The sequence below is a fragment of the Rhinopithecus roxellana genome, chromosome 12, assembly GCF_007565055.1.
Source record: "Rhinopithecus roxellana isolate Shanxi Qingling chromosome 12, ASM756505v1, whole genome shotgun sequence".
NCBI classification, from domain to species: domain Eukaryota; kingdom Metazoa; phylum Chordata; class Mammalia; order Primates; family Cercopithecidae; genus Rhinopithecus; species Rhinopithecus roxellana.
In genome coordinates, this window is record NC_044560.1 from 31,301,525 (window position 1) to 31,544,381 (window position 242,857).

Sequence of the window (242,857 nt, forward strand, 5' to 3'; positions counted from 1 at the left end):
CATTTTTCTTCTTGAAATAAAGTGCACAGAGTTTATCTTTATGCACTATCATGCTATTCCCAAGTGGCTGAGGCATGCTCTAATCTGCCATCTTGGAGGAAGAAAAGTTTTATGTTTGATGTCACAGTTTACATGTAATTTGTGTCAATTAACAAATTATGGGTGTTTTGTCTTTTTTTTTTTTTTTTTTTTTTTGAGACGGAGTCTCGCTCTGTTGCCCAGACTGGAGTGCAATGGCGCAATCTCGGCTCACTGCAACCTCCACCTTCCAGGTTCAAGCAATTCTCCTGCCTCAGCCTCCCAAGTAGCTGGGACTACAGGTACATGCCATCATGCCCAGCTAATTTTTTGTAGTTTTAGTAGAGATGGGGTTTCATCATGCTGGCCAGGCTGGTCTTGAACTCCTGACCTCATGATCCGCCTGCCTGGGCCTTCCAAAGTGCTGGGATTATAGGCGTGAGCCACTGCACCCGGCCTCCAGTTTTGTCTTTTAATCTTCAAACTAGAGATAGAATTGATTTACACCTCACCATTACAGTATTAGAGCGTTGTGAATTTGACAAGGTACTTATTTTTTATCTGTAAGTTCGTTTTCGTTTTTTTGTTTTTTTTTTAAGATAGAGTCTCATTCTGTCACCCAGGCTGGAATGTGGTGGTGCGATCTCTGCTCACTGCAACCTCGCCTTGTGGGTTCAAGCGAATCTCCTGCCTCAGCTTCCCGAGTAGCTGGATTACAGGCGTGTGCCACCACGCCTAGCTAATTTTTGTATTTTTAGTAGAGACAGGGTTTCACCATGTTGGCCAGGATGGTCTTGGACTTCTGACCTCAAGTGATCTGGCTGCCTTGGCCTTCCAAAGTGCTGGGATTACAGGTGTGAGCCAGCTCGCCTGGCCAGTTTTATATACTTTCATATGTTTTCATGTTACTAATAAATGACCTTTTCCTTCAGCTTGAAGAATTCTCTTTAGCATTTCTTGTAGTGCAGATATAGAAGTGTTAAACACCTTCAACTTCTGTTTGTCTGAGAAAGTCTTAATTTCTCCTTCATTTATGAAATACAGGTTATCTGAGTATAGTATTCTCACATGGCAGTTGTTTTCTCTCTAACAATGTATCATCCCACTCCCTTCTGGCCTGCAAGATTTCTGCGGAAAAATCCACTGATTATCTTATTAAGGTGACCTTGTACATAAGTGAACGTAAGAAGTCACTTTTTCCTTGCTCCTTTAAAGATTCTCTCTTTGTGTTTAACTTTTGAAAATTTGATTATAATGCAACTCTGTGTGGGTTTCTTTTGATTTCTCCTATTTGGTGTCCTTTTGGCTTCTTCGATCTGGATTTCTATTTCCTTTCCCAGGCTTGGGAAGTTTTCTGCCATTATTTCTTTATATAAGTTCTCTGTCTCCTTCTCTTTTATCCTTCTGACCCTTTGACAATCTTGATGGTGTTCCAAAAGTCCCTTATGCTGTCTTCACTATTTTATGTTATTTTGCTCTTCAGATTGGATGATTTCCAATTACCTGTTTCTGAGTTTGTTGATCCTTTCTTCTGCTTGATCTAGTCTGATACTGAACCCGTTTATTGCATTTTTCAGTTCAGTTACTGTACTCTTCAGCCCCAATCTTTCCTTCCTTCCTTCCTCCCTCCCTCCCGTCTCTTTCTTTCTTTTTCTTTCTCTCTCTCTTTCTTTCTTTCTCTTTCTTTCTTTCTTTCCTTTCTTTCCTTTCTTTCTTTCTCTCTCTCTTTCTCTCTTTCTCTCTCTCTTTCTTTCTCCCTTTCTCTCTTTCTCTCTTTCTTTATTTCTTTTCTTTCTCAGAGTCTTGCTCTGTCACCTAGGCTGGAGTGCAATGGCACGATCTTGGCTCAGTGCAACCTCCGCCTCCAGGTTCAAGCAGTTCTCCTGCTCAGCCTCCCAAGTAGCTGGGATTACAGGTGCAAGTCACCACGCCCAGCTAATTTTTTGTATTTTTAGTAGAGATGGGGTTTCACCATGTTGGCCAGGCTGGTCTCAAACTCCTTACCTCAGGTGATCCACCCGCTTGGGCCTCCCAAAGTGCTGGGATTACAGGCATGAGCCTCCCTACCTGGCCATCCCTGAGATTTCTGTTTGGTACTCTTTTATACTTTCTGTTTATTGAAATTCTCAAGGTTGTTCATGCATTGCTTTCCTCACCTTGGTGAGCATCTTTGTGATGATTCTTTTGAATTGCCTGTTGGGTAAATCACATTATCTCCATTTTAGTAGGGTTGATTTCTGGAAATTAATTTTGTTCTATTATTTGGAACATATTTCCCTGTTTCTTCATTTTCCTTGTATCTCTATGTTGGTTTCTGTGTATTAATAAGAAGATAGCCTCACTCAGTTTTTCACACTGGCCTTACATAGAAGAGCCTAACCAATATGTGTAAGGTGCCTCTCACATTTTTGTGTTTGTCCAAACTGCAGTCTCTGTTTTTAGTGACCCCTAGGAGATTAGGATGTGCCAAGACCTGGCAGTCCTCTGAGTCAGGTAAGATAGAAGCCAGTCCCTCTAGATGTAGCTGGAAAGATTGGGGCGTTAGATTTGTCTTCCACTTCATTTTATCCTCAGGGTGAAGCCGAGAGGAGTTTATCTCCAAGTCTCTCTGCATTAAGTCAGGGAGTGTATCTGTAGCAAATGCCTGCACTCTCCTTCAAATTGCATCCTCTGATTCTCTGCTGGACGTGGCATCACTGAATGTCCACATCTTTGTTTTCTGTGGACTAGGGAGACTCAGGAATGCTGAGCTTAATCAACTTAGAGCTAGGGGGTTATAGAGGCAACCCCTTGCTTGGGAGGGAGCCGTAGAAGTTATGGCACTTAATGCTCCTTCAGGGAGCATCTACATACCTGGCTTTATTGCTCAAGCAAACTGAGGGGGAAAAGCACAGGAAATGCCTAAGCTTCTGTTCAGGCTTCCATAGGTCTATTGCTTTTCTACCCCACTGGTTTCCAAGTGCAGGATAGATTCTCAAACCGCAGCCGAAAAAGTGTGCAGACAGACACTTCCAGAGAGAAACTGAGAGGTGTGCACTTTAGACCATTCGCTGCACTGATCCTGAGATGTAAACAATGGCAGTGTTCGTGTATCAGTTTAAAACCACCTCTTGGCCGGCGGCAGTGGCTCACGCCTGTAATCTCAGCACTTTGGAAGGCTGGGGTGGACGGGTCACCTGAGGTTGGGAGTTCGAGACCAGCCTGACCAACATGGAGAAACCTTGTCACTACTAAAAATACAAAATTACCTGGCTGTGGTGGCACATGCCTGTAATCCCAGCTACTCAGGAGCCTGAGACAGGAGAATTGCTTGAACCCGGGAGGCGGAAATTACGGCAAGCCCAGATCGCATCATTGCACTCCAGCCTGGGCAACAAGAGCGAAACTCCGTCTCAAAAACAAAAAAACAAACAAAAACAAAAACAAAAACAAAAACAAAACACCAAAAAGCAAACAAGCAACCCACCTGTTTGTTCTGTGATCTAGAGAGACTAGTGAATGCCAAGTCCTTTCAGTTCCCAATTTTAGATGGTTTAGGATGGAGTCTCTTAGTTGGGAGCTGTGAAAACTGGGGCACTCTATGTGTGGAAATAGTTTTTTTGTTTTTTTTTTTTTTTTTTTTTTTTTTTTTTTTTTAAGAAAGAATCTGTAGACATGGAGCGAGCCAGGGGGAGACTTGGAAAGTGCCAAACTTCCACTTAGACTCCCAAGGGTCTATATCCTGTTAGATGTAGGCTGGTTAGAAGCCTGTCAAGCAGCAACTGGAGGAGTGTTCTGGGAAACCCCTTCTGTGGCAAAAGACACATAAAATAAATTTGCTGTCTTAGACCTTTTTTTTTTTTTGAGATGGAGTCTCACTGTGTCGCCCAGGCTGGAGTGCAATGGCGTGATCTCAGCTCACTGCAAGCTTCGCCTCCTGGGTTCAAGCCATTCTTCTGCCTCAGCCTCCCGAGTAGCTGAGACTACAGGTGCCCGCCACCACGCCTGGCTAATTTTTTGTATTTTTAGTAGAGACGGGGTTTCACCATGTTGGCCAGGATGGTCTCTATCTCCTGACCTTGTGATCTGCCCGTCTCAGCCTCCCAAAGTGCTGGGATTACAGGTGTGAGCCACTGCGCCCAGCCTTTTTTTTCTTTTTTGAGACGAATCTCGCACTGTCACCCAGGCTGGAGTACAGTGGCATGATTTTGGCTCATTGCAACCTCCGACTCCTGGGTTCAAGCGATTTTTCTGCCTCAGCCTCCCAAGTAGCCGGTATTACAGGCGCCCACCACCACAACCGGCTATTTTTTTTTTTTTTTTTTTTTTGTACTTTTAGTAGAGATGGCGTTTCACTATGTTGGCCAGGCTGGTCTCGCACTCTTTGACCTTGTGATTAGCCTGCCTCAGCCTCCCAAAGTGCTGGGAATAGTGCTAGGAATACAGGCGTGAGTCACCGCACCTGGCCCCCATCTTAGACATTTTAAGGTGTACTGTTCAGTGGTATTAAATACATTCATAATGTTTTGCAACCGTCACCACCACCAGTCTTTATAATTCTTTTCATCCTGTCATAATGAAAATCTATACCCATTAAACAATTAGCTCCCCATTCTTCTTTTCTGCTAAAAACCGTAATTCTACTGTGTCTATGATTTTGACTACTTTAAGTACCTTGTATAAGTGGAATCATATAGTATTTGTCTTTTTTGTGACTGGAATATATCACTTAGCATTATGTGCTCAAAGTTCATCCACATTGTAGCCTGTTGCAGAATGTCCTTCATTTTTAAGGCCTAATAATATTCCACTGTATGTATATACCACATTTTGCTTACCCATTCATCTATCTGTAGACACTGGGGTTGCCTCCATGTTTTCGGTATTATGAATAACGCTGCTATAAACATGAGTGTTTGAGTCCCTTCTTTCAATTCTTTTAAGTATGTACTCAGAAATGGAATTGTTGAATCAGATGGTAGTTGTAGGTTTAATGTTTTTCTCTTTTTTTTTGGAGACAGGGTCTCTCTCTGTTGCCCAGGCAGGAGTGCAGTGGTGAGACCACAGCTCACTGCAGTCTCGACCTCTAGGGTACAAACAATCCTCCCACCTCGGCCTCCTGAGCAGCCTTCTGAGGCAAGGGCTGAAGTTGCTATGGACTGATATAAATACAGTGTTGGTAACTTGGGAAAACTTGGATCTGTGCCACTGCTAACATTATCATAACATTATCAAGACTTCAAGGAGCGGTGGCTCATGCCTGTAATCCCAGCACTTTGGGAGACTGAGGCGGGCGGATCACTTGAGGTCAGGAATTCAAGACCAGCCTGGCCAACATGGTGAAACACGTCTCTACCAAAAATACAAAAATTAGCTGGGTGTGGTGGCAGGTGCCTGTAATCCCAGCTACTTAGGAGGCTGAGGCAGGAGAATCACTTGAATCCGGGAGGCAGAGGTTGCAGTGAGCTGAGATCTCGCCACTGCACTCCAGCCTAGGAGACAGAGCAAGACTCAAAAAGTCTGGCTGGGCATGGTGGCTCACACCTGTAATCCCAGCACTTTGGGAGGCCGAGGCGGGTGGATCACCTGAGGTCGGGAGGTCAGGAGCTCGAGACCAGCCTGACCAACATGGAGAAGCGCTGTCTCTACTGAAAATACAAAATTAGCCAAGCGTGGTGGTGTATGCCTGTAATCCTAGCTACTCGGGAGGCTAAGGCAGGAGAATCATGCCACTGCACTCCAGCCTGAGCAACAAGAGCAAAACTCCATCTCAAAAAAATAAAAAAAATTTCAACTTAGGGCCATAAAGTACAGGTGCATGCCACCACAGCCAGCTAATTTTTGTATATTTTGTAGAGGTTGCCCAGACTGGTCTCAAACTCCTGGGCTCAAGAGATCCCCTCGCCTCAGCCTCCCAAAGTGCTATATATTTAATTTTTTTGAGGAACTACTCTAATTTTTTCCACAGTGGCTGTACCACTTTACACCCTCATCAATAGGGCATAAGAGTTTCCATTTCTTTTTTCTTTTTTTGCAGACAGAGTCTTGCTCTGTTGCCCAGGCTAGAGTGCAGTGGCTAATTTTTTTGTATTTTAGTAGAGACAGGATTTCACCATGTTGCCCAGGCAGGTCTCGCACTCCTGAGCTCAGGCAATCTGCCTGTCTTGGCCTTCCAAAGTGCTAGGATTACAGGCGTGAGCCACTGCACCAGGCCAGGTTCCGATTTCTTTTTATCCTTGTAAACACTTGTTATTTTCTGTATTTTGTTTAATAGCCATCCTAATGGGTGAGTTGGTAATCTCATTTTAGTTTTGATTTGCATATTCCTAATGATGGTTGAGATTTTTTCATGCACCAGTAAGCACTGGAGCATGAAAAAATCTTGGGCCGGTTGCAGTGGCTCACGCCTGTAATCCCAACACTTTGGGAGGCTGAGGCAGGTGGATCACCTGAGGTCAGGAGTTCGAGACCAGCCTGGTCAACATGGCGAATCCTCATCTCTACTAAAAATATAAAAATTAGCTGTACGTGGTGGTATGCACCTGTAATCCCAGTTACTCGGGAGGCTGAGTCAGATAATTGCTTGAACCCTGGAAGCAGAGGTTGCAGTGAGCCAAGATTGTGCCGCTGCACTCTAGCCTGGGTGACAGAGCCAGATACTGTCTCAAAAAAAACAAAAACAAAAACAAAAAAAAACTTATTTGGATAAATGGCTATTTAATTCATTTACCCTTTTGGTCTCGTTGTTTGCTTTCTTGTTGAGTATTAGGAATTTTCTGTATATTCTCGATACTGATCACACATCAGATACATGAATAACTTCAAATAGTGACTTTGTCTAATAGCTCAGTTTTCAGAATTTCAGTATAATTGTTAAAAATAAATCAATTAGGGCCAGGCATGGTGGGTCACGCCTATAATCCCAGCACTTTGGGAGGCTGAGGTGGGCAGATCATGAGGTCAGATCAAGACCATCCTGGCTAACATGGTGATGGTGGTGGTGGGCACCTGTAGTCCCAGCTACTCGGGAGGCTGAGGCAGGAGAATGGCGTGAACCCAGGAGGCGGAGCTTCCAGTGATCCGAGATCGTGCCACTGCATGCACTCCAGCCTGGGTGACAGAGCGAGACTCTGTCTCAAAAAAAAAAAAAAAAAAAAAAAAAAAAAAAATCAATTAGGTAAATGTAAATGGGGTAGACATAAAAAGACTTTTCATGTAATCTGACATCTTACCATTATGTTACTTAATTAATAGATACTAAATGTCTTGGTTGGTACTAAATAAGATTAAAGAACCGAAATACACATTACTGAACATAAATGTTTGTTTTTGGCATTTTAAATTTTATAAAAACTCTAAATAGGCCAGGTGTGGTGGCTCACGCTTGTAATCCCAGCACTTTGGGAGGCAGGTGGATCACAAGGTCAGGAGTTCAAGACCAGCCTTGCTAACATGGTGAAACCTCTGTCTCTACTAAAATACAAAAATTAGCTGGGTGTGGTGGCGGGCACCTGTAGTCCCAGCTACTCGGGAGGCAGAGGTTCAAGAGAATTGCTTGAACCTGGGAGGAGAAGGTTGAAGTGAGCCAAGATGGTGCCATGGCACTCCAGCCTGGCAGACAGAGTGAGACTCCGTCTCAAATAAAAAAAAAAGGAAAAGAACCAATAGGATAGAGAGATGTGAAGAAAGTTATTAATATGAAGATACATTTTTGGTAAGGCAAGTTAAAAGCAAAAGAGAATAACTTTGTATGAGAAGGAATATTATGTGATAAATATTGGTCCCTGAAGTGATTTTTTTTTCTTAAAGAAAGCATAGGACAAAGCAGCAAGTCAAAGCATGTTGTCAAAGGTCTGAATAAGTTGTGACAAAGTTAGTGGTGACAGAGATCTGAATTACCCCATTACCAGTGGCATATTCATAGGTGTCCACAGCAACTTCAGCCGTGACTTCTCAGAAGAAAGAATTCAACTGAGGGGAAGCAGAGAAAGAGACTGAGGCAAGTTTCAGAGCATGAGTGGAAGTTTATTTTAAAAGGCTTTAGAACAGTAAAGAAAGGAAAATTCACTTGGAAGAGAGCCAAACATATGCCTGAAGGTCCAAGAGAGAAAAGACCCCTCCCCCCTCCCCCCAAAAAAAGAGTCTTTGGCCGGGTGCAGTGGCTCACACCTGTAATCCCAGCACTTTGGGAGGAGAAGGAGGGTGGATCATGAGGTCAGGAGATCAAGACCATCATGGCCAATATGGTGAAACTCCATCTCTACTAAAAATACAAAAATTAGCTGGACGCGTTGGCATGCACCTGTAATCCCAGCTACTCGGGAGGCTGAGGCAGGAGAATCACTTGAACCTGGGAGGTGGAGGTTGCAGTGAGCCGAGATCATGCCACTGCACTCCAGCCTGGGCAACAGAGCAAGACTTAGTCTCAAAAAAAAAAAAAAAAAAAAAAAAAAGACTTTAACCTTGATCCTAGGACTTTATAGACTCACCTCTTACCCATGATTCTTCCTTTAGGGTGGGCTCCCCAAATGCACAGTGCTGTCCTTACCCTTTGGAATTAGGCACATGCAACATGTTTAGGGAGTTATGCAGATGCCCATCTGAGGCTTTTTTCCTTTTTCTGGTGGCATGTGCCCCTGGTAAGTCATGTCACCATTTTGTCTCTTAACACACATGGCCAAGAAGCTGCTTTTCCCTGGGCCGGCATTCAGTTAACACTTTTAATGTTAACAGGTGTGGACCATCAGGAGATTGTCCCTCCTTGGAATTATCTTTTTTTCTTTCATTTTTTTTTTTTTTTTTTTTTTTTGAGACGGAGTCTCGCTCTGTCGCCCAGGCTGGAGTGCAGTGGCAGCGATCTCGGCTCACTGCAAGCTCCGCCTCCCGGGTTTACGCCATTCTCCTGCCTCAGCCTCCCGAGTAGCTGGGACTACAGGCGCCCGCCATCTTGCCTGGCTAGTTTTTTGTATTTTTTAGTAGAGACGGGGTTTCACCGTGTAGACCAGGATGGTCTCGATCTCCTGACCTCGTGATCCACCCGTCTCAGCCTCCCAAAGTGCTGGGATTACAGGCTTGAGCCACCGCGCCCGGCCTCTTTTTTAAGATGGAGTTTCGCTCTGTCACCTAGGCTGGAGTGCCATGGTATGATCTCAGCTCACTGCAACCTCTACCTCCCGGGTTCAAGCAATGCTCCTGTCTCAGCCTGCCGAGTAGCTGGGACTGCAGGCATATGCCACCATGCCTGGCTAATTTTTGTATTTTTAGCAGAGACAAAGTTTCATCATGTTGGTCAGGGTGGTCTTGAACTCCTGACCTCAAATGATCCGCCTGTCTTGGCCTCCCAAAGTGCTGGGATTACAGGCGTGAGCCACTGCACCTAGCAGAATTATCATTTTTCAAGAGGCAATGTCAAAACTGCCAAACCATTACCTGACATTCCTAGTGGGTGGGCAGAGAGCCCTCACCTGCCTTGCTCATGCCTAACTACGTGTAACTATAAAATTCATGAAGGATAAATTTATGCAATAAATTTTGTGTGTGACCAAATTGGCTATAATTAAAAGGCAATTATTTGTCTAAATATTTAGCTTTTATATTAAAAATACACTAATATAAAATAGCCAGGTGCAATGGCTCAAGCCTGTAATCCCAGTACTTTGGGAGGCCAAAGTAGGTGGATTACTTGAGCTCAGAATTTCAAGACTAGCCCGGGCAACATGATGAATCCTGTCTACAAAAAACAAAAAACTAGGGCGGGCACCAGTGGCTCATGCCTGTAATCTCAGCACTTTGGGAGGCCGAGGTGGGCGGATCATGAAGTCAAGAGATTGAGACCATCCTGGCCAACATTGTGAAACCCCGTCTCTACTAAAAATACAAAAATTAGCTGGGCATGGTGGTGTGTGCCTGTAGTCCCAGCTACTCGGGAGGCTGAGGCAGGAGAATCGCTTGAACCCAGGAGGCGGCTGTTGCAGTGAGCGGAGATCGCGCCATTGCACTCCAGACTGGGCAACAGTGTGAGACTCTGTCTCAAAAAAAAAAATACAAAAAAAAGAAAAGAAAAGAAAACTATAGCCAGGCATGGTGGCGCATGCCTATAGTCCCAGCTACTTGGGAAGCTGAGGTGGGAGGATGGCTTGAGTCTGGGTGGTGGAGGTTGCAGCGAGCCAAGATTGTGCCACAATACTCCAGCCTGGACGATAGAGCCAGACCTTAACTAAAGAAAAGAAAAAGGGGGGCATAAAGATAAATAATCCTATAGAAAAATGAGCTAACAATATGAAAACTCTCAAGCAAATCTGGGAGCAAGTGAGATTTATACTCTCAAAGAAGCATACAATTAAGTAGCATCATAGGATCTATTGCAAGGCCAGAGGATATGTTGTTCTTTTGGACCTGATTCTGACAACATCTATTAAAAATTTTAAAATGACATCCATCCCTTGATCTACCAATCCCTTCCCTATAATCTGACCCACAGAAATAAAAACAACTGAAATTGAAGGGGTGATTACACGAATTTTTATTGTAGCATTTCTTATGGTGGCAAATAAGCAAACTGTGAGTAAACAAGGGGGCAGATGAATAAATTTACAGTATACAATATTACAGAATATTATATTGCAATTGCTCATCTTACTCTGACCATCATAATTATTCTTTTTGCTGGGTCCAGGACCATGGCTAACTCAAGGCACAAAAAGATAGTCCTCCTGGTTTGGTCTGAATTTGAGTCCTAGTTATTCTGGTGACTTCAAGGCTACACAAGCCCATGGGCAAAACACTTACAAAATATGAAAGATTATTTAACTAAAGCAAAATGAGGAACGGAAGAAGACAGAATAGTTTAGATTCATGTAGACATACAAATATTTTCTTTGGGTATATTACCTCAGAAAATCAACAACTGTCATTTTTAATCTTATCTCAAGACCAACCTCCAGAAACGCTAATAAGTGCTATAGTAATATTAACATTATATTGAGTTTAAAAGAAATTGATATATTTAAAATCAGTCTAAGGTTTAAATGCTGTATACTCATTTTCATAATCGTTCAAAAATATCAGGGCAGGCACGGTGGCTCATGCCTGTAATCCTAGTGATTTGGGAGGCTGAGGTGGGCAGATCACCTGAGGTCAGGAGTTCAAGACCAGCCTGACCAACATTACAGAAACACCGTCTCTACTAAAAATATAAAATTAGCTGGGTGTGGTGGCTCATGCCTGTAATCCCAGCTCTCTGGGAGGCCGAAGCAGGTGGATCACCTCAAGTCGGGAATTCAAGACCAGCCTAGCCAACATGGTGAAATTCCATCCCTACTAAAAATACAAAAGTAGCCGGGCGTGGTGGCACATGCCTGTAATCCCAGCTACTCAGGAGGCTGAGGCAGGATAACCACTTGAACCTGGGAGGCGGAGGTTGCAGTGAGCCGAGATTGTGCCATTACACTGCAGCCTGGGCAACAAGAACAAAACTCTGTCTCAAAAAAAAAAAAAAAAAAAATCATTAGTAGTTTTCTCTGTCAATTTATTGTGGAAGGAAATCAAGTAAACAGAAATTCTCAAAAAGATTTACTTCAAATAAGAGAACACTGTTCAGGTGGAAGATCTCCTTTTTCAGCACTGTCTTCCCAAGGTAACAAGGGGGTTGGGATTGACTTGGGTGTGTCTGACATAACTGTGAAAGAAATTTAGTCTGCAAGTTAAAAGTGAAGCTGAAATCCAGCAGTTAATGTTTTACTCAATGGCTTATAAAAAAGTTAAGAGTGGCCGGGCGCGGTGGCTCAAGCCTGTAATCCCAGCACTTTGGGAGGCCGAGACGGGTGGATCACGAGGTCAGGAGATCAAGACCATCCTGGCTAACATGGTGAAACCCCGTCTCTACTAAAAATACAAAAAACTAGCCGGGCGACCTGGTGGGCGCCTGTAGTCCCAGCTACTCAGGAGGCTGAGGCAGGAGAATGGCGTGAACCCGGGAGGCGGAGCTTGCAGTGAGCTGAGATCCGGCCACTGCACTCCAGCCTGGGCGACAGAGCGAGACTCCGTCTCAAAAAAAAAAAAAAGTTAAGAGTGACACGGTTTTCTCATTTTAAAAGTGGCTAATTTATAATGCTAATACTGGTTATGCAGAGTATTAAAATTTCTGATAAATGTTTTAGTAAAACTAATTCTCTTCACGTCTGTGCATATATTATTTAATAATATGATCCTTAATGTATGTGATCAACCTGTGGCAAATCATAACCTCCAAGACTATATACAGATTAGAACTACATACAGATTATGTAAAGATTACTCTTGTGACACGAGTTAGTTTAATTGCATTTAAGTTGCCACCCCAATTAAAAGTTATTTCGGCCGGGCGCGGTGGCTCAAGCCTGTAATCCCAGCACTTTGGGAGGCCGAGACAGGCGGATCACGAGGTCAGGAGATCGAGACCATCCTGGCTAACATGGTGAAACCCCGTCTCTACTACAAAAAAACTAGCCGGGCGAGGTGGCGGGTGCCTGTAGTCCCAGCTACTCCGGAGGCTGGAGGCTGAGGCAGGAGAATGGCGTAAACCCAGGAGGCGGAGCTTGCAGTGAGTTGAGATCCGGCCACTGCACTCCAGCCCGGGCGACACAGCGAGACTCCGTCTCAAAAAAAAAAAAAAATTATTTCATATGATTTTAGAAATATCTTCTATAGAATATTAGTATCTGACTAGGAATGTAAGTCCATTATAATGTTTCATGTATACGTTCCTCACTCCTTTCTGGACTTTTTAATTTTCAGAAGTTTAAGGAAATAAATAACAGGAATGATAGAATGAACACAAATATTACCATCACCCAGAATTAACATTTTGTTAGTTTACTTAGCATGTTTATTTCTTTTTAATAAGAAATAGATACAAAATTGAAGTATCCTTTAACTACCATGCTTGGTAACATTTCCCTTCTACCTCCTTTCTTCCTAGAGGTAACCACTCCACTTTTGGGAATTGAGTACATACATATCCTTTCAATCCATTCTTTAGTTTTACATAATTTATCCATAACCATGCTTAGTACTAGGGCTGATTAGTGTTGATTTTATTCAAATTCACAGAAGCATCATTACAATATGTTCATTTTTCTTCACTTGAATTTTTTTTAATCTTTCTGTTAATATATAGACTTAATTTGTCACTTAACTGCTAGAGAGTATTCTACTATGTTACTATGTCACATTTTATTCATCTATTTCACAAGAGACAGGCATTTGTTTCCCAATTTCTGGCTACTATAACTCATGGTGCAATGAATTATACAGCTACAGACCAGTATGTGACTCCCTGTGTTCATGTGTTTCTTGGGTATATGCATATATATAGTAGTTCCCCCTTATCCACAGCTTTGCTTTGCATGGTTTCAGTTACCTGTGGTCACCACAGTTCATAAACAGTTGAGAATAGTACAATAAGGTATTCTGAGAAAGATCATATTCACATAACTTTTATGATTACAGCATATTGTTATAATTGTTCCATTATATTTATTATTGTTTTAAATCTCTTGCTGTGTCTAATGTGTAAAGTAAATTTTATCATAGGTATGTATAGATAAGAAAAAAAACATAGACATAGAGTTTGGTCCTATCTGGGTTTCAGGTATCCACTGGGGTTCTTAGAGTCCATCCCTTGCAGAAAATAGGGGACTACCATACTCAAGAGTGGAACTACCAGGTATTCTGGAATGTTTTAGAAATTCTTTCCTGCCCTAAGGTTTTAAAAACATTTTCTTATAAAACTGTTATAGTATTAAGTATTGCTTTTTGCATTTTAGTCTTCAGTACTTTTAGAATTCATAAGAAAAATATTTTAACGTATGATGATGGGAGAGATCTATTATTTTTCCATATGAAGAGTCAATTACTTTTTAAATAATCCATGATTTCCCCACCAATTTGGGATACCGCCTCTATCAATTACCAGTTCCCCATATATTCATGCATATATTTCTGAATTCAATATTCTGTCTCAGTCTCAGTTTGACTGCTTCAACGACACATAATTTTGATGATTCTAGTTTTACAAGTCATATATGTAGCAAAACATATCACAAAAATGATAATTTTGTCTCTTAATTTCAAAACGTTATCCGTCTCCTATCTATTTCTTAATGCATCTGGTAGGCCTTCCAGGAACACATTAAGTAGTGTCCATGACTAGATCCTAACTTTAATGAGAATACTCCTAGAAGTACGGCATCGATAACGCTTGTTGTGGGAGTTTTGGGGGTACGGGTTTTCTTTATACTATAATACTTATTAAACATCACAGTATTTAAGTTTTGAATTGCTGCTGAAGGACTTCCCACATTCATGTCACTTTAATGTAAAATGAATTTTCCAACACACTACTAAGTGTAAAATTGCTGAACGTTTTGCTAAATCCAAGGCATTCATAGAGAACTTTAATGAGTATGAATTCTCTGGTGTCTAATGTGATGTGACTTTTGGCTGAAAGCTTTCCCGCATTCACTACACTGATAAGGTTTTTCACCAGTATGGATTCTCATGTGCAGAGCAAGGGTTGAGAACTGAGAAAAGGCTTTCCCACATTCATTACAACCATAGGGTTTCTCACCTGTATGGCTTCTCATATGCACAGTAAGAGATGAGCTTTGACAGAAGGCTTTCCCACAGACCTTACACTCATAAGGCTTATCACCCGTATGAATTCTCACGTGTACAATAAGTGATGTGATTCGAGAGAAGGCTTTTCCACATTTATTACATTCATAGGGTTTCTCTCCTGTATGAATATTGTGATGTTTAATGAGGTATTGCTTCTGCCTGAAGATTGTTCCACATTCATTACATTTGTAGGGTTTCTCTCCAATATGAATTTTCTCATGCTCAGTGAGATTTGATTTGCCACTGAAGGCTTTCCCACATTCCTTACATGTGTAAGGTTTCTCTCCTGTGTGACTTCTCTGGTGTCTAATGAGGCTTGACTTCTGAATGAAAGCTTTCCCACACCCTTTACATTCATAAGGTTTCTCTCCAGTATGGATTCTCTGATGTATAATGAGGTTTTCCTTCTGGCTAAAAGCTTTTCCACACTCACTACATTTAAAGGGCTTCTTTCCAGTATGGATGTTCTGATGTTTAACGAGGTATTGCTTCTGGGTGAAGGCTCTTCCACACTGATTACATTCAAATGGTTTTTCTCCAGTATGAATTTTCTCATGCTCAGTGAGATACGCTTTGCCGTTAAAGGCTTTGCCACATTCCTTACATGCATAGGGTTTGGTTCCTATATGATTTTTCTGGTGTCTGATGACGGCTGGCATCTGAATAGAGACTTTTTCACATTCATAAGGTTTCTCTCCAGTGTGATGTTTCTGATGAGAAAGGAAGTTTTCTTTCTGGCTGAAGGCTTTTCCACATTTATTACATTTATATGCCTTCTTTCCTGTGTGACTTCTAAGGTGTAAAGTAAGGGATGAGACTCGAGAGCACACTTTACCACATTCAGTGCATTCATGAGATTTCTCTCCAGTATGCATGTTCTTATGCTCTATGAGGTTCTGCTTCAGGCTAAAGGTTTTTCTACATTCATTACATTCATAAGGTTCTTCTCCAGTATGAATTTGATCATGCTGAAGGAGATCTGATTCATGCTGAAGACTTTCCAACATGCCTATCATGCATGTGAATTTAATCAGGAGATTTCCCTAGTATCAAATAAGATGTAATAATGATGAAAGCTTTCCCACATTCACTAAATTCATAGGGTGTATTTTCAATACTAATTCTCGGGTATCTAATGAAGTTAAATTTATGATGGAAGACTTTTCTTACATTGATTACCCTGAGATGAGATGATTACAAAAAGGGATAAAATGTAACATTCTCTTTATATTCTTAATGGTTCTTATACAGCTTCTCTCATATTTAGGTATAAATTATTTATAAATTATGTTTCAAACTGTTTTAAACTGAGTCCCATACGCAGTAGGGTAGTCTTGAAGAATCAATGACTGTGTTCAGAGGAAATACTTTGTTTCCTAAATTTTTCCTCAGTCTGTATTTTCACAGAGAAAGATGAGACTTAACTTACAAGTCTTTCATGTTGCGTCTTTATCTGTTTATAAACTTCCCAGGCTTCTTCTAAAAGGAAGTACAAAAAAATCATCATTGAAAAAGAGTTAATAAAATATATAGCGCCTGGCACGTAATAAACATCCAATAAATTAGGTTATCATTATCATCAATGTAACATCACTAACACCTTTGAAGTTTCCCATTATTCATCTGATTTCAGAAATGTGTTATTGTAAAACAGATTTTTTTACTGAGATGGAATTTTGCTCTTGTTGCCCACGCTGGAGGGCAATGGCGCGACTTTGGCTCATGGCAACCTCTGCCTTCTGGGTTCAAGCGATTCTCATGTCTCAGCCTCCGGAGTAGCTGGGATTACAGGAGCCCGCCACCACGCCTGGCTAATTTTTCTATTTTTAGTAGAGATGAGGTTTCCCCATGTTGGCCAGGCCGGTCTGGAACTCCTGACTTCAGGCGATCTGCCCGCCTCAGCCTCCCAAAGTGCTGGGATTACAGGCATCAGCCACTGCGCCTGGCTGTAAAATAGATTCTTTATCCAAGCCTAGTCTCATTATAAAATAAAGTTCAAATACAGATAACATTCCCAGGCATGTGTAATTTTAACTGCTTTTAAATGTAACCCAGCACACTTCATAAATCAGTAAAATGAGAGAAAATAAGGCAAGGTATGATGGTTCACACCTGTAATCCCAGCATTTTGGAAGGGTGAGGCAGGAAAATTGCTTGAGGCCAGGAGTTTGAGAGCAGCCTGCGTAACATAGTGAGACTCCCGTCTCTATAAAAAGTTTAAAAACTAGCCAGGTATGGTGCCCGTAGTCCTAGCTACTGAGGAGGTTGAGGTGGGCAGATTGCTTAAGCCCAGGATTTCAAGGCTGCAATGAGCTATGATCGTGCCAGTGTCTGGGTGACAGAGCAGGACTCGGTCTTTTATTTTATTTTTTTGAGGCGGAGTCTTGCTCTGTCGCCCAGGCTGGAGTGCAGTGGCGTGATCGCGGCTCACGGCAAGTTCCAACTCTTGGGTTCACGCCATTCTCCTGCCTCAGTCTCCCAAGTAGCTGGGACTACAGGTGCCGGCCACCACGCCCAGCTAATTTTTTGTATTTTTAGTAGAGACGGGGTTTCACAGTATTAGCCAGGATGGTCTCAATCTCCTGACCTCGTGATCTGCCTGCCTCGGCCTCCCAAAGTGCTGGGATTACAGGTGTGAGCCACTGTGCCCAGCCGACTCGGTCTTTAAAACATAAATAGGTGAGAAACAGGATGAAAGGATAAATACTTAAAAGACTGGGAGAGCATAGGAAGACAGGACAAAAACAAAATGAACAGAAAATTTTAAATAAGGTGCTTATTTCTATGTCTTCCCAAAACACCATTAAAATGACAGTAAAGGGTGAAAGGGGACACACACTTTTAAGAACTAAAAAGTTAAGAGGATATCAGTGGACAAAAAGTATTAGGAGGACTAGGGATAGTGGCTCATTCTTGTAATCCCAGCACTTTGGGATGCCAAGGCTGGAGGATTGCTTGAGGCCAGGAGTTTGAGATCAGCCTAAGCAGCACAGCAAGGCTTTATCTCTACAGAAATTAAAAAAATTAGGGAGGTGCAGTAGCACACACCTCTAGTCTTAGTTACTTGGGAGGCTGAAGTAGGAGGATAGCTTGAGCCCAGGACTTCAAGGCTGCAGTATGCTATCATCATGCCATTGCAATCCAGCCTAGGTGACAGAGTATGACCTTGTCTCTAAAAAAAAAAAAGTATTAGGAAATTTTGGAAAGAAAGCAAATAGAGAACTGTAAATTAACAGCAGAACTGAGTGGTTTAAAAAAAAGCCAGCAGATGTGGGTGCCAGCTTCACAGGTCTGTAATACAGATATTGACAGATAGGCTCTATCAGTGGAGAGACTGGGCAACAGTGGAAGGCAGGGCTTACAAAATGACTGTGATAAGGACCAGCTAATGCCCTGAACTCTCCTAGCTGGACAGAAATGTGAAGTTTATCATCCAGACAAAACTAAGAGGCTCCAAATTGAGTGACAACCAGCAAAGTAATGAGAGCATCATAGTAAGAAGAGAAGAATGAGTAAAAGTTTATACATGTAACAGAGGCTCCTCTACTGTTAGATTTTGAGAATGCTAGTGGTTGCTAGGTGTCAGATGATGGAAGAATTATTTTCTTTTTTTCTTTCTTTTTTTTTTTTTTTTGAGACGGAGTCTCGCTCTGTTGCCCAGGCTAGAGTGCAGTGGAGTGCTGCTGGGCTCACTGCAACCTCTGCCTCCCGGGTTGAAGGGATTCTCCTGCATCAGTCTCCTGAGTAGCTGGGATTACAGGCGCCTGCCACCACGCCCAGCTAATTTTTGTATTTTTAGTTAGAGATGGGGTTTCGCCATATTGGCCAGGCTGGTCTTGAACTCCTGACCTCGTGATCCGCCCGCCTTGGCCTCCCAAAGTGCTGGGAATACAGGCATGAGCCACTGCACTCGGCCCGGAAGAATTATTTTCTGAAAAAATGATAGGACCATGAGAACACCTACAGATATTAACATTTAGAATCATCTAAAGAGGCCGGGCGCGGTGGCTCAAGCCTGTAATCCCAGCACTTTGGGAGGCCGAGACGGGCGGATCACGAGGTCAGGAGATCGAGACCATACTGGCTAACATGGTGAAACCCCGTCTCTACTAAAAAATACAAAAAAAAAACTAGCCGGGCGAGGTGGCGGGCGCCTGTAGTCCCAGCTACTCGGGAGGCTGAGGCAGGAGAATGGCGTAAATCCGGGAGGCGGAGCTTGCAGTGAGCTGAGATCCGGTCACTGCACTCCAGCCTGGGCGACAGAGCGAGACTCCGTCTCAAAAAAAAAAAAAAAAAAAAAAAAATCATCTAAAGAAACATATCTATATTACTGATTGATGCACAGTGAAAACCACCATTTACAAGCCCCACTTATGTACACAAATTAATGTAGCGCTAAAGATCAGAAAACATTTGATGAAAGCCCTAACATCAAAGCCAGATCAAACAAAATACAAGGCAAAGAGCAGAAAAACTCACTCATGTAACACTATAATTAATATCATGGAAAGTCAGGAGATTACTATTAGCACTACAAAGAAATATTAACAGTATTTTATAAAGAGGTGTTTTTAGAAATAAATATGAAATTGATCTTAAAAATTCAATATGTTGGGGAAAGAAAGTCTAGAAAATCTCCTAGAGTAAAACAAGGAAGAATGGAAGAGGAGAGAAAAAAAGAGTATAATGACTGGAACATTAGTGGGTTAGCGGAAGAATCTAGAAAGTTCAACATCTACTAAAGGAGTTCCAAAGAAAGTATGAGTAAAAATTAGTACAGGACATTTTCAAAGAACTAACAAAGAACACTTCCCAGAATTACAAATCATGAGTCTACATATTTAACAGGCCCATTGAGTACAAAGAACATTCCATTTAAAAAGATCCCAGCAAAAGCACATCAATACAAAATTTCAGCTAGGGATAAAAAGAGGATCCTACTTTGAGACCAGCCTTTGCAACACAGTGTGATATTGTCTCTACTAAAAATAAAAAAGATTATCTGGGTGTGGTGGCATATACCTGTACTCCCTTCTACTTGGAGAGGCTGAGATGGTAGGATGTCTTGAGCCCAGGGGAGTGAGTTATTATTATGCTACTGAACTCCAGCTTGGGCAAGAGTGAGACCTTGTCATTAAAAAAAAAAAAAAAGAATCCTAAATGTTCCAAAACAGTATTTATCATATAAAAGGAAATAAAAGAAAAAGACATACCACATCAAAAAGGCATCAGATTGCAAGACAATGGATAATCCTGACAATAAGTTGTTTCCAACCTAGACTTCTAAGGCAACAAGAGTGAAACTCCATCTCAAAATAAATAAATAAATAAATAAATAAATAAATAAATAAATAAATAAAATAAAATAAAATAAAAACAAAAACAAAAAAAATAAAATAAAAACAAAAACATCACAAGGTTGACAAACTAAAAGTCTTTCTGGAACATGGTCATCTTTATTTATTTTCTTGTCCATGACTACTTTCACAGTATAACGCTAGAGTTGAGTAGCTGCAATGGAGACCCTGTAGCCTACAAAGACTTAAACATTAACCATCTGGCCCTTTACAGAAAAAGTTTGCTGAACTCCGGTCCTAGAGTAGCAATTCCTCCATCTTCTATCTGGCTGAAACCAGGATGCATTGTTGATCCAGCTCCAACCACAACCAGATAATAAAGAGAGAACCTGGGAGGAATCCATATCCTTCAGGGACCACAAGCACCAAAGTTAGCATGCAAATCCAGACTATTCACCACATGAGTGTTATGTGACCAAGAAATCAATTCCTACATTCCTTAAACTGGCACTTTGAGGTTTATTATAGTCACTTAGCTTTACTGTGATTAGTGCACTTCTTATTGCTTTAAGTATCATGAATCTGAGATGCCTAACAAATATTAATCACCAGCCTGGACCTCTCTCCTCAACAACCAATTCAAATATCCAACTGACTACTCAACATTTCCACTTGGATGTCTAATAGTGATCTCACTTACCCTGCCCCTATTCAAACTCTTGCTCCAGCTCCCAAACCAGCTCCTCTCAAATTCTTCTCATCTCTTCAAATAGCAATCTCATTCTCCTTATTGCTCAAAAAACATTTCTCTTTCTGTCAGATTACACAGTCTTTACAACCTCGTGCTTACCGGCTATTTTGGACAATCCTCTCTGTGACTACCAAGGTCTAAGCCACATGTCTTGCCTGGATTATTTAACAGCCTCCTTAACAGTCTTGCTATTTTAGCTTTCACCTCTTTACAATTCTCAACACAGCAGCCACAGTAACCTTGTCATAGTCAAATCATGTCACTGCTCTAATTGAAAGCCTTTTTGTATCCTCATAAAAACATTTAGAAGCATATAGCAGACACTGTTAACAGTGGCTGCTTCTGGGGAACAGGGAATTGAAGGCGAGGAATGAAGAGACATACCCAATTGTTTCAATTTTCTATCAAGTATATATATTACATTTTGATAATAATAGTTTTTTTTTTTTTTTAGATGGGAGCCTCACTCTGTCGCCCACGCTGGAGTGCAGTGGCGTGACCTCGGCTCACTGCAACCTCCACCTCCTGGGTTCAAGTGATTCTCCTGCCTCTGGCTCCTGAATAGCTGGGATTACAGGCGTGTGCCACCACGCCAGGTTAATTTTTGTACTTTTAGTAGAGACGGGGTTTCACCATGTTGGTCAGGCTGGTCTCGAACTCCTGACCTCGTGATCTGCCTGCCACGGCCTCTCAAAGTACTGGGATTGCAGGCATGAGCCACCGGGCCCAGCCATTATTATTTCTTTTTAAAATTAACAGCAAAATGAACTAATAGGAAGTCAGCACTAATCCCCAAGCCTGCAATATTGTTAAAAAGCAGGAGGTGACACAGTGTTGGACTATGATGGCTGGAGGTAGGAAAACAATAGAAAACAAGAGTAAGGAAGTAAAATTCAATTCTGAGGAATATAACAATGGAAGGAGAAAGAATGAAAGAATGAATATAAGAATATAAGAATGAAAGGAGAAGGGAGAAAGTTAAAACGTAGAGAATCTACTTGCTAGTTTTCGAAATTTTTTTTATTGATACATAATAGTTGTACATAGAAAGATTACATTTTAAAGAAAAGAGCTTACATGCTAGTTTTTGAAAGCTAACAGATCTATGAAGGACTGAATGCTTAAGGCAATGCATCTAGGCATACAGGGAAAAGTGAAAAATGGAGAATGTTAGTGAAAGGAAGAAAAGTGAAATTGAGGCTGTAAAAAATCATAAACGTGAGACTGCAAATGATGTAGAGTGACTGGTATCCAGAACAGCGTTTAGAAGAGCAATCGGTTCTCTAAAATCTGATAAAAGGGATGCATAGATTCAGGAAGACGGTCTGGAAATGTCATTTAGGTATCTAAAGAACTTCCAGCAATAGTCACTCTAAAAGACAAAGGCTAGTATGAAAATCTCAAAACAACAACAACAACAACAAAAACCCACAACAACTCAGAGGCTGAGGCTGCAAACTCTCACTGAATAACTGCAGTAAATCTTTATCCCATTCATACCTACCAGGTTCTTGCTTACTCACACAGAGAACCTTCTTCACATTTCTTTCTCAATCATCTGTTGCTGTCCTTCTTTTAAGTGTTGACTTTAAACTTGTGAGAAGAAAAATGACACTGGACTTGGATGTTATGGTTGGGGAACAAGGCACCATCCCAAAATTCAGGCAGAGCCCTTAGAACTCTAAGAGATTTTGCAGCTCCTGAGGATGTACAAGGAAGCAAGCCTGTGAAAAAGAACAAAGTAATGATGACTCTTTGGCTTTGACCTACATGTGAGCAAGTAGAAAAAGAGTATTTGTACACAGCATCTCAGGCCAGACCCATTATGCCATTCAAAAGCTCTACACATTTCAATGGTTGGGCACGGAAGCTCACGTCAGTAATCTCAGCACTTTGGGAGGCCGAGGTGGGCAGATCACTTGAGGTCAGGAGTTCAAGACCTGCCTGGCCAACATGGTGAAACCCCATCTTCACTAAAAACACAAAAATTAGACAGGCGTGGTGGTGGGCACCTGTAATCCCAGCTGCTCAGGAGGCTGAGACAAGAGAATCACTTGAAGCCAGGAGGCAGAGGTTGCAGTGAGCCAAGATCACGCCACTGTACTCCAGCCTAAGCGACAGTGGGAGACTCCGTCTCAAGGAAGGAAAAAACAAAGCTCTAAACATTTCAAAAATGAGAAACAGAAGGGACTTTATTTTCAGAATTTAGGTTACACAGAGAAACTATGAGAGTCTAAGATGCCAGAGTTATCCACAATCACAACCTGTACAGGTTCCTTGGAGCAGGTGTCACTTGTGACCTTGCTCCTGACTGAAGTCACATTTTTGAATATAATTTTTCCCCGTAACACTTTTCTCATAAATATGAAGTAACCAACCTTGAGTGATATGGAAAAAATACAGGAAATTATTCTGATGGTATTTATAAGTCAGAGCTCTAAAAAATTTAGTGGACTAATATTTTACTTAGATTAACTAGAAGTTAAATATAGTAAGTATCCTATAATAATAGTCTTCCCTTGATATCACAGGGGATTGGTTCCAGGATCACTGTGGATACTAAAATCTGCAGATGCTCAAGTCCCTTATACTTTAAATATAAAGCCAGGCACGGTGGCTCATGCCTATAATCCCAGCACTTTGGGAGGCTGAGGCAGGTGGACCACCTGAGGTCAGGAGTTCAAGACCAGGCTGGCCAAGATGCTGAAACCCTGTCTCTACTAAAAATTTAAAAATTAGCTGGGCATGGTGGTGCACACCTGTACCCCAGCTACTTGGGAGCCTGAGGCAGGAGAATCACTTGAACCCAGGAGACGGAGGTTGCAGTGAGCCAAGATTGCACTCCAGCCTGGGTAACAGAATGAGACTCCATCTCAAAAAAATAAAAAAAAAGTATATGGAAGTATATTTACATATAATCTATGCACATCCTCCCACATACTTTAAAATTATCTCCAAATTACTTATCATACCTAATACAATGTAAATGCCTGGTCAATAGTTGTTGTACTATATTGTTCAGGGAATCATGACAAGAAAAAAAATCTGTACATGTACAGTACAGACACAACCATCGCAAGCTTAACAACAGTTATGATTCATGTTTGTTGAATCCGTGGAAGCAGAACTTACAGACACAGAGGGCTGACTGTATGCTCATTCACTGATTCAGCAAACATATGCATTTATGATTATGTGTGCTAAGAAAACTTGGTTTACAATTTGTCATGGGATATAACAAACGAAAGGAGAAAACTTACTCAGAAGCCTTCTCTAAGATGTAAGAGACTTAGAACCTGGCTAGCCCGTGCTATGAATTGCTGAAACAGGTACAGAGGGGAAAGAGATGGAGGCAGACTGCAGGAAGAAGGAGCTATCAGTATGACACTTTAGACATAAAGAGCTTGAAGTTCCGGTGCAACTTCCAGGTGGACTGTACATTGGGCAATTAAATAATATGGATCAGCAGCTCAGGACAAGCCTCCAGTAGAAACAGATATTTATCAGTCACTGCATTAGATGAAGCCATGGCAGCGTAATGTTGTTGCTGATAGGAGTACTTAGAGGTGAAAAGATGATCAAGGCCAGAAACTTAGAAACACCAATATATAGTTAGGGGAAAAGCAGAAACTAAGTCCTGTCTTCTTTGTATCTTTTACTTTTTGTGTATATTTCAAAACTATTAACACTGTTACTTTTTTATTTTATTGAAAAATATGTTAAGAATAAGTGTGACAAGATACTTTAAGATAGAATACTTCTATCTTTATATATAGAAGAAAAAAAATTCCCCTATATTTACAAAAGGCTGGGGAAACCCTGATTAAATTAGGAGTCAGATTAGCAGTCAATGCGGCCCTCATTGACGAACTAGGGAGTTTCTTGACCTCTGCACTAAAGGCAGGACAAGTAGCTTCCCAATTCTGTGCTGTCTGCACTAGTGGAAACTAGTGAAGATATTCCTTAGAAACAAAGATATTCCTTAGTTCAGGGTTTCTCTAAGCAACTGCACCAAAGTTTCTCCAAAGTATTAAGAAAAGTCAATGCCTACTGGCTGTACAGGCATCCAGTAACAAGTTTTTCGGAAATCTTTCCTCTTTAAAAAAAAATGGAAAGGTAATGCTGATTTTGTTTTCTACTCCACAATAGGTCTGCTTTTATATAAAGATCACGTCTAAAAGTACTTATCCGCTCAGTTCCTTAGCCTTTTCCCTTTCCTATTTTCCAGAAAACGCATCTTTATTATTTTGGAAATGAGAAAAGTGAGGCTTAGAGGTTACTACCTCACAAAGCCATCTGTCCATCCTCACAAACTTGGAACCAGTTTCTCACTAACTCTGCAACCTTCAACACTCCCTCACACCCTCGGTCACCCACCCGTGAACCCACCCGTTTCCTACTGTACCCCTGCCCCCAGCCACACCAGCTCTGATCACCGCACATCACAGAAGGCGATTCCTCCCCTCCACACTCCCCAGCCCCATCGCAGGCACTGCAAATCCTCCCCTCCAGCGTCCCTGGCCCGTTTCAGTGTCCAGAAACTCAAGTCCCACAGAGCCGAAACCCAACTCACCAGCAGACAAAGACCACCATGGCTAGTCGGAGAGTCTGCGCCTGCGCACTCCTTCGTGCGGGCAGGGCTCCCAGAGATCTCCTGGGCTGGGGCAGGCCCAGGATCAGAACCGGACGGAATCTACAGATCTCGGCCCGTCTTCCGTGCCACTCTTTTGAGGGTAGACTACATTTCCCAGAAGGTTCAGCGGTTTGAGTCCGCTTTTCGCGCGAACTTTCTTTCCTCTGCTAGAGCTTGTGGGACTGTCTCCCTGGCCGGGGCGGGGTGTAAGGCCGAGTCTTAGTTTACTCGATCCCCGGGACTGGGTAGTGGTGTGCCACAGGTGTAAGATCAGCTTAAACACGCTGTACTGACTTCATGTAAGAGCCACGGTGCGATACTAAGGCAGGACCCCCAGGAGACTCTCAGACACGGTTCGGGAATGAGGGTAATCCCTTTGGCTAGGGTGAAGCCGGGCGCCATCTTACCCATCGTGGGCGTGGCGCTGAACTACATTTCCCTGAAGGCGCCGCGCACTCGGTCCCTCCCCTCGCGACTCCCGCGACTCCGTGGAGAAATGCAAGCCACCCAGGTGCTGGGCTCTGAGCGGGTCGGGGACTCTGAGCGGGTCGGCTCGGAGACTACAGGATCCGGAGGAGGTTGGAGGTGAAGCGTCTAGAATCCGGTGCGGGGCTTGAGACTGAGTATTAAGTTTGTTCAGGCAGAACGGGCCGAGGAAGGCCGGTTGTGAAATTGTGGTTTTGTGACTGTGTGTCCTAGCACAGGGTGTGTGTGATTGTGACTGACACCTTGTGTACAGATGTGGGGAGGACTCTGTGGGTGTCCCGTGAGTCCCTGGGTTAGGACTGTTAATGTGTGACTGTAACGCTGTGTGAGGGTGTGGGTTAGCTGTGATTGTGTGCCCGCGGTGGGTGTGTGATTGTGACTCTGTGACCATATGTTCGTCTGTGTGCAGATCTAGGGGGCTTCGTACTTGTGTAGTTGTGACTCTGTCCTTGTGTGGGAATATGGAGGGTGGGTGCTTGTGACTTTGTATCCAGTGGTGGGTGTGTGACTGTCAGGCACTGTGTGTGCGTGGAGTTGAGACTGTGTGTGTGTGTCTTTGACCAAATGTCACACATATTCATATATGAAAGCAGAAGACACCTCGGTCCCGTGATAGTAAAGGGGATTTTTCTATCACACTGAGTTTGAGTTGGAAGCCCCAGTTCCCTCTGATAGCCCTCCCATGGCGCGGGAGGGGAACGCAGAGTAAGCTCTGGCGTTGTCATTTGGGCCCCAGGGGAGGTGTATTGTCTTCTCCCTTCTCATTTATGTCCTCCAAGTGAGGTTCCCCAGAGGAGAGGAAATAATGGTTGTGATATCTAAAAGCCATGTTTAAGGTGCCTTGAAGTTTTCTCTTTGTTCCTGAAATGCTTTGTTTTTCCAGGACATGATTTTTTTTTTTTTTTTTTTTTTTTTTGAGACGGAGTCTTGCACTGTCACCCGGGCTGGTGTGCAGTAGGGCGATCTCGGCTCACTGCAGCCTCTGCCTCCCAGGTTCAAGCGATTCTCCTTCCTCAACCTCCCGTGTAGCTAGGCTTACAGGTGCCGGCCACCACGCCCGGCTAATTTTTTTTTTCTTTGTATTTTTAGTAGAGACGGGGCTTCACTATGTTGGCCAGGCTAGTCTCGAGCTCCTGACCTCGTGATCTGCCCGCTTCGGCCTCCCAAAGTGCTAGGATTACAGGCATGAGCCACGGTGCCCGGCTGATTTTTTTTTTTTTCTTAGCAAATGCCTAAAAGGACTTATCAAGTAACCTGGACTCTTATGTTTCTCTTTGGAAATATCTTCCTAATTTTCTCTTATTAATATAGCAAATGGTTCAGTTTATCATGTATGCCTAGTTTGGTTTTACCTGTATACATATGTAGATATATATGCATATACATACAAATACACATATTTGTATATGCACATATTGACATGTATCTAATGTTATAAGTGATATTTTAACTTCCTACATAATTGAAAGCTATTTAAGAATATATTAAATTGTAGATACTGTTCATTGTTTTGCCACATATGTGGCTAACCCAATATCCATTCCCTTCTTTATTGCTATAAAAGTCCTGATCTTGTTTGTTTGCTCTGCTTAAAGAAAAACAAACAGAAAACCAACCAAAAAAACCCAAACTCTACATGTTCTAGCTTCTCCTGTTGATGTAAGTTAAAGTTCTTAGATTGGGCTTCTCAGACAGTTCTTTTCTTTTTTTCTTTTTTTTTTTTTTTGAGACAGAGTCTCCACTCAGTCACCCAGGTTGGAGTGCAGTAGCATGATCTCGGCTCACTGCAACCTCCACCTCCCAGTTTCAAGCAGTTCTCCCGCCTCAGGCTCCTGAGTAGCTGGGATTACAGGCGCCTGCCACCATGCCCGGCTAATTTTTGTATTTTTAGTAGCGACAAGGGTTCCACCATGTTGGCCAGGCTGGTCTCGAACTTCTGACCTCAGGTGATCCACCCACCTCAGCCTCCCAAAGTACTGGGGTTACAGGCATGAGCTACTGCGCCTGGCCCCTCAGGCAGTTCTTTAAAGGTGTGGGGATGGTGTGGGGATGGTGTGGGGATGGTGTGGGGTAGGCTCGGTGCGCATCCATTCTTTTCCCCCTTTCTGTGTGGAATGTGGATATCGTGCTACATGCAGAGCAGCTATCTCATAACCATGTGTTTTTTGTTTTTTGTGTTTTATCAGAGTCTTGCTCTTGCCCAGTCTGGAGTGCAGTGGCACAATCTCAGCTCACTGCAACCTCTGCCTCCTGGGTTCAAATGATGGTCCTGCCTCAGCCTCCTGAGTAGCTGAGACTACAGGCATGCACCACCACGCCCAGATAATTTTTGTATTCTTAGAAGACACAGGGTTTCACCATGTTAACCAGGCTGGTCTCAAACTCCTGACCTCAGGTGACCCGCCTGCCTCGGCCTCCCAAAGTGCTGGGATTACATGTGTGAGCCACCACACCCGGCCATAACCATGCATTTATGATGGAAGAAAGGGGATGAGAGTTTACAATGTCATATTAAATGAAAATAGAGGATTTTAAGTTATATATGTTGTGTGAAAGCAATTTGATTAGAAAATATGTATATTCTACCTATCTATGCATGAAGTGTGTAGTTGCACTTTAATTTTCTTCATTGTAACTAGACTCAAGCTTGTGAAAGAAGGAACTTGTCTTTTGTAGTTGTTCCATCTTCAGCATTTACAATGGCTAGAACATAGTTGGCTCTCAGTTTAAGTATTTGATTAATGAAAGAATAGTAAGTAGTTAATACATGATAGCAGTGCTACTTAGTTTATTTTTGCTTGCAGAGAGGAAACATGCCCAGATTGCCTTGGGTTTCTGTTACTCTCTGAGATTACTCTGTGTTAGCTCTACCTCTGGGATAGGGAAGAGGTGCGCCAAGGGGTATGATAAGGCAACATTCTTCAAACTCGGTATAAGGTCTTCATCATCCATAGGACTTTTGATGTGGGGCGAAAGATATTCACTGCTTTGATTATTGTTTTCTTTGATTATTAAGTTTCTGTACCTAGAGCATAAAATATAATGAATTTTTCTCACATGTAAACTTGATTATTAATTTTGATTAATACATATTTCTTTTCTTTTTTTTTTTTTTTTTTGAGACAGAGTCTTGCTCTGTCGCCCACACTGGAGTGCAGTGGTGCACTCTTGGCTCACTGCAACTTCCGCCTCTGGTGCAAGCAAGTCTCCTGCCTCAGCCTCCTGAGTAGCTGGGATTACAGGTGCACACCACCACGCCTGGCTAATTATTTGTATTTTTAGTAGAGATGGAGTTTCACCATGTTGGCCAGGTTGGTCTCGAACTCCTGACCTCAAGCGATCCGCCCACCTTGGCCTCCCAAAGGGCTGGGATTATAGGAGTGAGCCACCACACCTGGCCAATTCTTTGTTGTTGTTGTTTTTGTTTTGAGACGGAGTCTTACTCTGTTGAGGCTGGAGTGCAGTGGCGCCATCTTGGCTCACTATATCCTCCGTGTCCCAGGTTCAAGTGACTCTCCTGCTTCAGCCTCCTGAGTAGCTGAGATTACAGGTGCCCACCACCACTCCCAGCTAAATTTGTATTTTTAGTAGAGATGAGGTTTTGCCATATTGGCCAGGCTGGTCTTGAACTCCTGACCTCAAGTGATCTGCCTGCCTTGGCCTCCCAAAGTGCTGGGATTACAGGCATGAGTCACCGCATCTGGCCAGATTTGGATTCTTAAATGCCAACTGAGTTATTAACAGGGAAATACTAGAAGCATTTCCATTACATAAGGAAAGAGACAAGAGTACATATTTAACTTCTTTTTTTTTTCTTAAGATGGAGTTTTGCTCTTGTTGCCCAGGCTAGGGTGCAATGGTACGATCTCGGCTCACCACAACCTCCGCCTCCCAGGTTCAAGTGATTATCCTGCCTCAGCCTCCCAAGTAGCTGGGGTTACAGGCTTGTGTCACCACACCTGGCTAATTTTTTGTGTTTAGCAGAGACAGGGTTTCTCCATGTTGGTCAGGCTGGTCTCGAACTCCTGACCTCAGGCGATCTGCCCGCCTTGGCTTCCCAAAGTGCTGGGGTTACAGGTGTGAGCCACCGCACCCAGCCCTTAACTTCTTTTTTTTTTTTAAGAGATACTTGTTAGAGTAATTAAACAAGTAAAAAAAATTAGAGGCAAAAAAACTCTGAAGAGAGGAAACAACAATGACATTAAATGCATAACTCCATAGGAAGTATGTCTGGAAGATAAATGTTTATGTATATATTTTTAATCACCCTCTGAACCTGAACTTGAGTTAATCAGACTCATTTATCACTAATCTTTACAAGGACTCTTTTGATCTGTTTCCAACACCATACTCTATTTCCATTCTCCTTCTACTGTAGACACTCATTCAAAATGATCCATTTGTTGGACATGGCAGCTCATGCCTGTAATCCCAGCACTTTGGGAGGATGAGGCAGGCAGATCACCTGAGTTCAGCAGTTTGAGACCAGCCCATCCAACATGGCAAAACCCCATCTCTACTAAAAATACAAAATTAGCCAGGCGCGGTGGTGCGCACCTGTAATCCCAGCTACTCGGAAAGCTGAGGCAGGAGAATCGCTTGAACCTGGGAGATGGAGGTTCCCATGAGACGAGGTCGTGGCATTGCACTCCAGCCTGGATGACAGAGTGAGACTCCATCTCAAAAAAAAAAAAAGATTACTTTGATCTTTATGCTTGAAAATGTTCTTACAAAGCATGTATTTTACATACATGTATTTTAAAAATCTATATAAATAATGCCTCCTGTTCTTTTTCACTAATCACAATATTTTTACAATTATCTGTTACTATGTAAACATTTATTTCAAGGCATTGATCACGTTACCTACCTACTCTTCCAGAGAGTGGACATGCAGATTGGCTCCATACCCTCCTACCACAGGAAATGCTGAAATTAATCATCTCATACATATCCCTTTATGGGCCAGTTTGAGAATTTCTTAGGCCACAGAATTTCTGGGTCACAGGATATGAGTTTACTTGACTAAGTGGTGCCAAATTCTCTCCAGATTGGTTGTATGAGTCCAGTCTTCCACCACTACGGAATGAGAGTTTCCATATCTCACATCTGCATGAACACAGCACTGTGTAGCTCTCTCATAGTTATCAGTCTAAAAGTTATAAAGTAGTATTTCTTTGTAGTATTAATGTGCATTTCTCTGATTGCCAGTGATTTTGAAAATCTTTTATGCTTGTTAGCTTTTTCAGCTTCCTTGTTTGTAAATTGCCTTTTGTACCTTTTGTTAAAATGTAATTGGGATTAGTCTTTTTCTTGTTAATTTGCAAATGTTTCTTATATTTTCTAGATATTAGCTCCCTGACAGTTTTAGACTCTGTTGATATCCTCTTATGTATTCTGTTTATTATACTTTTTATTAAATAGAAATACTTATTTTAATATTGTTATGTGTTTGTGTATATGTGTATGGCTTATGGTATTATTATTTAAGAAACATTTTTCTGGCTGGGAGCAGTGGCTCACACCTGTAATCCCAGCACTTTGGGGGGCCAAGGCGGGCAGATCACCTGAGGTCAGAAGTTCAAGACCAGCCTGACCAACATGGTGAAACCCCGTGTCTACTAAAAATACAAAAATTAATCGGGTGTGGTGGTGGGCTCCTATAATCCCAGCTACTTAGGAGGTTGAGTCAGGAGAATTTCTTGAACCTGGGAGATGGAGGTTGCAATGAGCCAAGGTCGTGCCACTGTACTCCAGCCTGGGCAACAGGAACAAAACTCTGTCTCAAAAAAAAAAAAGAGATTTTTCTTTTCTAAGGTCACGAAGAAATTCTTCTACATTTTTGTCTATTGACTTTGTAGTTCTATCTTACACAATTAGGTCTTTAACCTATTCCAGAGTAAAATTTTGTATTTTCAAAAAAAACTGTTCTCCCATAATTGTCTCTTGCAGCCCTTCTCTGTGAGATGGTATTTTTTCCTGCCTCTGGATGAAATGTCTGGCAAGTGTCATTATAGTCAAAAATCTAGGGAGGCTGAGGCGGGCAGATCATGAGGTCAGGAAATCAAGACCATCCTGACTAACACAGTGAAACCCCATCTCTAATAAAAAAAATACAAAAAATTAGCTGGGCGTGGTGGCAGGCGCCTGTAGTCCCAGCTACTTGGGAGGCTGAGGCAGGAGAATGGTGTGAACCTGGGAGGTGGAGCTTGCAGTGAGCCGAGATCGCATCACCGCACTCCAGCCTGGGCGACAGAGCGAGACTCTGTCTCAAAAAAAAAATCCAGTAGACAAGATCAGCCTTAATTTGCTAAATGAAATACCTGGTGTATTATAATTATTAGTACTTTAAACTGTTTAAGAATTCTTCCTACAGCTGAATCTTATGTAAAGATGGAAAGGAATGAGGAAAGGAATATGTGAGCAGCTTCCATTTCCCCTCCATGGTCTTCTCAGCTTCCTCCAACAGTAGATTGCTCAGCCTCCCTAAAGCAGGAGAAGAGGAAGGGGAAGGAAGAAAGGTAAGAGACAGGAAAGGGCGGGGCGCAGTGGCTCACGCCTGTAATCCCAGCACTTTGGGAGGCTGAGGTGGGCAGATCACAAGGTCAGGAGATCGAGACCATCCTGGCTAACACAGTGAAACACCATCTGTACTAAAAATACAAAAAATTAGCCGGTCGGGGTGGCGGGCGCCTGTAGTCCCAGCTGCTCAGGAGGCTGAGGCAGGAGAATGGCGTGAACCCGGGAGGCGGAGCTTGCAGTGAGGCGAGATAGTGCCACTGCATTCCAGCCTGGGCGACAGAGCAAGACTCCATCCCAAAAAATAAAAAATAAAAGAGACAGGAAAGGTCTTACTTAACTGGTATTGTTATAATCAGTGTTTGGTTCTCTCCTGCCTTCACGGATAGTCAAAGCTCACCCTTTGTCTTATTGTTAGGCGTTTTTCCGGGTTTCTAAGCAAATACCTTGCTGCAGATCTTCAACTGCAGGGGAGGCCATGTTGTCAGAACGTCCTGTTTACAGAGGCCACTTAAAATCCTTTCGTTAACTGTAGGCATACTGTGGTCATCCTTTTCTGGAGGGTCATATTGATCCTCCAGAAGTTCTCTAGAACAGGATCCAAGATCTCCTGAGGTCAGCTTACTCCATATGGTCCATATCCTGTCACCACGTGCGAATCAAGTTCCTATCTCTGTTTCCCCTAAATGCCAGGAAAAAAGGTAACGTTCTCCTAAGAACTCTCTTAACACACTCCCGTTTGGATATTAGAGGGCCTGGGATGGATCGGGTCAACTTGCTTGGTTTGATTAGAGGAGGAAACATCCACCTCCTTTCCTCAGGGTGCTGAGAACACACCCACAGCTTTTCCCAAAAATAGCCCCACCTCACAAAAAGTCCTCTTCCTCAGCCGTCCCAGCCTCTCACATATCCTTGAGAAACTGGCTATAAACAATTTTTGGTATGGAGAAACCCTGTCTCTATTAAAAATACAAAATTAACTGGGCATGGTGGCACATGTCTGTAATCCCAGCTACTTGGGAGGCTGAGGCAGGGTAATTGCTTGAACCTGGGTGGCGGTGGTTGCGGTAAGCTGAGATTGCACCATTGCACTCCAGCCTGGGCAACAGGAGTGAAACTGTCTCAAAAAAAAAAAAAAAAAAAAAAAAATAGGGTCTTGCTCTGTACTCAGACAACCTTGGCTCACTGCAGCCTCAACCTCCTGCGCTCAAGTAGTCCTCCCACCTCAGCCTCCTGAGTAGCTGGGACTATAAGCACATGCCACCACAGCTGGCTAATTTTTGTTTTTTTTTTCCTAGACTGCGCCCGGCCTAGAAAGCAATTTTAAACAGAAATTTCAAGAAGGTGGCTAGATATAAAATATGCCAAAATAGTACACATAATATGTATGATATGCATATATATATAAAAACAACAGAAGATTCAATTGAACAAGTTGTAAAAGACCCCAGCAATGATAGACATAAAAATGTAAGTTACTAAGGAATATAATCAGCAAGAATTGGTATAACCTTATGAAGATAACTTGAATATGGAGGGACTAATCAGAAAACAAGTGAAAAAGCATAATATAGGATGCCTCAAACTCCTAGCGATGTAAAAACTTGATTTGTAATAATTTAGAGTGATCCAAATCTGATAATTATTTTATTAATAAATTAATAATTGTTTTATTAAAGACAAGTTAATTCTGAAGTTCATGTGAAAAAGTCAATATGGCAGACAGAATAGCCAGGAAAATTCTGAAAAAGAGTAATTCAGAACATTTACTCTACCATATGTTTAAACATAAAATAATAGCCTTGGCTGGGTGTGGTAGTTCATACCTGTAATCACTAAAAGCACTTTGAGAGGCCGAGGTGGACGATCACTTGAGCCCAGGATTTTGAGACCAGCCTGGGCAACATAATGAAACACCATCTCTACAAAAATACAGAAATTAGCTGGGTATGTTGACACATGCACATAATGTAGTCTCACCCATCTTCCCAAATGCTTTAGGAGGCTGAGGCAGGAGGATAGCTTGAGCCTGAGAGGTTAAGACTGCAGTGAGCTGTGATTGCACTACTGCACTTCAGACTGGGTGACAGAGTGAGACCCTGTCACAAAATAAAAGTCTTAAAATAGCATGGTACTGACAGATAAGCAGACAGATCAGTGGAGTGGAATAGAAACTCCAGACCCAGTAGGTAGTATATTCTTCTTCACATAATAAAGGCAGCATTTCTAATTAGGGGCACACATATGGATTATTTAGTACTTCATTTATAATATACAACTGTATATTGTAACCATTGTGGAGGGAAAGAAAATAGGTCCTTAACATTTCATATCTACTATTCCAAGTGGATCAGAGATTCAAATGTGAAAGATGAAATCATAAAAGTTCTAGAAATAATGTGGAAAAAATGTTAGCCTCAGGACATGGAAATCATTCTAAGTCTAACACAAATCCTAGAACCCATAATTAAAAATAATAATAAATTTTTTTACTTGGCAAAAAACTATTAATGCTAAAACTCCAAAAGATAATTGATAGCCTGGGAAAACTTACCTGAAACATATATCCCAGAAAAAGCTAATTTTAATGAAGTGAAAGTACTGCCTATCTAATAAGGAGGAAAAATAATCCAAAAGAAAATAAGCATGGGATATAGAGATAGTTCATAGAAAAGGAACAAAAAATGGCTTTTTGGTATGCATGTTTTCTTCTGTTTGAACTGTCATAACAAAATATCACAGACTGAGTAGCTTAAAAAACATAAATTTAGGCCGGGCACGGTGGCTCATGCCTGTAATCCCAGCACTTTGGGAGGCCAAGGCGGGTGGATCACAAGGTCAGGAGATTGAGACCATCCTGGCTAATATGGTGAAAGCCCATCTTTACTAAAAATACAAAAAAAATTAGCCAGGCGTGGTGGCAGGCGCCTGTAGTCCCAGCTACTCGGGAGGCTGAGGCTGGAGAATGGCATGAACCTGGGAGGCGGAACGTGCAGTGAGCTGAGATCGCACCACTGCACTCCAGCCTGGGCGACAGAGCCAGATTCCGTCTCAAAAACAAAACAAAACAAAAACACATAAATTTATTTTCTTATAGTTCTGAAGGCTGGAAGTTCAAGATAAAGATGCCAATAGGGTTGATTTCTGGTGAAGGGCTGTCTTCCTTGCTTGTAGATGGCCATTTGCTTTTGTCTTGACATGGCTTTTCTTCTGTGTGTTGGAGGAGAGAAAGAAATCTCTGGTGTCTCTTCCTCTTCTTGTAAGAACACTATCAGATTAGGTTCCCACACTTACAACTTTCATTTAACCTATTTAATATCTCCTTGAAGGTCCTATCTTCAAATCTAGTTCCATCAGTCATTTGGGCTTTAACATGAAATATAGGTGGACACATTTCAGTGTACAATAATGTGAAAAGATAATCATCCTCGCTGATAAGAACGAAATGTAAATTAAACCTATAAGTTTTACCTAGTAAAAGTTTAATGTTAACTAGATTTTTTCAGATATAAGGCCAGGCGTGGTGAGTCATGCCTGTAATCCCAACATTTTGGGAGGCCGAGGTGGGCAGATCATTTGAGGTCAGGAGTTTGAGACCAACCTGTCCAACATGGTGAAACCCTGTCTATAGTAAAAATACAAAAATTAGGCGGGTGTGGTGGCATGTACCTGTAGTCCCAGCTACTCAGGAAGCTGAGGCAGGAGAATCACTTGAACCCAGGAAGGGAGGCTGCAGTGAGCCGAGATCATGCCACTGCATTCTAGCCACCTTTTTTTCCCAATAGTGATATGGTTCAGGTCTGTGTACCTACCCAAATCTCATGTCAAATTGTAATCCCCAATATTGGAGTGGGGCCTGGTGGGAGGTGATTGGATTATGGGGTCAGATTTCCTCCTCGGTGCTGCTTTCATGATATTGAGTGAATGCTCGTGAGATTTGGTTGTTTAAAAGTGTATGGCACCTCCCCGCTCTGTCTTCCTGCTTTGGCCACGAAAGATGTGCCTGTTTTCCCTTCACCTTCTGCCATGATTTTAAGTTTCCTGAGACCTCCCCAGCCATGCTTCCTGTCGAGCCATGAGCCAATTAAACCTCTTTTCTTTATAAATTACCTAGTCTCAGGTATTTATTTATAGCAGCATGAAGAATGAACTAATACAAATAGCTTTTGAGGTACATGTGGTTTTTGGTTATGTGGATGAATTGTATAGTGGGAAAGTTTAAGATTTTAACTTTTTAATAAAATAGTGGGAAAGTTTAAGATTTTAACTTTTTAATAAACAGCAAAGTTAGAAACTTAAAGAAGCTAGAAAAAGAAGAGCAACTAAATCCAAAGCAAGCAAAAGAAAAACAATAAAGATCACAGTGGCAATCAAAGAAAGACAAGACAGTAAGACACATACTAGAAAATGTCTGAAATCAAAAGGTAGTTATTTGAAAAGATCAACAAACTTGACAAGGAAAAAAAGAACATAAATTACCAAAATCAGAAATGAAAGAAGGGAAATCATTGTCAAAAACCTATAAAAATTAAAACGTTATGCTAACAAATTAGGCAAATTAGATAAAAGGGAAACATTTCTGATAAGTCATAAACTACGAGAACCAACTCTAGAAGAAATTTCAAAACTTGAATAGACCTATAACTAAAAAAGGACTTTATTAAAATTTTAATGAAGAATAGTCCATAAATAGAAATCTATAAAATATTTAAAGAAAAAATAATACCAGTACTTCACAAATTCTTTCAGGAAACAGACAAGGAGAAGGAAACAATTCTGTGGTCATACTATGTGGCCAGTATTAAGCCTATACCAAAAGCAGATTTTAAATATCAGAAGAAAGGCTGGGTGCAGTGGCTCATGCCTGTAATCCAGCATGTTGGGAGGCTGAGGCGGGCGGATCATGAGATCAGGAGTTCATGACCAGCCTGGCCAACATGGCGAAACCCCGTCTCTACTAAAAATACAAAAATTAGCTGGGCATGGTGGCTTGCGACTGTAGTCCCAGCTACTCAGGAGGCTGAGGCAGGAGACTCGCTTGGACCCAAGAGGCAGAGGTTGCAGTGAGCTGAGATGGTGCCACTGCACTCCAGCCTGGGCGACAGAGAGAGACTCCATCTCTAAATAAATAAATAAAATAAAATATTACAAAAATTAGCTGGGTATGGTGGTGGATTCCTGTAATTCCAGCTACATGGGAGGCCAAGGCAGGAGAATAGCTTGAACCCAGGAGGCAGAGGTTGCAGTGAGCCAAAACCGCACCATTGCAGTCAGCCTGGGCAACAAGAGCAAAACTCCGTCTTAAAAAAAAAATTATAAATAAATAAATATCAATAGAAAAACTGCAGACCATGAACTACAGAGTCTCACGAACATAGACACAAAAATCCTGAACAAGGCTGGGTGCAGTGGCTGACGCTTGTAATCCCAGCACTTTGTGACGCCAAGGCAGGCGGATTGCTTGATCCCATGAGTCTGAGACCAGCCTGGGACCCATGGTGAAACCCTGTCTCTACAAAAAGTAAAAATCTAGCCAGGCATGGTGGTGTGACTGTAGTACCAGCTACTCAAGAGGCTGAGGTGAGAGCATCATCTGAACCCGTGGAGGTCGAGGCTGCAGTGAGCCATGATCATGCCATTGTACTCTTGTCTTGGCAACAGTGTGAGAACCTGTCTCAAAAAACAAAAAAGTCCTTAACAACAACAAAAACAGGAAAGCATCTGACAGAATCCCAAACCCATTGATAATATAAGCTCTCAACATACAAGTAAGTTGAAAATACATGATTTCAATAGACACAAAAATTATTGAATACAGTCCCACATACATGCGTGATTTACAACTTTTGAAATGCTAGGAATAGAACTAGGAAAATAAAGGTGTCTCCTCATCCTGATGAAAGGTATTGTATCCATCAGGCTTGAATAAGACAAGCAGAGTCAATAAGAGATATATACATACTATATCTGTATATTAAGAGATTTATTAGAGGGGATTGGCTTATGCAATTATGGGAGGTGGTTAAGCAGTCTCTAGAAGGCTATATCTCTCTGATGCTACACCTTAAAGTCCAGGCATGGTACCTGGAGTCCTAGCTACTCAGGAGACTACGTCAGAGGGATTGCTTGAGCCCAGGAGGTTGAAGATGCAGTGAGCTATGATTGTGCCACTGCATTCCAGCCTGGGCAACAGGGTGAGACCCTGTCTCTAAAAATAATAATAATGAAGTGAAAATAAATAATGTAAATGTTTCACGCAGAAATGAAAAGATACTAGAAAGTAACACAAAGCTATAGGAAGAAATAAAGAACACTGGTAAAGGTAACTATATAATTGTGTATTTACATAGGTAAATACAAAAACCAGCAATGTTGTATTTTTGTCATGTATTCCTGTCTTCTTCCTATATGATTTAAAAGAAAAATGTAGCTGTGCATGGTGACTCATGCCTGTAATCTCAGCACTTTGGTAGGCTGAGGTGGATGGATCCCTTGAGCTCAGGAGTTCTGAGACCAGCCTGGAGAAACATGGTGAAACCCTGTCTCTACAAAAAATACAAAAATTAGTCGGGCATGGTGGCAGGCACCTGCCGTCCCAGCTACTCAGGAGGCTGAGGCAGGAGAGTCACTTGAACCCAGGAGGTGGAGGTTGCAATGAGCCGAGATTGCACCACTGCACTCCAGCCTGGGTGACAGTGAGACTCCATCTAAAAAAAAAAAAAAAAAAAAAAAAAAAAAGTAAATGCATAAAACAGTAATTATAAATATCTGTAAATGGGCACACAATGTGTAAAGATGTAATTCCTGTCAATAATAATGTAAATGGGGAGGGACAGATGTATAGGGCCAGAATTTTTGTAAACGATTGAAGCTAAGGCAGTATTAACTCAAAGTAGAATATGTGTTAACTCCAAGGTAAACACTGAGAAAATGAATACAAAATGTACAGAAAATAAAAGGAACCAAAATGATATACTAAAATAAATGCCGGCCAGGTGCAGTGGCTCCCGCCTGTAAGCACTTTGGGAGGCTGAGGCAGGCAGATCACCCAAAGTCAAGAGTTTGAGACCAGCCTGACCAACATGGAGAAACCCCATCTCCACTGAAAATACATTAGCCGGCCGTGCTGGCACATGCCTGTAATCTCAGCTACTCAGGAGTCTGAGGCAGAAGAATCGTTTGAACCTGGGAGGTGGAGGTTGTGGCAAGCCGAGACAGGGCCACTGCACTCTGACCTGGGCAACAAGAGCAAAACTCCATCTCAAAAAAAAAAAAAAAAAAAATTCCATTAAACACAAAAGGCGGCAATACTGGGAGAATTAAGAAACAAAAAGAGACATACACAAAACGAAATTAAAATATGGCAGAAGTAAGTCCTTTACAAGCAATTTAATTTAAATGTATATTGATTCAATTCTCCAATTAAAAGGCAGAGATTGCCAGATGGATTTAAAAAAAAAATGATCCAACGATATGCTGTCCACGAGAGACTCAGCATAAATCCAAAAATGTAAACAGGCTGAAAGTGAGAGGAATGGACAAAGATTCCATGCAAAGAGTTAAGCAGTAGAGAGGTAGGTGGCTATGCCAGTATCAACAATACAGACTTTCAGTCAGAAATTTTTATAAGGGACAAAAAAAGACATTATATATTGATAAAACGGTCAGTGCATCAAAAGATATAATAATTATAAACAAAAACACACCAAATAGAGCCCCAAAAGAAGTGAAGCAAACACTACAAAATGTTGTAGGCAAAAAAAAAAAAAAAAAAAAAAAAAAAACGTAAAAAAACAGTTCTACAATAGTGGGAGTCTTCAGTACTTCACATTCAATAATGGATGGAACATCTACACAGAAGATCAAGAAGGAAATAGGACTAGAACATTATAAACTACTAACAAGCATGTCATGTACACAACACTACCCCAAAACAGCAAAATACACATTTCATCATTTTTCCCAGTATGGTTAAGAATTTCCCAAATCTTCACATTTTAGTTTCTTATTGCTTAAGAATTCCTCCTTCAATTCAACTCTCTCCTTTCCTATTTTATATGTGCAATAAAGAGAACCCAAGCCACAAGTTCAACAATTAGAAATCTCCGCCGGGCGCGGTGGCTCAAGCCTGTAATCCCAGCACTTTGGGAGGCCGAGACGGGCGGATCACGAGGTCAGGAGATCGAGACCATCCTGGCTAACACTGTGAAACCCCGTCTCTACTAAAAAATACAAAAAAAAAAATCTAGCCGGGCAAGGTGGCCGGCACCTGTAGTCCCAGCTACTCGGGAGGCTGAGGCAGGAGAATGGCGTAAACCCGAGAGGCGGAGCTTGCAGTGAGCTGAGATCCGGCCACTGCACTCCAGCCCGGGCGACAGAGCGAGACTCCGTCTCAAAAAATAAATAAATAAATAAATAAATAAATAAATAAATAAATAAATAGAAATCTCTGCTACTATTCAATTTCATTGCTCGGAAGCGCTACCTTCCACAAAACACTAGAACGTGATTCAGCCAAGCTCCTTGCTACAATAAACTGTTCCTCATTTCTGAGACTAAACCATTATGGCCTTAAATGTCCATATTTCTACCAACATTTTGTTCATGACTGTTTCTTTAACATGAATACCGTTCATGACAGTATTCTTTAAAATGGAAGCCTTCTCTCAAGTGATTCTATTTTGTTTTGAGTCCTCCCCAGAATCATTTTTACATGTATATTTCTAGTATCCACCCTCAGAATTCTTCCAGCCTATATGCCCACCACCCAGTTCCAAAGCTTGAACTTGCACATTTTTAGGTATTTGTTATAGCAGCAACCCACTTCTCAGTACGAACAACTGTCTTAGTTTGCTTAGGGTGCTGTAAGAAATGCCAAAGACTGTGAGGCTTAAATACAGATACTTATTTTCTCACTCTTCTAATTAAAATAGGGATTAGCAGGTTTAATTCCTGGTAAGGGCTCTCTTGGCTTCTAAATTCCCACCTTCTCCTTGTGTCCTCATGTGGCCTTTCCTTTGTGTGTGAGCATAGGGAGAGACATCTCTCCTTCCTCTTCTCGTAAGATCACCATTTGTATCAAATTAGAATCACATTCTTACATCCTCATTGCCTTATGTCCAAATACAATCACACTGCAGGTTAAGGGATGAATTCTGGCAAGTTGGGGGGTGGGGGGGGTGGCACAGTGGGTTATATAACTCCAGAAATCTTAATCACAGACTCTCTGCCTGTCCCTGACATATATATGTTAGTCTTTAATATTAGTTGCTATTAAATAGAATTAGAATTCCTTAATTGGACATAGAAAATTTAATGGTGCAGGACAGCAGAAAACAGGATGAGACTGCAATATCCTATCCTATTGAATATGAGAATAAAGCTCCTATGCAGGCTAGGGAAAAGTCACAAAGAATAAAGGGGCAAATGAAAATGGAAAGAATGGTGAAATTTTATATTTTGAGTAAGACACTGTAGTAAAAACCAAACAGTAATACCACAACGATAATTATACTATGGTTTGGAGTAAGTGTGGAATGCCATTAAGTTCATAACAAAGTTAAATGAAAAATGTTAATATGATAAAAATATAGCCGTAATTACAAATAAGGAAAACATAGTAGGATACATTTTATTCATTAATTTATCATTTGTTAATGACTTCAAAAAGTAAAAGCCAAGACACAAGGATATTTTGTTTCTCTCACTAATTTTAATTGTAATATCTGTATACAAGGTTTAGATATTTAGTAGTTTTAATTTGTTTAAGCTGGAAGGAAAAAAACACACACAAAGAAACATAAGACAAGTTCTCCTGGAGAGCTATACCCAAAAGAGGAACATTAGCACTGATGGTAACTCAGGATAAAAAGGTAGAATGGGATCCAAGAGTAAATTAGCTGTGTTGTCACATAAACAGAATTTAGTTAGAAACAGAGCTACTACTCTATTTCAAAGATATGAAACAGCAAATATCCTGACAAAAAGGTTAACATACTCTTGTTCTTACTGTGTAGGACATGAAACAACAACCAATTACATATCTTTTAAAACTATTTGAATAAGCAATACTTACATAAAACATTGCTCAATATATCAGATGAGAAAATGGCTTAATATTGGTAATCATTCAGACCTTTATAGAGTACACAAATTCTGGGAAAGACACCAGTTTCAAAAACTAAAATGTAATGAATGATGGTGACATAAATTTGTCTGAAAATAATAGTAAAATTTTCTTATAAAAATCAAATAACTGGCCAGGCATGGTGGCCCACACCCGTAATCCCAGCACTTTGGGAGGCCAAGGCTGGTGGATCACAAGGTCAGGAGATACAGATTGTCTTGGCCAACATGGTGAAACTCTGTGTCTACTAAAATACAAACAATCAGCCAGGTGTGGTGGCACATGTCTGTAATCCCAGTTACTTGGCAGGCTGAGGCAGGAAAATTGCTTGAACCTGGGAGGTGGAGGTTGCAGTGAGCTGAGATCACGCCACTGCACTCCAGCCTGGTGACAGAGCAAGACTCTATCTCAAAAAAATTAAATAAATAAATCCAATAACCAGGCCGGGTGCAGTGGTTCATGCCTGTAATCCCTGCACTTTGGGAGGCCGAGGTGGGGGGATCACCTGAGGTCAGGAGTTCGAGACCAGACTGACCATGGAGAAATCCCATCTCTACTAAAAATACAAAATTAGCCAGGCGTGGTGGCGTGTGCCTGTAATCCCAGCTACTTGGGAGGCTGAGCAGGAGAACAGCTTGAACCCGGGAGGCAGAGGTTAAGGTGAGCCAAGATCTCACCACTGCACTCCAGCCTGGGCAACAGAGCAAAACTCTGTCTCAAAACAATGAAAAGTTAAAAAAAAAAAAATTCAATAACCAGTGGCTTGTGATCTCACTGACTGCATAACCAAGTCAGCTGTCCTAAGAGAGAGATGATTTTGGAGTTAAATGAGGTTAGTTAAATCAAAGAAGGTCTGTTGATTGTTGAAATGCCCAAACCTAATAAGGCAACTCTGAGAGAGAATAAAAAGAAAAATAATGGTAATAGATTAAAAAAAAATTGAAGCTGTAGTTGTAAATCCTCTTAATGTAAGGTCAGTGGTCGTTTTTTCCTCCCCTTTTAAAGGTGTTTGACAAATTTAAGCATGATAATTTAAGAGAATGATAAATTTTAACAGACTTATTGGATGAGTAATTTTATCAAATATTTAAAAGAGTTCTCTTCATTTGGATCCTGGTTGGTACAGCCTGTGGGTAAAAAGACTGCTTAAAGGAACTGGTTATATTCCAATATAACAGACATATACTATATATATACACATACACTGTATATATTATAGATACATATATACTGTATATACATATATAGTATATGTATATATAGTGTGTTATATAGTGTGTGAGTATATATAGTATACATCACACATACACTATATACATTGTATGTATATATACACTATATATATAGTGTGTGTGTGTTATGGTGGAATATAACCAGTTCCTATGTATATGTTATTTTTGGGGGAACATGTATCAAAATAAAATAGAAATTTAAAGAGAAGTGAACAATTTGATGAAAATGGAAAGATCACACTTCTATCATTCAAAACAAAACAAAACAAAACAAGAACACTACACAAAATGAAGAGCAATAAGAATGTAAAACTACGTTGTCTCTGTCTAGGAGTTCTAACTCTCTGGAGGAAAATAAGTATAGATATCACAAGCAAAGAATTACAATGCAGAAAAGATACTGAAGTAATATTACAATAAAAAAACTGTATAGTGAAAAGAACAATAATGCAAACATCAAAAACTATTGTAAACAAAACATGCCAGGATGAGAAACTCATGGAAAAAAACTCTTTTTAACATAAAAAGGAGAAATATTTGGCAATATCTAACAAAGCTATAAGTATATATCAGCTATGACTAAGCAATTCTACGTCTACATACAGAATGGCCATGAAGTCTAAAAACAGACTTAAAAGAGGGAGATACTGAATTGCCTTGATTACCTATTAAATCCATCCATAGTTTTTTCCTGTGAAAATCAGAAATAAAAAACCACTTTATACATTTATTTCAGTCAAATGATTTCTCACCAGTGTAAATTTTCGGTTGGCATGTAAGATGCCCAACAACACTAAAGGAATTCCCACATTCCTTACATTCATAGGGTTTATCACCAGTATGAATGCGCTGATGTTTGGTAAAGGATGAACTATGTCGAAAGGCCTTCCCACATGCCTTGCATTCATAGGGTTTTTCTCCGGTATGAATTCTCTGATGTTCTGTAAGGGCTGAACTATGTCTAAAGGCCTTCCCACATACCTTACATTCATAAGGTTTCTCACCACTATGAATTCTTTGATGTTGAATAAGGGCTGACGTAAGTCTAAAGAACTTTCCACACTCCTTACATTCATAAGGCTTTTGACCACTGTGAATTCTTTCATGTCGAGTAAGTTCACTACCTACTCCAAATGCTTTCTCACATTCTTTACATTTATAGGGTTTTTCACCAGTATGAATCCTCTGATGTCTAGTCAGGGATGAACTGTTTCTAAAGACCTTTCCACATGCTTTGCATTCATAGGGTTTCTTACCAGTATGAATCCTCTGATGACGAGCAAGTTCTCTACATACTCCAAAAGCCTTTCCACATTCCTTACATGCATAAGGTTTCTCACCAGTATGAATTCTCTGATGTTCAATGAGCTGTGAACTAATTCTAAAAACCTTCTCACAGTGCATACATTTGTAGGGCTTCTCACCAGTATGAATTCTCTGATGTTCAGTAAGCTGTGAATGAAATCTGAAGTCCTTGCCACATTCCATACATTTGTAAGTTTTTTCATCAGTATGGATTTTCTGATGTCGAGTAAGTTGTGCATGCACTCTGAAGGATTTCCCACAGAATGAGCATTCGAAGTGTTTCTCACTATCATGAACTCTTTGAAGTGGAGTAACTTCTTCAACTCTTCCAAAGGTCCTTCTGTATTCCTTACATTTGTAGAACTTCTCATTATCAATTTTCTGGTATACATTAAGGTCTTCATAAAAACTACATGTATTCCCATATTCCATATATTTACAAAGTTTCACACCAGTATGAATATTCAGTTGTAACATATTGGAGTTATCTATCCCCAAGGTTTTCCAACATTGATTGCATTCATAGTGTTTTCCACCAGTATGTATTTTCTGATATTCAGCAAACTCTAAGTCACAACTGAAGACCTTCTCATATTCCTTGTATTCATAGGGCTTCTCACTGTCATGAGTTCTCTGAGGTAATGTAAGAGATTCATGAGTTTTGTAAGTGGGCACATTTTCAGAGATGATTTTCATTTGACTGAAATATCCCACTTCAGGTCCTTGTACTTCAATCTTGCTTTTGCTTTGCCAGTCATTTCTGAAAATGGAACTTTCAAGGCCATGTAACCTGCTACTTTCCATTACCTCCCACTGAGAACCAGTGTTTTTAATACTGTGTTTTCCTACAGATAAATGCTTAGTCTCATTCCTGGACTCCAAATCTGAAAGAAAGGAAAAAATAATTTTCATGTACTACAAAAATAAAAGTTATGGAAAGAAGAGACAATTTAAGAATAATTCACCATATACATGAATTGGTTAAAAAAAGTTATGAAATTTGGAGAAAGATAAAGACAGCTCACAGAATAACAGCAGAACATAAAGATTATGAGGACTGTGATTAAGTCAGTGGATCTGAAATTTGTGTGTTGGTCATCACCTGGTAAGCTTGTTGGTTAAACAGAATCAAAATCTGTAGATGTAGAACAAATCATTAGCATCTTATAGAGATAATGCTAATGCAGATCAAAATTTGATAATCCATATATACTAACACTTTTGTGGTTTTCTTCCCCAAAAATAAACTTTACCAACGATAATAACAAGGTACAGTTTGTAAGACCTCATTTTGCCCAGGCATGTTGGCTCATGCTTGTTATCCTAGCACTTTGGGAGGGCAAGGCAGGTGCATTACCTGAGCTCAGGACTTTGAGACTAGCCTGGGCAACATAGTGAAACCCTGCCTCTACTAAAATACAAACAGCCGGGCATGATGGCACACACCTGTAGTCCCAGCTACTCAGGAGGCTGAGGCACAAGAATTGCTTGAATCCAGGAAGTGGAGGCTGCAGGGAGCTGAGATCGCACCACTGCATAGACTCTAGCCTGGGCAGCAGAGTGAGAGTCCGTCTCAAAAAAAAACACAAAACACCTCATTTTAACTCCATTCTGCTAATCATTTTTCACCTCCTAGATCAAAACAAATATCCTATCATTTACAGCTATCCACAGGACATTTCATTTCACATAAATGGTCTCTTTGTATGCCAGCTTCTTTTCTTTGTTAAGGTCTCAAGATACCTACCTACCCTCAGAAAGGGCATATTAGTTGATCCTAAATAACTTCATTTCCATTTCTAATCCCGTATCTAGTGCCTTACCCTCATATATATATATATTTTCAGTTGTGTATTCAGTACTTTTACACCATTTACTTTCTTATTCCTTAAATTCCACAAGGAGAAATGTAATAAATTTTCATGTGCCAATGTATAACAAGCCCTAAGGGCATAGTATATGATAATTAATAGAGGAAAAGTAAATCACTGAATGAATCCAAATAAAAATAAAAGTATATATACAAAGATAAGTCACTAGAAAACAATTATCAAAATAATTATGTAGCTATAAGAATAATGCCAGTTATCAATGCCTCCCAACCCTCACATTGTATTAGTGATTACATACGTATATACAGTAAGATACGTAAGATACATACAGTAAGATACATAAATACGGTGAACATTCATATGTATTTATTTTCCAACTGCTTCTCCACTTACACATATTGTCCCACCATTATTGCTTATTCCCTCGTATGCAGAGCCATGATTGACATGTGGAATGAAGAAATACAATCAAGATGGGAGGTGTTATTTACTTCTCTTCAACAGCATATTTACCTTTACTCTGCTGTCCTTCTAAAACCTACCCCTATTTTTTCTTTTATGTTCTTTTACAGATATTCCTTTCCATTTTCTTATACCAAAAGTCAACTAATGCTATACTTCCCCAAAATATAATATTTCAGATATTAAAATAATATCTGAATATAATTGTAACTACTGTTAGACTTACACAATTCTGAGCAAGGGCTTATGAGTGAAAAGGAGAATATGCTAACAAAGTAATATGAAGAAGGTGGTCTAGGTAGACAAGACTAAGGCACTTTGCAACAAAGGATTTTATGGACATCATCTGGAGGCGAACAATGAGAAAAGGGAATGCCTGAAGAAAACTCAGAGTGATACATAAACACTGCATGATAAAGGGCAAGGATAATTTTCTGTGATTTAATTATGTATAAGATGAAATAATGCAGGCATCAATATCTGACAAAAACATTAAAACCAGACTTAAGTACCAGTATCAATAAATCAAAAGTACTTTCAGTTAGAAATAAAGAAGCTCTCTATAGGCTGGGTGCAGTGGCTGTCACACCTGTAATCCTGGCATTTTGGGAGACCAAGGTGGGTGGATCACTTGAGGTCAGGAGTTTGAGAATAGCCTGGCCAACATGGCGAAACCCGTCTCTACTAAAAATACAAAAAAACTTAGCTGGGCATGGTGGCGCATGCCTGTAATCCCAGCTACTTGGGAGGCTGAGGCAGAAGAATCACTCAAACCTGGGAGATGGAGGTTGCAGTGAGCTGAGATTGCACCACCGCACTCCAAGCTGGGCAACAGAGTGAGACTATGTCTTATTTAAAAAAAAAAAAAAAAAAAAAAAAAGAAAGAAAAGAAAAAGAGAAAAAGAGGCTCTCTGCTAAATAACTGTTGGGTCAATGTGGAAATGTAATTGAAATCACGAAGTCTGTAGTGAACCATGATGTTGAAAACATTTCTAACTGATATCTATGGAACATAAATATATTTGTCTCATAAAAAGTAAAAACTTAAATGCTTGTTTTAAAAAAAAAAAGTATAAATAACCAATGTATATATCTTACTAAAGACAAAAGAACAATGACCTAAAGAAAAGGTGAGAAATTAGCAAACAATCACAATGTGATGAAAACATACACAAAATGTTATAAGACTCCTATGCTAATAAAGCTGAAAATGTAGTCTAATGAATTAATTTCTTGGTAAAGAGATACTTAAAACCAACCCAAAAAGCAATAATAGTTGGAAAAAAATTCCTGGAATGGGATAAAATTTTCAAACACTCACTCCATGAAACAGAAAAACAATAACCATGCCTTATTGTCCTTGTTATTGAAATAAACCAGATAATAAACCAGGAATCCTAGAACAAAGGCCTGGATCATGATCTAGACCAGGGGAGGTATGAGATGTACCCTGTAATGTTTTACCAGAAAGAAAAAAGTTTTACAACAGTGGGTCACATCAAAGGGACACAAAAATAGCTTGAGGGAGCTAAAGTGCCATCATTTTGACAATACAAGAGTCAAATGAGGGGAAAAAAGTTTATGTACTGCAACATGCTAAACTAAACAAAACCAGAAAAATGTACTCATATCCAATTCAATGCCTGGGTCTGGGATAGGGAGGGTATGGAATGAGCCTTGGATAAGCTTTTGACAAAAAGTGAGAATAAATTCAAAGGTTAAAGGATAAAGCCAAAGTGCACAGAAATCACCATAAGAAACATGGTATCAGTATATCAAAATTTCATCCAATATTCATACTGCTGGACATCAAAAATCAGACTCTGGTGGGCTAATGTATACTGAACCAATAACATCAATAAACATAATGAGACATAATAGAAGGTATGAAAAATTCTAGTGCACCATTTGAGGTGGCTACTTATTTACAGTAATATAAAAGATATAATAATAATAAAAACAGCCTCTTTGCCTTTCCCATTAGAATTACAAAAGTTTACCAAAGAACATGACAGCAACTAACATAAAAGGAATGACAAATTGAAACACATTGATTCTAATGAGGACTTCCAACTGCAAAAACATTAGGTGAATCTGTATTCACCTAATGTTGAAACTAAAAAGGAACTGTATAAAATGCCAAATTAAGACCAGAGAGATTGGTTTCTGACCACACTGTCTGAATTAGCTCTTTCTCCATCATTCTCTACCCCTTTATTCTTACATATATTGTTATATATATTCTCTACTTGTTTATTATACATTTCAAGAACTAGTATGTCAATTCCATGACAGCAGGGTCTGTATTGGTCTTGTTCACCATTGTACTGATATCTGTCTCAATGCAGACACTGAATAAATATTGAGGATATGAATGAGCATTTGTTTATGGTCAATATACACATACGTAAGTCTAAATACAAGAGGAACTGGAAAACGGTGGCATTGAAGAAGATCTTAATTTCCTTCTCCAAGTGCCAGGCTTTAAAAAAAAAAAAAACAAAAACAGTCTGAGCTGGGCGCGGTGGCTCATGCCTGTAATCCCAGCACTTTGGGAGGCCGAGGTGGGCGGATCACGACGTCAGGAGATCGAGACCATCTTGGCTAACATGGTGAAACCCCATCTCTACTAAAAATACAAAAAATTAGCTGGGCATAGTGGTGGGCACCTGTAGTCCCAGCTACTCGGGAGGCTGAGACAGGAGAATGGTGTGAACCTAGGAGACGGGGCTTGCAGTGAGCCGAGATTGTGCCACTGCACTCCAGCCTTGGCAACAGAGCAAAACTCTGTCTCAAAAATAAAAAATAAAAATAAATAAATAAAAACCCATAAGCTTTTGAAGAGATTTTCCCAACAGAATCCCAGGGGCTCATCTCCTGGACCAGATGGGCTTTGTGCTTTGGCAATGACTTTCTATCCCTCAGTGGCCATCACTCACCTGGCCCTGTCTTCCTTCACATCCCATAAACACTATAGAGCAACTTCCCTTCCTCCAGTAAGGTGATCCCAATTGGATCGAAATGGAAGACTGCTTACAACAAAGAAATGTAACAATGTATTTTTTTTATTATAACCAATTTTTAAAATACAGCTTTGAGAATTGGTTAAAGTTTTACTAAATAAAATCAAAATTATATGAAAAAGAAAAGAGAATTGTGAGGGAACTGGAAAAACATTCACCTTAGAGTAACCACAGAATTATCACGTATAAAGAGACTAGACAGGTAAGGAAAAGTCTTATGTTATTTAAATCTATACTAATTCTTTGTCTGGAGAAGCAGTGTAACAGTTAAAAATACTGTCTTTGGTGCCAGATTGCCTGCGTAGAAAGCCTTCCTCTGTAATTAAGTGGCTGTGGAGCCTTTACAGAAGTGCCTAAATACTCTCTGTTGTAAGCAACTTCTTCTGTACAACAATAATACAAATAGCACTTATGTCACAGAGTTATTGTAAGAATTAAAGGAGTCATTTTTTTTTTGAGATAGAGTCTTGCCCTGTTGCCCAGGCTGGAGTGCAGTGGCGCGATTTCAGCTCACTGCAATCTCCGCCTCCCGAGTTCAAGCGGGTTCAAGCAATTCTCCTGCCTCAGCCATCTGAGTAGCTGGGACTACAGGCACACGCCACCATGCCTGGCTGATTTTTTTGTATTTTAGTAGAGATGGGGTTTCACTGTGTTGCCCAGGCTGGTCGTGAACTCCCAAGCTCAGGCAATCTGCCCGCCTCAGCCTCCCAAAGTGCTGGGATTACAGGCATGAGCTACCACGCCTAGCCACGAGCCAATTATTTAAAGTGCTTAGGACGGGGCCAAGTAGAAGGCAAGAACTATGGAAGCTGAGAGGAAAGTAACTAACTTTCTGAGCTATTAAAAGGTCCTTGGTGGAATACTAATTTCATGTTAAATGCAACGTTCTTTAGCCATAAAGCAGGTGGGAGGAAATGAATATGAACTGTTTATCAATTCTTCAGTATATAAATTGTAGAGATTCTTTTAACAATCATAACAAATCAGGACACACGGTATCTTAAAAGTTCTCCCAGAAGGTGGGTAAGAATATAAAGTATGGCCGGGCGCGGTGGCTCAAGCCTGTAATCCCAGCACTTTGGGAGGCCGAGACGGGCGGATCACAAGGTCAGGAGATCGAGACCATCCTGGCTAATACGGTGAAACCCCGTCTCTACTAAAGAATACAAAAAACTAGCCAGACGACGAGGCAGGCGCCTGTAGTCCCAGCTACTTGGGAGGCGGAGGCAGGAGAATGGCGTGAACCTGGGAGGCCGAGCTTGCAGTGAGCTGAGATCCGGCCACCGCACTCCAGCCTGGGCGACAGAGCCAGACTCCGTCTCAAAAAAAAAAAAAAAAAAAAGAATATAAAGTATTTACAGCAATTCTGACCTCAAACACAATGTACGGGTTGCACATCCCTAATCTAAAATCTGAAATTCAGCTACAAAATCCAAAACTTTCTGAGCACTGACATGATGCCACAAGTGAAATACACATAACTACTTAACACAAACTTGGTTTCATGCACAAAACTATTAAAAACATGGTATAAAATTGCCTTCAGGCTATGTGTATGAAGTGTACATGAAACATAAATGAATTTTGTGTTTCAATTTGGGTTCCATCCCTAAGATGTCTCATTATGTATATGCAGATATTCCAAAATCTGAAAAAATCCCAAATCCAAAACACTCTCATCCCAAGTATTTTGGATAAGGGATACTCAACCTGTAATGTCTCAATGATATGCTGTATGTGTCCCACAAGTCAAATCCAGCTCCTTGGTATCAAGGAAGGTAGAAATTATATGAAGGGCCTGAGAAGGTAAGAATATCATGAAGAATGTTAGAGATGTCATTTGCAATACAACAACACTGAAAGCATGCCTTTGGAATCAGAAGTTCACCTAGTTTCTTAAAACATAGCCTTGAGGCCGTCGCAGTGGCTCATGCCTGTAATCCCAGCACTTTGGGAGGCCGAGGCAGGCGAATCACGAGGTCAGGAGTTCAAGACCAGCCTGGCCAGCGTGGTGAAACCCTGTCTCTACTAAAAATACAAAAAATTAGCTGGGTGTAGTGGCAGGCGCCTGTAATCCCAGCTACTCGGGAGGCTGAGGCAGGAGAATTGCTTGAACCCGGGAGGCAGAGGTTGCAGTGAGCCAAGATCATGCCACTGCACTCCAGCCTGGGTGACAAAGTGAGACTCCATCTCAAAAACAAAACAAAACAAAACAAAACAAAATGAAAAACAAAATATAGCCTTGAGTTCACTGAATATCAGCTGATAGTCTAGAGAGCATATTCTAAGTTATTGGAGGCACATAAATTTACCCAGTGAGAGTAAGTTGCTGTAGTTCTCCATCATCACATCCCAGTACAAGTTCCTCTGAGCAGAATCCAGATATTCCCATTCTTCCTGAGAGAAGTTGATGACCACATCCCTGAGTGTCACCAGTTCCTGAAACAACAAACCCGTACATTACAGGTAAAATTTAAGGAAATATTTTTGAGAAAAAGGCAAGATGAATTGCCTTATTGCAAGGGGATTGGACAGTAAACAAGAAGGCCAGGAGAAGACTGTGACATAGGAAGTAAGGAAATTAGTGCTTCCAAACCAGACTATCATCTTTTTTTTTTTTTTTGAGGTGGAGTCTCGCTCTGTCGCCGGACTGGAGTGCAGTGGCCGGATCTCAGCTCACTGCAAGCTCCGCATCCCGGGTTTACGCCATTCTCCTGCCTCAGCCTCCCGAGGAGCTGGGACTACAGGCCCCCGCCACCTCGCCCGGCTAGTTTTTGTATTTTTTTTAGTAGAGACGGGGTTTCACCGTGTTAGCCAGGATGGTCTCGATCTCCTGACCTCGTGATCCGCCCGTCTCGGCCTCCCAAAGTGCTGGGATTACAGGCTTGAGCCACCGCGCCCGGCCAGAGACTATCATCTTTAAAGACTCCCTTTGATCCACTGAAATCTTTCTGCATACTTATGGGATCTCTTATTTAGCCAACCATGTCTGGAAATTAATAACCAGTTTACAAATTAAAAGAAGTACTATATAGAAGCACATTTCATGCTATGTGCCTGCCTCATGAATCATCAATAAATTTAAGTTTCTATACCCTCATTCCCCTGTACAGGAGAAAAATATCTAACTTTGAAAATGGGGTGTGAACAAAATTAAAGATTTCTTGTAGCTCCAAGTTCATTACTATGTGACATATTATTTCACATTATATAATAAGATTTATTACTTCTAGCAACAAAGTTTTTAGTAAGTGTTTTTTAGTGGCTACAGAGTAGTTTTCTTGCTAAAAATGTAACAGCCTTAATTATACTCCAATGTTTAGGTTAGACAAGGTCTTCTCCAATTCTGCACCTACAATCATCGTCATTTTATATGACCTGAGGCCATTCAACATCAAATCCAATCTACCTGGAAACTCAAGTCTGTGAAGAAGGTCAGAGTATGCCCAATTATCAAACAGATCCATCTGCTTTTTCCCTATCCAATAATATGACAAGGAAAAGTACAGGGATTCCACTTCTGCTTTATATCTGCTCTTGACAAAGGACTGAACACACAGGAGTGTTGAACATTCTTTGGAGAATAGAGAGGCACACAGGAGGGACACTATGCTGTTAGACTCCAGCCCTTACTAGAAAGCGAAAAAGTATGGGGTTGTGGTGCAGGTTCTTTGACAGAGGTGTGTGGTAGGAAGAATCAGAAAAAAGAAATATCACAAAGAAAAGAGAAATAGTAACTTACATGGTCTATGGTTAGAACTGTAAAGAACTGGTCAGGGAATTCCACTTCTGACATGACAGCATGAGGAGCTCCATAGACACGATCCCCAATGAAACTGTAAAAATTATTTTTAAAAAAAGAACCACAATTTAAAGTCTCTGGAAATGGTGCTAGGAATGTACGGCAAATGAAGAAACATTAGTTTACGAAAATCTCCAAAAACATATTAAGAACTCTGAAAGTCTGGACTATGTGAACCAAACCTGAGCCCTCCATTGTCCATTCTGCCTCGGTGAGAAAGACTCCGCTCCAGCTAGGATAGCCAAGGGCATGGGGCTTCTTCGCCACTTCTCAACCCTTGCCCCAGTCGGATAGCTATCTTCCTAGGCGGGGTGAGACATTATCACTTTTCACTCTGCCCCAGTTACCTACCTGTTGCACAGCTGAAGAATGAAGACTCCCTTCCTCTGCCTCACCCCAAAACATGAAATGTAGGCTTTAACTTGGATGTGGTACTGCTGAGCATACTGAGTTTCCAATTGCTGTGCCCTGGCTCCTGGGGCAGGTGTTCCATGCCCAAACAGGCAAGCCAGGGAGACCTGGCTGCCGCCCCATCTGCCATCTACCAAGCACTCAGCTCCTAAAGCAGGGGAATCACTCAGAGAGATGCATGCCATTGTCCATACCTCCAGCACTAGAACAGTGGCTCTGAGATTTTGTCCAGGGAGAGAAGTAGGCCATAGAACAGAGAGTTCTGTATTGCTCCTCAAAGGAACTGAATTGACTTGCAAAACAATGTGGAGAAGTTTAAACCTAAGGGCAATGTCAAAAACTGAAAATTTTGGTGAAGGGCAATTGGGAGGAGGTTGATAGATAGAGATGTATGGTATACTGTAGGGTGGCTGGTTTGCCAGACAGAAACTGAGAGACCACCTGGGAAGAGACATTCTATTGTCAGAACAAATCTCAAACACTGACCTCAAGAAAGCCCCAGTTTGATTACATTAGCCTGTGAAAAAAATGTATATCCAGGGCACTTATGAAAGTAATACTGCCGTAAGTTGCAATCGGTGGTGCTAACAGCTGGGGTGGTCAGGGAGATGCTCAAAGACAGCCTTGTCAAAACCACTATTATCTTATGCTGTCTGTAAAAGTAGGCAAGGCGTACTCCCAATGAGCAACATCAGAGATTTTACACCATGCTGAGAATAGACTTCACGAAAACAATCCAGAGTCCATTCTCATGCTGCTATAAGGATACACCCAAGACTAGGTAATTTACAAAGGAAAGAGGCTTAATTGACTCACAGTTCTGTATGGCTGGGGAGGCCTCAGGAAACTTACAATCATGGCAGAAGGCACCTCTTCACAGAGTGGTAGGAGAGAGAATGAAAGCCGAGCTAAGGGGGAAGCCCCTTATAAAACCATCCAATCTTATGAGAACTCACTCACTATCACAAGAACAGTATGGGGGAAACCACCCCCATGATTCAATCATTTCCACCTGGTCCTGCCCTTGACATGTGGGGATTTTTACAATTCAAGATTAGTTTTGAATCGAGATACAGAGCCAAACCATATCACCGTCACTAAGCAAGTAAATAAGCAAGTACCAATAACAAGCCCTGAGGCAGAGCATGTGGACAAAAGTACTGGAGTTCCAACAACTGTCTATAAAATCCACTTTCCACAAACAAGAGATAGGCAAAGAAATAGGAAAGTATGATTCACACATTGGAAAAGAAGCCCACAACAGAAACTGCTTGTGAGAGCAACCAGATTTAACAGGCAAAGACTTCAAATTATAAACAGGTAAAGACTTCAAATTATACATTATAATATATATTCAAATAGACAAAGGAAACCATAGTTAAAGAAGTAAATGTAGGTATGATCATAATGTTGCATCAAAAGGAGAATATCAACAAAGAGATACAAATTATCAATAATAAACATGGAAATTCTGAAGTTACAAAGTATAATAACTGAAATGAAATTTTCACTAGAAGGACTCAATAGTAGATATGAACTGGCAGAAGTATTAGCAAAGTTGAAGATATATTAATAGCAATGGTGTAATCTGATGAACAGAGAGAAAACAAGACAAATTAACATCTCAGAGAAATGTGGGACCCCATTAAGCACACTGCTATAAACAGGAGTACCAGAAGAGAGATGAGAGAGAAAAAAAGCATTTAAAATTTACAAAGAAATAATGAATTTAAAATTCCCAAATATATTGAAAAACATTAAACTGCACATCCAGGAAGCTCAACAAACACCAAGCAGGATAAATGCATAGAGATCCAAACATAGATGCATCATTATAAAAGCAATGAAATCCAAAGAAAGAAATGGAGAAAATCTTGAAAGCAGTAAAAGGAAACTGCAGGCTCGAAGTGAAACTAATACAGAAGTATTAACTGCTGATTTCTCATCAGAAAAAAAAAGGCCAGAAGGCAGTGGGATGATATATACAAAGTACTCACATACACAAAATCCTTCAACCCAGAATCCTAAATCCATCAACATGCAAAAAAATGAAGTGACCCCCCACCTCACACCACTTACAAAAATTAACTCAAAATGGATTAAAGACTTAAATATAAGGCCTGAAACTCTAAAAATCCTAGAAGAAAACATAGTGAAGCTCTTGACATTGGTCTTGCAACGATTTTTTAAAAATGTAACACCAAAAGCACCTGAAACAAAAGCAAAAACAAAGAAATCAAATTAAAAAGCTTCTATAAAATAAAGGAAACAATTTAAAAAGTGAAATGACATTCTACAGAGTGGGAGAAAATATGTGCAAATTATATATCTGACAAGGGGTTAATAACTAAATATATAAGAAATTCATTCAACTCAATAGCAAAAAAAAAAAAAAAAAAAAAAAAAAAAAAAAAAAAAAAAAAAAACAACTAAAACATGAGCAAAGAACCTGACAGACATTTTTCCAAAGAAGATATACAAATGGTCAACAGCTATATAAAAAGGTGCTCAGTATCACTAAACATCAGGGAAATGCAAATCAAACCACAATGAAATATCACCTCACACCTAACAGGACTGCTATTATCAAAAAGACAAGAAAGAAAAAAAATGTTGACAACGATATGGAAAAAAGGGAAGCCTTGTATACTGTTGGGGATATAAACTGGTATGGTCCTTCTGTAAAAGAGTATGGAGGTTCCTCAAAAACTTAAAAATAGGACATTCATACAATCCAACAATCCTGCTTCTGGCTATACGGCCAAAAGAAATGAAGTCAGTAACTTTTTTCCACCTGCACCAAGACAGAGTCTTGCTCTTTCACCCACGGTGGAGTGCAGTGCTGCAATCTCGGTTCATTGCAACCTCTGCCTCCCGGGTTCTAGCAATTCTCCTGTCTCAGCCTCCCGAGTGGCTGGGATTACAGGTGTGTGGCACCATGCCTGGCTAAGTTTTGTATTTTTAGTAGAGATGGGGTTTCACCATATTGGCCAGGCTGGTCTCGAACTCCTGAGCTCGTGTTCCACCCACCTCGGCCTCCCAAAGTGCTGGAATTATAGGCATGAGCCACCACGCATGGCCAAAGTCAGTAACTTGAAGAGATATTTGCAGTCTTTGTTCATGGCAGCATTATTCACAATAACCAAGGTATGGAAACCTAAGTGTCCATCAGTGGGTGGACAGATAAAATGTGCTTGTATGTGTGTGTATACACATAAGTGTCAACTATGTATCAGTAAAACAAAGGGGGGTGGTTATCCTTATGCAGCAAACCTATATTTCAAAACTTAGGACCATTTCAAAACTTAAGATGAAAAGACATTTCCAGATAAAAACTGAATTTACTGCTAGCTGACTGACCTTAAAAAGTACTCAAGGAAGCTCTTTAGGCTGGTGATCCCAGGCAGTAATACAAATCCATATGAAAAAACAAAGAGAAGAGGCCGGGTGTGGTGGCTCACACCTGTAATCTCAGCACTTTGAGAGGCTGAGGTGGGAAGATCACCTGAGGTTGCAAGTTTGAGACCAGCCTGATCAACATGGAAAAACCTGGTCTCTACTACAAATACAAAATTAGCCAGGTGTGGTGACACATGCCTGTAATCCCATTTACTCGGGAGGCTGAGGCAGAAGAATCACTTGAACCCAGGAGGCGGAGGTTGAGGTGAGCCGAGATGACACCATGGCACTCCAGCCTGGGCAACAAAAGCGAAACTCTGTCTCAAAAAAAAAAAAAAGAGAGAAGCAAGGCAATTTTATGCAATTATAAAAGACAGTATACATATATATCTCTTCTCTTAACTGATAGACAAATTTTATGAAACAATGTATATATTATGTATTATTGGGCCCATAACATACAGAAATGTAATATATTTGCTAATAATAACACAAAGGCGGCAGGGGAAAGCAAAGTTGTACTGGGCCAAGGAAATGAATCCAGATGGTAACTCCAATCCATCTGGACCTCATGAGGAGAACCCAAAGTGAGAAATCAGACTGACAAAATAAAAGTTATAAATGTATAAAAGTTCTCCTTTCTTCTCATTTTTTTTTTAAACATAGATTTATTTGGCCGGGCGCGGTGGCTCAAGCCTGTAATCCCAGCACTTTGGGAGGCCGAGGCGGGTGGATCACGAGGTCAGGAGATCGAGACCCTCCTGGCTAACACAGTGAAACCCCGTCTCTACTAAAAAAATACAAAAAACTAGCCGGGCGCGGTGGTGGGCGCCTGTAGTCCCAGCTACTCGGAGGCTGAGGCGGGAGAATGGCGGGAACCCAGGAGGCGGAGCTTGCAGTGAGCCGAGATGGCGCCACTGCACTCCAGCCTGGGCGACACAGGGAGACTCCGTCTCAAACAAAAAAAACACACATAGATTTATTTAACGTAAAAATTACAACGATTGGTTGAGTTCGAAACATCTGTAGATGTAATGTCAAGACCAATATTACTACAAGAGAAGATGAAAGGAAACAGAGTTATATAGGAGTAACATTTCTCTATCTCACTTGAATTAAGCCAATATAAATCAGAAGCTGTTTCTGAAGTAAGATATTCGGCAGAATAAATCTCTAAGCAGCAAAGTGTTCAGGGTGCTGCTCAGCTTCTCTTAACTAGAGTAAAATGTGAGAAGAAACAATACAAAGATGGGATTTATAACACAGAAGCAAAACATAGAGATTTGAAAATTCTCAGCCTGAGCATGTAAATCAAAAGGTATTTAGGAAAGTAAACCAAGGGTGTGACCAAGTGACTTTTTGATAAGAGTGTGGCTAGAAAGAAGCCAGGTGCTTTTCATCATGACAACAGGAGAATGAATCCAATGGCACTTCAGAGAGCTTCGAGGCTGCTCCTCCCATCACAGGCCCAGTGTGCAAAGGCCTTGAAGGCAGGATGGTTTCAAGGGAAGGGCCTAGAGCACTCATGGGGCTTGCTGCCCGGGGCTGCCTCAAGTCTCTGCCCCTCCCATCCCAGCACAGTGCCCCTTGGCTGCCCTAGCTGTGGCTCCAGTGGGCCCAGGTGCAGTTTAGTCCTGGCTCTGGAGGGCAAAGTGGTGAACCTCAGCATCCACATGCTGCTGATTTTGCAAGTGTGCAGAGTGCACAAGATATAGAAGCATGGCATCCTTCAAAGATTTTTTTTTTTTTTTTTTTTTGAGACAGAGTCTCACTCTGTCACCCAAACTGGAGTGCAGTGGTGCGATCTAGGCTCACTGCAACCTCCACCTCCCGGGCTCAAGCAATTCTCTTGCCTCAGCCTCCTGAATAGCTGGGATTACAGGCATGTAATGCCTTGGAGAGCCCCAGGACCTAGACAGAGACCCACTACAGACGCAGAGCCACTGCAGACAGTCCCCCCTAGGGCAATGTCCAGTGGAGTCATAGAGGCTGTGCCACTCCCCAAACCCTAGACCTGTAGAGCCAGCAGAATGCAATATGGGCCTGGGAGAGCCAGTGTCACCTGACTCCAACCCATGAGAGCTGCAGTATGAACTGTGCACACCAAAGCCATGGTGGCAGGGTCCCTTCAGGCCTTTGGGATCCAACCCCCATCCCAGTGTGTCTGGAACATGTGCCAAGGAGTCAAAGATGATTATTCTCCAGGCTTAAGGTTTACTGTTATTTGCCCTGTTCAGTTTTGGACCTACTTGGGACCAGTGACCCATACTTTCTTATCTGTTTTGGAATAGAAATGTCTGTCCTGGCTGGGCGTGCTGGCTCACGCCTGTAATCCCAGCACTCTGGGAGGCCGAGACAGGCGATCACCTGAGGTCAGGAGTTCAAGACCAGCCTGACCGACATGGAGAAATCCCGTCTCTACTAAAAATACAAAAAAATTAGCTGGGAATGGTTTACGCATGCCTGTAATCCCAGCTACTTGTGAAGCTGAGGTAGGAGAATCGCTTGAACCTGGGAGGCGGAGGTGGCGGTGAGCCGAGACTGCACCACTGCACTCCAGCCTGGGCAAAAAGAATGAAACTCTGTCTCAAAAAAAAAAAAAAGGAAAAAAAAAGAAATATCTGTCTTATGCATCATTGAATTTTGGAAGCACGTAACTAGTTTGGTGTCACAGGTACGCAACTAGAGAGCAATTTGCCTCAGGATGAATCACCACATGATTTAGATATCAAGATGAGACTGCCCTTTAAGTTGACTTTAAAGTTTATGCTGAAATGAGTTTTAATACTTTGGGGGCTATTGGAATAAAATGAATGTATTTTGTATGTGAGAAAGACATGAATATGGGGGGAGGGAGTCCAGGGGCAGAATGTAACATGTCTTCTCCAAAATTCAGATGTTGCCAATGTGATAGTATTAGAAGGTGGAGCCTTTAAGAGGTGATGAGGGCTCCTCCCTTTGTGAATGGGATTACAGCCTTTATAAAAGCAGCTCAATGCAAACTTCCTTGTCCTTCTCCCTTTTGCGTGTGAGGACACACGTCCTTTCTGGAGGATGCAGCATCAAGGCACCCTTGGAAGAATACAGTTGAACCTGATGATGCCTTGATCTCGGACTTCATAACCTCCAGAACTGTGATACATTTCTGTTCTTCATAAATCAGGCATTTTCTTATAGCAGCACAAACAGACTAAGAAAGTTGTCTATGGGTGACTCAGCTGCAAAGCTGCAAGGAGATTGAGAGTAAGACAACAGAAACAACAGTCAAGCTGAGAACTAAATCAGGAACACAATCCTGTATAAAATCACCACTAAAAGAATAACATACCTAAGAATACAGCTAACCAGGGAGGTGAAAGATCTCTACAATGAGAACCACAAAACACTGCTCAAAGAAATCAGATGGGCCGGGCACAGTGGCTCAAGCCTGTAATCCCAGCACTTTGGGAGGCCGAGACGGATCACGAGGTCAGGAGATCGAGACCATCCTGGCTAACACGGTGAAACCCCATCTCTACTAAAAAATAAAAAAAATTAGCCGGGCGAGGTGGCAGGCGCCTGTAGTCCCAGCTACTCGGGAGGCTGAGGCAGGAGAATGGCGTAAACCCGGGAGGCAGAGCTTGCAGTGAGCTGAGATGCGGCCACTGCACTCCAGCCTGGGCGACAAAGCGAGACTCCGGCTCAAAAAAAAAAAAAAAAAAAAAAATCAGATGACACAAATGGAAAAACATGGTAGGAAGAAACAGTATCATTAAAATGGCGATACTGCCCAGGGCAATTTATAGATTCAATGCTATTCCTATCAAACTACCAAGGACATTCTTCACAGAACTAGAAAAAGCTATTTAAAAATTCACATGGAACCAAAAAAGGGCTTGAATAGCCAACGCAATCCTAAGCAAAATGAACAATGCTGGTTGCATCACATTACCTGACTTCAAGCTATACTACAAGGCTACAGTAACCAAAACGCAATGGTCTTGATACAAAAACGGACACACAGACCAGTGGAATAGAATAGAGGACCTAGAAAGAACGTCACGCGCCTACAACCGAGTGATCTTTGACAAAGTCAACAAAAATAAGCAATGAGGAAAGGACTCCCTATTCAATAAATGGTGCTGGGATGACTGGCATATGCAGTGTGGGGAAAAGAAAGAGAGATCAGCCTGTTACCGTGTCTATATAGAAGGAAGTAGACATAAGAGACTCCATTTAGTTCTGTATTTGAAATGCTGTTAATCTGTGACCCTAACCCCAACCTTGTCCTTGCAAGAAACATGCGCTGTGGTAACTCAAGGTTTAATGGATATTGGGCTATGCAGGATGTGTCTTTGTTAAACAAGTACCTGAAGGCAGCTTGCTGGTTAAAAATCCTGCCCGTCCCTGGGCAATGGAACATCTCCGGGTAAAACCCATTGTGTGCTTTGTTTACTGAGCAAGGAGAAAACCGCCTTTAGGAATAAGGTGGGACTTGCTGGAGCAATGCTGCTAAAGGTTTATGGAGATGTTTGCATATGCATCTCAAGGCACAGCATTTTCCTTTAAACTTATTCATGTTGCAAGGATTTTTGTTCATATGTCTTACTGCTGATTTCCTCCCTACAATGATCCTATTGGCTAGCCACTCCCTTATCTTTTTGATGGTAAAGATAATTATCAATAAATACTAAGGGAACTCAGAGGCCGGTGCCGGTGTGGGTCCTCTGTAAGCTGAGCACTGGTCCCCTGGGCCCCGCTTTTCTTTCTCTATACTTTGTCTCTGTGTCTTATTTCTTTTCTCAAGTCTCCCCCTCCACCTAACGAGGAGAAACACCCACAAGTGTGGAGGGGCAGGCCACCCCTTCATGCAGAAGAATGAAAGTGGACCCGTACCTTTCAACATATACAAAAATTAACTCACGTTTGATGAAAGGCTTAAATGTGAGAACTAAAACTAAAAATCCTAGAAGAAAACCTAGGAAATACCCCTGTAAACATCAGCCTTGGCAAAGAATTTATGACTAATTCCTCAAAAGCAACTGAGACAAAACAAAAATTGACAAGTGAGACCTAACTAAAGAGCTTCCGCTCAGCAAAAGGAATTATCAACAGAGTAAACAACACCCTACAGAATGGGAGAAAATATTCACAAACTATGCATTTAACAAAGGTCTAATATCCAGAATCTACAAGGAATTTAAACAATTCAACAAGCAGAGAACCACCCCACTCAAAGTGGGTAAAGAATATGAACAGACCCTTCTCAAAAGACATACAAGCAGCCAACAAACACACTTTTTAAAATGCCCCACACCACTAACCATCAGAGAAATGCAAATCAAAACCACAATGAGTTAGCCATCTCATATCGGTCAGAATGGTTGTTAAAAAGTCAAAATGAACAGATGTTGGTGAGGTTGCGGAGAAAAGGGAATGCTTATACACTGTTGGTGGGAGTGTAAATTAGTTTAGCCACTGTGGGATGCAGTTTGGAGATTTCTCAAATAACTAAAAACAGAACAACCATTTGACTCAGCAATCCCATTACTGGGTACATACCCAAAAGAAAATAAATCATTTAACCAAAAAGACACATGCACTCATGTTCATCACAGCACTATTCACAATAGCAAATACACAGAATCAACCTAGGTGCCCTCAACAGTGGCTTGGATAAATAAAGTGTGGTATACATATGTCATGGAATACCATACATAAAAAAGAAAAAATCATGTCCTTTGAAGCAACATGGGTGTAGCTAGAGGCCATTATTCTAAAAGCATTAATGCAGAAAAAGAAAATAAAATACTGCATGTTCTCACTGCTAAGTGGGAGCTAAACACTGGGTACAGAAAGACATAAATATAGGAACAATATACACTGCGACTACTAGAGGCGGGAGGAAGGGAGAGAAACAAGAGTTGAAAAACTATTGGGTACTAGGTTCACTACCTGGAAGACAAGATCAATTGTACCCCAAATCTCAGCATCATACAATATACTCATGTAACAAACCTGCAAATGTACCCCCTGAATCGAAAATAAAAGTTGAAAAAAGAAACCAAAAACAAAAATGAAGGAGAAACTAAAACATACCCAAGTAAATAAAAACTGACGAACCTCATTTGAAGACATGCCATAATAGAAAAGCTAAGAGGGCCCTGCAAGTTGGAATAAAAAGACAGTAGAAAGTAACTCAAAGCCACGTACAAAAATGAAGAACAGGCCGGGCGCGGTGGCTCATACCTGTAATCCCAGCACTTTGGGAGGCCAAAGCAGGCGAATCACAAAGTCAGGAGTTCAAGACCAGCCTGGCCAACACGGTGAAACCCTGTCTCTACTAAAAATAAAAAAAACTAGCTGGGCATGGTGGCACACGCCTATAATCCCAGCTACTTAGGAGGCTGATGTAGGAGAACTGCTTGACCCCAGAGGCGGAGGTTGTAGTGAGCCGAGATCATGCCACTGCACTCATGCCTGGGTGACAGAGTGAGACTCAGTCTCAACAACAACAACAAAAAAAGATAAAGGTAGCTAAATAGGCAAATACAAAAGTCTATTGCATCTTGGGCTTGTAGGTCCTTTTTATTTCCCCAATATGATTTAAAAGACTAATGAATGCATAAAACAGTCATTACAAACCAATGTTAAAGGGCACACAATGTATAAAAATGTAATCTGTGACAAAACATCATGAAAAGGAGCAGAACTGTATAGGAACAAGTTTTGGATATACCATTAAAGCTAAGGAGTGTGCAACAGTTTTGACTTAACAAGTCTGGAATTTTGTTTATTTGAGACAGGATCTCACTCTTTTGCCCAGGCTGGAGCGCAGCAGTGTCTGGAATGTTTAAACCCTGCCTATTCCAAAGAAAGTTCTAGCCCTTGACTAACACCTAGAAGATAAATTCTGGCCCCCGGAATAGCCAGCTTTTATTAATTTTAATGTGATCCTTTCACTAGTGGTAAAACAACAACAACAACAACAACACTTTTCTGAGTTGTGTGAGTCCATCTAGCAGTCAGTGAAACTGAAAGTGGTCTTGGAGTTCCCTGACCAAAGTTTATTAATTCAAACCAGTTATTTGTAAATGTAAAATATTCACTGTAATCTCCAGAACACATGCTAAGAAAACAATTAGCTTATATAAAAGAAATGACAAGGGAATTAAAATGGTACAGTACAACAAATCAATTAAAAACAAAAGGAGGCCAGGTGTAGTGGCTCATATCACCAATCCCAATACTTTTGGGAAGCTGAGGCAGGCAGATCGCTTGAGCCCAGGAGTTCAGGACCAGCTTGGCCAACATGGTGAAACCCTGTCTCTACCAAAAATACAAAAAAATTAGCCAGGCATGGTGGTGCTTACTTGTGGTCCCAGCTGTTGGGGAGGTGGGGGGTGGAGGGGTCGGGGGCTGGAGCTAGCGTGGGAGGATCACTTGAGCCCCGGAGGCTGAGGCTGCAGTGAGCTGTGATTGCACCACTGAACTCCTGCCCGGGTGATGGAGTGATACCTTGTATCAAAAACAACAACAACAACAAAAAAAGGGCCAGGCCTGGTGGCTCATGCCTGTAATCCTAGCACTTTGGGAGGCCAAGACAGATACATCACCTGAGGTCAGGAGTTCGAGACCAGCCTGGCCAATATGGTAAAATCCTATCTCTACTAAAAATACCAAAATTAGCCTGGTGTGGTGGCAGGCACCTGTAATCCCAGCTACTCGGGAGGATGAGGCAGGAGAAGTGCTTGAAGGAGGCGGAGGTTGTAGTGAGCCAAGATCACACCACTGCATTATAGCCTGGGCAACAGAGCGAGACTCTGTCTCCAGAAAAAAAAAATAAAAATTCATATGACACTGCAAGAGATTCAGAATAGCCAAAAGAAAGCTGTAAGACTGGTATTTCCCAATTCAAAACTGACTATAAAACCACAGTAATCAAGACTGTGGGGCACTGAATATGGATAGATATATTGATCAATGGAATAGAACTGGGTGAAAATTTAAACCAGTGTAACTAGGGTCAAGTGATTTTTGACAAGGTTGCCAATCTAATGAAATCGAGGAAAGAATAGTCTTTTCAACAAATGGTGCCAGGAAAATTGAATATCCACATGCAAAAGAATGAAATTGCATAATTCCTTAACAACACATAAAAAAAGTAACTGAAAACAGATCAATGACCCAAATATAACAGCTAAAACTATAAAACTCTTTTTTTTTTTTTTTTTTTGAGACGGAGTCTCGCTCTGTCGCCCAGGCTGGAGTGCAGTGGCCGGATCTCAGCTCACTGCAAGCTCCGCCTCCCGGGTTTACGCCATTCTCCTGCCTCAGCCTCCCAAGTAGCTGGGACTACAGGCGCCCGCCAACTCGCCCGGCTAGTTTTTTGTATTTTTTTAGTAGAGACGGGGTTTCGCCGTGTTAGCTAGGTTGGTCTCGATCTCCTGACCTCGCGATCCACCCGTCTCGGCCTCCCAAAGTGCTGGGATTACAGGCTTGAGCCACCGCGCCCAGCCAAAACTATAAAACTCTTAAAAGGAAATGTAGCAGTAAGTCATCATGAACTTGTATTTGGCAATGGGTTCTTTTTTTTTTTTTTTTGAGATGGAGTCTCACTCTGTCACCCAGACTGGGGTGCAGTGGCGCCATTTCGGCTCACCGTAACCTCCACCTCCCAGGTTCAAGTGATTCTCCTGCCTCAGCCTCCTGAGTAGCTGGGATTACAGGTACCTGCCACCATGCCTGGCTAATTTGTTGTATTTTTAATAGAAGACGGGGTTTCACCATGCAGGCCAGGCTGGTCTCAAACTCCTGACCTCAAGTGATCCACCCACCTCTGCCTCCCAAAGTGCTGGGATTACAGTCTGAGCCACCGCATCTGGCCTATACTTGGCAATGGATTCTTAAATGATGACACCAAAAGCACAAGCAGCAAAAACAAAATGTTGATAAATTAGGATTTATCAAAACTAAAAGCTTTTATGCATCAAAAAATCATTATAGAAGAAACTGATAAGACAGCCTGCACAATGTAGAAAATATTTGCAAATCATATATCTCATAAGCATTTAACATCCAGAATACATAAAAACTCCTACAACTCAGCCCAACAAAAAGACAAACAGCCCAAGTTAAAAACTGGCAAAAGATTTCAGTAGGCATTTCTTCATAAAAGATGAACAAATGGCCAACAAGCACATGGAAAGATGCTCAAAATCATTAGACATCAGGAAAATAATAACAGAACCATGAGAATAACATCAGCAAGATGGCAGTTGAGGAAGTTTCAATTCCCTATTTTCTAGTGAAACATTTAAAAAACAACTAGAGACTAGCTAAAATATCTTTGTAAGGGTCTGGAAATCACTCAAAGACTGTAACTATCAAACAAATTCCCAGTCAAGAGAAAGCTACTTCAAAATGGTAGTGACTTTGTTGATGATGTTACTGGTGCCCTTATTCCATCTCTAGTGCAGCCTGGAAGAAGCAGCCCAGTTCCCATTTCCCCGCTTCAGGCCAGAAGGAACAAAGCAGAGCTTATTTGGAACATGCCAATCTGTCTGCGGGCTCCTTGAGGTACTGAGGTACTGGTTTCTCTTTTGTCTGATTTTTTTTTGAGACGGAGTCTCGCTCTGTCATCTAGGCTGGAGTGCAGTGGCGTGATCTCGGCTTACTGCAACCTCCTCCTCCTGGATTCAAGCAATTCTCCTGCCTCAGCCTCCTGTGCAGCTGGGATTATAGGCACCTGCCACCACATCTGGCAAATTTTTGTATTTTTAATAGAGACGGGGTTTCACTATGTTGGCCAGGCTGGGCTCGAACTCCTGACCTCAAGTGATCCATCTGCCTCGGCCTCCCAAAGTGCTGGGATTACAGGCGTGAGCCACTCTGACTTTTGAGTTTTGACATGTAAAAAGCTGCACAGCTCAGATCTCAGGCAGGTAAAAGCCACAAAGGACAGTGGGTACTGTGGTGCATCAAAGCTAAAACACTATTAAAACTAGAAATAAGTGCAGCAGCACTGCAGGATATAAGATCAATATGCAAAACTCAATGATATTTTAATTGCCTGGACACCTGTGGATACTTGGAGCAAACGATTACTGGTGGGAAAATATAATGTAACATCAAGGACCTAAAAAGCAAGGATGAGACCCTATGGAAATTAAGGCATTTGAAAGCAGTTATGCATATTGGGGAAACTGGTAAAAGCACATACATAGGTGCAAGCACAGGCATGCTACAGACCCCGGAAAAACATAAGACTTTAGACTTTCACCCTGAGATGATCCCAAGGCCCTAATTAGTGAAGATCTTCTCTAACGGTCTGCAAAAATTAGGAGAAGTAGCAGTTTCTTCAAATGCCCAATTTTCTTTCTTTCTTTTTTTTTTTTTTTGAGACGGAGTCTGGCTCTGTCGCCCAGGCTGGAGTGCAGTGGCCGGATCTCAGCGCACTGCAAGCTCCGCCTCCCGGGCTTACGCCATTCTCCTGCCTCAGCCTCCCGAGTAGCTGGGACTACAGGCGCCTGCCACGTCGCCTGGCTCGTTTTTTGTATTTTTTTTAGTACAGATGGGGTTTCAACGTGTTAGCCAGGATGGTCTCGATCTCCTGACCTCGTGATCCGCCCATCTCGGCCTCCCAAAGTGCTGGGATTACAGGCTTGAGCCACCGCACCCGGCCCAAATGCCCAATTTTCAACAAAAGACTGCAAGGCATACAAAGACACAGGAAAACAGGGTCCCATCAAAGGAGCAAAATAAATTACCTTTGAAGAAACAAAAGCATTGGACTAACTAGAAAAAGACTTTGTAAAAGCTGTCTTAAATATGCTTATAGAACTAAAGGAAAACTGAAAAAGAACTAAAAAGGAAATCAGGAAAATGACCTATCAACAAAGAGAAATAAATTATTTTTTTAAAAACTGGCTGGGTACAGTGGCTTATGCCCATAATCCCAGCACTTAGGGAGGCTGAGGTGGGCAGATAACATGAGGCCAGGAGTTCCAGACTAGCCTGGCCAACATAGTGAAACCCTGTCTCTACTGAAAAGAAAAAAAAAAAAAAAAATTGCTGGGTGTGGTGGTACACAGCTGTAGTCCCAGCATCTCGGGAGGCTGAGGCATGAGAATTGCTTGAGCCTGGGAGGCAGAGTTGCAGTGAGCCGAGATCACACAACTGCACTCCAGCCTGGGTGAAAGGGCAAGACTCTGTTGCAAAAAAAAAAAAAAAGAAGAAGAAGAAGAATTGGTTTAGAGTGCTCAAACCCTGTACATTCCAAAGAATAGTCCTTGACCAGCTCCTGGGAGATAATCTTTGAGCAGTTAGAGTATCCTGCCTGATAAGAGAGTCTATGTATATCTGAGGTCTTACCCATGCCAGATAGCTTTTGTAACAATGTGGTTTATGATAAATACCTGTACCAATCTGACTTCTGGATAGGCTTGACTAAGTAGCTAAGGTCAGTGCATAGAACCTTCATGCCTACACGACTGATCCTCAATAAAAACCCCAGACACAGGCCAGGGCAGTGGCTTACACCTTCCAACACTTTGGGAGGCAGAGGCAGGGGGATCACTTCAGCCCAAGAGTTCAAGAGTTCAAGAGCAGCTTGGGCAACATGGCAAAACTCCATCTATACAAACAACGCAAAAATTAGCCAGGTGTCGTGGTGTGTGCCTGTAGTCCCAGCTACTCAGGAGACTGAGGTGGGAGGATCCCTTGAGGCCGGGAAGTAGAGGCTATGGTGAGGTGTGACCACACTACTGCATTTCAGCCTGGGCGGGAGAGCGAGACCCTATCTCAGAAAAAAAAACAAAAAACAAAAAAACTGACGAGACCACGAGAAAACAAAGCAAAACAAAAAACTCTGGAAACCACGGCTTAGGAGAACTTCCTTGGTTGGCCATGCTTTACATCTGTATTTGCACATTGTTGTTGGGAGAATCAGGTGCTGCCCGTGCAACTGCACTGGAAGGCTGCATCTGGTTTCTCCCGATCTTTTGCCCTATGCAACTTTTCCCTTTGCTGATTTTAATGTGCACCTTTTCATTGTAATGAGCAATAACCATGAGCATAACAACTTTTCTAAGTTCTGTGAGTCCTTCTAGCAAATCATCGAACCTAAGAGTCAAATTGCTTTAAGTTAATAGAACATTTGCAAATCTGGCTTTTAAAAAATTCATTTCAAGTGCCCATCAAAGTTAACTTTATATTTTCATTGTTCTTGATTTACAGAAAATGTATGGGGAATACTAAGAATCTTCACAAACCAGCTTTTTCTTCCCTTGCAGATAAGGATTTAAAGTGCCATGCCTTTATTAAATTCTCTAGGGTTATGTCCATATTAATGTATCCAGGCTTCACAAAGACCCTAAAGCACTGATATAATTATTGTCTACATTCTATACCAATAAACTGTAAACTGGAAAAATGAGTAACTATTAACCCCTTTGAAATGTAGTGTGAACATATAACTGAATTTTAATTTTTTTTCTCTTTTCCTAAGCTAATTAACACAGGATTACATTTAATTTTAATTAATTTAAATGTAAATACAAAAGCAATATAAATGTTTTTCTATTAAACGCAACTTTATTGTGTTGGTAGGACTATAATTCACCGTAAACACTGAAAATTTAGCATCCAAATTGACACATGCAATAACAATAAAACATACACCAGATTTTGAAAACTTGGTATAAAGATATGAGTGTAAAGTCCTTCAGTGTATTCATATCATTATATGTTGAAATAATATTTTGGATATATTGGTTTAAATAAAATACATTGCCAAAATTAACTTCAACTGTTTCTTTTCCTTTTTAAAATGTGTTTAAAGCTGGGCACAGTGGCTCACACCTGTAATCCTAACACTTTGGGAGGCTGAGGTGGGTGGATCACCTGAGGTCAGGAGTTTGAGACCAGCCTGGCCAACATGATGAAACCCCGTCTCTACTAAAAATACAAAAATTAGCCAGGCATGGTGGCGAGCACCTGTAATCCCAGCTACTTGGGAGGCTGAGGCAAGAGAATCACTTGAACCTGGGAGGCAGAGGTTGCAGTGAGCTGAGATCGTACCATTGTACTCCAGCCTGGGCAACAAGAGTGAAATTCTGTCTCAAAAAAAACAACAACAACAACAACTGTCTAATGGAAATTTTTAAATTACCTAAGTGGCTTTATATTATATTAGTATTAGACTGTGCTGCTTTGGACTCAAACACCACTGTATCAGGCTGCCTCTCACCATCTACAGCAATATGTTGTCTGAATCAGTAACACTGCCAAATCTCAAACAAGATTTGGTTGTCACCACTTAAATCCCCTCATGAATGTTCTGGAAAAACTCCCTGCCCTTGTTGACATAGCCTTCTCTGCACAAAACTCCTATCATATTCCCACTCCTAGATGTCTCCAAAGCCAACTTTGTCACTTACTGATTAATACCTACCATCTCCTATCTTGATTTGTTTGCAAATCAAGTCTATAAATAAGATCAAAGGTATCTAGTGTGCTATTCTACTTAATCACTCATCTCCTCCTTAACAAATTACATTCTAAAAAAATGTTTTAACTTCTCCTCCCGGAGCTGTATTTCTATACCATAAGAATCCTTTGGAAAAAAAGAAGCACATGGGGGAATTGAATGATTTCAATTCACATAATCGGTATGTGAATATTCAATGAAAAGGAAATGGGCATTTGGAAAGTCACTGGAGGACAAGGGGACCCATCTCTACGGTCTTGTTGTTAAATGGGAAGGGAAGGCCAAGGGACAGGTAAATGAACAAAAAAATAAACTAACCTTGAGCTGGCCATTAGTACCAATGCTGTCTTCCACTTCAGGGGGCCTTCACTTGCAGAACTACATAACCAAGAGGGAGAAAGGACGCATGACATCCTGGACTGGTTAAATAAGAACACACTGTTCACCACCAGAAAAGCCCATCACACACAACAAACACACCCAGATCGAAGAGGGAAACTAGAATATTGTCGACTCCGCCCTGTATCCGAGAAAAAGGTACGACCAAGGCCTAGAGGTGTACTCTTTAAGTTCACAGCAGTTTCCAGGGGACACAGCTCAGGACATACTGTAGTTCTTTAATGTATAAATGGCCTCTAAATTCATGCAAGAGGAGTTATCCCAGGAATGAATACTACACCTATGCCTTCCCCTTTCCCAGGAAACTTCATTTATCTATCGTATCTATCTATCTATCATTTATCTATCATCTATCTATCTTCTACATATCTGTCTAATCTATCTATATGCGTGTGTGTGTGTAAGACCTCAAGAAGAGATTACATCACAAACATCCCAGAGTCGGAAAAATGACGTTTTACCCAAAACAAACTTCTACAGGCTCAAGAAAAAAAAAAAAAAGCCTCTACCCCGTTCATACTTATAGTTGGTCAGTCACAACAGTGTTGTCACACGATCACGTTACTATAGACCAGGGTCACACGATAGGCCCCGCCCCTACTCACCGTCCTATGAGCCCGATCAAAGAGCACCCACGGAACACACTAGGGTCTCGTCACACACACACATACATACACACACACACCACAATGACGCCATAACAAGCAACAGCACCAGCAACCATCGTCCGCAGCTCCCGCGTACAGAGGCCTGAGGCTCCCGGCTCCACGTGGACTGACCTCGCCTGGCAGCGCGGGGACACTTCACCGCAAGCTCCTCCCGCAGCCTGGCCCGAGTCAGGATTAACCCAATAACCAAAACACCGGAAAGAGATGCAAAGGTCAAAGTTCATTAGCGGCTCTAGGGCCTGTGGGAAACGTAGTCCAACAACGAAAGCGCCCTGAAGCTCAAGCCGAGCCCGTTGGCCGCAGGGGCCACACCAGGCCACAGACTTCTGGAGTTTCCGGGTGCGTAGACCCTTGCCCTCGGCGGAGGCTGCGGCTGCGCGTCCTCCCGGAGCGGAAGAGGCGGTTGGTGGTCCCCGGTGGCAAGGTGGGGTCGAGGCAGTAACCGAGAACCCAGGCTGGGAGGGCAGAATGAGGAACAGGAAGTTGGGGCGAGGGTGACCGTGAGGGAGGTGGGGGCCTGCGGAAGTCTAGGTGGCCCCTGCCCACCTCTGGAAAGAACCGGAAGCCCGGGCTGCGGAGGGTGAAGGGAGTTGCGGACCGGCTGTACAGCCGAGGAGAAAACCTGAACCCCAAGCTAAGAGAGGCCGAAGAAGAAACTGGAGGGCCGGGCTGGGAAGGCCCTGAAGCGGGTACCGGCTTTAGGCCTGGGAGGGTCGAACGGAGAACTCGGAGCCTGAGTCGGGCGAGGTTTTGCTCTACTGTGGCTTCTAAATGTGGGGGCCTCAGGATGTGATCCGTGGTCGTGAACCGGAGGGTGACTTGGAGTTTTTGTCCGTTTTGCACTATGAGAAAGCCTCGGAATGGAATCTGGCAGGTAGCGGAGGCTCAGTGTGTGTGTGTCCGCCCTAGTGCGTGTTCTACACTGTTGACGAAAAGACTCAAACTCTAAAGTATTTGAAGAGACTTATTTTGAGCTAAATATGAGGGACCAATGGCCGGTGGCACAGCCTTCAGAACATCTTGAGAATCTGTGCCCAGGGTGGTCGGGATTTATGTGGTTTTATACCTTTTAGGGCAATATGAGACACCGGTAAAATACATGTAAAATGTATATTGATTCCCTCCGAAAAGGCGGGACAACTGGAAGGTGGGTGGCCTTTCCGGGTCATAGATAGATTCAGAGATTATTTGATTGACAATGGGTTGAGAGTTATTGACGTAAGACTTAGGATAGCAGGTAGCAGGCTTCACACAGAAAAGAGTGTAAATGCTTCTTTTCAGACTTGGGGTCTTTTTTTATCAGTAATTCCAAAATGGAGGAGGGTATAATGAGGCATGTCCGACCAGCCCGCCCCCCTCCTTTCTATCATGACTTTACTAGTAGTTTTTCAGGTTAGGAATGCCCTGGCCAAGAGGGGGAGTCCATTCAGATGGTCTGAGGGTGCTTAGGATTTTATTTTTGGTTTACAACACTAGCAGCACCGGAAAGTTTGCTGGTGTCCTTTGCAGTCAGTTTCAAAGCAGAGACAGCCATAGTTCTGATTTGTGTCACTGTAACTGTCAGTTCCGGAATTCCATATTTCTCCTTTAGTTTACCCTAATGTCTGCGAGATTTCATGTGTAGTTCAGTTTTCTTTTTCTGAACAGCACTACATTGTGCAAATAGACCACAATTTGTGTAGTCATTTTTCTGTTGTTGAACATTTGGCAGGTTTTATACATTATGAATAAAGCTGGCACTTTTCCGTTTCTCCTGGGCAGATATTTAGAAGAAAAGTTGCTGGGTAATTGGTAAGTTTACATTTAACTTTCCAAGAAGCTGATAAGCCGTTTAGAATAATTAGTTGTGATTTGTGTGTGAGATTGTGTAACTGGAATAAGTAGTTTCTGAGTTTGCTTTGCTATGTTCGTATGGAATTATGAGATGGGCTCAACAGGGTTGTGAATGTCATGTAGGGTCCATAGGATTGTGGCTTAGTGGAGTAGGTGAGATCACAGGAAACAATGTGTCTGTACTAATTGTTTATCATGGTTTTGTGTGTACATTCCATGATAACTGAAAATGGATCACTATGTAAGTGATGTTAATGACTGAAGAACTCTGTGTGTGTGGTGTATGTCATTTTGCTTGCAGAATTATGATAGTTTCTAATAAGTAAAATAGCATAAGCATTGGAAACTAAGAGGTAAAATTATAATTTCTAGATGACAGGGTTGCAATAACTGGAAACATCATACAAACTAAATCCAATATGTTGAAATGAGGAGGACTCCATATGTAGCACAGAAGAAAAATACTTTCATCCCTACCACTTTCAACAGTTATATAGATTTGAGGTTCCCTCCCACACACCCCCAACCCCCCACCCCCTGCTTGCCCCTGGATGAAATTGGGAGTGATTTAATGCCCTCCTAAATCACTCTAAGCCAAGTAAAAGTACTTGAAATACTACAAATCACAAGGTCAGCCTTGTAGTAATTAAAATAGTCATTTTCTGATTAAAATGCTTACTGTGAAAATCAAATTTCAAACTTCATTTAAAAGAAAAATTTCTTTAAACTGTCTGGAGCCTACAGTGTAATTACTTTCTTCTCTACTTCCCAACCTGTATTACTAAATAGTTACTATCTAGCATAATGATTGATTTTTAATAGTAAATGTTTATTAGTTAACTAGGCAGGTTTAACCAAGTTGTAGAAACTCTAAAGTAAGAGGTTTCACATGTTTTTTTTTGTTTTTCTTTTCTTTTTTTGAGACGGAGTCTCACTCTGTCACCCAGTGGGAGGGCAATGGTGTCATCTCTGCTAACTGCAACCTCCGCCTCCCGGGTTCAAGCGATTATCCTGCCTCAGCCTCCCGAGCAGCTGGGATTACAGGCGCTCGCCACCACGCCTAATTTTTGTATTTTTAGTAGAGACAGGGTTTCACCATGTTGGCCAGGCTGGTCTCCAACTGCTGACCTCTTAATCCGCCCACCTCAGACTCCAAAGTGCTGGGATTACAGGCGTGAGCCACCACACCCAGCCTCATGTGGCTTCTTTTGCCTCCCTTCTCTCTGTGTTGTTCACATTTTTCAAAAAAGAATCCAAAACAGCAAGGGTCTTTTTCTGCAAATTATAAAAGCTATGGCTGAGAATGTTTCTTCTCTCCTTTCTGAAATAGTCTTTCCCCCAGGATATCTGAGCATTTGCCTACCATGAAACTTCCATGAGATAGGATTCTGTGGGGAAAAGAGAGATCAGACTGTTACTGTGTCTATGTAGAAAGAAGTAGACATAAGAGACTCTTATTTTGTTCTGTACTAAGAGAAATTCTTCTGCCTTGAGATGCTGTTAATCTGTAACCCTAGCCCCAATCCTGTGCTTGCAGAAACACGTGCTGTGCTGACTCAAGGTTTGGATTTAGGGCTGTGCAGGATGTGCTTTGTTAAAAAAGTGCTTGAAGGCAGTATGCTTGTTAGAAGTCATGGCCATTCTCTAATCTCAAGTACCCAGGGACACAATACACTGCGGAAAGTACCCAGGGACACAATACACTGCTGAAGGCCACAGGGACCTCTGCCTAGGAAAGCCAGGTATTGTCCAAGGTTTCTCCCCATGTGATAGCCTGAGATATGGCCTCCTGGGAAGGGGAAGACCTGACCGTCCCCCAGCCTGACACCCTTAAAGGGTCTGTGCTGAGGAGGATTAGTAAAAGAGGAAGGCCTCTTTGCAGTTGAGATAAGAGGAAGGCATCTGTCTCCTGCTCCTCCCTGGGAATACAATGTCTAGGTGTAAAACCCGATTGTACGTTCTATTTACTGAGACAGGAGAAAACCGCCTTAGGGCTGGAGGTGAGACATGCTAGCGGCAATACTGCTCTTTATTGCACCAAGATGTTTGTGTATGGGCACATCAAAGCACAGCACCTTTTCTTAAACTTACTTATGACACAGAGACCTTTGTTCACATGTTTTCCTGGCTGACCATCTCCCCACTATTACCCTATTGTCCTGCCACATCCCCCTCTCCGAGATGGTAGAGAGAATGATCAATAAATACTGAGGGAACTCAGAGACCAGTGCCAGCTTGGGGCACGGGTCTTCTGTATGCTGAGTGCCAGTCCCCTGGGCCCACTTTTCTTTCTCTATACTTACTCTCTGTGTCTTATTTCTTTTCTCAGTCTCTCATTCCACCTGATGAGAAACGCCCACAGGTGTGGAGGGGCAGTCCACCCCTTCAGGATTCCCCATTTTCTTTTATTCCAGTCAGATAACCATGTTGCCTTCTCCAAGTTTCCCTTCTAACTGTAACTACTGTTCACTTAACAATTGGGTATTTCAGCCGGGCGCGGTGGCTCACGCCTGTAATCCCAATACTTTGGGAGGCCAAGGTGGAGAGATAATGAGGTCAGGAGTTCGAGACCAGCCTGGCCAACACAGTGAAACCCTGTCTACTAAAAATACAAAAATTAGCCGGGCGTGGTGGCATGCGCCTGTAGTCCCAGCTACTCAGGAGGCTGAGGCAGGAGAATTGCTTGAACCCGGGAGGCGGAGGTTGCAGTGAGCCAAGATTGCGCCATTGCACTCCAGCCTGGGTGACAAAGCAAGACTCCGTCTCAAAAATGATAATAATAATAATAATAATTGGATATATCACTCAGCACTCCTTTCACTCCCATAAACAGAAACATATTCCCTTGAATTATATTACTTTCACAAACCTTTTTTATACAGATAGTGATTTGATAGACATCAAGTACTCGGGAGAGCCCATACAAGGGAAAACCTCATCATGTCCACAAATCTCAGTTTACCAGTGAGTGATTCTTTTTCTTTTCAATTTTTTTTTGAGACAAGGTCTCTCTGTCACCGAGGAGGGGGGCAGTGGCGCAATCTTGGCTCGCTGCAGCCTCAACCTCTCAGGCTCAAGTGATTCTCCCATTGCAGTCTCCTGAGTAGCTGGGACCACAAGCACCCACCACCATACCCGGCTAATTTTTGAATTTTGTATTTTAGGTGGAGACAGGGTTTCGCCATCTTGCCCGGGCTGGTCTCAAAACTCCTGAGCTCAAGCAACCCGCCCTCCTTAGCCTCCCAAAGTGCTAGGATTACAGGTGTGAACCACCACGCCCGGCCCTACTTTGTATCTAAGTAGGATGGGTAGATCACATTATTATTAACAGCATATGGGAAGAGGGAGGTCCTCCCATGTTACATTGTTCTCCTTGCCCCTTCTGGTCATGTTGCACCACTCTTTCCCTTCTAGTCATATCCCAGGGGGCCTTGTCCCATTTATACAGCTGCATTCTACTCCCATCCCACCAGAGGCATGGGAGTAGTCTGATTGAAAGATCAGATAGAAGAGTGTACTCTCTTTTTTTTTTGAGATGGAGTCACCCAGGCTGGAATGCAGTGGCATGGTCATGGCTCACTGGAGTCTCAAACTCCTGGGCCCAAGCGATCCTCCCACTCAGCCTCCTGAGTAGCTGGGACTACAGGCACATGCAACCACATGCAGCTATTTAAAAAAAAAATTTCTGTTCATTAGTTTGGTCTCAAACTCCTGGGCTCAAGTGATCCTCCTGCCTTGGGCTCACAAAGTGCTTAGGATTACAGGCATGAGTCACCACGCTCAGCCAAAGTCGACTCTTTATGTTCAGGAAAGCACTGGAGAAGAGAGAGGACAAGAGAAACAGATCCGTGGTGACAGGAGCCTAGGAATAGAGTAGGCCTTCAGTCTTGGTGGAAAAATAAATGGTATTCTAAGCCTTTGGACGCTAATTTCAGTACCACCCACTCTTTTTCTCTTGTTCATTCCTCCCTTAGATTTTTTATAAAATGAAGAACTCAATCCATTTTTTTTTCTGTCATTCAAGTGAGGAGCAAGAATAAAGGGTGTTGGGGGAGTTTTTTTTTTTTTTTTTTTTGACACAGAGTCTCACTCTGTTGCCCAGGCTGGAGTGCATTGGCGCGATCTCGGCTCAGTGCAACCTCACCATCCCAGGTTCAAGTGATCATCCTGCCTCAGCCTCCCAAGTAGCTGGGACTACAGGTGTGCACCACCACACCCAGCTAATTTTTTGTATTTTTAGTATAGACAAGGTTTCACCATGTTGGAGAGGATGATCTTGATCTCTTGACCTTGTGATCCCCCTGCCTCAGTCTCCCAAAGTGCTGGGATTACAGGCATGAGCCACCATGCCCGGCTGGGGGAGATTTTGTTTGTTTGTTTGTTTGAGATGAAGTCTTGCTCTGTCACCCAGGCTGGAGTACAGTGGTGCAATCTCGGCTCACTGCAACCTCTGCCTCCTGGGTTCAAGCGATTCTCCTGCCTCAGCCTCCGTAGTATCTGGGATTATTGGCAAGCGTGCCACCACACCTGGCTGATTTTTGTATTTTTAGTAGAGATGGTTTCACCATTTGGCCAGGCTGGTCTCAAACTCCTGACTTCAAGTGATCTGCCAGCCATGGCCTCCCAAAGTGATGGGATTATAGGCGTGAGCCACCACACCCAGTCACATGTAGTATTAAGTTGGGTATTTGAGGCTGGACACAGTGGCTCACACCTGTAATCCCAACACTTTGGGAGGCCAAGGCGGGTGGATCCCCTAAGGTCAGGAGTTCGAGACCAGCCTGACCAACATAGCAAAACCCTATCTCTACTAAAAATTAGCCGGGCATGGTGGTGGGCGCCTGTAATCCCAGCTACTCGGGAGGCTGAGGCAAAGAATTGCTTGAACCCAGGAGGCGGAGGTTGCAGTGAGCTGAGATTGCGCCATTGCACTCCAGCCTGGGAGACAGAGTGAGACTCGCGAGACTCCGTCTCAAAAAAAAAAAAAAAAAAAAGAAATTCTAAGCTGAGAAAGCTATTTAAAATCGGTCAAGAAAAAGATATACATTAGTATAAGAAAGTTGGCATGGCTATAGTAATATCAGATAATAGCCCTCAAAACAATGTATATTGCAGGAGATAGGTAACAATCATAAAAGAGCAGGTCATTAGGAATTTGCATATACATTTGTCACTTAACTACAGGGATACATTCTGAGAAATGTGTCATTAGGTGATTGCATCATGCAAGCATCGTAGAGTACACTAACAAACAGAAATGGGGTAGCCTACTACATACCTAGGTTATATGGTATAGCGTATTGCTCCTAGGCTACAAACCTGTATAGCATATTACTGTATTGAATGCTGTAAGCATTTATAACACAGTGGTATTTGTGTATCTAAACATAGAAAAGGTACAGTAAAAATACTACATAAATTATTAAAAAATGGCACACGTGTACAAGATATTTGCCATGAATGGAGCTTGCAGGACTGAAGCTCTGGATGCGTCACTGAATGAGTTGTGTGAGTATGCTAAGGACTAGGACATTACTGTATACTACTGTAGACTTTACAAGCAGTACACTTAGGCTTCACTAAATTTATTTTTTAAAGTTTTCTTCAATAATAAATTAACCTTAGCTTCCTGTGATATTTTTACATTATAAACTTACTATTTTTTATCTTTCTGAATTGTAATAACACTTCACTTAGACACATTATATAGAAACACAAAAATATTTATGTCCTTACTCTATAGGCTTTTTTCTATTTAAAAAATTTTTTATTTTAAAAATGTTTGTTACTTTTTAAACTTTCTTGTTAAAAACAAAGACACACACACTTTAGCCTGGGCCTACACAGGGTCCAGAGTATCAGTATCACTGTCTTTTACCTCCACATCTTGTCCCACTGAAATGTCGGTCTTCAGGGTTAATAATATGCATGGAGCTGTCAACTCCTATGAAAACAATGCCTTCTTCTGGATACCTCCTGAAGGATTTGCCTGAGGCAGGTTTTTTGTTTGTTTGTTTGAGACAGAGTCTAGCTCTGTTGCCAAGGCTGGGGTGCAGTGGCATAATCTCACCTCCGCCTCCCAGGTTCACAGCATTCTCCTGCCTCAACCTCCCAAGTAGCTGGGACTACAGGCGCCCAACCACACCTGACTAATTTTTTGTATTTTTAGTAGAGACAGGGTTTTACTGTGTTAGCCAGGAAGGTCTCAATCTCCTGACCTCATGATCCACCAGCCTCCGCCTCCCAAAGTGCTGGGATTACAGGTGTGAGCCACCACGCCTGGCCACCTGAAGCTGTTTTACAGTTACCTTTTTTTTTTTTTAAATAAGTAGAAGGATGGAGTACAGTCTAAAATAATAATACTAATAGTACAATAAATACATAGACTAGTAACGTAATCATTTATTATTATTATCACCTATTACATACTATACATAATTGCATGTACTATACTTTTATACAACTGGAAGCACAGTAGGTTTATTTACACCAGCCTCACCACAAACACCTGAGTGATATGTTGCACGACAACGTCCACAAGTGATAGGAATTTTTCAGCTCCACTGTAATTTATGGGACCACCATTGTATGTATCCATCATTGACTAAAATATTGTTACCTGGCACATGGCTGTATGTGTTCATCAGGAATATGTACACTGGTATGAACCTATAATGAGAGTGTTAAATTTCATGAAGCAAAAACTAACAGAACAAAAGAAATAAACAGATCCACAAGCATAATTGGAAATCCACAATTATATCTCAGTAATTGATAGCATTTGTAGGCAAGAAACTTAGTATATATAATCAGCTCTTCATATATGCACATTCAACCAATGGCAATGCACAAATACTCAGAAAAAAAAGACAGTAAAAATACAAATTTTAAAATACAGTATAACGTTTCTATAGCATTTACATTGTATTAGGTATTATAAAAAATCTAGAGATGGTTTAAAGTATACAGAAGGATGTGCATAGGTTATATGCAAATTGTACACCATTTTATGTAACAAATTTGAGCACCTGCAGGTTTTGGTATCCACAGGGTGTCCTGGAACCAGTTCCCTGTGGATAGCAAGGGACAACTGTACAGAAGATGCGAACCAAACCAGTCAACATGACCTAATTGTTGGTTTACAGAACACTATACCCACAATTGAAAAATTGTACATTCTTTTCATGTACATGAACAATCCCCACGATAGACCATAGGCTGGACCATAAGTCACAATAAACTTCAAAAGATTGCCACGTTACAGGGAATGTGCGTTAGAAACCAGTAATAAGAAACCTATACTGGCCGGGTGCGGTGGCTCACGCCTGTAATCCCAGCACTTTGGGAGGCTGAGGTGGGCGGATCATGAGGTCAGGAGATCAAGACCATCCTGGCTAACACGGTGAAACCCCGTCTCTACTGAAATAATACAAAAAATTAGCCGGGCGTGGTGGCAGGCGCCTGTAGTCCCAGCTACTTGGGAGGCTGAGGCAGGAGAATGACGTGAACCCGGGAGGCGGAGCTTGCAGTGAGCCGAGATCGAGCCACTGCACTCCAGCCTGGGCAACAGAGCGAGACTCTGTCTCAAGAAAAAAAAAAAAAAGAAACCTATACAATCCCTCAATACATGGAAATTAAATAACACACTTCTAAATCTGCAGATCACTGAATAAATAAGGGGAAAATATTTTGAACTATGAAATTTGACAGCATGTCAAAATTGGAAGGATACAGCTAAAGCAGTGTTGAGAGGAATGTTAAGTACTTAAATTAAAAAAAGAAATTCATAGCAGCATTATTCACAATAGCCAAGAAATAGGTACAACCCACATGTCCATCAGTGGATGAGTGGATAAACAAAATGTGATAATATGATTTGGATATTTGTTCCCTCAAAATCTGATGTGGACATGTGACCCCCAATGTTGGAGGTGGCGCCTAGTGGGAGGTGTTGGATTATAGGGGTGGATCTCATGAATGGCTTGGTGTCCTCCCCTTGGATATGAGTTCACCCTATAGCTAGTTGTTTAAAAGAGCCTGGCACCTCCTCCCTCTCCCTTTTGTTCCCTCTTGTCATGTGACATGCTAGCGCTCCCTTTGCCCTCTGCCATTTTTATAAGCTTCCTGAGGCCTCACCAGAAGCAGATGCTGGCACTATGCTTCTTGTACAGCTTGTAGAACCATAAGGTAAATAAACCATTTTTCTTTATAAATTACCCAGCCTCAGGTATTCCTTTAGCAGCATAAAACAGACTAATATATGTGGCATACACATACAATGTAGTATTATTCAGCCTTGGAAGGAAATTTTGACATATGCTACAATGTAGCTGAACCATGAGGATATTATTCTAACAAGCCAATCAAAAAGATAATGACTGGTCTCCCACTTTTTGGCTATTAACGCTATAATGAGAGAGTCTGTAGGTTTCTTTGGTGGTTGCCAGGGGCTGGAGGCAGGGGGAAAAGGGTAGTTATTATTTGATGGATGTAGTTTCACATTTACAGGATGAAAAAGTTGTGGATATTGGTTGTACAAAAATGGGAATATACTTAATGCTACTGAGCTGTACACTCAAAAATAGTTAAGATGGTAAATTTTATGTTACATGTATACTTTGCCACAACTTTTAAAAATGAAGAAAGGCTTAAAGAAACTGGAAAAAGAATAACAAACATGCTATATGCTAAACCCAAAGTCGAAAAAAAGAAATAAAGATGGGCATAAATCAATTAAGTAGAAATAGAAAGCAGACCATTAAGAAAATGAACAAAACAAAAAGTTGTTTATTTGAAGGTATTTAAAAAATTGATAAATTCCTAGTAAGCATAATTAATAAAAGAAAACACAAATTACCCATGTCAGGAATAAAAATGAAGATGCCACTACAGATCTAACAGACAGTAAAATGATAGGCCAATAATTATGACCAATTTTATGCCAATAGCTTTGACATCTTAGATGAAATTCATCCATTGCTTTAAAAGCACAGCTTCTCAAAACTCTTGACTCAAGATGAAATAGAAAAACAGAAAGTCTGTATCTAATTTTTTTTTTTTTTTGAGACAGGGTCTTACTCTGTCACCCAGACTGGAGTTCATCCAGACTGGAGTCCAGTGGCATGATCATGACTCACTACTAGTATCAAGTGATTGTCCTGTCTCAGCTTCCCAAGTAGCTGGGACTACAGGTAGGCACCACTATGGCCAACTAATTAAAAAAAAAAAATTTAGAGACAGGGTCTCACTTTGTTGTGTAGGCTGGTCTTGAACTCCTGGGCTCAAGAAATCCTCCCACCTTGGCCTCCCAAAGTGCTGAGATTTCAGGCATGTGCCACGAAACGCGGCCTAAAATTTTAATTTTTAAGAAGTAAAAATCCCTACATACAGAACCAGCTTCAGCTCCACTGAAACCCCTGCAACTCAGCCAAAAGTAAATGTAACATGGTTTTGAACACTCTCAATCCAGGGCACATGAAAAACCCTTAAAAACAAAAACAAAGCATACCTGTGCCCCACCGAGATGAGCTCAAAAATTACAAACAACAAGGAAATAACCATCACAGGCGGGTCAGCAGACTAAATAAATAATAAAGTTAGCATCTATTAAGAACTGCATATTAGGCCGGGCGCGGTGGCTCAAGCCTGTAATCCCAGCACTTTGGGAGGCCGAGACGGGCGGATCACGAGGTCAGGAGATCGAGACCATCCTGGCTAACACGGTGAAACCCCGTCTCTACTAAAAACTACAAAAAACTAGCCGGGCGAGGTGGCGGCGCCTGTAGTCCCAGCTACCCGGCAGGCTGAGGCAGGAGAATGGCGGGAACCCGGGAGGCGGAGCTTGCAGTGAGCTGAGATCCGGCCACAGCACTCCAGCTTGGGTGACACAGCGAGACTCCGTCTCAAAAAAAAAAAAAAAAAAAAAAAAAAAAAAAAAAAAGAACTGCATATTATATGACAATATGAAAGAATATTAAATGTTTTAAATGGAAAAAACTCAGAATGAAAGCACAATACCTAAAAAGAATCAATAGATTTAAAAAATAACCAAAGAGAATTTCTAGAAATAAAAAAGATCTTAAGTATAGAGAACATAACAAGCACAGCTCAAAATTAATGAACTTAAAGATATATCTGAAGAGATTACCTATAATGCAGCACAGAGATAAAAAGTGAAAGACAGATGAGAAACTAAGAGACATGGAAGAAAATAAAAGGGCCCCAAGACACATCTAATGAATGTCATAAATGGAGAAAAAGGAGGAGGAGCATCAGAAGAAAAAGTGTTTTAGAACTTTCCAGGCCGGGCGCGGTGGCTCAAGCCTGTAATCCCAGCACTTTGGGAGGCCGAGACGGGCGGATCACGAGGTCAGGAGATCGAGACCATCCTGGCTAACACGGTGAAACCCCGTCTCTACTAAAAATACAAAAAAACTAGCCAGGCGAGGTGGCGGGCGCCTGTAGTCCCACCTACACGGGAGGCTGAGGCAGGAGAATGGCGTAAACCCGGGAGGCGGAGCTTGCAGTGAGCTGAGATCTGGCCACTGCACTCCAGCCCGGGTGACAGAGCAAGACTCCGTCTCAAAAAAATAAAAAAGAAAAAAAAAAAAAAGAACTTTCCATAAAGTCAATTTTAAGATGAGGAATCAAAATGAGTGTCAAGTAGGATAATGAAAGCTGATCTAACACCTAGACACATCACAGTGATAATGCAGAACAGAAATCTTGAAAAGAAGGGAGGCAAGGAAAGAAAAGAAAAACAGAAAAGACATGCTACCTAAAAGGAAAGATGATTGCACACAGATGTCAGAAGACAGGAGAATAATACCTTCGAAGTGATAGAGGAAAAGTAGCAATTAAGAGTAGGGCAAAATAAAGACATTTTCAGACAAAGGTGTTTTTCATAGACTCACTGGAAGAATTTCTAAAGGATTTGAATCAGCAAAAAGAAAAACTCAAAAGACAGAATGAGATAAAATTTTAAATGATGAGCAAGGAAATTGGTGAGTATGTTGGGGATTCTGTTTACCAAGTAATGATGATTACTTTTTATGGAATTTCAAAACAAATTAGATCAAAAGCACCAGACAAAAATAGAAAGAGGTGGGATGCGGTAGTTCACACCTGTAATCCCAGCACTTTGGGAGGCTAAGATGGGCAGATCACTTGAGGTCAGGAGTTGGAGACCAGCCTGGCCAACATGCTGAAACCCCATCTTCACTAAAAATACAAAAAACAGCCAGGTAGGCCAGGTGTGGAGGCTTACGCCTGTAATCCCAGCACTTTGGGAGGCTGAGGTGGATGGATCACCTGAGGTCAGGAGTTTGAGACCAGCCTGGCCAACATGGTGAAACCCTGTCTCTACTAATAACACAAAATTAGCCAGGTGTGGTGGCGTGCACCTGTAATCCCAGCTACTCAGGAGGCTGAGGAAGGATAATCACTTGAACCCAGGAGGCGGAGATTGCAGTGAGCCGAGATCGTGCCACTGTACTCCAGCTTGGGCACCAAAAGTGAAACTCCGTCTCAAAAAAAAAAAAAAAAAAAAATCCGGGTGTGGTAGCACGCACCTGTCATCCCAGCTACTCAGGAGGCTAAGGCAAGAGAATCATTTGAACCCAGGAGGTGGAGGTTGCAGTGAACTGAGATCGCCCCACTGCACTCCACCCTGGGTGACAGAGGGAGACTCTGTCTCAAAAAAGAAGAAAGAAAGAAAGAGAGAAAGAGAAAGAACCTAAAGCATTCTAAGGTCTTTTTTATTGCTCAAGAAGGAGATACCAATTAGTCATTAAGTCAAAGATGCAAGGTTAAGAGTAACTTCCAATAATAAAGCAATACAATATCTTATTTTTAATCCAGTGCAGGGGAAAGGAGAATAAAGAACACTTAATTGATCTCATAAAAGTCAAAGCATAAAAGAAGCAGCAAGTATAAGCCTGATGAAAAAGAAAGTGAAGAAGGAGATGGGTCATTGAACTAAGGGGAGGCCTGGTGACAGCTCTTGGAAGATGAAGTCTGACCAGAACAGCACGTAAGTCAATCAGGTTGCTGTGAACAAAGTGCATGGTCCTTGCCTCTCTGAGTTTGTGGTGGAGAGAAACAACAAACCCAATATTAAACGAGAAGGAAAGAATTAAAGACTCAGGCCTATCAGTTTCCACTCCCTGCCCTCCCATTACTTCCAGTTTAAAGGTTTACAGGGGCTCATGGATGAGTGGGAAGTTTTTGCGAAGTTTGATATAGAAATGAGCTGCCTCTTGACCAGCAGAGCACCCCAGATTTATCCTCATGTGGAGTAACTGAGCTGCAGGGCAGTCAGTGTTCCAGAGCTCTGTGCTCAGACAGATCTAGCTACAATCCCCACCTGCACTGTTTTTAGTTGTGTATATCCCTAATGTTACTGAGCCTCATTCTCTTCTGATGAAAAATGAAGACAGGCATTTCTGCTCTACCCATCTCATCTGTAAATGGAGGGAGTAAGTTTTTATGAAATGAGACAAAGTATATTCAGTGTCAGTGTAGTCAATAAATTAGTGTCTTTCTACCTGTTTCTCACAAAACTGAAATAAAAGCTGGAAAATTGCTTTGTAAACCGTAAGGCACTATGCATACAAAAGAGATTACTATGAATTTTTCTAAGTGATTAGCTCATGACTCCTTTCCATACTCCTCAGCAGTGGCAACGTTGGGAGGCTGGATTTTGGTGGGATGGAAGGTAATGAGGAGACTCTGGTGTCTGGCCACCTCCAGGACTGAATGTGATGGTTAACGATACTTAACATCACCACACAGCTCATTCCTAGCTGGCTCAGTAACTATGGATCTCTAAGCAACATCTTAACATTTATGCTTACATCTTCTAAGCTACGTATGTACTGTTCCTTGATTTACTTGCCACATTGATTATTTAAGGGGTTCCAACTGTGGATCATGAGGCAGAAGAGGTGACAAAGGGCAGGCAAAGACAGGAGTGTCCAGTGTGGAACACAAAATCCCATTATGACTATAAAACATTATATGCTCTTTATTACATTTACCTTCAAAAATTGTTGACTCCATTTTCCATTTCCTTATAATATGTATTGAGCTTTTCAGTCCTGTTTTGTCATCATGCAAACAAGTAAAATTCTTAAGGATGCAGACCCACCTAATAGTAGTAAAAAGGAATCTTTTAAAAATATGGAGGAGATGTGTTCTCCCTATGGAGCTACAGGGGAAAAGACACCACTCTGTGTCATAAAATCCATTTAAAAGAACCTGATATAATAAACTATTGAATTGAGAACACTCAGTGAATATCAGCGTTACTCTCCTGGTCAGTAGAGAGATAACTCTGATCATCCTGAGCTATTTTCCTGTCTATAATTTGCTTATTTGTATTATTTGTACAAAGGAGTCTTTAAGACCTCATATTTCAATAGTAATCCTAAATCCTGTTGTTTATGTCATAATTCACTGCCCTGATAATGCTTAAACTCATCTCTGTTTTTCTAGAAGACATAAATATGTATACGGTTTCTATGTTAAGGAAAAAGAGGAGTTTGCAGATTCTGTTTACTCCTATCATGCATAAAAGTATAATAAAATCCCATGACCGGCTGGGCGTGGTGGCTCACGCCTGTAATCCCAACACTTTGGGAGGCCGAGGCAGGTGGATCACTTGAGGTCAGGAGTTTGAGACCAGCCTGGCCAACATGGTAAAACCCCGTCTCTACTAAAAATACAAAAATTAGCCAGGCGTGGTGGCAAGCGCCTGTAATCCCAGCTACTCAGGAGGCTGAGGCAGGAGAATCACTTGAACCCAGGAGGTGGAGGTTGCAGTGAGCCAAGATCACGCCACTGCACTCCAGCCTGGGTGTCAGAGCAAGACTCCATCTCAGGGAAAAAAAAAAAAATCCCATGACCTTCTTAACCATTAGGGAAATGCACAACAAAACAGTAATGAGATACTATGAATACTTTACACCTACTATGATGGCTATAATTTTTTTAAAGTGTTGTCAAGGATGTTGAGAAATAAAAACTCTTTTACCCTGCTAGTGGGAATGTAAAATGGTCCAGTTGCTGTGAAAATCAATCTGGCAGTTCCTGAAATGGTTAAACATCATGTTAGCATATAATCTCCAATTCTACTCCTCAGGTCTACCTGACAGAAATGAAAACATTTCCACACTAAAACAGGCACATGAATCTTCACAGCAGCATTATTCACAGTAGCCGAAAAATGGAAACATCCTAAACATCCGTCAGCTGATGAATGGGTAAGCAAGATGTCATACCTTTTCCATATCTTAGAATATTATTCAGTCATAAAAAGAAAGTAATAATGATACACGTTACGTGGATGAACTTTCAAAACATTATGGTAAGTTAAAGAAGCTAGTCATGAAGGATTTACATACTGCATGACTCCATTTATATGAAATGTCCAGAACAGGAAAATCTGTCAAGAAAAAGCACATTAACAGTTGCCTAGGGCTGGAGGGCATGGAGGTTTGGAAGTGATAGCAAAGGGGAGCTGGATTTCTTTGGGAGATAAATACGATCTAAAATTGTGGGGATGCTTGAGCCCAGGAGTTTGAGACCAGACTTGTCAACATGGTGAAACCCTTTCTCTACTAAAAATACAAAAATTAGCCAGGTGTGGTGGCGTGTGCCTGTAATCCCAGCTACTTGGGAGGCTGAGGCAGGATAATCACTTGAACCCAGGAGGAGGAAGTTGCAGTGAGCCGACTGCACTCCAGCCTGGGCGAAAGAGCAAGACTCTGTGTCAAAATAAAATACAATTGTGAGGATGAATGTATTACTCTGTGAATATACAAAAATCCATTGAATTGTACACTTTAAATGGGTGAATTGTATGTGAATTATGGCTCAATAAAGTGGTTTTAACATGTCTTATGCCTTAAGGGATTACTAGTTTAGTATATGACCTCCGGTAGTAGTTTAATGAAATTCCGAGGGAGATCTCTTGAGCTTGATTCACAGCGTTGTTTTACCCTCCTAGCATCCACTTCCTGCCATCTTTGCATAGGCGAACCACAGTCCTGTATTCAAAGGTAAAAGTGGGTAAGTACCTCATGATTTGAGGGTGGGTATGATGGAAAGAGTTGTCATTCACTTGGTCTGCCCTGTCCTCTAAGTGTTTGCTCCCCACACCTCTGTCATCCTTGGTCTGAAGTGAGTGCTCTTCCACCTCAGGAACATACTGATGACCCGCAGCACTGTGAAAATCAGAACAGTGAATGGCAGGATTCAAAAGGGCCATGACAAATATGAGGGAAATGGAAAAGGAGAATGAGATCCATCTATTGTGGATCAAACCTAACAGACAATGGCAGCAAGAAGTGGGGAGAGAAGAGAAACTTTCTCTGGAGTCTTGCCTATTCTGTGCTTCCAACAATATGTCCCTTCCCCATACCTTGCCCAATGCATCTCTTCATCTATATACTTTGTAATATCCTTTATATTAAACCAGCAAACATAAGTGTTTCCTTGAGTTCTGTGAGCCACTTCAGCAAATTAATTGAACCCAAAAAGGAAGTTGTGAGAACCCCATCTTTTTTTTCTTTTTTTTTTTTTAAGACAGGATCACGCTTTGTTGCCCAGGCTGGAGTGCAATGGCACAGATCACTGCTCACTGTAACCTTGAATTCCTGGACTCAAGTGATCCTTTCACCCCAGCCTCCCAAGTAGCTAGGACTACACAGACTTGTATCTCCATGCCCAGCTAATTTTACTTTTTATTTTCTTGAGACAGGTCTCACGTTGCCCAGACTGGTCTTGAACTCTTGGCCTCAAGGGATCCTCCAGCCATGAGCCACTGTAAATGTCTGGGAACGCCAACTTGAAGCCCGGTTGGTCAGAAGTTCTAGAGGCCCAGACTTGCAACTGGTGTCTGAACAGATGGCAGTCTTAGGGACTGAGCCCTCAGCCTGAGGGATCTGATGCTATTTCCAGGCAGATAGTGTCAGAATTAAATTGGAGGATACGCAGTTGGTGTCTGCTGCAGAACTGATTGCTTGCTTGCTTGCTGATAGGGGAAATCCCCACATATCTGGGGGTCACTGAAGTCTTTGGTGTTGACTCTTACTGTGTTTGTTGTTTTCCTGTGAGAGCAGAGCAGAAAAGCAAGAAAATGTTTTCCTCTGGTCTGTTTTCCAGACCAGTCTTTACAGAAATGCACACAGAGCTTCAAACAACACTGCACTTATACAACCCTAAAAGTTAGTAAGTACCTCTTTCAGTTCTGCTCCAAGCACTTCAATGATTTCAGCCTTACTGTAGTCCTGGCCTTGATTTTTAACATCTATCTCAGCAGCTGGCAAAAAAAAAAAAAAAAAAAAAAAAAGACAAAAAATATCAGTGAAGATATATGGATTAGCAACCAACTTGATAAAATTAATATTTTGCAAAATAGTGCACCCAACAACTGTAAAATACATGTGCTTTTCAAGTGCACATGGTATATTCAAGACAGATCACATGTTAGGCCATAAAAAAAGCATCCGTGAATTTCAAAGGATGAAAATCGTACACAATGTGTTCTTTGGTGAAATGAAATTAGGAATCACTGACAATGAAGTACCTAGAAAACACACAAATGTTTGGAAATTAAACACACTTCTACATAATCCATAGGTTAAAGAAGAAATCAATGGGAAAAAGAAAATAGTTTGAACTAACTGATAGTGAAAATGCACCATATAAAAATTTGTGGGGCTAGGCATGGTGGCTCATACCTATAATCCCAGCACTTTGAGAAGCCAAGGCAGGTGGATCACCTGAGCTCAGGAGTTTCAGACCAGCCTAGGCAACAGGGTGAAACCTCATCTCTACAAAAAATACAAAAATTAACAGGATGCGATGGCATGCAATCACGTGCTGTGGTCTCAGCTACGTGGGAGGCTGAGGCAGGAGGATCGCTTGAGCCCGGGAAGTCGAGGTTGCAGTGAGCCATGATCGCACCACTGCACTCCAGCCCAGGTGACAGAGTGAGACCCTGCCTCAAAAATAAATAAGTAAATATCTAAATAAATAAAAAGAAAATTTGTGGAATGGAGTCAAAGTAGAGATTCTGGATTTAAATGCTTATATTAGAAGAGAAGGCCTAGAATAAATAACTACAGGTTCTACTTTAAAAGGGTAGAAAAGAAAAAGCAAAGTAAACTCTCAATACCCAGAAGAAAGGAAATAAGATGAGAGAGAAAAAAAATGAAATAGATATATTTTTTTTTTTTTTTTTTTTTTTTTTTTTTTTTTTTTTTTTTTTTTTTTTTTTTTTGAGACGGAGTCTCGCTCTGTCACCCAAGCTGGAGTGCACTGGCCAGATCTCAGCTCACTGCAAGCTCCGCCTCCTGGGTTCACGCCATTCTCCTGCCTCAGCCTCCCGAGTAGCTGGGACTACAGGCGCCCGCCACCTCGCCCGGCTAGTTTTTTGTATTTTTTAGTAGAGACGGGGTTTCACTGTGTTAGCCAGGATGGTCTTGATCTCCTGACCTTGTGATCCGCCCGCCTCGGCCTCCCAAAGTGCTGGGATTACAGGCTTGAGCCACCGCGCCCGGCCTGAAATAGATATATAATTAGCCAAACTAAAAGTGAATTCTCTGAAAAAAGGAACAAAATTGATAAAACCTTGGGTGGGCATGATGGCTCATGCCTGTAATCCCAGTACTTTGGGAGGCCAAGGCGGGCGGATCATCTAAAGTCAGAAGTTTGAAACCAGTCTGGCCAACATGGTGAAACCCCATCTCTACTAAAAATACAAAAATTAGCCAGGCATGGTGGCATTCGCCTATAGTCCCAGCTACTCTGGAGGCTGAAGGATGAGAATCGCCTGAACCTTGGAGGTGGAGGTTGCAGTAAGCTGAGATAGCACCACCGCACTCCAGACTGGGCAACAGAACAAGACTGTGTCTCAAAAAAAAAAAAAAAAGTTGATAAAAACTTACGTAGAATTATCAACTAAAAAACTGCAAAGACAAATTACTAATATCAGAAATGAAAGATAACTTATCACTAAGGAGCATATTAGATATTAGAAGTCTAACAATATAATTATTATTGGGAGGCCAAGGTGGGCAGATCACAAGGTCAAGAGATTGAGACCATCCTGGCCAGCATGGTAAAACCCCATCTCTACTAAAAATACAAAAATTAGCTGAGTGTGGTGGTGTGCGCCTGTAGTCCCAGCTACTCGGGAGGCTGAGGCAGGAGAATCGCTTGAACCTGGGAGGCAGAGGTTGCAGGGAGCCAAGATCACGCCACTGTACTCCAGCCTGGTGACAGAGTAAGACTCCGTCTCAAAAAAAAAAAAAAAAAAAAAGGCCGGGCGCGGTGGCTTAAGCCTGTAATCCCAGCACTTTGGGAGGCCGAGACAGGCGGATCACGAGGTCAGGAGATCAAGACCATCCTGGCTAATACGGTGAAACCCTGTCTCTACTTAAAAATACAAAAAAACTAGCTGGGCGACGAGGCGGGCACCTGTAGTCCCAGCTACTTGGGAGGCTGAGGCAGGAGAATGGCGTAAACCCGGGAGGCGGAGCTTGCAGTGAGCTGAGATCCGGCCACTGCACTCCAGCCTGGGTGGCAGAGCAAGACTCCGTCTCAAAAAAAAAAAAAAAAAAAAAAAGAATTACTATAGACAACTTAATGTCAACAAATTTGAGAATTCAGATGAAATGGACAAAATTCCTTTAAAAAAATACAACTTACTAAAACACACAAGATGAAACAGATATATCAAGGAAATTGAGGCCACGCATGGTGGCTCACGCCTGTAATCCTAGCACTTTGGGAGGCCGAGGCAGGTGGATCACCAGGACAGGAGATGGAGACCATCCTGGCTAACATGGTGAAACCCCGTCTCTACTAAAAACTACAAAAAAATTAACTGGTCATGGTGGTGGGCGCCTGTAGTCCCAGCTACTTGGGAGGCTGTGGCAGGAGAATGGCGTGAACCGGAGAGGTGGAGCTTGCAGTGAGCCAAGATCGTGCCACTGCACTCCAGCCTGGGTGACAAAGCGAGACTCTGTCTCAAAAAAAAAAAAAAAGGAAATTGAATTTATTACATCAAGGAAAGAAATCTCCAGGCCTAGATGGTTTTACCAGATAATTCAACCAGAAATTTAAGGAATAAATAATACCAATCTTTCAGACTTTTCCAGAAAATAGGGAAGGACAGGACAGTTTATATTTTTTAGGCCAGTACTACCCTAATACCAAAACCTGATAAAGATATTACAAGAAAAGAAATGACAGACCAAAAACCTCATGCAAAAATTCTTAAGAAAATGGTAGTAAATTTGGCTGGGCATAGCAGCTCATGCCTATAATCCCAGCACTTTGGGAGGCCAAGGCTGGTGGATCACTTGAAGTCGGGAGTTGGGAGACCAGACTGGCCAATATGGTGAAACCCTGTCTCTACTAAAAATACAAAAAAAAAAAAAAAAAAAAAAAAAAATAGCTGGGCATGGCAGTGGATGCTTATAATCCCAGTTACTTGGGAGGCTGAGGTGGGAGGATCACTTGAACCTGGGAGGTGGAGGTTGCAGTGAGCCGAGATCATGCCACTGCACTGCAGCCTGGGCAACAGAGCAAAACTTCGTCTCAAAAAAAAAAAAAGAAAAAAAAAACGCCGGGGACAGTGGCTCACACCTGTAATCCTAGCACTTTGGGAGGCAGTCAGGCGGACTGCCTGAGCTCAGGAGTTCAAGACCTTCCTGGGCAACATGGTGAAACCCCATCTCCACTAAAATACAAAAAACTAGCTGGGCATGGTGGCACATGCCTGTAGTCCCAGCTACTCAGTAAGCTGAAATAGGAGAATCATTTGAACCCAGGAGGTGGAGGCTGCAGTGAGCCAAGATCATGCCACTGCACTCTAGCCTGGGTTACAAAGCGAGACTCTGTCTCCAAAAAAAAAAACAAAAAAGAAAATGGTAGCAAATTTAATCTGGAAATAAGAAAAAGGTTACAAAATGAACCACTAATACAAGATTTAACAACAACAAAAAAACAAGAAATAGGAAGTGCTGAGCTAGAAGCAGTTGGGTTGGTTGGGAGGCAGGATTCCATGTGGGCCAATGCCATGTTAAATGGCATTGTTTTCTGCTTAACATTTTTAAAAATCAATTTTATTCATATTAATTGAATAAAGGAGAATAAAACATGATCACTTTAGTATAGAAAAAAATTATCGGCCAAAATATAATATCCCTTCATGATGAAAACTCTCAGCAAGCTAGAAGTAGATGAGAACTTGTTCAATTTGCTAGTCAATGAAAACCTCCAGCTATAATATAGTGATGAAATATTAAATGCAATCCACCTATGATAAAAGAAAGGCTATCTATGTCTGTCTATGACTGCTAAACAATATTGTAATGCAAGTCCTAGCAATTACAATAAGGCAACAGAATAAATGAAAGCTGTAAATACTGGCAAAGAAGAAAACTTCCTCTCTAGATGACACAAGTATTTACTTAAAAATCCTAAAGAATAGATTCTTTTTTCTTTTTATAGATAGGGTCTCAGTCTGTCACCCAGGCTGGAGTTCAGTGGCACAATCACCACTCACTGCACTCTCGACCTCCCCAGCTCAGGTGACTCTCCCACCTCAGCCTCCAGAGTATCTGGGACTACAGGCATGTGCCACCTCACCTGGCTACTTTTTTGTAGAGATGGAGTTTCCGCCATGTTGCCCAGGCTACTCTTGAACTCCAGGGCTCAAGCGATCTGTCTGCCTTGGCCTCCCGAATTGCTGGGATTACAGGCATGAGCCACTGCACCTGGACAGGTCCCAATCTGTAATCAAATGAAATCAACTTTTAATCATCCCTCCACCATCTTTTGGATGGTCCAATACCTCTTCAAGAGCTTTCATTTTACTGTTCCGAAAAAAGCCTGAACCTATAGTGGATGCTAAATGTTAATGGGAAAATAGAGGGATCCATTAGGAGAATCTTGGACTGTTTGGCATCATTGCTCACTGGAACTGGGGACAAATTCTTAAATCTCTGTTACATAGGACATTTCAAGATAATGTTTACATGATCTAAAATATGACTATGTTTAAGAAGTAGAGACAGTTCACCAAAACCATGGCTAAAAATGGTTAAGAACTTGTCAGTCCTCCTCAGGGGTCCTCTCTTTGCAGAAGCTCAGAGACCACAGAGCTTAAGGGCTGGGGAAGGAAAACTGCCTATGAGATGAGATATGCCTCTCAGCTTCCAAAATGGGGGGGACGTAAGAGGGATTCTGGATAAAAAACCCTGCACCCACAAGGAGTCCAGCAGACAGATGTAGACACCAAGCAGACATCCTCCTAATCTAAAAGTAAGGTCCAGACAGCAAGTTTCTGGCCCATCCCCCACTCTGCTAATGCTGACCTGGACCTAAAATTAAGTCACTCAACTCTGTCTTGAGATAACAGAGGGAGAAAATCCTCCCTCCATTCGACTCTAGGGTTGCAAAGGGATGACACCATCCACACCAGAACTGCATGAATGGCATCAGGGACGATCAGAGACCATAAATTCCAGTGAGACTAATAACACCATTTCTGGTCCTGCATGCTCTTCCAAACTTTGCCACTAACCCCTTCAGGAGGTACAGTCTATTTCCCTTTCTCTTGAAATTGGGTAGGCCTTTGGGACTCCCTTGATAAACAGAATACAACAGAAATGACACTGTATCCAACAAGGCTAGGTTAGAAAAGGCAACAGAACAATCCTGATCTCTCTCAAGATGTGAAAATGCTGTGGATCTGCAATATTCAACTTGCCCCCACAGAGCTTCCAAAAGGGTATTTTCGCCAGGCCCGGTGGCTCACACCTGTAATCCCAGCACTTTGGCAGGCCAAGGTGGGTGGATCACTTGAGATCAGGAGTTCAAGACCAGCCTGACCAACATGGTGAAACCCCATCTCTACTAAAAATACAAAAATTAGCCGGGCGTGGTGGCGCATGCCTGTAATCCCAGCTACTTGGGAGGCTGAGGCAGGAGAATCACTTGAATCCAGAAGGCGGAGGTAGCAGTGAGCTGAGATCACACCACTGCACTGCAGCCTGGACAACAAGAGTGAAACTCCATCTCACACACACACACACACACATCTTTGGAGAAAGGAATCCTACTTTTGGGGCCTCAATATCATACCTTCCCAGGACTTTGCCTTGGGAGCAATTCCAGCTCTAACATCTCCATATCAAACACAAGGCTGTGCATATCAGAACACAGCCTTGTCCATGTGAAACACAAGGCTGTGCTTTTTCAGTTGGAAACTTCATTCTGGATCTCAAATATCCAGCTTCCCTTTCGATAGCCATTCGACTGCACACTGTGCAATGTGGTTATAAGGTGAAATGACTGAGGCAGTGAAAGAAATCCCAGTACAACAAACTCCAAGAAACCACGAAACTTAAAATTGGCCCCAGAGGTTGGCGAGGCTGCATGCCACTGTGCATTATGAAAGCGACAGGGGCCATGCTTTAGAACAGAAGGTCTCGGAGTCTTCCACAGACACAGATCAAGCCACAAGGCGATCTTGTCCACCTATTCCTGAGCCCCACAACTGCAGAAATCAAACTCTGTAAAGCTGCACCAGGCCAGTTTTGACCACAGTCTCCAGTGGGTCACAACAGCGCTATCACAGGATCACTGATAACAGCATGACACATTCACAGTCACCGCTCAGCGCCGTCATAAAAACGGCCCCGCCCCCACTCCGTCCCGCGGACCCAATCGGGGACCGTCAGGGCTGTCCTGGCTGTGCACCTGCTGTGCACACACCCCGCACCCGTCCCGGGCCCGTCACAAGCGCGCCCACTCACAATCACACCACACACGGACGCAGCCACACAGTCTCCCTCCCCAGCAGGTGACTTGCACACAGGCCGGGGGCTTCTGCCTCCACAAGCCCTCTCCGCCCCCCAGGAACCCGGGTCCCCTGCCGTGAGCTCCTCTCTCATCCAGACCCGGGTCACCTCAACTCACCACATGGAAAACGACCACCAGGTTAACGGAAAAGGGAGCCGGGGTCCTGGGAGAAGCGTAGTCCCCGTCGCAATAGAGTCGGCGTGGGTGCAAATGGAGGGGAGCGCCCGCAGCGAGCACCGCGCGGAGCCTAACGGGCCGCCCCGGAGACTCCTGGGAGCGCAGGCCCACGCGCGAGTGCGCAGGCGCAGACGACTCACCCTGGGCCGGGGGTGAGGCTTGGTGGGTGCCAGGGGTGCTGAGGAGGCCGAGGAGGGCACTGGGAGCTCCGTTCCGGGAGAGCTGTCTAAGGACGCGGAACCGGGTGGGGAGGCCAGGGAGGTAACCAAGAGTCCCAGCCGGGCCTGGTAATTCTGAAGAGGGAACCGAGACCGCGGTATCCAGACGCTCAGATCTGTAGGAGCCGGGCCTCGGGCGTGGTCCGTGGGCGTGACCTTGAGGGTGACCCGGAGCGAGCTACGCGAAGGGAGATTTTGCCCGTTCTGATCCCGCGGAAGCGCCATCGCTGGCGACGGGTACCCGCGCGGAGCGGGCGCTGAGTGTGCGCGCGCGCGCGAGTTGAATGGGGGTGGCCTCCTGCGCCCAACCTGCTGCATTTTAGGTGCTTGTCTCTCTTTGGGATGTTGTGGCCGATTGTGTGAAAAGTAGACAGAGTAGTGTTGCTGCGCGAGGTTTCCTCTGCGTGTGTCTATTTTTAGATTAGGTGTGAGTCGCATTTGAGACAGTGTGAAGAATTAAAAGTGATTTGTGGATGCGATTGTGACTTTGCCTGGAATCGTGGTAGCTGCTGTCTGAGGTTGTGAATGACAAGTGGGGCCTGTAGGTTGGTGGTTCTCTGAAGGATGTTTGATTGACTGTGACTCTGCATGTGTTTGTAACCTACTGTTACTTCTGGTGGTTTTGTGGCCTTGGTGACCTAAATATTTGAATGATTGAGGAACTCTGTTATGACCATGGCTAGTTGGTTATATAAGATTCGATTATCTGAATAGTAGCCATTAAACTTCCCTCCAAAATTGTAACTACTTAGCAATTTAGCAAATAAAATAGAGATAACAGTATCAGAGGGGAAAAGGTGATTTTCGTAATTCCCAGATTCGTTACCTGGAAACACCGTATTAACTAAAACCAATATGTTGAAATGAATAGCATTCCAATGGGGGTCATGCAGGAAAAAAAATTTTTTTTTTTTTTTTACCATAGCTACCACTTTTGTTGTTGTTTTTGTTTGTTTCTTTTAAGATGAAATCTTGCTCTTTTGCCCAGGCTGGAGTGCAGTGGCGTCATCTCTGCTCACTGCAACCTCTGCCTCTGGAGTTCAAGTGATTCACCTGCCCCAGCTTCCTGAGTAGCTGGGACTACAGGCTTGCGCCACCACGCCACGCCCAGTTAATTTTTATATTTTTAGTAGAGGTGGGGTTTCACCATGTTGCCCAGGCTGGTCTTGAACTCCTGACCTCAAGTGATCCCCCCCGCCCGGGCCTGCCAAAGTGCTGGGATTACAGGTGTGAGCCACCATGCCTGTCATAACTACCACTTTCTACACTTCTATATGAGTGAGGTTCCCTACTTCCTTAGGCATGCTAAGATAATAAAAAGTATTGGATAGATTTTTAATAAGTCCAGTCTCACTGTAATAATTAAAATCGTTATTTTGCGAGCCTGACGTGGTGGCTGATGCCTGTAATCCCAGCACTTTGGGAGGCCAAGGTGGGCAGATCACGTGAGATTGGGAGTTCGAGACCAGCCTGACCAATATGGAGAAACCCCGACTCTACTAAAAATACAAAATTAGCCGGGTGTGGTGGTGCATGCCTGTAATCCCAGCTATTCAGGAGGCTGAGATAGGAGAATCGCTTGAACCCGGGAGGTGGAGGTTGCGGTGAGCCAAGATTGTACCATTGCACTCCAGCCTGGGCAACAAGAGTGAAACTCCATCTCAAAAAAAAAAAAAAATTCTCAATACAATATAGACCAGATAGGCACAGATTTAAAAGTTGTCAGCTGTCTTCATCAGGGCTTGGGAAGGTATTCTCATCCACTACTGTCAGTGTAAATTGGCAAAAAGTCCAAGAAGAGCTATTTGGAAATACACAATAAACCTGTGTTTAGTGGGAGATGGAAGGCAGAGCTGCAGAGGGAAAAACACAATGTTCCCTCTCTTGAAGTTAAAACAGGTTCCCCAGAATCCTGTGTACTTTACCAAGAGACTGGGTTTCTGGTGTTTGTGAGGGAGCCTGATTTGTCCGTTTTCCCACTAACTACCATCCTGGACATCTGAAGGGTACGCAGGGTGGACAAGTGCTGAAATAGTGAACATTCATGTAGATTTAACTGAGTTAATTCTGGGAGTTCTGAGTTAAGTATGGTCTCACACATACATGTATCCTCCATCTTTGCTTTCTCAGGACTGTTTCCTTTTCCAAAAGAAGAGCTCAAAAGAGAAGGTTCATCTAGAAATCTCAAAGCCATGTCTCAGGTGAGATGATGTTTCCTCTCTTTCTTAAATAACTTTTTTTCATGGTGTATGAACATGAGCTTCCCTGTCCTTTAACCTTCCCAGATATTGGGATTTTCTTCCGTGAAACTAGTCTTTAGTCAGGGCCAGATTAGGCTGAGGCAGGTAAGTGGCATGAGGTGAAATATTTAAGGGGTACCCTCAGGGCTGTGCCTTCCTAAATTTTGCATTCTAGACGCCTCACCTGCCTCACCCTATATCCAGCCCTGTTCACAATTTCTCCATTCCAACCAGATCAACTTAAGCCTTCCCCAAGCGCACCTTCTAGTTGTACATATTCATTGGGTACATCATTCATCATCTCCTTTCTCAGTCTTCTCACAAACAAACTGCTGGAACAGAAAAGTATTGTCTTGATTTAAATGGGAATATATGGCTTGAATCAATTTCACTTGTCCTGATGCTGATTTGAGATCTAAGTTGTGAGTAGTCATGGAGCAGACATGGAAAAACCTTAATTATCTCCGCTAGCCTAGGTTTTGCAATGATATGTTGGGAGATAGAAGTGGTAGATCCCAGCATTAGTTTCTGGAAAGATGTCCTGCTTTGTGAAGTGTTTAGGATAGCAATTTGATTGCAGGCTTGTAAAAGAAACAGGTTTTGTGTTCCTCCTCTCTGATCTTCCTGTTTTATTCATGTCTGCTAGCCGTTCCTATAAATTGTGGCCTGCCAGTGAAAACCTTTCCAGTGTTCTGATGTTGTTAGAGATTTGTTATTTTCTTTTTAGTTTCTTTTAATGTTTCATATGCTGGTGCAGGAGAAGGAAATCCATATGCCAGGCCACTTTTGAAATACTCTATTATTGGTCAAACAGTACTTTGTCCTCTTTTCATATCTTTCAGAAAATTCCTCTTTAGCTCATCCACCAACCTTTACAATATTGGTTTTCCTCAAATGCTAATTGGTTCTCTTCTTCACAGTCCCTTTTTCTCTACGCATAATCATACTCACTCTGAAGGCTACACTTCGTGTGATTCTAGTGACTCTCAAATACCCCTCTCCACTCTAGACCTCTGTCCAGAGTATCAGAACCGTATATCCAACCTCCACTAACTATCACCAACCACCTGTATGTTCCACAGACACTTAAAGTACATTTCCAAGGTTTACCTCATTACTTCCTTTGGTCCAGCCTACATTTTCTTCTGTTTCCCATTTTCACTTTCTAGTCCCAGCAGCCATGCATTTGCCTATGCAGATAACATGCCTGTATCTCTTCCACTCTACAGCCAATTTACAACCATCTCTGTTGTAATGGTGGTCATGTAGGTGCAGTTGTTCTCTGTCAGCCCGCTGACACTTCCTTAATCTAGAAGACATCTCTAACCATGGTTACTTAATTGTCATTCCCACCTAATATACATTAAGCCTTTTCTAGTCTTCAGGAGTATTGCCTCAAAACTTTTATCACATAACATGTGTGTCAACTTATGTTTATTCATGTTCTTTATATTCCTTAAAGCAACAGACCCAAAGTAGGGCATGCATCACAGTAGAATGTACAAGATAGTCTACTGGAAGGAAATAAAATATTAACAATTTACATTCAAGAGCAGTAATCATTAACAATGTAGATTTTCATAAATGCCTATTGATGGTTTATAAATAGCTACAATGTTGGGAATGTGTTCAGTATATCTTTAAGACCGCTGTTCTGTAGGAAAAAATATCTAGTATCATGTCATAATATCCCCACTGCCTACCTCCATATACCTTTTCCTTCTTAGAGCTCAAAGACTGTTTCCTAACATACTGTGCCTTTTGCCATTTCCTGATTTACTAACTGGTTTTTTTCTCCCCATGAATTTTTAAAAGCTGATGCCCTGTATTCCTACAAAACAAATTCGTTGTGAGTACAAAACTTTTATGTCCTCAGTGAAGCCTCAGAGTACAAAATGAAAATTTTTCCTTGTTTTGTGACACTTTACCTTGTACGTATTTCTGTCATTGCATCTGTAAAACCTACTAAGTGCATGTATTTACATGTATGCCCCTCTCTTAGCCTGTAACTTCTCATGAGCAGGGTCAGGGTTTTATTCATTTTGGTCTACCAGGCAACCAGTCACATTCAGGACAAGTAGTGTGATCTCAGTATGTTTAGCATGAGATTATAAGTAAATACAAATGGATGTATTTTCAGAGAGAGAATTTTATACAATATAAACCATAAATAAGGAAACTAGTCTGACCAGTAAACATTGTCAGTACTAGGTCTTCAATATCTAGTTCTCACACATTTCCGATCACTTCAGGATGAACTAGAGTATGCCCTTACAGGGATCAGTGTCATTCAAGGATGTGACTGTGGACTTCACCCAGGAGGAGTGGCAGCAACTAGACCCTGCTCAGAAGGCCCTCTACAGGGATGTGATGTTGGAAAACTATTGCCACTTTGTATCTGTGGGTAAGAAGCACTCCTGAATCTTTCAATGTCATTCAACTCCTTCTAAGAATTCCTGATACATATAGAACTTTGAATTTCAGGGATTAGAGGTGATTTTTTTTTTTAGTAGAAAGTATTATATTGCCAGGCGCAGTTGCTCACGCCTATAATCCCAGCACTTTGGGAGGCCGAGGCCGGTGGATCACTTGAGGCCAGGAGTTCAAGACCAGCCTGGCCAACATGGTGAAACCCTGTCTCTACTAAAAAGTACAAAAATTAGCTGGGTGTGGTGGCACATGCCTATAATCCCAACTACTTAGGAGGCTGAGGCACAAAAATTGCTTGAACCTGGGAGACGAGGTGGCAGTGAGTCAAGATTGCACCACTGCACTCCAGCCTGAGTGACAGAGCGAGACTGTCTCAAAAAAAAAAAAGAAAAAAGGCCGGGCGCGGTGGCTCAAGCCTGTAATCCTAGCACTTTGGGAGGCCGAGACGGGCGGATCACGAGGTCAGGAGATCGAGACCATCCTGGCTAACATGGTGAAACCCCGTCTCTACTAAAAATACAAAAACTAGCTGGGCGAGGTGGCGGGCGCCTGTAGTCCCAGCTACTTGGGAGGCTGAGGCAGGAGAATGGAGTAAACCCGGGAGGCGGAGCTTGCAGTGAGCTGAGATCCGGCCACTGCACTCCAGCCTGGGCGACAGAGCAAGACTCCACCTCAAAAAAAAAAAAAAAAAGAAAATATGATTATATCATCACTTGTGTAGTGTAAGGTATTAACTTTGGTAAGACATTAATGTATACCTCATTTACTACCTTGAAGTTGTATCTTTATCTAACTTCAATAGTTTTAAGGTCGAAACAGCTTAGACCAAGAGTCTCATTTTCCATCATCAGGGTTTCACATGACTAAGCCTGATATGATCCGCAAGTTGGAACAAGGAGAAGAGCTATGGACACAGAGAATTTTTCCAAGTTACAGCTATCTAGGTGAGTCTATAAATGAAGTCTAGTAAATATTAAATGTCAAGTAGTTGATGCCTTTGAATGTTTTTAGGGATCTATTTTTGTTATTGTGGTAAAATACACATAACATTAAATATACTATCTTAAACTTTTTAAGCATATAGTTCAGTGGCATAAAGTACATTAGCCTGTTGTGCACCCATTACCACCATCCATCTCCAGAACTCATCTTGCAAAAATGAAGCTCTGTACCCATTAATTTCCCACGGCGGGGCGCGGTGGCTCACGCCTGTAATCCCAGCACTTTGGGAGGCCGAAGTGGGCGGATCACGAGGTCAGGAGATCGAGACCATTCTGGCTAACATGGTGAAACCCCGTCTCTACTAAAAATACAAAAAATTAGCTGGGCGTGGTGGTGGGCGCCTGGAATCCCACCTACTTGGGAGGCTGAAACAGGAGAATTGCTTGAACCCGGGAGGCGGAGGTTGCAGTGAGCCAAGATAATGCCACTGCACTCCAGCCTGGGTGACAGAGCGAGACTCCATCTCAAAAAAATAAATAAATAAAAATAACTTCCCTTTATCCCTACCCCCTAGCCCTGCCAACCACCATTCTACTTACAGTCTCTGTAAATTTGACTACTCTAGGTACCTCTTGTAAGTGGAATCACGTAGCATTTATCCTTTTTCTGACTGGCTTATTTTACTTAACATAATGTCCTCCAGGTTCATCCATTCCTTCCTTTTTAATGCTGATTAATATTCTGTTGTATGTATATACCACATTTTGCTTATTCATTCATCCATTAGTGGTCAGTTGGGTTCCTTCCGTCTTTTGGCTATTGTGAATATTGCTGCTGTGAACATGGGTGTACAAATGTCAGTTTTAGTCCCTGCTTTCAGTTCTTTTGGGTATAGTCTCAGAAGTGGAATTGCTGAATAATGTAGTAATTCTGTGTTTAATATTTAAGGAATCACCATACTGTTTTCTGTAGTAGCTGCATCATTTTACATTCCCACCAACAGTGTACAAGGGTTACAATTTCTTCACCAGCGCTTGTTATTTTCTATATTTTCATAGTAGCCTTCCTATTAGTGATGTATTAAAGACGTGAGACCTGTAAAGTGCCTATATATGGCTGACTTTCATGCCTCTAAAATGTAAATTTTAGGTATGAATATCACTCCCCATGTAAATCTTTTCCTTGTTTACCTGTGTTTATTGGAAGTATTGGCTGCTATTACCTTACCAAGAATCTATTCCATGTTTTATAGGTATAACGTACATGGAGATATAAAGTGTAAAGTTCTGTGAGTTCTGACAGAAGTATAAACCCATGTATCTCACACTCCAATCAAGATAAAAGACGTTTCATTAACCCATTAAGATCCACTAGGCCTCTTCCAACTCAGTCCCTCCCGTTAAGACAATCAGAGTTGTGACGTCTACCAACATAGATTTATTTTGTCTATTGCAAACCTTTTTCATATCTGCTTTCTTTCACTCAGCTTCATGTCTGAGAGATTTATACATGCTTCTGCATGCATAAGTAGTTTGTTAACTGTGAAACAGTTTTCCATTGTATGAATATACCAGTTTATGCATCTCCTGTTGAAAGACATTTGGGATGTTTTTAGTTTAGGATGTTTTTAGTTTATGAACAAAGTTGCTATAGTCATTCTTGTAAAAATATTTCTGTGGACATACATGTTTATTTTTCTTCAGTAAACACCTAGCAGTGATATTGCCGATTCATAAGGCAGATGCATATTTTACTTCTTTAGAAACTACCATTTTAGTTTGGTAGTTTAGTAGCTAAAACTACTATACCATTTTAGACTTTCATCAGCACTGTATGAGAATTTTGATTGCCCCACATTCTTTTCTACGTTTTATGTTCATTTTGGCCATTCTGGTCATTTTGGCCATTCTTGTTGTATAACTTAGCAGTTATTTTTTATTTTATTTTTATTTTTATTTTTATTTTTATTTATTTATTTTTTTGAGATGGAGTCTCGCTCTGCCACCCGGGCTGGAGTGCAGTGGCCGGATCTCAGCTCACTGCAAGCTCCGCCTCCCGGGTTCAGGCCATTCTCCTGCCTCAGCCTCCCGAGTAGCTGGGACTACAGGCGCCCGCCACCACGCCCGGCTAGTTTTTTGTATTTTTTAGTAGAGACGGGGTTTCACCGTGTTAGCCAGGATGGTCTCGATCTCCTGACCTCGTGATCCACCCGTCTCAGCCTCCCAAAGTGCTGGGATTACAGGCTTGAGCCACCGCGCCTGGCCTTTATTATTTTTTTTGAGACAGAGTTTCGCTCTGTTGCCTGGGCTGGAGTGCCGTGGCGCAGTCTCAGCTCACTGCAATCTCCGCCTCCTGAGTTCAAGCAATTCTCTTGCCTCAGCCTCCTAAGTAGCTGGGATTACAGGTGTGTGCCACCATGCCCAGCTAATTTTTGTATTTTTAGTAGAGACGGGGTTTCACCTTGTTGATCAGGCTGGTCTCAAACTCCTGACCTTGTGATCCACCTGCCTCAGCCTCCCAAAGTGGTGGGATTACAGGCGTGAGCCAGCGCACCTGGCCAACTTCGCAGTTTTAATTTAGATTTATCTTACGGCTAATAATATTGAAAACCTTTTCACGTGCTTTTTATATCAGAGGCATCTGTTCAAGTGTTTTATTTGTTTGTTCGTTTGTTTGTTTCCTTGTTTTTGAGATGGGGTCTCACTCCATCGCCCAGGCTGGAGTGCAGTAGCGCAATCTTGGCGCACTGCAACCTCTGCCTCCTGGGTTCAAGCAATTCTCCTGCCTCAGCCTCCCAATTAGCTGGGATTACAAGTGTGCGCCACCACACTGGGTACTTTTTTGTATTTTCAGTAGAGACGGGGTTTCATCATATTGGCCGGGCTGGTCTTAAACTCCTGACCTTGCCATCTGCCCGCCTTGGCCTCCCAAAGTGCTGGGATTACAGGCATGAGCTACCACGCCCAGCCCTGTTCAAGTGTTTTATCCATTTTTTATTTAAGTAGTATCTATTTTTCCTTGAGTAGTAGGAATTGTTTACATATTGTGGCTATCCACATCTTTTGTTCAATGTACATATTACAAATATTTTCCCTAGTCTATGACATGCATATTCATTTTAATTGTGTCTTTTGAGGAATAGGAGTTTTTAACTTCGGTGAATTTCAGTTAATCATTGTTTCTTTTATAATTATTTGACCTCTCAAACAAATATTTGTCTTTTTCTAAGTATAGTGAGGATAATTGTCTTTTCTAGGTATGGTGAGGATAGTGCTCTGTATTTTCTGTGTATATTTTGCTTTTTTTTTGAGACAGTATTCTGCTCTTGTTGCCCAGGCTAGAATGCAATGGCACAATCTCAACTCACCGAAACCTCCACTTCCCGGGTTCAAGCGATTCTCCTGCCTCAGCCTCCCGAGTAGCTGGAATTATAGGCATGCACCACCACGCCCCACTAATTCTGTATTTTTAGTAGAGGCGGGGTTTCTCCTTGTTGGTCAGGCTGGTCTCAAACTCCCAACCTCAGGTCATCTGCCTGTCTCAGCCTCCCAAAGTGCTGGGATGACAGGCGTGAACCACTGCACCTGGCTGTATATTTTGCTTTTTATGATTAGTTCTGTGATGCACCTCATGTTTTTCTTATGATGTGAAGTAGGGTTCGAGAGTCTATTCTTCTATATGGTTATCAGTTTGTTCCATCAGTATTTGTTGCCTGAATTACTTTGATGATCATAGAGAAAATTGATCACATTTGTGTCAGTCTATTTTTGGACAATCTGTTGTTTCCTTGGATATATTTTAAGTCACATTGACAATACCACCTGGTCTTTGATTATTGTAACTTTATAAGAAGTCTGGAAGTCAGTTAGAGTAAGTCCTCTAACTTTATGCTTTTTAAAAACTTTTAGGGCCAGGCATGGTGGCTCATGCCTGTAACCCCAGCACTTTGGGAGGCCAGGGCGGGCGGATCACCTGAGGTCAGGAGTTCAAGACCAGCCTGGCCAACATGGTGAAACCCCATCTCTACTAAAAATACAAAAATTAGCCAGGTATGGTGGCACATGCCTGTGGTCCCAGCTACTCGGGAGGCTGAGGCAGGAGAATTGCTTGAACCTGGGAGGCACAGATTGCAGTGAGCCAAGACTCCACTCCAGCCTGGGCAACAGAGTGAGACTCTATCTCAAAAAAAACCAAGCAAACAAACAAACAAAAACAACTTTTAGCTATTCTAGGTCATTTTCTTTTCAAATTCATTTTGGAATCAACTTCTTGATTTCTTTAGATAAACGTGCTAGGTTTTTTTTTTTTTTTTTTTTTTGTGACGGAGTCTCGCTCTGTCACCCGGGCTGGAGTGCTGTGGCCGGATCTCAGCTCACTGCAAGCTCCGCCTCCCGGGTTTATGCCATTCTCCTGCCTCAGCCTCCCGGGTAGCTGGGACTACAGGTGCCGCCACCTCGCCCGGCTAGTTTTTTGTAGTTTTTAGTAGAGACGGGGTTTCACCGTGTTAGCCAGGATGGTCTCGATCTCCTGACCTCGTGATCCGCCCGTCTTGGCCTCCCAGCTAGGTTTTTTATTAGTGAGAACTAATGTCTTAGCAATGTTGACTTCTGTGGTTCATGGCAATGCTATAGCTTTCCATTTTAGTTAGCTTCTCTAATTCCTGTAAGAAATTCCTGTTTTGCCGGGCGCGGTGGCTCAAGCCTGTAATCCCAGCACTTTGGGAGGCCGAGACGGGCGGATCACGAGGTCAGGAGATCAAGACCATCCTGGCTAACACGGTGAAACCCCGTCTCTACTAAAAACTACAAAAAACTAGCCGGGCGAGGTAGCGGCGCCTGTAGTCCCACCTACCCGGGAGGCTGAGGCAGGAGAATGGCATAAACCCGGGAGGCGGAGCTTGCAGTGAGCTGAGATCCGGCCACAGCACTCCAGCCCGGGTGACAGAGCGAGACTCCGTCACAAAAAAAAAAAAAAAAAAAAAAAAGAAATTCCTGTTTTTAGTATGGAAGTCTTAAGTATTGCTCATTAAGTTTCTCTCTAAGCTTTTTTTTTTTTTTTTTTTTTTTGAGACGGAGTCTCGCTCTGTCTCCCAGGCTGGAGTGCAGTGGCACAATCTCCGCTCACTGCAAGCTCCGCTGCCTCCCGGGTTCACACCATTCTCCTGCCTCAGCCTCCCAAGAAGCTGGGACTACAGGCGCCCGCCACCCCGCCCGGCCAATTTCTTTGTATTTTTAGTAGAAACGGGGTTTCACCGTGTTTGCCAGGATGGTCTCGATCTCCTGACCTCGTGATCCGCCCGCCTCAGCCTCCCAAAGTGCTGGGATTACAGGCGTGAGCCACCGCACCCGGCTCTCTCTAAGCTTTTAATATTTTCTGATGCTATTGTAAATAGTAAGAGTTGGCCGGGCACGGTGGCTCATGCCTGTAATCTCAGCACTTTGGGAGGCTTAGGTGGGTGGATTACCTAAGGTCAGGATTCAAGACCAGCCTGGCCAACATGGCAAAACCCCGTCTCTACTAAAAGAATACAAAAAATAGCTGGGCGTGGTGGTACACACTTGTAATCCCAGCTACTCAGGAGGCTGAGGCAGGAGAACTGCTTGAACCCGGGAGTCAGAGGTTGCAATGAACCATTTCTTTCTTTCTTTTTCTTTTTCTTTCTTTCTTTCTTTTTTTTTTTTTTTTTGAGACAGTCTTTTGCTCTGTTGCCCAGGCTGGAGTACAGTGGCAGGATTTCAGTTCTCTGCAACCTCCCACTCCTGGGTTCAAGCGATTCTTGTGCCTCAGACTCCTGAGGAGCAGCTGGGATGACAGGTGCGTACCACCATGCCCAGCTAATTTTTGTGTTTTTTTAGTAGAGACAGAGTTTCACCATATTGGCCAGGCTGGTCTCGAACTCCTGACCTCAAGTGATCCGCCGCAGCCTCTGCCCCCGCCTATTTTTAGTAGTTTTAATTACATATAGTGATTATAATGTTAACCATTAGTAACCTTTTAACAGAGTAAACTAAGAAGTAGATAGTTGTGAATTGTCTGCTACATACTAGCATTCTGTAACAGATTAGCAAATGTTATGAATACATCATCTCACAACTTTATCAATACATGTTTCCTCATAGTACAATTTTTTAGTGTTTAACAGATCCAAATATATTTAGTCTTTCTATTCTGTATAAAATTAAAGAGCCAAAAGTATGTAAATTTAAACTTATATTCAATAATGAATGTTTCAGTAGTTTATCTTAGAAATTATAAATGAGTATCTGTTAGTTAACTTAGCATGACTCTTAGGTTACCGGTTACCAAGAAGATTTTGGAAACTGTTTTTAGGCCGATATTATGAAACAACTGTGGAAAAGCCTATTTATAAAACTCTTATTCCACTTATATTGACCTACACAAATAGTATTTATTTTGTTTGGATTGTTCATGAAAATTTCATAATACGTTAAACAAAACTACCCATTATCTCAAGTCATTTCCTTGTTAACTGTTTGTATAGCACATACAAGTAAAAGGCAATTAAAAGCAAATCAGGAAAACCTGAAAAGTTAAATACATAGGTTTGTTTTATTTTGTTTTTGTGCTGTGTTTGATGTATATGAAATAATGGATATCAGACAATTCATTTTTAGTATATGTTTATTTGTGCCTTTTTTCTTAAGTTGAATTTATAGTTTTTATAGTTTTAAACATAGTAAATACAATAGTAACTTATTTGACTAGTAAAGCCAAGTAGAATAAAAATATGTGCTCATAGATGCACCTCTTTTTATTAAACCAACAACATTAAACTCAGTTATCAAAATTTTACCCCAAGTCACATGAACTTGAAAGGCCTTTGGGTTAGTTCCTATATTTCTGGGGGTGTTAGGAACATTTCACTTACATAAACACTCATTTTTATCTTAAAACAATTTGAATAAACTCTTTTTTTTTTTTTTTTTTGAGACGGAGTCTGGCTCTGTCTCCCAGGCTGGAGTGCAGAGGCCGGATCTCAGCTCACTGCAAGCTCCGCCTCCCGGATTTATGCCATTCTCCTGCCTCAGCCTCCGGAGTAGCTGGGACTACAGGCGCCCGCCACCTCGCCCGGCTAGCTTTTTGTATTTTTAGTAGAGACGGGGTTTCACCGTGTTAGCCAGGATGGTCTCGATCTCCTGACCTCGTGATCCGCCCGTCTTGGCCTCCCAAAGTGCTGGGATTACAGGCTTGAGCCACCGCGCCCGGCCACTGAATAAACTCTTTAAGGGAGTTTATACATAACTTTGGCCAAGTGCTGTGGCTCACACCTGTAATTCCAGCTACTCAGGAGGCTGAGGCAGGAAGATCGCTTGAGGCCAGGAGTGTGAGGCCAGGCTGGGCAACATGGCAAGACCCAGTCTCTGAAAAAAGTGTATCCCAATGCAGTGGTGTGCACCTGTAGATCCAGCTATTCAGAAAGCTGAGGCAGGAGAATCACTTAAGCCCAGGAGTTCAAGGCTTCAGAGAGCTATGCACTACTGCACTCCAGCCTGAGCAACAATGAGACCTTGTCTCTAAGTAACTAAAATGTTTAAATAAATAATTAATACCATCTCGAGGTAAGAAAATATCACATTTACATAATATACATACATAGACATACATAGGCAGACAGTCCCAAACAGAGATCTTATAACTTTCGTTCTAAAATGTTAGCCAGGAGTCAGTAAAATAGTGTTACATCTCATCTTTGTTCCACTTTATATTTTTGTCTGAATTGTGTTTCTGACACATGGAACAAGGTTAGCTGTTCAATGTGTGGGCTAATGCTTTCTAGCCAATATTTGTGGAGGAGATTTTCAGATTTTCATTTTCCCTGTTATATAATCTTATGGAAGCTGTGACTAAATTTTACGTGTGCAACTGAGCTATCTGGATGTCTCCAAAGCTTGGCTGAGTGAATAAAATATCCACTTTGTTTCCAATTAGCCCTTTTTTCCTTCTCAGCCACAGGCTGTTTCTTTTCGGGGCCCCTTGAGTGCCCCCAATGTGGGGCAGGACACCTAAAGTTCAAGTGACTGTAGGGGTTAGAGTGGGAAGGGAAAGGTCTGGCAGGGTGGACAAAGGGATGGAGGAGTTCTGAAGGGCCACATATGTCAAAGGATTTAGGGGAACTGAAGGGACAATCAGAGGTGGTAAGAGGAGGAAGGAGGAGTGGAGCAGTGGGAAAGGAGAGGTCTTACAGGAGCCAGTTTAGAGAATCCTTAGTAAAGTGATGCCAAGGAAAAAAGGAAGTGGAGGGAGCTGGCAGAGCATATACCAACGGGAACATACACCATCAGTCAACTGAGAAGTTCCCATGGGAGAAACAGGATCAAACAGAGAGGCCTCACAGGTCAAGAATTTTCTAGCCCCGAGAGTCAGGAAGTGAATTCCCACCCAAAAGAAAGACACAGGAAGAAAGACCTCTAGCCCAGCAGGTACTTTTTAAACAAAGAAACCAATGTCTCTAACCCAACTTAATATAAACAGAGGAACCTAGGATTCTAACCCAGCCTCTAGAGTATGCTCAGAATCTAAGGAATCAAAATGTACCAGCCTCAATGGGAGTGCTGGGATTACAGGCTTGAGTCACCACGCCCGGCCGAACTGCTCTCTTTTAATATCACATTTCCAATTTGCTGGTATTGGGACCAAGATTTTAACAAGGTTCCTGTTGGCACAGGGCTAGAATCCAAACTCTTTTTCAGAGCTAAGCAGCCACTGAACTCTTTGCTCAGTTCCTTCAGGGCTCTAGCGTTCTTTCCCTTTGGGCTCCTTGCAGTCTTGCCCTGCAGCAATGTAGTTAACCGAGGCTTTGAGGGCGGCTTATACCAACTTCGGGGCTCTGCTTTTTTGACTTCTCTACTCCCAGATTTTGTCTTCAAGTTACAGTAGCTCTGAACTCCAACCTCTGATTCCGCTATCAGGTGACTCATGCTTTCTCTTGGAGATCTATCTCTTCTGTGCTGCCTGAACTACTGAGAACATATACCTGGCTAAATGTAGCTCTTAAGCAGTGTGGTTTCTTTCTTTCAAACATTGCATCCACTTCAGCTTCTGGCTACTTTTGGTCGTGCTTTAGTGCCTTCAAATAAGTGGGTTTTGTTTGTTTGTTTGTTTTTTTTTTTTTTTTTTTTTTTTTTTTTTTTGAGACGGAGTCTCGCTCTGTCGCCCAGGCTGGAGTGCAGTGGCCGGATCTCAGCTCACTGCAAGCTCCGCCTCCTGGGTTCACGCCATTCTCCTGCCTCAGCCTCCTGAGTAGCTGGGACTACAGGCGCCCGCCAGGTCGCCCGGCTAGATTTTTTGTATTTTTAGTAGAGACGGGGTTTCACCATGTTAGCCAGGATGGTCTTGATCTCCTGACCTCGTGATCCGCCCGTCTCGGCCTCCCAAAGTGCTGGGATTACAGGCTTGAGCCACCGCGCCCGGCCTGTTTGTTTGTTTTTTGTATCAGCTGGAGGATTGTTTTGATACAAACTTCTTTGTCATTACCAAAATCTAGATGTCGGCCAGGCACAGTGGCTCATGTCTGTAATCCCAGCACTTTGGGAGGCTGCGCTGGGAGGATCACTTGAGGCCAGGAGTTCCAGACCACCCTGCCCAACATGGCAAACTCCATCTCTACTAAAAATAGAAAAATTAGCTGGGCGTGGTAGCGCCCACCTATAATTCCAGCTACTCAGGAGGCTGAGGCATGTAAGTTGTTAGGACCCGGGAGGTGGAGGTTGCAGAGTCTAGATCACGCCACTGCACTCCAGCCTGGGTGACAGAGCAAGATTCTGTCTCCAAAAACAAATAAATAAATGCATAATAAATACATAAATAAATCTAGATGCCCAGACCAGTAGTTCTCAAACTTTCTAGTCTTAGACATATTTAAAATATTAAAGTTATTAACTTAAAAGAACTTTGTGTGCATTTGTCTGTGTGTATGGTATTGTAACTGGCCTAAGTCCAGCTGCTCACTGCTTAGAGGGCAAAAACATGAGAAATGAGGAGTGGTGAAAGGAAAGCAACTTGATTGATTAAATGCTAGCAGATGGGAGTTGGCAAGGCTTCTGCCTCAAAGACGCCATCTCTACCTTTTGGGCTGAGTGAAGGGGGTTGTGAAGGAAAGGGTGTGGAAATATGTGGGGGTGGTGCAGGAGGGCGCAGGCCTGTGTGTCGTGTTCCGATGCTCATCTTGAGTAATGGCTCTTCAGGAGGTCCAGTTTGCATCATCCTGACTTTGGCCTGGTAGTGGTGGGCTATTTGTAAACCCCCCTAGGTGGAAGGATTCTGCAGCTGGGTCTTGCTGCCTGCTTTGTTGGCCAAAATTGGCCCCTGGAATTCCTAAGCAAGCATGTAATTAGATAAGTAAACACTGTTCACCTGGAAGTGCCAGGTGAGAAAGGGAGAAAGAGTTTCAAAGTGTCTCAAAGTTGAAAGCAAGAAAGGAAAAAACATTTTAAAGTACATTTGAGGCTGGGTTACTTGGTTACACTATTAGAAATTAAATTTTTTTTTTTTTTTTTGAGATGGAGTCTCGCTCTGTCACCAAGGCTGGAATGCAGTGATGCGATCTAGACTCACTACAGCCTCCACCTCCCGGGTCCTAGCAACTTGCTCACTGCAACCTCTGCCTCCTGGGTTCAAGCAATTCTCCTGCCTCAGCCTCCTGAGTGGCTGGGACTTACAGGCACATGCCACCATGCCTGGCTAATGGTTTGTATTCTTAGTAGAGATGGGGTTTCACCGTATTAGCCAGGATAGTCTTGATCTCCTGACCTCATGATCCACCTGCCTCAATCTCCCAAAGTACTGGGATGACAGGTGTGAGCCACTGCACCCAGCTGAGAAATTTTTAAAATATTCACTAATTAACTCATTTAAAAACCGCAATATAAGAAACAATAATAAATCCATTATATATTGACATAAAGTCATATTTTTACAAACAGTAACTGTTTCCTAAAAGAAAAAATAGAAAAATGGCATTGTTTTATATGATTGAAATTTATTTAATGTCTGGATCAATAGAAGGTAGCTGATTTTCAAATATGATTCTGCAATCTATTGAAACGTGGTTTATATTGAAATAAGGTTGAGCCTCCCAAACCCCAAATTGGAAATACTGCAAAACACAAAACTTTTTTAGCACCCACGTGATGCTCAAAGAAAATGCTCATTGGAACATTTTGGATCCTGGGTTTGGGGATTTGGAATGCTCAGCTAGTAAGTATAATGCAAATGTTTCAAAATCCAAAAACATTACAAAATCTGAAACACTTGTGATCCCAAGCATTTCAGATAACCGATACTCAACATGTATATGAAGAAAATCTTTCCTCACACATGTATGTAGTTTGGAAAGAGAAATATTTTTAAAGCCTTTTTAGATTGTCATGGATATTCTTCATTGATAATATACCCAAACTGAATAGTGATTCCTTAATACTTAGTTCCAATACAGAAACTGTATTGCAGTGAACTCTCGTACATTGTTACATAAAAATCCAGTAGTCTGTCTTGTACTTTAAATAGATATTTGGCTGTTGGGGCTCATGCCTGTAATCCCAGCACTTTGGGAGGCCAAGGCAGAAGGATCACCTGAGGTCAGGAGTTCAAGACCAGCCTGGCCAACCTGGTGAAACCCCGTCTCTACAGAAACATAAAAATTAGCCAGACATGGTGGCGGGCGCCTGTAATCTCACCTACTCAGGAGGCTGAGGTGGGAGAATCTCTTGAACCCGGGAGGCGGAGTTTGCAGTGAGCCGAGATAGTGCCACTGCACTCCAGCCTGGATGACAGAGCAAGACTCCGTCTCAAAAAAATAAATAAGTAAATAAACGGATATTTTACCCATGCATTTTTTGGTAATACTGTGTCTTAGTAATTTGGAAAGTATCTGTTCACCGACTTATACAGATCTTCCAAAGTTTGACATATTTCCAGATGCAATATAAAAAAATCCAAAACCCTTAAAGGCCGGGCGCGGTGGCTCAAGCCTGTAATCCCAGCACTTTGGGAGGCCGAGACGGGTGGATCACGAGGTCAGGAGATCGAGACCATCCTGGCCAACACAATGAAACCCCGTCTCTACTAAAAATACAAAAAACTAGCCGAGCGAGGTGGCGGGCGCCTGTAGTCCCAGCTACTTGGGAGGCTGAGGCAGGAGAATGGCGTGAACCCGGGAGGCAGAGCTTGCAGTGAGCTGAGATCTGGCCACTGCACTCCAGCCTGGGCGACAGAGCAAGACTCCGTCTCAAAAAAAAAAAAAAAATCCAAAACCCACATCATCAGCAGCCTCATCAGAAAGGTCTTTATTACAAAGCTGACAGATGCACAGGAGCAAATTGAAGCTTTCCAACAGAATCATCTTTACTTGAAAGCTCAAATTTTATCATTGGCAACAAATATTGGCGGATGTTTCTCTGAAGTGACAGGTTCATCTCGTTCATTTTTCAAGAAAATGTCTACTGGATACCTACATATGAATAATAGTCAGTTGTACTATAGAGTAAAAATGCTCTTTTGCCCAAAAAGAGATATTCAGTTCTCAACTCAAATAATTGAGCTAGTACTTTTCCTTACAAAATATACTCTGGTATGCAGCTTGTGGACTTAAAACCATAAGATCTATAAAAGCAGGAAAGGAAAGCTTTATTTCTTACAAAGTTAAAACCTGCAGGTTGAGAAATGGCCCCTCTGGCCAAAACCAAACGCAGGTGCTTGGGAGAGGAAGAGGAGAGGTTAGGATTTGTGCCTGACACGGTGAGCTATTCATACATATTTAGCAGGTTATAGGAGAATCTATGAATATTTATGAAGGAAACCAAAATGCTTGCATAGTGAGTAAACATGCATGTTACATTCAGCCCATGTTCCCTTTGAGGTGAAGATTTAACATTAAAATATAGTAAAATTGGCCGGCACAGTGGCTCATGCCTATAATCCCAGCAATTTGGGAGGCCAAGATGGGCAGATCACTTGAGGCCAGCCTGGCCAACATGGCAAAACCCCATCTCTACTAAAAATACAAAAATTAGCAGGACATGGTATCGCTCACTTTTAATCCCAGCTGCTTGGGAGGCTGAGGCAGGAGAATCACTTGAACCCAGGAAGCAGAGGTGGCAGTGAGCCGAGATTGCACCACTGCACTGCAACCTGGGCAAAAGAGCGAGTCAGACTTCATCTAAAAAAAAATTGTATAAAGATATATAGGTATATGAATTAGGCTGGGCATGGTAGCTCATGCCTGTAATCCCAACACTTTAGGAGGCAGAGGTGGGTGGATCACCTGAGATCAGGAGTTCAAGACCAGCCTGGCCAACATGGTGAAACCCCCTCTCAGCTAAAAATACAAAAATTAGCCACATGAGGTGTCACTCACCTGTAATAATATATATATATATATAAAATATATATATTATATATAGAGAGAGAGAAAGAGAGAAACAGAGAAAGAGAGAGACAGAGAGAGAGAGAAATTAGGCCGGGTGCAGTGGCTCACCCCTGTAATCCCAACACTTTGGGAGGCCGAGACAGGTGGATCACCTGAGGTCAGGAGTTCAAGACCAGCCCGGCCAACATGGTGAAACCTCATCTCTACAAAAACACAAAAATTAGCCAGGCATAGTGGCGGGTGCCTGTAATCCCACCTACTCGGGAGACTGAGGCATGAGAATCACTTGAACCCGGGAGGCAGAGGTTGCAGTGAGCTGAGATCACGCCGTTTTACTCCTGCCTGGGTGACAGAGTGAGACTCTAGCTCAAAAAACAAACAAAAAGACTCCATGTCAAAAAACAAACAAAAAGAAATTATGTTCTATATGTCAGAAAGTAAAACCTAGGGCACAAAGGCACTTTTTGCACAGTCTCTGTAAACCATCTGGAACCAATCTGTGGTCAATGTCACTTATCAGAAGAAAGTTCCTGAAACCAGTCTCTTTTCCAATTAAAGCTGTAGTTATGGCTTGTGGAAGGGAGGGAGGTGTCAGTCAGCATCTGGCAGTCTGCTTATCTCCAGGCCAGTGCTTGTTCAGCTGCTAGAGAGAAAAAAAAGCCTTGTGGCAGTTAGAACATAATTTATTGCTTAAGTGTAGGGGTGCATGATTTAGCTCTTGGCTGCCATGGTCTCAGGTCTTATTTATAATTTGGTATCATTGCCATAAAGAATCCACTCCATCAATCTTATGATCTCTATTTTAACAAACAGAAGTGGTTTATGCATACTTCATTTTATTTTGTTACTGTTATGTATGTATGTATGTATTTGAGTTGGGGGTCTCTGTTACCCAGGCTGGATTGTAATGGTGTAATCACAGCTCACTGCAACTTCAAACTCTTGGGCTCAAGCAATCCTCCTGCCTCAGCCTTCCAAGTAGTTAGGACTACAGGCACATGGTACTGTGCCTGCTTTTTTTTTTTTTTTCTGTAGACAGATTTTACCCAGGCTGGTCTGGAACCCCTGGTCTCAAGCAGTCCTCCTGCCTTGGCCTCCCAAAGTTCTGGGGTTACAGGCATGAACCACCTCACCTGGCTTATGCATACTTCTTTAGTCATCACAGAATACTGAAAAGATGTATATTCAAGGATGAAAATTTAATACAATTAATGATTTTTTTCTGCTCTATCAAAAACATTCTCAAGTGAAACATTTTTTTTCTGAGTATGTGGCAGTTAGAAATGCAGTGATTATTATTATAGATTTGGTACCAGTACTTTGATTTAAGCTAACGTACTAGCATTTTACCCATGGTATTAATTGTATTTTTTTATTTTCTATATTTTACAATGTCTTGACATTTTTGAGGAGTCTCGCTACCTGGGGAAAGACTGCCCCTCCCAGAGTTAGCTAATTCCTAGAGTGAACAGCTTGTCAGTGAGCTCAACTTTCATATAAAAACCAACTCCAAGTTCATACCCCAACCACCTCCTTTATCCAGCTCTCATATACTAAGCCAGTATTTTCTCTGCCCTAAATCACCCACGGTCAGAGGCCACCCCAGGAACCCACAGCCTGCCAATACGAGTCAAAGGAGCCAGTCCTGAGCTGTTTTCTCAGCCCTGCCTTTTCTTTCCCCTAGAAACCTCCGTGAATGCTCTGGCGTAGGCTTTCCTCCTTTCTGCCTCCCGACCAAACCTGCTGCTTCCCTATATGGCTCGCATGTAGACTGGCATGCTCCCTCCCCTCAGGAAATGTACATCATAAAAATGTTCTTTTAATGGCACTAACTGCTCTGTTGTCACTGAGTCACCACCGTAAATTAAAATCCATGGATACAAACGAAACGCCTACCATTGCTTTTGCCCCATTAGTGCAAATATAAACACAGCAAAAAAAAAAAAAAAAAAAAAGACAAATGAAGTGTTGTTATTATTAATGAATAATCATTTTTACCCTGCACATAATCCCCATTACTCCAACATCAGAGACTCAAGTACTACAAGTTCATGAATCACACCTTGGGAACTGGTGATTTAGATGATGTTTCTTCGTGTGTGTGTGTGTGTGTGTGTGTGTCAGGGTCTCACTTTGTCTCTCAGGCTGGAGTGCAGTGGTGCGATCTCAGCTCACTGCAACCGTCACCTCCCAGGTTCAAGTGATTCTCCTGCCTCTGCCTCCCAAGTAGCTGGGACTACAGGCGCACGGTACCACACCTGGCTAATTTTTGTATTTTTGGTAGAGATGGGGTTTCACCATGTTGGCCAGCCTGGTCTCTAGCTCCCAACCTCAGGTGATCCGCCCACCTCGGCCTCCCAAAGTACTGGGATTACAGGCGTGAACCGCCACACCCCACTGAAATGTTTCTTCTTTTCTTCTCTTTCCTTAGCATTTCTGTCATCTATCTTCCTCCTTTTGTTGTAGTCTCCTATTTATAAGAAAGAGCATTCTTAAACCTATCAGAAAAATAAAAATCATTGTTTAATATCTATCTTCCTCATAGTTTTCACTTTCTTCTGTTTCTTTCCCTGGGCAAAGAAAGGTTATTTCTTTTTTTTTTTTTTTGAGGCGGAGTCTCGCCCTGTCGCCCGGACTGGAGTGCAGTGGCCGGATCTCAGCTCACTGCAAGCTCCGCCTCCCGGGTTTACGCCATTCTCCTGCCTCAGCCTCCCGAGGAGCTGGGACTACAGGCGCCCGCCACCTCGCCCGGCTAGTTTTTGTATTTTTTTTACTAGAGACGGGGTTTCACCGTGTGAGCCAGGATGGTCTCGATCTCCTGACCTCATGATCCGCCCGTCTCAGCCTCCCAAAGTGCTGGGATTACAGGCTTGAGCCACCGCGCCCGGCAAGAAAGGTTATTTCTTTGTTTCCTGCCTGAGTCTCACATCCCGTTCTCACCATGAGACCTACCACCAAAATCCATATGCATGGGACCAAAATGGTAATTTCAAGATCACGATTTCTTTCCAGTAAACTTTTGTGTTTCATATCACAATGCTGAGCATCACTCTTGATATCTGCTGGGGATTGTGGGATTTCGGTGAAAAATACTAACTCATTTTCATCCTATTTCCCTGAGTACCTTTTCACATCTTGTTTGCTTTTATCTCCTTTATGTACCTTGCCTAGGACAATAAATATTTGTTGACTAAATTAATCTTGTTTCATTAGGCCTCTCATTGGTATCTCTCGGATGTGTCCTGAAAGCATTTTCTTCACTCTCAGTTCTTGACTTTATAAAAGTCCTGTAAGCTACAATAATCTGATGAGTTCTCAAATTGATTTCCTTGTTTTATGTGAATGGCTTTCAAATAGACATTTCAGCCCGTTTCTCCCATGTCAACTCTAGTGGTATATTTTAATCTGCCAATAGGAATATGACTATCAATTGTCCTATCCTTTTTGGTTACCAATATATCAGAAATAATAATTGCTATATTTACTATTGTTTATTCTTTTGTTCCCATAATCTTTTTTTTTTTTTTTTAATTGAGATGGAGTCTCGCTCTGTTGCCCAGGCTGGAGTGCAATGGCATGATATGGGCACACTGCAACCTCTGCCTCCCGGGTTCAAGTGATCCTGTCTTCTCAGCCTCCTGAATACCTGGGATTACAGGCACGTGCCACCACACCTGGCTAATTTTTGTATTTTCAGTAGAGATGGGGTTTCACCATGTTGGCCAGGTTGGTCTCGAACTCCTGACCTTAAGTAATCTGCCTGCCTTAGCCTTCCAAAGTGCTGGGATTGCAGGAATGAGCCACCACGCCGGGCCTGTTCCCATAATCTTATTTATTATTATTTGTTTCTGTATTTTCTTGTTCCCATAATCAGCCCAAGTAGTATAGAATTGAGTCCATCATCTCTGTTATACTTTCTTAATCATCTCTCCACAATGTGTTATATTATCAAACCCTGTAAAATATCTTTACATCTTCTTATATTCTCATTTGCCATTGACAGCTTCCAAAATGAAAGCCATATCATTTCAGGTGTGGACTGCTGTAATTAATCTTTGAATTTGCCATGATTTTTCCCTAGTTTTTTTTTTTCAGTTTATTCTGTCATTATGCTAAAAAGATAACACTTTTTAATATGAAATTTAAATCCCTCTATTTTCATGGGTGACAGGATCATACCTCATTTGGTCATTCCAAATGTATTTCTGTCTGTGACTAAGAACTTTTGATAATCTCGTTTGTTCAAGAGTCCTAAATATATTCCATATACAATCAGCCCGCCAATTCATGGCTTCCACATCAGCAGATTCAACCAACTGCAAATAGAAAAAAAATACACAAACACACACACACACACACACAAAATACAAATAAAAATCAGTATAGTATAGGCCGGGCGCGGTGGCTCAAGTCTGTAATCCCAGCACTTTGGGAGGCCGAGACGGGCGGATCACAAGGTCAGGAGATCGAGACCATCCTGGCTAACCCGGTGAAACCCCGTCTCTACTAAAAAATACAAAAAACTAGCTGGGCGAGGTGGCAGGCACCTGTAGTCCCAGCTACTCGGGAGGCTGAGGCAGGAGAATGGCGTGAACCCGAAAGGCGGAGCTTGCAGTGAGCTGAGATCCAGCCACTACACTCCAGTTTGGGCGACAGAGCGAGACTCCATCTCAAAAAAAAAAAAAAAAAAAATTAGTATAGTATAATAGCTGTTGGCATAGCATTTGCATTGTAAAAGGTATTATAAGTCATCTAGAGATGATTTAAAGTGTACAGGAGAAGATGTATAGGTTATATGCAAATACTACACTATTTTATATGAGAGACTTGAGCATCTTTGGATTTTAGTATCCTTAGGGGTTTCGGAACCTGTCCCCTTGGATTGGATAATGAGGGAAAACTGTAATTGGTTCTATTCATCACAGCTGGACCTTTCCTTATATGATGGATACTAAATGTTCCATATATACTTGCAAAGTTAGCCAGCTATGCAGTTAGGGAGTACAGTAATCCATACAAGACCACCCTTACTTCTGACACCAGCTGTAAATTCACGGATACCCAGGACTGCCCTTAGGTTCGATAATGTTTTTTTTTTTTTTTTTGAGACAGAGTCTCACTCTGTCACTCAGGCTAGAGTGCAGTGGCGCGATCTTGGCTCACTGCAACCTCCACCTCCCAGGTTCAAGTGATTCTCAGCCTCCCAAGTAGCTGGGATTATAGGCATGTGCCACCATGCCTTGCTGATTTTTGTATTTTAATAGAGACAGGGTTTTACTATGTTGGCCAGGCTGGTCTCAAACCTCTGACCTCAAGTGATCCACCTGCCTTGGCCTCCAAAAGTGCTGGGATTACAGGTGTGAGCCACCGCACCTGGCTGGGTTTGATAATTTGCTGAAAAGACCCATGGAACTCAGTGAAAGCTGTTACACTCACAGTTACAATTTGTTACAGGAAAAGATTAAAATCAGTCAAGGGAAGAAGGAAATAGGCAGTGTACGGGAAAGTGCCAAACTTGCAGCTTCTAGTTGCCCTATTGCTGTGGAGTCAGGGATAGCAATCCTGGCAACACTGTGTGACAATGCATACAGAGTACTGCCAACCAGCGAAGCTCAGCACAGCCTCAGTGTCCAAAGTTTTTATTGGGGCTCCATCAAATAGGCCTGATTGCCCAGGTGGCTGAGCTCAGTTTCCAGTGCCTTAGGAAGCTGAGCTGATGCTTGCTGCATGACTCAAAACCCCTACCCTAAATCACATTGTTACTGTCTGGCCAGCCAAAGACTCCCCAGCAAACAAATAAACTATTAGCCATGACATTCAAAGGCCTTAAAAATTACCACCCTGAAACTGAAGTTAAAGGTTAGGCCTCTCATTTGGCAAGGTAAAAAAAAAAATTTTTTTTTTTTTGAGACGGAGTCTGGCTCTGTCCTCCAGGCTGGAGTGCAGTGGTGCAATCTCGGCTCACTGCAAGCTCCGCCTCCGGGGTTCATGCCATTCTCCTGCCTCAGCCTCACATGTAGCTGGGACTACAGGCGCCCGCCACCGCACCCAGCTAATTTTTTGTATTTTTAGTAGAGACGGAGTTTCACCGTGTTAGCCAGGATGGTCTCGATCTCCTGACCTCGTGATCCGCCCGTCTCGGCCTCCCAAAGTGCTGGGATTACAGGCGTGAGCCACCGTGCCTGGCGGCAAGGTTAAATGCTTTACCACGTTGGCCGGCCACGGTGGCTCAAGCCTGTAATCCCAGCACTTTGGGAGGCCGAGACGGGCGGATCACGAGGTCAGGAGATCGAGACCATCCTGGCTAACACGGTGAAACCCCGTCTCTACTAAAAAATACAAAAATCTAGCCGGGCGAGGTGGCAGGCGCCTGTAGTCCCAGCTACTCGGGAGGCTGAGGCAGGAGAATGGCGTAAACCCGGGAGGCGGAGCTTGCAGTGAGCTGAGATCTGGCCACTGCACTCCCGCCTGGCCGACAGAGCGAGACTCCGTCTCAAAAAAAAAAAAAAAAAATTCTTTACCACGCAATACTATATATCATTTAGCTAAAAAATCAAGTTTCATTTCCTCCATGAAATACCGTGACTACTGTATAGACTATGCCTATTTCTGTTTTTTATGCATTCCCATTCTACTTAACATCTGTAATATGTGAGCAGACACGTCTTCTGATATGATCTAGTAATTTGGTACCTAATTCAAAGTTGTTTTATATGAAACTTCTTTCTCCATTTGGTTCATCATTTCCCCAAAATAAGGTCCTCTCTTTTGCCTTTCCTTACTGCAGCTTGTAACAGAGGCCAGGTATTCAGTAGTTATCTTATTGATTGTCATACCGTGCAAGGAAAATATCTTTCTTATCCATTTAGAAATCATTTACTACTAAGTTCTTTTTAGGTGTACCTGCCAGCATTGTATCCCCTAACTTCAGATAACAGTGTGTAAATGTATACTCAGAAGATTTTAGAGAAGATTGTCAATAAAATATTGACCTCCAAAAACATGAGTTTTAGTTGGGAAAGCAATATTATATTATCAAATCGAGGACTTTACATAGAATGATCATGTTAAGATCCCAGGTTGTTGGAAAATATCTTGAAGTGAATGTTCCGTACCATAATTATATTACAATTTCAGACAGACAGGATACTGAAAGGTAGAAAAACTATGTGAAAGCTTAGCCGGGAGCAGTTGCTCACGCCTAGAATCTCAGCATTTTAGGAGGCCAAGGCGGTGGATCACTCGAGGTCAGGGGTTCGAGACCAGCCAGGCCAACACAATGAAACCCCATCTCCACTAGAAAATACAAAAAACAGCCAGATGTGGTGGCACACACCTGTAGTCCCAGCTACTCAGGAGACCAAGGCATGAGAATCACTTGAACCTGGGAGACTAAGGTTGCAGTGAGCTGGGATTGTGCCACTGCACTCCAGCCTGGGTGACAGAGTGAGACTCTGTCTCAAAAGAAAAAAAAAGGGTGGGGACCAGGTGCAGTGGCTCACACCTGTAATCCCAGCATTTTGGGAGGCCAAGGCAGGTGGATCACGAGGTCAGGAGTTCAAGACCAGCCTGGTCAACATAATGAATCCCAGTCTCTACTAAAAATACAAAAATTAGCCAGGTGTGGTGGCACATGCCTGTAATCCCAGCTACTCATGAGGCTGGGGCAGGAGAATCACTTGAACCTGAGAGGTGGAAGTTGCAGTGAGCTGAGACCAGCTGTTGCACTCCAGCCTGAGTGACCGAGTGAGACTTTGTCTCCAAAAAAAGGAAAGACTATGAAAACTTTAAGAAAAATTGGATAGTAGCATATACTTGGAGGTATATGCTTAGGGAGGCAATGTAACTCCAATTACCAATACAGATTAGTTTTACATGTCCTAGAACTGCACATAAGTGGAATTGTATGATATGTATTCTTTTTCATAAAGCTTACACGCTGCAAAATATTTGCGATTCATTCCTGTTGTCATTGTGTATCAGCATTGTTTCTTCTTATTGCTGTGGTAGTATTCTATTGTATAATACATGATACAGTTTTACCTGTTCATCTTTTGATGGATATTTGGGCTGTTCCCAGTATGGGACTATTATAAATAACAATGTAAGTCATAGGTAAGATGAATCCATCTTTAAATTGCCCTCCCACATATGGATGGTAGTAAGGCAACTATAGTAAGATATACAATAATTTTTTAAAAATAATTAAGATTAATCAGTGCTCTGCACATACATCGAAGAATCCAGTCCTTTACAGCTCCAACAGGGAATTGCAGAGTTAAGGTAGGTGACTGTATTGGGAGGAAAACTCAAACCTATCTTTCCCTAAAGCTGAAAAAAGTAATTTGGCAAATTGAAAGAATGAAGTTAGAATTGTTGGTCAGGAGAATTTCATTATTGACCATCTCTGGCAGAATAAATTGATGGTAACAGCAATCAGAATACTAAGTTTCTGGGCACTGTGGCTCATGTCTATAATCCCAGAACTTTTGGAAGATCATTTGAGGCCAGGAGTTCAAGTCCAGCCGGGGCAACACAGGAAGACCCCCGTCTGTAAAAAAAAAAATAAAAAATTAGCTGGATATGGTGGCACACACCTGTAGCCCCAGATACTTGGGAGGCTGAGGTGGGAGGATTGCTTGAGCCCAGGATGCCAAGGCTGCAGTGAGCCAGGATCACACCACTGTATTCCAGCTTGGGGGACAGAGCGAGACCCTTTCTCAAAAAAATAAAAATGAATTTAAATACATATATATGTAAAAAATGTATACGCAACAGTGATTATATTCCTGTTGGAAATATATTTTGTCTTTTGGTGTATTTGATAATTCCTCATGGGAATATGTTTTCCAGATTCTCTGCTTTCAAGAGAAAATAAATTACAGTTATATGGACATCTAGGGCCTAGACTATAGACAAATGTTTCTGTAAACACTTTGAATTGAGCTGAGAAAGTTCATTTACCATTCATGGGCTAAATGCAAGTGAAGAAGAAATAATTGGAAGTACTTATAACACTTACTTAGTCATGAGGGGATAAATAATGTATAGCTTTTTGTCTCTTCCTAAATAATTTTTGGTCACATTGCCTATTGTTCAGCACCCTTGGTAGGCTCACTTCAGCAGCTCTGAATCTTCCATTCCAAGGAGAATCCCTCTTTCATCATTCTTTCTCTTCTGCTCACTTATCCCATTTTTTTTTTTTTTTTTTTTTTTTTTTTTTTGAGACGGAGTCTTGCTCTGTCGGCCGGGCTGGAGTGCAGTGGCTGGATCTCAGCTCATTGCAAGCTCCGCCTCCCAGGTTTACGCCATTCTCCTGCCTCAGCCTCCCGTGTAGCTGGGACTACAGGTGCCCGCCACCTCGCCCAGCTAGTTTTTTGTATTTTTTAGTAGAGACGGGGTTTCACCGAGTTAGCCAGGATGGTCTCGATTTCCTGACCTCGTGATCCGCCCGTCTCGGCCTCCCAAAGTGCTGGGATTACAGGCTTGAGCCACCGCGCCCGGCCTTTTTTTTTTTTTTTTTTTTTGGGACAGACTTTCGCTCTTGTTGCCTAGGCTGGAGTGCAATGGCATGATCTCGGCTCACTGCAACCTCTGCCCCTCTGGTTCAAGCAATTCTCCTGCCTCAGCCTCCCGAGTAGCTGGAATTACAGGCATGCGCCACCATGCCCAGCTTATTTTGAATTTTTAATAGAGACAGGGTTTCTCCATGTTGGCCAGGCTGGTCTCAAACTCCTGACCTCAGGTGATCCGCCCACCTTGGCCTCCTGAAGTATTGGGAATACAGGCATGAGCCACTGCACCTGGCCATCCTTGTGTTTCTTATACCTTCTCAGTGCAGCTTATATTTATAACATGCCAAAGATATGAGTGTTTTTTGCTTATGCCAGTTTTTCTTCATTTTAACAGAGTAGCAAGATTTGTATTTGTGTTTATACATTTTCGCTGCCAAGAGGTAATTTATTCTGGCCTTTTTGTAGATCACAGTAGTTAGATGGTCTCACCATAGTTTGTCTGGATGTATACCCAATCCATAGCATTTATGTGAAGACTCACAGTGTTAATTGTATTCTCTTCTAGAAGAAGATGGGAAAACTGAAGATGTCTTAGTGAAGTTCAAAGAATACCAAGACAGGCATTCTAAATCCCTCATATTCATCAATCACAAAAAACTAATTAAGGAGAGAAGTAATATTTATAGTAAAGCACTTACTCTAGGCAAGAACCATATTTCAAAAACCGTACTATGTGAATATAAACCTGATGGAAAAGTTTTGAAAAATATTTCAGAACTAGTCATTAGAAATATAAGCCCCATAAAAGAGAAGTTTGGGGACAGTACTGGATGGGAGAAATCACTCCTCAGTACCAAGCATGAGAAAATTCATCCTGCAGTGAATCTCCAGAAACAAACAGAAAGAGTTCTCAGTGGTAAACAGGAGCTTATTCAGCATCAGAAGGCTCAAGCTCCAGAGCGACCATTTGACCATAATGAATGTGAAAAATCCTTCCTGATGAAAGGAATGCTATTTACACATACTAGAGCTCACAGAGGAGAAAGAACCTTTGACTACAATAAAGATGGAATTGCCTTCATAGAAAAGTCAAGCCTCAGTGTCCATCCAAGTAATCTTATGGAAAAGAAGCCCTCTGCCTACAACAAATATGGGAAATTCCTCTGCAGAAAGTCTGTCTTTATTATGCCTCAGAGACCACAAACAGAAGAGAAACCCTTTCACTGTCCTTACTGTGGGAATAACTTTAGAAGGAAATCATACCTCATTGAACATCAGCGAATTCACACAGGTGAAAAACCTTATGTTTGCAATCAATGTGGAAAGGCCTTCCGTCAGAAGACAGCCCTCACCCTTCATGAGAAAACACATATAGAGGGGAAACCCTTTATTTGTATGGATTGTGGGAAGTCCTTCCGCCAGAAGGCCACCCTCACTAGACATCACAAAACACATACGGGGGAGAAAGCCTATGAATGTCCTCAGTGTGGAAGTGCCTTTAGGAAGAAGTCATACCTCATTGATCACCAGAGAACTCACACAGGAGAGAAACCATATCAGTGTAATGAGTGTGGGAAGGCATTTATCCAGAAGACAACCCTCACTGTGCATCAGAGAACTCACACAGGAGAGAAACCCTATATTTGCAATGAATGTGGGAAGTCCTTCTGCCAAAAGACAACCCTCACTCTCCACCAGAGAATTCACACAGGGGAGAAACCCTATATTTGTAATGAATGTGGGAAGTCCTTCCGCCAGAAGGCAATCCTCACTGTTCATCACAGGATACATACAGGAGAGAAATCCAATGGGTGTCCTCAGTGTGGGAAAGCCTTTAGTAGGAAATCAAACCTCATTCGCCATCAGAAAACTCACACAGGAGAGAAACCATATGAATGTAAACAGTGTGGGAAGTTCTTCAGTTGTAAGTCAAACCTCATTGTCCATCAGAAAACTCACAAGGTAGAAACCATGGGAATTCAGTAAGTAATGTGGCTTTTTTTGGTAAAAAAATGTTAAGTCATAGTAAACCCTGTAGATGATGTTGCTTGCAAGCATAATAATATCCAACAGTTTAAGGTACTATACCACATGGTAACCTACTATTTGCCAGCCTGTAAAACACACACACACACACACACACACAAGTATTATTAGACAAATTACATGACAAAAATAATTAAAAAGTCCAAATTTTTTTATTACTAGCTTCAGCAGACAAAAACTTCCTCTGTCAAGGTGTTATAAACATTGAAAATCACATTTTCCATTTCAACACATATCGTTTTGTTAATCAGTAATAACTAGTTGGCCAACTGACTGCGGTCCATGGACTATACAGTGAGTAGAGAGGTTCTTTAAAAGAAGGAGGTATACGGGAGGTGGAGCTTGCAGTGAGCTGAGATCCGGCCACTGCACTCCAGCCCAGGCAACAGAGTGAGACTCCGTCTCAACAAAAAAAAAAAAAAAAGAAGAAGAAGGTATAAACTGTATTTCTCATTGCAAATACAAAATAAAAATTAGTTGTTACCTCCTCACAGTTGACCATGATTCTGACTTCTAACATTACAAATTAGTTTTTACATATTATAAACCTTTCTATAAATTGGATTATCATGCATTCTTTCATGTACGGCTTATTACATTCATCATGTCCCTGAATCTAATCATTAGTGCATGTGGCAGAAGTTTATTTATTTTTATCCAGGATAGAATTCTATTATATGATTATATCACAATTTATCCATTCTCCTATTGATGAGCTTTTACATTGTTTACAGCTTAGGGTCATAATAAATCATGCTTCTGAGAGCATACTTGTCTTGGTGTACATACATGTATTTCTCTTGTGTATATACTTAGGAATGGAATCGCTGGGTCAGTGCATATGTGTATTCAGTCAGATACTGGCAGACGATTCAGAACTTTCACCACGTGAGATAATTGACACTGAAGGGAAACAGCTATAAATTTTATCAATATGGTGCTGGTTCAAACCAGAGAATTCATGCTGCAGGGAAACTTGATCAATGTTATTGTGAAAACTGGGAATGTGAATGAACGTAATAGATGTAGAAAGACGTTTAGTCACAGCCCAAATCTTCCAGGCAAATGTCATAAATGTGAGATTGCTGTTATCCACAGTTAATGCGTTATTTGAAAGCAAAAAGTCTACTAGAGGAGAGGCATCCAGCATTTCCCTTTTTCACCATCAGAGAATTCCAACTAGAGAAAAGTCCTGTGAGTGTGTTGAAGTTGGAGCATGGGGAGGAATATAGTCTTTACCTATGGTCTGTATCTTACTGGTCAAGTACAAATGATGAATATGGAAAAGCTTATAGCCATCGTTCATATATTACGCTACACCAGGGAATTCACATAGGATGAGAACTCTTCAAATGAAATGATTATAAGAATGACTTTAACTGTTGCTCATTTCTTTTACACCATCAAAGAATTAATACTAAAGAAAGGAAGATTAAAAGGAAACAAATGGGGCTTGGGACTTTGTTTTTTTTTTTTTTTTTTTGAGAGAGAGAGTCTCACTCTGTCACCCAGGCTGGAGTGCAGTGGCATGATCTCAGCTCACTGCAGCCTCTGCCTCCCAGGTGCCAGTGATTCTCCTGCCTCAGCCTCCTGGGTAGCTGAGATTATAGGCAAGCACCACATGCATGGCTAATTTTTGCATTTTTAGTAGAGACAGGGTTTCATCATGTTGGCCAGGCTGATCTTGAACTCCTGACCTCAGGTGATCTGCCCACCTCGGCCTCCCAAAGTGCTAGGATTATAGGGACTTTTAACTCTGGGAAGAGCTCTCTTCCATGACAGAAGTCTAGCCATACCGAGACTATGATGCTAGGAAGTCTATGTGTAGGCACCCAGGTCAACAGCCACAGCTGAGCTCCCAGCCATCAGCTAGCATCAGCTGCCAACCATGTAAGTGAAGCCTCTTGGACATCCAGTCAAGCCTTCAGATGACTGTGGACCCTGCTGATACCCAACTGGTACCACAAATGAGACCTCAAGCAAGAACTGCCCAGCTGAGGTCTTCCCAAATTCCTGGCCAACAAAATGGTCAGGCTTTTAAACTAAAAACAGTTTCATTTTTTATTTAATAAAAAAGTTTTTATTTAACTTGATTGTTTTATTAAAAGGGAAAAGTAATTTTTTAGTATCTATTAACATATAATAAAAATAAAGGTATAAGGCTGGGCTTGGTGGCTCATGCCTGTAACCCCAGCAGGAGGTGTTGGAAGGATCACTTGAGCCCAGGAATTTGAGACCAGCCTGGGAAACGTGCCAAAACCCCATCTCTACAAAAAATTAACCAGGCGTGGTGGCACATGCCTGTAGTCCCAGCTACTGGGGAGGCTGAGTAGGGGGATCACTTGAGCCCGGGAGGCAGAGGTTGCAGTGAGCCAGGATAGTGCTACTGCACTCCAGCCTGGGTGACAGAGCAAGACCCTGTCTCAAAAATAAATAAATAAATAAATAAAGGTATAAATATTTGGATTCTGCAGTCAATGAGCAAAGATATGGTGGTTACTAATAGGTGATTTTGGCATGAAGAAAAACTGACCACAAAATACAGTTGAGGATTTGGCTGCATTTTTGGCTTACAATTACATACCTTAATAACAACTCAATTGAGGGGTCCATATATGTTCTTTCTCATTTTCTGGCAGTAAATCATATTCATCATATACGTCCCAATTTTGCACACACAAAAAAATGAAAATAGCCCCCAAAGAAAGGCTGTGGATAATGTGATCCATCCTCAAAAGACCCCGTGCTGTCATTTCTCAACAAAGGCGCAGAGAGAAATCAAGGTATGGAATCTAATGAATGTCTGTGAAGGAGGTACTTTTGAATGCTTTAAAGAAAGTGTAAATGAAGTTGTGTTTTCTTTCTTTCTTTTTTTATTTTTGAGACAGGGTTTCGCTTTTGTTTCCCAGACTGCCGTGCAGTGGTGCAATTTCGGCCCATTGCAACCTCTGCCTCAAGCGATTCTTCTGCTTCAGCCTCCCAAGTAGCTGGGATTATAGGCGCCCACCACCACGCCCAGCTAATTTTTTTTGTATTTTTAGTAGAGATGGGGTTTCATCATGTTGGCCAGGCTGGTCTCCAAAGCCTGACCTCAGGTGATCCCCCCGCCTCGGCCTCCCAAAGTGCTGAGATTACAGGTGTGAGCCACCGTGCCCGGCCGAAGTTGTGTTTTCTAAAGCTATTTACATATGAGCTACTGCTCCTTAGGAAAATTTGGTCCTGTGGTTTATATTTTGGCGTGAAACAACATTGGGCTGTATTCCAGAATCCTGCTTGAAGATTTCTTTCGAAGAAGTCAGAAATTTTCTTTGCCTTTTTTTTTTTTTTTTTTTTTTTTTAGACAGGTTCTCAGTCTGTCACCTAGGCTGGAGTACAGTGATGCCATTATAGCTCACTGCAGACTTGAATTCCTGGACTCAAGCAATTCTCCTGCCTCAGCCTCCCAAGTAGCTAGGACTACAGGCATACACCATCCCACTCAGTTAACGTTTTTATTTTTTATACATACGGGGTCTTGCTGTGTTGCCCAGGCTGGTATCAAACTCCTGGCCTCAAGCAGTCCTCCAACTTCAGCCTCCTAAAGTGCTGGGGTTACAGGTGTGAGCCACTTCACTCACTTTAGAGATTTTCGCTTTATGAATTGATAAATACAGCATTGCCTCACTTAATAGGGATACATTCTGAGAAATGCATCATTAGGCAGTGTCATGATTTTGCAAGCATCACAGAGTGCTAATACAAACCGAGATGATACAGCCTACTAAACACCTAGGCTATATGGTAGAGCCTGTTGCTTCTAGGCTACACATCTGTACTGCATGTTACTGTGCTGAATACTATAGGCAATTGTAACACAATGGTAATTATTTATATATGTAAACCTATCTAAACACAGAAAAGGTACAGTAAAAATATGGTACTATAATTTTTTTTTTTTTTTTTTTTTGAGACAGAGTCTCACTCTATTGCCCAGGCTGGTGTGCAGTGGTGCGATCTCGGCTGACTGCAACCTCCGCCTCCCGGGTTCAAGTGATTCTCCTGCCTCAGCCTCCGGAGTAGCTGGGAGTACAGGTGCAAGCCACCAAGCGTGGCTAATTTTTGTATTTTTAGTAGAGATGGGGCTTCACCGTGTTGGCCAGGATGGTCTCAATCTCCTGACCTCATGATCCACCCGCCTTGGCCTTCCAAAGTGCTGGGATTACAGGCGTGAGCCACCACACCTGGCTGGTACTATAATCTTATGAGACCACCATTGTATATGCAGTCCATAATGAACCAAAATATCATGTGCCTCATGAGTATTTTTCATCTAACTTATCTATTGCTCAATGAAGTTTGGGCATCTCTAAGGAGCAAACATGTTTATAGAATCTAAGTCAACTTGGCCTAAATATATACGACAAAATAGGAGTGATTTTGCAAATTCATATTTTGTAGACCTAACTGCAAGGTCATAAGACATATGCAAAATGATTTCATCAGTTCAGAGGACTAACAAGACTCCACAGAGCACACCCAGGAAATGTTTTTGGTTAGAAGCAAAGGATGTGGCTCAGCAAAAGAAAGGGAAGGTAAGCACTGGGGCTCAGAATCATCTAGCTGCATGCTTCTTAGTGGTTTTATTCACGCACAGACTCCACACTGTCTCTGAACTGAACCACTAAGATCTGTATGAAACTTGATTTAGGGAGAGCTGATGGCAGGACTTCTCAACACGGGTTTTTTTGTTGTCATTGTTTTGTTTTTTTGAGACAGAGTCTTGCTCTGTCGCCCAGGCTGGAGTGTAGTGGTGCAATCTCAGCCCACAGCAACCTCTGCCTCCCAGGTCCAAGCAATTCTCCTGCCACAGCCTTCCAAGTAGCTGGGATTGTAAGCATGTGCCACCATGACCAGCTAGTTTTTGTGTTTTTAGTGGAGACAGGGTTTCTTCATGTTGGCCAGGCTGGTCTCGAACTCATGACCTCAGGTAATCCACCTACCTCAGCCTCCCAAAGTGCTGAGATTACAGGCGTGAGCCACTGTGCCCAGCCACTGCATGGGTTTTTTATTCCTCTCTGTTCACTAGTTACATAGTCATGCCAGGCTATCTTAACTGGTTATGTGAGTTTAAAAAAGTTAAAAAGCCATCATTAACAAATTGGCTCTGGGAGTCTCCCAGGGAATATAAGACTTTAACCGGCCAGGCGCGGTGGCTCACGCCTGTAATCCCAGCACTTTGGGAGGCCGAGGCATGCAGATCACGAGGTCAGGAGATCGAGACCATCCTGGCTAACACGGTGAAACCCCATCTCTACTAAAAATGCAAAAAATTAGCAGGACGTGGCGGCGGGTGCCTGTAGTCCCAGCTACTTGGGAGGCTGAGGCAGGAGAATGGCATGAACCCAGGAGGCAGAGCTTGCAGTGAGCCAACATCGCGCCACTGCACTCCAGCCTGGACAACTGAGCAAGACAACGTCTCAAAAAAAAAAAAAAAGACTTTAACCAGTACCTCATGTAGCTCACCGGCTTTATCCCAACCAAGAGTCAGAGCCAGACACCCAGGCATCATGGAGATAATGTTAGAGCTTTGCAGTCTGACTGTAAATCAGCTCCATCCTACAAACATGGCTCCTATAACTGCTGTGTATTTCCTGATAATGTATGTGAACAAGCATATCTCCTCACCCTCTGTGTCCCCAGTATCAGATAGTGCACAGTACATCTCAAATGTGATCATTTCTTGCCAGCTAATGCTTTAATTTCTTCACTCAGTTTCTGGTCTAGCAGTAGAACCAGGCTTACCATGCCCTGCTTCACAAGTAAAATGCAACAGCAAAAGCACAGGCTCCAACACTAGTCTTCAACATTCACCTGGGATGTTCTACTATTTGAGATATTCATCAGTTTATAATCGGGCCTTTCAAAATCCTAGATATGTGACAATACCAAGTGCTGACAAGAATGTGGAACAACTGAAACTCTTTCCTTTTTTTTCTTTTTTTGAGATGGAGTCTCGCTCTGTCTCGATCTCGGCTCACTGCAAGCTCCGCCTCCAGGTTCACGCCATTCTCCTGCCTCAGCTTCCGGAGCAGCTGGGACTACAGGCACCCACCACCACGCCGAGCTAATTTTTTGTATTTTTTAGTAGAGACGGGGTTTCACCGTGTTAGCCAGGATGGTCTCGATCTCCTGACCTCGTGATCCGCCCGTCTCGGGATTACAGGCATGAACCACCGCGCCCAGCCGGAACTCTTTCTTTTTTAACCTTTATTTTAGATTCAGGAGTACAGATACGGATTTGTTACTGGAACTCTCATACATTGCTAATAGGAAAGACAAAATGGTAAAGCTGCTCTGGAAAACAATATGCCAGTCTCAAACAGTTACACAGCCAATATGACCCAGCAATCCCACTTATAAGTATTTATCCTGGAGGAATGAAAAATTATGTGCACACAGAAACCTGTACATGAGTGTTTGTAAGTATCATTTATAATTTAAAAAAATTAAAAACTAGAGACAAGCAAATGTTCTTCAGTGTGTAAATGGATACACTGTGGTACATTCACAGGATGGAATTCTACTCAACGATAACAATAATGAGCTACTGAAACATGCAACAATATAGATGAACCTCGAATATATTACGCTAAGGGAAAGAACCCAGTCCCAAAAAGTTACGTACTGTACGATTCCATTTATATGACATGTTGGAAAAGGTGAAAATATAACGACAGAAAACATCAAAGGTTGCTGAGTGTCTGGGGTGGGGTGGGATCTGAATACACAGGGGGTGCACGAGGGAATTCTTTAGGTGTTGGAATTGTTTTGTATCCTGCTTGTGGTCGTAGATAACAAAAATCTATGCATGTGTAAAAAATAGAAGTATAAAAAAGTGAATTGTACTGTCTGTAATTTTTTTTAAATAAAAATCCCTAGCTCTGCTTCATTAGCAGCAGTACCTCCTGATTTGTGTCTCCAAAGATATCTTTGACTGGCTTCTGAATTATATATCCAGTAGTAGTCAGTCTACACATACACAGGCCTTCTTACATGGTCTCATCATTGTTCCACAGGTCAACTCACAACACAAGGAACACACTGCACTCAGCCCATATTTGTAAACTCCATCCAGATGATCAGCCCCCCATTGGAGTGGCAGGCTTCATGTCTAGGGGTGGCACACCTATGGAAGATGGAACTCAGGGTGTGTGTTCTGTTGGGCGTCTCCAACACATCTAACAATGGCTGACAAACCAGTCAATACATAGTCATCTGGGCATATGCAATCATTGGGAATAATACTAAGTGGGGCCAATTCTGCTATCCCTTGGTTCTCAGCGGTATTCTTTTTTTTTTTTTTTTTTTTGAGACGGAGTCTCACTTTGTCGCCCAGGCTGGAGTGCAATGGCGCGATCTCGGCTCACTGCAAGCTCCACCTCCCGCGTTTACGCCATTCTCCTGCCTCAGCCTCCCGAGTAGCTGGGACTACAGGCGCCCGCCACCTCACCCGGCTAATTTTTTGTATTTTTTAGTAGAGACGGGGTTTCACCGTGTTAGCCAGGATGGTCTCGATCTCCTGACCTCGTGATCCGCCTGTCTCAGCCTCCCAAAGTGCTGGGATTACAGGCTTGAGCCACCGCACCTGGCCCTCAGTGGTATTCTTAATTCCACACAGTGCCAATTAAAGGCCCCTGATTGTATATGTGCGGTGGTACAATCTCGGCTCACTGCAGCCTCCGCCTCCCAGGTTCAAGCAGTTCTTCCACCTCAGCCTCTCAAATTGCTGGGATTACAGGCATGTACTGCCATACCCGGCTAATTTTTGTATTTTTAGTAGAAACAGGGTTTCACCACATTGGCCAGGCTGGTCTTGAACTCCTGACCTCAAGTGATCCCACGCCTCGGCCTCCCAAAGTGCTGGGATTACAGTGTATGTTTTTATTAATGCATAATAATTGTACGTATTTATGGATATGTGTGATATTTTGATACCTGCATATAATATGTAATAAATCAGGGTAATTAGGATATACACCTCAAACATTTATCATTTCCTTGTGTTAGGAACATTTCAAATATTATCTTCCACCTATTTTGAAATATACAGGAAATTACTATTAACTATAGTCATCCTACTGTCCTATCAAACACTAGAACTTATTCTTTCTAGCTAACCTTTTTTTTTTTTTTTTTGAGATGGAGTCTCACTCTGTTGTCAGACTGGAGTGCAATGGTGTGATCTCGGCTCACTGCAACCTTTGCCCCCTGGGTTCAAGCAATTCTCCTGCTTCAGCCTCCCAAGTAGCTGGGACTACAGACGCGAGCCACCATGCCCAGCTTATTTTTGTATTTTTAGTAGAGACAGGGTTTCACCATGTTGGCCAGGACGGTCTTGATCTCTTGACCTTGTGATCCACCCACCTCGGCTTCCCAAGGTGCTGGGATTACAGGCGTGAGGCACCGCACCCAGCCCTATCTAACGATATTTTTATATCCATTAACTAACCTCTCTTCACCCCTGGCCCCTCACTTCCTAACCTCTAGTAACCATCATTCTACTCTGACCTCCATGAGATCAACTCTTTTAGCTCCCACTTATGCATGAGAACACGCCAAGTTTGTCTTTCTGTTCCTGGCTTATTTCCCTTAACATAATTAACCTCCACTTCCACCCATGTTGCTGCAAATGGTAGTATTTCATTCTGTTTCTGGCTGAATAGTATTCTATTGTGTATAAATCCATTATGCGTTGATGGAGACTTAGGTTGATTCCATATTTTGGCCATTGTTAATAGTGCTGCGGTAAACATGGGTGTGCAGATAGCTCTTAGATGTACTGATTTCCTTCACTCTGGATATGTACCCCACAGTGAGATTTCTGGATTATGTGGATTATCTATGTTTAGTTTCTTGAGAAAACTCTATAATTTTTTCTATAGTGGTTATACTAACTTGCATTCCCACCAGCAGTGTACTAAAGTGTTTCCCTCTCTCTGCCCTCACCAAGATCTGTTATTGTTTGTCTTTTTTATAATGGTCATTTTAAAATTTCTATTCATATTTTTGAGAAAGAGTCTTGCTCTGTTGCCCAAGCTGGAGTGCAATGGTGCAATCTCGGCTCACCGCAACCTCTGCCTCCTGGGTTCAAGTGATTCTCCTGCCTCAGCCTCCTGAGTAGCTGGGATTACAGGTACGTGCCACCACGCCAGGCTAATTTTTGTATTTTTAGTAGAGAGGGGGTTTCACCATGTTGGCCAGGCTGGTCTCTAACTCCTGACCTCAGGTGATCACCCGTTCTGGCCTCCCAAAGTGCTGGGATTACAGGCATGGGCCACCACGCCCGGCCTTAGTTTTTGAGATGGAGTTTCGCTCTTTCACCCGGGCTGGAGTGAAATGGCACGATCTCAGCTCACTGCAACCTCCGCCCTCTGGGTTCAAGCAATTCTCCTGCCTCAGCCTCCTGAGTAGCTGAGATTATAGGGGCCTGCCACCACACCTGGATAATTTTTGTATTTTTAGTAGAGATGGGGTTTCACCATGTTGGTGAAATTTGCATGAGATTTAGAAGGTGGAAGTGAAGCAGTGCCACTATTCTTGGAAGGTTTTCATGGATGAGCAAATGGCTACATGTGGCATGTTCTTCTCATGGCCAATAGCAAAAACCAAGTCATAACATGAAAGCACATGTAAAGTTCTGTTGGGGACCAGCCTCAACACCACCCATAGGGTACCCGAAGTCCAGTGGCGACAAAGGAATGAGAAAAGACAGGTTAAGAGTTCATAAAGGTGGGAGCCAGAGGGCCAGAGCAAATCAGAGGCTGCAAAGGCACCAAGCTCTGGTCTCCACACTATTTATTGAGTATAGTCACTTAGATCTAAGAAGCAGATGTTCAGGGGTGAAACAGTGAAAGGGGTCAATGGCAGTTTAGGTATATTTCCTTTGTGCTGAAGCAGCATAAACTTAACTACTGATTTATTCTTTTATTTATCAGAGAGCAACTGTGGGGAGTGGGCCTAACTAGGAGCCGGCATATCTGGCCACATTCCAATGCTTCAAAGGAGTGTCTTTCTCCTTGAACACAGTGTTTATAGATAAGAGAGCAGGTCACGCTCTGGTCATGGGAACGTGATGGCAATTAGGAGGCTTTCCTCCTCAGAGGCCTCTTGTGGCTTTCCACAACTTATTCTCCTATATTTTTATGGCCAGTTTATACAGGCACCCCACAAGTCCTTTTCCCAACAGTTCTACCAAAAATGACATCCACCCACATTCTATTGGCTAAGTCCAATAAATTGCATGTTAGAATGCATGTTGACATTACCCATTGGTTGTGTTTTGACAATTTTCATCCACATCAAATAAGAATAAATATACCTTATTGGCCAGGCATGGTAGCTCACACCTGTAATCGCAGCATTTTGGGAGGCCAAGGCAGGTGGATCACCTGAGGTCAGCAGTTCGAGACCAGCCTGGCCGACATAGTGAAACCCCGTCTCTACTAAAAATACAAAAAATTAGCCAGGCATGGTGGTGGGCACCTGTAATCCCAGGTACTCGGGAGGCTGAGGCAGGAGAATGGCTTGAACCCAGGAAGCAGAGTTTGCAGTGAGCCACAATCGTGCCACGGCACTCTAGCCTGGGCAACAGAGCAAGACTCCATCTCTAAAGAAAAAACAAAGCAAAAGAAGGAATATACCATGTTTCTTGTTGATTTCCACATGGAATGGGTTAATGCATGTGTGTATCTAATTTCTGTCATTAATATTTTGTCTTTTTTTTTTGGAGATGGAGTCTCACTCTGTCGCCCAGGCTGGAGTGCAGTGGTGCGATCTCGGCTTACTGCAAGCTCCACCTCTCGGGTTCACGCCATTCTCCTGCCTCAGCTTCCTGAGTAGCTGGGACTACAGGCACCCGCCACCATACCTGGCTGATTTTTTATATTTTTTATTTTTTAGTTTTTTGAAACAGAGTTTCGCTCTTTTTGCCCAGGCTAGAGTGCAATGGCACGATCTCGGCTCACCACAACCTCCACCTAAGTAGCTGGGATTACAGGCATGTGCCACCATGCCTGGCTAATTTTGTATTTTTTTTTTTAGTAGAGACGGGGTTTCTCCATGTTGGTCAGGCTGGTCTTGAACTCCCAACCTCAGGTGATCCACCCGCCTCGGCCTCCTAAAGTGCTGGGATTACAGGAGTGAGCCACCGCGCCTGGCCAATTTTTTATGTTTTTAGTAGAGACAGGGTTTCACCGTGTTAGCCAGGATGATCTCGATCTGCTGACCTCATGATCCACCCACCTTGGCCTCCCAAAGTGCTGGGATTACAGGCGTGAGCCACTGCACCTAGGCAATATTTTATCTTGTTAAGAACAGATCATTGGCTGGGTGTGGTGGCTCACGCCTGTAATCCCAGCACTTTGGGAGGCCAAGGCGGGTGGATCATTTGAGGTCACGAGTTCGAGACCAGCCTGGGCAACATAGTGAAACCCTGTCTCTACTAAAAATATAAAAAGTAGCCAGGCATGGTGGCGGGTGCCTGTAATCCCAGCTACTCGGGAGGCTAAGGCAGAATTGCTTGAACCCAGGAGATGGAGGTTGTAGTGAGCTCACATGGTGCCACTGCACTCCAGCCTCGGTGACAGAGTGAGACTCCATCTCAAAAAAAAAAAAAAAAAAAAAAAGAAAAGAAAAAAAATCATTATTTTAATGTATATAAATGAGAAAGTATAAACATAAAAAAATCTAAATTAGTCAAGTAACCACAAATGAGGCTGCAGTGAGCTATAACTGTGCCACTGCACTCCAGCCTGGGCAACAAAGCAAGACCCTGTCTCAAAAAAGAAAAAAGTAGCCTATGAATGTCTCATTTTTAAAAATAAAAGACAACCTAATCACTAGTCATTCAGAATAGCACTGGGAAACATAATAAAGTCCCCTGTTCTACATTACAGTACATTGATAACTCAGATTCACATATTTGTCTGAAACGATCTTTCCTAAACTTCAAAAAATCAAGGTTTTTATTTTGAAACAATTTTAGAGTATATGCAACTGCAATAATAATACAAAAAGATCCCATGTACCCTTGACCAAGTTTTCCCCGATACTAATTATCTTGAAAAACTATACATCAGAAGCATGATGTTGACATTGAATCAAGACACAGAACATTTCCATTACCACAGCATTCCTCATGTTGCAATTTTTTTTTTTTTTTTTTAGATGGAGTCTCGCTCTGTCACCCGGACTGGAGTGCAGTGGCACCATCTCAGCTGACTGCAAGCTCTGCCTCCTGGGTTCACGCCATTCTCCTGCCTCAGCCTCCCGAGTAGCTGGGACTACAGGTGCCTGCCACTGCGCCTGGCTAATTTTTTGTATTTTTTTATTAGAGACAGGGTTTCATTGTGTTAGCCAGGGTGGTCTTGATCTCCTGACCTAATGATCCGTCCGCCTCAGCCTCCCTGGATTTTTGACTTTAATGACACTTGCCAGACATTTCATCCAGAGGCAGGAAAAAATACCATCTCACAGAGAAAGGCTGCAAGAGACAATTATGGGAGAATAGTTTTTTTTTTGAAAATACAAAATTTTACTCTGGAATAGGTTAAAGACCTAATTGTGTAAGGTAGAACTACAAAGTCAATAGAAAAAAATGTAGAATAATTTCTTCGTGACCTTAGAAAAGAAAAATGTTTCTTTTTTTCTTTTCTTTTTTGAGACAGAGTTTTGCTCTTGTTGTCCAGGCTGGAGCACGATCTTGGCTCACTACAACCTCCATCTCCCAGGTTCAAGAAATTCTCCTGACTCAACCTCCTGAGTAGCGGGACTATAGGCGCCTGCCACCACGCCCGGCTAATTTTTTTTTTTGTATTTTTTGTAGAGACAGGGTTTCACCATGTTAGCCAGGATGGTGTCAATCTCCTGACCTCGTGATCTGCCTGCCTCAGCCTCCCAAAGTGCTGGGATTACAGGCGTGAGCCACTGCACCTGGCCTCATGTTGCATTTTTATAGCCACATCCACATCCCCCTTGACCTCACTCCCTCCTTAACCTCTGTAAATCACAAAAGGAGACTAAATTTCATGAACTTATTGACTGAATGAAACAAATTTTGGATTGCATAGCATGATACAAAATATGTAATGTTAAAAAATGTACACACAAGGAATTCTGTTCTTGACAGTAGTTTTGGACAAATAAGCAAAGGCCTTCTAAAAAGACAGTAAGAAAAGTTCAACATATAATTCAGAGGATAGAGAAGGGAGAAGTGGGCAGAGAATGAGGGAAAGGAATATTATAAGTGGAAATAGTTGAGAATTTTTGAGAATCAATGAAGGATGTGAGTTCTTGGATTCAGGAAGTAAAAAATCTCTGAAATATAAATATACATAAATCCACCCTACAATACAGTATTAATGAAGTCATTGGTTTCTTTTTGTCCAAAGGATTTAAAAATTTTACCTGGAATATTCTTGGAATACAAAAGAAAGTGGTAGCAGTGACTGACCCTAGAAAGCATGGACTGAGATACCCAACCCAAACTAGCCCACTCTCCCACAGGCCAAAATCCAGGCTTTCTTAGAAAGGGCAGAGACATGGTTCAGAATGGCAGAGTTGTAGGAGTAGCCTAGAAGTCAATCTCTTGGTAGACGGCAAAAGCCATCTTCAGAGAGATGCCACTACCTCTTATTACTTGCTGTGTAGCCACCCAAGTGCGTGTTAGAGGCTGGTCCTGCTGGGTGTCACACACTACAGGAGCCAAGGGCTACTGCTGCAAGCGCTACAGGAGCCTGACAAGAGTGAAACAAAACTAAGAAGAGAAAAAACCCTCCTCCTCTAGTGTCCTCCCCACAATCTACTGGCAGAAATTAACATCATGCCAGGTGACAAAGGAGAAATGTTCACAGAACCCAGTTCCAATACTGCAGAGCAGGCAATGAAGGATTCAGAGCCAAGAGGCAGTAAATTGATAGTTAGCACAAAGTTTTTAAATTCCTGGAATATATTAAAAAATGAAGTGGGCTGGGCAAAGTGGGTTACGCCTGTAATCCAAGCACTTTGGGAAGCTGAGGTGGGTGGATCACCTGAGGTCAAGAGTTCAAGACCAGCCTGGTCAACATGGTAAAAAACTGTCTCTACCAAAAATACAAAAAGTAGCAGGGCATGGTTGCGCACGCCTGTTGTCCCAGCTACTCAGGAAGCTGAGGCAGGAGAATTTTGAAACTTGGAGGTGGAGGTTGCAGTGAGCCAAGATTGTGCCACTGGACTCCAGCCTGGGCGTGTCTCAAAAAAAAAAAAAAAAAAAAAATGAAGTGGGCCAAATGTGAACTTACGATGAGAATGTGTAATAAATCACGTATTATGAATAACCTACTTTTGTCCAAAAATTCATGAAATTTACATGAAATATTCCTGTTAGAATAAAAAGAAACTGCTAGCAGTTGTTGCACCTGTGGAGAGAAGGTGAGTGGCTACAGAACTGGATGTTAGGGAAGAATTAATTTTCACATTTTTGGTAATTTTTGAATTTTATAATGTATGCTTCTATTAAACAAAAAATTTAGAAGGTTTTAAAAAATAAATGACATGCCAAAATACATAACGCCAGATACTCTTTAATCCCACTGTTGGGAATCTGCACAATACAAAGAAAAGAAGGTAAAACTAGAGTTCCAGGTGAACATTAGAAACAACTTGAATGTCTGTAGTAGGTAATGGCTCAAAATACCCATTCCATTCTAGAAATATTCTGAACCTTACAAAGAATGGGTTACATCTTTATGTACTGACCTAGAAAAGTATTCATGATTATTGTGAAAAGGACAAGATGCTGTCAAATGTCCATATAGGGGGTAAAAGCTCCTCCAAACACATGGAACAAACACTTTCTGTGTACAGGCTGTTTGAGCATAAAGGAAGAAGAAATACACATACTGGTTATCGCAGAGATTTGTGGGATGAGAGGAAATTGTTTTCATTTTATTTATGCTATATTTCACTGGTTTCAGTGAAACATGTAATTTTAGAAAATTTATTGTCAATAAAAAAAGAAAATTTATTCTCAATAATGGTTAATACAATAACTCAGAAACAGCATTAAAATGAGAGCAAAATTTACACTTTAATTAGTTTTCCATTTTCTCACTTAAAAACATTTGATTTTCAAGAATTAAATAAATCAATACTAATGAAACATGGTGGCTTACCAACATTTTCCTTAAATAAAACAAAGACAATGTATATTTCCATCAACAAATTTCATGCTAGACTAGGATGGGGAGGGAGGAGAGGAAACCTGACTGGCTTCTCACCAGTAGGAAGAGTCTGACGTAAGTTAAGTTGTAATCCATGATTAAACGCCTTCCCACATTGATAAGGTTTCTTTCCAGAATGAATTCTCTGATGGTGTGAGAAGCTTGAATGATAGCTAAAGGCTTTCCCACATTCCTTACATTCATAGGGTTTCTCACCAGTATGAATTCTTTGATGTTGAATAAGGTGTGAATGAAGTCTAAAGGCCTTACCACATATCACGCATTCATGAGGTTTCTCACCAGTATGAATTCTCTGATGTCTTTTGAGGTGTGAACACTGTCTAAAAGTCTTCCCACATTCTTTACACTCATAGGGTTTCTCACCAGTATGAATCCTCTGATGTAGGGTTAGTTGTAAGCCATCACAAAACGCCTTCCCACATTCATGACATTCATAAGGTTTCTTGCCAGAATGAATTTTCTGATGGTGCGAGAAGCTTGAGTGATAGCTAAAGGCCTTCCCACATTCCTGACATTCATAGGGTTTCTCACCAGTATGAATTCTCTGATGTATAGTAAGATGTGAGCGATGCCTAAAAGTCTTTCCACATTCTTTACATTCATAAGGTTTCTCACCAGTATGGAGTCGCAGATGTTCAGTAAGTTGAAAGCCACGAATAAAAGCTTTCCCACATTGCTTACATTCATAGGGTTTTTCACCAGTATGAAGTCTCTGATGTTGAGTAAGCTGTGATCGCTGTCTAAAGGCCTTCCCACATTCTTTACATTCATAAGGTTTCTCACCAGTGTGAATTCTTTGATGTAGAGTAAGTTCTGAACCATAATTAAAGGCCTTCCCACATTCGTTACATTCATAGCGTTTTTCACCATTATGAATTCTTAGATGTTGTTTAAGTTGTGAGCAATGAACAAAGGCCTTCCAACATTCTTTACACTCATTGCATTTGTCACCATTTTGAATTGTCTGTTGTTTAAAAAGGCATGGTGTATTAACAATTTCTGTGCATTCTTTATATTCGGAAAGTTCTTTAGAATGAGTTCTTTTGTGGTGACTAAAATATAAATGGTAACTGAAGATTTTTCTACACTTTTTACATTCAGAGATTTTCTCTCTATCATAAAATTCTTGAGTGAGTAAAGTATGTTGGCTAAAAATGGGCATGTTTTCATGGTTAATCATAAGTTGTCTAAAATAACCCTTCTCTTGTCCCTGATGTTGCTCAAAATGACAATTGCCTTCCCAGATATCTCTGAAAATTGATCTCTCAGGACTATGGCTTTTAAATTCTTCCATGTTAACCCACTGGAATAATTCGGTTTCATAAATATCACTTTTTGGAGGTAACTTCTGGGGCTCATCTCTGGATGCCAAGTCTGAAAGATAAGAAATACATTTTAACTCCTGATTTTGTACTATAAGAGAAATAAAATATCTATGGTAGCAATGAGAGATAACTGCAAATAATTCACATAAGAAATAAAAGGCTTGGAGAACTCTTACGTGGGTAAAGGAGCACAGGGAAATGAGAGCACTCAAATGAAGGAGTTAATTAGGGAAATAAGTCAGTTCAATGGTACTGAAATTTTGATCTGCCTCTGAATTACCTTGAGAGTTTGTTGCAATTATGGATGTTTAGGAAACATTCTAAATCAACTCAATCAGAATTTAAGAGAGTTGGTCTTAGAATGAGGTCAACTGAGTCCGAGTCCATATGTTTAACACTATCAGGCCAAAGGTTTATGTGGCAGATTGTCAGCTGTTGCCAAATATCTATTTTCCTTTTTTAAAAATATCAATTGAACCCACGGCTTTTTATTTGAGAAAAAAGCCACCAATATAAACTGCATTTCCCAAGCTCCTTTACAGCTGGGAATGCCATGCAACTTGGGTTCTGCCTAAAGAAATACAGAAATATTATGTAATACCATCTGAGTTCTTTCCTTAAGAGTCAGGTGGCCCAAGCCCTATATTGCTTGTTTTCCCTCTTCCTCAACAAAGCTGATGGCAATATTGATTTGCTGTCATGTCTGTGAAATAATGGTTTTGCAGAGTAGGTACCTTTCCAGCTTGGATTTTAATGCAAGAGAAAATTAGATTTCTATGCCTGGGTTATAGACATTGTATCAAAAAAAAAGAAAATTAATTTAAACATCTATATGGTTTCAATCACTATTGTTCTGGGTCTCTGTCACAAGCAGCTTAATCTACATATATACAAATACAGCTTCCCACGGAAATTTTAAAACTTCAGCACCTTGTCATAAGAATACAAGTCTTCTGCTAATCAATATAATCTCATTTTGAGTCCAATTCCTTTTTATTCATTAGGTTATAACGAAATTAATCTGTCAACAACTAGGACATGCCAAAGCCTTTCCTATGTTAGAGTTTCATAGCCTCTTCCATGAGCTAAGTATCTTTTTGCCTAGATTTTTTGTAGAGCGGGCTTCATTTCATCCAAGTCTCAGAGTAAAAGTCACTTCCTCAAAAGTGTATTCCCGATAATATTACCTAATGGAGTCCTTCCTGAAGTACTACTGGAATTACATATTCATTTATTTTCATCTTTTTAATATTTGGCCAGTCATGGTAGCTTATACCTGTAATCCCAGAACTTTGGAAGACCTAGGCAGGTAGATCACTTGAGGTCTGGCATTCGAGACCAGCCTGGCCAACATGATGAAACCCTGTCTCTACTAAAAATACAAAAATTAGCCGGGCGTGGTGGTGCGCACCTGTAATCCCAGCTACTTGGGAGGCTGATGCAAGAGAATTCCTTAAACCGGGAGGTGGAGGTTGCAGTGAGCCAAGATCATGCCACTGCACTCTAACCTGGGCAACAGAGTGAGACTCTGTCTCAAAAATATATATATATGTGTGTGTGTGTGTATTTTTTTTTTAACCCACAAAGCTACTCAAGGATAGAGAAATCACTATAAAACCAACCTTTACAATATAATAAGTATTCAATAATCAGTTGCTGAATAAATGAATTAAATTATTAAGGAAAAGGAATTAAGATGAAGAGAAACAATACAAAGATAACAGTTGACAATCAATCATTTAATGCCCTTAAATTTGTATTAACTACTGAACATCTCTCCATGTTTCTATTCACTCCTACATCTACTGCACTGATTTTATATATAAACACATACATAAATAAACCATGTACTTGCTTATCTATAACAAGCCACTCCAACTGAGTGGCTTAAAACAGTAAGCCATTTATTATTACTATTACTACTGCTGTTGTAATTATTAGTGAAGACTAAGTCATGCTCTGTCACCCACGTGAGAGTGGGTACAGTGGTGCAATCACAGCTCATGCAGGCCCGACCTCCTGAGCTCAAGAAATCCTCCTACCTCACTCAGCTTTTGGAGAAGCTGAGACTATAGGGGTGCGCCACTATGCCCTGCTAATTTTTAAATCTTTTTTTTTGTAGAGAAAAGATCTCACTTTATTGCCCAGGCTGGTCTTGAACCCCTGGTTTCAAGTGATTCTCCTACCTCAGCCTCTCGAAGTGCTGAGATTATAGGCACGAGCCACCACACCAGACCCATTTATCATTATCTTTCAGTCCTGAGGATTAACTGAGCTCAACTAGGCATTCCTTACTTGGTGTTTCTCCAGTGACAGTCACACATTGGTCAGGCTGGATCATTCCAATAGCTTCCTCACTCACATGTCTGATACCAGACCTGAGGAAATATGTAAAGCTTGGGACTGTAACAGCTATGATGCCTGAGGCTTTCTATCCTTACGTGGTCTCTCTACATGGTATGCCCAGCATAGCTGTTTCAAGGTAACAGATGCCCTCTTACCTGCAACTCAAGACTCCAAAAGCATATGGGAAATGCAGGGAGGGAGGGAGGGTATGTGAGCATATGCTAGGCACAAGCTGTCTACTTTTATGACCTAGCCTCAGAAATCACAAAGTAGTTCTATTTGCTGGAAACAAGTCACTTAGGGCTGTCCCATTTTCAAAGCAGGAAGTTAGACTCCATTTTTTTTTTTGGTGGGGGGGTTCAAGGACTGTCACAGAAATGGCAGACATGGTGTGTGTGTGTTTTTTTTTTTGGTGGGGGAGGGGCACAAAGTCTTGTTCTGTAGCCAAGGCTGGAGTGCAATGGCGCGATCTCGGCTCACTGCAACCTCTGCCTCCTGGGTTCAAGCGATTCTCCTGCCTTAGCTTCCCAAGTAGTTGGGATTACAGGTGCCCACCACTATGCCCAGCTAATTCTTGTATTTTTAGTTGAGACAGGGTTTCACCATGCTGGCCAGGCTGGTCTTGAACTCCCGACCTCAGGTGATCCACCCGCCTTGGCTTCCCAAAGTGCTGGGATTACAGGCATGAGCCACTGTACCTGGCCAGCAGACATGTTTAAAACAACCACTACACTCACACACATACTTATTAGGTACAGATATAAGCACAAACACACACTTTTCTACATCACTTCCTTACAGAAGACGTTTTTACTAAGTGAACATACCTGTGAAACCACCACTTAACCAAGAAACAGAACATTGCCAGGAACCCAGAGCCCTCAAGGCCCTTCCCGGGCTTACCTTACCCACCAAAGGTAAGCAGTATCCTGCCTTCTCACACCATGCAGTGGTTTTTGTCTATTTCTGAATTTCAAATAAATGGAATGATATAGGATATACTTTTTTTCTCCAGTACCTTCTGTCCAGTATCATGTGTGAAGTTCATTTGTACTATTACATATAGTAGTAGTTTCTTCATTTTCATTACTATATAGCAGCAGTACGCAATGGGTGGTCCCAGGACCATGGAGGATACCTGAGACCCTATCAGGAAGTCTATAAGGTCAAAGCTATTTTCATACTAATCCTGAGACATTTGTCTTTTTTACTTATTCTCTTACCACTGGACAGGGGAGTTTCTGAGAGACTACTAGAAGTGCAATAATGTCACATTCTGAAATCTAACAGAATGCGTGATTATGTGTTTCTGTGTGTTCTAGAAGTTTCTATAGTAGGTTTGGGGAATAAACATGTACTTTCAGAGATTAGCTTTGTTATCAGTACTTCTACTGTGCTCTTAAAAACTGTATTTATTTATACCTGCTTTTATGTCTGTAGCCTCATTATTGTCCAAGAAATTATTGTGAAATCCCCAAGTTTTCCATGTACCTACATGGAAACAAAAGAATGCTTCATTTTAGACTAATATTTTATTATACAATGAAAAGAGAATATGTATTTTTTTTTTTATAGACAGAGTTTTGCTCTTGTTGCCCAAGAGTGCAATGACACAATCTCGGCTCACTGCAACCTCCGCCTACTGGGTTCAAGCAATTCTCCTGCCTCAGCCTCCCGAGTAGCTGGGATTACAGGCACGCACCAACACGCCTGGCTAATTTTTTGTATTTTTAGTAGAAATGGGGTTTCACCATGTTAGCCAGGCTGGTCTCAAACTCCTGACCTCAGGTGATCTGCCCACCTCAGCCTCCCAGAGTGCTGGGATTACAGGTGTGAGCCACTGCACCTGGCTGAGACTGTGTATTTCTTTTTTTTTTTTTTGAGACGGAGTCTGGCTCTGTCGCCCAGGCTGGAGTGCAGTGGCCGGATCTCAGCTCACTGCAAGCTCCGCCTCCCGGGTTTACGCCATTCTCCTGCCTCAGCCTCCCGAGTAGTTGGGACTACAGGCGCCCGCCACCTCGCCCAGCTAGTTTTTTGTATTTTTTAGTAGAGACGGAGTTTCACCGTGTTAGCCAGGATGGTCTCGATCTTCTGACCTCGTGATCCGCCCGTCTCGGCTTCCCAAAGTGCTGGGATTACAGGCTTGAGCCACCGCGCCTGGCGAGAATATGTATTTCTTTTTTTTTTTTTTTTTTTTTTTTTTTGAGACGGAGTCTGGCTCTGTCTCCCAGGCTGGAGTGCAGTGGCCGGATCTCAGCTCACCGCAAGCTCCGCCTCCCGGGTTTAAGCCATTCTCCTGCCTCAGCCTCCGGAGTAGCTGGGACTACAGGCGCCCGCCACCTCGCCCGGCTAGTTTTTTGTATTTTTAGTAGAGACGGGGTTTCACCGTGTTAGCCAGGATGGTCTCGATCTCCTGACCTCGTGATCCGCCCGTCTCAGCCTCCCAAAGTGCTGGGATTATAGGCTTGAGCCACCGTGCCCGGCTGAGAATATGTATTTCTTATACTTGAAAATGGATGTTGGGTTTTGTTTTGTTTTGTTTGAGACAGAGTATGTTTTTTTTGGTGGGACAGGGGCACGGAGTCTTGCTCCGTGCCCCAGGCTGGAGTGCAATGGTGTGATCTCGGCTCACTGCAAGTGGAGTGCAAGCTCCACTTCCCGGATTCAAGCAATTCTCCCGCCTCAGCCTCCCAAGTAGCTGGGATTACAGGCGCAAACCACCATATCTTGCTAATTTTTGTATTTTTAGTAGAGATGGGGTTTCACCGTGTTGGCCAGGCTGGTCTTGAACTCCTCACCTCAGGTGATCCCCCCGCCTTGGTCTCCCAAAGTGCTGGGATTACAGGCATAAGCCACCGTGCCTGGCCAGTTTGTTTGTTTGTTCTGAGATGGAGTCTTGCTCTGTCACCCAGGCTGGAGTACAGTGGCACAGTCTCAGCTCACTGCAGCCTCTGCCTCCCAGGTTCAAGCAGTTCTCTGCCTCAACCTCCCAAGTGGCTGGGATTACAGGCACATGCCACCACATTGGCTAATTTTTTTTTTTTTTTTTTGTATTTTTAGTAGAGACAGGGTTTCACCATGTTGGTCAGGCTGGTCTCGAACTCCTGGCCTCAAGTGATTTGTCTGCCTCGTCCTCCCAAAGTGCTGGAATTAGCGGTGTGAGCTACCATGCCTGGCCAGGTTTCTTTATTTTTTGAGACTACTTTTATTATTGAAATATCTGGCCTGGTGTGATGGCTCACATCTGTAATCCCAGCACTTTGGGAGGCTGAGATGGGAGGATTACCTGAGTCGAGGAGTTTGAGACCAGCCTGGGCAACGTAGCGAGGCCTTGTCTCTACTAAAAAAAAAAAAAAAGAGAAATATCGGGTGTAGTGGTGTGTACACCACCTGTGGTCCCAGCTACTTGGGAGGCTGAGGTGGGAAGACTGCTTGAGCCTGAGAGGTCCAGGCTGCAGTGAGCTGTGATCACTCCACTGCACTCCAGCATGGGTAACAGAGTGAGACCCCATCTCAACAACAAAAAAGTTCTGTTGTACAACCCTGTGCCCACACTTGACAACACTGCATTGTACACCTAAAAATCTACTAAGAGGGTAGATCTCATGTAAAGTATTTACAACACAAGAAAAATTTTAAAAGTGTTTACATATTTAATAAATACTTTTTTCTATTTCTTAGCACATAGCACCAATGTAAGTAAATATTTATGATACCATTCATAGTTAAATTTCTCAATATTTGTTTTTGAGGAACACTATTATTTTTTGAGAAACACTTTATTTCCCACTTTATTGAGGGAAAATTGACAGTTAAAATTTATATATTTAAAGCATGCAATCTGATGATTTGATATACATTTACATTATGAAATAATCACCACAGTCAGCTAAGTAACATGTTCATCACCTTATATAGTTAACTGTTTTTTTTTTTTTTTTTTTTGCTGGTGAGAACATTTTACATGTACCCTCAGCACATTTCAAGTATACAATACAGTACTGCCAACTAGAGTCATAATATATTATGTCAGATCTTCAGACTCCACTCATCTTGCATAACTGAAGCTTTATTTTATCTTTTGTTTTTTTTTTTTTTTTGAGATGGAGTCTCGCTCTGTTGACCAGGCTGGAGCGAACTCAGCTCACCGCAACCTCCGCTGCCCAGGTTCAAGTGATTTTCCTGCCTCAGCCTCTTGAGTAGCTGGGACTACAAGTGTGAGGCACCACGCCCGGCTAATTTTTGTATTTTTAGTAGAGGCAGGGTTTCACTATGTTGGCCAGGCTGGTCTGGAACTCCTGACCTCGTGATCCCGCCTCGGCCTCCCAAAATGCTGGGATTACAGGCGTACGTGCCTGGCCGCATAACTGAAGCTTTATACTTCCTGACCAACATCTCCCCATTTCCCCTACCCATCTCATTATTCTGTTCTCTGCTTCTATGACTTTGACTATTTTTGGTGTTTTTTTTTTTTTTTTTTTTTTTTTTTGAGATGGAGTCTCACTCTCACCCAGGCTGGAGTGCAGTGGCATGATCTCAGCTCACTTCAACCTCCACCTCCTGAGTTCAAGTGATTCTCCTGCCTCAGCCTCCTGAGTTGCTGAAACTACAGGCACACCCCACCACACCCGGCTAATTTTTGTATTTTTAGTAGAGATGGGGTTTCACCATGTTGGCCAGGCTGGCCTCAAACTCCTGACTTGAAGTGATCTACCCGCCTCGACCTCCCAAAGTGCTGGGATTACAGGCGTGAGCCACCACGCCTGGCAAGATTTAGACTATTTTGTTGTTGTTGTTGTTGTTGCTGCTGCTGTTGTTTGAGACGGAGTTTTACTCTTGCTGCCCAGGCTGGAGTGCAATGGTATGATCTCAGCTCACTGCAACTTCCGCCTCCCAGGTTCAAGCGATTCTCTTGCCTCAGCCTCCCGAGTAGCTGGGATTACAGGTGTGCGCCACCACGCCCGGCTAATTTTTTGTATTTTTAGTGGAAACGGGGTTTCACCATGCTGGCCAGGCTGGTCTCAAACTCCTGACCTCAGGTGATCTGCCCACCTCTGCCTCCCAAAGTGCTGGGATTACAGGCATGAGCCGCTACACCAGGCCAAAATTAGACTTTAGGAAAGTTTGTATTGGCCCCTGTGAGCTTGACAGCTTCCAAATACTTAAAGACTTTTCTGATTAGATGAGTGGTGTTATTAACAAGTATGATTTTTTGGCTATTTTATAAGAAAATGTGTCAAAGTCTGGAAGATCTGCATAACGAATTGGAGCAATATTTTCCAAATAACTAATGAACCATGTTACAAAACAGGTACCATAGGTAAGAGAACCATTCAAAGAACAAGACAGACTAGTAAGTTTTAATTTAATAGATTAAATTCAGAGTCAGATGTGAGATCCACCTATCTTCTTTTAATCCCAGCATTAAAGAAATATGCAAAAAATGAAAAACATTGCCACTTTTCACACTAAATATTTTTGTTTTGTTTGGAAAACATAACTGATTTATGTTAACATATAGTTCATTATCTTTTTTTTTTTATTTTTCATTTTCTGAGACAGAGTCTCACTCTGTCCCCAGGCTGGGGTGCAGTGGCCGGATCTCAGCTCACTGCAAGCTCTGCATCCCGGGTTCCCGCCATTCTCCTGCCTCAGCCTCCCGAGTAACTGGGACTACAGGCGCCCGCCACCTCGCCCGGCTAGTTTTTTTGTATTTTTTTAGTAGAGACGGGGTTTCACCGGATTAGCCAGAATGGTCTCGATCTCCTGACCTTGTGATCCGCCCGTCTCGGCCTCCCAAAGTGCTGGGATTACAGGCTTGAGCCACCGCGCCCGGCCAGTTCATTATCTTTAAATGAATTAAATGAATATTTCCTTTTTCCTAGATTTAATTTATAATACAGTTAATATTGAAGGATATAATCTACATATGCAAGAGCTCTTGGGGTTCTCAATAATTTTTTTTTTTTTTTTTTTTTTTTGAGACGGAGTCTTGCTCTGCCACCCAGGCTGGAGTGCAGTGGCCGGATCTCAGCTCACTGCAAGCTCTGCATCCCGGGTTTACGCCATTCTCCTGCCTCAGCCTCCCGAGTAGCTGGGACTACAGGCGCCCGCCTCGTCGCCCGGCTAGTTTTTTTTTTTGTATTTTTAAGTAGAGACGGGGTTTCACCGTGTTAGCCAGGTGATGGTCTCGATCTCCTGACCTCGTGATCCGCCCGTCTCGGCCTCCCAAAGTGCTGGGATTACAGGCTTGAGCCACCGCACCCGGCCAATAATTTTTAAGAGCATAAAGGCATCCTGAGAATAAAAAGTTTGAGACTGATAGCTATATACAGCATTCCATTCTAACACAATTTATTTTTCCATACACCTAATGATGGACATTCTGGTTGCTTCCGATAGTTGACTATTATGATTAGTGCTGCTATGAACATTCTTGTACATTTCTTTTAGTGGAAATAATTACTCTTTTCTATTGGGTATGCACATTGGAGTGAAATTGCTGCATCATAGGATATAAATTTCTTCAGCTGTAGTTGACATTATGCAACGATTTTCTAATTTAGGCCAGGTGTGGTGGTTCATGCTTGTAATCCCAGCACTTTGGGAAGCTGAGACAGGCAAATCACTTGAGGTCAGGAGTTTGAGACCAGCCTGGCCAACATGGTGAAGCCCCGTCTCTACTAAAAATACAAAAATTTGCTCAGTGTGGTGGTGGGTGCCTGTAATCCCAGCTGCTTGGGAGGCTGAGGGAGGAGAATCGCTTGAACCCAGGAGGTGGAGGTTGCAGTGAGCTGAGATGTGCCAGTGCACTCCAGCCTGGGCGACAGAGCAAGAATCTGTCTCAAAAAAGCAAAAATAAATGAATAAATAAATAAACAAATAAATAAATAAAATTCTAATTTAAAATTTCATCAGGCTGTCAGAGAGTTCTGATTCTTTACATCCTTATCAACACTTGCTATTGTCAATCTTTTTATGTTTAGTCATCCTGGCATGTGTGTTTACATCGTAGTATAATTTGCAATTTCCATAAGGAAAAATGAGGCTGAGCACTTTTTTATATGTTTATTGGCCAACTGGATATCTTTAATAAACTGCCATCCAGGCCTTTTGTCCATTTTTACTGATTTTTTTTTTTTTTTTTTTTTTTTTGAGACGGAGTTTTGCTCTGCGGCCCAGGCTGGAGTGCTGTGGCCGGCTCTCAGCTCACTGCAAGCTCCGCCTCCCGGGTTCACGCCATTCTCCTGTCTCAGCCTCCCGAGTAGCTGGGACTACAGGCGCCCGCCTCGTCGCCCGGCTAGTTTTTTTGTATTTTTTAGTAGAGACGGGGTTTCAGCGTATTAGCCAGGATGGTCTCGATCTCCTGACCTCGTGATCCGCCCGTCTCGGCCTCCCAAAGTGCTGGGATTACAGGCTTGAGCCACCGCGCCCGGCCTCATTTTTACTGATTTTTAATGTAAAAGTCATGTAACATAAAACTCACCATTTTAAGCATTTTAATGTACACAATTCAATAAGTTTTAGTACATTCTCAATGATGTGCAACCATCACTATCATCTAATTCCACAACGTTTGCATCACTCCAGAAAGAAACCTAAAACTCACAATCACTTCCCACTTTCCCCTTTCCCCTATCTGGGCAACTACTAATCTGTTTTAGGTCTCTGTGATTTTGCCTAGTCTAGACATTTTATATAAATGGAATCATACAATATGTGACCTTTTGGGTTTTGCTGTTTCCACGCAGCATGTTTTCAAGGTTCAGCCAAGTTGTAGCATTCATTTCTTTTTATGGCTGAATTGTATGGATATACCACATTTTGTTTATCCATTCATCAGTAAATTGGACATGTGGGTGATTTCTGGGTTGTCTTGTCTTTTTTTTTTTTTTTGAGACAGAGTCTCGCTCAGTCACCCAGGCTGGAGTGCAGTGGCACGATCTCTGCTCACTGCAAGCTCCGCCGCCTCCCGGGTTCACGCCATTCTCCTGCCTCAGCCTCCCGAGAAGCTGGGACTACAGGCGCCCACCACCATGCCCAGCTAGTTTTTTTTTTTTTTTTGTATTTTTAGTAGAGATGGGGTTTCACCGTGTTTGCCAGGATGGTCTTGATCTCCTGACCTCGTGATCCGCCCGCCTCGGCCTCCCAAAGTGCTGGGATTACAGGCGTGAGCCACTGAGCCCGGCCTGGGTTGTCTTTTCTTAATGATTTATAGAAACTCTTTGTAAGTGCTATATATGACCAAGTTATGCATTACAGATGTCTTCACCCACTCTAGGACTGGCACTGGCACTTTCATTCTCTTAGTAATATATACATATATTACTATATATACATATATGTGTAATATACGTGTGTGTATGTGAGTGTATATATATTTTTTCTTTTTTTTTTTGAGACAGAGTCTTGCTCTGTCACCCAGGCTGGAGTGCAGTGGCGCAATCTCAGCTCAGTGCAGTGCAACCTCTGCATCTCAGGTTCAAGTGATTCTCCTGCCTTAGCCTCCTGAGTAGCTGGAATTACAGGTGTGCACCACCACGCCTGGTTAATTTATATGTTTTAAGGAACAAAAATTCTTTGTTTTTGAGACGGAGTCTCACTCTGCCACCCAGGCTGGGGTGCAGTGGCACCATCTCGGCTCACTGCAAGCTCCGCCTCCTGGGTTCACGCCATTCTCCTGCCTCAGCCTCCGGAGTAGCTGGGACTACAGGCACCCGCCACCACATCTGGCTAATTTTTTGCATTCTTAGTAGAGACGGGGTTTCACCGTGTTAGCCACGATGGTCTCAATCTCCTGACCTCGTGATCTGCCTGCCTCGGCCTCCCAAAGTGCTGGGATTACAGGCGTGAGCCACTGCGCCCGTCAGGAACAAAAATTATCAATTTTAAGTAATCCAATCCCAAGGTTACGAAAATATGCTCATATTGTCTTCCAGAAATGTAATTTTTTTTTTTTTTTTTTTTTTTGAGACAGAGTTTTGCTCTTGTTGCCCAGGCTGGAGTGCAGTGGTGCAATCTCAGCTCAATGCAACCTCCACCTTCTGAGTTCAAGCGATTCTCCTGCTTCAGCCTCCCAAGTAGCTGGGATTACAGGCATGCGTCACCACACCTGGCTAATTTTGTATTTTTAATAGAGATGGGGTTTCTCCATGTTGGTCAGGCTGGTCACAAACTCCCGACCTCAGGTGATCTGGCCGCCTCGGCCTCCCAAAGTGCTGGGATTACAGGCGTAAGCCACTGCAGCCGGCTAGAAATTTAACTATTTTACTTTTCCTATTGAGATCTATAATCCACCTGGATTACATTTTCTGGTGTGAGGTCAGAATCAACCTTTCTATTTTTCCAGATACCCAATTGACTCAGTATCATTTACTGAAAAGACCATCCTTTCCTTACCTTTGTCTTAAATCAAATGACTGTATAAATTAGCCATTTTCTCTGTAGTCCGCTCCCATATATATTTCAACTCCTAGAACTGTATTGAAACAGCTCTAGCTAAGGTCACCAAGAATATCACCTTGCCAAAATCAGTGCTCAAGCACCCATTCTTACTCTACCTAACTCTTCAGCATCACAACACACCTAATCAATCCCTTTGCTTCCTGTATAACATATTCTCCTGGTTATCTTCTTTTTTTTTTTTTTTTTGAGAGCGGAGTCTCGCTGTGTCGCCCAGGCTGGAGTGCAGTGGCGTGATCTCGGCTCACTGCAAGCTCCGCCTCCCGGGTTCCCGCCATTCTCCCGCCTCAGCCTCCGAGTAGCTGGGACTACAGGCGCCCGCCACCGCGCCCGGCTAGTTTTTTGGTTTTTTTTGTTTGTTTTTTTTTTTGAGGCGGAGTCTCGCTCTGTCACCCAGGCTGGAGTGCAGTGGCCGGATCTCAGCTCACTGCAAGCTCCGCCTCCCGGGTTTACGCCATTCTCCTGCCTCAGCCTCCCGAGTAGCTGGGACTACAGGCGCCCGCCACCTCGCATGGCTAGTTTTTTTGTATTTTTAGTAGAGACGGGGTTTCACCGTGTTAGCCAGGAGGGTCTCGATCTCCTGACCTCGTGATCCACCCGCCTCGGCCTCCCAACGTGCTGGGATTACAGGCTTGAGCCACCGCGCCCGGCCTTCTCCTGGTTATCTTCTTACCTCTCTGACCACTTGTTTTCAGTTCCCTTTAACACATCCTCCTCCTCTCCCTGACCTCTAAATGTTGGAATGTCTCTGACCAGCCCTCCTCTCAACCTACACTCTTTCTGTAGGCTTAAATACAACCCTTACACAGCTAGTCTTACAATATACCTCTAGTATTTTTAGAAAAAAAATTGTGGTAAAATAACATATAAAATAGAATTTACCACCTTAACCATTTTTAAGTGTATACTTCAGTAGTCGTATGTGTATTCATATTGTTGTGCAACTAATTTTCAGAACTTTTGCATCTTGCAAAACTGAAACTCTATACTGATGAACAACTCTCCATTCCCTCCTAGCCCCAGCTACTGGCAACCACCATTCTGCTTTCTGTTTCTGTGAACCTGACTACTCTAAATACCTCATATAAATTAAATCATGCAGCATTTGTTTTTTGGTGACTGGCTTACTTTACGTGGCATACCCTGTCCTTAGGGTTCTTCAAAGTTACAGCATGTGTCAGAGAGTCCTTCCTTTTTATATATTTTATTATTTTTTTGAGACAGAGTCACTCCTGTGGCTTGGGCTGAAGTGCAGTGGTGCGATCTCAGCTTGCTGCAACCTCCTCCTCCAGGGTTCAGGAGATTCTCCTGCCTTAGCCTCATGAGTAGCTGGGACTATAAGCGCTCAGCACTATGCCTGGCTAATTTTTGTATTTTTAGTAGAGACAGGGTTTCACCATGTTGGCCAGGCTGATCTTGAATTCCTGACCTCAGGTGATCCACTCGCCTTGGCCTCTCAAAGTGCTGGGATTACAGGGGTGAGCCACCGTGTCCAGCCCAATGTCCTTCCTTTCTAAGGCTGAATAATATTTCATTGTATACATATACCACATTTTGTTTATCTATTCATCTATTGATGGACACTGGGTTGCTTCCACCTTTTGATTATTTTGAATAATGCTGTTATGAACATGGGTGTAAAAACATCAGTTTGCGGCTGGGCGCGGTGGTTCACTCCTGTACTCCCAGCACTTTGGGAGGCCGAGGTGGGCGGATCACTAGGTCAGGAGATGGAGACCATCCTCGCCAACATGGTGAAACCCTGTGTCTACTAAAAACACAAAAATTAGCTGGGCATGGTGCTGCGTGCCTGTAGTCCCAGCTACTCGGGAGGCTGAGGGAGGAGAATCGCTTGAACCCAGGAGGTGGAGGTTTTAATGAGCTGAGATCGTGCCACTGCACTCCACCAGGTGACAGAGCAAGACTCTGTCACGAAAAAAAAAAAAAAGGCCGGGCACAGTGGCTCATGACTGTAATCCCAATGCTTTGGGAGGCTGTGGCGGGCGGATCACCTGAGGTCGGAATTCGAGACCAGACTGACTAACATGGAGAAATGCCATCTCTACTAAAAATACCAAATTAGCTGGGCGTGGTGGCGCCTGCCTGTAATCCCAGTCGCTCGGGAGACTGAGGCAGGAGAATTGCTTGAACCCAGGAGGCGGCCCTTGCTGTGAGCCGAGATCCCGCCATTGCACTCTAGCCTGGACAACAAGAGTGAAACTCTGCCTCAAAAACAAAAACAAACAAAACAAAACAAAAAACCCCATCAGTTTGCATCCCTACTTTCAATTATTTTATGTATATACCTAGAAGTAGAATTTCTGGATTATATGGCAATTCTATTTGTAATGTTTTGAGAAATTACCATGTTGTTTTCCACAGTGGCTGTATGATACAGCTGGGATATGTGTATCCCCTCTAAATCACATGTTGAATTGTAATCCCCAGTGTTGGAGGTGGGGCCTGGTGGGAGGTAATTGGATCATGCGAGTGGTTTTCTCATAAACAGTTTAGCACCATTCCCTTGGTGCTATCCTCATAATGGTGAGTTCTCATTAGATCTGGTCCTTGAAAGTGTGTGGGCGGGGTGCGGTGGCTCACCCCTGTAATCCCAGCACTTTGGGAGGTCGAGGCGGACAGATCACCTGAGGTCAGCAGTTCAAGACCAGGTTGACCATCATGGTGAAACGCTATCTCTACTAAAAATACATAATTAGGCACATCTTATATGGCAGCAAGCAAGACAGAATGAGAGCCAAGCGAAAAGGGAAACCCCTTATAAAACCATCAGATCTTGTGACACTTACTACCATGAGAACAGTATGGGGGAAACTGCCCCCATGATTCAATTATCTCCCACCTGGTCCCTCCCACAACACATGGGAATTATGGGAGCTATAATTCAAGATGAGATTTGGGAGGAGACACAGCCAAACCATATCACAAGGGATAGGAAAAAGAGGAATGGGACAAATATAGCTATAAAGAGGTAACACAAGGGAGTCTTGTGATGGTATTGTTGAGTACTTTGACTGTTGTGGTGGTGACACAAGACTACATGTGATAAAACTGCATAGAGCTATAAATATACACACAGAAATGAGTGCATGTATAACTGGTGAAATCTGAGTAAGTTCTATGAATTGTAGCAATGTCAATTTTTTGGTATGGCATTGTACTATAGTTGGGTAAGGTATTAACCCTGGGGGAAGCTGCAAAAGGAGTGCAGAGGACTCCCCTGTACATTTCTTTGCAACCTCTTGTGAATCCATAATTACTTCAAAATAAAGTTTTTTTTTTTAAAGAAAATCCATGCCAATGAAAAAGCCTAACCAGGTATTAAAAAACTGGTAAAAGAATGTTATCTTTACATGAAAACATGTATGAGAATATGTATCATTTTTCCATGATTCCTCTCTATTAGAATCCTAGGGCTGCCATTAACAAAGTCCCACAAACCGGGTGGCTTAAAACAAAAAAAATGTATTCTCTCACAGTTCTGTAGCACTTTATTTATTTATTTATTTATTGAGACAGGGTCTTGCTCTGTTACTAGAGTGCAATGGCAGAATCATGGCTCTTTGCAGCCTTGACCTCCCAGTCTCAAGCAGTCCTCCCAACTCGGCCTCTTGAGTAGATGGGACTACAGGTGCATGCTAGGCTACAGATAGGGTGTCACTATATTGCCTAGACTGGTATCAAACTCCTAGGCTCAAGCAATCCTTCCACCGTGGCCTCCCAAAGTGCTGGGATTACAGGTGCGAGTCACCACGTTCAGCCTATAGCGCTTCAATGAGTCATAGACATCATCAAAGAACTCTGGCCTATAGAATGGATCTGCTCTTGGCCTACACACCCCAAACTTTCCTGGTTGATCTCCTTTCTTCTCAATCATCCCTCTGCCATCTCTACCTCCTCAATATAGTCATATATTACTTTCTCTTAATTTTCCTAATTTCTAATCAACACTATTTTTTTGCCTAGTGATTCTATTAGAATATCCATCCATGTATTCTTGATCCCCTACTAGATTGAAAATGTCTCTATAACACTTTAAAAATGTATTCCCATCACCTAGCAAAGCAACTTGTATGAATCTTTTATTTATTTATTTTGAGACAGCATCTTGCAGTGTCACCTAGACTGGAGTAAAGTGGTACAATCTTGGCTCACTGTAGCCCCAAACTCCTGGGCTCAAATGATCTCCCACCTCAGTCTGCTGAATATCTGGGACTCCAGGCATGCACCACCATGCCTGGCTAATTTTTTAATTTTTAATTTTTTGTAAAGACAGGGCTTTTGCTATGTTGCCCAGACTGGTCACAAACTCCTAAGCTCAAGTAATCCTCCCATCTGAGCCTCCCAAAGTGCTGAGATTACAGGTGTGAGCCACTAAGCCCAGCCTGAATCTTTAAAAAAAAATTATAAACAGTCTGGGCACAGTGGCGCATGCCTGTAATCCTAGCACTTTGGGAGGCTGAGGTGGGAGGATTGCTTAAGGAGGTCGAGACCAGCCTGGGCAATATAGTGAGACCTCATCTCTGCAAAAATTTAAAAAATTAGCCAGGTATGGTGACATGTGCCTGTAGTTCCAGCTGCTCAGGAAACTGAGGTGAGAGGATTGCTTAAGCCAGGGAGGCAGAGGTTGCAGTGAGCCGAGTTTGCACCACTGCACTACATCCAGCCTGAGTGATAGAGTAAAACCCTGTCTCAAAACAAACAAACAAAAATTAATAAACACTGTAGATTGTGTCCTTTGATGTACAGAAGTTTTTAGGTTTGATGTAGTCCCATTTGTCTCTTTTCGCTTTTGTTGCCAGTGCTTTTGGCGTTATACACAATAAATCATTGCCAAATCCAATGTTATGAAGCTTTTCTCCAATATTTTCTTCTAAGAGTTTTTATTGTTTTAGATCTCATATTTAGGTCTTTTATCCATTCTGAGTTAATTTTTCTATCTGGTATAAGACAAGGGTACAAATGTATTCCTTTGCCTGTGGATAATCCAATTTTCTCCATGGAAGTGTTGGCACCCTTGTCTAAATTCATTTGACTATTTATGCAAGGGTTTATTTCTGGGCTCTCTATTCTATTCCGTTAATCTACAAGTTTACCTTTATGCCAGTACCACACTGTTTGATTACTATAGGTTTGTAATATGTTTTGAAATCAGGTTTTCCCTAAGTATTTGATTTAAAATAACCCTGCCAACCCAACATTCTGACCAGCTGGTCTGCTCCCTGCAAGGGCTTCCTGTGCTTGTTCACTCACCTGGGCACCATCTTCCTGTCTCTTCCCTCACAACCATCCAGGGCTCCTTCCCTTGCTCCAATGAGGAGATTATGGCTGGCTTAGAAACAGAAAGTCCTAGTTATAAGAAAAGAAATTGAGATGAGATGGAAATGAATGTATCCAAATACAGTAATTTAGAACTAATTAAAATAAAAATAAATCACAGATAAAAATGGTACTTGATAAGGGATAGAGAGGAAATAAAGGAGAAGAGATGAAATCCTCATATTCAGATGAACACAGGATCATAACAAACAAAGCAAACAAATAGGCAATAAAATAGTACTTAAATTTATGTAAGCTTTCTCTTATTTTGTTGTGAGGAAAAAAAAGAAGCTTCCTGAGATACTGTTTTTTAAAATTTTTTTTTTGAGATGGAGTTTTGCTCTTGTTGTCCAGGCTAGAGTGCAATGGCACAATCTTGGCTCACTGCAACCTCCACTTCACGGGTTCAAGTGATTCTCCTGCCTCAGCCTCCTAAGTAGCCAGGATTACAGTACACCCACCACAGTGCCTGGCTAATTTTTGCATTTTTAGTAGAAACGGGGTTTCGCCCATATTGGCCAGGCTGGTCTCAAACTCCTGACCTCAGGTGATCCACTCGCCTCAGCCTCCCAAAGTACTGGGATTACAGGCATAAGCCACTGCACCCGGCCTCATATTTTTTAAATGTTAACTGTACAAAGTTCTTAAAAAATAACTTCCAAAGGCAAATCATTTAAAAGAGAATACAGGTCAGGCGTGGTGGCTCACGCCTGTAATCCCAGCACTTTGGGAGGCCAACGCGGGTGGATCACTTGAGATCAGAATTTCGAGACCAGCCTGGCCAACATGGTGAAACCCTGTTTCTACTAAAAATACAAAAATTAGCAGTGCCTGGTGGCGGGCACCTGTAATCCCAGCTACTCAGGAGGCTGAGGCAGGAGAATTGCTTGAACCTGGGAGGCAGAGGATGCGGTGAGCCAAGATGCGCCATTGCACTCTAGCCTGGGTGACAAAAGTGAAACTCTGTCTCAAAAAAAGAAGAAAAAATTAAAAAGGCCGGGTGTGTTGGCTCACGCCTGTAATCCCAGCACTTTGGGAGGCCGAGGCGGGTGATTACCTGAGGTCAGGAGTTTGAGACAGCCTGACCAACATGGAAAAAACATGTCTCTACTAAAAATACAAAATTAGCCAGGCGTGGTGGCGCATGCCTGTAAACCCAGCTACTCGGAAGGCTGAGGCAGGAGAATCGCTTGAGCCTGGGAGGCAGAGGTTGCGGTGAGCCGAGATCACGCCATTGCACTCCATCCAGCCTGGGCAACGAGAGCGAAACTCCATCTCAAAAAACAAATAAATAAAATTAAAAATGAAAGAGGACATTTATTATAGGAAATGGAGTGGTATTCCTTTGAGAATAGTAAATGAACCTTTATTACTCCAGCCCACCACTCTTACCCAGGAAAGAAAAAAGCTTCACTCCAGGAACCCACATGTCTAGTTTTAATCTTATGCTAGTACACTGGTAGATTTAGTACAGTGGACGTGAAAAAAAGACAGAGTGCTTTCTTTGACAGCGTTATGCTTTAACATTGCAGATTTCCAATTCTGCCCCTTAAACACCAAAGAAGAGTTATTATAAGAAAGGACCAAAAGAACATGTAAGGATGGGGAAAATGAAAATGTCCCTCCATTTAGCTGTGCTTGTTTCTACAATACATAAAGAGAAAATTCATCCAGTTATTTGAAAGCTAGCCCTAAATTAATAGGGGAGAAAGAAGAAATTCCAAGTAGATTGTGAATTGTTAGAGGAATTCTGAATTGTCAGGTTCTTAATTTTTAGATAACTTTACCAAGTGACACCAAGTTGCTATAATTCTCCAACATCACCTCCTTGTACAAATTCCTCTGTGCTGGGTTCAGGCATTCCCATTCCTCCTGAGAGACATCTATAGCCACATCTCTGAACATCACCAACTCCTAAAATGACAAATCATAGTACTATTTTTGAAATTATAAGAAACATTTTTAAAAAGAAAAGAGAGGTGCTAAAAGAAGGTACTGCAAGAAAGGAGACAGTCTACTGAATATATAGGCTAAGCCTGGGACACAGGTCAAAGAGGAATTTAGTGTGACTGAAGTGGAGTGCCCACATGTTCTTAAACAATTCAATTTCTGCAGACACATCTTCTTGTATAGGTGGGAAACTCCTGTTTATCAGTCATCTCGAAATTAAGAAAATAAGTACAGGCTCCCAATTAAATTAAATAGTTAAAAATGTTTAAATCTTTCCAAAATGTCTAATTAAAATCTCTATCTTGAGAAAAATAACTTGAAAATTTTACTTCATGATTATGACTAACATGCCATAGGCATTTTTAGTTTTCCTGCAAATTCCTTAGTAGACATCTGGTGCAGATTATATTTTCCATAGATAGACACTGCTGTATCTTGCGTCGCATATATTCTTCTTCAATTTAATCTTGACATCCCCCTTCCAATTGGTGTAAAGTTATGTGTCCCCTTCTCTTGAACCTGAAAGGACATCTTTCAACCTATAGACTTACTCAACCTATAGAATATGGCAGAAGTGATTATGTGACTTCCGTGGTTAGATCACAAAAACATATCATACTTCTGCCTTACTTTCTTGGGATGTTCGTTCCGGAAACCCACCCACCATGTTCCTAGGAAGCCTAACCAGCCCATGGGATAGCTCATGGGGAAAGGAACCAAGCCTCCCTAAACAACAGTCAGCAACAGCTTGCAAGCCATGTGAGGGAATTATCTTGAAAGTGGGTCATGTAGTTCCCAATCAGACCATTTCAGCTGATACCACATGGAACAGAGGTGAGCCATTCCTACTGAGCTCTGCTCAGATTGTGGATTTGCAAGCCCAACCATGATTGTTGTTTTAATCTACTAAATTTTGGGTTGGTTTATTATCTAGAATAGTTATTGTAACTGTAATATGATTTTTATTGGTAGCATAACATTTGAATTTTTTTTTTTTTTTTTTTTTTTTGAGACGGAGTCTCTCTCGGCTGCCCAGGATGGAGTGCAGTGGCCGAATCTCAGCTCACTGCAAGCTCCGCCTCCCGGGTTCACACCATTCTCCTGCCTCAGCCTCCCAAGTAGCTGGGATTACAGGCGCCTGCCACCTCGCCCGGCTAATTTCTTTTTTTGTATTTTTAGTAGAGACGGGGTTTCACCGTGTTAGCCAGGATGGTCTCAATCTCCTGACCTCGTGATCTGCCCGTCTTGGCCTCCCAAGGTGCTGGGATTACAGGCTTGAGCCACCGCGCCTGGCCCTTTTTTTTTTTTTTTTTTTTAAGAGACGGGATCTCACTATATTTCCCTGGCTGGTCTTGAGCTCCTGGGCTCAAGCAGTCCTCCCACCTTGGCCTCCCAAAGTGCTGGGATTACAGGCATGAGCCACTGCACCCAGCCTCATTTAATCTTACAATAAAAGATTTAATAATTATCTTAAGCTTGAATCTCTGGGGTGAATAAAATTTCTAAGGTATTTTCTAAGGTACGTATTCCATTGTTTTGTAATTACACCTGAGAGGTCTTAACTGTTACCATCCACCACCTCTCCCTGTATATTTACTATGTTCCTAAACTAAAGAATATTAATGTAGAATGATCCAGACTCTCATAGATGTGACCCAAGTCTAACATATGCTGTTCAATCTAAAACTGGAGTTTGTAATTGGTGATCATATATTTTCTGGCAAAATCTTCAGTTTTTCCATGCAAGCACTAATCCTATCTCCATCTAATGCTAAAGCGTCACACAGCAAAGTCTGTCTGCTCAGTGAGATCACCCAACACCAATTCCTATCACATCTCACCGGAAAACTCAAAATTGTGAAGTTCAAAGATTTCCCACATGTGATTTAATTAACTATTCATTCCCTGAAGACACCTCAAGTGGTAGCTTTTTTTTTCTCCCACAGCCTTCGTACCACTGTCCTCCTTGTTTCTAATCGTTGATGTCAGACAACTGTCTTTCCTTCTCTAAAATCTTTTTTTTTTTTTTGAAATGGAATCTCACTCTGTCGCCCAGGCTGGAGTGCAGTGGCATGACCTCAGCTCACTGCAACCTCTGCCTCCTGGGTTCAAGCGATTCTCGTGCCTCAGTCTCCCAAGTAGCTGGGATTACAGGTGCACACCATCACACCTGGCTGATTTTTGTATTTTTTGTAGGGAAGGGGTTTCACCATGTTGTCCAGGCTAGTCTCAAACTCCTGACCTCAAGTGATCCGCCTGCCTCGGCCTCCCAAAATGCTGGGATTACAGGTGTGAGCCACCGCACCTGGGCCCCTTCTCTAAAATATAATGTCATCATTTCATCAGTCTATACCATGTATTATCTCTCTCTCCATTGCAGTGATATATTCACATGCAGGTTTTTTGCCCCTCAGGAATTTTCGCTCCTGGCTCAGTATCACTAACTCTAATACTACTAATCTTAATTTCCAGTGATTTCAAATATCCGTATACTGAGTTCTTCTAACATCATGGGCCCAATTCCTTAACCTCTTCTACTTTTCTATGAGCTTATCTTCCACTCTACTGTATTCACTCCCCACGTTATTACTCTAGACCTTGTGATTAGCAATAACTGCATCACCTCCAAAATATCAAGTATCCTTCTCTGATCCCCTTCACATTGGCACTCACCCACTCCATGCCTCTTCTCCCTCTTCTTATCCAACTTAAATTCCATGCTCAACTAATCACTTAACTTTATAATCACTCCCAACATGAGCTCCCTTAACCCTCTCATTTTGCACTTGCTTGACAAAGCCTGAATCCTTGATAAATCCATCTCTCTTTCTACTCCATCACCAAATCTAAGTAGCTAAAAATGGCTAGAGAAAATTATAAAACTTAATAACAAGTTTTATTTTTATATTTTCTTTCTCTTTTTTTTTGGGAGGGGTGGTAAGGGTGGGGCATCTTTCTTTGTCACCCAAGCTGGAGTCCAGAGGTGAGATCATAGCTCACACTGCAACCTCAAACTCCCGGGCACAATTGATTCTCCCATCTCAGTGTCCCAAGTAGCTGGGACTACAGGCATGTGCCACCATACCCAGCTAATTTTTTTTTTTTTTTTGTACTGATGGGGGTCTTTATGTCCAGGCTGGTCTCAAACTCCTGGTTTCAAGCAGTCCTCTTGCTGTGACCTCCCCAAGTGTTGGAATTACAGGCATGAGCCACTGCACCTGGCATATTTTTATATTTTTCTTTTCCTTTCTTAAATGGTTAAGAACTAAAAAGGTATACATTCAGATGTCTTGCCTCATGTTTATCCTTTCCATTTTGTCTCCCACCTCTTGCCCCCATGAGTGCAAAAAGTTATAAAAAAACTTTATAAGTAAATACATACATATAATTTTTCATGCTTTTATACAAATGGTAACATATTATAATATATGCACTGTTTGGTACTTGTTTTTTTTTCACTTATTAAATTCAAAGTATCTTGCCATATCTATGATAAATGGCTTCTTTATTTTTACATAAGTATATATAGTCCAATGATTTGTATTAACACTGATGGTTTATCAATTAAACCTATAGATTCATTATTTCTAGTCTTTGGCTATTACAAACAACGGTACAATGAATGCTATTGTGAATTTATCATTTCATACAAATATGGGTATATCTGTAAGAAAAAGTACCAGGAGTTGGATTGCTGGGTCAAAATGGAAAATACATTTTGGTAGATGTCAAATTGCCCTTGAAAGCAGTTAGACCATTTTGTTCTCCTCACAGACTCACTAACAGGGTGCTTTGTCAAAACATTTTATTTTTACCAATCTAACAAGAAAGAAATGTCCACTAAAACTCTATGTCATAAACTCTACTACCATAGAGTTTTAGTGGACATTTCTTTAATTGTGAGTTTAGTACTTTTCTTTTTAGAAGAACCCTTTATATTTCCTTTTCTGTGAACTCTCTATTCAGGTCCTTCGGCCTTTTTTCTACTGGGCTATTCATCTTTTTTTCTCTAAAAGTTCTCTATATTAGAGAAATAATAAGCTCTTTCCTTGTTTATGAGTGGTAAATACTTTACTCCAGTTTGTCATCTGTCTTCTGACTTTGCTTACAAGTGTTTCTCGCCATGCAGAAGTTTTTTTATTTTTATGTGGTAAAATGTGTTAACCTTTTCTTTTTCTAGTTTTTGGATTCTGAGTCCTAGTTAGAAAGGCGTTCCCCAAACCAAAGTTATGGAGGAATTCTCCCATGTTTTATTCTAGTGCTGTTATCGTTGTATTTTTTTTTTTTTTTTTTTTTTGAGACGGAGTCTTGCTCTGTCGCCCGGGCTGGAGTGCAGTGGCCGGGTCTCAGCTCACTGCAAGCTCCGCCTCCCGGGTTCACACCATTCTCCTGCCTCAGCTTCCCGAGTAGCTGGGACTACAGGCGCCCGCCACCTCGCCCGGCTAGTTTTTTGTATTTTTAGTAGAGACGGGGTTTCACCGTGTTAGCCAGGATGGTCTCGATCTCCTGACCTTGTGATCCGCCTGTCTTGGCCTCCCAAAGTGCTGGGATTACAGGCTTGAGCCACCGTGCCCGGCCTATCGTTGTATTTTTTTTTTTTTTTTTTTTTTTTTTTTGAGGCGGAGTCTCGCTCTAACACCCAGGCTGGAGTGCAGTGGCCGGTTCTCAGCTCACTGCAAGCTCAGCCTCCCGGGTTTACGCCATTCTCCTGCCTCAGCCTCCCGAGTAGCTGGGACTACATTAGCTGGGACTACAGGCGCCCGCCACCTCACCCGGCTAGTTTTTTGTATTTTTTAGTAGAGACGGGGTTTCACCGTGTTAGCCAGGATGGTCTTGATCTCCTGACCTTATGATCCGCCCGTCTCGGCCTCCCAAAGTGCTGGGATTACAGGCTTGAGCCACCGCGCCCGGCCTGTATTTTTAATAATTAAATTAAATTATTTGATTTATTGTAATTTATCCTATATGGTACATGGGATATAGATTGGACTTTATCTTTTTCCAAAATTGCTACCTATCTGATAATGTTATCAACAGTCCATCTTTAGCCTACCGATTGGACATGTCATGTTAACCATGAGTTATATTCCCATTTGTAGGTATAACTCTAGGATTTCTATTCTGTTCACTTGATCCAATTATCATGTTTTCAGTATTGTGCCTTTCCATTATATGTAATTATGTGTAATTACCTGGTAGAGCTAATGTCCCCTCTACAGAGGGAATTAACAGAACCCTGAGTCAACAACATGTAACATGCAATAAAAAGTGTACAATAGGCTGGGCATGGTGGCTCACACCTGTAATCCTAGCACTCTGGGAGGCTGAGGCAGGCGGATCACTTGAGGTCAGGAGTTTGAGACCAGATTGGGCAACATGGTCAAACCCCATCTCTACTAAAAACACAAAAAATTAGCCGAGTGTGGTGGCACACAACTGTGGTCCCAGATACTTGGGAGGCTGAGGCGGGAGAGTCGCTTGAACCTAGGAGGCGGAGGTTGCAGTGAGCTGAGATTGTGCCACTGCATCCCAGCCTGGGCGACAGAGTGAGACTCCATCTCAAAAAAATAAATAAATAAAAATAATAAATAAATAAAATTACTAGAAATGAAAAAATATGATTTTCAAGAGAAAACCACTTAATAGAAACATATCTACAAATGACACAGATGTTGAAATTGGCAAAGACTATAAAAACTATGAGATATATTTTAAAAATCTACAGGAGGGAAAAAGGGAAATTTCAGGTGAAATTTGAATACTCTAAAAAAGAACCCAAGGCAAATCCCGAAACTAAGAAATGAACTATATGAGGCTGGGTGTGGTGGCTCACACCTGTAATCCCAGCACTTTGGGAGGCTGAGGCGGGTGGATCACCTGAGGTCAGGAGTTCGAGATCAGCCTGGCCAATGTGGTGAAACCCTGGTCTCTACTAAAAATACAAAAATTAGCCAGGCATGGTGGTGTACAAAAACGTTAAAGGAAATTCTTCACGTGGAAAAAAAAATTTATACTAGATAAAATCTTCAGTCTATACAGAAGAATAAAGAGTGTTAGAAATGGTAAACATAGGGTTAAAACATAAGATATTCTTTTCATTTAATAATTTCTTTAAAAGATAATCAACTAAAGAAAGAAATATATGCTTTAAGCAAACTTAGAAATAAAATATATGACAAAAAAAAAAAAGACGGGAAGGGGAAATAGAAGTATCCAGTTGTGCCTGGTGCAGTGGCTCACCCCTGTAAGCCACTGCAGGGAGGCAGGATTGCTTAAGGCCAGGAGTTTGAGACCAGCCTGGGTAACAAAGTGAGATGGCATCTCTACAAAAAATTAAACAATTAGCCAGACGTGGTGGCACACAACTGTAGTCCTAGTTACTTGGAAGGCTGAGGCAGGAGGATCACTTGAGCCTAGGAGTTCGAGGCTGCAATAAGCTATGATGACACCACTGGACTCCAACCTGGGCAACAGGGCACGACCCAGTCTCTTAAAAAAAAAAAGAAAAGTATCCAGCTGTAAGATGTTTACATTATACCTGAAGTGTTCTAAAATGACGCGAATAATGTAAAGCACATCGCAAACCTTAAAACAACTCCTAAAACAGCAAAACAAAGAGATACAGCAAATAATCCTATAGTGAAGATAAAATTAAATACTAAAAAAATAAGATTAATCCAAGACAAGGCAGGAAAACAGGAAAAAAATTTAAAAAGAACAGTTGACAAAATGATAGAGTAAAACCTAACTATATTGCTAATTACATTAAATTTAAGTGGTCAAACTACAGTATATTTCCTGACTTATTTTATGGAGCCAGCATTGCCCTGACACTAAAACTTAAAAATTAATTAAAAATTAAGATGAAATAAAGTCATTTTTACATAATAAAATCTGAGAGAATGTGTCACCAAAGACCCAAACTACAGGAAACGCTAAGGGAAGATCTTCAGGCTAAAGATAAATGATACAGGATGGAAGTTCAGATCACAGGAAGGAAGGAAAAGCAACTAGACATTTTTTCCTGTTTTCCAACACATATAATTTCTTATCTTTGCAAATTCTTTCCACATTTCCAAGTATTTCTTTTTTATTTATTCATTTTTTTGAGACAGAGTTTCGCTCTTGTTGCCCAGGCTGGAGTGCAATGACACAATCTCAGCTCACTGCAACCTCTGCCTCCTGGGTTCAAGTGATTCTCCTACCTCAGCCTTCCAGGTAGCTGGGATTACAGGCATGCACCACCATGCCAGGCTAACTTTGTATTTTTAGTAGAGACGGAGTTTCTCCATGTTGATCAGGCTGGTATCGAACTACCGACTTCAGGTGATCTGCCCGCCTCAGCCTCCCAATATGCAGGGATTACAGGCTTGAGCCACAGCACCTAGCCGTTTCCATCTATTTCTAATTCATATATTTTAACTGTTTTTGGTAGGAGCATTCAAAGCTATGATTTTTCCTTAGGGTCTTGCTTTTTATTTTATTTTTTGAGATGGAGTCTTGCTCTGTCACCCAGGCTGGAGTGCAGTTGCAAGATCATGGTTCACAGCAATATCCGCCCCCTGGGTTCAAGCAATTCTCCTGCCTCAGCCTCCCAAGTAGCTGGGATTACAGGTGCATGCTACCACACCCAGCTAATTTTTTTTTTTTTTTTTTTTTTTTTTGAGACGGAGTCTCGCTCTGTCACCCAGGCTGGAGTGCAGTGGCCGGACGGATCTCGGCTCACTGCGAGCTCCGCCTCCCGGGTTTACGCCATTCTCCTGCCTCAGCCTCCCAAGTAGCTGGGACTACAGGCGCCCGCCACCTCGCCCGGCTAGTTTTTTTGTAATTTTTTTTAGTAGGGACGGGGTTTCACCGTGTTAGCCAGGATGGTCTCAATCTCCTGACCTTGTGATCCGCCTGTCTCGGCCTCCCAAAGACCCAGCTAATTTTTGTATTTTTAGGAGAGATGGGGATTCACCATGTTGGCCAGGATGGTCTTGGTCTCCTGACCTCATGATCCGCCCACCTCAGCCTCCCAAAGTGCTGGGATTACAGGCATAAGCCACTGCACCTGGCCAGCATCCTGCTTTAATTAAATCTCATTTTTTTTTTTTTTTTTTTTTTAAGACGAAGCCTCGCTCTGTCAACCGGGCTAGAATGCGGTGGCGTGATCTCAGCTCACTGCAGCCTCCGCCTTATAGGTTCACACCATTCTCCTGCCTCAGCCTCCCCAGTAGCTGAGACTACAGGCGCCCGCCACCATGCCCAACTAATCTTTTGTATTTTTAGTAGAGACGGGGTTTCACCCTGTTAGCCAGGATGGTCTTATCTCCTGACCTCGTGATCCACCCACCTTGGCCTCCCAAAGTGTTGGGATTACAGGCATGAGCCACCGTGCCCGGCCCTGTTTTCTTTTCATTCTATTTGTCTGATACAGTTTGCCAGTCCTTTTCTTAACCTTTCTAAATTAGTGAATCACTCAGGTGTCTGGGTTTTAATTCGTGATTCAATCTGAACAAAGTCTTTTAATAGATGAGTTAAATGCAATTTGCATATATTAATAAGGCATATATATTTGCTCTCTGGTCTTAACTTTATCATGTAATTTTTTTTTTTTTTGAGACAGAGGCTTGCTCTGTCACCCAGGCTGGAGTGCAGTGGTGCGATCGTAGCTCACTGCAGCTGCAAACTCCTGGGATCAAGTGATCCTCCCACTTTTGCCTCAGCCTCCCGAGTAGCTAGGACTACAGGTGCACACAACTACAAGCAGCTGATTAACAAAAAAAATTTTTTTGTAGAGATGGGGTTTTATCATATTGCCTGGACTGGTCTGGAACTCCTGGACTCAAATGATTCTCTCGCCTCAGCCTCTCAAAGTGCTAGAATTACTGGTGTGAGCCTCCATGCCTGGCTTTTATGACGTGATTATTTTGTTAATTCCGTCTTGCTCACTTTCTCTGCATATATCTGTGTGTCTTAAGTCTTACCATACGTTAGTTATTTTTTGTCTCTCAATACCAGTTAAGCTTCAGAAGGGAAGATATGCATGTATGTGATATTTTTTCCCCACTGATTTATTCCTAGTTACCTAGAACAATGCCTGTCGCATAGTAAGTACTCAGTAAATATTCGTTAAATCACCTCATCCAATCAAAGTTCTGACAAGAGAAACACTAATATTTTCTTCAAAAGAATATGATTTGTGTTTTCTCCTTGTTTCTGTTAAAAGATTTCACGTAAGGGAGATGAAGAATCATTTATTCAACAAGTATATGAACACAGGTCGGAGAGGAGAGAAGCAAAAATGAAGGCCCTGAAATTCTGGCATCGTCACTTACTCACTAGTAAGTTACTGTATAATTCTCAGGTAAGAAACAATGTCAGAATAAAGAATGCAGGCCAGGCGCAGTGGCTCACGCCTGTAATCCCAGCACTTCGGGAGGCTGAGATGGGCAGATCACTTGAGGCCAGGAGTTTGAGATCAGCCTGGCCAACTTGGCAAAAACCCATCTCTACTCAGAGTACAAAAATTAGCTGGGTGTGGTGGCACGTGCCTGTTGTCCCAGCTACTTGAGAGGCTGAAATGGGAGAATCGCTTGAACCTGGGAGGTGGAGGCTGCAGTGAGCCAAGATGGTGCCACCGCACTCTAACCTTCCCACCTGGGAGACAGAATGAGGCTATGAATCAAAAAAAAAAAAAAAAAAAAAAAAAAGAAATTGGAAATAGTCACATGCCCTGTACAAAAAAAAACAAAAAACAAAAAACAAAAAAACTATTTTAATTAGGAGCAAGAAAAAAACAACTTACATGGGCCATGGCTTATTTTAGAATTGAATGTATTAATTAATCCTCTTCTTGGTTCCCTCTGGAAGAAACTCAGTCCAAAGAAGGTGTTGCTGGGGGAGAGGGGAGTAAAAAAAAAAAAAAAAAAAAAGACAGGCGATTATTGCCTCTAAGCTCCCAAAACGTTAATTCAGAATGACATTTTTCTTCCCCCTTCATATCTCCTATTCCCAGACCTGATACATACATACATAAATTATTAGTGGGAATTTGGACAAATCCTAGCTTTACTCAAAACCATGAGGAAATCCAGCTACAGCACGATAGACTCAAGAAAAGCAAAGATCATTCTCTTCAGCAGAAGGGATAGTTAGGCCAGCCCAGTGTCCCACTACTATGATGAAATGGAAGCCAGGATCAGGGTGCTGAGAACTGCCCTGAGTAGATTTTTACTGAATTAAGAGGAAAAAGAAAAGGTAATGGACATTATGAGAAAAGATTAGGGAAACAGAAAACAGACCCAAAAGACCCAATGTATGTATAACAGGAATTTCAAAAATAAGAGACTGAAACAACACAGATGGAAGAGAAGAAATAAATAGAACAAAAATTTCCAGACCAAAATAAATTGAGTCTTTAGTTTGCAGTACAGTGCTGTAAGAATTAAAGAAGAATCGTACCTGCAAACATCCTGGGAAATATTCTTAAGTTTGTCTTTGAATACAGACAAAAGGACATAAATATCTTCTAGTAAGAAGTTACAGAGGTTGGGCGCAGTGGCTCACGCCTGTAATCCCAACACTTTGGGAGGCCGAGGCAGGCGGATCACGAGGTTAGGGGCCCAAGACTAGCCTGGCCAACATGGTGAAATCCCGTCTCTACTAAAAATACAAAAATGAGGTGGGTGTGGTGGTGGATGCCTGTAATCCCAGCTACTCGGTAGGATGAGGCAGGAGAACTGCTTGAAAACCCAGGGCGGAGGTTGCAGCAAGCCCAGATCGCGCCACTACATTCCAGCCTGGGCGAAAGAGAGAAACTCCGTCTCAAAAAAAGAAAAAAAAAGAAGAAGAAGTTGCAGAACAATGTGTATGTATTGTGGCCTAGCCTAATCTTAGAAAAAAAAAAAAATCAAACACATATGTACATAAGCATACTACATATGTGGTGTTTTTCTGAGGCTGTGATGATAAATGCGGGGTAGCAATGTGATTTTGGCTTGTGTTGTATGTGTAAATCTACAGCTAACTCCTCAAGTAGTCAGGAGGGGCTGAGATGGCTGAATGACAGATCTCTGGAGCAGGGCGTCCTGAGCCTTAGACGTGCACACAGGAGCAGGGTGAGGTGACTGTGCGTGTGTCAGTGTGTGAGAGACCAGAGTTGACTGAGAGGAGTGGAAGCTCTCTGACTGATCGTGTGACCCTGAGGATAAAGTAAATGCTTTTTTTTTTTTTTTTTTTGGAGACGGAGTTTCACTTTTGTTACCCAGGCTGGAGTGCAATGGCGCGATCTCGGCTCACCGCAACCTCCGCCTCCCGGGTTCAAGCGATTCTCCTACCTCAGCCTCCCGAGTAGCTGGGATTACAGGCATGCACCACCACACCTAGCTAATTTTGTGTTTTTAGTAGAGATGGGGTTTCTTCACATTGGTCAGGCTGGTATCGAACTACCGACCTCAGGTGATCCACCCGCTTCGGCCTCCTAAAGTGCTGGGATTACAGGCGTGAGTCACTGCGCCCGGCCTGTGCTTTTTCTTTCATGTAAATAAATGGGACTTAAACAAATAGCCATTCACAATAATGGTCACAGTCACCTACATTTACACAAATGATTCGGGCACAGAATCACACTGTCACTAAAGCACACCCACGCACCAGGTCGCTGTCCCAACAGTAACACACATTTAGCCCAAAGATAAACCCTACTTCCTCACGCATGCAAAACACACCCACCTAAGGGGTGATCCCGCACGCAGAGGCTTAAAACTACAGACATTCGCCTTCCACGGCACTGGTGAGCCAGGATTTCTCACCTTCAGCATCCTCAGGGAAGGCTCTGGTCCAAGTTCTGATTCAGATTCCAGGCGAGGCCGCTCTAGCTTCTCCACCGGCCCGGGACATCCTTACCTGCCTCTACTCGAAGACCATTCCTCCGAGGCTCCTACCGGAAGTAGCTGTGGACAGCGGTGTCCTCTGGGAAATGCAGTCCGAGAGGAGAGCGCCTGGGATGGAAAGGGTGTGTTCCGCTGGGCTCCGGCATGCACTTGCGCGGTTTCACCCGAGGCTGGAGTGACGCCAACCTCTTAGGGTTCGTTTTTGGATACCAGACTTCGGGTTCCGCTGAGAACGGATTTCAGAATAGGGACAGTGGCTGCCCCGACCTCCTCAAGGCGGCCGCCCCGGGGTGTGGCTGAAGATAATTTTTGGCCGGCGCGGACTAATCCGGCTTCCCTTTGTGGAGTTGTGGTGAGAGAGGTGTTTTGTTGCGAGACCGCACGTGCGCGTATCCAAAGGTGACTCTAGTGGAGAAGGTGGATATGAACCGACCTGTGAGGGTGTAGCGCGTGAGATTTGTATGTGAAACGATTTTTTTAAAAAATTTTTTTTTGGCTGGGCGCGGTGGCTCACGCCGAGGCGGGCGGATCATCCGAGACCAGCCTGACCAATATGGAGAAACTCAGCCTCTACTAAAAATACAAAATTAGCCGGGCGTGATGGCGCATGCCTGAAATCCCAGCTACTCGGGAGGCTGAGACAGGAGAATCGCTTGAACCCGAGAGGCAGAGGTTGCGGTGAGCCGAGATTGCGCCATTGCACTCCAGCCTGGGCAACAAGAGCAAAACTCCTTCTCAAACAAACAAAACTGTACGTCATATATTTGACTGAATTTATCTCATATATATATATATTATTATTATTACTATTGTTTTGAGACAGAGTCTCAAACTGCAAGCTCCGCCTCCCGGGTTCACGCCATTCTCCTGCCTCAGCCTCCGGAGTAGCTGGGACTATAGGCGCCCGGCACTGCGCCCGGCTAATTTTTTGAATTTTTAGTAGAGACGGGATTTCACCGTGTTAGCCAAGATGGTCTCGATCTCCTGACCTCGTGATCCACCCGTCTCGGCCTCCCAAAGTGCTGGGATTACAGGCATGAGCCACCGCGCCCGGCCTATTTATATATTTTTTCAGACAGAGTCTTCTTGCCCTGTTGCCTGGGCAAGAAAACAAAACAAAACAAAACAAAAAAACAAAAACTCTACATCATATATTTCACTCAACTTTTTTAAATTTTTTTATTTCTTTTTTATTTTTTATTTTTTTATTTTTTTATTTTTTTTTTGAGATGGAGTCTCGCTCTGTCACCCAGGCTGGAGTGCAGTGGCCAGATCTCAGCTCACTGCAAGCTCCGCCTCCCGGGTTCACGCCATTCTCCTGCCTCAGCCTCCCGAGTAGCTGGGACTACAGGCGCCCGCCACCTCGCCCGGCTAATTTTTTGTATTTTTAGTAGAGACGGGGTTTCACCGTGTTAGCCAGGATGGTCTCGATCTCCTGACCTTGTGATCCGCCCGTCTCGGCCTCCCAAAGTGCTGGGATTACAGGCTTGAGCCACCGCGCCCGGCCATAATTTTTTTATTTTTTTGACACAGGGTCTTCATGCCCTGTTGCCCGGGCTGAGTGTGGTGTCGGGATCCTAGCTCACTGCAGTCTCCACCTCCTCAGCTCCTCCCGCATCCACCTCCCAAAGTGCTGGGATTACAGGCGTGAGCCACCGGGTCCGGCCAAAACGATTTTTATTTATTTATTTATTTATTTATTTATTTATTTATTTATTTATTGGTAAAGACGAGGTCTCGCTATGTTGCCTACGCTGGTGGTCTCGAACTCCTGGACTCAAGCGATCCTCCCACCTCGTTTGCCAAAGTATTGGATGACAGGTGTGAACCACCGCGCTGGGTCGTGAAACGGTTTTGAGGCCTTTTGCGAATGGCTGTGCTATATGCCCGCGTGGGGTTCAGGCGGCGAGCGCCGCCACTCCCGCAGTGGCCCCTGTGGGGTGATACGTGATGTGGCTTAAATGTGAGAGGCCACCTGGACCCGTGTGATTGCCATGTTTGCGGGAGCGCAGCCACGTGCACAGGGATCCTGTGACATTCTGTGTGAGGCTTTTTTGCGCTGGGTCCACCCATGATTACAGGACTAGTGTGACTGTGGCGGCCCCTGGGAAGGGAAAAAGCTGGTTGGGACCAGGAGGGTCTGAGATGGATGAATGACAGATCTCTGGACCAGGGCGTCCTGAACCTTAGATGTATGCATAGGAGCGGTGTGAGGTGACTGTGTTTGGTTGTGTGTGAGAGTCCAGAGCTGACTGAGAGGAGTGGAAGCTGGTACATGTTATCTGCCAGAAGGGACAGATCCATGGTAAGGACTTTTAACCTTGCTGAGAGACCAGTAACTCTGTCACCAAGTGTAATATGAGGAAATGGTGCTTGCGAACAAGTGATTCTGCTTGTGTCTGATTCTTGTTCATGTATGTGGGATGGTTTGCTCTTGAAGCTGTCACTGAAAGGAGAGTGAAATGTATGATGTACAGCTGGCCCTCCCTATCCATGGGTCTTGCACTGGGGATTCAGCAAACCTTCAGTTGAAAATATCTGGGAAAAAGTTGATGTTTGCATCTGTACTGAACTTGTACAGACTTTTTTTTTCTTGTCATCATGCCCTAAACAATAGAATATAACAACTATTTACATAGTATTTACATGGTTATTAGGTATTATAAGTAATCTAGAGAGGGTTTAAAGAATACGGGAGGATTTCCATAGATTATATGCAAATACTATGCCATTTTATATAAGAGACTTGAGCATCTGTGGATTTTGGTAGGGAGGAGTCCTGGAGGGATGACTGTATGTGAAAGTGGTTTGTGAATATGCTCAAGTCTCTGGATGAATTGTATGACAGTGAAGGAGTACGTGATTAGGCTGTTGTGGCTTTGAGGTTGATGTCTATATTTTAAAGAATTATCATTGAGCTGGAGATCATGTGAGATTTGATGTGTTTGAATGTGACTTGTGAGTTAAAATCTGAATGAAAGATTGAGAGGTTATATAAATGTAACTACATAAGAGAATGCAGGTATCTGGGACCCATGGATACGTTACAATGGGGAAAATAATCAGACCTTTCAGTGATTACTTTTTAGGGTAGTTTGGTGGCAGCACTTTGTGTAAGGAAGGCAAATCCATATCCATAGTGTCTATTTCAGTGAGAAAAAAGCAGTCCAATGTAACCAACCTGCCACCAGAGAATGGTGCCATATTGGGGACTCAGTGTTGGTCTTTGCATAGTCACTCTAATAAAGCCATAGGTCCCTTTTGGAAGACTGGGAGAAAGATTAACAGTATAAATTCCTGGAAGTATACTGATGTTCTTCCTCAAGGGGACCTGGCCTCCCCTTCATTCTAGGGCTTCTGGGTGTCTGCACTGACTCAAGTCCGGGTATTCATTGAGGGACCTGACTTTCTGTCTTTATGAATCAAGTTACGCTTTTGTTCACTTGACCTAGAAGTCTTCCACTTACACAAATCAATTAACGCTTAGTAGATTTCCCATCTATTTAACTTCCACCAAAGAATACCAGCCATCTTCCCAGATAGTTACCCTGTAACAGATATTTTCTTTGACATGTTCTTTCATGGCCATTTTGCATTCTTTATCACAATAAATCATTGTTTCATATTTATTAACTTGTTTTAAATTAGACACTGGCTCTGAACTGACCTTAATTCCAGGAGACCCAAAACATCACTGTCATCTACCAGTCAGCGTAGGGGCTTATGGCAGTTAGGTAATGAATGGAGTTTTAGCTCAGGTCTATCTCACAATGGGCACAGCAAGTCCCAGAAGCATTCTGTGGTTGTATCCCCAATACCACACACATAATTGGACTAGATCTACTTAGTAACTGGCAGAATCCCCACACTGATTACCTGACATGTGGACTGAGGGCTGTTCTGGTGGGAGAGGCCAGGTGGAAGCTACTAAAACTGTCTCCACCTAGAAAAATAGTAAATCAGAAGCAATACCACATTCCTGGAGGGATTGCAGAGATAAGTACCACCACTAAGAAAAATATGCAGGGGCGGGGATTCCCACCCCATCCCCATTCAGCTTGCCTAGTTGGCCCTGCAGAAGACAAATCGGTCTTGAAGAATGCCACTGGATTATCATAAGCTTGACCAGGTGGTGACTCCTGTTGTAGCTGCTGTACCAAATGTGGTTTTGTTGCTTAAGGATATTAACACGTCCTCTGCTACCTGATGTGTAGCTACTGAGCTGGCAAATGCTTTTTTCTCCATCCTTGTTATTTAAAACCACCATAAATAGCTCGCTTTCAATTGGTAAGGCCAGTAACAACACTTTCACTGTGCTGCCTCAGGGGTATATCAATTCTCCAGACATATATTGTAAGTTAGTTCACAGGGATCTTGATTGCCTTTTCCTTCCGCGAGATACTGCACTGGGCTGGGCACAGTGGCTCACGCCTGTAATCCCGGCACTTTGGGAGGCCGAGGTGGGTGGATCATCTGAGGTCAGCAGTTCCAGACCAGCCTGGCCAACATGGCAAAACCCTGTCTCTACTAAAAATACAAAAATTAGCTGAACATGGTGGCGCATACCTGTAATCCCAGCTCCTTAGAAGGCTGAGGCAGGAGAATTGCTTGAACCCAGAAGGCAGAGGTTGCAGTGAGTTGAGATCGTACCACTGTACTCCAGCCTGGGCCACAGAGCAAGACTTCATCCCAAAACAAACAAACAAAAAATACTGCACTGATCCATTACATTGATGACATTACACTGATTCAACCTAGTGAACAAGAAGTAGCAAGTACTGTAGATTTATTGGTAAGACATTGCATGTCAGAGGATGGAAATAAATCCAGTGAGAAATCAGGGGCCTTCTACTTCACTGAAATTCCCAGGGGTCCGGTGGTGTGGAGCATGGTGAGATATCCCTTCTAAGATGAAGGATAAATTGTTGCATCTGGCTCCTCCTACAGTCAAAAAGGAGGCACAGTGCATACGGGGTCTCTTCGGATTTTGGAGACAACACATTCTTCACTTGGATGTGTTATTCTGCTGGCTATTTACCAAGTTATCCAAAAAGCTGTTAGTTCACGGTGGGGCCCAGAACAAGGGAAAACTCCCCAACAGGTCCAGGCTGCTGTGCAAGCTGATGTGTGCCACTTGGGCCACGTGATCCAACAAATAATGGTGCCTCAAGTGTCAGTAGCAGAGAGGGATGCTGTTTGGAGCCTTTGGCAGGGCGCAACAGAAGAATCACAGGATAGGCCCTGAGGATTTTGGAGCAAAGCCCCATCTTCCTTTTTAGAAAACACCTCTCCAGAGGCAGCTTTTGGCCTGCTACTGGACCTTAGTAGAGACTGACCATTTAATCATGGGCCACCAAGTTACCATGCAACCTGCACTACCCATTATGAAATGGGTGTTATCTGACCCATGAAGTCATTACATTGGGTGTGCACAGCAGTACTCTATCATAAAATGCAAGTGGTATAAATGTGATCAGGCCTAAGCAGGCCCTGAAGGCACACATGTGAAGAAGTGGCCCAAAACCCCATCATTCCCCTCCTGCTACAATACCTTTCTCTCCCAGCCTGCACTCGTGGCCTCATGGGGAGTTCCCTATGATCAGTTGATAGAGGCAGAGAAGACTCAGGCCTGGTCTGCGGATGGTTCTGCATGATAGACAGACACCACCTGGACAGCACTACAGTTCTGTTCTGGGACATCCTCAAAGAACAGTGGTAAAGGGAAATCCTCCCAGTGATTGGAACTCAGAGCACTGCACCTGGTTGTTCATTTTTCCTAGAAGGAGAAATAGCCAGATGTGACATTATATACCAACTTATGCACTATAGCCAATGGTCTGGCTGGATGGTCAGGGACTTGGAACATTATTTAAAAACTGGTGACAAGGAATTCTGGGGAAGAGATATGGACCTTGGTGAACAGGTAAGAAATATAAAGATATTTGTGCCCTATATGAATACTTACCAAAGGGTAACTCTAGCAGAGGAGGATGTTTAATAGTCGGGTGCATAGGATGATCCATTCTGTGGATATCAGTCAGCCTCTTTCCCCAGCTACCCTTATCACCCAATTGGCTCGTGAACAAAGTGGTCATGATGGCAGTGATGGAAGTTATGCATGGGCTCAGCAACGTGGACTTCTGCTTACCAAAGCCAAACTGGCTACAGCTACTGCGGAGTGCCCAGTGTGCCAGCAGCCAAGACCAACACTGGTTCCCCAATATGGCACCATTCCCTGGTGGCAGGCTGATACACTGGATTGCTTTCATCATGGAAGGGACAGTATTTTTTTTCTTACTGGAATACACACTTTAGATACGAATTTGTCTTCCTTATACAAAATGCTTCTGCCAAAACTACCATCCAGACCCTTAACGAATGAAGGTTTGGGTCACCCCACCAGTTAAAGAACCACAATTAGCTGAGGAGCTTGCTTGCTGAGGGGAAAAGGAATACATAATGGGTAAGGGAAGAAGGGAGGCATGAATACCAGCTATGAGCAGCTACAGAAACAAAAACTGTAATTGTCATGAATGTGTGTACAACAAAGCTCTGTTTTCCTCCCTTTCATATCTCTTTATCATGTACAGTAAGATATACTGACTTTATATTAGAGTATTTAAATATTGTTAACTTTATATCAGTTTTTAAGTTATGGGATATCAGGGAGAAGCATTAATATCATCCAGACTTTGCATCCTCTTCTAGGGAAGGGTTAGTTATTTTTGGTTGTATGCAGCATAGTTGTATCATGTTAAGCAGAAGTATAACCTTGTTACTGTCTTTATTCAGATATGAAGTATGGTTTTAGGAGATGCTTATGGGTACCAAGTTGACAAGGGTGGACTTATGATGGTTAATTTTATGTGTCAACTTGACTGGGCCATGATGCCCAGATATTTGGTCAAACATTATTCTGGATGTTTCTGTGAAAGTTGTTTTTTTTTGGATGAGATTAACACTTAAATCAGTGGACTCTGAATAAAGCAGATTATGCTCCACACAGTGGGTAAGCCTCATTCAATCAGCTAAAGTTCTTTTTTTTTTTTTTTGAGTCGGAGTCTCGCTCTGTCGCCCAGGCTGGAGTGCAGTGGCCGGATCTCAGCTCACTGCAAGCTCCGTCTCCCGGGTTTACGCCATACTCCTGCCTCAGTCTCCCAAGTAGCTGGGACTACAGGTGCCCGCCACCTCGCCCGGCTAGTTTTTTGTATTTTTTAATAGAGACGGGGTTTCACCGTGTTAGCCAGGATGGTCTCGATCTCCTGACCTCGTGATCCACCCGTCTTGGCCTCCCAAAGTGCTGGGATTACAGGCTTGAGCCACCGCGCCCGGCCTAAAGTTCTTAATAGAACAAAAGCTAATGTCCCCTGAGTGAGAAGGAATTGTGTTAGCAGACTGCCTTTAGACTTCGAACCACAACTCTTGTCTGAATCTTCAGCCTGCTGGCCTGCCTTGCAGATTTTGGACGTACCAAGGCTCTACAATTGCATGAGCCAATTCCTTAAAATAAATATTTCTGTGTACGTGCATACACACACACACACACACACACACACCTGTTTGTTCTGTTTCTCTAGAGAACCCTAATGTACTGTCCTAAGTATTTTACATGTTTAGTATCATTTAACTCCCCTCAGAACCCTGAGGGAGTTATTGATACCATTCCCAGTAAACTGGTGATGCAGGTGAGGCACCAAGAGATTAAATAACTTGTAAAATGTCACAGAGTTCCTAAGAGATGGAACTGGAATTTGAATTTCAAAGCCTTCAGTCTTTAACTATTAGATTACCATTTTCTAACTTAACACCTTCTATTCTGTATCCCATCTGCTTCACAAAGCCACTCCTGATGAGTGTCTTTATTGCCAACTAATTTGGAAGGAAAATCATTAGGATTATGGATTCTATTATTATGATATTTAACACACTGTTTATTCTCAAACATTTTTATTTACTAATTATTATCAGGAATTCTTCGATGAGCATTCTTGTAATACTATTTTGTTCATTTTTATAATTACTTCCTAAGAGACAAAGTGTTCTAGAAGTGGGATTTCTGAGTAAGACATTGGGCATGCTTGGCAACATGTAAGACTTTGTGCTTCAATACTTGGAAGAAGCACAAATTACTAAGATATAATTACTGCCTTTGTGCCGGGGTCCAGCCCTAGCGTGTCCAAGGTACCCCAAAGGGGAGAGGCAAGGTGGCAAGAGACAATAAAGACACCAGACACAACATGCAAGAGGACACAGACAAGACTGCAGCCCAGCAATGGGCTGACAGCCCCGAATGATTTTTATTACAAGCTTATATAGTATCTTATAGAACAATTGTCAATTAGTAGAGCATCAGGCGATTACATAATTATAGAACAATTGTCAATCAGCAGAGCATCAGGTGATTACATGATTATATATAGATTATTAGGATAGTCTCAGAAGTACATCAAGAACAGTTCTCTTCATGGATGGTCAGTTTGTTCTTTCCTTGGTTACGCTTTTGGGGAATAAGCAAGCTTAATGGTTAACATAACAAAGTCTTATATCAGACTTGGTGGCTCTTGCGGTTACAGGTGCTAGACGGGACCATTGTGTGGTCTTTGAGGAAATGGTCATAGGGACAATTATAGTAGCACAATTGGTTATAGGCTTAGAACTGGCACAGCAGTCTCTATTAAGTGCAAGGTTATACTTTAACATTGATTATATAACTATGTATAACTATTTTTCTTTTTTCTAATTTTAGTATTTAACTTTTATTTTTTGTTTAGGGCACCAAATTTAATATCCTTGTCATCTTACTGTGTCCCACAAACTCAAATATTTTCATAGAATTAACCTCCCATCTATCCACACCATTTTTTCACCATTTATATAATCCTCAGAATATGAAATAAGTTGGGAACTTAACCATGACAAATTTTGCATAGAATTTTTGCCTTTAGGGGAATACCATATTTCCTTTTTTCCCTTATGTGTTCCCATCACAAACCCCCACTGGCCATTAACCCATATTGTAGGGACAGGCCCAGGGCCAAATTTTCCGAGGGTAATGTGGTAAAATTTTTCTTCTATCTTTCCAGCTCATGGGTATTGCCCCATTTTCCAAGATCTGGAGTGGGGGTGGGCAGTACTATTACCGAATGAGTAACACTCCCCAGACCTCACCGTGAATCCCCTCCAATAGTTGTCCGTATATAAATGATCAACCAAATGCAAAGCAAAATAGCATAGCTTATTCCAGCGATACAGAAGAGCCCACCAGCGCCACCTGCTGCACAGGCCTTGGAAGTGGCCTTGCCAACATCCAGAGGGCTCTGAGCCTTGCTCGAGAGCAGCCTTATGCGATCAGGGTCCGGGTCGTCCCTCTCCTGCATGGCCTGCGCCACCTTTGCATTGCTTGTGATTCAACAGGGGCAATAAAAGTAAGTGAAAGGTAGAGCATGACAAAGACTTCTAGAGAAGTACAGATGAGAACTCTGGGAGTTCCCAAGAATTCACAGGAGCTCTGTGTGTGAATGAATGCCCTCTCGTCATGTGTATGTCTTACAGATTAGAGTCTCTTGATGTTGGGTCTAAAGGGTACTAATGGAGCAAGGCTGTCCTCTTACCCATAGCAGGGCATTATGGCTAGTATTTCAGAAGTGAAATAAATCCTTCTGTCAAGAAGGCATAGAAAACAAAGCAGCAAGTCCAAGGTAAGGTTTAAGCCTCTTAGCTCTTCTTCCCTGGGCAGAATACCCACAGTCATAGTTGGGTCAAAATTAATATGTATTTTTGAACATAAGAGAAATCATTCATCACATAGTATTTAGAATGTGCTTAGCTATACATGTAAAGACTTCTTAAAGCTTTTTTTTTTTTTTTTTTTTGAGACAGAGTCTCCCTCTGTTGCCCAGGCTAGAGTGCAGCGGCATGATCTCTGCTCACTGCAACTTCTGCCTCCTGGGCTCAAGCGATTCTCATGCCTCAACCACCCAAGTAACTGGGATTACAGGCATGCACCAACATGCCTGGCTAATTTTTGTATTTTTAGTAGAGATGGGATTTCACCATGTTGGCCAGGCTAGTCTCAAACTCCTGGCCTCAAGTGATCAGGTTACCTTGGCCTCCCAAAGTGGAGGGATTACAGGTGTGAGCCACTGCAACCGGCCTAAAAGCTTTTTTAATCTACTTTTTGAAAATCTTCCATTTAATAAAATGCCTTAAACATATATTCTAAAATCAGCAGATGTTTCTTGCAAAGAAAATAGGAAGTATATGTAACAAGTATACTTAAGTTTAAATTTATAGAAGTATACTTAAAACAAAACATCAGTATCACAGCCTATTAAATGTTAAATGTTAAAGGTATATCTTGGCCAGGTGTGGTGGCTCACACACGTGTAATACCAGTACTTTGGGAGGCTGAAGCAGGATCACTTGAGCCCAAGGAGTTGGAGACCACTCTGGGAAACAGAGTATGACCCCATCTCTACAAAAAAATTAAAAATTGGCCAGGCGCGGTGGCTCATGCTTATAATCCCAGCACTTTGGGAGGCTGAGGCGGATGATCACGAGGTCAGGAGTTTGAAACCAGCTTGACCAACATCGTGAAACCCCGTCTCCACTAAAAATACAAAAATTAGCCACAGTCATGGTGGCGTGTGCCTGTAATCCCAGCTACTCAGGAGGCTGAGGCAGGAGAATTGCTTGAACCCAGGAGGTGGAGGTTGCAGTGAGCCGAGATTGTGCCACTTCACTTCTGCCTGGGCGACAAAGAGAGACTCCATCTCAAAAAAATAATAAAAATTTAAAAAATAATAAAAAATTAGCCAGGTGTGGTGGCGTGTGCCTGTGGTCCCAGCTACACAGGAGGCTGAGGCAGGATGATCAGTTGAGCCCACCAGGTCAAGGCTGCAGTGAGCATGTTCATGCTGCTGCACTCCAGCCTGGGTGATACAGCAAGACTGTCTCAAACAAAAAAAACTCAGTATACCTCTAGATATTTTTCTTTCTATTGCTAATGTCTGACATTCTATCTGTATGTATATGTACATGTATCTGTATGTACATATGTATACTTTGATAAATGGTATAGCTGTACATACTATATAGTTACCTGCTTTAGCCACTGTTAGCATGTTTTGGATTTGTCTATATTTTTCTATTATTCTACAACTTTTTTTTTTTTTTTTTTTTTTTTTTGAGACGGAATCTCACTCAGTTGCCCAGGCGGGAGTGCACTGGCACCATCTCGGCTCACTGCAACTTCTGCCTCCTGGGTCAAGCGATTCTTCTGCCTCAGCCTCCCGAGTAGCTGGGATTACAGGTTCCTGCCACCACACCTGGCTAATTTTTGTATTTTTAGTTGAGACGGGGGTTTCATCATGTTGGCCAGGCTGGTCTCGAACTCCTGACCTCAAGTGATCTGCCCGCTTCAACCTCCCAAACTGCTGGGATTATAGGTATGAGCCACTGTGCCCAGCCAACCTTTTTTTTTTTTTTTTTTTTTTTAACTGATCACTTAATAGTTCGTTGTGAAGTTCTGGAATGTTTAAACTAGTATATTCCTGCTAAACTCAAAGCCGAACCAAGCCAGAGAAATTTCTTCCATATGCTACCCAGCTACTATGTATACCCCAGCCTCCCATTTCCCTCAGGGTCATGTGAGACTTACTTTCAGTGGCAAAAAGCGGAATTACTTTTGCACCAACCTAATAGATTTGGAGTGTTTTTTGTCATTTGCAGGACTGTCACTTCCAGGGATAACCATAAAGTTCTCCAGGTGCAGAGTGAGTGGCTGAACCCTGCTTAGAGGGATGTGACTGCAAGAATGTGATGTCAGAGCCTAATCTTGCTAGTTAAGAATAATTTCCTGGCCGGGCACAGTGGCTCACGCTTGTAATTTCAGCACTTTGGAAGGGGAGAATCAGGGGATCGCTTGAGCCCAGGAGCTCGATACCAGCTGGGCAACTTGGTGAAACCTCATCTGTATTTATAAAAATAAAAAATAGGGCTGGGTGTGGTGGTTCATGCCTGTAATCCCAGCACTTTGGGAGGCCGAAGTGGGCAGATCACCTGAGGTTGGAAGTTCGAGACTAGCCTGACCAACATAGAAAAACCCCGTCTCTACTAAAAATTCAAAATTAGCCAGGTGTGGTGGTACATGCCTGTAATCCCAGCTACTTGGGAGGCTGAGGCGGAAGAATCACATGAAGGCAGAGGTTGTGGTGAGCCGAGACCATGCCATTGCACTCCGGCCTGTACAACAAGAGCAAAACTCCCGTCTCAAAAAAAAAAAAAGACTGAGTGCGGTGGCTCACATCTGTAATTGCAGTACTTTGGGAGGCCAAGGCGGGCGGATCCGGATCACGAGGTCAGGGGTTCAAGACCAGCCTGGCCAACATAGTGAAACCCTGTCTCTACTAAAAATACAAAAAATTAGCCAGGTGTTGTGGCGGGCACCTGTAATCCCAGCTACTTGGGAGGCTGGGAGGAGAGTCGCTTGAACTTGGGAGGCAGAGATTACAGTGAGCTGAGATTGTGCCACTGCATTCCAGCCTAAGCGACAGTGCGAGATTCTGTATCAAAAAAAAAAAAAAGGCCGGGCGCGGTGGCTCAAGCCTGTAATTCCAGCACTTTGGGAAGCCGAGACGGGTGGATCACGAGGTCAGGAGATCGAGACCATCCTGGCTAACATGGTGAAACCCCGTCTCTACTAAAAATACTAGCCGGGCGAGGTGGCGGGTGCCTGTAGTCCCAGCTACTCGGGAGGCTGAGGCAGGAGAATGGCGTAAACCCGGGAAGCGGAGCTTGCAGTGAGCTGAGATCCGGCCACTGCACTCCAGCCTGGGCGACAGAGCGAGACTTCGTCTCAAAAAAAAAAAAAAAAAAAAAAAAAGGCCTGGCACGGTGGTTTACGCCATTAATCCCAGCACTTTGGGAGGCCGAAGCAGGTGGATCACCTGAGGTGAGGAGTTCGAGACCAGCCTGACCAACATGTCGGAACCCCATCTCTACTAAAACTACAAAAGTTAGCCAGGCATGGTGATGTGCGCCTGTAATCCCAGCTACTCGGGAGGCTGAGGCAGAAGAATAGCTTGAACCCAGGAGGTGGAGTTTTCAGTGAGCTGAGATTGCACCACTGCTCTGCAGCCTGGGTGACAGACTGAGATTCCATCTCAAAAAATAAATAAAATAAATGCAATTTAAAAAATAAAAAATTAAAACTAAATAAAAATTTTTATGCAATATTTTCCTTTATTATTTATAATCTGCTTGCTGGCAGTGTTTTCCTTCATTGTGAGTCTCTTGAGAGCTTTTGAAGAACCAATTTGGCATTTTTATAGCTGGAAACACTCGACTGTGTTTTTATTATTAAGGTTTCATTTTCTTGACACCTAAGGTGACTTTATCTTTCTCTGTCTCATTTATTTCTCTCCCTGAATTGACATCACCATAACAGGCCTAAGTCCAATTTCTTTTCCTATATACAGGACCTTTTATCTCTAAGCCAGATGTGATTTCCCCATTGAAGAAAGGGAGATAGCTATGAATGTGTAGAGAGTAAAGTGTTAAAGTGGCTCAAAGAAGGCCGGGCACGGTGGCTCAAGCCTGTAATCCCAGCACTTTGGGAGGCCGAGACGGGCGGACCACGAGGTCAGGAGATCGAGACCATCCTGGCTAACATGGTGAAACCCCGTCTCTACTAAAAAATACAAAAAACTAGCCGGGCGAGGTGGCGGGCGCCTGTAGTCCTAGCTACTCAGGAGGCTGAGGCAGGAGAATGGCGTGAACCCGGAAGGCGGAGCTTGCAGTGAGCTGAGATCCGGCTACTGCACTCCATTGGGCAACAGAGCGAGACTCCGTCTCCAAAAAAAAAAAAAAAAAAAAAAAAAAAAGTGGCTCAAAGAAGAGGGAAGCCATTGCAGGTAAATGCTCAGCTGAAATGAGAGTCAAAACTTCCAGGTATTGTTTGAGAAACTTTTCCCTCAGTGGCCAGTGGAGAGAACTGAGGTCCTTTCAGTCTGAGTTCCCAAAGACACCTCACCATCATCCCCCTGTGTCACTGTGCCCATAGCTCGTTCTATAATTCTTCCAGTTTTAAGGAGGGAAGGATTAGCCTTATAGAGTTTCTGATTATAAAAGAAATACATACTAAGCATTAAAATTCAGAAAACAGAATCCTATTCTGCACAGCAAAGGAAACAACAGGATGAAGAGACAACCCAAAGATTGGGAGAAAATATTTGCAAATCATATATTGGATAAGGGGCTAATATCCAAAATGTAAAAGGAACTCAGACTTCTTAACAAGAATACAAATAACCCTATTAAAAATGGGCAAAGGACTTGTATACATTTCTCATAAGAAGACATACAAATGGCCAACACATATATGAAAAATGCTAAACATCTGTAATCAGAGAAATGCAAATTAAAACCACAATGGGGCCGGGCGCAATGGCTCACGACTAATCCCAGCACTTTGGGAGGCTGAGACGGGCAGATCACAAAGTCAGGAGATCGAGACCATCCTGGCTAACACGGTGAAACCCCGCCTCTAATAAAAATACAAAAAATTAGCCAGGCATGGTGATACGCACCTGTAGTCCCAGCTACTTGGGAGGCTGAGGCAGGAAAATCGCTTGAACCTAGGAGGTAGAGGTTGCAGTGAGACGAGATCGCGCCACTGCACTCCAGCCTGGGCAACAGAGTGAGACTGCATTCCCCACAAAAAAACCACAATGATATATTACCGTGCACCTGTTAGACACCTGCTGTTATAAACAAAGATGAAAGATTAGTGTTGGTGAGGATGTAGAAAAAAGGAACACTTGCACACTGTTGAGAGCACTGTAAATTACTACAGCCAGTTTGAAAAAGTGTAAAGCTTCCTCAAAAAACAAAAAATAGAATTACCATATGATCCACCAATCCCACAAGAAATTGACATCAGTATGTCAAAGATGTCTGCACTCCCATGTTCACTGTAGAATTATTCACAATAACTAAGATAAGGAAACAAGGTAAGTGCCCATCAATGTATGAATGGATTTTTTTTTTTTTTAAATTTTTTTGAGATGCCCGAGTCTCACTCTGTTGCCCAGTCTGGAGTGCAGTGGCACAATCTCGGCTCACTGCAAGCTCCACCTCCTGGGTGCACGCCATTCTCCTGCCTCAGCTTTCCAAGTAGCTGGGACTACAGGCACCCGCCACCAGGCCCGGCTAATTTTTTTTTTTTGTATTTTTAGTAGAGACAGGGTTTCACCGTGTTAGCCAGGATGGTCTCGATCTCCTGACCTCGTGATCCGCCTGCCTCGGCCTCCCAAAGTGCTGGGATTACAGGCATGAGCCACCACGCCCGGCTGAATGGATTTTTTTAAATGGAGGATATATATACAGTGGAATACTATTTAGCCTTAAACATGAAATTCTGTCGTTTGCAACAACACGGGTAAACCTAGAGGATATTATGTTAAGTGAAATAAGCCAGGCACAGAGAGACAAATACTATATGATCTCACTTACATGTGGAATCTAAAAAGTTAAACTCTTAGAAGTAGAGACTAGGAGGATGGTTACCAAAGGCTGGGGGGTGGGGATGTGGTGGATGGGGAAAGGGGAAATGCTGGTTAACGGGTACAAAGTTTCATTTAGATAGGAATAATACATTCTGCTGTTCTTTTGCCCAACACAGTGACTACAGTTACTGTATTGTATATTTCAGAATAGCTAAAAGATAGGATTTTATATGTCCTCACCACAAAGAAATGGTAAATATTTGAGGTGATGGATATGCTAACCAGCCTGATTTGATCATTCCATCATGTGTTCATGCATAGAAATATCACATTGTACCATATAAGTATATACAATTATTGTACAAATATATACATCAATATACAAGTGTACATACAATACATACAATTACTGTACAAATATATACAATTGTCAATTAAAAATTTTTAAAAAGAAATCTAAAATAACAGTTGCCCCCTATGAGCATCTCATGATAAATCCCTTTACTGTCCTTCTCTACATACACCGAGTTTTAAAAACAGAATTAGCTAGAACATTGTTGCTGTTCTGAAACCTATCTTTCTCATTTAACACAAGTGAACATTTTTCTTTGTCAACAAGTGGTAAACATCATCCATTCTAATGGCTGTATTTTTTAATAGGTGGAGTTGTATCTTCAGGGCAGATTCCTGAAAGTGGAATGGCTGGGTCACAAGGGAAACATGTAGGTAGTTTTTGTACGTGTTGTCAAATTTCCCACCATAAGGGTTGTGCCAGTTTGTTTTCCCACCAGCAGTATATGAGACTGCCCGATTCCCCGTACATTAATTCCTGTGGCTGCTCTAACAAGTCACCGCAAACTTGGTGGCTTTAAACAATAGTTTACTCTGTCACATTCTGGAAGCCAAAACTCCAAAAATCTAGACATCAGCAGGGCTGGACCACTCCTAGAGATTCTAGGGGAGAATCCTCACTTTGCCTCTTTCTCTGGTGGCTGTAGCCATTCCTTGACCTGTGGCTCCATCCACCTCCAGGGTCACATTGCTGCCTCCTCTTCTTCTGTCTGCCAATCTCCTTGTGTCTCTTTTAAGGATGTTTGTCACTGGATTTAGGACCCACGCAGACAATCCAGGATGAACTACTCATCTCAAAATTCTTAATTTCATCTGCAAAGACCCTCTTTCCAAATTAAGTAACATTCACAGTTTCCAGAGATTAGGACACGGACATATCTTTTTGCAGGGTCATCAGTCAGCCGACTATATCCTGTCTCACCAACAGAATATGTTGTTTTTTTGTTTTTTTTTTTTTTTTTTTTTTTTTTTTTTGAGACGGAGTCTTGCTCTGCCGCCCAGGCTGGAGTGCTGTGGCCGGATCTCAGCTCACTGCAAGCTCCGCCTCCCGGGTTCACGCCATTCTCCTGTCTCAGCCTCCCGAGTAGCTGGGACTACAGGCGCCCGCCTCGTCGCCCGGCTAGTTTTTTGTTTTTTTTAGTAGAGACGGGGTTTCACCGTATTAGCCAGGATGGTCTCGATCTCCTGACCTTGTGATCCACCCGTCTCGGCCTCCCAAAGTGCTGGGATTACAGGCTTGAGCCACCGCGCCCGGCCAGAATATGTTGTTATACTTTTTAATTTTTGTCGTCCTGATAGGTTAAAAATGGTCTCAGTATTCCCCCCTCCCCCCACCAAGAGACAAGGTCTCACTTTGTTGTCCAGGCTAGAGTGCAGTGGTGCAATCATAGCTCACTGTAACCTCAACCTCCTGACCTCAAGCAAACCTCCCACCTCAGGCTCCCAAAGCACCGGGATTACAGGTGTACGCCACCTCACCTGGCCTTTCTCTATATTATTTTAATTTGCATTTCTCTTTTTACACATTTAAGGGCCCCTTTTACATATTTTTTGTGAATTGTTAATTTCTCTTACCCATCTTTTCTGTCAGGTTTTTGGGTCTTTCCCTTGACATTAAGAGCAGTTTTGTTTTGTTGAGACAAGGTCTCACGCCAATGCCCAGGCTGGAGTGCAGTGGTGCAATCATGGCTCACTACAGCCTTGACTTCCAGCTCAAGTGATTCTCCCACCTCAGCCTCCCAAGTATCTGGGACTACAGGCACACGACCACACCCATTTAATTTTTTGTATTTTTTTGTAGAGATGGGGTTTCACCATGTTGCCCAGGCTGGTCTTAAACTCCTGAGCTCAAGCGATTGGCCCACCTTGTCCTCCCAAAGTGCTGAGATTACAAGGTGTGAGCCACTGCACCTGGCCAAGTTTTTTTTTTTTCTTTTTTTTTTTGAGACGGAGTCTCGCGCTGTCGCCCAGGCTGGAGTGCAGTGGCCAGATCTCAGCTCACTGCAAGCTCCGCCTCCTGGGTTTACGCCATTCTCCTGCCTCAGCCTCCTGAGTAGCTGGGAAACAGGCACCCGCCACCTCACCCGGCTAGTTTTTTGTATTTTTTTTTTTCAGTAGAGACAGGGTTTCACCGTGTTAGCCAGGATGGTCTCGATCTCCTGACCTCGTGATCCGCCCGTCTCGGCCTCCCAAAGTGCTGGGATTAATTACAGGCTGTTTTTTGTTTTTTTAATATATATATTGGGAATTGTTATAGACTAATTTGTTCCCCCTCCAGTTCATATGTTTAATATTATTAACTATAGTCATCGTGTTGTGCAATAGAACACCAGAACTCATTCCTCTCGTATAACTGAAACTTTGTACACACTGATCAACCTAACTCTTAATTTCTAGTAATTTATGTAGTAAATTAAAGACTTAAGACATACAACCAGATATATGTAGAGAGAGTGAACAAGAGGGAATTAACAAAATAATTACACGATAAAGGGTGGGTGTTATGGCTCACACCTGTCGTCCCAGCACTTTCAGAGGCTGAGATGGGGATCACTTGAGGCCAGGCATTCAAGAACAGCCCAGGGAACACAGTGAGACCCCATCTCTATAAACTTTTTTAATTATCTGGGTGTGGTGGTGGTATGCACCTGTAGTCCTAGCTACTTGGGGAGCTGAGGCTGAGGTGGGAGGATTACTTGAGTCTAGGAGATTGAGGTGGCAGTGAGCTATGATAGTGTCACTGCACTCTAGCCTGGAGTACAGAATGAAACACTGTCTTGAAAATAAAAAAGAAAGGTTAAATTACAAACTAGTACTATGTACAGCAACATGAATATAATGTTATATCTATATGTATCTATGTATAGAAATAATGTTGAGCAAAGGAGGTCAGACACAACAGTACATACTATGTGATTCCATCTATATAAAGTTCAAAACCAAACCAAACTATTCTATTATAGAGGTCAAAATAATGGTTAACTTTGAGGTGTAATGATTGGGAAGAGATATAAGGGAGACTTCTGGGATGTTGGAAAGTTTCTATGTCTTTAATGGTGGTCGCATGGGTTAATTTTTTTATTATTTTATTATTTTTTTTGAGACGGAGTCTCACTCTGCCACCCAGGCTGGGGTGCAGTGGCACCATCTTGGCTCACTGCAAGCTCTTCCTCCCGAGTTCATGCTATTCTCCTGCCTCAGCCTCCAGAGAAGGTGGGACTACAGGCACCCGCCACCACGGCTGGGTAATTTTTTGTATTTTTAGTAGAGACGGGGTTTCACTGTGTTAGCCAGGATGGTCTCGATCTCCTGACCTCGTGATCTGCCCACCTCGGCCTCCCAAAGTGCTGGGATTACAGGCTTGAGCCACCGCACCCGGCCTCTATAATTTTAAAATTTTTGCTTCCTTGCTCTTTCTCTGTGTGTGTGTGATTTCATGTGTTCATTTATTTTACCCACTTTTTTCTATCAGGTTTTTGGGTCTTTCCCTCGATTTTAAGAGTTTTTTGTTTTTGTTTTTTTGAGGCAGGGTCTCACTCCAATGCTCAGGTTGGAGTGCATTGGCACAATCACAGCTCATTACAGCCTCAACCTCCTTGCGCTCAGGTGATCCTCCCATTTCAGCCTCCCAAGTAGCTAGGACTACAGGTGTGCCACCACACCCAGCTAATTTTTTGTATTTTTAGTAGATAGGGGATTTCGCCATATTGGCTGGTCTCAAACTCCTGGACTCAAGTGTTCCACCCGTCTCAGCCTCCGAAAGTGCTGGGATTACAGGCGTGAGCTATACTCACTCTGTATATACACTCAAAATACTGTATATACACTCTAAATATACACTCAAAATAAATGGAATATCTGCATTTTTAAATCACATTTTTCTAACTACAAAACCAATTTTCTTTCAGTTCTGGTTTTTGTTTCTGAAGCCCAAATTTTATTACACTTAATGAAACCTGTGCATGGGTAATTCATTTAAATAAACACAATTTCCGCTGGATTGGTGGACTTAAAAGACTAATGATGGCCAGGTGCGGTGGCTCACGCCTGTAATCCCAGCACTTTGGGAGGCCGAGGAGGACAGATCATGAGGTCAGGAGATCAAGATCATCCTGGCCAACATGGTGAAACCCCGTCTCTACTAAAAACAAAAAATTAGCCATGCATGGTGGCACGCGCCTTGTAGTCCCAGCTACTTGCAAGGCTGAGGTGGGGGAATTGCTTGAACCTGAGAGGTGGAGGTTGCAGTGAGCCGAGATCATGCCACTGCACTCTGGCCTGGCAACAGAGTGAGACTCTGTCTCAAATAATAATAATAAAATATAATATAAATAAATAAAAGACTAATGATACCATATAGTAGTGAATAGACATTCTCATAGTATGTTGTATATTGGTGCAAACTTAATCAGGGCAATTGATAAAGATGTGTAAGCAGGTTTTAACTATGAAAGCCTCATTCTCAGCAAAATATCTAAGACTCTATCCAAAAGATACAATTCACATGTGCACAGAAAGGCATATGCAGTAAAACATTGCATATAATGGGAAAAAGCTAGACAGAACTTACATATCCAAACAAAACAGTGCAGCCATTAAAAGATTATGTCACAGTTCATAATTTAGTGACATGAAAATTTGTTCACTATATTTTGCTAGAAGAAACAAGTAGATTTCAAAACAATTGTTATATAACCCTGTTCTGAATGAAAAAATCCTATATGCCTATATCCATGCACTTATTCACAAATGAGGTGAAGTTATTTGGAATAAAATGTTCAAAGTGCTTACTTTAACCTTTTTTAATATTCTCCAATCTTCTGAATTAAGAATCTACTAATTTTACAATGAGAGAAATCTGCTTTGAGAGCAGAAAAAAATAATAAAAGGAGATATGTGTATGATACCTGGAATGCAATGTTGAAATTGTCTGAATTCTGGCTGAAGAGACCCAAACTTTCTTTCTTTTTTTTTTTTTTTTTGAGGCGGAGTCTCGCTCTGTCGCCCGGACTGGAGTGCAGTGGCCGGATCTCAGCTCACTGCAAGCTCCACCTCCCGGGTTTACGCCATTCTCCTGCCTCAGCCTCCCGAGGAGCTGGGACTACAGGCGCCCACCACCTCGCCCGGCTAGTTTTTGTATTTTTTTTTTTTAGTAGAGACGGGGTTTCACCGTGTTAGCCAGGATGGTCTCGATCTCCTGACCTTGTGATCCGCCCGTCTAGGCCTCCCAAAGTGCTGGGATTACAGGCTTGCTATGTAACCACTTCAGAAGTTTATGGCTTAAAACGAAAAATAATTAGCTTATTATTTGCGGGGGTTGGCAATTTGGGCTTAGCTTGCCTGAGTGGTTCTTCTGCTGATCATATTCATGTGACAGCTGTCAGCTGTTGGCTTGGTGGAGGCTGGATGGTCCAAGATGGTCTCCCTGAAATATCTGGCCGTTGTTACTCACTGGACCTCTCTCTCCAAGAGATCTTTAATCCTCTAGCAAGCTGCTCTTAGCCTTCAGTCATGGTGGTCTCAGGGCAGGAAAAGGGGAAGAGAAAAAGCTGCACGACTTCCTGAAGCTTTGTCTCAGAAGTCTCACAATATCACTTCCACCACATTCTATTGGTCAAAGCATTTCACAAAGCCCTGCCTAATAGTAACCAAACCACTGACTAGCATTTCAGGAGGAGAAAAAAATAGTCCCTTTCTGAAAATCAAAATCAAAGAGAACAAAAATAGAAAATACAACAGAACTTCCTTGACCTTGGTTTTCAGATATGCTCAGCAATGGTTCCCTTTCCTTGGGGCTCTTACAGAACCTCAAGGCAAGGGAGAAGGGGAAAGGAAAGGGGTAAGGAATCATGAGATACCAGACCTTTCTTGGAACCCAGACTGGCTAAACTGGAAAAAATTATTCCCACCACACAAGCTCTCATCATCTACCATACACATACACAGATGGAAGTAAAAGGGAGATGGGAGTACTGATAATCTTTCTTAATATTCAAGGGAAAGGCCAGGGTCACTGATTCCCAGGACTGGGGGCTTTCTCTAAATTCACGTAAGTCTCCCGGGGAGACATCTCTGGGAATGATGTGGTTCACATGGAACCTGACCTCTGAGAGTTCCCAAGTGAGAGCCTCTGAGGAAGGAATCCTACTCCTAGGTTCTCCCCATCACGTCTTCCCAGAACTCTGCCTGAGGGACACTTACAACTCGAAAAGCCTCGTTCCAAAAACAGGTCTGTGCTTTTTCTGTTTGCAGATTTGACTCCACCACTCGATTATCCCTTCCCTTTTTATGGCTATTTCACTGCAGCTGGGGTCTATACAGCTATAAAGCAGGAGAAAAAAGTAAGCTGGGAACTCAAGAGATGCAGAGCCCAAGAAACAATCGAGTCTAAAACTGCCACTTAGGTGGGGACTCTACCAGGATCCCGTGTTAAACACCAGGCTGAGAACTGGGGCCGGGGGTGCCCTGAGAAGACAACTCGGGCCATGCTTCATTGCAAGATGACTCTGCTTAACATAGGCATCGATCGTAGTCCTCACAGGCACATGGGGGAGATCTTAGACAGACCCCTCAGTCCCAACATTAAACACAGGACTGCAGAAATGAAGCTTTACCCGTTACACACACAACACCACAGGCTTAAAGGTTCTTCCATCACACTAGACCACACTGTCATGATGGAAGGTCTCAAACCCTACAGTGTCACACACCCCACATGACAGCCGACCACGGCCACCCAAAGGTCCCGCATCCGAGCAGGGACAGGAACACAATCACGCACCTGTTGCAGCCTCCTCGCCGCGCACACAGCCGCCTTGTCCTGGCGTCAAACACGCACACACGCATACACAGGTCGGAGCTACGGCCCTGCACACCCTGTCTGCGTGCCGGGAGCCCGGGGCTTCCTCACTGTGAGCGCCGCCCGCACCCCAGCCATGCACTATGAGAACTTGGAAGGGGAACCTGAGCTCAAAGTTCGAAAACGGCCCGGGAGCCTATGGGAAATGTAGTCCAAGGCCGAAAAACGCCCGGATGTGGAGAAGGCGCGCGTAACCGGTGGCCCGCAGGAATGCGCCGCGGAGACACCTGGGAGTCGCCCTCCGCGCGGGAGTACGCATGCGCAGACGCCCGGCCGGCGACTGAAGGTGAGGCTGGCTGGTCCTCTTGGCGCGGAGGAGGCGGGTGGTGGGACCGGTAGGGAAGGCTGAGGAGGCGGGCGGGAACCTGGGCTGGGGAAAGCAAGAAGGGAAGAGGAGCAACGTGGGACGAGGAGTTGACGGGAGGAAAGTGCGAGTCCGGGCCCCGGAGAAGGCTGGGAGGGAAGCAGGAACCAGAGCGCGGGCCGGGGAGTGCCTGAAGAAGGGAACCGGTTGCCCGAGGCGGGAGTGAGCTCCGCAGTGGCAGTAATTTCGTCTGATTTTCGTCCCCCGGCTCCTGGAGCACGGCCTGGCATACAACTGGCGCTCCGTATGTGTGTGGCTTTTCGTACCTGTCCTGTGTGTTGTGGTAGGGGAATGTGTTATTCTGCGTGACGTTGTGGAACCGGTTGTTTATGAAAGTGATGCAGTCCCTGCGTGTCTTAAGTTTTAACTTAAATTAGGTGCGAGTCGATTTGTATTTGAGCCTATGTCCGACTTCGGAGAGGCGACAGTGAGGGCATTGTGAGTGAAAGGTTGTTACTTTTTGTAGAAGTATAAGTTCAGTGAAATTGTGCACGACGTGGGGGCCTATGGGATTATGACTATGTAGTGGGTGATACGGCTATGAATATGCTTAATTTTTAAAATACTTTGTGTGCACGACCTACGATGACTGTGAATGTGGCACACTGTGCGACTTAGGTGGAGTGCTTGAGAAACCGAGTGCTGACTAAAGTATGCATTGTTTAGATTGATTTCCGAGTATTTGGCATTTTATATATGCCCATAGAATTTGAGTCTGGTAATTAGACAAGTAAAGTAGTGATTTTTTTTTTTTTAATGGAGAGGAAAAGGCAAAATAATTTTCAGAGGGTAAGACTGGACCCATGCGCGGTGGCTCACGCCTGTAATCCCAGCACTTTGGGAGGCTGGGGCAGACAGATCACCTGAGGTCAGAAGTTTGACCAACATGGTGAAACCCCGTCTTTACTAAAAATATAAAAATTAGCTGGACATCATGGCGCATGCCTGTAGCCCCAGCTACTGGGGAGCTGAGGCAGGGGAATCGCTTGAACTCGGAGGTGAAAGTTACAGTGAGCCAACCACTGCACTCCAGCCTGGGCGACAGAGTGAGACTCTGTCCCTCCCCCTCCAAAAAAGATCACGTATTGGGAAAACCTGGTGTTGACTGATGACTGAAATGCTTAAATGAATAGAACACCACTGGGACTAGTATTTTAAAGATAAAAAAACTGTATCTCCTAACTGTCACTCTCAAAATTCCTATTTGGGTGTATGTGTGTGTGTGTGTGTGTATTTGTATTTTTTGTTTTTTTGCTGGATGAATTTCTTCTGCTGGAAGCCTGCAATGTGAAAGGATACATGATTAGTTTCTTCTCTAATTCCCCAACCTTTATTTTGTCTCCTCTTTACTCCCTATAGGTAGTCTTCAGCTCTTATGGATTGGGAGCTGGGAAAGGAATGAGAAGACAGAAGTCAGAGACAAGAAGAGGCTAACATGACTGATACCGCTATAATTTAGTGTAAGTCATCTCTTACCTTCCAAGAGAACCTGCTGCTTGGAACCTCCAGATGTGCTTCCCTTCTCATGGACCTAGCCTCTTCTCCAGCTGCTGCCCCAGTGCTTCCTCTGGGCATGCAGTGGCCCACCCACTCTGGTGGGTGGATTTGTCCAATCAGTCCTCTTTGATAGGACCCAAGACAACCCAGACAGCCTTCACCCATGGGGCCTTCACCTAATGCTAAGGTGAGAATTAGCCACCTCAGTCACTTTGCCCTCCCAAATCCTAGAAACATGTACATTTTTGCCAAGAATTCTCTCACCACTTTGGTTCCTGGTGAACTCAGGGTCTGAGGGACCGCTTTGTGTTGTAAAGAAGGGAGAATCACTCACGTTTTTCCTCCTGGAAAAACACTGTTCTAAAAATAATCTCTTAAAAATACATTTTCTTCTCTCTTCTCTCAGCCTCTCCACCTCCTAAAGGAGGAGTTTAATGATAGCAGAATTTTATACTCAACAGCTGTTGTAAGATCCTGTTCTGAAATGAATTTCTCTTAGAATTTTGTTTCATTCACCATCTTTGGGATGTCAGCTGAGGCTGAGGCAGAAAGACTTCTAAGTTTTCATCCTATTAAAAATGAACAGTGATAACAATTAGAAAACTCGGGGTTGTTGGAAAAAACATTAACAAATCAATAGGGTGTGTATGTGGAAAGTATAGGGAAAAAAGACTTCATTTACATCAAAATAAGGGATACAAAGGAAGTGACTTTACTAATTACATGATACGTCATTAAAGAGCACATCTTAAAATAAGACTTTTGGTGGGGCACGGTGGCTCATACCTGTAATCCCAGCACTTTGGGAGGCTGAGGTGTGTGCACTGCTTGAGTCCAGGAGATCAAGACTAGCCTGGGCAACTTAGTGAAACCCTGTCTCTACAAAAATACAAAAATTAGCCAGGCGTGGTTGCACGCGCCGGGTGGCTAGCTACTCAGGCGTCTGAGGTGGGAGGATCACCTGAGCCCAGGGAAGTTGAGGCTGCAGCGAGCCATGATCACACCACTGCTCTCCAGCCTGAGCAACAGATTGAGACCTTGTTTCAAAACAAAACAAAAGAAACTATAAAACCCTTAGGAAAAAACACATAGGCATACATCTTAATGATCTTAAATTTGGCATGCATTCTTTTGGAGTTACTTTCCTGGTGATTGAAATGTTCTAAAATTAGATTGTGGATGATTGTTCATTATGATGGTCTGTGAATATACCAAAAACCATTGAATTGTATACTTTAGATGAGTGAATTTTATGGTGTGTAAATTATATCTCAATGCTGTCATTTGAAAAATCTTGGCTAGGCCACCTCTGCAATGTGTAACTGAGCAAGCCGTGAGTGTCTCCTGTGTTAGTCATGTTAGTCAATTTCAGGTATAATGGGACCTACCTCACTCAGGGTTTTCGTGATAACGAATTTCGTGATAATATCACAGGGAATTATTTTGGAAAGTGTAAAGAAATAATTGAATTCCAACTATCCAAGAGAGGGAAACTGGTTGAATTAACCAAGTACAGTGCCACTGAGAAGTATGCAGCCATGAAAAGGGATCAATTGCATGGATTTATGGAGAAGGGCCTCCAAGATACTTCGGATTTTTTTGTTTTTTTGTTTTGTTTGTTTCTGAGACAAGGTCTCACTCCGTTGCCCAGGCTGGAGTACAGTGGTTTGATCATGGCTCACTGCAGCCTCGACCTCCCACCTCATCCTCCCAAGTAGGTGGGGCTACAGGCATGTACAACCTTACCTGGCTAATTTTATTTTATTTTTTTGTACAGTTGGGGTCTTGCTGTGTTTCCTAGGCTGGTCTTAAACTCCTAGGCTCAAGTGATCTGCCCACGTTGGCCTCCTCGGGTGCTGGGATTATAGGCGTGAGCCACCTTGCCTGGCCTCCAGGATGCTTTGTTAGTGACAAAAGCAATAGAGAATATCGTATTCTATCTTTTATCTAAGTTTTCAGCTTATCCTTTCATTATTTTAATATAAGCAAATGTATATATTTGCATTTTTTTAAACTCATGTCACCACCATCACCCAAATTTAAAAAGAAAACAAAAACAGAACACTTCTAGCCCCCATCCAGTTACCCTGGCACAAAAGTAACCTCTGTTCTAATTTCATCTCATATAAAAGGAGTCATGCAGAATGTAACCTTTTGAGTCTGGCTTCATTCAGTAAGGATGTTGCAATCGGAAAGCTATAGCTGGGACTACAAGTACATGCCACCATGCTGGCTAATTTGTGTATTTTTATTTTGTAGAGACAGAGTCTCACTGTGTTGCCCAGACTGGTCTCGAACTCCTGAGCTTACGGGATCCTCCTGCCTTGTCCTCCCAAAGTGCTGGGATTGCAGGCATGAGCTTAGTTCAGTTGCATGTTGCAATTCATTCATATTATTGCATGTATCATTGCTTCATTCTTAGTACAAAGTAGTATTCCACTGTCTGGATGGATCAGGATGGATCATAGTTGGTTTCCATTGATTATCCATTTATCCAATTATCCATTGATGCACACATGGGTTGTTTCCAATTCTGAGGTGCTTATGAATAAAACTGCTATGAACATTCACATCGGGGTCTTTTTGTGGATACATGTTTTTGTTTGTCGTGGATAGATACTCAGGAGTGGTATTGATGGGTGGTTTAAACAATTACTTTAAAATGGTATCTTTACATGGAATAGTTTGGCCTCTTGATTGTGGTGGTGGTGACACAAATCTAAATGTGTGATAAAATGGTAAAAACATGCACATAATGAGTACATGGAAAATTAGTGATATCTGAAAGAAGTTGGCGCATTGTGTAATGACAATTTTCTGATTTTTTATTTTTATTTTTTAGAGACAGAGTCTTGCTCTGTTGTCCAGGTTGAAGTACAGTGGCACAGTCATAGCTCATTGTAGCCTCAAACTCCTGGGCTTAATTGACCCTCCCGCCTCAGCCTCCTGAGTAGCTGGGACTACAGGTACACGCTATCATGCTGGCTAATTTGTGTATTTTTATTTTGTAAAGACAGAGTCTCACTATGTTGCCCAGGCTGGTCTCAAACTCCTAAGCTCATGCAGTCCTCCTGCCTTGTCCTCCCAAAGCGCTGGGATTACAGGCATGAGCTACCTACTGTGCCCAGCCAGTTTTCTGATTTTGACCATGTGCTATGGTTATGGAAGATGTGACCATTGTAGAGAAGCTGGGTGAAGGGTAAATGAGACCTCTCTGCACTATTTTTGCAAGCTTCTGTGGATCTATAATCATTTCAAAATAAAAAAATAAATTTTAAAAAGAGCCTGCTGCAAGACTGAGAAGTGCCTATGGTGTCTGATTCCCTGTTGTTGGGCATGAATTCTGTTTCCTACTCTAGGCACTTTTGGACAAAGCCATGCAGAATATCTTCTCCCATACCTGCCCCTGTGAGCCACTTACCCTTTCTCAAAGTTTCCAGCAACGCTGGGAGTAGGCGGGATGCAGTGGTTCACACCTATAATCCCAGCACTTTGGGAGACCAAGGCAGGAAGATCACTTGAGCCCAGGAGTTGGAGACTAGCCTGAGCAACATAGTAAGACACCATTTCTTTAAAAAAAAAAAAAAAGCCGGTCTTGATGGTGTGCGCCTGTAGTCCCAGCTACCCAGGAGGCTGAGCTAGGAGGATCATCTGAGCCCAGGCAATGCGACGCTGCTGTGAGTGGTGATGGTGCCACTGCACTCCATCCTGGGCAACAGAGTGAGACCCTGTCTCAAAAACAAAAAAAATTAAAATTAAAAAATAATTAGCTGGATGTGGGTGGTGCATGCCTATGGTCCCTGCTATGCAGGAGGGAGAATTGCTTGAGCTGAGGAAGTCGAGGCTACAGTGAGCCATGATCATGCCACTGCATTCTAGCCTTGGCAAAGAGTGAGACCCTGTCTCAAAAATAAAATGAAAATAAGACTTGAATAAAAGGACAGGAAGACAACATGATAAAATGTCAAAACTTCCTAACATTTCATGGATTTCCATTAAAATTTTAATAAAAATGTTTGGACTTTCTAGCATTGTTAAGAGAAAATAAACACCAGAAATTCTGAGAGAGAAACTGTTAGGGAAGTACCCCTCGTAGATACTAAACTGGTTTTTTTTTTGTTTTTTTTTTTTTTTTTTGAGATGGAGTCTCGCTCTGTCGCCCAGGCTGGAGTGTAGTGGCCGGATCTCAGCTCACTGCAAGCTCCGCCTCCCGGGTTTACGCCATTCTCCTGCCTCAGCCTCCCGAGTAGCTGGGACTACAGGCGCCTGCCACCTTGCCCAGCTAGTTTTTTGTATTTTTTAGTAGAGACGGGGTTTCACCATGTTAGCCAGGATGGTCTCGATCTCCTGAGCTCGTGATCCGCCCGTCTGGGCCTCCCAAAGTGCTGGGATTACAGGCTTGAGCCACCGCGCCCGGCCGCTAAACTGTTTTAAAACTGGTAACTGTAAGGTGATCCTGACAATTAAATGAACAGTTCAGTGGAAATAAATATAAAGCTCAGGTCTACTTAGATATATTAAAGGAAATAAAATATGTGATAAAAATGGCAGTTTTGATGAGTGAAGATGAAATACAGATTGTGGAGTACCTTGTGATACCAAACTAGATGGACAAATTATTTTTATTATTTATTTATTTATTTATTTATTTTGAGACAGAGTTTCATTCTTGTTGCCCAGGCTGGAGTGCAGTGGTGCACGATCTTAGCTAACTGCAACCTCCACCTCCCAGGTTCAAGTAATTCTCCTGTCTCAGCCTCCCTAGTAGCTGGGATTACATGCATGTGTCACCACGCCCAGCTAATTTTGTGTTTTTAGTAGAGACGGGGTTTCTCCTGGTCTCGAACTCCCAACCTCAGGTGATCCGCCTGCCTCGGCCTCCCAAAGCACTGAGATTACACGCGTGAGCCACCACGCCCAGCCTAATTTTTAAAATTGTATTTTTACATGGAAAAAAACAATCAAATGAGAAACTATAAAAAATTATTTGGGGCTGTGCACAATGGCTCACGCCTGTAATCACACGTAGGAGGAGCACATGAGGCCAGGAGTTTGAGACCAGCCTGAGCAACATTGCAAGACCCCATCTCAAAAGAAAATAATAATTTAAAAAATTAGTCATGGTATTGTGTGCCTTTTGTCCTAGCTACTTGGGAGGCTGAGACAGAATTGGTTGAGCTCAGGAGTTTGAGGGTGCAGTAAGCCAGAATAGTGCCACTGTACTCCAGCCTGGATGGCAGAGTATGACCCTGTCTCTAAAAAAGAAAAATTATTTGGAACTCCTACCACAAAAATAAAGGATTAATTTCCTTCCTTTAAAGAAGTCTAGCAACATTTCAGAAAATAAAAATAATAGAAAATGAAATAAATGATGAGACCACAGATAAGAAGCTAAAAGCGTTCTTTAAACTTATGAAAAGAAGCTTATTGTTCATGGTAAGAAAACTGGAAACTAGAACCACAATTTACATGTGTTAGATAGACAAGCATAAAAAAATTTGTATCAGTAGTATTCCTTGGTGTGGAATGACAGGTATTCTCATATATTGCTGGCAGTAGTATAAATGATACAGCCTTAATGGAGAGCAGCTTGGAAGTAGTTAATAACAATAGGCTGACTAGGAGGGAAAAGGTAGTGCTTGAGGGGAGACGAGCTTGCCCAAAATCCATCCTGCTGCCCCAAAAGCCTGTATCTCTGGCCTTGGGGATAAAACGGGATTTGCCTAGCTGGTTCTCCCCTCTATATTTATGTGGCATGTTCAGAGTGGACAAGGATCAATACAAGGGAAATGGAGGCAATTTTAATAGAATTATAAGAGCTGCGAGGCACATGTGGTCTCATGTGGCTTTTTTTGTCTCGGCTTTGCCTCCTTAGGAACTGCCTCTTTTCTAAAGAGGACCCCAAAGGAAGGACTGGTCATCTCTTTCATATCTCAAAACCATGGCTCAGGTAAGGCGATGGTTTCTCTCTCCTTTCTGAAAGTCTTTTTTTTTTTTAAGGATATTTGGGTATATGTCTGTCTTGTCCTACATCTTCCTGCCTATGTTTCCCTTCAGAAAACTGGTCCTCACTTCTTCCCATATTGGTTAGATATGACTCTATCTTCCACAAATGCTCCCAATTTTAACCAGTGTTCACACGTTAAGTGAATATATCAAGCCAGGTATGGTGGCTCACACCTGTAATCCCAGCACTTTGGGAGGCTGAGGCAGGAGAATTGCTTGAGCCCAGGAGTTCAAGACCAGCCAGCCTGGGCAACGTAGAGATATCCTTGTCTCCACCAGAAATTAAAAAAAAAAAAAAGGCCAGGTGCAGTGGCTCATACCTGTAATCCTAGCACCTCGGGAGGCCGAGGTGGGCGGATCACCTGAGGTCAGAAGTTTGAGACCAGCCTGGCCAACATGGTGAAATGCTGTCTCTACTAAAAATATAAAAATTAGCCGGACTTGGTGGCAGGCGCTTGTAATCCCAGCTACTCAGGAGGCTGAGGCAAGAGAATTGCTTGAATCTGGGAGGCAGAGGTTGCAGTGAGTGAAGATTACACTGCTGCACTCCAGCATAGGTGTCAGAGTGAGACTCTGTCTAAAAAAAAAAAAAAAGGCTGGGCGTGGTGGCTCAAGCCTGTAATCCCAGCACTTTGGGAGGCCAAGACGGGCGGATCACGAGGTAAGGAGATCGAGACCATCCTGGCTAACCCGGTGAAACCCCGTCTGTACTAAAAAATACAAAAAACTAGCCGGGCGAGGTAGCAGGCGCCTGTAGTCCCAGCTACTCGGGAGGCTGAGGCAGGAGAATGGCGTAAACCCGGGAGGCGGAGCTTGCAGTGAGCTGAGATCCGGCCACTGCACTCCAGCCTGGGCGACAGAGCGAGACTCCGTCTCAAAAAACAAACAAAAAAGGCCGGGTGCGGTGGCTCACGCCTGTAATCCCAGCACTTTAGGAGGTCGAGGCGGGCGGATCACAAGGTCAGGAGATCGAGACCATGGTGAAACCCCGTCTCTACTAAAAATACAAAAAATTAGCCGGGCGCAGTGGCGGGCGCCTGTAGTCCCAGCTACTCAGGAGGCTGAGGCAGGAGAATGGCCTAAACACGGGAGGCGGAGTTTGCAGTGAGCCGAGATCGCGCCACTGCACTCCAGCCTGGGGGACACAGCGAGACTCCGTCTCAAAAAAAAAAAAAAAAAAAAAAAAAAATGGTATATCATTCACCATCTCCTCTCTCAGTCTTCTTCCCGAAGCTATGCAGGGACAAAAATGCATTTCCTTGAATTAAATGAAAATGTATTACTGAATGAACCTGTCTTGTGTAGATTAAAAAAATATATACGACTTTATTGTATCCACAGACTGGAGTCTAGATAGTAGTGAAATTGACAGAATTTATATAGAATTAGTAAGTAGCAAGAAGTCTTGTGTTGAGGCTTTGAGGATGGAGATATGATTGACAACTTGTACAAAGAACTGAGAATCTTGTGTTTCTCCTCTATCTTCAGTTTTGCTCACAACTGCTAACAATTTCTAAAAATATGTGGCCTTCCAATAACACCTGCTTAGTATATTCTAGATTTATTTCTGTTTTCACATTTCTTCCAATTTTATGTTTGGATGTAGAAGTAAATATATTTGTATAGACCGCCATACTAAACTAGAAGTGTAACTCTTAAAATATTCTGCTTCTGGTTTCAAAGACACTATATTGTTTCACTCAGAACATCTATCTTTGTATCTGGACTTCTTAAATACTGGTGTTCTCCATATTCTGTATTGGTTCTCTTCTATTTACACTCTTCTGTTCACTATCTACCACTATTATTCTAATGATGCTCATGTAATTTTAATTCTAAACCTCTGTCTTTTTTGATGGATAGTCAAAATTATATATCCAGCCTCCAACTAGATATCACCACCTACATGTTCCACAGATCCTTCATGCATATGTCTGAGATTCACCTCATTGTCTCCTTCTGCCCATTCTATCCTTTTGTTTTTTCCAATCTGGTTAGGGCCCCAACCCCTACCCATCTGCTGATACAGCCAACATGAGTTAAAATCTCCCATTCACTGCAAAACCATTGAGTGGCAAATTCTGTTCCTCTTACAACAGTTCCCTCCATCCTCCACTGATATTGTCTTTATTTGGGTTCCTGTCTCATAGTGGTCACTTGTCTTCCCATTTAACATCTTCACTTATTTTCCACTTCTCCGAGGGCTCACCCCAGGGCTTGCTTACATATTTTTGTTTTCTGTGCTTTTGTGTTTAACTTTTTATTATGGTAAAATATACATAACAGAGAGCTTACTGTTTTAACCATTTTTAAGTGTATAATTCAAAGCCATTAAGTACGTTCACAAGTTGTGTAACTGTCACCGCTATCTATTTCCAGAACTGTTTTTCTTCATTTCACTTAGAAATTCTGTACCAGTAACACTAAACAGTTACTCCCCGTTTTATTCTTTATAGCATCAGATGGAAGATGCCTTAGAGGAATATATAGACATTTCATTAGAAGACAAGAAAATGTTAAAATGCTTATAACAGTTTAAATACAGGAATAATAATCATTAATGCTAATAGAGTTTTCCAATTCATGAACATGATGCACATCTCCTTTTATTTAGATCTTCCTTAAATTCTCTCAGTAATGTTGTTGCTTTCAGTGTACCAGTCTTGTAAATGTTTTTTATATCCTTGGATTTTTTTTTAATGCTGCTGTAAATGGTGTTCATTTTTATTTAAATTTCCCACTATTTATTGCTAGTTTGTGAAAATGCAATTGATTTTTTTATCTTGACCTGCAACCTTTCAAAACTCCCTTATTCTAGTAATTTTTTTTTTTTTTTATAGATTCTTAGGATTTTCTACATGGGCAATCCTGTCATATGTGAATAATGACTGTTTTCTTTTTTTCTAATCTATATTCCCTTCATTTCTGTCTTTCCTTACTACATTGTCAAGAACCTCCAGTACAATGTTGAGTAGAAGTTCTAAGAACAGACATTCTTGTTTTGTGCCCAACTTAGGCGAAAGGCATTGTTTTTCATTGTTAGGTTTGATATTAGCTATAGGATTAGGATTTTTTTTTTCTTTTTCTTTTTCCCTTGAGACAGAGTTTTGCTCTGTCGTCCAGGCTGGAGTGCAGTGGTGGATCTCAGCTCACTGAAACCTCTGCCTCCCAGGTTCAAGAGATTCTGGCATGTCAGCCTCCCATGTTGCTGGGATTACAGGCATGCACCACCATGCTGGCCTAATTTTTGTATTTTTAGTGGAGACGGGGTTTCACCATATTGGCGAGGCTGGTCTCGAACTCTGGCCTCAAGTGATCCGCCCGCCTTGGCCTCCCAAAGTGTTGAGATTACACGCGTGAGCCACCATGTCCGGCTTGAATTTCTTTTCAAATGATTGAAGACATTCCAGTTAGCTGATAGTTTTTATCATGAATGAGTGTTAAATTTTCTCAAAAGTTTTTCTGGGCCAGGTGCAGTGGCTCATGCCTGTAATCCTAGCACTCTGGGAGGTCAGGACAGGTGAATCACTTGAACCAGGAGTTCAAGACTGGCCTGGGCAACATACAAAATACAAAAACAATTATCTGGGTGTGGTGGTGGGCACCTGTAATCCTAGCTGCTCGGGAGGCTGAGATAGGAGAATTGCTTGAACCCAGGAGGTGGAGGTTGCAGTGAGCCAAGATCGTGCCACTGCACTCCAGCCTGGGCAACAAAGAGCAAAACTCCGTCTCAAAACAAAAACAAAAAAAGTGTTTCTTCATTTATTGGTTTTTCACATTATATGGCTATTACTATAATGAATTATATTGATTGATTTTTGAAATGTTACATGTAGTTGTCCTGGGATAAACTCCACTTGGACATGATATAATACTTTTGTATATATTGCTTCATATATTAATTTGATTCATATATAAAGCAATATATAGCTTTATATATGAATATGATGAATTTGCTAATATATTGTTACTGATTTTTCTCATCTGTGGTTCATAATGGATCTAATGTATGTTTTTCTGTTTGATGTCAGGGTAATGCTATCTCATAAATGAATTGGGATGTATTCTCTTATTATTTTCTGAAAGAATTTATGTACAATTGGTATTGTTTCTTCTTTAACATTTGTTAGAATTCACTGTGAAGCCATCTATCTGACTTGGAGATTTCTTTGTGGAAAGATGTTTAACCAATAGTTCAATTTTTGTAATAGAATGAAGACTGTTCAGGTTATCAGTTTTTCTTTTAATTCAATGAGCTTTTGTAGTTTGTGACTAGGAATTTTGTTCAGTTCATCTAAGTTGTAAAATGTATTGGCATAAAGTTGTTGCTCTTTTTATCCTTTTAATGTTTGTATAATATGTAGCAATACCCCTTTTTTATTCTTGTTATTGATGATTTGTATCTGTCACTTTTTCCCCTGGTTCATTGGCTACAGGTATATCAACGTAGTTGATCTTTTCAAAGTACCACACCAGCTTTTAGTTTCATTGATTTCTTCTAGTATTTTTGTTTCCTCATTTCTCCTCTTTTATTTTGTATTTCCTTTCTCTCTCATGACTTTGGGTATAATTAGCTCTTCTTTTCGAATTCTTACATAGATGGAAGTGTATATTGAGTTAAGACATTTCTTTTTTTCTAATAGAAGCTTTAAATGCTGTAAATTTCTCTGTAAGCACTATTTAAAGGGCTCCCAACAAGTTTTGACATGTTGCATTTTCTTATTCATTTGAAAATATTTTCTAATTTTCTCATGTTTGTTTTTTACCCATTGGTTATTTAGAAATGTGTTTAATTTCCAAATATTTGGGGATTTTCCAGATAGCTTCCTGTAACTGGTTGTAGTTTAATTCTGTTGCAGCCACAGCAGAGTCTATATGATGTCTTCCTAAACTTATGAAGACTTCTTTTATATATCCTGTAAATAGCAGTGAAATTAAATTGGTTGATTGTGTTGAAAGTTTTCTGTATTCTTATTGTTCTTCAGTCTGTTACAGCAGTGACCGAAGGAAGAAAATTGAAATCTTCTGTTATAATTAAGCTTTGTTTTTAGATGCGTTTATATTCAGGATTATTGTGTCCTCTCGTGAATTCACCCTGCCCTTTTATTATGAAATGCTTTAATTAATCCCTGATAATATTCTGAATAATATTGTCCTGAGATCTATTTTGATTAATATTTTTATAGCTATTCTAACTTTCTTATGATTGTATGGTGTCTTTGTTCTTTGTGCTGCTATAACAGAATGCCTGAAACGATAATTTGTGAAGAACAAAAATAAATTTTCTCACAATTCTGGAGGCTGGGAGGTCGAAGATGAAGATTCAGGCAGGTTTGGGTGTCTAGTGGTAGTAAAAACAGATTACACATTGAAGAAAGAAAAGATCAGTGTTCTCTGCTTCCAAGATGGCACCTTGAGGCTGTGTCCACACATGGCAAAAGTACAAGCCAGCCACATGCTACATGAAGCCCCTTTTACAAGGGCCTTAATCCCATTCACAAAGGGAGAAACCTTAATGACTGGCCTAATGGCGTATTAAAGGCCCTACTTCATAATACTATCACACTGGCAACACCTGAATGTTGTTTGGTTTTTGTTTCAAGATAGGGTCTCACTCTATAGTCCAAGCTGGAGTTTAGTGGGACAATCATGGCTCACTTCAGCCTCAACATCCTGGGCTCGGGTGATCCTTCCACCTCAGCCTCCTGAGTAACTGATACTACAGGCATGTACCACCATGCCCAGCTAATTTTTCTATTTTTTTTAGAGACACAGTTTCACCATGTTGCCTAGGCTGGTCTTGAGCTTTTGGGTTCAAGCAGTCTGCCTGCCTTGGCCCCTCAAAGTGCTAGGATTATAGGTGTGAGCCACCGTGCCTGGAATACACCTGAATTTTAGAGGGGACACATTCAAACTATAGTATATGATATACCTGATTTCCAACCTTTTTACTGTTGTTGTTTTGTGTGTGTGTGTGTGTTTTATTTTTTGTTTTGTTTTGTTTTGTTTGTTCTGTCACCCAGACTGGAGTGCAGTGGTGCGATCAACTTCCCAGGATCCAGCAATCCTTCCACCTTAGCCTCTTGAGTAGCTAGGACTACAGGCATGTGCCACCTCATCTGGCTGATTTTTAAATTTTTTGTAGAGATGGGGTCTCCCTATGTTGCCTAGGCTGGTTTTGAACTCCTGGGTCCAAGTGATCCTCCTGCTCAGCCTCCCAAAGTGCTGGGATTATAGATGTGAGCCTCTGCACCTTGCCCTTCCTTTATTCTTTTATTTACCTATGTTTTAATGTTTATAGTTAATCTGGTACAGCTAGTAGATGGTTTGGTTTTTCTTTTTTCTCTTATCTGATACTCTTTTAATTGGAGTTTTTAGTTCATTCAATGTAATTATCAATATAGTTGAGTTTAAACATGCCATCTTCCTATTTTTTCCAATTATATTTTTTCTTTCAGATTGAGAAATTTTTTATGATTTCATTTTTTTCTGTATGAGTCACTTATTAGAAGTACCTCTTTATTTTCTTGTTTGTTTTGTTTTTTAGTGGTTGCTCTAGGCCAGAGGTTGGCAAACCATTGCATTTGAGCTAAGTCAGGCATGATGCCTGGTTTTGTAGAGTTTTATTGGAACTCAGCCAACTGTGAAAGCATTTTGCATAGTTTATATTGCTTTCTTTCTCTTCAAGTTCACTGATCTTTTCTTTCTTCAATGTGTAATCTTTTGTTACTACCACCTGTTGTATTTTTCATATCGTGTATTTCTCTTCTCTAGAAGTTTTCTTTGATCCTTTTTATATCTTCCATTTCTCTCATGATTATCTTTTTTTGTACATTCTTGAGCTTATGGAGTATGTTTATAATCATGTTTTTTTGTTGTTGTTGAGACGGGGTTTCACTCTTGTCGCTCAGGCTGGAGTGCAATGGTGTGATCTCAGCTCGCTGCAACATCTGCTTTCCGGGTTTAAGTGATTCTCCTGCCTCAACCTCCTGAGTAGCTGGGATTACAGGCACATGCCACCATGTCCGGCTAATTTTTGTATGTTTAATAGAGATGGGGTTTCACCATTTTGGCCAGGCTGGTCTCAAACTCCTGACCTCAGGTGATCCGCCTGCCTTGGCCTCCCAAAGTGCTGAGATTACAGGCCTGAGCCACTGCGCCCGGCCTATAATAGTCCTGTTTTAGCATCCTTGTTTTTTGTTTGTTTGAGGCAGGGTCTCACTCTGATGCCCAGGCTGGAGTAAGTGGTACAAGCAGAGCTCACTGCAGCATCCAACTCCTGGTCTCAAGCGATCCCCCCACCTCAGTCTCTGCAGTGTAGCTGGGACCACAGGTGTGTGCTACCACACCTGGCTAATTTTTAAATTTTTTGTAGAGACAGGGTTTTGCTATGTTGCCCAGACTGGTCTCAAATGCCTGGGCTCAAGTGATCTTTCTGCCTTGGCTTCCCAGAGTTCTGGAATTACTGGCATGAGCCACTGTGCCCAGCCCATCTTGTTTGTTAAGTCCATCACCTCTGTCATTTCTGGGTCTGTTTCATTTCTGGGTCTGTTTCTTTTGATCATTTTTTTTCCTTCATGAATATTAGTCCTATTTTGCATGCTTGGAAATTTTTTACTTGAATTTTAAATTGCTGAATGCTGGATTTTGTTATGTTACATTAAAGAATTAAGTTACTTCAGTCCATTTTGATCCTTTTGAGGCTTGCTTTTAATTTTTTGTTAGTGTAGGTCCAAGAGCAGCATTCGGTCTACGGCTAATTTAGTCCCATTCCTAAGGTCAGCAACCTATAGCCTGAGATCCAGATCCAGCTTTCTGTTGGCTTATGAGTATTGAAACACAGTCACACTCACTCATTTACATTCCATTTATAGCTGCTTTCATATTAACTGCAGAGTCACTGTGACAGAGACCATTCAGCTCAGAAAGCCTGAAATACTTATCTGCCCCTTTGCAGAAAAAGTTTGTCAAGCCCTGCTCTACCTAAAACTTGTGTATTAACAATTCTTTCTACTCTGGCTGATAGGAACACAAACTTCCCAGGACTGTTCGACTTTCCTCTGATTCTTCATGTAATTTTATGTAATTCTTCATGTAATTTTACCCCCATATATTTGCAGATCAGTGTTTAGCCATGGATTCAGAGGGACAACTTTGCAGATTGATCTTTCTCTGTAACATTCTCTTTCTCTCTCTCTCTCCCTGCCCCTGCCGCCACCATGTCTGTCTGTCTCTCTTTCTCTCTGCTATTTCTTCCTCTTCAGCTTTCTTCCAACAGTTTTAGCCATCTTGGACTCCCCAAATCTCTGTTTCTTGTTTTTCGGTTTTTTTGTTTTTTTTTTTTTTGAGATGGAGTTTCACTCTTGTTGCCCAGGCTGGAGTGCAATGGCGCAGTCTCAGCTCACCACAACCTCTGCCTCCTGGGTTCAAGCGATTCTCCTGCCTCAGCCTCCCGAGGAACTGGGATTACAGGCATTCACCATCACACCCTGCTAATTTTGTATTTTTAGTAGAGACAGGGTTTCTCCGTGTTGGTCAGGCTGGTCTCAAACTCCCAACCTCAGGTGATCGCCCGCCTTGGCCTCCCAAAGTGCTGGGATTACAGGCGTGAGCCACCGCTCTCAGACGTTTTTTGTGCCTGGCCATTTTTTGTTTTTAGAGATAAGAGTCTCAGTCTGTTGCCCAGGCTAGAGTGCAACAGACTCAAACTCTTGCCTCTAAATAAACAAACAAAAAAAAAAAAAAAACAAGAAAAAGCTATGCATGATCATAGCTCACTGCAACCTCAAACCCCTTGATTCAAGTGATCTGCCCACATTGTTCTCCCAAAGGTCTGGGTTTACAGGTGTGAGCCACCGCCCCGGCCTGTTTGTTCAACTCAGGGACACTGCTGGGCTGTTTGTGCTTCCCCTTCCTTGTGCTATGGCCTAGAAAATGCTTTTAGGCAATAAGCTGGGGCAATTATAGGGCTTACTTTGTTTACCTCTCGCAAAGATCACCATTCTGTGCTGTCAGCTGGTCAGTGCTTCAAGCATTAATATATTTCTGTTGTTTAATATATTTTTATAATTTTTTTAGTTGTTTATGGTGGGAGGGAATTTCTCATAGCAGTTAATTCTTCTGACATGAAAGGAAGTCAGAAATATCTGTTTTATTGGGCAGTTGACTTGACTGAACTCAAACTTCAGACTATTCCTTACGATTGGTGACAGCTTGAATCCCTACTTTATTTCTTTTATTTTTTTTTTTACCAGGCTGCTTGGATTCTGAGCCATGCATACCTAATTGAGTTGGGTATCAGCCAAAAATGTTAACAAAGTTTATTCAGTGTCTTTTCTCCAACTCCACATTCAGTTTCATAGGATTTCTCCACTTTCTTTCCAGCTGTTGTTGACCTGAGTTCTGTCCTTTGCTTCTTCAAGTAAGGCAGGCCATGGGTTCCCACCTGAATTGCATTTGCCACACATGGTGTCTACAAGGGACCTGCCCCAGGCCACAAGTAATATAAATTGCTAATTATCCCATTGCTCTTCTGTTCTTCCAAGTGTAGACCCCCCCACTCCAGTCTGTCTGTTTGAGACACTTTGCAGTGCCTTCAGATAGTTATTTTTATATTTTATCCAGGATTAACAATGTCATTTTCAGTAACATAGTCAAATAAAAGCTACTTTGCCGTTCTCTAAAGCAGAGTTTGTATTTTTTAATCAAACAATAAATACTCATTTTAAGCATATAGTTAATGAAGCTCGGAAGTGTATAGCTCTACATAATCACCACAACAATCAAGATTACAGAATTTTCATTACTCCAGAAGTTGCCTCATGCGCCATACAATTAGTTGCTCCACTGCCAGCTCCAGCTTCAGTAGTCATGTATCTGCCTCTGTCACTATAGTTTTGCTTCTGGAATTTCATAAAAATGAAATCATAGAATATATAGCTTTTTGGGAGGTTGGCTTACTTAACTCAGTGTAATGTTTTTGAAAGTCACTCATATTCTGTATGTCAGTACACCCCTATATTGCTGAGTATTTTTCCATTGCATGAATATCTACAATTTGTTTATCCAGTCACCTTTATTTCTTTTGGGTAAATACCCAGGTGTGGAATCTGTGGGTTATGTGGAAAGTGTTTGTTTAACTTTATCAGAAACTGCGAACTCAAAGCAGTTGTGTTGTTTTATTTTCCCATGATCAAATGCATGTGAGTTCTAATAGCGCCACATATTTTCTGGATACAATTCTTTTCTCATATAAAAGGACTATGAATATCTTCTCTCAGTCTGTGACTTGATTTTTTTATTTTCTTAAGGGTGTTTTTCAGAGCCGAAGTTTTTCATTTTATGAAATTCAATGTTTTTAAAATTTTATGATTCACGCTTTTTGTATTAAATTTAAATTTATAAGTCTCTCTCAGCTTGCATCTGCAAATTTTGATGTTTTTATTTAGTTGGAAATATTTTCTGAAAATTTCCTTTTTGATTATTCTTTGACCCCAAATTATTAATAGTTACTTAGAAGTATATTGTTTAGTTTCCAAACATTTGGGGCTTATCTAGACATCTTATTTTTATTGAGATTTAATTTACTTTCACTGTTGTCAGAGAACATATTCCATATGAGTTTGTCTTTACTCTATTGAGACTTGTTTAGGTTCCACCTTGGTGAGTAGTCTGTTTGCTCTTGAGAAGGGTATGTATCGTAAAATTACTGAAAGTGCTTTTCTATAAATGTCAATGGGTTTAGATGGTTGGTAGTATTCTTTACATATTCTGGCTGTTTACACATTTACCCCCTTTGGTTTGTTTCTTTCAGTTGCTGACAAATATTAACATCAACCATGATTTTGGACTTTAAAAAATCTCATTTTACTTTTGTCAAGTTTTGCTTAATGTATTTTGGAACTATTTAATTAGGTGACTATACATTTATGACTGTAACATCTTCCAGATGTATTTGTTCTTTATTACTATGAAATGTCCTTCTTTGTCTCTAGTAGTGACACTCCTCTAGTTGAAATCTGTTTTGTCTGAGATTTCTATAGCCACTTCAGCTTGTGTTTGTATGTCTTTTTAGTGGTTAGTGTTTCTCTATCTTTTTTCATCCTTTTACTTTCAGCCTATTTGTATCTTTGTTTTTTTAAAATAAGTCTCTTGTAGACAGAATGAATATATTTGAGTCTTTTTTTTTTTTTTTTTGAGACGGAGTCTCGCTCTGTTGCCAGGGCTGGAGTGCAGTGGCGCAATCTCAGCTCACTGCAAGCTCCACCTCCTGGATTCACACCATTCTCCTGCCTCAGCCTCCCAAGTAGCTGGGACTACAGGCCCCTGCCACCACGCCCGGCTAATTTTTTTTTTGTTTTGTATTTTTAGTAGAGATGGGGTTTCACCATGTTAGCCAGGATGGTCTCGATCTCCTGACCTTGTGATCCACCCGCCTCAGCCTCCCAAAGTGCTGTGATTATAGGCATGAGCCACCGCGTTCAGCCAAGTCTTTTTTTTTTTTTTTTTTTCTGAGACAGGGTCTTACTCTGTTGCCCAGGCTGGAGTGCAGTGGTGCAATCAATGCTCACTGCAGCCTTGACCTCGTAGGCACTCACTGCAGCCTTGACCTCCTAGGCTCACGTAATCCTCCTATCTCAGCCTCCCAAGTAGCTAGGACCACAGGCATGTGCCACCATACCTAGCTAATTTTTTTTTTTTTTTTTTTTTTGGGAGTCAGAGTCTCCCTGTGTCGCCCAGGCTGGAGTGCAGTGGCACAATCCTGGCTCACTGCAGCCTCTGCCTCCTGAGTTGAAGCGATTTTTGTGCCTCAGCCTCTGGAGTAGCTGGGACTATGGGCATGCATCTCCACTTCCAGCTAATTTTTGTATTTTTAGTAGACATGGGGGTTTCACCATGTTGGCCAGGCTGGTCTTGAACTCCTGACCTCAAGTGATCTGACTGCCTTGTCCTCCCAAAGTGCTGGGATTATAGGGGTGGGCCACCACGCCCAGCGCCTAGGTAATTTTTTTTTTTTTTTTTTTGGAGACACAGTGTCTCACTATGTTACCCAGGCTGCTTATGAACTCCGGGGCTGAAGTGATCCTCCCACCTTGGCCTCCCAAACTGTTGGGATTACAGCTGTGAGCCACCACACCCAGCCTATTTGAATCTTGCTTTCATAGACACTGATAATCTCTGCCTTCTCGTTGGAGTGTTTAGTCCATTTACATTGAATACAAGTAAAGGTATAGTTGGATTTAGGGCAGTCGTTTTTGCTATTTGTTTTATTATTGCCTAACCTGTTTGGTTTTGCATTTCATTTTTATTTTTTTATTTTTTTTTTGAGACAGAGTCTTGTTCTGTCCCCAGGCTGGAGTACAGTGGTGCCATCTCAGCTCACTGCAACTTCTGCCTCAGCCTCCCTAGTAGCTGGGACTACAGGTGTGCACCACCACACTCAGCTAATTTTTGTATTTTTGGTAGAGACAGGGTTTTGCTATGTTGGTCAGGCTGGTCTCAAACTCCTGGGCTCAGGTCATCCGCCAGCCTCGGCCTCCTAAAGTGCTAGGATTACAGGCCTATTTTTTAGAGCAGTTTTAAGTTCATGTCAAAACTGAACAGAGAAACAGAAAGATCCTATATACTTATTCCCTGCACGCATACAGTGTCTCTCACTATCAGTATCTGGCACCAGAGAAGTCCATTTGTACAAACGCTGGAGCTACATTAACACATTATTGTCACCCAAAATTCATAGTTTACATTAGGGTTCACTGCTGATATTGCTATTGTGGGTTTTGACAAATATATAATGGCATATATTCACCATTATATTTTCTTACAAAATGGTTTCACTGCCCTAAAAATCCTCTTTGCTCTGCCTGTTTATCCCTCCCTCCCTGCTACTCCCTGGAAACCACTGATCTTTTATTTATTTATTTATTTATTTATTTTGAGACGGAGTCTCGCTCTGTCGCCCAGGCTGGGGTGCAGTGGCCGGATCTCAGCTCACTGCAAGCTCCGCCTCCCGGGTTCACGCCATTCTCCTGCCTCAGCCTCCCGAGTAGCTGGGACTACAGGCGCCCGCCACCTCGCCCGGCTAGTTTTTTTTTTTTTTTTTTTGTATTTTTTTTAGTAGAGACGGGGTTTCACCGGGTTAGCCAGGATGGTCTCGATCTCCTGACCTTGTGATCCACCCGTCTCGGCCTCCCAAAGTGCTGGGATTACAGGCTTGAGCCACCGCGCCCGGCCACCACTGATCTTTTTACTCTCTCCAAAATGTTGCCTTTTCCAGAATGCCATATGGTTAGAATCTGGAAGGCTATATACCATGTAGCCTTTTCAGAGTGGCTTCATTCACTTGGTAATATGCATTTAAATTCCTCCTAACCTGTTTTTCTTATCTATTCCTACATTCTGTTGTATTTTGTGTCAGTCACATACGTTTTAATGATTCATTTTCATTCCTCTGTTAACCTTTTTAGTTATGCGTTTGCATTTTTTGTGTGATTGCCCTAGGATTACAGTATGGATCTTCAACTTATCAGGATTTTCTTAGGGTTAATGTTAAATTAGTTATGGTAAAAATATATCAATCTTGCCACATTATAGTTTTATTTATTAATACCTGTCTTTTACTTTTTTGTTTGCCATATATATGATATTTATGTTTGTAATAAATGGTATTGGAATGTTTATTTTAAGCCAAGGTTCTATAGTCTACAGGCCAAATCCAGCCTATTTCAAACCTATTTTGTACAGATTGTGAGCTAAGAATTGTCTTTGCATTTGAAACGTTTGAAAACATTTACAAGAATAAATATTCCTGACACACTAAAACTTCATGAAATTTAAACGTTAGTGTCCATAACTAAGTTTATTGAAACACATCTTTGCTCATTTATTTACATATTATCTATGGTTGCTTTCATGCTAAAATAGCAGAGACATTCCCTGACTGCTGCTTGAAATAGTCATATCTTATAAAGAAGAAAGGAAATGAGTATTTATACTCTTAAAATTTTTCTTATTTTCTTCATACCTTCTTAAAGACCTTAGTGTTATTTTTACCTTAAGCCTGAAGAATTTCCTATAGGCCCCACTCCCCCACCTTCCCCTGCCCCAGAGATGGAGGTCTTACTTTGTTGCCCAGGGTGACCTCAAACTCCTAGCTTCAAGCAGTCTTCCTACCTCAGCCCCGCAAAGTGCCCAGATTACAGAAGTAAGCCACCACGCCCGGCCTGTTAGCATTTTTGGTGGTGCAGTCCTGCTGGTGATGAATTCTCTAGGTTTCATCTGAAAATATTTTGATGTTGCCTTCATTTTGAATATATAGTTTGCTGCATGTAGAATTCTTGGCTGTGTAGCAGTTTAATTAGGATTTGGCTAAGTGTGGTTTTCTTTGGTGTTTATCCTTTTAGGGTTAAACTCTTTGAATATGTGAGTTAAAAGTTCTTGCCGGGGGCGCGGTGGCTCAAGCCTGTAATCCCAGCACTTTGGGAGGCCGAGACGGGCGGATCATGAGGTCAGGAGATCGAGACCATCCTGGCTAACACGGTGAAACCCCGTCTCTACTAAAAACTACAAAAAAAGTAGCCGGGCATGGTGGCGGGCGCCTGTAGTCCCAGCTACTCGGGAGGCTGAGGCGGGAGAATGGTGTGAACCCGGGAGGCGGAGCTTGCAGTGAGCTGAGATCCGGCCACAGCACTCCAGCCTGGGTGACAGAGCGAGACTCCATCTCAAAAAAAAAAAAAAAAAAGTTCTTGCCAATTTTGGATGTGTTAGGCCATTATTTCCATAAAATTTATTTATGCCCTTTCTTTTTCTCTCCCCATTCTGGGACTCTAATTATATCCATATAGGATTTTTGAATATGACCCACAGATCTTTGTGAGTCTGTTCATTTTTCATGATTCCTTTTTCTTTCTGTTCAGATTACTTATTTTCTCTTGATTAATTTACACGGATACTGATTCTGTATTTCTGCTCTGCTATTGAGCTTATCTAGTTAATTTTTTATTTCAGTTATTTCTGTGAATACATTTAGAACAGCTACTTTGTAGCCTTTGTTTTTTTTTTTTTTTTTTTTTTTGGTTTCTTTTGCAAAATCCAACATCAGGGCTCACTAGGAGTTAGTTTCTGTGATTGTCTTTTGGTGACTACAGGTCTTATTCCCCCACTCCTTTTTGTTTTGTTTTGTTTTGTTTGCATGTTTAGTAATTTTTGCTAGAAAACTGGACATGATAAATAGTATTGTAATCCAAATTCTGTTACGTCTGTTAGGTTCCTTGAGAATTATTATTATTAGTAGTAGTAGTAGATAATTAGCTTGCTTATAATCAAACATCAAACTTTGTCTCCCTGCTCAGTGTAAAGCAGCTGATATATCCCCCTGGTTCTTCAAGCTTCTAGCTGCTGCCTTTTACCCTAACCTCCTGAAGGCAGATAGGTTCTCCCTTGTGTTCATGTACTTTTCTCTCAGTCAAGGAATTGGTGAGTGTTTAGATTTGGGGGCTTACATCCTGCATTTCTCTTTTTCAAGTTTTACCCTCTACACTTCCTGCTGCTTTGTCAGTGCAAGCTCTGACACCTTAATCCCGTAAGCCTCCAGTTTTATTCTTCTTGGGCTGTGAGCAGGTTGTAGAATACCATCAGTCAAGAAGCAGAAGCCTTAGAATCTTACTAGGTGCACTTTTATTTTTCAAGATTCTTTTCTGTTGTAGTTTTGTCTGCTGTTTGCTAAGCCCTCTGTGATCTCTCCAACACATGCATATTTTATCAACCAGGAGTTTTGGCAGAGTTTATGCTCAGATTTTCATTTTCATCCTTTCTGCAGTTCCCTCGCTTCCAGAATTAACCTAAATTCCCAGCTCTCGTTTCTTTTTTATTCTTTTTTTTTTTCTTTTTGTAACAGTGTCTCTCTCTGTCACCCAGACTGGAGTGCAGAGTCACAACCTTGGCTCACTGCAACCTCCGTCTCCCGGATTCTAGCAGTTCTACTGCCTCAGCTTCCCAATTACCTAGGATTACAGGTGCCCACCACCACACCCAGCTAATTTTTGTATTTTTAGTAGAGACAGAGTTTCACCATGTTAGCTAGGCTGGTCTCAAACTCCTGACCTCAGATGAGCCACCGCGCCTGGCCTCAGGCTCTCGTTTCTGTCCTCCGTCACCTTTGAGGAAATAAGTAGTGGTTTTATGCCATGAGAGCTGTGGGGTTTCAGGTACCATGATGCAAAAAAAGCCACAAAATTAGTAGTTATTATACATTGCAGTTGCTGTCCTTCAAGGATAAGCTATTTTCCCATTTCTGCCTGCTTTGGTTGCTTTCCAGTGCCTTCTATTAGTTGTTTATTGTACGGCATGTGCACATTTTATAATTATTATCTGAGGGAATGGTTCCCTGACTGTTTTACTCTGTTATTGCTGCATGCTTAAAAATCTCACAAAGCACATACAAACCATTTTCTTCATGTATAACATACTCACATTAAATTGGGAAACATTTACCTCATTAGTGAAGCCTGAGAAATTGTTCTACTTTGTGGTACATGCTATATCTTGTACATATTTCTTTGTTGTACCAGTGACACCTTGCAGGTTTGTCTTGACTAACATTTTCTTGCAAGTATGTGTTGCATGCCTCTGGTAACTTCTGAGCAGAAACGGTGTTGGTCTTGGCACTTCCATAAATAAATACAGTTTTCGGCATTAAGTGACTTCACAGTAAATATTCTTAGAATGTGTTGTTTAAAAATTAACTGATGGGTATTTTTACCTTGATTTTTGTTTCCCATGCAATATAAATCATAAAACAGGGAAAATTGTAGTCTTTCTATACAAGGATTCATATGAATGCCACAAGGAAGCAGGGTCAAAAGTAGTTCCCAATATCCAGTCCACCTGTTCTTTTCTTTTCTTTTCTTTTCTTTTCTTTTCTTTTCTTTTCTTTTCTTTTCTTTTCTTTTCTTTTTTTGACGGAGTCTTGCTCTGTCACCCAGGCTGGAGTGCAGTGGCATGATCTGGGCTCACTGCAACCTCCGCCTCCTGGTTTCAAGCTATTCTCCTGCCTCAGCCTCCCGTGTAACTGGGATTACAGGTGCATGCCACTATGCCTAGCTAATTATTTGTATTCTTAGTAGACATGGGGTTTGATCATCTTGGCCAGGGTGGTCTTTAACTCCTGACCTCAAGTGATCCACAAACCTCGGCCTCCCAAAGTGTTGGGATTACAGGCGTGAGCCACTGCACCCAGCCAAGTCCACCTGTTCTGATTACAGTTCCTTCCATTCTAGGGATCAGTGTCATTCAATGATGTGACTGTGGACTTCACTCAGGAGGAGTGGCAGCACCTGGATCATGCTCAGAAGACTCTATATATGGATGTGATGTTGGAAAACTATTGCCACCTCATCTCTGTGGGTAAGAAAAATTATCTTTGAAATTTTCAGTAGCATGTACTTCCTCTCAAAGTGCCTAAAGTATGTATAATCTTGAATTTCAGGAATAAGAGGTGATGAATTCCTTTTGGTTAGCAGAATGAATGATTGTGTCTTCACTTGCCCAGTGCAAGGTGCTACCTAGATTGATACACAAATGGGTATCTTAATTTGCAGTACTGAACATGCACCCTTCCTCATTTTCCAACAGTATTATAGCCCAATCAATGTAAGTTTTTTTTTCCCTTATCAGGGTGTCACATGACCAAACCTGATGTGATCCTCAAGTTGGAACGAGGAGAAGAGCCATGGACATCATTTTCAGGTCATACCTGCTTGGGTGAGTTTCTGGCTCCTAGGCAGACCTAGCAGAATGTAAATTTAAAGGGGTCAAATGGTGGGTGATACCTTTGAAATGTTTCAGGAGTATCTTTTTAAAGGCTCCTGACCTCTGAAAACCTTCACGCCTATAATCTGACACTTTGGGAGGCCAAGGTAAGAGGATCACTTGAGGCCACAAGTTCAAAGCCAGCCTGGACAGCATAACAAGACCCCATCACTACAAAAAGACAAAAATAAAAACTTAGCCAAGGTTGGGTGTGGTGGCTCACACCTGTCATCCCAGCACTTTGGGAGTCAAGATGGGCAGATCCCTTGAGCCCAGGAGTTTGCGACCAGCATGGGAATCATGGCAAAACCCCATCTTTACAAAAAAAAAAAAAGTTAGCTGGGCATGGTGTTGTGCACCTTTAGTCCCAGCTACTCAGGAAGCTAAGGTGGGAGGATCACTTGAGCCCAAGAGGTCAAATCTGTGGTCAGCCATGATTGCAGCACTCCAGCCTGGGAGACAGAGCAAGATCCTGTCTCCAAAAAAAAAAAAAAAAAAAAAAGGCAGGAATGATGGCATACACCTGTGGCTACTTAGAAGGTTGAGGTAGGAGAATCACTTGAGCCCAAGGGTTCAAGGTTACAGTGAGCTAGGATTACTCCACTACACGCCAGCCTGGGCTACAGAGCCAAGACCCTGTCTCAAAAACAAAAACAGAACCAGACTCTTACATATCACTCTTTCTGCTGGGCACGGTGGCTCACACCTGTAATCCTAGCACTTCGCGAGGCTGAGGCGGGTGGATCACCTGAGGTCGGGAGTTTGAAACCAACCTGGCCAACATAGTGAAACTCTGTCTCTACTAAAAATACAAAAATTAGCTGGGTGTGGTGGCACATGCCTGTAATCCCAGCCACTCGGGAGGCTGAGACTGGAGAATCGCTTAAACGCAGTAGGCAGAGGTTCCAGTGAGCCAAGATCATGCCACTGCACTCCAGCCTAGGCAATACAGCAAGACTCCATTTCAAAACACACACACACATATATATATATATGTATCACTCCCAAATACATTTGTTCCTAGTTTGCTTCATATTATCAAAAATAACTGCCACTCTGAGTGTACCATAAGCGTTCTTTCTTTTAGATCTTTTTTATTGACTTGTGTCTCTTTTTCCAGCATTCTCAGTCCTTATCTTGCCATTGTGATAGATTTCATCAGGAAAGCTTTATGTATTTATTTATTTTTGGTTGTTTTTTGTTTTGTTTTTGAGACGGAATCTTATTCTGTTGCCCAGGCTGGATTGCAGTGGTGTGATCTCAGCTCACTGCAACCTCTGCCTGCCGGGTTCAAGCAATTCTTCTGCCTTAACCTCCTAAGTAGCTGGGATTACAGGCGTGCACCAACAGGCCCAGCTAACTTTTTTGTATTTTTAGTAGAGATGGGGTTTCACCATATTGGCCAGGCTGGTCTCAAACTCCTGAGCTTGTGATCTGCCCACCTCGGCTTCCCAGAGTGCTGGGATTACAGACTTGAGCCACTGTACCTGGCACCATTATAATAGATTTCTTTCAGGCTTTCTTCAGCCTGTCTTTAAAAAGAGAGAAAATTATTTGTTAGTGGTCCTCTCCTTACTTACTTAACATTTCCTTTCCTTCATACCACCTCGGCTTTATTTTCTGTGCTAAGTTCCCCTTCTCACTACAAATTTAGCTGTTAATTTTAGAACTCACTTAACACGACCTAGGTTGATAAAGTCGAAGTTGCCATTTTCTTCCATTAAACCTTTGTGGTTCATTTTACATGGCTTTTCATCATTCCTGCAATCAATCTTTCATTTAAGTGACATAACACTAATTCTTATCCTAATTCCTTGAATGCTTATTTACAACTTGGCCTCTTTTCTTCACCACTGTGGCCATATCACCTGAAAAATGCTTGGCATATAATAGTCACAACAGATTTTATTTTATTTTATTTTATTTTATTTTATTTTATTTTATTTTATTTTATTTTTTTTTATTTTTTTTTGAGGTGGAGTCTCGCTCTGTCGCCCAGGCTGGAGTGCAGTGGCCGGATCTCGGCTCACTGCAAACTCCGCCTCCCGGGTTCACGCCATTCTCCTGCCTCAGTCTCCCGAGTAGCTGGGACTACAGGCGCCCGCCACCTCGTCCGGCTAGTTTTTTTTTTTTTTTTTTTTTTGTATTTTTTAGTAGAGACGGGGTTTCACCGTGTTAGCCAGGATGGTCTCGATCTCCTGACCTCGTGATCCGCCCGTCTCGGCCTCCCAAAGTGCTGGGATTACAGGCTTGAGCCACCACGCCCGGCTATTTTTTTAAATATATGTTCATTATTTCACTGGACATTTGGTCTCATTTCTCTCATATGCCCTCCCATGATCTAACTTTCAATTATAATGATTCTATCCATTCTCAGACTGACACTCTTTATTTTATGTGTAGATGGCACTGACGTCAATATACAAAGCACATTTCTCCTACCTTCACTCCAGTTCATCAGGCGTACTATAGTCTATCATCTCACCTATTTTCTGACAGTGTGTCAGAAATGAAAATCACTGCCTTTTTCAGCTCTTAACATTTTTCCCATTTATTTATTTATTTGTTATTTTTTATTATTATTATTTTTTGAGACAGAGTCTTGCTCTGTCGGCCAGGCTGGAGTGCAGTGGAGCAATCTCAGCTCACTGCAACCTCCACCTCCCGGGTTCACGCCATTCTCCTGCCTCAGCCTCCCGAGTAGCTGGGACTACAGGTGCCCGCCACCACGCCCAGCTAATTTTTTGTATGTTTAGTAGAGACGGGGTTTCAGCATGTTAGCCAGGATGGTCTCAATCTCCTGACCTCGTGATCTGCCCGCCTTGACCTCCCAAAGTGCTGGGATTACAGGCATGAGCCACCGCGCCCAGCCATATTTATTTATTATTTTTGAGATGGAGTCCTGCTCTGTCGCCCAGGCTGGAGTACAGTGGCGCAATCTTGGCTCACTGCAAACTCCACCTCCTGGGTTCAAGTGATTTTCTTGCCTCCGCCTCCAGGGTAGCTGGGATTACAGGTGCCCACCACCACGCCCAGCTAATTTTTGTATTTTTAGTAGAGATGGGGTTTCGCCATGTTGGCCAGGCTGGTCTCGAACTCCTGACCTCAGGTGATCCACCCGCCTTGACCTCCCAAAGTGCTCAGATTACAGGCATGAGCCACTGTGCCCGGCCTCCCAAAGTGGTCCAATTACAGGCATGAGCCACCGTGCCTGTCCTCCCATTGTTTAATTCAATATTATTATTATTATTATTGTTATATATATATATATATATTTTTTTTTTTTGAGATGGAGTTTCGCTCTTGTTGCCCAGGCTGGAGTGCAATGGGGTGATCTTAACTCACCGCAACCTCCGGCTCCCAGGTTCAAGCAATTCTCTTGCCTCAGCCTCCCTAGTAGCTGGAATTACAGGCATGTGCCACCATGCCCGGCTAATTTTGTATTTTTAATAGAGATGGGGTTTCTCCCTGTTGGTCAGGCTGGTCTTGAACTCCTGACCTCAGGTGATCTGCCCGCCTTGGCCTCCCAAAGTACTGGGATTATAGGCATGAGCCACCGCGCCCAACCCCTTCAAAATAATTTTGTTTCTACTACAAAGTCAACTTGGTTTTTCTGTTTCTCTTATCATCTCTTTGCAATTTGTGATATGGTTATCTGCTTGTGAAATATATTGACATCCTCCCATATTCTCATTTCTCACTGACATCATACAAAATGACAACTATCTTATTTCATGTATTTATTACTGGAATTACCATTTGTCTTTGTGATAAGTTTTGTCTGGATTCATTCAATGTTTATTGTTACTTTCCTCACAAAGTATCCCATCAGTTTTTCCCTATTTTTTATCATTTATTATATGAAATTGAAATTTCTTTCAGGAACTGTCACAATAAGCCCTCATGTGGTCTTTTCAACTTTCTCTTGGAGAAAATTCTTGATAATTTCCACATGATCTAGTCTCCTAATTGTTGTTCATGAATGTAGGGTTTGTTATCACATAGATACTTTTCATTGTGTTGTGTTCTCCCTTTATACTATATATCTTTTTTTTTTTTTTTTTTTTTTTTGAGACGGAGTCTCACTCTGTCGCCCAGGCTGGAGTGCAGTGGCTTGATCTTGGCTCACTGCACGCTCTGCCTTCCTGGTTCATGCCATTCTCCTGCCTCAGCCTCCCGAGTAGCTGGGACTACAGGCGCCCGCCACCACGCCTGGCTAATTTTTTGTATTTTTTAGTAGAGATGGGGTTTCACTGTGTTAGCCAGGATGGTCTTGATCTCCTGACCTTGTGATCCACCCGCCTCGGCCTCCCAAAGTGCTGGGATTACAGGCGTGAGCCACCGTGCCCGGCCTATACTATATATCTTCTCAGTCTCAGGATTTCTCTGTGAATTCTTCCTTGATTACTGCACATCATATCTACCTTACTTTTTTTCTGAATTCCTGTGCTAACTACTGACTATAACACAAACATGCACAATTCTTGGATACAGTCGTATAATTTCATTCCTAATTGTTTATGCTTAAGGATTTTTAAGGATGCTTCAGGATTCTTTTCCTCATAGATAAGATCCCTTTTGAACCTTCATTACTGTGGTATTATTTAACATGTTAGGTGTTCAGTAGTTGCTGCGTTAATTGCTTATGGAGCTATGTAAGGGAGATATCTTTTCATCCATTCAGAAAGCATATACTAGCAAGTTCTTTTTAGATGTACCTAACAATGCTGTGTCCCTATAGATTGTGCTTGAAGTGGTTGCATTCTGCCAGACATCACCTAACTATGATTATGCAGTGATCATGTAAACTCAAAATAATTTTTTTTTTTTTTAAGACGGAGTCTAGCTCTATCGTCCAGGCTGGAGTGCAGTGGTGTGATCTCGGCTCACTGTGAACTCCACCTCCCAGGTTCAACTGATGCTCCTGACTCAGCCTCTGGAGTAGCTGGGACTATAGGCGCATGCCACCATGACTGGCCAGCTTTTTTTGTATTTTTATTAGGGACAGTTTCACCATGTTGGCCAGGCTGGTCTGGAACTCCTGACCTCAGGTGATCTGCCCGCCTCGGCCTGTCAAAGTGCTGGGATTACAGGCATGAGCCACTGTGCCCAGCCCAAAAGAGTTTAAAGATCACCAAAAAAGTATTTCTATGACAAAGGATCACATTCAAGTTTGCATTTTTCATGAAATATTTATGTCAAAGTGTAAGGTTGTTAAAAGAGTTGTTAACATAATTTTTCTAGACAATAATTATATTGAAAATTTTAAAGAAATAGAGCTTAAGGCCAGGCACGGCACTCTAGCCTGGTCGACAGAGCAAGACTCTATCTCAAAAAAAAAGAAATAGAGCTTAAAATGGTGGGGGAAATATATGAAGGGTTTATGAGATCGTGGAATGATATGATTTCTTTGAAGATTCTCTGAAGATAAATGGAAGTAAACCTGGAAGGCAAGCTAATTAATTAAAAGAATGTGTACACAAGTGTGTTATTAGGAATAAGTAAGGTATATGTAGGGCAGTAAGTATCAGGCCTGACTGAGGCAAAAACTACCTGTTATAAACAGGTGAGATCTGTCAGGTATGTGGACAACCCTGAAAACTTGTGAGAATATAAAAAATGAATCTAGACAATATAGTTTTGTTTACAGGAGAAATTCCTTGTATATGTTAGTATTGGAGTTTTTGGACTCAATGAAGAAACAGATTTTTGAGCATAGCTTTAACATTGCTTCATTAGATATAGATGATTGCAAGGTAAGTAAAGTTAGAAATAGCTATACTTTTATAAGAGAAATGAAGGTTAAAGTTAATGTATGATCTAGGACCAGATTATTTAATCTACCATATGAAACTAGTATTCTGATCTACCATATGAAAAGCTGGAATAAAGGAATGTTACTGCATTGGGGAAGGATGTAAGCCAGTCTTTCCTTAAACCTGAAAAAGTGAGTCAGTAACTGAAAAGAGGACTAGTCATGAGAGCTTTGTTATTGAACAATCCTGAAAGAAGTGATTTAGCAGCTGTCTGAATACAGCAGTTGAATATATTCTGATCTGCTTTAAAGTTGCTATTGGAAGTATTTTACTAATTTTCCCTTCATAAGAGAAAATAATTCCTACCTATGTAGAGGATTAGAGCATAGACTATAGGATTGTTTTGCTAAATACTAGAAAATGAATTGATAATTTAAAAGCTAAATTAATCAATGACAGCTACATAGAGGAGGTGGGTCCAACAGCTGTATGTGTTTTACCACAGTCATCTAGGGATGTGTGTATAAAATATTGGTGATCGGCCAGGCACAGTGGCTCATACCTGTAATCCCAGCACTTTGGGAGGCCGAGGCAGGCAGATCAAGAGGTCAGGAGTTCGAGACCAGCCTGGCTGGCCTGGTGAAACCCCGTCTCTATTAAAAATACAAAAAATTAGCTAGGCGTGGTGGCATGTGCCTGTAATCCCAGCTACTTGGGAGGCTGAGGCAGGAGAATTGCTTGAACCTGGGAGGCAGAGGTTGTGGTGAGCTGAGATCATGCCACTGCACTCCAGCCTGGGCAACAAAGTGAGACTCTGTCTTAAACAAACAAAAAAAAATTACAGGTGATCTGTGTCCTCCAGAAGTAATCTTTCTTCTAGTATTTTCACTAAACAAAGATTTTTACTAATTTTTCTTGTCCATCCTCATTACATTTTTATGCTTTTGATAGGTTCACTTCATTTTTTCTGAATACTTACCTAACCATCAACCCCCTTCTACCATTCTTTGACTTCTTGGTTGGTTTCACTTTCTCTAAGTTCTAGTGCAAAATGCAGAAGGTATTAATGCTTATTCTTTACATCTTCATCCTTTTCCACTCTGAAGCAGTTTTTGTTTAGGTTCCCCTCCCCGCACCCCTGCCAGGCCAGTGGTCATTTGTCCTGGGTCTCTTTTTGTGCCATATGCTAGACCCTAGTAAAATTCCTTTGCATAGCAAATGTGTGAAGATTCACAAATTGTTATCAATTATATTCTTTTCTAGAAGAAAACTGGAAAGCTGAAGACTTTTTAGTAAAATTCAAGGAACACCAAGAGAAGTATTCTAGATCAGTTGTAAGCATCAACCACAAAAAACTGGTGAAGGAGAAAAGTAAAATATATGAAAAGACATTTACTCTAGGCAAAAACCCTGTTAATTCAAAAAATCTACCTCCTGAATATGATTCTCATGGAACGATTTTGAAAAATGTTTCAGAATTAATCATCAGTAATCTAAATCCTGCAAGAAAGAGACTTAGTGAGTATAATGGATATGGGAAATCACTCTTGAGTACTAAACAAGAGACTACTCATCCTGAAGTCAAATCTCATAATCAAAGTGACAGAGCTTTCAGTCATAATGAAGTTCTTATGCAGTATCAGAAAACAGAAACTCCAGCACAGTCATTTGGATATAATGACTGTGAAAAATCATTCCTTAAAAGGGGAGGCCCGATTACACATAATAGACCTTACAGAGGAGAAAATCCATCTGTATATAATAAAAAGAAAAGAGCAACCAATATTGAAAAAAAACATACATGCAATGAATGTGGTAAATCCTTCTGCAGGAAATCAGTATTAATTCTGCATCAGGGAATTCACTCAGAAGAAAAGCCCTATCAATGTCATCAATGTGGAAATGCATTTAGAAGGAAATCATATCTCATTGATCATCAGAGGACTCACACAGGAGAGAAACCCTTTGTTTGCAATGAATGTGGTAAGTCCTTCCGCCTAAAGACAGCCCTCACTGATCATCAGAGAACACACACAGGGGAGAAATCATATGAATGTCTGCAATGTAGGAATGCCTTCAGATTGAAGTCACACCTCATTCGTCATCAGAGAACTCACACGGGAGAGAAACCATATGAGTGTAATGACTGTGGGAAGTCCTTCCGCCAGAAGACCACACTCTCTCTACATCAGAGAATTCATACAGGTGAGAAACCCTATATTTGTAAAGAATGTGGGAAGTCCTTTCACCAGAAGGCAAATCTTACTGTACACCAGAGAACTCATACAGGGGAAAAGCCCTACATTTGTAATGAATGTGGGAAATCCTTCTCCCAGAAGACAACCCTTGCTCTTCATGAGAAAACTCATAATGAGGAGAAACCCTATATTTGTAGTGAATGTGGAAAGTCCTTCCGCCAGAAGACAACCCTTGTGGCACATCAGAGAACACATACAGGGGAGAAATCTTACGAATGTCCTCACTGTGGGAAGGCCTTTAGAATGAAGTCGTACCTCATTGATCATCACCGAACTCACACAGGAGAGAAACCATATGAATGTAATGAATGTGGTAAATCATTCAGTCAAAAGACAAATCTCAATCTACATCAGAGAATTCATACAGGAGAGAAACCCTATATTTGTAATGAATGTGGGAAGTCCTTTCGCCAGAAAGCAACCCTCACTGTACATCAGAAAATACATACAGGCCAGAAATCCTATGAATGTCCTCAATGTGGGAAAGCCTTTAGCAGGAAGTCGTATCTCATTCATCATCAAAGAACTCATACAGGAGAGAAACCATATAAATGTAGTGAATGTGGAAAGTGCTTCCGCCAGAAGACAAATCTTATTGTACATCAGAGAACTCACACAGGTGAGAAACCCTATGTTTGTAATGAATGTGGTAAATCTTTCAGTTATAAGAGAAACCTCATTGTCCATCAAAGAACTCACAAGGGAGAAAACATTGAAATGCAATAAATGATGTGGTTTCTTACATGAATTCTTTACAAGCTATTGTAAACCTTTAGTTTTAAAAAGAAAAGCATGCTGAAACATGTTAATGTAATTTTAAATCACAAGTCTAATAATTATTAAAGAACCATACTGAATAACTGTCTACTGTTTACTAGCATATAAAATGGGTGTGATCATTATTATTGAACTCTGTTGGCTATGAAGCTAAATTTTAAAGTTTTCAACTGCTCTTCCTACTGACTCAAATAGTTTATTTTTTAAAAATACTTATATAACACAGGCAGAGACAAGATACAGAATGATTATAAGCATTAATCTCCATAAGAGAAAATACTTATGAACTATATTTCTCGTTGCACTCTGTAATAAAAAGCAGTTAGTTGTTACTTACCTAAGAGTTACCACTTCCGTAGCCTATAACATCAAAACGTAGTTTTTGCATGTTTACAATTTTATATATATATATATATATTTTATCAGACATCATGAATTCTTTTACGTCTTGCTTATTTCACTCAGTGTTTTTAAGATCTGTACATTATTGCATGTGGCAGTAGTGTATTTTAATTTTGCATACTATTCCATTTTAAGAATATATTCCTATTTATCCTATTGATGGATATTTGTATTTTTATACTTTTGTGTAATAATAAAATTGCTGCTGTAAATATTCTTGTTTATGTCATGTGTGTTTATGTGTATGTATTTCTGTTGAATTTATACCTGAGAACCGGAATTATTCATTCCAAGGGTGTATACAAGGTTTTTGTTTGTCTGTTTGTTTGTTTTTTTGAGACAGAGTCTCGCTCTGTCGCCTAGACTGGAGTGCAGTGGCGCGATCTCGGCTCACTGCAAGCTCCGCCTCCTGGGTTTATGCCATTCTCCTGCCTCAGCCTCCTGAGTATCTGGGACTACAGGCACCTGCCACCACGCCTGGCTAATTTTTTTTTTTTTTTGTATTTTTAGTAGAGACGGGGTTTCACCGTGGTCTCGATCTCCTGACCTTGTGATCTGCCCGCCTGGGCCTCCCAAAGTGCTGGGATTACAGGTGTGGAGGTTTTTTTCTTTTGGTCATTCAGACTGGAGAATTTCTACTAAAAAGAAACCTTGCGGTTTTATAATTGTGAAAAGGCTACTAATAGATCGTGGACATGTGAATGCAGTAAATGTAGACAGCCTTTAGCTGTCTCTCAATGCTTAAATGCAAAACAAGCAAATTCATATGGGAGGGAAATCCTCTAGTTGTCATGATTTTAGGGGTACTTTAGCCATAGCTTATTACACCTTATTTAATATCAAGAAATTAGAATTCATACAAAAGAAAGGGACATTGAGAAGGGAAATAGGTGAAGAAGATTTGAGAGTATCAGAGTCTTTTCTTTTTCTTTCTTTCTTTCTTTTTTTTTTTTTTTTTTTTTGAAACGGATTCTCGCTCTGTTGCCCAGGCTGGAGTGCAATGGTGCAATCTTGGCTCACTGCAACCTCTGCCTCCTGGGTTCAAGCGCTTCTCCTGCCTCAGCCTCCTGAGTAGCTGGGATTACAGGCGTGTGCCACTATGCCCAGCTAATTTTCATATTTTTAGTAGAGACGGGGTTTCACCATGTTGGTCAGGCTGGTCTCGAACTCCTGACCTCATGATCCTCCTGCCTCAGCCTCCCAAAGTGCTGGGATTATGGGGTGACCCACCGTGCCTGGCTACAACACAAGCCTTTTATACCTTAATCTATGTCATAGGAAATGTAAGTCTCTGAAAATCCCAAATAAGTGACTAGAGATTTTTATGTTTCAGAATTGGAAATCTGCTAAGACAGTGACTTCCACAGTATCCTTTTGGCGAGAAGAGTAAGCTCAGTGGCAACTTGAATAGTGTTATTGCAGGTCCTTCCTGGAAAGGATTACTTACAACCAATATTTACTACATTCATGAAGTCATTGTAATAAAATTCAGTAGAAATTTATATTTATTTATTTATTATTTTGAAACGGAGTCTCTATCGCCCAGGCTGGAGTGCAATGGCATGGTCTCAACTCACTGCAACCTCTGCCTCCTGGGTTCAGATGATTCTCCTGCCTCAGCCTCCCGAGTAGCTGGTACTACAGGTGCGTGCCACCACACCCAGCTAATTTTTGTATTTTTAGTAGAGACAGGGTTTCACTATGTTGGCCAGGCTGGTCTCAAACTCCTGACCTCGTGATCCATCTGCCTCGGCCTCCCAAAGTGCTGGGATTACAGGCGTGAGCCACCGTGCCCAGCCTGACAATTATTTTTTTAAAAGATTTCGAACTGTAAACCATATCTGCATAAACAGGAAGATGGTTCATGGTTCAAATATTTGACTTTAAATATATTAAACAGACCCTCTAGCCTGTTAGAAAGGGACAGCCATTGCCAATCAGTAGTAAATGGAACCATTGTTGTCAATCCTTATTTTTCTGATAATTTCATAGCAAAATATGAACAGGGTGATGAGACAAAAGCATAAAAATTTAGACTTGATAGTAGCATACAGAAAACACACGTGTGTATGTGTGTATATATGTAAAATGCCTTGTCTATAATGACCAGACAGACATCATTAAATTTAGCCTTAATTTATGTATGCGTAAAGATTTTTTAAAGAATATACATGGGATAAACCTATTAAGGTAACTAAAACAGGTAATTATAGGACTTATCATCAGAACTGTGAGAACCCGGCCGGGCACGGTGGCTCACGCCTGTAATCCCAGCACTTTGGGAGGCTGAGACAGGCGGATCACGAGGTCAGGAGATTGAGACCATCCTGGCTAACATGGTGAAACCCTGTCTCTACTAAAAATACAAAAAACTAGCCGGGCGAGGTGGCGGGCGTCTGTAGTTCCAGCTACTCGGGAGGCTGAGGCAGGAGAATGGCATAAACCCGGGAGGCAGAGTTTGTTGCAGTGAGCTGAGATCTGGCCACTGCACTCCAGCCTGGGCAACAGAGTGAGACTCCATCTCAAAAAAAAAAAAAAAAGAACTGTGAGAACCCATGAGAACCCAAGGATGTTGTCATTGTGAATTTATAGGGGAGTTATATAGTAGTATATGCTAACAGTGGTGACTAATGGAAGAATTGTACTCATGACCAAAGATGCAAGCCTACCTTGTTTTTCTAGGTGGAGAAGATGGCCTAACTGGATGTTTGTCTTACCATCAACCCACCAAAGATTTGGGGAACATGTGAGTCACATTCTCTGGAACATTGTACTCCCCTTTGATTTTGCGTTTCCAGACATTTCAGTGGCTACCACAAAAAATAAAAAGTATCTGTGGTATCACTACATGTGCTGCCCTGTCTCCTGATTTACTGATTATCATGAAATAGCCCTGTACTGTTTCAATAGAACATTGTATCCAATGTCCACTTTATTTTCAAACATACTACATATATTCATGTTTTATAGCTCTTGGATATGAAGAACTAGAAAGTGTGATGTATTAATGGGCAGTTTTATAAATGGCCAAACTTCGAAACTTTGAGTCCGGGCATGGTGGCTCACACCTGTAATCCCAGCACTTTGGGAGGCTGAGGTGGGTGGATCACCTAAGACCAGGAGTTTGAGACCAGCCTGGCCAACATGGTGAAAACCCCTCTCTACTAAAAATACAAAAGTTAGCCAGGTGTGTGGCGCATGCCTGTAATCCCAGCTACTTGGGGGCTTGAGGCAGGAGAATCACTTGAACCCAGTAGGTGGAGGTTGCAGTGGGCCGAGATGATGCCATTACACTTCTGCCTGGGCAAGAGAGTGAGACTCCGTCTCAAAATACAATCACGAACCCAGAGATTATTTAAGGATGTTTTGTTATCTAAGAAAACTTCCATTGTAGGGTATATAAACAATTCACAAAAGTATTTGTATAATAATCATTGAGCATCTTTCCATAATCATGCTCATAACTTTCAGTTTTAACATATTCTTTGCATGAAAAACTGATTAAATAGTTTCTTATGAAACTGTCTTTATTTCAGTTTTTTTGTTTGTTTTTTGAGACAGTTTCACTCTTGTTGCCCAGGCTGGAGTACAATGGGACCATCTCAGCTCACCACAACCTCTGCCTCCTGGGTTCAAGCGATTCTTCCACCTCAGTCTCCTGAGTAGCTGGGATTACAGGCATGCACCACCATGCCTAGCTAATTTTGTATTTTTAGTAGAGACAGGGTTTCTCCATGTTGGTCAGGCTGGTCTCGAACACCTGACCTCAGGTGATCCGCCCACCTCGGCCTCCGAATGTGCTGGGATTACAGGTGTGAGCCACTGCGGCCTGCTGTTTAATTTTTTTTAACAATCATCATTCTGTTTTCCACAGTGGCTTCACCATTTTATATTCACAATGGCAATGCAAAAAGTTTCCGATTTCTCAGGCCAGGTGTGGTGGCTCATGCCTGTAATCCCAGCGCTTTCGGAGGCTGAGGCGGTCCGATCAATTGAGGTCAGAAGTTCAAGACCAGCCTGGCCAACATGGCGAAACCCCATATCTACTAAAAATACAATAATTAGCAGGCTTAGTGGTGCGTGCCTGTAATCCCAGCTACTCAGGAGGCTGAAGCAGGAGAATTGTTTGAACCAGGCAGGCGGAGATTGCAGTGAGCAGAGATCACGCCACTGCACTCCAGCCTGGGTGAAAAAGCAAGACTTCATCTCAACAAAAAAAATTAGCTGGGCATGGTGGTGGGGTCCTGTAATCCCAGCTACCTGGGAGTCTGAGGAAGGGGAATAGCTTGAACCTGGGAGGCAGAGGTTGCAGTGAGCCGTGATTATGCCACTGCACTCCAGCCTGAGTGACAGAGTGAGACTCTATCTCCAAAAAAAAAAAAAAGTTCAAATTTCTCCATATTCTTCCCATCACTTATTTTCCTTTAAAAATTTTTTTGAATTATAGCCTTTTTTGTGGGTGTCAAGTATCTCATTGATATTTTGATTTACATTTCCCTAATGATTAATAATGTAGGTTTCTTTCATTCTTGAATATATTTTGCTAAAAATAGGAATTGGGATTGAGAGTTCTTCCTTTCAGCACTTGAAAAATGTCACTTATTTCTGGTCTTCATGGTTTCTCATAAGAAATCTGCTATTTAAAATTTTTTTCCTCTAAAAATATGGTATTTCTCTCTTGCTACTTTCAACATTTTTATTTTTTGTCTTTAATTTTGATTTATTTTTTATTTTCTTATTTTTATTTTTGAGATGGAGTTTCACTCTTGTTGCCCAGGCTGGAGTGCAATGATGTGATCTCTGCTCACTGCAACCTCTGCCTCCCAGTTTCAAGCGATTCTCCTGTCTCAGCCTCCCAGGTAGCTGGGATTACAGGTGCATGCCACCACACCTGGCTAATTTTGGTATTTTTAGTAGAGACGGGGTTTCACCCTATTGGCCAAGCTGGTCTCGAACTCCTGACCTCAGGTGATCTGCCTGCCTCGGCCTCCCAAAGTGCTGAGATTACAGGTGTGAGCCACTGCACCTGACCTTGTCTTTAATTTTCGCAAGTTGGGGATGATGTGTTGTGGTGTTACATTTTGGGGATGGGAAGAGTTATCTTGTTTAAATTCACTCAGCTTCTTGAATCTGTCTTTTGCCAAATTTGGTGAGTTCCCAGCAATTACTACTTTAAGTCCTTTGTGGTAGGGGAGAGGGGTTGTCTTGCTCTGTCACCCAGTCTGGAGTGCAGTGGCATGATCACAGTTCACTGCAGCCTCGACCTCCTGGGTTTAAACGATCCTCCCACCTCAGCTTCCTGAGTAGCTGGGACTCCAGGAACGCACCACCAGGCCTGGCTAACTTCTGTATGTTTTATAGAGACAGGGTATCACCATGTTGTCCAGGCTTCCTTAAGTACTTTTTCAGCCGTGTCTTCTTTTTCCTTCCAGGATTTCAAGGGCATGAATGTTAATCTTGTGTTACATTCTCACAGTTCCTCATTCTTTTCATGTTATTTTTTTCAGTGTACTATCTCTCTGTTGTTCAGATTGGGTAACTCCTATTGTTCTGTATTGCAGTTCACCGATTCCTCTTTCGCCTCTGTTTCCACTCGTTGTCCCTCCATTTGAGCTTATTTTAGTTATATTTTCAATTCTATATTCTCTGTTTGGTTATTTTGCATGTCTTCTAATTTTTTTTTTTTTTTTTTTTTTTGAGACGGAGTCTCGCTCTGTCGCCCAGGCTGGAGTGCAGTGGCCGGATCTCAGCTCACTGCAAGCTCCGCCTCCCGGGTTTACGCCATTCTCCTGCCTCAGCCTCCGGAGTAGCTGGGACTACAGGCGCCCGCCATCTCGCCCGGCTAGCTTTTTTTGTATTTTTTAGTAGAGACGGGGTTTCACCATGTTAGCCAGGATGGTCTTGATGTCCTGACCTCGTGATCCGCCTGTCTCGGCCTCCCAAAGTGCTGGGATTACAAGCTTGAGCCACCACGCCCGGCCATGTCTTCTAATTTCTTGTCTGGACTAATTCTTTGTTGAGATAATGTATCTCATTTGTTTCAAGTTTGTGATTGTTCAGGCATTTTTATGATGTCTGCTTTATGTATTTATCAAATAATTCTGACATCATTGTCATCTTCATGCTTCAATATCTTTTTGAGATATTCCTGGTTACTATTATTGAATTTCCATTGAAACGTGCAATTTTATCTATTTTGAGATTGTAGATCTTATTTAAACCTGTTTTAGCTGGCTTTCTGATACCACCCTGGCATGGTCCCTGGCAAGTGTGCCATTTTGCTGTGCCACATAGGGGGTGAGAATCCAGATTTCCCACTCACCCTCCACTGACACCTGGGTGGAAGTGCTCCTCCTCACAGTTAGGTGTGAATGAGGAGTTCTGGCTCCCTATTAGACTCCCTAATAGTCCCTATCAGTTATTAAAAAACTCCCTTTTTATACCTCTCTTATACCCCAATAAGAGCCAGGGGTGCCTTGTTAATGGCTTCCATTTGCCTTCCATATACACCACAGAGGCAGGGCTGGCCCTGTTAGGCGGGATAGTGGTGAAGATCCTGACTTTACAATGCCTACTCCGACACTGGCCTAGCAGGTAGTTTAACAAGTAGCTTTTTACTACTGCATATGGGGATGAAAATCCAGGTTCCCCAAATGACTCCGGGGCCCTACGTAATTCCATCTGCAGTGTGATAGTCCTGGCTCCCTTCAGTCTTCCTGAAACCATCCTGGCAGGGAGGTCAGAGTATCTTGTTACAGCCTAGTGAGAGTAGAAGTCTAGGTTCCCTACTCAGCCTTTGTAAGGTGCATGTGTGGCATCAGGTATTTTGGGTTCTTTGTTTTTTTTTTTTTTTCCCCGTGCTTTTTGGTTAGAGTAGATCTTTTTTTTTTTTTTTTTTTTTTGAGACAGAGTCTCACTTCTTCACCCAGGCTGGAGTGCAATGTTGCGATCTCAGTTCACTGCAACTTCTGCTTCTCAGATTCAAGCAATTCTTCTGCCTCAGCCTCCCGAGTAGCTGGAATTACAGGTACGTGCCACCACACCCAGCTAATTTTTAGTAGAGAAGGGTTTTTCCCATGTTGGTCAGGCTGGTCTCAAACTCCTGACCTCAAGTGATCGGCCTGCCTCGGCCTCCCAAAGTGCTGAGATTATAGGCGTGAGCCACTGCGTTTGGCTGAGTAGAGCAATTCTTATCTAGAAGTTTTGTCTCACTCAGGTGCCCTTTTCTTGGTCTTTTTCTACACAAAGCAGCCTTTTGTTAGGACTTTTTTTCCTTTTTGAGACGGAGTCTCGCTCTGTCACCAGGCTGGAGTGCAGTGGCACAATCTCGGCTCACCGCAACCTCCACCTCCTGGGTGCAAGCAATTCTCCCGCCTCAGCCTCCCGGGTATGGGATTACAGGCATGCGCCACCACACCCGGCTAATTTTGTATTTTTAGTAGAGATGGGGTTTCTCCATGTTAGTTAGGCTGGTCTTGAACTCCCAACTTCGTGATCTGCGCTCCTTGGCCTCCCGAAGTACTGGTATTACAGGCATGAGCCACCGCTCCTGGCCTGTTATTTGTTTGTTCATTTGTTTTTTTCTTTAGGGCAATAATAGATAAACCAATGCCATGTGCCTCCTAATGAGATGCACTGAGAAGGATACAACATCATTGCTGTAATGGTATTTCTGCTTAAAATGTATAACCTGTATCTAAAATGAGGAAACGTCAGAAAAATCCGAATTGAGGTTATTGAGAACAATGATTCTAATTCAATTGCATGAAATAGAGGAAAAGTAAGTAAATACTCTCTATTCCTGAATTTTAATTGGTGGGAGTATCACTTTGACCAGTCTGGCAGCAATACATATCACTAGCACATACATTATGGTATTTATGGACCATTTCCTGCTAAAAGAAACCAGGATTTCTTGGGAGAAGTGGCTGATTCCAAGTATGGGCAGAAAATCTTTAATGAGCCTGCAGTATTTTCTCATACCAGATAATAACAAAGCTAATTTAAAAAATCAGTAGATTAATGACAAAGCACTGCCAACTTGGAAAGGCTCCCAATGACCAAGGATAGGACAAATCAAGCTTAAATATAAAAATAATTTATATTTGAAACACACCAAATACATTTATATTTGAATAAATATAAATTACATTTACATTTATATTTATAAAAATAATGTATATTTGAAACACCAAATACATTTAAATTCCCAAATTTATAGCAATATTAAAGAATCAGTGATCACAGAACAATAAGGAGCAAAGTTATTATCTTAAAAACTGGTATCTAAAATGAAAAAATGTATCTTGGTTATCCTATGTGAACAATACCAGTGGGGTATCCAAGTAGCATCAGTGGGCAGCTTCTCTTTGTCAAGTATTCCAGCTAATGTATTTCAAATTTTTTTCTTCTGGAAATAATGTATTTATGTCATACCTGGTGTCCAAACCTGAAAAAAGCAAGAAAACAGATGTTGTTTTCCTGCACCAGGAGAAAAAACCCAAAACTGTGGAGATAAGTGATGAATTGAAAATAATGTACATTAGAAATATATTTCAATAATGTTTTTACACAACTTGAAGGAGGCAAAGAGAGTTTAGAGAGTAATGAAAGAGTATGTGGTAAGGTTGGTGATAAAGCAAATAGGTTGTCATTGGCTCTAAAATTTAAGTGTTCAAAGACTACTCTTTCCAAATGACGGAACAGAAGAAAACTGGCTTCACTGCCCACCAACAGAAAACCAAAAACAATTGTGCATCACCAAGATTATCACCAACAATATCCTAGAACTCAGATACGAAGATGAGTCAGTTCTGGAGCTACAGAGAAGTGAAAAATCTCTGAGCAGTGGTAGCAGAATCAGACTTCCACACCCATGACACCTCTTCCCCCATTCTGCCTGGCACCAAACATGTAGAAAATTTCCCCTCAACTCATGGTTTCTGTAGTGGGAAAAGTGAGATTGAGGTGCACCACCAGCCTCCCGACCATCTTGGCCTTGCCTTAACCCATGGGAAACTCTGGTTTGTAATTTGGCTAGAGGAGATGCCAAATCAGTGTGGTTAGGCCGGGTGCGGTGGCTCTCGCCTGTAATCCCAGCATTTTGGGAGGCCAAGGCGGGTGGATCACGGGGTCAGGAGATCGAGACCATCTGGCTAACACGGTGAAACCCTGTCTCTACTAAAAATACAAAAAATTAGCCGAGCATGGTGGCGGGTGCCTGTAGTCTCAGCTACTCAGGAGGCTGAGGCAGGAGAATGGTGTGAACCTGGGAGGCGGAGCTTGCAGTAAGCCAAGATCATGTCACTGTACTCCAGCCTGGATGACAGAGTGAGACTCCGTCTCAAAATAAATAAATAAATAAATAAGATATGTAAGAGCTTTATCCTCTAAGCCCAACATGTAGATCTTGTTTAAACTCAGTGTGGCTGGTCAACAGCACCATGCTGTAGGAGGTTCACTCCACAGATCTCTTGGGCACAAACCCCTAGCCAGCCCTCCCACACGGCCAGAATACCCTCTTTGGGACCTACCCCATTAAGGAAGTGAATTGCTCCAACTGTTACTAAAGCTAAGGCAAACCAGG

The 242,857-nt window shown here is 42.2% G+C and overlaps 5 protein-coding genes and 1 long non-coding RNA gene across 25 annotated transcripts; 2 read left to right on the forward strand and 4 right to left on the reverse strand.

Annotated features, from left to right (window-relative positions):
- Positions 1–12,638: 12,638 nt before the first annotated feature.
- On the reverse strand, positions 12,639–25,597 carry ZNF260 (zinc finger protein 260). Of its 2 annotated transcripts, none has more exons than XM_010385642.2 (3): positions 25,277–25,597; positions 22,208–22,427; positions 12,639–16,134 (listed from the first exon to the last, which is right to left on the reverse strand). In XM_010385642.2, exon 3 carries the CDS (start codon positions 15,669–15,671, stop codon positions 14,433–14,435), a length of 1,239 nt encoding a protein of 412 aa, XP_010383944.1. In that variant the 5' UTR covers positions 15,672–16,134; positions 22,208–22,427; positions 25,277–25,597; the 3' UTR covers positions 12,639–14,432. The 2 variants fall into 2 exon arrangements, with proteins under 2 accessions (XP_010383944.1, XP_030769573.1); XM_030913713.1 differs by having other exon boundaries at positions 22,227–22,427; positions 25,277–25,596.
- Positions 25,598–43,749: 18,152 nt separating this feature from the next.
- On the reverse strand, positions 43,750–72,907 carry ZNF529 (zinc finger protein 529). 3 transcript variants are annotated; one of them, XM_010385644.2, is made up of 5 exons: positions 72,580–72,907; positions 71,720–71,779; positions 54,064–54,157; positions 52,634–52,760; positions 43,750–45,888 (listed from the first exon to the last, which is right to left on the reverse strand). In XM_010385644.2, the coding sequence occupies exons 1-5, from the start codon at positions 72,690–72,692 to the stop codon at positions 44,432–44,434; spliced, it is 1,851 nt and encodes a 616-aa protein (XP_010383946.2). In that variant the 5' UTR covers positions 72,693–72,907; the 3' UTR covers positions 43,750–44,431. The 3 variants fall into 3 exon arrangements, with proteins under 3 accessions (XP_010383946.2, XP_010383945.2, XP_030798802.1); XM_010385643.2 differs by having other exon boundaries at positions 72,545–72,657; XM_030942942.1 differs by having other exon boundaries at positions 72,515–72,649.
- A 39-nt stretch (positions 72,908–72,946) lies between these two features.
- Positions 72,947–131,024, forward strand: ZNF382 (zinc finger protein 382). Of its 4 annotated transcripts, XM_030942940.1 has the most exons (9): positions 72,947–73,342; positions 74,180–74,259; positions 86,161–86,332; positions 88,442–88,562; positions 89,309–89,370; positions 99,705–99,775; positions 102,092–102,218; positions 103,096–103,188; positions 126,654–129,692. In XM_030942940.1, the coding sequence occupies exons 4-9, from the start codon at positions 88,555–88,557 to the stop codon at positions 128,072–128,074; spliced, it is 1,782 nt and encodes a 593-aa protein (XP_030798800.1). In that variant the 5' UTR covers positions 72,947–73,342; positions 74,180–74,259; positions 86,161–86,332; positions 88,442–88,554; the 3' UTR covers positions 128,075–129,692. The 4 variants fall into 4 exon arrangements, 3 of the variants coding, with proteins under 3 accessions (XP_030798800.1, XP_010383949.2, XP_030798801.1); XR_750380.2 differs by lacking the exons at positions 99,705–99,775; positions 102,092–102,218; positions 103,096–103,188; positions 126,654–129,692 and adding an exon at positions 89,503–89,800 and having other exon boundaries at positions 73,043–73,342; XM_010385647.2 differs by lacking the exons at positions 72,947–73,342; positions 74,180–74,259; positions 86,161–86,332; positions 88,442–88,562; positions 89,309–89,370 and adding exons at positions 97,435–97,897; positions 130,774–131,024 and having other exon boundaries at positions 126,654–128,070.
- Positions 90,030–95,017, reverse strand: LOC115900832. The gene is made up of 3 exons (XR_004060481.1): positions 94,963–95,017; positions 90,540–90,622; positions 90,030–90,410 (listed from the first exon to the last, which is right to left on the reverse strand). It is a non-coding gene; the product is annotated as an uncharacterized LOC115900832 (long non-coding RNA).
- An 11,695-nt stretch (positions 131,025–142,719) lies between the features above and the next one.
- On the reverse strand, positions 142,720–175,749 carry ZNF461 (zinc finger protein 461). 2 transcript variants are annotated; one of them, XM_010385648.1, is made up of 6 exons: positions 175,607–175,745; positions 173,602–173,690; positions 163,649–163,775; positions 161,796–161,891; positions 148,485–148,553; positions 142,720–144,765 (listed from the first exon to the last, which is right to left on the reverse strand). In XM_010385648.1, the coding sequence occupies exons 2-6, from the start codon at positions 173,608–173,610 to the stop codon at positions 143,375–143,377; spliced, it is 1,692 nt and encodes a 563-aa protein (XP_010383950.1). In that variant the 5' UTR covers positions 173,611–173,690; positions 175,607–175,745; the 3' UTR covers positions 142,720–143,374. The 2 variants fall into 2 exon arrangements, with proteins under 2 accessions (XP_010383950.1, XP_010383951.1); XM_010385649.1 differs by lacking the exon at positions 148,485–148,553 and having other exon boundaries at positions 142,872–144,765; positions 175,607–175,749.
- Positions 175,750–198,666: 22,917 nt separating this feature from the next.
- ZNF567 (zinc finger protein 567) lies at positions 198,667–236,110 on the forward strand. Of its 13 annotated transcripts, none has more exons than XM_030913618.1 (6): positions 198,667–198,738; positions 200,127–200,227; positions 206,140–206,214; positions 223,547–223,673; positions 223,944–224,030; positions 231,098–233,495. In XM_030913618.1, the coding sequence occupies exons 3-6, from the start codon at positions 206,206–206,208 to the stop codon at positions 232,816–232,818; spliced, it is 1,944 nt and encodes a 647-aa protein (XP_030769478.1). In that variant the 5' UTR covers positions 198,667–198,738; positions 200,127–200,227; positions 206,140–206,205; the 3' UTR covers positions 232,819–233,495. The 13 variants fall into 13 exon arrangements, with proteins under 13 accessions (XP_030769478.1, XP_030769480.1, XP_030769477.1 ...); XM_030913620.1 differs by having other exon boundaries at positions 198,667–198,689; positions 200,127–200,451; XM_030913617.1 differs by having other exon boundaries at positions 198,667–198,689.
- Positions 236,111–242,857: the final 6,747 nt, after the last annotated feature.

Bases quoted from the DNA above. Each gene is read 5' to 3' on its own strand.
- ZNF567 (XM_030913613.1), top strand. From the start codon at position 200,428: ATGGGGCCTTCACCTAATGCTAAG. The intron at 200,452-223,546 runs GTGAGAATTAGC...CTTCCATTCTAG, and splicing joins GGCCTTCACCTAATGCTAAG to GGATCAGTGTCATTCAATGA. The intron at 224,031-231,097 runs GTGAGTTTCTGG...ATTCTTTTCTAG, and splicing joins TTCAGGTCATACCTGCTTGG to AAGAAAACTGGAAAGCTGAA.
- ZNF529 (XM_010385644.2), bottom strand. From the start codon at position 72,692: ATGAACTTTGACCTTTGCATCTCTTTCCGGTGTTTTGGTTATTGGGTT. The intron at 52,761-54,063 runs GTAAGTTACTAT...TTGTTGTTTCAG, and splicing joins CAGTTCTAACCATAGACCAT to GAACTGGTGACACTCAGGGA. The intron at 45,889-52,633 runs GTAAATTTATGT...CCTTTCTTTCAG, and splicing joins CAGCAACTTACTCTCACTGG to ATTTGGAGTCCAGGAATGAG.
- ZNF260 (XM_010385642.2), bottom strand. From the start codon at position 15,671: ATGATAGGCATGTTGGAAAGTCTTCAGCATGAATCAGATCTCCTTCAG.
- ZNF461 (XM_010385648.1), bottom strand. The intron at 161,892-163,648 runs GTAAAGTTATCT...TCTTATAACTAG, and splicing joins TAGCAACTTGGTGTCACTTG to GACTTTCTGTTTCTAAGCCA. The intron at 144,766-148,484 runs GTATAAATAAAT...CTTATCTTTCAG, and splicing joins GGCTACAGACATAAAAGCAG to ACTTGGCATCCAGAGATGAG.
- ZNF382 (XM_030942940.1), top strand. The intron at 89,371-99,704 runs GTAAGTACCTCA...TTGCTTTCTCAG, and splicing joins GTATTCAAAGGTAAAAGTGG to GACTGTTTCCTTTTCCAAAA. The intron at 103,189-126,653 runs GTGAGTCTATAA...ATTCTCTTCTAG, and splicing joins TCCAAGTTACAGCTATCTAG to AAGAAGATGGGAAAACTGAA.